Genomic DNA, 219,014 nt, shown 5'->3' on the forward strand with positions numbered 1-219,014 from the left:
GAGGGGGCTGAGGAACCTCCGGCCTGAGGAGACACACACGGAAAGAGGGGTTAATAAGGTAATAGGGGGGAAGCTGTAACCTGTAACATACCTCGTTCACTCTCCTCAGGACTTTGAATGGCCCCACAAACAGCGGACCCAGCTTCCGGCAGGGCAGGCGGAGGGGCAGGTTTCTGGTCGAGAGCCAGACCCGGTGCGAACACCGGGGCTTCACTGCGGTGACGGTCTACGCTGGATTTCTGGCGCAGCACGGCCCACTGAAGGTGAACATGAGCGGTGTCCCATGTCTCCTCCGCATGCCTGAACCAGTCGTCCACCACAGGATCCTCGATCTGGCTCTGATGCCAAGGCGCCAGAACCGGCTGGTACCCCAGTACGCACTGGAAAGGGGAGAGGTTAGTGGAGGAGTGGCAGAGCGAGTTCTGGGCCATCTCTGCCCTGGGAACGAACGCCGCCCACTCCCCCGGGCCAGTCCTGGCAATAAGACCTCAGAAACCTACCCACATCCTGGTTCACTCTCTCCACCTGCCCGTTGCTCTCGGGGTAAGGCTGACCGAGACCCCCAGACATTCCATGAATGCCCTCCAGACCCTCGACATGAACTGGGGATGTTCAGACACTATATCCTCAGGCACCCCGTAGTGCCGGAAAACACGGCCTCCGCAGTCTGTAGGGCCATAGGGAGACCGGTCAAAGGGAGGAGACGACAGGACTTAGAAAAACGATCCACAACGACCAGGATCGTGGTGTTACCCTGTGAGGGGTAACACCACAGGGTAACACTGGAGGGGAGCGGGCTCTGTATGTAACGCCTGCTCAATGTCCGCGTCCAGCTCCCACACGACCGGCGCTACCAGGCAGGAGACCGGGAGTATGATCCATGAGCCGCTCCTCTGTGCGTCAGACAGTGCGTCTGCCTTCACATTTTGGGAACATGGTCTGTCGGACAGGGAAACACAAAACGGGTTAAAAAAAACACGTCCCACCTTGCCTGACGAGTCTCCTCGCTGCCCAGATGTACTCCAGGTTGCGGTGGTCAGTCCAGATGAGAAAAGGGTTGTTAGCCCCCTCAAGCCAATGTCTCCACGCCTTCAAAGCTTTCACCACAGGCAACAACTCCCGGTCCCCCACATCATAATTCCGCTCCGACGAGCTGAGTTTCTTCGAGAAGAAAGCACAGGGGCGGAGTTTTGGTCACCCATGCGCTGAGAGAGCACGGCTCCTATCCCAGCCTCGGACGCGTCCACCTCCACTTTGAAAGCCAAAGAAGTATCCGGATGGGCCAGCACGGGAGCCGAGGTAAACAGAGCCCTTAGGTGACCAAAAGCCCTGTATGCCTCAGCCGACCACTGCAAACGTACAGGACCCTCTTCAGCAGTTAGGTAATGGGAGCCGCCACCTGGCCAAAACCCTGGATAAATCTCCGGTAGTAATTGGCAAACCCTAAAAACTGCTGCACCTCCTTTACCGTGGTGGGAGTCGGCCAATTACGCACAGCTGAAATGCGGTCACTCTCCATCTCCACCCCTGAGGTGGAAATGCGGTACCCTAGGAAGGAGACGGCCTGCTGGAAGAACAGGTATTTCTCAGCCTTGACGTACAGGTCAGGCTCCAACAATCGTCCAAGCACCCTGCGCACCAAGGACACATGCTCGGCACGTGTAGTGGAGTATATCTGAATGTCATCAATATACACCACTACACCCTGCCCGTGCAGGTCCCTGAAATCTCATCTACAAAGGCTTGGAAAACTGATGGAGCATTCATCAACCCATACGTCATGACGAGGTACTCATAATGCCCTGAGGTGGTACTGAATGCCATCTTCCACTCATCTCACTCCCGGATACGCACCAGGTTGTACGCGCTCCTGAGATCTAGTTTTGTGAAGAAGCGCGCCCCGTGCATTGACTCAGTCGGCGTGGCGATGAGAAGTAGCCGGTAACTGTACCTCACAGTGATTTGATTTAGACCTCGATAGCCAATACACGGGCACAGACCTCCCTCCATCTTCACAAAAAATAAACTTGAGAAGGCGGGTGAAGTGGAAGACCGAATGTACCCCTGACGCAGGGATTCGGAGACATATGTCTCCATAGCCGCCATCTCCGCTTGTGACAGGGGATACACGGGACTCCTGGGAAGTGTGGCGTCTACCAGGAGATCTATCGCACAATCACCCTGTTGATTGGGTGGTAATTGAATCGCCTTCTTCTTACAGAAGGCGAGAGCCAAATCAGCATATTCAGGGGGAATGTGCACGGTGGAGACCTGGTCTGGACTTTCCACTGTAGTAGCACCAACGGAAACCCCTAAACACCTCCCCGAGCACTCTCGTGACTACCCCATGAGAGCCCTCCGTTGCCACGAAACAGTGGCATCATGACAGACTAACCAGGGAAGACCTAGCACCACGGGAAACGGAGGAGAATCAATAAGGAAGAGACTGATTCTCTCCTTATGACCCTCCTGCGTCACCATGCCCAAGTGTGCGGTGACCTCCGTAATCAAACCGGACCCTAATGATCGAATGTCTAGGGCGTGAACGGGGAAGGGAATATCCACTGGAACAATGGGGATCCCTAATTTATGGGCAAATTATCTGTCAATGAAATTCCTAGCTGCGCCTGAATCGACGACAGCCTTATGCTGGGAATAAGGGGGAATCTCAGGAAAAGTAATGTTCAAAAACATGTGGGCAACAGAGAGCTCTGGGTGAGCATGGTGTCGGCTCACCTGGGGTGACTCGAGAGTGCTGCCTCGACTCCCAAAGGAACCTCCCCAGCACCGACCGGCAGTGTGCCCTATGCGGCCACAGATGGTGCATGAAATGGAACCTCCTCCGGTCTCCCTAAGCGCAGCACCTCCCAGCTCCATGGGTGTCGGAGCGGTGGTGCTGGGGGATGGACCCGACAGACCCTGATCTGGACGTCCGCGGGTAGCCAGCAGGTTATCCAACCAAATGGACAGGTCCACCAGCTGGTCAAAAGTGAGGGTGGTGTCCCTGCAGGCCAACTCCCAACGGACGTCCTCGTGCAAACTGCAACGATAGTGGTCAATCAGGGCCCTGTCGTTCCATCCCACGCCAGTGGCCAGGGTCCGGAGGTCCAGAGCGAACTCCTGGGCGCTGTGGTCCAGCGCCGCATCTCCTTCTCCCCACACGGCATTGGCCCACTCCAGGGCTCTCCCTGAGAGGCATGAGACGAGGGCGGACACTCTCTCTCGGTCCGAAGGTGCCGGCTGGATGGTTGCTAGGTAGAGCTCCAGCTGTAATAGGAAACCCTGACATTGTGCAGCCGTCCCATCATACTCCCTAGGGAGGGCAAGACGAATCCCACTGGGACCGGGTGAAAGAGGGACGAGTAGTGGAGACCTTGGTTGAGCTGGCGGAGGCGCTGGAGGACCTCCCTTTCTCTCCCAGCGATCCATAGTCTGTAGGACGCGGTCCATGGTGGCACCGAGATGATGGAGCATCGCCGCTTGCTCCTGGATGCGCTCCTCGACCCCAATAACATGGGTACCTGCTCCTGTTGACTCCATGACGTTTCTGGGTGTGTGATTCTGTCAGGTGGTGGGTGTAGCTGGTGCATGAAGTCAGGCGCAGGAGAGCAGAGATGAGTGAACAACGCACTTTACTTAAGAAATAGCGCAAAGTAACAATACTAATGTGCGAACAATAACGGTTGCCACTAAGCACAGGTGAAAACAGCACCCGGAAAAAAACTGCCGGAAACGTACCGACCTGAACAACAAACAATCATACACAAAGACATGGGGGAATCAGAGGGTTAAATACATGACCAGTAATTGGGAAATGACAACCAGGTGTGTGGGAAACAAAGACAAAACCAATGGAAAATGAAAAGTGGATCGGCGATGGCTAGAAGACCGACGACGTCGACCACCGAGCGCCGCCCGAACAAGGAGAGGAACCGACTTCGGCGGAAGTCGTGACAGGCACACACAAACAAGCAAGCTAAAAGCACTGTAGCCTTGCAAGAATAATCAAGTTTTTGCTCATGTGGAGTTCCAACAGTCATTATTTTATTTGGGGTCCACAAATGAGTGTGTAAAAGGTGTGTGGTCGAACTGAGAACTGGAGAAACAAAGAAGTGAACAGCTGTCCAGAAAATACCTCCAGGACGTTAATTCTAAAGTGAGTAGCTAATTTGAGATATGTATTTATCTTAGTAACTAGAGTGTTAGCTAATTTAGCCAGCAGCCAGTTGGGCTAGCTAAACTTGATAGCGGCATAAAAGCTAACTGGTAGCCTAGCTTGCTAACAAATAACAACACTTCCTTCCCTTCAAGGATTTTTTTCTATCCCCTATAAAGCCTCAAGGTGACAGCTAACGTTTTAAAACGTTTAGGCGTATTTTGTAGTACTGGCTAATTTAAACTTAGCTAGCTAGCTAGCTCATCATGAATGAGCTACCTTGTGGTATGGTTTTGTGAAATTATTATATTTTCTTGCAATATTGACACAATTTTTATTCATGATTAATACATTTTCAGTTTGGAGTGGCTCACAGACTAACACTACCACCACATTGGGTCTGGACTGCGAGGGACCGCTGCTGACGACCCAAGGGGTGTTAAGGGTGTACAACTTTAATTTTCTGTTAAATAAATAAAATACAAAGATTGGCCTACATTTGCATTTTTACAGAAAATGTGTTATCATTGGAGATCGGGATTTGCTATGCAGCATTTTTTAAATGGAAATAGATGTGCTTCGGAAATAGCAACTTGGATTAAGTTTTACGATGTTTGCCTTTCTGTGCCTTGTATAGCCTACTACTGAATATGTTGCAAATGTAAGTTCAGATATGTCACCTTCATGTGAAGAGGCACAATAATTTTCAACACCTGAACAGGTAAAATAATTTGGGAGCTGGACATTTCATGAGTCGGATTTAGCCCATTTTCAATCAGACATACGAGGATGAATATTACTTAAGGATATCTATTAAAATTAGGATTTTTATTTGTACGGATACAAAAATTATCAGGTAATGACTACAGATATGATACATTTCTCAAAATATGTGGATTTGTTCATGCTAAGTATAAAGGCTTAAATAAGTCAGCATGTTGACATACCCTTTCCGGAGTTAGAATATTCTACAAATACAGTATGTAAGTGGGTTCACGTACATCAGGTGCGTGTCTTGAACGTATCTCACCCCAGATATCTCCCTGGACTCATACGGTAGCAGGGAGATTTCTGAGGTCCGGATGATTCCCAGTGATTCCCTTACATCTGAAAAACATGTGAGTGAGCTACGCGTTCGACAGTTTGACCCGGGGTTATCCAAGGTGACCTTGTTACCTACACCACCTTTATACCTAAGGTCAGCAATAGTTCTAATAGTCTCGCCTTAGAGCTTGTGGCGTTCCACCCGTCGCCCTTCACTTCTGCCGGAGAAGAGTACCTCCATGATTTATGTCCTGTACGTTCTTTGCATATTTACGTGGATAGAACGAGAGCATTACGCAAGACCGACCAACTCTTCATTTTCTGGGCGCCTCCCTGCAAGTATTGGCCCCTCTGTCATCAATGGCTATCCCATTTGATAGTGGAAGCTATTATATTGGCTTATAATAGCAAGGGTTTACAGCCCCCGGTGGGCCTGAGGACTCATTCCACCAGAGGTATGGCTCTACCTATTGGGCATGTTGGGCCACCCCTCATACATTTCTGAGGTTTTACCGATTGGATGGCACTGCACCTTCGTTGGTGCACACTGTCCTCAGTGTCGTAACCTCTGATGAATGACACTGTTGGGTCTACCCTGGGTTCAGAGAGCATGTCTGCAATACGGGAATTGGCCATATCCCATAGTAACACGTCTCGTTTTTTCTCAAACAGTGAAAGAACAAAAGTCTATAGAGCATAGGCCATGATCCCTTGAATAAGAAGGTACACCATCATTCAAAAGTTTAGGGTCACTTAGAAATGTCCTTGTTTTTGAAAGAAAAGCTAATTTTTTTTATCCATTAAAATGCTGCTACTCTCTGTTTATCATATATGCGTAGTCACTTTAACTATACATTCATGTACATACTACCTTAATTGGGCTGACCAACCAGTCAGCCCAATTAAGTGGCTAACCGTCTATCTGCATTGTGTCCCACCCACCACCCACCAACCCCTCTTTTACTCTACTGCTACTCTCTGTTCATCATATATGCATAGTCACTTTAACCATATCTACATGTACATACTACCTCAACCAGCCTGACTAGCTGATGTCTGTATGTAGCCTCGCTACTTTTATAGCCTGTATATAGCCTGTCTTTTTACTGTTGTTTTTATTTCTTTACTTACCTATTGTTCACCAAATACCTTTTTTGCACTATTGGTTAGAGCCTGTAAGTAAGCATAGCACTGTATAGCACTGTCTACACCTGTTGCATTCAGCGCACGTGACAAATAAACTTAGATTTGATTTGATCAAACTGATCAGAAATACAGTGTACACATTGTTAATGTTGTAAATGACTATTGTAGTTGGGAACGGCTGATTTTTCTTTGTAATGTCTACATAGGTGTACAGAGACCCATTATCAGCAATCACTACTGTGTTCCAATGGCATGTTGTGTTAGCCTTTTAAAATGATTAACTTGGATTAGATAATTGATCATTAGAAAATCCTTTCGCAATTATGTTAGCACAGCTGAAAACTGTTCTAATTAAAGAAGCAATAAAACTGGCCTTCTTCAGACTAGTTGAGTACCTGGAGCATCAGCACTTGTGGGTTCGATTACATGCTCAAAATGTCCAGAAACAAAGTAATTTCTTCTGAAACTCGTCATTCCATTATTGTTCTGAGAAATTAAGGCTATTCCATGCGAAAAATTGCTGAGAAACTGAAGGTCTGGTACAGACCCTTGTACTACTCCCTTCACAGAACAGCACAACTGGCTCTTTAAACAGTTTTCAGCTGTGCTAACATAATTGCAAAAGGGTTTTCTAATGATCAATTAGCCTTTTAAAATGATAAACTTGGATTAGCTAACACAACGTGCCATTGGAACACAGGAGTAATGGTGGCTGATAATGGGCCTCTGTACGTCTATGTAGACATTCCGTTAAAAATCTGCCGTTTACAGCTACAATAGTCATTTACAACATTAACAATGTCTGCACTGTATTTCTGATGTTATTTTAATGGACAAAAAAATGTGCTTTTCTTTTAGAAACAAGGACATTTCTAGAGTGACCCCAAACTTTTGAACAGTAGTGTATATTACTCCAGTATACAAAGGCAACACAGACATTTCTTTTCACTTAAAAAATACATGCTTGAAGTAAGGTATTAAATAAGGCCTGACATTAGCTAGGGAGGAATTCTCTGGGCATTGTAAAATCTGTAAGTAATGGAAGCCAAGTCCTGTAAATATTATCTGATGAAATGGTCCATCTGATCCTTTAAATGTTTGACTAACTAGTAATCAGGGTCTCCTCTGGAAAAAATACAACATATCTATGGAAGATTGCATTGCTCTCCCTCTAGGTTTGTCTGAGACAAATGCTAGAAAGCAGGGAGGACCTGATGAGACAGGGAGGACCTGATCCTAGATCAGCACTCCTGAGATGCAATATGAATACGGGCCCTGGCCTTTACTCTATAGACTTCTGTTCTTTCACGCTTTTCTCTTGTATTGACTTAATTGGATTGTCATATTTTGTTCCATTGTTTTTGCTATCAAAAACAATTCAAAAACAAAACATTCATAATATTAATTCAACCAAATATGAAGAATAAAACCATAACTCAAAACTGGCTAGCCACGTGTATGGCTGTTCTGAATCTTGCCTTAGCAATTGATTCCAATTCCCAGTCGGATTAGTCTATACTCCAGTCACTGTTGGTTACCCTCAAATAATAAGAAAGGAAGCGTATGTCCATCAAAAAGTGTGGCTTTACTTGAACCCCTTTTCAGAGTGACACTGATTATTCTATATTCCATATTCCATCCACACCACAATCCTTCATAATATGGGGATTGTTTCAACTTTCCAGCATTACCAGACCTCACATTCAACACAAACTTTTAGATTTCAGTCAAATGTGTGTCACCTGGCCTCCATCTGCCCTGTGAATAAAGGTCTATATTACTAAATATGATTCATTCAATCTATAACACTAATACAGTGCTAATGGGAAAATGTGGCGTATGGCAACAAGTGCTGCAGTTCTCACACACAGGCTGACGTCAGGACTTCATTACCCAGATCAATCAAAAAGGAACAGCCTGGGTCTCATTTTTTAGACCAAGTTATTCTTTCTTAGTCACGTCAAGAAGTAGCGGGAAGTGGAACTTCTTCACTCAGTGGTTAAAGATGTCCAAATTCCCCTCAAATTAGTCAATGTCATCCTGTCTCCATGACAACAAATGCTGTTGTTAACCCAAAAACTTGAGCTTGCAGCAGGCTTCCCATGTCTCGTCTCTGTCTTGGCTGGGCGGACCTCCGAAATCTCCAGTTGAGTAGGAGTGTTTCTGCTCTTGTTCTGTTCATACTGGACAAGGGTGAAATACACATGTGCTGTTTCAGGCGCTTAAATTAAAACATGTTGAAAACAGTGTTGCCCATTTCACCGTCATTGAACCGCAGGGAGACCCAGAGGGCTTGGAGAGCTCCAACACTTGGAAATCTAGGAAATCGATTCCCATAATAAAAAATCCCTATTCACTCACAGCTGGCAATGTATGGCTGTATTCGTTTTAGGAAGTTGCCACAGAGTCAATGTGAACTTAAATGTAGTCGGAGTGTAACGATGCCCAGGAGAGCATTGCATAATGGACATTACATGAACCCTGCAATGGATGAGGAATTGCTCAGAACTACCTCAAGTCTCTCATCGTGTCGTGGAGAGCCTTCGAATGCATTAGCTTTCACTATAAAACACATAGCGGGTGTTTCATACCCATTAGCGGTTGCACAAGAATTATGATAATTAAACATGGCACTCTATTCCTTGCTAGGGGCTGGATTAAGTCATGCATTTGACCAAACACATTATGTATGAATGGCCATTTTATGTCTCAACTCAACATTGTGAGGGCAGGAAAACAAAAGGCCTTGAAGGAGCATTTAAACATGTTGTCATGGAACCCAACACCCAAGCTCTAATTTGCATTGCAGATGTTTCGGCTATTGTAACTGGCTCCAAGGAAACAAGTGGGCTCAGACATCGAAATTAAATGTGTTTGGGATCCAAGGTTCCTTTAACGGATGTTGTATCTTTAGCCCCTAGTCTTGCAATTAAGTAAAAGTGTCAATCACTGAGTATCTTTATATTTTGCCTCAAATCCAATATGACATCCAAAATCAAATATAGCTTCCATAATAGCATTTGATGGAGGTTAAAACCCATGTAAATATGAATTTTGTAAATGAGAGGATTTTCTACAGAAAAGACTGTTGATATTAATCAATTTTATTTTGAATACAATATGGCCAACATGATTACATTTAAACACCTTAGCCTGCCCTTCTTCATTTTGCATTGTGTTACTCTGTCTTTAAAATTGTTTCATAAGGCTATTGGTATATCTTGGACTATGAGTGGCACCGCCATGCCTCTGTTGTCTGAATATTTTTTATGTTTTATTTTACCTTTATTTAACTAGGCTCGTCAGTTAAGAACAAATTCTTAGTTACAATGACGGCCTACCCCAGCCCAACACGGACGACGGCTGGGCCAATTGTGCGCCACCCTGTGGGACTCCCAATCACGGCCGGTTGTGATTCAGCCTGGAATCGAACCAGGGTCTGTAGTGACGCCTCTAGCAGTGAGATGCAGTGCCTTAGTCCACCACATGACTTGGGAGCAGCAGAGCCAACACGTTTTTCAATGTGTATTCATGTTTTAATCTCACTCACACACACTTATCAACAATGGGCAATTCCACAAAGTATAATAACAAGCCTTTCACGACACAAGCACACAGTAGCGTAACCAAGTTACAAAGCAACCGTAATACAACAGTCAGCTACTCTAGTAGTGTTTATGTAAAGCCCTCTTTTCCCCACTAAAACTAAGTTTGCAAGGTTGATTCAAAGTATTTGAGGTGACCAGGACATGAATGCATCCTTAAAGGCTGAGGAGACAAATTAGCCAGTTGTAGTTCTGGGGCCTGACCAGTTTGCACAGCTAACTTGTCATTCTGGGAAAGATGCAGCAACAAGGACTAGTATCCTTCCTGTGTGACTGGTGGGTTATTGGGGCTGAGGGGTGATCCGTTTCCATTTCTACAGTTCACCATAGGCAGTCAGCAGATGCAGTTTGCATACAAAAGAGACCCAATTATTAGCTGGAATGTTATCCCAGCCTGAATGATGCTGGGGATACTCCAGTAGTGGAATGGTTGGTTGTCTGGTTGTGAAGGAAAGTCTGTGAAAGGGCTGTCACAAACAGACTTGGCTAAAGATCTTTCCAATGTCTAATTGGCCTGTGGGTAGAGTTTGTTTTATGTTGAATGCGGCTAAAAGTCCTGCAGGTGACATCCTGCATATTTCTTTATATTCCTTCGGAAGTCAGGTACTATAGGATGATAATTTGACCCGTATTAAACATGGGTGGTTAACATTGATTACGGACTGGGGCACGGCCAGCAGGAGACGTGGAGAGTGACCTGAGGTTACCTAGAGTTTGGTTAGTGTAGCTAGGTCATAGACTACGACTAAGAAGCGTTGGTTGTGAGGGACATAGCACAGCTCCACACCCATATACATTTGAAGATGATCCCTGGGCTTCGATGGACAGTAAACGGTTTGCAGAGGAGGTGGAGATGATCAAGCAACTGTCTCACAGTCAAATCCCAGCCAACATAAACGATCACATACAGCAGGTTTAACCATCCTAAAGTGCCTCTTGTTTGCAATAAATGGCATATGTCCTTCTCGGAATGTTGGGATTACTGCAGTTTCCAAGACCAGTGCATGAATGCATGAAGCTCATTCTTCAAATGCCACTGAACAAGGCAGTAAGCCAACTGTTCCCCGGTAGGCCGTCATTGTAAATAAGAATTTGTTCTTAACTGACTTGCCTAGTTAAATAAACATTTGTTATATATATTTTTTTTTAATTCGAGTCCAGTTCAGGTGCCTCATGGGCTGGCCAGTCATGGTTGGTAGCAAAATAGGTACATATGAGGACAATGCACGCCAGAAATTTCCAGACGGCAATCCCCTCCACCCTCTCAGAATGGCCTCGTCGGGGCATGGACTTTACAAGGTGTCGAAAGCATTCCACAGGGATGCTGGCCCATGTTGAATCCAATGCTTTCCACAGGTGTGTCAAGTTGGCTGGATGTCCTTTGGGTGGTGGACCATTCTTAATATACAAGGGAAACTGTTGAACGTGAAAAACCCAGCAGCATTGCAGTTCTTGGCACAAACCGGTGTGCCTGGCACCTACTACCATACCCCGTTCAAAGACACAAATCTTTTGTCTTGCTCATTCACTCTCTGAATAGTACACATACACAATCCATGTCTCAAATGTCTCAAGGCTTAAAAATCCTCCTCCTCTTCATCTACACTCATTGAAGTGGATTTAACAAGTGACATCAATAAGGAATCATAGCTTTCACATGGATGCACCTGGTAAGTCTGTCAGGGAAAGAGCAGGTGTTCTTAATGTTTTGTATACTCAGTGTAGACTGCCCAGGTGAATCCAGGTAAAAGCTTTGATTCCTTATTGATGACACTTGTTGTAGAGCTAGGGATAGGGTGGTCAGGGTTGGATTCTCGTTCCTTTTGTTGAACCCTCCCAGTTGCCTCATTGATGCTCAAAGAGGCTCAGTGACACATCAAAACACATGTGTAAATGTATGCATTTTTGTCAGGCAGGACCATACAGCACTAAATGAGAGCAAAGTGTACTTGGGAAGTTGGCAATTCCACCACAGATAAACTGAAAGGTGGTGCCATAAAAAAGAGCTATTGAGGCCGACGCTGCTAAATGTGTGAAATTAACTGTCAATAGCCATCTACTAGGCAGTTAGTGTGTTTTAAAAAAAACTAAATACAAGGCCAATTCGGGGACTCTGTGTTTTTAAATTGTTTTATAAATATTTATTTGCTTCTGAATCTCAGTCTCTTCAGCCCAGCGAGTGAGTTAATGAGACGTTTTAACAAGTGACTCGTGTCGGATTACATTACATAGCCACCGCCACTGAAGGCTGAAAAGTCCTGCCCATCTCCCGCTTATTTCAAAGACCCGTCACTTCTTCGCAAAAAGATATGCATATGTATGTCAAACGAAGCACAACGCTGGAAATCTATCCGCATCCACATAAACTAGTACCGGCATTGTTCTTTGACAAACACAGAAGGTTGCATATTGAATTCAATAGAAGAAAACAGAGAGAGTGAGGGGGAGAGACTGCCAGTTCCTTATTGTAGCCTTTGGTTGTATTATACAGCCAAAACATTAAGGAACTGGCAGTCTCTCTCTCTCCTTCTCTCTCTCTCGCTCTGTTTTCTTCTATTGAATTATATGTAGCCTAATATTTAAACACTTAGGTAAGTGGGCAGGGGAGAACACTTGGCATGACTAATTTGACATGTGTAGTTAGGCTGTTATAAGGTATTATATGCTGAGTTTACAAAATATTATGAACACCTGCTCTATCCCTGACAGACTGACCCGGTGAATCCAGGTGAAAGCTATGATCCCTTATTAATGTCACTTGTTAAATCCACTTCAATCTGTGTACAGGAAGGGGAAGGGTTAAAGAAGGATTGAGACATTTGAAACATGGATTGGGTGTGTGTGTCATTCAGAGGTTGAATGGGCAAGACAAAAGATGTAAGTGCCTTTGAACAGGGTATGGTAGTAGGTGCCAGGCGCACCGGTTTGTGTCAAGAACTACAACGCTGCTGGGATTTTCAACCTCAACAGTTTCCCGTGTGTATCAAGAATGGTCCACCACCCAAAGGACATCCAGCAAACTTGACACAACTATGGGAAGCATTAGAGTCAACTTAGGCCAGCATCCCCCGTGGAACTCTTTCGACACCTTGTAGAGTCCATGCCCTGAAGAATTCAGGCTGTTCTGAGTTTCAGCCTTGTGTGGCTGAAATGCCAGGCCCTAACTTTTTTCCCAGTCCACCCCTGTCAGAGCTTGCAATATTGGGTTACATGAGCTGCTAGTTGGGGCAACCTGCACTGTAGCGGCTACAGTTTAGCCAATGCCCCTATGTGCCCCAGCCCATTGAAGGCACTAATGGCACAGTCTCATGGCACAGGGAGAAGGGCTCACATGCAGGGGCAGGAATGGGTAACAAAGACATAAAACTTTTAATGGACAACACATTCAGAATTCCTGGCCCTAAAGAAAACATTTGTCTTAATAAAGGAGGTGTTGATTTGAATAAGTCACCAAACCAGTCTGTGACATACATATGGCCTTCGTTAAACGTTGAAAAGATTGTTTGTATATTTACTCTGATGTGGCTGAGAAGTAATTCTTTTGAATTTGGTTTTTTTAATAAAGGAAGAAATTAAGACATGCATCCCAAATGGCACCCTATTCCCTATGTAGTGGACTACTTTTGACCAGGGCCCATAAGGTTTCGTTCAAGATTAGTGCACTATATGTAATAAATAGGGTGCCATTTGAAACACTGGGCTTGCGTCTGTCCTCTTTTAATAAACATGCCATATTAAGGTAATCAGTAATGAGGAGTTGACAAGGATTTAATGTCTTGTTTTGAGGTCTGTCAATGTGACTGCGCTTAAACATTTCTCTGTACTTGTACTTCGAAAGTATTTGCCCCATACTAGCTCAATTGGCTTTTCTTTTGGAATAGCTGCAAAACTAGCTAGGGCTCATTTCAAACTCATTTAGTCAAGTCAATTATTAGTCAGTCATTAATATAAGTACAAGGACATGTTTTCCTTCAGTTGGGTCTGAATTCATTGCAATGGAATTGTAATTAAAGTTGCCTTTTGGACTGATAGAGGGAGGCTGCTCTCGTGAGGCATTTGATCAACAAACGGACACTCACTTTAGTGACCTGCAGACAATTCACTAAGTAAGTCTAGATTAGGAACGCGAAGCGAGGCGGCCATCTCTGTCGGCGCCGGAAGTCAATGATTAGAAATTAGATTAGAAATTGGTTGCTGTTAAACAAATCGCATGGATCAATCAACATGTTCTGTTTCTCTGACGGATACATCTCAAGACTTAAGAGGGAAAGTTACCATAAACTGTGTTACACTGATCCCTATTAGAAACAAAAAACAAAGTTTTAATTGAGAGGTAGGCATTGGTCTGAAGCTGAAAAATAAAGGAAATTCACATGAGCACCACAATGCCTACTCCACCCATGCACTACCAAGGTTTTCCAGCACAAAGCTTTGACCTACTACAGTAGCTGTGTTAGTCTATTGTACTTCAAATAATGTGTAGGCAAGTTGCTTAGGATTCAAACCTTCTCAAACTGCCTAATTCATACTCTTAGAGGAGGTGCTTCCACAATAATGTGATTTGTATCACAATCAAGTTAACGTATTGGATTCGTTAGCATTGGATTCGTCACACACCAGACTAATCGCATTCCACTACCTTTTCAAACTCTTTCAAATGATCTGAAAATAAGCTTTGCTTTTAAACTTACAAGACCATCATTTGATTAAGCGAGTGAGCTGTTTTGTCTTGCAGTAATGTGGTGTCTGTCTGTATTTCTTTAAACCTTTTTATTTAGCAATACATGTCCATGTCATTAAGAAAAAAATATATTCCATTACATCTATTTTTGATCAGTAGGTGCCCAACATAACACCAGGTGGTAGTGTGTTGGACACAGACACTCATATGTAGAGGTCTATAGAGCCTGTCTGCATTCCTGATTTCTGAAATAACACATATGGAATCATGTAGTAACAAAAAAAGTGTTAAACAAATTAAAATATTTTAGATTTTAGATTCTTCAGAGTAGCCACCCTTTGCCTTGATGACAGCTTTGCAAACTCTTGGCATTCTCTCAACCAGCTTCACCTGGAATGCTTTTCCAACATTCTTGAAGGAGTTCCCACATATGCTAAGCACTCGTTGGCTGCTTTTCCTTCACTCTGTGGTCCCACTCATCCCAAACCATCTCAATTGAGTTGAGGTCGGGTGATTGTGGAGGCCAGGTCATCTAATGCAGCACTCCATCACTCCTTCTTGGTAAAATAGCCCTTACACAGCATGGAGGTGTGTTGGGTCATTGTCCTGTCATTGTCTGGTTTGCACTTTGTCCCACTAAGCACAAAACAGATGGGATGGCGTATCACTGCAGAATGCTGTGGTAGCCATGCTGGTTAAGAATGCCTTGAATTCTAAATAAACCACTGACAGTGTCACCAGCAAAGCACCTCTACACCATCACACCAATGCCAAGAGAGGCAAAGGGTGGCCATTTGAAGAATCTCAAATTTAAAATATATTTTAATTTGTTTTAACACTTTTTTGGTAACTACATGATTCCACATGTGTTAGTTCATAGGTTTGATGTCTTCACTATTATTCTACAATATAGAAAATAGTAAAAATAAAGGAAAACTCTTGAATAAGTAGTTGTTTGAAAACTTTTGACCGGTAGTGTGTGTGTATATATATATATATATATATATATATATATATTAATCGCAGGACACCGTATAGTCCATTATTCCACTGAAGGGTATAAATTAGGCTGTTTGAGAACGTTTGAATCCTGAGCAACCTGCATACACATTGTTTGAAATACAACAGACCAACATAGCTACTGTGGTAGATCAAAGCTATGTGCTTGAAAACCTTAGTAGAGCATGGATGGAGTAGTCATTGTGGTGCTCGTGAATTTGCTTTTTTTTCAGCTACAGACCAATGCCTACTTCTAACTTACAACATTGCTTTTTGTTTTTAATTTCCATGGTTTCTACACCGGAAGATGATTTTCTTTTAAAGGGATACTGCACCTGCTGACTTTTCCTAGTTTTTTGGGTTGCTTCAGAATTGCAGGCGGCCATGACAGAAGCCAAACGTGTGTTGGCTTGGGGGCGTGGTTTGATATGGGTTTCGTGGGAGTGTCCTTGACACCACCAAAACATACCCATCTGTCAGAACCTTGCCCAAAGCTGTTTCCACCCAGTCAGCCACAACAAACAAACCTCCTGCAGGTTAAGCTCAATAAATACAGGTAAATGTATGGTGAGCTGCTTTGAATAGGTCAGAAGAATGCAATGGCTAAATTTATATAGATGTAGAGTGTAGAGTAAACAATCCTTTACATAATACCATAGAATCAGTGTTCGGCTAATATAACAATATGCACCTTTCATTGTAATCGTGAGCCGGTACAGATACTGTGCTTATCAGCATTTTGTCTGGTGGTAATGGGGCTACCTTGGAAAACATGTCAGAGTGGTCAGACCTTCCTGTGTGGTGTCCCCTATACAACAGGAGTTCCCTGATCCTGGTGCAGAATACACAGGGTTTCTGCCTCCCTCTCCATATTGATTTTTATCGAATTGAATGGTAATACAAGTAAAAGTTGTCTAGTAAAATCACGTAACATTGCAAATCTCCATGTGCTGACTCCATACATATGTCTGTGAACACATACACACATAGTCACTGTTCTATTACCAATGGCAGTAAGGATAGGTGATATCTGACACACAAACAGGTACTATGTAGAAGTTTGAACAGGTCAGATAAAACCTACCCAATGATGGTCTCCCCATCAAACGACTGAGGCTGTCGTCTGGCTAAAGCATTTCCAGTCCATCTGTAGAAATAGGCAGAGTTGAGGCAGAAGTCATCAGTGACACATGGAATGAAAAGGGTGTTGCTAATACTGGACATGTGTGTTGTACTGTATTAATAGTAATCACCTCATAGTGGATGTGTTGAGTGGAAATATTGAGTACCAGGTCTCTCTGCATCTCATGCCTCGGTGAACACACACACAGTCACTGTTCTGTTACCAATGGCAGTTAGGGATAGGTGATATTTGACAGACAAACATATACTATGTTGAAGTTTGAACAGGTCAAACTAAACCTACTTAACTCTGTTCTGTTCACCCCACGACGACTGTTGGCGAGCAGGCAAGAGGTGAGGTTGGAGGTAAGGTCTTTACCAGAGCAGCATAGATCAGCTTCTGGCCCCTCATCAAAGATACTGGTCGGTCACACACACACAAACACACACAGAGCACTGATTAAATGATCAATGGTGGTTATGAGTAGCCTGGTGGAACCAACCTGATTGCTGCTTTCACCTTTTTGTTTCACTTCAGATATCATAAAATGTGAAGTGAAATAGAATGGGGAACACAGCAATCAGGCTAGGTTATGCCCTTGACATTATAAGCATGAAAGAAGTAGAAAATAAGCAACAAATAATGTCAGTTTACATAAATGATGTCTCTGAATTGGGTTATCAAATGAATCAAAGTAATGAAGTGGGTTGCCTTCTGTATTTGTATAAGTGATGAGCCTGTGAAAGCTGTTGCCGCTGACAGGTGAAGGTTGTTGGCAGGATACTTGCAAACATGAGGCTCACAGTGAAGGCATGTCTGCATGATGTTGATGAGGGGCCCCCTGCTGCTTTTCTCTGTGCTGCGTGTTCGGCTGCAAACAGGACATCTCTCGAACAACTGCAGCAGGTAATCTTATGAGGTGGTGTTGACTAGGAGGGCCTGTGACAGGGTAATATAATAGACAGCTAATTTCTTAATTGCATTTTGTTCTAAAGAAAGGACAAAGATTTTTGCTAATACACTTCACAACCAAAATGACTGTATCAGTTGCATCTGCTTGGCTGGGGAATTAGGCTACTAGTTCATCAAGCAGGGTGTTTTTGAATACAACTTTTAAAATATACATAACCAGGTACATAACCTGCAGTCTATGACCATGCTACTGGTATACTCACCACCATTGTACTGGGGACCAACAAACTCCAACCACCTATTCCTCATTATAGGCAGGGCATGCAAACCATAGTTGGTCAATCTGTAGAAGGCTTTTCAGTCTCAAATGTCCGTGATCCTTTAAAACAAATTCTGTGAAGGGAAGCAAAGTGGGCTTAGGGGTGATTTGCACGTGAAGCTTGGCAAAAAGGGGCATGATTTGTTCACATAATTGTAATCCAAACCCAACCTTCATTTACTCATTGTGACACACTGAGGATCCAAACTCTTATCCTATTTTGTAGTACATTTTGAGACTCAATCTAAAAAGGATTTATTCTAAAAAGCACAATTCAGTTTTTTTTTCTCTTAAACATAATGGAAAATGAGAAACAAAATGACAACATTCACATAAGTACATAGGTTGTTAGAAAACCAAGACGCTGATTTCCAAACGAGGTAACATGTTTCTGACTCCTATCGATGTCATATAGCCATTTTTAAGGGATTAGTGGTTTTTTAGGGGAAGTCGCTCTTTAAACATTTCCACATGCAAAAAAAATGATTTTTTTTTGCAACCAAAAGTCTGTAATTGGCAGTGCTATTGGAACCTTTAATTTGGCCTCTGCTAAAAGGTCTGGGGCCTCATTTATAAAACTGTGCGGAGGATTCACGTCAAAAGGTGGCATACAGACAAAACACAGAAAGTGCTTACGCACTAAAATATTCTGATTTATAACACAGTGCGCATGCACGTCCCAAGCCGGTTTCCCTTTATAAATCACAATCAACTCGAAATTTTGCGCACGTGTGCGAGCGTCTTGTACCACCACCCTTTTAACGCCCATAGTTATAAATTGCCTATAAATAGTCAGTGAAGCGCCCCTAATTAATATTCATCCATACTGATTGCATAAAGGCAAATCCCGACAGAAAGGCAAAAAAAGCAATTTCACCCAGTGTGAAATGGAAGTTCTTGTAGAGGAGACTGATGCAAGAAAAAAAATATTGTTTGGTGGACACTGTGGGCATTTCAAATACCAAAAAGGTGTTAGCCTCCAACCACATACTGCCACTCTGTATGCTGCTGGCTCATAAGGTCGGAACCTCTCAGAAAAAAAGTGGTCCGATAAAAGTGGAGGCCAAAAGACGCATAGCCTTACACAGACAAAGTGTTGGTGCCATGGGCGGGGAATGGGGACACCGGAAATCAAGCGACATGCTGTGTTATAGGGGAATCGCTCCTGAGTAGAGTAGTGACGGAGAAGGACACGGATATGCACGACGCATCGGAAGATCCAGGTATGTAATTAGTGTTCCCTCATTTGAAGAGTACACTAAATGCATTCAAGTTTAAACATTTGACAAACAATTGGGACATTTTCTATTGTTTTTAGTTGCTGCGTGTTCCAGCGGGGTCGGTGGTGCTGCAGCTGAGCAGGAGCTGACTGCGCCCAGCCCCGGGGTCTCCACTGCACCTCACAATTCTCCAGCGTCCGTGTCCTCACAGATGCAATCCTACAAATGCAAAGAGACACCATCGACGTTATTAACGAGGTTGCCAAGGAGTTGACGTGGGACAGGCATGGCTTGTTTTCTGCGGGTGCTTATCTGTGAAGCTGGGCCCACTACAGCACAGAGATCCAAGAGAACAGCTCTTGGTAATCGAAACTGGTTCATAAGCCACTCATCATTGGCCAGTAAATCTTGCTGGTCTCTGAATTCTCTCTCCGAATTCTTCCATTCGCCAAATCTTCCAACCGTGCCAAAGCAGCCATTGTTGCGCCATTACGTATTGGTATTGCGTGCCTTTTTATACCCACCAATTTGATTGTCAAAGCTTACCAATTGCGTAACACCTTCAGGTGTGGTAAATACCCTGATTGTAACTGACAATGACAGGGCCATTATCACATTGACAGTTCTGCGCAACGAACATGAGAACAATAAATGAAACTGTGCACTCCTATCTGCCCGACTGAGGCATCGAAAACGGCATCAGTTTAAATGTAATTTGTCCTACCGTTCACCTTATTATTTATGAGAATACATTTCATAACATATTATTATTAGTATTGTTTAATTACAGATCCAATTAAATATGATTCTCGATTAAACTGTACAACATATTTGAGGGGTTATTTTGTAAAAACATATCTCCGTTTGTATTGATTATCCTAAATCATGTTTTCTTCTCAAGGGAACTCTTCATATATAATGCATGAGAGGTAATATTTTTGATTTATTTTACACAATAGTATCAATTTCAAAGCGTTTCTCAAGTTTCATCCTTCTGCCATCGGACTCAGTTTCTAATTTCTCCAGTTTATTTTTTACCTTTATTTAACTAGGCAAGTCAGTTAAGAACAAATTCTTATTTTCAATGACAGTGGGTTAACTGCCTGTTCAGGGGCAGAACAACAGATTTTGTACCTTGTCAGCTCGGGGGTTTGAACTTGCAACCTTCATGTTGCACTTGCAACACTTCATGTTGCCAGGGGCCCTTACCTCAATGGGCCTCCCCATGTGCGTAAATATGGGTCAAAGTGTCTGTGGAGGACCGCACATTCTCCCATCAAGTTAGTATTTTATAAATCCCAAAGTTGGCTTAGAAAGTGGTGTAAGCCACCTGGGCCTTATTGGCATAGGTGGTGTGCTTGCATAACTGCAAGGGTTGCCGGTTTAAAGCCTGGTCTCTTGGCTGTTGCCCTCTAATAGCTCAAATCAGGTTTGAACTAGCTATTAAAGTATGTGTAGAATTTACCATTGATAGTCAAAAGTAATTGTATGCAGTTTTCAGAAGTTGAGTAGCTCAATTGATTGTGACAGTCTTACATTGTAAAATAAGATTCAATTTCCATTGAAAGTAAAATAACCATTTTAAGCAATTGACTTTTGAAGGTTGTATAAATCGGCCATAGAGACTAAAATATATCCCATTTACACTTGAACCACATCTTTCTTGTGCATTTTACAGCCTGGGGGGGAGGGGGGCATTAGCCCTCCACCATGCCTAGAGCTGTGCCACTGGAATGGCCGTGCATGGCAGAGTTGTTGACAAATATCCAGCACATGGCAGAGTTGTTAGTTTGGCACTGTTGATCAGCACACATTTGGATTACAATGCTAGCAGGCATGCATTTGCACACTGCAGTCAGTGACAACATAGGCGCTATTGGTTGAACAGTGCAATTTGTTTTCTCAGCAGTTTGAGTTGTGCAATGTCTGATAGTAAAATGTGGCTAGCTCTTACCGTAGCTTGTACTATGGAGTAGTAGCTAGCTACTGTTGCAAAAGCCCATTGTCTACATTGTAAGGTAGCATCGTGACAATTTTCCTCAAGTTTAGTGTTGCTTTTTAACTGATACGTTAGCTAGCTAGCTATGTTTTGTGGAAAAATGTAGGACTAGCATTAGGATGTGAGCTAGCTAACGTTAGTTAGCTTCTGTCGAGGCCCTTTGCCTGTTTGTTAGCTAGTTGGCTTTCAGCTGACTACTGTTAGCTAGCTACAGAGGCTATCGGACAAGCAAACTAACATTAGCTAACTAGCTAACATTACCTAGCTAATCAAAATATCTGTTTGCTGTTATTGATTAACCTCAGCTTGATTACCTCCATATAGCTTAATATGTCTACAGTAGCCAAGAGCTGTGTTCGAATACACAAACTACACATACTATTTGCAATTAAATTGAGTATGTTGTTTTGGTCATAGTATGGAAATAGTTAGTATGCCAAAAGTTCCCGAATGTCATACTGCATTTGCCAAAATACGAAGTATACAAGCAGGGGAAACTATTCCTGTGCTTTTAGGGCCCGTAATGGGTGTGGCTTCACATGTTCAGATTTGAATAAATTTACAGATACAAATTCATTGCTTAACAAATGATGACAAACGTAAAGAAAATGTTGAGCAATGTAATAAAGTAATTATTTTTCAAATAAGTTATGTTACACGTTATGTCGTCTGACAATTTGTTAGCTATGCTAGCCTTGCGAACCGCATAGCATATCATTACAGCAGGCTGAACACATTACATTTTTAACAATGCTTTTTCTGATAAAAACGAGGCCATTGCATCTGCCATGGCGCCCAGTTTCATAATATTACCATATGTCCCAGCTGTCCCTAGTTTTGAAGTAATCATGAAAAAACAGGCATTATTTTAGGGCATTTTTCACCCTGCCAGCTCCTATTAGTTCTGTTGAGCACTGTGGCACCAACTCACCTTCCGAAGGTTCTATTCCCAGCTCGTTGTTCTACGTCACAATGCCTGCTTTGCTATTGTTGGCAATGAGATCTGCCCACGTTGTTTGTAGTTAAACATGGAACTCTGAGGTCGTCCCATTGTTTTCCAAATATCTCGCAAAGTGTAGATTTAGATTTTTTTTTTAAATTGGACACCATTTTAATCATGATAATCTCATTTTTCTAATTATGTAAGGCTGGGCAGTGTATTCCGTTGTCATCAAACGCTAGACCAGAAATAGTCAGAAGTTGCCATTTTTTTCCTAATTCCTTGTATGCAGACATAAGCACACTTGGCACCTTCGAGGTGCGGATGTTTACTTTCTACATGAGTTGTCAGTTTCGTCCTAAGAACCGATTGTACGGGTAAAATAAAAAGAGATTAAAAAAAATGTTGTGCCATTTAGGCGAAATGGAATTCTAAGCATCACTCCAGTCAAAACAGGCTCTGCGAACATTTGATTCCATTAATTTGCTATGGGCTCGCGCTAGTGTTCCAGGTTAGCCAACCTTCTTTTGCCTAACGTTAGTTGGCTACTAAAACATTGCATTTGCCAGTATATTAACTAACTACCCAACATGTATTGACTTGATTATTCACGTCATTCTTAGCTTAGCTAAACGGTAGTTGTTGTGCGTTCTCAATGGACATTGTTAATGAAGTTGTAAGATGTCTAGCTAGTAATTTGTTATGATATCAAGCTAGCAAGACGTTGCATAGCAACAGCATCAACTTCCGGTAGACAGGTGAAGCGCCAGTACACTCAACTGAAAGCATACCGTTCGTTTATACTATACTAAAATGAACTAATAGTATGTGGTATGTAGTACATACTTATTAAGTGTGTAGTGTACAGTATGTTAGTATGGGTATTCAAACACAGCTCAACTTTGTTCGCATACACTTCTTATGACTGGCAGCCTGGTGCAATGAGCTGTGTTGTTGGGGAGCAACCGAGTTGCTCGACCAGGTGTTGGAACTCTGAGCTTCGGCTAAAGAAGATGTTAGCGCTGTCAGAAATGCTACAAAAAGGTAGAAAATTGTTGGTTCTTAATGGACAGAAATGAGCATGTGAAAGTGATAAATGATCAATGTAATCAAAACTGTTGCCCCTACAGACGTATTTACTCCAAAAGGTGGCAACTCTTAATGGTCACTTTGTGGACGCTGTGGTCTCGTTCTTATCCGACACATAGATATTGAGCTAGGTTGGGGTAAAAAGAATGTTGAAGTCGGAAGTTTACATACAACTTAGCCAAATACATTTTAAACTCAGTTTTTCACAATTTCTGACATTTAATCCTAGTAAAAAATTCCCTGTCTTGGATCAGTTAGGATCACCACTTTTATTTTAAGAATGTGAAATGTCAGAATAATAGTAGAGATAATTATTTCTTTCTTTCATCACATTCGCAGTGGGTCAGAAGTTTACATTCACTCAATTAGTATTTGGTATGATTATCTTTGCATTGTTTAACTTGGGTCAAATGTTTCGGATAGTCTTCCACAAGCATCCCATAATAAGTTGGGTGAATTTTGGCCCATTCCTCCTGACAGAGCTGGTGTAACTGAGTCAGGTTTGTAGGCCTCCTTGCTCGCACACGCTTTTTCAGTTCTGCCCACAAATTTTCTATAGGATTGAGGTCAGGGCTTTGTGATGGCCACTCCAGTACCTTGACTTTGTTGTTCTTAAGCCATTTTGCCACACCTTTAGAAGTATGCTTTGGGTCGTTGTCCATTTGGAAGACCCATTTACGACCAAGCTTTAACTTTCTTGAGATTTTGCTTCAATATAGCCACATAATTTTCCTTCCTCATGAAGCCATCTATTAAGTGATGTGCACCAGTCCCTCCTACAGCAAAGCACCCCCACAACATGATGCTGCTACCCCTGTGCTTCACAGTTGGGATAGTGTTCTTCTGCTTGCAAGCCTCCCCCTTTTTTCTCCAAACATAACGATGGTCATTATGGCCAAACAGTTCTATTTTTATTTCATCAGACCAGAGGACATTTCTTTGTCCCCATGTGCAGTTGCAAACCGTAGTCTGGCTTTTTTTATGGCGGTTTTGGAGCAGTGGCTTCTTCCTTGATGAGCGGCCTTTCAGGTTACGTCGATATAGGACTCGTTTTACTGTGGAAATAGATACTTTTGTACCTGTTTCCTCCAGCATCTTCACAAGGTCCTTTGCTGCTGTTCTGGGATTGATTTGCACTTTTCTCACCAAAGTACGTTCATCTCTAGGAGACAGAACACGTCTCCTTCCTGAGCGGTATGACTTCTGCGTGGTCCCATGGTGTTTATGCTTGCGTACTATTGTTTGTACAGATGAACATGGTACCTTCAGGCATTTGGAAATTGTTCCCAAGGATGAACCAAACTTGAAATACAGCCACAGGTACACCTCCAATTGACTCAAATTATGTCAATTAGCATATCAGAAGCTTCTAAAGCCATGACGTCATTTTATGGAATTTTCCAAGCTGTTTAAAGGCACAATCAGCAGTGTATGTAAACTGGAATTGTGATGCAGTGAATTATAAGTGAAATAATCTGTCTGTAAGCAATTGTTGGAAAAATTACTTGTGTCATGCATGCACAACGTAGATGTCCTAACCAACTTGCCAAAACTATAGTTTGTTAACAAGAAATTTGTGGAGTGGTTGGAAAAACTAGTTTTAATGACTCCAACCTAAGTGTACGAAAACTTCCGACTTCAACTGTATGTATGTATGTGTGTGTGTGTGTGTGTGTGTGTGTGTGTATATATATATATATATATATATATATATATATATATATATATTCCAATGTCAACATCTGGTACGTGGTTCTCGGTAACAGCTGGATGGCTCATTATGCGAGGCAGGGAGTGTGTTGTGTACCTCCAATCATGGTGATTTGCAAAATTTCATCGACACATTGGTGTCATAAACTCTCCTTCCAGACTCATATTAAACATCTCCAATCCAAAATGAAATCTAGTTTCGGCTTCCTATTTCGCAACAAAGCCTCCTTCACTCACGCCGCCAAACATGCCCTCATAAATCTGACTATCCTACTGATCCTTGACTTCGGCGATGTAATTTACAAAATAGCCTCCAACACTCTCTACTCAGCAAACTGGATGCAGTCTATCACAGTGCCATCTGTTCTGTCACGAAAGCCCCATATACCACCCACCACACGACCTGTATGCTCTTGTTGGCTGGCCCTTGCTACATATTCGTCGCCAGACCCACTGGCTCCAGGTCATCTATAAGTCTTTGCTATGTAAAACTCTGCCTTATGTCAGCTCACTGGTCACGATAACACCCACCCGTAGCAAGCACTCCAGCAGGTATATCTTACTGGTCATCCCCAATGCCAACACCTCCTTTGGCCGCCTTTTCTTCCAGTTCTCTGCTGCCAATAACTGGAACAAATTGCTGAAGTTGGAGACTTTTATCTCCCTCACCAACTTTAAACATCAGCTATCTGAGCAGCTAACCGATCACTGCAGCTGTACACAGCCCATCTGTAAATAGCCCATCCAATCTACCTACCTCCTCCCCATATTGTTTTTATTTACTTTTTTGCTCTTTTGCACACCAGTATTTCTACTTGCACATCATCATCTGCTCATCTATCACTCCAGTGTTCATTTGCTAAATTGTAATTACTTTGTTACTTTGGCCTATTTATTGCCTTTTTTTCTATTGTGTTATTGACTGTACGTTTGTTTATTCCATGTGTAACTCTGTTTGTTTCGCACTGCTTTGCTTTATCTTGGCCAGGTCGCAGTTGTAAATGAGAACTTGTTCTCAACTGGCCTACCTGGTTAAATAAAAATGTTGGTTTAGATATGATGTTAGGGAGATTAAAATTGAACACTTAGCTTTAATCAATGTATCCTCTCCTTGAGCACACTCTGCAGTCATGGCCTTCTGAGTAAGAAATGCCAGTATTGACGGAAATAAGGACGTTCAAACTCTTGCCTATCATTACATTTACTTTGAAGACCAGTATCGATGACCACTGATGAGGATTTCTTCACCATCAATCATTCATTGGTACTATCATTCACTGTCTGTAAAAGTGTTTGTATGTCTTCGACAGCCACATGAGTGATTTCAACAGCAACAATTCATGCCGATGCTGTATGTCGACATAAGTCTGCTTTGTTGTCATGTGTTCTTTCAATATTTTATATATATACAGTGCCTTGCGAAAGTATTCGGCCCCCTTGAACTTTGCGACCTTTTGCCACATTTCAGGCTTCAAACATAAAGATATAAAACTATTTTTTTTGTGAAGAATCAACAAGTGGGACACAATCATGAAGTGGAACGACATTTATTGGATATTTCAAACCTTTTTAACAAATCAAAAACTGAAAAATTGGGCGTGCAAAATTATTCAGCCCCCTTAAGTTAATACTTTGTAGCGGCACCTTTTGCTGCGATTACAGCTGTAAGTCGCTTGGGGTATGTCTCTATCAGTTTTGCACATCGAGAGACTGACATTTTTTCCCATTCCTCCTTGCAAAACAGCTCGAGCTCAGTGAGGTTGGATGGAGAGCATTTGTGAACAGCAGTTTTCAGTTCTTTCCACAGATTCTCGATTGGATTCAGGTCTGGACTTTGACTTGGCCATTCTAACACCTGGATATGTTTATTTTTGAACCATTCCATTGTAGATTTTGCTTTATGTTTTGGATCATTGTCTTGTTGGAAGACAAATCTCCGTCCCAGTCTCAGGTCTTTTGCAGACTCCATCAGGTTTTCTTCCAGAATGGTCCTGTATTTGGCTCCATCCATCTTCCCATCAATTTTAACCATCTTCCCTGTCCCTGCTGAAGAAAAGCAGGCCCAAACCATGATGCTGCCACCACCATGTTTGACAGTGGGGATGGTGTGTTCAGTGTGATGAGCTGTGTTGCTTTTACGCCAAACATAACGTTTTGCATTGTTGCCAAAAAGTTCAATTTTGGTTTCATCTGACCAGAGCACCTTCTTCCACATGTTTGGTGTGTCTCCCAGGTGGCTTGTGGCAAACTTTAAACAACACTTTTTATGGATATCTTTAAGAAATGGCTTTCTTCTTGCCACTCTTCCATAAAGGCCAGATTTGTGCAATATACGACTGATTGTTGTCCTATGGACAGAGTCTCCCACCTCAGCTGTAGATCTCTGCAGTTCATCCAGAGTGATCATGGGCCTCTTGGCTGCATCTCTGATCAGTCTTCTCCTTGTATGAGCTGAAAGTTTAGAGGGACGGCCAGGTCTTGGTAGATTTACAGTGGTCTGATACTCCTTCCATTTCAATATTATCGCTTGCACAGTGCTCCTTGGGATGTTTAAAGCTTGGGAAATCTTTTTGTATCCAAATCCGGCTTTAAACTTCTTCACAACAGTATCTCGGACCTGCCTGGTGTGTTCCTTGTTCTTCATGATGCTCTCTGCGCTTTTAACGGACCTCTGAGACTATCACAGTGCAGGTGCATTTATACGGAGACTTGATTACACACAGGTGGATTGTATTTATCATCATTAGTCATTTAGGTCAACATTGGATCATTCAGAGATCCTCACTGAACTTCTGGAGAGAGTTTGCTGCACTGAAAGTAAAGGGGCTGAATAATTTTGCACGCCCAATTTTTCAGTTTTTGATTTGTTAAAAAAGTTTGAAATATCCAATAAATGTCGTTCCACTTCATGATTGTGTCCCACTTGTTGATTCTTCACAAAAAAATACAGTTTTATATCTTTATGTTTGAAGCCTGAAATGTGGCAAAAGGTCGCAAAGTTCAAGGGGGCCGAATACTTTCGCAAGGCACTGTATATATATATTTGTCTGCAGACTGTGCATATTGCATTCAGTTTGAACATGCAAAGGCTTGTCAGTCTTGATATTTATAAAGTCCATTTAGGACCATCAACTGAGGATGTCCTGAAATATATTCTGTACTTCTGGTCATTTTATGGGACAATAAGGTCACTTGAATGACCAAACACATTAGCACAGTCCAAGCCTTTGATGATACGTACTTACTCTTACCCATATCTAAGTTGTTTGAACATGTAGACCAGGTACACACACCAGTGATGCAGCAGAACTTGTGCATTTGCCCTCCGAGGTCCTAGTCAAACACTAGGTTTGATCTTCATGTGTGAATCATTCTTTACTGTGACAGTGACATAATTAACAGGCTGTAAATGGTTCTTGATTGTTTCACACTGGGCTTATAAAGCGACTGGAACTTGGGATACATCCCAAATGGCACCCTATTCCCTATATAGTGCACTACTTTTAACCAGAGCCTACAGGCCCTGGTCAAAAGTAGTGAACTATAAAGGGAATAGGCTGTCATTTGGGATGTAGCCTTGATCTTCACAGAACCACAGAGGAGCAGAGCGGCAAAATGCTTTGCTTGCACTGAGATCTTATGAGACATACAGTGAAACAGCAGCTAACTTAAGTTAACCCCATAATGAACATAGACTCTACTTCCCTATTTAGTGCACTACTTTTAACCAGAGCCCATAGGGCTCTGATCAAAAGTAGGGCACTATAAGGAAAAGAGTGAATAATCAAACAAACATTCTAGAATAATCCAATTACTTAATGCTTGTTAAATGTTTGCTATTTTTTTCTCCAGCCCCTCTCTTTACTTTGACAGGTCCAGATTGCAGGTCCAGATTCACAAACCAGACGGATTACCAGAACGCGTACTCTGAACGTGTCTTCACTGACATTTTAAACCTCTCCCTGACCCAGTTTGTAATACCTACATGTTTCAAGCAGACCACCATAGTCCCTATGCACAGGAACGCTTTCAAATGCTGGTGATGGCTCACATCAACACCATCAACAACAAGAGATTCACAGATGATGCAGTCTCTCCACACTGCCCTTTCCCACCTAGACAAAAGAAACACCTACGTCAGAATGCTGTTCATTGACAACAGCTCAGCATTCAACACCATAGTGCGCTCCAAGTTCATCACTAAATTAAGGACCCTGGGACAGAACATCTCCCTCTGCAACTGGATCCTAGACTTCCTGACAGGCCGCCCCAAGTGGTGAGGGTAGGCAAAAACACATCTGCCAAACTGACCCTCAACACGGGGCCCCTCAGAGGTGCGTGCTTAGTCCCTTCCTGTACTCCCTGTTCAACAACTACTGCATGGCCTCGCATGACTCCAACACCATTAAGTTTGCCGATGACACAACGGTGGTAGGCCTGATCACCGACAACGATGAGACAGCCTATAGGGAGGAGGTCAGAGACCTGGCAGTGTGGGGCCAGGACAACAACCTCTCCCTCAACGTCAGCATGACAATGGAGCTGATCGTGGACTACAGGAAATGGGGGTCCGAGCATGCCCCCATTCACATCGACCGGGCTGTAGTGGAGTGGGTCGAGAGCTTCAAGTTCCTCGGTGTCCACATCACTAAGGACCTATCATGGTCCAAACACACCAACACGGTGTTGAAGAGGGCACAAAAACGACTATTCCCCCTCAGGAGGCTGAAAAGATTTGCACAGATGCACCATTGAGAGCATCGTGACTGGCTGCATCACCGCTTGGTATAGCAACTGGTTGGCATCCAACCGTAAGGCGCTACAGAGGGTATTGTCAAAGACTGGGTGGCAAGGCAAGCAGTACCGGAACGCCAAGTCTGGGACCAAAAGGCTCCTGAACATCTTCTACCCCCAAGCCATAAGACTGCTGAACAGTTAATTAAATGGCTACCCAGACTATTTGCATTAACGCCCTTTTTTCTGCACTGACTCTTTTGCATTGGCTCTATGCACACTCACTGGACTCTACTGACACACTCACACTACTACACTGACACTCCAACACACGCAAGAACACACAATACCTACTGTATGCTCACACACACACACACATTCATACTCTTTCACATACTCTGCTGCTATTCTGTTTATTATCTAACCTGATTGCCCAGTCAATTTTACCCCTACCTTAATTGCCTTACCTACCTCGTACCCCTGCACATTGACTCAGTATCGGTATATAGCCTCGTTATTGTTATTTTATTATGTCTATATTTTTTTATTTAGCAAAGTTTTCTTACTTTTTAACTCTGCATTGTTGGGAAAGGGCTTGTAAGTATTTCACCTGTTGCATTCGGCTCATTTGACAAATAAGATTTGATTTGATTGCAGACTCCTTAAACCAACAGAAATGCTGATCTCCGTGCATTTTAATTATCCGATTAGAGCCATTACATTTGTTGGCACTAATAAGAAATATGTGAACAATGTACACTGCACTTGAATCAAGATGCTAGTCTCTCTTTGTGATAGAAAGGAGCAATGTCCCTCTTTAACCTAATGCATGAGGATCTGTAAGCAAGACAAGGTTTACTATTCAAAACGCAATCAATGTCAGGTACTAATCAGATTATATTAAATCTTTTCTGGATTTTGAGTCTTTCCAGTTGAATTCATCCTTTCAGAGACATCCTTACTTTGTCAACCACACAGCTTTACAATGTCATCACTGTGCTCATGTCCAAGATCCATTTATATTCTCTGTGGCAATGTGCCACTGCAATCGGCAAAACCGATGAGAGAGGGCCATACAAACCTTACAGTAACTATAGTTGAGATATAATCTGTGGCGCAGAAGAGCTGTGTTATAGCGTGATTGAAATTTAAAGGTAATTTCCGATTCAGTGAATGCAGTCTCCACAAACGCGAGAGCATTGCCTTTAAATTAAAAAATGTAAATATTTAAATTTAATCGGTTTTGCGGAAGATCCATGATATAGCATAATTAAAATGTAAAGGTGATATCCAATTGAGCCAACATATGCAGCTTTGCCTTTCAATATAATTTGCGCTGTAGCACGGATCTTCCACGATACAGATTGAATCTAGACCTAAGAGCAGTTAATGATGTCATCAAGTGATACCAGTGCCAGTAGAAACATGTGTCTTTCACACTACAAAGTTAATTGCATTGTTGGCTCTGGATGTGCAGTACATTTGTAACACTTACACTTGCTAAACAATAGGGTTATGTCATGTTTGGTTAACTTTTGAAAGCTTTCTGAAACTGACGAAACTGACAAAGGACAGGCATGAAATGATTAATGATTCACATACTGTACTCTTCACAGTTGTCATAATACCATCACACCTGTAAGTGTGCGCATGTTAAAACAGAAAGAATGCTGTACTAAGTCCTGCTTAGCCTGGTGGCTCATGGTCACAGAGTAGCACAGCATATGTCTCCTACAAAGATCAGTAATTGTTGCTATTTGGCTAACAGATTCTTCCAAGTGATTTAGCACCAAAATAGCTATTTATTTGAAAGGCATAAGTGGTGGTCATGCACAATTATTCAAGCATACTTTTCTACTCAGGCAAACAAGGCAATCCTGGGGGAGCAACCGCTCAATATTTGCATCTTTGGACTTATGTGGTAGGCACAGAACTTTCTCAACTACAGAATAAATCTGTGTTGGAGCAACATAATCAATGTTTTCGAGAACTGGTCATCATTTGTCTTATATTTATTTTATAGTCAGTTTCTTCCAGGATGTTCTGCTTCCTGTCATTACACCATTCCATTCAATAATGTCTACCTACATAAAAACATTAAAGGTGCAATACGCAGAAATCGCTCCACCATTTCCTAGTTGCAAAAATGTGAATATTTTGTCTAATTTAAGTTTGTGACAAAACAAGCAATGTAGAGAATCTTTGTACCATATATACCGTTGTGAAATATATTTTCTATAACCCCAAATATATTGTATTTATAGCTTTTTGAAGCTGGTGTACAAAACCGAAAGTAATAGATTCAAAAACTAAACTTAAGAATGGGGAAACATAGAAATAGCACACAGAAAAGATATACCGCTTCTTAGGCTTTCACTAAGAATGACATATCTATATCACACATTTCTATGTGAATTTGATCAGGTCATCCAAAAACTTTCATATTGCAGCATTAAAGTACCAATGTAGCCATTTTTATCTCAATATCATATTTCTGGGTAACAATTAACTGCCTTACTGTGACTGTTTTCAATTACAATAGTCAAAAAGAAACAAAAATTGCTTCTTAGCAAAGAGCAATATCTCAAGCAAGAGTTTTGCTAGGACTTTCTGGGAGTGGTCTGAGTGGGGATGGGAAAACTGAAAACTAGCTGTTAATGACAGAGATGTTTGGAACTCTCTTTCTTATTGGTCTATAAACTAATTTACAGCCTAGTGATGTCACCAGACAGGCCAAAACTCCATCCCACCAAAACAAGCTGAAATTTCAGTCAGTCTTTTCAAACAGCTCTTGCACTAAAAGGGCAGTATCATCATTTTCACAATTTCACAGCATTATTTCAACCTCCTAGTGTGTAAATGTATATACAACCCCAGAAAATCACGTTTTTGACTGCACAGGGCCTTTAATCCAATTGAATGTTTCTGTGGCTTTATTTTCAACCTCATGTGCTTGGTCACAGTGCTGAATCTGCAAACTAAATGCATTTCTAAATATTGACAAGAAGTGGTGTAAGAGTAAGATGGAGCCAACGTCAAAGTTTTTGAAATATAACAATATAATTCCATAGGAATGTAATTAGTGCCTGACTTGATAGCAGGTCAGGCAAGTTGCAGACAAACAAAATTAATACATTTTTACTCTTTATTGCTTCGCTCTATAAAGTCCTGTCAATAATAATAATAATAATAATAATAATAATAATAATAATTGAAAAGGGGATTGTCATTTACTTTTGCCCTTTTTCAAAGTAAAAGTCACACAAAAGCCCTTCATAGAGGAACATGATAAATGTGACCCCGTGTAGTAACAGAACAATGATCTCACCAAACATCTTTTAAATGTATTTTATTTTTACCCTTTTATTTAACTAGGCGTGTCAGTTTACAATGACTGCCTAAACCAGCCTGGACAATGCTGGCCCAATTGTGCGCCTCACGATCACAGCCAGTTGTGGTACAGCCCAAGATCGAACCAGGGTCTGCGGTGACGCCTCTAGCACTGACATGCAGTGCCTTAGACTACTGCGCCACCCGGGAGCCATGGAGAGACAGCAGAGCTTGTTTCTTGGTGAAACTCAATGCACAGGGCTGTATAAATAGCATGCCCGACTCAAGGTTTCTAATTGAAACTCTCACTCTTCTTGAACAATTTACTGTCTGTTGTAATGATGTCTGTATGTTAAATGACTAAGGAGTCTTACCGAGCATTTACTGTAAAACGGGGAGAAAATTAGACTGCTGAGCTGTGTAATGCTGTACCTTATCTCTAGAGACATTGTAGAGGAGAAATGTGGAGTCAGGGGAGATTGTTTAGAGAGTAATTTTCATTGGACTGTGTCTCAGTAAGAAGAGTGTCTCAGTTGGCACTCCAACCATGTGTGAACAGCTATGTGGAGCTAGTAAATTCATGCAGTATGTAAGCGAGTATGATGAATGGAAGCTTAGCTATAATCTAAGACGGATTTCTGACGCAAACACAAAAAGCACAGGTTCTCTCAAGTACTTTCTTTCAAATATGCGTTATGTAGTATGTGTACTGTGGATACCCTAAAAGATTCCCTTGTACAGTAAGGGTTACCGTCTGTTCCAAAATGTCCATAAAAGTTCCTTACTCTTCAGTATTAACAGTATTTAGAGCTGAATTGACACTAAACTATGATCTATACTTGTTCGTGGTGTATAATCAAGAACACACAAGATGACAGTATATCACCATTTACCTCATAATTTAAAACCGCTTCTATCTCCAGGCCATCAGACTGTTAAACAGTCATCACTAGCAGGCATCCTGCTCTGAATCTTAGACACTGTCACTAGCCGGCTACCACCCGGTACTCTACCCTACACTTTAGAGACTGCTGACCTATTAACACTGGTCACTTTAATAATGTTTACATACTGTTTTACCCACTTTATATGTATATATTGTATTCTAGTCCAAGCTCATCCTATATTCATATACTGTCTGTTCATATATATATACACACACACACACACACACACACACACACACACACACACACACACACACACACACACACACACACACACACACAGTATATACACAGTATATATACAGTGGGGAGAACAAGTATTTGATACACTGCCAATTTTGCAGGTTTTCCAACTTACAAAGCATGTAGAGGTCTGTCATTTTTTTATCATAGGTACATTTCAACTGTGAGAGACGGAATCTAAAACAAAATCCAGAAAATCACATTGTATAATTTTAAAGTAATTAATTTGCATTTTATTGCATGACATAAGTATTTGATCACCTACCAACCAGTAAGAATTCCGGCTCTCACAGACCTGCTAGTTTTTCTTTAAGAAGCCCTCCTGTTCTCCACTCATTACATGTATTAACTGCACCTGTTTGAACTCGTTACCTGTATAAAAGACACCTGTCAACACACTCAATCAAACAGACTCCAACCTCTCCACAATGGCCAAGACCAGGAGCTGTGTAAGGACATCAGGGATAAAAGTGTAGACCTGCACAAGGCTGGGATGGGCTACAGGACAATAGGCAAGCAGCTTGGTGAGAAGGCAACAACTGTTGGTGCAATTATTAGACAATGGAAGAAGTTCAAGATGACGGTCAATCACCCTCGGTCTGGGGCTCTATGCAAGATCTCACCTCGTGGGGCATCAATGATCATGAGGAAGGTGAGGGATCAGCCCAGAACTACACGGCAGGACCTGGTCAATGACCTGAAGAGAGCTGGGACCACAGTCTCAAAGAAAACCATTAGTAACACACTACGCCGTCATGGATTAAAATCCTGCAGCACACGCAAGGTCCCCCTGCTCAAGCCAGCGCATGTCATGGCCCTTCTGAAGTTTGCCAATGACCATCTGGATGATCCAGAGGAGGAATGGGAGAAGGTCATGTGGTCTGATGAGACAAAAATAGAGCTTTTTGGTCTAAACTCCACTTGCCGTGTTTGGAGGAAGAAGAAGCATGAGTACAACCCCAAGAACACCATCCTAACCGTGAAGCATGGAGGTGGAAACATCATTCTTTGGGGATGCTTTTCTGCAAAGGGGACAGGACGACTTCACCGTATTGATGTGAGGATGGATGGGGCCATGTATCGCGAGATCTTGGCCAACAACATCCTTCCCTCAGTAAGAGCATTAAAGATGGGTTATGGATGGATGGGTCTTCCAGCAGGAAAATTACCCGAAACACACAGCCAGGGCAACTAAGGAGTGGCTCCGTAAGAAGCATCTCAAGGTCCTGGAGTGGCCTAGCCAGTCTCCAGACCTGAACCCAATAGAAAATCTTTGGAGGGAGCTGAAAGTCCGTATTGCCCAGCAACAGCCCCGAAACCTGAAGGTTCTGGAGAAGGTCTGTATGGAGGAGTGGGCCAAAATCCCTGCTGCAGTGTGTGCAAACCTGGTCAAGAACTACAGGAAACATATGATCTCTGTAATTGCAAACAAAGGTTTCTGTACCAAATATTAAGTTGATGTATCAAATACTTATGTCATGCAATAAAATGCATATTAATTACTTAAAAATACAATGTGATTTTCTGGATTTTTGTTTTAGATTCCGTCTCTCACAGTTGAAGTGTACCTATGATAAAAAATTACAGACCTCTACATGCTTTGCAAGTAGGACAACCTGCAAAATCGGCAGTGTATCAAATACTTGTTCTCCCCACTGTATTTCAGTGGAGGCTGCTGAGTAAATGGAATGGCATCAAACACATGGAAACCATGTATTTGATGTATTTGCTACCATTCCACTAATTCCACTCCAGCCATTACCATGAGCCCCATCCTCCCCAGTTAAGGTGCCACCAACCTACTGTGATATATTTCAATTCCTGACTCTGACATTGCTCGCTCTGATATTTCTTCATATTTTCTTTTTACCATTTGGATTATGTGTTTATTGTTATTGTGTTATATTACATTACTACACTGTTGGAGCTAGAAACATAAGCATTTCACCGCACCTGCGATAACATCTGCAAATTTGTATACGCGACCAATAAACTTTGATTTGACCTTCTTGTCTTTTTCTGCCATAACACGCAACAGTGAAATGAGCTTTCACCATTTAATTTACTACACTGCCATATTATGATGGTATAACAACCAATTGAATGACACTGCATAGCTGTATTACTGTGTAAAAGTATGATTTACTGTATGGGTAATTACACAATTGACATGGACTTTCCCTTGACCTTTTCAGGAAAACATCTGTAACTACATGTTTTGAAGGAGCGTCTCATATCACGGCTTAAACACTCCTCTTTGCTCTTTCCTGACTGTCTCTATGTGATGATGGAATTTGTGTATGGACTCTGTCGGCGATTGAACTGAGGCGATACCATATCAGTTGGAAAAAGAGCCGATGCTACAGAACCATGTTGAGTTCTTCTGTCCTTTTGAATTCCAGGTGCTCATCCTCTGACTCCGCGTTGGAATTCTCTATTGGAATATAAGTAAACAGAGGAGAAGGTGAAAGGAATGAGGAGAAACCTCACCATAAAAGACATGTGGGATCATCTCTGTGGGGGTGGTGAGAGAGGCAGATTAAGCAACTATCAGGAAAAGGAGTGGCTGCTCAAGGAACACCTCGTGTTGTGCAGACGAGCCCCTCTGCCAGACTATCTCCTAGCTGTTGCTGCCTCTTTATCCATGAGGTCATCCCTAGCCAGGGAGATTCTGTGTGTTTATAGTTCTGCTAAGTGCCTTCAAAAGCCAGACAGAAGATAGGTTTTTCTTGCACGTCACAGCGACATATAAAACAAGGGTCTCTACATTGTGTTGAAAGCTGCTCTCCTGTGACGGAATGGTTTGAAACATTAACGTCTTTGCTAAAAGCAACAGGGTCCAAACGTATGGATTCAATATTGTTTTTCACACATGACCAGGTGAAGCGTGGTAACTTCATACTTTTTGTTCATTTCTCCATATCCACACTCGAGTCATTGTGACACTACGGTGTTAATCACTTTCAAACAGATTTAAGTGCTCGAGCCCTGTGTGTATGCAACACTACAGTACCCGAGTTCCATTAATCAGAGAAGCCCGCACTGACAAATGAGGCGTCAAGTGTTTGATTATATTCTGCAGATGTGAGAGGTTTGAGCACCAGCTCAAACGTGAGCAACCAGTGGCAGACCCCACAGTCCACCAGACACGGGAATGCTTCCCAAATGACACACTATTCCTTATATGGTGCACTACTTTTAGCCCTATGGCCCCTGGTCAAAGGGAGTGCACTATAAAGGAAATAGGGTTCCATTTGGGACGCACACAACGGCATCGGGAATGGTTTGCAAATGTGCAAACGGCTTCTCCTTCATCTGGCCTGGCGTCTGTGAGACAACGTGCTGCACTCAAAGTCAGAGCACCTGTGCCAATAGTATCGTCTCTGACCCCAAAAAGGTGAGTCACGCCTGGCTTTTGAGAGGCGGATTACTTTTTATAGAGTCAGTAATATTATGCATCCATAACACGACGATGATGACACACTCTTTTCCTACCATGTAGTGCTTACAATGTAGGTCGGCCATAAATCATGAATCCTTCAAGGACCAAGGATGCTGTTTAAACAATTGGATGTGAATTCGAGTCGTCCCTTTGATTAGCTTTTTTGGTGGACAGGTTCAAGGAGAGGGCACATGATATTGCTTTTATTCTCACTGACGTTGGCTATATCACCAGAGAAAATGGTGACTTGAAACTATTTCTGCAGGGATTCTGTTGAGAAATGTACCAGCATCAAAGAGCAGCATCTTAATCTACATACCTCTCTAGCAACGGTCCAAGTCAGGGATTCACATCAAAGGCTCATTATTGATAAGAGTGGTGCGAAAGCAGCAAGCCCACTCCTCTTCCCTCCCTGCTCATCCCTTTTCAGTAAAGTACCAGAACTGTGCTGATGAAAAATGCCAGAGCTGCATATAGACGTAGTGAACTTCCTTAAATATTTTCAGTTGTATCCTTAGGAAAGCGCTTTCAGTCCAAATGTTTGAACTACATCTAATGGAATGGTGCAGTGCACATCCATGTCATCTAACCATCAGATATAACTGGGACACATGGCATCCAGTTGAAAAAATATAATCTATATTTTCCCGGCTTCCAGTTGCCTACATGGATGTATTTCAGTTCATAGCAACAAGTAGCTTGTGTGATTCAGACCATGCTAAACGTACCCTTAAAACAAAAAGGAAATCAACTCCAAAGCAGTTAAGCCAGAGCTGATGAGGTGTTTCCACGTAGCTAATAGGTTCTGACCTGATGATTGTAACAAATACAAAGTTGTGAGCCTGACTTGTGTACTTAGCCATTACGATTTATGTTCGGGGCTCAGGCAAATGATTCAGGAGGAAAATATCTGATGAGGAAAAGTGGTGCGCAAATTGGTCAGATGAAATTAATTAGTGCCTTCGGAAAGTATTCAGACCCCCTGACTTTTTCCACATTTTGTTACGTTACATCTGTAATCTAAAATGGATAAAATAAATACAAATCCTCAGCAATCTACACACAATACCCCATAATGACAGGTTTTTAGAAATGTTTGCTAAATGATTACAAATAAAAAACAGAAATACCTTATTGACATAAATATCCAGACCCTTTGCTATGAGACTTGAAATTGAACTCAAGTGTGTCCTGTTTCCATTGATCATCCTTGAGATGTTTCTACAACTTGATTGGAGTCCAACGGTGGTAAATTCAATTGATTGGACATGATTTAGAAACAGCACACACCTGTCTATATAAGGTCCCTTAGTTGACAGTGCATGTCAGAGCAAAAACCAAGCCATGAGGTCGAAGGAATTGTCAATGGAGCTTCAAGACAGAATTGTGTCGAGGCACAGATCTGGGGAAGTGTACCAAAACATTTCTGCAGCATTGAAGGTCCCCCAAGAACACAGTGGCCTCCATCATTCTTAAATGGAAGGAGTTTGAAACCACCAAGACTCTTCCCTGAGCTGGCCGCAGAGCCAAACTGAGCAATCGGGAGAGAAGGACCTTGGTCAGGGAGGTGACCAAGAACCTGATGGTCACTCTGACAGAGCTCTCGAGTTCCTCTGTGGAGATGGGAGAACCTTCCAGAAGGAAAACCATCTCTGCAGCACTCCACCAATCAGGCCTTTATGGTAGAGTGGCCAGACGGAAGCCACTCCTGAGTAAAAGGAACATGACAGTCAGCTTTGAGTTTGCCAGAAGGCACCTAAAGACTCTCAGACCACGAAAAACAAGATTATCTGGTCTGATGAAACCAACATTGAACTCTTTGGCCTGAATGCCAAGCGTCATGTCTGGAGAAAACTTGGCACCATCCCTACAGTGAAGCATGGTCCTGGCAGCATCATGCTGTGGGGATGTTTTTCAGCAGCAGAGACTGGGAGACTAGTCAGGATCGAGGCAAAGATGAACGGAGCAAAGTATAGAGAGATCCTTGATGAAAACCTGCTTCAGAGCGCTCAGGAGCTCAGAATGGGACAAAGGTTTTACCGTCCAACAGGGCAATGACCCTAAGCACACAGCCAAGACAATGCAGGAGTGGCTTTGGGACAAGTCCCTGAATGTCCTTGAGTGGCCCAGTCCGTGCCCGGACTTGAACATGATTGAACATCTCTGGAGAGAACTGAAAATAGCTGTGCAGCAACACTCCCCATCCAACCTGACAGAGCTTGCAAGGATCTCCAGAGAAGAATGGGAGAAACTCCCCAAATACAGGTGTGCCAAGCTTGTAGCGTCATACCCAAGAAGACTCGAGGCTGTAATCGCTGCCAATGTACTGAGTAAAGGGTCTGAATACTTATGTAAATGTGAAATCAGTTTATTTTATTTTATAAAAGAGCAAACATTTCTAAAACCCTTTTTTTTGCCTCATCATTATGGTGTAGTGTGTGTAGGTTGATGAGGGGAAAAAAACAATTTAATCAATTTTAGAATAAAGCTGTAAGGTAACAAAATGTGGAAAAAGTGGGGTCTGAATACTTTCCCAAGGCACTGTAAGGGGCTTATAAAAGAAAATGCTCAGAGTAGCATACTCATTTTCTCTTGACTACACTAAGTTAAGTACCTTTCCAAATTCATCTTATCTGTTCCTAGTCCCCTCATTCCTTCCATATTTCAATCTCATGGCAAAGAAGTAGCTCAATTTGCTAAACTTGTCCTCACGTTACAAATTCCTGTCAGACACTTATACTCTGATAATGTCAGAAAAAAACATGGTTAGAAATGCATAACTTGATGGTTTAACAATTTATACATTAACTGGACATTGAATCTTGCTGCCATTTTCTCTCTCGCCACTTGACTTTTTCTTTGTTCAAACTAAACCACACCTCTCTTGACCTTTGTCTTTAGCACCAAACAAAATAGTTCTGCCTTCAGGGCGTCCAATCAAAATGAGTTGACATCCTGTCCTCATAGGCAGATTTGTCCCAGAACAAAGTAAATGTTATTATAGTTGACTAGATTTGATTGTGGTAGATGTTTTAATACATATCCCTGAAAACAATCCATATTTAAAATCATCTATTTAGCTGGTGTGATATAATGATTGACACGACAGTACATTTTCAGTAGTTTTATTGAAAAATGCCTCTTGTGTTTCAGAAATAAATAAGAAAATAAGGCAGTGGAATTCACAATTTGCAGTTAAAACATGAAGCAGCAATACCATATCCATAGTCTTGCACACAAATTCCAACTGCATTCGATATTAATAAAACAACAAATGACAACAACTATATTCTGATTAACAAACCATACTAAATATACACCACAGACATGCAATTCCACCTTTTGGTCAAATCAGCTGTGAGTTGATATAAGAAAACGGATAAATATTTTGTCTAAAGTTACAAAAATGGAAGCCATGTTTAACTGCAGTACTGAAGATGAAAACTGTAGGTAGATGGTGAACAAATGGCCATCTTTCAAGTGAGAAAAAAGGCAAAAGTATAAAATAGGAATAAAACAACATTTTGATAATCAAGCCATTTTGGATGAACCGTAATTTTGGATGAACCGTAAAAGAGGCGTTTTTTTTTGTTGGATGCCCCAACACTGTGTGAACAAACATTTGCTTTCCTTTAATACCTTTGAATGATGGTTTTGTCATGAAGAGTGCATTGTCCAACACTGCAATTCAATAACGCTTAATGCAGATATGTTACAAGCAAAATACACAATAGGGAAGACAGCCAGCTTACAGATTTGTCATGTTTTTGCTTCCCCCTCCCCCAACATATGATTTAAGGTACTTCCAAATATAGAGGTCTCAAACCCCTTTTTAGTGGAATGTGCATAGCCCTTAATGACACCATATGTGAACACAGCAACAACAAAAACAAGAAGAACAAAAAAAAGAACAACATCCTCTTTTTATGAACCTATACTTTTGGATTCCATTCTTGATAGTGACCTCTTTCGACGCTCGTTTTGTGAGTCGTCTTCTTCTTCGGGTATTGGGACTACGTAGGTTTCAGGCTCAGGTGGATATGGGTCTGCTTGGAAATAGTGTTTTATGCCAATTGAACATGAGTGTAATTTGCAGGGTATGTCAGGCTCAACATGCACAAAAATGAATCGCTGTGTTAGGTTCTTTTCAGGCTTGGACATACAGTATACTGGTGAAAAGACAATTGAGTGGACGTGGTCATATCCCTCCATATGTTATTTTCAAAAGGCACTGATAGAAAGTAAACAATTCCATGCGTTTTATATATCTGTGTGACGTTAGTATTACACCATGTTAATACAGTTTGAGTGGTGGGTGGGTTCAATCGTTCAGTGCATTTTCTATGTCTGTGTGATGTTAATAATACAATGTCAATACAGTTTGAGTGGTGGGTGGGTTCAATCGTTCAGTGCATTTTCTATAGCTGTGTGATGTTAGTACAGTCTGAGTGGCGGGTGGGTTTAATCATTGAACAGAATCATCATTGCCATTTGCTGCAACTCATTCATTTATAAAATATCAACACAAAATATCAAAAGATCAAGTAAGAGCTCTACCACCAGCCTATTCATACATTTTGGAATTGGGAGGTCATTCCTCATAACATTAGAGGTAACCAGCTGGTACTGGAATCAATGCATACTACAGCATAATGAATGACGATTCTCAGAATGCTACAGCCGTGTACATAGGTAGAAAAGCTAAACCTTCAAGGTCACATCGGCACAAAAGGCACGTGGTTCAATATGGCCCTGAGCGGTCTGCGTGTGTTTATGCTACAGAAACATCCCTTGTTGGGACGTGGTAGAAAAAGAAGCATTCGTGTTGGCATTCACCAAGCAGCAGGTTACAAGGCAAAAGCATAACTACAGGTGTTAAAAACCACATTGAGTGGATGCGATTTAAACATCATTTACAAGGCATCATTAGTTTATTTACAGATTTCACCTCAAGAGTAACCATGTTAATGTTGTTGTTGAAGTATTTGGTGTTTGTTTGTTTGTTTGTTTGTTTGCACATGCTTCTCCACCTGATAGAAGGTCTTTGTCTGCTCGTTCTCTGGCTTCAAGATGCAAACAGGCAACTATGTTGTTGTCATCACCGGTGCTTGTTTGATCTAGTTGCTCTACAATGTTGTTAGTACCGGTCCTCGTTGTTCTTGTCTTTCTCAACATAGCTTGTTAATCTTATCCTTTGGTGGCTTATCCTCAAACAGCTCTAGAGCGCGTGAGCAAGCAGGCCTTTTTTTTTTCTCAGGAATTCAAAGTGAAAGCAGCACAGGCGATTTAGAAAGTTTACTATGGTGAACCTGAAATAGGTCAAACGAGGTGTTAGTCTTCAGTTGGTATGGGAATATTTACTTTCTCTCCAAATGTTAACAAAATGAACTATCACAATTTATATATAGTCGTTTCTGGAATATGTCCATTTTGTCAGCCTATACTGTACTCACTTCTGTTACGTAATAACTATGTAGTAACTACACATGCGTTTCACTCATGTTTCATGCTTCGGTGACATGCAGTCATTGAGGATGTCATGCCCATCAACCTTTCCAGTTATGTACCTCTGTATCCTTGTCCATTGTACGGAATGCTGACGCACTGGGAAGAGTCACAGTAGCCAGGGGTGCCAGGTTGGCCCCTAATACCTGTGAACCCTTGGCGCCCAGGAGGACCGCGGGGCCCGGAGGAGCCTGCGGGGCCTGGAGGGCCGGTCCGAGCTTCGCCTGTTGGGCCTGTGGAGAGAGAAATCACAATCGACCAATTAGAAGGCATCGGCATGTCATCACCGTGACATCAGTGGGAGCTATAAGTGTAGTAACTGTTTCTGCCACAACGGTTTGGAAAATATATATATTTTTTTTTCTGAAGAAGGAAAACCCTGGATTCATTCGTTGATCCTTTTTCCCCCTCTGTTTCGTCTAGACGTTTAGAAAAGCTAAGCTTGGAATGTTTCCCTCAGTCTCTCATCCATGGTCCTCTAAGTCCTTTAAACATGTGTTGTTTATGTGACCATGAGAGAAAGACCTCAGTAAATACATCTGATTGGCCCCTGAACAATGACTCACCATCAGCTATCTTCCCCTGTAATCTGGGCATTTCCCTTTCCCTGATTCAAGACCACTTCCCAAGTCTTGACCTTGTAGACCTTGAAGCCCAATGCTGTATAGTTACGCGTGCTGCATTTCAGTGGGAGTGGGTGACTTTAGTCAAGCGTGCTGAATTTCAGAGGGAGTGGGTGGCTATAGTGAAGCGTGCTGAATTACAGTGGGAACGGATGTCTGTAATAGCTGTATTGCAACTCTATGGCCCCTGGCAAGACAAGCTCATATTATTGTTGGATGGCCTGGCAGGCAGTTTGGCTGGAATCTGTTCCTGTAGCTCCATTACAGGGTTCAACCAATGGGAATCCCACTGTCTGATCTCTGGTTTCAGAACTCAGTCTATGATCTCTGTCAGCGCACTGGTCCAGTGTGCCGACAGAGATCGTAGATCAGCGACAGCTTGTAATGACTGTGGTACTGCTCAAGACGTTAGAATGGACGAAGACTAAGGCGAGCACATCATCTGAAATGGACCAACTCTGGTTACTATCCATATCAAGTTTGATGCTGCTAATCTGTTTGGTACATTAAATCTGTGATGTACATAAACCCAGTGATGTAAAGTACTTAAGTAAAAAATCATTTTAAATACTACATTTTTGTTTACATTTGACCTGTGAATAGAAAATGTATTTCAACATCTGTGCGTACGAGCACCTCACACACAAAGACAACATAAATCCCCTAGAAGGCAGAGTGTTTAACTGGGAAAATGCTGAACGGCAGCTTTGGTCATTTATTAAACACAGCTGCCCCAGCACTGCTTCAGGCAACACCTCTGAGCTTAGCAACGCTTGGTTAAGCAGCCTGTTAGTTACAGCTAAGGAGATTTAAACTGGGAGAAATGGTTCAATTCATAGTGACACATCCAGCTTAAAATGAGAGATGTGGCCAGAATGACCCCCATTACTGCAGCTAGAGCAAAGTAATGATTGATTTCCCCTGATTCTACCAAAGAATATGACGCCATGCGAATCACTCGGAGAGATTAAGGTTAATGAATGAGAAGTATTGCCATTAAGACAGATGTGACGCAATGCAGGACAAAAGACAAAAGACTGGATTGTTATGGATCTGGAGCAAAAATGTGAAACTAACCAGGTGGTCCTCTTTGTCCTCGCTGTCCGACTGCTGCTGTCCCTCGATCACCCTTCTCTCCTGCAGGGCCTGGGAAACAAATCGAAAATCACTCACAGCTGACAAAGACAAGGACACACACTCAAAGAGTAAACCCTAATGCAACCACTATGAGCGCACAGGAATTGACATTTCCTGAGCCACTGAAAACAGTCTGAGACAGGCCTATGGAAAGACACACAGAAATACAGACATAACCACTGAGATGAATGGAATATGTTGTGAAGATGAGACTTTGGAAAAGTCGGTGAAGGCTTCATTCCATTGCTATCGCAGCAATTCTAAGACGGAATTGGTATGTCTATGGAAAAATGTCCCGTCTTCGTTCCAACCGTGACAATACCACACAGCAAGACACTCTAGTTAAGCCTACTGATACTGAACAGCTGGGCCAGGGGTGTCAATTCCTGGAGGCCCATGTGTCTATTGGTTTCTGTTACTTCCTTTCTATTTGTAGTAAGACCTAGACAACCAGGTGAGGGGAATTTCTAAATAATCAATTACCTTAATTGGTCAATCATGTACATGGGAGGAGAGAAAATCCGCAGACATACTGCCATCCAGGAATTGAGTTTGACACCCTAGAGCTAAACCTATTGATAAACAGCTTTATCAGTTAACATAGGGGAAATCTTGGTTTCCTGACAGTCATGGACATCCTGACGACGTACCTCTCTCTCCTTGCTGGCCAGGTTGTCCTGAACTTCCTGGGAATCCATTCCTGCCTGCCTGTCCAGGCTCTCCACGGGGACCCTGGTTACCGCTGGGCCCAGCGGGTCCGGGGGGACCTGGGTTGTTGCTACTACGGTAACCGCTGGGAATCTGGTTCAGCATGGAATTGACTCTACTCATTTGTCCTGAAAAAACAATGATAAACATAAACATCTGAGAAGGCAACAGACATTTTGATTTCTCTCTGGTGAAAGAAGTACTTACAAATGTAGTGCTGAAAAAAAAGGCCCACTCACCATTTACTATCTGCTCACACACTTGTCTGGCAATGGATCGCATCATGTTCTGAGGAGCAAAGTCGCCCTAGAAACAAACAGAGAGGAAGGCTTGGTGATGAATATACATGACTTACTGAGATTTACTGAGGTTCACAACTTGGAGCTAGAACCCTGGAGATGTTACTCACTCTCTCTCCTCTGTCCCCTTTAATACCATTGGCTCCCTGAAATGAAATGAATATACAAGGCCGTTACATCTCACTGCACACAGATGTATGTACTGTATGACACAAAAACGTTGCCTTTCAGTGGTTTGCATGACATGCAGAACTGTATTATGAGATTTGGTGAGGTGGATGCTTACCGAAACACCTGTGTCACCAGGCTTTCCTGGTTTTCCTGAAACCCCAGGCATTCCAGGAGATCCAGGAGGTCCCTGGATAGTGACAAGACCAAAAACAACCAATCAAATACATGTATTGCAACAGGCACTTCAAGGGACAACAATGGGAAGTCATCGACTTTGTTGTTATCCCTGTCAAGTTTTAAAATTGTATTTAAAAAAAACTTTTTTAAACTTGCAAATAAAACAATCAATCAATCCAGTGACACAAACAACGGACGAAACAAATCAGATACAGTGACACAAACAAAAGAACCATTCAGATACAGTGACACAAACAAAAGAACCAATCAGATACAGTGACGCAAACAAAAGAACCATTCAGATACAGTGACACAAACAAAAGAACCAATCAGATACAGTGACACAAACAAAAGAACCATTCAGATACAGTGACACAAACAAAAGAACCAATCAGATACAGTGACACAAACAAAAGAACCAATCAGATACAGTGACACAAACAAAATAACCACTCAGATTACGCTCAAGAAACTTCTGGTCTGTCTTTACTATAGTTTAGGAGAGGCTGAGTTTGACAGTTCTTAAATGTCTTTATCTCCCTGACTTTACTTTGTCTGAGCATACCATTGGGCCTGTTGGACCTCTGGATCCAGCCTGTCCTTCCTTTCCTTGGGGTCCCTGCATTCACAACACACAGACAATCGAGTTAAACAAGTTGAGCTGATGGGATGAAGTTCATTTGACAGACGACATTACATGATCGTTAGACAAAGGCCCATTGATTTTACTTACCCTCGGTCCAGCAGGTCCGATTGGGCCGATGGTCCCAGCTATCCCAGGTGGACCCTGGGGGAAAAAAAGCGGAAACACAACCCACGTGAGAGCTGGACTTTCTTCATTTCTTCCTCACAGCTCACATTAACACAGGACACCTACCTTTGGACCAACCAACTCAAACCAGTTTATTTAACCACCAGTTTCCTGTGTGTCAAACAGCACATTTCCACATTTATTTCAAATTTCCTCTGAAACTCTGCTCACTTTTGTATTGTCAAATCCTCTCTGGCCTTTGATGCTTCGCATAAAATGTACAGGGAGCATAACATATTCCAGATCCGTTTTTATTGGCCGTTATAAATCAGGACCGCATACTCTGCAAGTCGTTAAATGCATGTTACTCTATCATCTGTTCTATCATGTTCACCTGCAAACACTACCCACAATCTATTTAAGCGATGGGTTCACCAAGGCTTTTATCTTGGAATTGATCATTATTTTACACTTGGTAATTCATTCTCCAGTGTCTTGTGGCATCAACAAACCGGCATGAATTCTAAACTGAGGTAAAACAAAAATTGTAGGGAGGGGGAAGGCTTTGTTCCCAATTGACTCCTCTGCATAGAAGGACTCTGAGTGTACTGGTAGACACACAGGGGGCTTCTCCTTTTAAATCCGTAAATAAAAGGGGCAGGCTTTTTCTTAGAAACACAAAGATGCCATTTCATGTATGAGGACTGGAGGGGGCTATTTGTTTATGGCATTGTGAGTTTCATGGAAACCATCTCAGAGGATCTCTCAAATGCAGACGTATGACGACACATGGAAGTGCATTGTTGCTCTGTAAAACGCCACAGGCAAGGCCTGGAAATCATTGATGGGCTCGCATAATGTTGTCAATATTGATGAAGTAGAAGAGCCAGCTATGTTATGGGAGCAGAGTAAGGCTCATTTACCATTATGTTCTGTGTAGCGATGCCATCTATCATAGAGGTTTGGTGTGTTAAAAAAAAAAGACGGGTGTTCATGAATCTGGATTTTCCATTATTCCATTCTATATCACCTCATCCGCTTTGTATGGACCACAGTACAACTGACACAAACAGGAAGGCCTAATGTGCACAGCCTAACCAGAAGCCCCTGGTTAAGAAGCGTTGTATATCAAGGTGATTTGTTTTCCACTCAGTTATTCTTAACTTCAAGAAAGATTCAATACAAATTTGGGAATCTCAACCTGCCTCTTTGTGAGTTCTCCTCATGTGAAATATTGTCTGTGGCTTGCCACATGAAGAGAGGCCAGAGAAGCAGAATATCTGTACCCTGTGAATTATTGCCGATTTACTGTTCTAAACCACAGCCAGGCCGGTGAGCCAAAGCAGCACTCACTTTCTGTCCAGGTAGCCCAGAATCACCAGCTTCTCCCTTCGGTCCTTGGCGGCCCTGAAACAGCGGAGGGAGAAACACATTCACACTCAGTGGATAACAACATAATACTTCCTCCAAACTCAACACTCACTAACCTTCAGGTGACAGATCTAAGAAAATGTGTTGTGCCAATCTGTCTTGAACCCAAGATAAACACGCTGTGATGAGAGTTCTGTGTGAGATGTGTGGAAGTGTATTGGTGATGTCTGAACAGTCTAATGGCAAATTCCTTTTTTTTTTGGTGAAGAAGTGGATAAACATTCGTCTTGAGTTTGGGTGCTTTTCAGCGAAGGAAATCCCAGGGGTGATTAATGTAGCACTGAGCTGCATTGAGATGCATTGAGATTAGGCTGGTTTAACATATCCCTAGACATGAAGAAATGCAGGCTCAACAGGCCTCTGCCACAATTACTCTGCAGCTTGTGATTTCCTTACATAATGAACGGACAAAATGATTCCTATTCGGTGTGTGGCGGCATCGTGGGATTTACGTGTAACTGCTGGAAACGAGTCGTGCGCAGCAGCAACGCCCGTGGCTGGGGAGAGGGGAGGGTATGTGGCGTGTGGAATGTGTGAGTGTGGAGTGTTCAGTGTAAGAGTGAGACTCACAGCTTCTCCTGGAATAGACAGCCCGCTAGATCCTTGAGGGCCAGGCAGACCCATAGGTCCTGGCAATCCTGTATCTCCACGCGGTCCAATTGGACCCTATCAGAGAAACAAAGACAAGAGATAAGAATCAATTAGAGCTGGAAAGAATGCTGCTATTGAGATCTCCAGACTGAAAATAGCAGTGCAGTCAAACACGCTACTGTTGCAATCTCTGGAAGAAGGCACCAGAAACCGTGGAATGCCTACACTGTCAAACCAAGCCACCCTGAAATTTCGAGAAGACTGACATACTCCTAATAAGTGAATTCAGATGTGTTCCTTCCTCTTCAAAGCCATGAAACTGTAAACAGTTCTCAGTTTTCATCAAGAGCACAAAAAGCTTTAAGGAGTCTCCAATATCCCACATTCTCCAAACTGTGTCAAATGCCTTGACCACTTTATGACTTGCCTGCCGTCGGTTATAGCCCTGCAGTCCTAAAGAGGGAATCTGAGAGGTGAGGTTAGTGAGGTACTTACAGCCGGGCCAGTCTCTCCTCTTTCACCCCGGGGACCTTTGCTACCGGGTGCGCCCTGGTGAAGAAAGATCATTTGTCAAGTTAGCACCGGGTGTCCAGAAGCTCAGACCCATACTCATGATGGATACTCCCTCCCTGGGGGCTTCATAATCATCACTGTAGTTTCCTTCTGGCTTGCCCTTTTAAAATACAAATACAAGCCAACTTTTTGTTGTGCATTGTACACTCAGTCCTACATAATGAATGCATGTATGTCAGAGGCAACTGTACAGTACATAAATCAAAATGTGTCAAAAAGATACTTTTCGATCGGCAGATCAATGAGTTCACTGGAAACCCTGGCCTGCAGCATAGAGATGGAAGGAAAACCAGTCCTAAATGCAACCCTATTCCCTATGTAGTGCCTTATGGGCCCTGATCAGAAGTAGTGCACTAAATAGGGAACAGAGTGCTATTTGGAGACAAATAGAGAGTGTAGTGGGTGTATCTGGTGCTTACCACTGCCCCCTGTGTTCCCTGGGGTCCTGTGCTTTCCGAGGTACATGTGCAGGCGTTGGGGAGGGACGGGCACTTGGACTCTTCTCTCTGATAACAGGGGAGGGAACAGACAAAGAGAAGTGGTGAGCTGCAAATACTAGGAGTTGGGCTAAAACACAGACCCATTACTGACTGTAAGTCTCTCCAGATAAAAGTGTCTGCTAAATGACCGAAATGTAATGTGAATGTAAGCAGAGGAAGGGTCATGAGGTTACAGGATAATACGGATTATTTTGATTGATTAAATGTTATTAAGTTTGTACCAGCAGTACGATATATCTCAAGGAAGACAAACTGATGAAGTACATGCTCACTAGATAAGAGCAATATTTTATAGAACAACTCTAATCAGGCAGATGTGTTGGCATGCAACCCTATACAGCCTGAGTTTCCAGGAAGTCCATTGTTGTAAGCCCTACCCACAAGACATGAAACACATTAAAAACACATTCTGGGTGTCCAACCGACAGTGATTGTGCAGCTCTGATTTGTTGAAACAGAGGCGTGTTCTTGGATCTCTCTGGCGGAACAACAGCGAGAAAGTCCAGATCAAACAGGGGCATTGTCTTGACAGTTTGGCATTGTTTTCTGTTGGATGTACGTATTGTTGAAGCCCGTTCAAAGTTGGGATGCCTTTACAGTCGACGGGCGTTGCTTCTCCGCCTACCGGCCGGGCTCTGGGACAGCGTATCTGCAAATCAGCAACACTCTCTCCTTGACAAAAGGTGTTTGAAGCTGAGCTGCAGCTTCAATGGGCCATTTAAACCCAGTCATGGTTCTTTAACAGTCAGGACAGGAGACCATAATTATAGAATGGCCAACTAGGATTGTAAAATGAATGTGCCTCACAAACATCCATTGAAACATCCATCTTCCAAGAGTTTGAATAATTTAAGAAGGAAAAAAAAGAAGAGATTTCCTGTTCTAACTGATGAACGTTCTTTTTCTGCTGACAGAATGTGCTCTGTAATGAGGCACTTTTTCATTCAGCTCCGACTTTGACATATTAGAGAGAACAACTGCCTAGGGGTGGTTAGTCAAGTGCTAATCATGCCATACGTAGCTGCTCGCCATTCACTTTTCCATAGGTTGAGTGAAATATACGAAGCTTTCTGTCTGCACATGATTTGACCATTTGGAATCGGATTTGTAGGGATGCCGTTTCACTCTTACTGCATCTGTTATACAAGTTATCAGGACAGCATTAGAATCCAAGACACGGCTCAGAAAATACCGGCTTGTTTTTCCATTGTTCCTCTTCACGTGTTCAGGATGAGGTAAGCATGTCCTAAAGCAGAGATGTTCGATGGATATGCGTCTGTTTGCTGCCGTGTTAAAAGGTGAGACAAGCGTGATGCATTGTCTAATACGCACATGTTCACACACACACACACACACACACACACCTGGACTTGATCTCAGTCACGGACACTCATGCCAGGCCGAAGGCACACACATACTCAGAGGCTCAACAGGTGTCAAGAGGACTATGGAGTTGGGTCAGTGAAGATGCTTACAGACTGCTCAAGAGCTTTTTTTTGCAGCCTGTTAAGTTGTCCCACCTCTCCCCTCCAGGGAGGTCCAGGTGTAGGGTGAAGTTGCCCCTAGTCACTGATCGGCATTTTCCCCCACTGATGGTTAAGGTTAGGGTTGGGGGGAGAGGAAGCTGATCCTAGATCTGTACCTTGGGGAAATTTCAGCGGAGGTCCAGTGAGGCTCCTCTTACTCACCATAGACGGAAGGTCACAGCATCTGTCTCTGCTCGTCCAGCCCAGGGTGCACACTATATCGAACATCTGGAGCTGGAACTGTGGAACAGGGGGAAAAAAAATAAGGAAACTTTACATACTTCCTCCGCATCCCAAAATATAAAATAAGAAAACAAGGAGAACGTGGAGACAGAGAGCCCGCAGAGCATCAGATAAGGATAACAGGCACATTCCACTTGGGATGCACTGTGTTGGAGGGAGTGAGCTTCGAGGCTTCCTCCTGTCATAACAGCACTCAGATACACAGGAGCACTAAAACCGTCATGCTAGTAGGCTTGTAGGTCCATATCCTTTGATGTTGTATGACAGTTCACTTACAGTTGCAGATTCACCCTTGGAGCCAATGGACTTGGACATTTTTCCCAGAACTTGATAGCCGTCCGTGGACGTGTTTCCAGCTTCCTTAATCTCCTTGTCCGCCACCTCTTGGCAGTCGAGGTTCAGCTTGACATTGGTGGGGGAAACAAGGATGTGGAGCTGCAGACAGAAAAGATTGAGAGTTGTTACATTCTTCGTCCAGGACATACTTTCGTCTAGGAACGTCTGCTGTCTATCCTAAAACTCTGCAAATCATTGGGTTATCTGGGGTTGGCAACAGAGCACAGAGAGACACAGGGTGTATTTGGATGTGTTATTTCCTCTCCTTGATGTGTTGTGCCTTGAATCTCTCCAAAAGAGATAGGCCAGAGTACAATAACAAGAGCAGCACACAAACATGATTTCAATGTGTTCCGATGATGTAGAATATCCTAAAAGTACACACAGGGTAAGATACGCTCAGGATAAGATGATCACCAAAATTCCATCGATGTCATCTCCATTCACTGTTAAATACATAACATTAGTCATATAGCATGTCATATCATCAGTAAGATTGAGCGAGTGTGGTAGAACACAGTTAGGCAATGCCGGATCAGCTGTTTTGCTTGCCTACTGATTTACAGAGCACCGCCATCCAATCATCTGTCTCGTTTACTTTGCGGTGATGGGTTTAAAGTGATGTGGTGCACACCAAGGATGAGTCTTTCCACCACTGTGTTTCACAGAGTCAATGTACACACTGCGTTGCTAGTCCTGACTCAGATCGACCTCACCACATTTTCTGATGATGTTTTGTGGCGCGGCATAGTGCTCCCTTTTCACCCTTTCCCTATATTGCCAAGCTTTGAGAGGCTAGCTGCTGTTCTGGGGAGTTCAGCTGTAGCCCAGTAACCACATTCTTACTGAGCATGCAAAATGATACTGTACAGTACCGAGCCATGGAGTCAGCCCCAGAGGTTTGACAACCACACACTGTTTAATTCATTGTGGTCGACAAATGTACAGCTATGTTTAGCCGACCACGAGCAGAGGAAACTCGTATCTCAGGATTCTTCTCGGAGAGCATGCAGACAGACAGCGGAGCACGCTTCGTAATTTATGGAAACTGTGAGTCTATTTTGGACAGCAAGAGGGTAAATAAGGCAACGGTACTGTGAGAAAGCAACTCGGCTCAAGGAAATGACATCATCATCAGCGCTCTAGCGTGAAGAAGAAATGCAGCACCTCTAGGAATGCTCTACACAGCCTCAGACTGTCTCCAGTTTAAGACCTTGGGCTGAGCCATTCAGAAACAGCAATACAACAAATCTCACCTTGTCGCCCATCAATAATCAGACACACAAAACCTTAAACTCTAAGAAAAGGGATACTAAGATGCTATCGTAACCCCAAAAAATGTTGTGTGCAGCAGGCAGGACCGTAAAGATGGCATTCCCGGTGAGCTCACTGATGTGACATCCAAGTTACAGATGTCGGAGTTTCCCTTGACCTCTGGTCAGTGACTGGGACAGATTATACAGCTCCTCCCAGACCTTCTACTATCATATGACCATATCCTCTCTCTCTCTCTCTGACATGACCATCACCTAACATGTATTAGCCTTTTCATTCACAAGTCTTGGGTGTTCTCTATCCATTTGGTCTACATATGGTTTGCGTTTTGCTCACTGACTCAAGCTTCCATGAAATCCATATGCCTTTATTTGAGTATTTGGTACAATATGCATTAGGTTGTTATTGTATTATCCAAACACAAGACAGTGGTTTTAGATAACGAATTAAAATGTTTGATACTTTCAGCATGATGAAAAGCAGAGTCCATACTGTCAGGGTATGTCAACACTCATTTATCATCTTTGTGGATATTTAAACGAACTCCAAAACGGCTATTAATCATGGTTTAAGAAACTGCTTTAGAGTTTGATTCCTGAGGGTCTGCTAAACCTACTATATGCTTACCGTAATCTTAGTTGAAAGAAAGGGTTACTGGCGAGAGAACAAAGCATTCAAACTGTCATCAGAAACAGGCAAATAGAGATGGTTTATACCAGGGGTTTTCAAACTGGGTTACAGACTGTCTGCATATTGCACCAAATGGGCACTGAACGGGGTCCGCAATTTTTATTTTTTTGCTAGCTGCAACATAACACCATGGATAACATTTTTATTTCTCTGCATCCAATATGAAGGAAGTTAAAGGTAGTTTCTAGCTAGCTTTAGCGCACTGACTGGAAGTCTACAGGAACAGTTAGCATGCTGGCTGTTCCTGTTCATCAACATTTCAAACTACCCCTTTAATATGGAGAAAATTACATATTTTTTTCTGTATAGAAAATTCTTAGGCTTATTTCCTGCAATTCTACACATTTTGTCATGGAGTGCAAAGAAAATGTTGCTATTTTAAAGCAAATTTTCTCGCATGTGTATTCATGATATATTTGAGTGACTAAAAATTACAACAATATCTATGGGCTAACAAAACTAAATAAAAAAACTATTCCTAGATCTGGACACTTCTGACAAATTATAAATAGCTCTCTAAGGTATGTAATGACTAACAGGACAAGAGGAACTGATGATGTCCTACCCAATTTGGAAATTGCCCCTTGTGCATTCTACTACTACAACTTTCAAGAGTAAGTTTAATACAGAATCGGTGACCCGTCCTCGTGCTCACCTCATTAGCATGAGGTTGTAAGAAACCCCAAAAAAGCCCAGGATATGGGCAGAAAGCTTAAATTCTTGTTAATTTAACTGCACTGTCCAATTTACAGTAGCTATTACAATGAAATAATACCATGCTATTGTTTGAGGAGAATGCACAATTATGAACTTGAAAATGTATGAATAAACCAACTAGGCACATTTGGGCAGTCTTGATACAACATTTTAAATAGATATGCAGTAGTTCATTGGATCAGTCTAAAACTTTGCACATACACTGCTGCCATCTAGTGGCCAAAGTCTAAATTGCGCCTGGGCTAGAATGATTCATTATGGCATTTCTCTTGCATTTCAAAGATGGTACAAAAAAAACACTTTTTAAAAAAGTATTATCTTTTACCAGATCTAATGTGTTATATTCTCCTACATTAATTTCACATTTCCACAAATTTCAAAGTGTTTCCTTTCAAATGGTATCAAGAATATGCATATCCTTGCTTCAGGTCCTGAGCTACAGGCAGTTAGATTTGGGTATGTCATTTTAGGTGAAAATTGAAAAAAAGGGGCTGATCCTTAAGTGGATTTATTAAAGCTGCCCCCACTGCCGACCCATAAAATATATTAAACAATGTATATATTTTTAGAATACCGTCTTTGAAAACTAACAATCAAATAAAAGCTTGACAGTCAGGGAGAGAAACAAATAACTGCATTCAGGGCATATGGCTATTGATTTTGTTCTAATGTTTGAGGATTTTTTTTCAGTACAATTTTCTCTAAACCTCCAAGATACCTTTATCTATCTAGCTAATAGACTATGTTTGAGTTTACACTTCCTCTTCCAATGAACTGTGGGGAGGTCAAAATAATGAAACTGTCTACCAAATCGGTTCATTCTAAAATGTTGATTACTTTTATTTGCCATTATCATTCATCATTCATTCATTCGATTGTATTTTTTACTAAGATATGATGGGGGTTCCTGGGTCGCCGGTTTGCCTGGGCAGGGGTCCCTGGGTAAGAAAAGTTTGAAAACAAGTGGCTTATACAATAGTAGCAGTGAGGATTTTTTTTACTGACTGATATAATGGAATTGTATTTTGACCCAATATACACACAGGAGGTTCCCAATTTCTTCAGTGGAGCACATCTGTTAAACCTATTTTAGGGAATTTTGTATCATCGGCGGTAACTAAGACCTTTCAAACGCTGAATTAGCAATTTCCTGACTGCTTAGGTCGAGGTAAATCAGCCTTGCGGTGAAGCAGTGCAACCCGGCTGTTTAAAAGCCCATAGCCCTCCTCACCACACAACACTCTCCTAAACCTGCCAGAGTTGGCTAAGAAAACAAACCAGGACATCAATCAAATAAGGGAGTGAGAGTCTGGGTTCAAGCTAGCCCATCTAAATTGTGTTTGTTTATGCTGCATATTCTGGCAGCAGGGAGAGAAGAGTGGGTTCTATAAGTCACCAGTTCTGTAACTGACACGGTCATCTACTTCTTAAAAATACATTATGCATCCTGCAAAGGAAAGTTTCAACCGCTACACTGACTGAGGGAAATTACAAGTGAAAAGCGCTTACCCTACTCAATCCCTACTCATTACTGTCTGTCTGTGAGTCTGTCACTGTAAGAAGTGTGGTTGAGGTCCTGTCCCCAAGTGGGAGCTGGAAATTTCCTAGCTTGCGTTCCAAATGGCACCCTATTCCTTACACTTGATTTACATTTTTTTTAAATTTAACTAGGCAAGTCAGTTAAGAACAAATTCTTAGAGCACTACTTTTGAGCCCAGCTGGACAACACTGGGAGAGATAGTGCATACATAACCATGCTGGAAGACTGGGACAGATACAGCATACATAACCATGCTGGGAGGTAAACCGCAGAACAGAGTCGCCGCCCCTACAGCAACGGCGAGAATTCCCCTGCGGTCGGCTACCAGAGGCAACAGAGGCAAGGCTTGCATCCAACATCCAGGCAGAGAAACGGCAGCAGAGCCAAAAATGGGATAGCGATAGAGAAAGAGAGAGAAAGAGAGAGCGAGCGAGAGAAAGAGAGAGCGAGCGAGAGAAAGGCAGGCAGAAAAACCTCCCCCCAGCCTGGCATTCCACTGCCTCTCTGATGTAATTATTTAATAGTTATAGCAGTGACCCAATATTTTCCAGACTAGCACGCCAAGCAGCGACTAGCAGTACATTTTAATGGTCTCCGCAAAAGGACTTATAGATTCTAGTGAATGTTTGTGATAGCGTTGTTAAATGACTATGTCCACAGCCCCTATGAGCACACGGCTCTGACCTTATGGTAAATGGAAACTCTAGTAAATACCAGCGGGAAGTACTTCCATATAGCTCTTAATGCACAGAGTATACACAGACTGCCTATGGTTAATCTTTAATGGTCTCCCTCCCTCAGGCTACAACTTAATGCGCTAATCCAAGAGATCCAAGAGATCAAATATGCCAACAGAGTCTGATTTCTCTGCCCCACTTAGTCCAGTTTCTCCCGGGAAACCAACAGCCATCGAATTAGAGCCCAATGTGGAGTTGGAGCTGGACCAAACATGACCACTTCAGTTTAGCATGAACCAGTCATTTGATTGGCTTCAAAGTCCAAACAAACGGGTAAAAGATCAATGGCCACTTCTATCGCTTGATTACTTTGAGAGGCTTTGATTACCATCAATAACGTCAATCTATGCGTCATGTAACATTGGGGTTTATACAACTTACAGCCAAAGACCATCTGTTTGCATGAGCAGACACTGTTCTGCAGAACACATGTCTGTAGCTGTACCGGGAGGTACACCTCCTGTAATATACAATGCATTAGGAATGCCAGGTATCCCTTCTCATTATCTGTGTATCCTCAGGACATGCAATCTGACAGCAAGAAGAAAGGAGACAAGTGTGATTGACGTGCCATACCTCAAGTCCAGTCGCCAGGCCCCTTGAATGTTCCATAATCTGGCCATTAACTTCACTACACCCAGTATATTCCTCCAATCCCAACAGTCACACAGACAGGCAAGTCAAGGTTTACCTTGTGGAAGCTTCCATGGAAGATTCTCTTCACTTGATCATTGTCGAATGTGACCCTCTGGATCTCCCCCCTCGTATCCTTGTTATAATACGAAATTGTTTGGCTGGAAGCTGAATAGAGAAAAACGAGTTTGAGGAGAGAAAAGAAAGAGGTTACAGATAGCTCTCCAACGTCGTATTAGGACTTGGTGTCATGCAAAGCTCCTAAACTAGAAACAGGACTCCAATACCATTGTCATCAACGGGCAGTGTATCATAAAGCAGATATGCTTTGTGAAAGCTGCATCACAAACAACATGGCCGGGGCTTTATAAACGCCAGCTGAAGATAGCTTATACAGGATGTTGGAACCGGAGGAGGGTGAGTGTGGTTACTGAGGGAGACCAAAGCAGCCCTGGGCTCTGGAGCCCATTATGATCCCTTCACTGCTCCCATGAGAGAACATCAGACAGAACAACATCAATCTATCTACAGCTGCTGGATATGATATCGCCTCCTCACACAACACTACTTCCTCCTTCCTCGATGGTTGTGTCACAAATGGCACCCTATTCCCCATGAAGTGTACTACTTTTTTTGAACCAGGGTACATATGGCTCCGGTCAAAAGTAGTGCACTATGTAGGGAGTAGGGGGTCATTTTGGGATGCAACACCAGTAACATCTTGTAGCCCTCATTGTAAAACCCTATGTACTCGACCCCTTCAAATCCGAGCTACAGAGCCTTACGATCAATGGTGACCCCGACTTCAGGCTTGTCGTCCTTGGTGGACACCTGCCAGATGTCAAAGGCCTCGTTGGGTGTGTCCGGGAGGAGACGGAACATCATGATGATGGTGTAGGAGTGAGGTAGTCCGTCTGGGTGGATCTCCCTGTTCAAACCCCCACACAACCCCAACAATAAGACTGACCATTAAAAAAAAAAAAGACAAAATACACAATAATCGATTCACCATTAATATACATGTGTACAGTATTACTCTATGCCTATAAACCACCGTGATGTGGCTGATGTTTTTCCATAGAGTCGCAAGCAGAGGTAAAACTCTGTGGCGGAAGGTTAAGCTGACTGGAGATATACAGTATTTGATAGGCCTACTGTGCGTGCGGCTGATAAAACGCTTAGAGATGTACGGTGTAGGGGATAGCCAGTGTAGTTGGATATCTCGGAGCTACGTGGGATGAGTGAACCCAGCAGCACGCCAGAACTTCAGATTGAGCTAGAACACTGCTATAGGCCAGTCCATATTCTGACATGTTGGGACCTGTTGGGTCAGCCAATTACAAGCGAATAAGCAGGACATCGTACATTAGTTGACCTAGTTTAGAGGGGAATGGGGTCTAACATTTTGTCTGAACATATTTGAGTATGACGTGTCATCTCCAAGTGCCAAACCAACATGAATACAGTTTTTACTGCATGGGAAAGGCCCACAAAAAAGGTAATGTTTAAACAAGTCATTTCTTAACACCTGCACTCCCTGCATTGACCTACATCTCCTCAGTCTTCCTGGATTCGAGCAGAGACAAGCTTTCAGAGTCTGAGACTATCATTATAATGTGCTGCAACTCAATTATCCCTTAAATCCATTAGCTCACAAAAGCAGTGCAGAAATACACTGCAAATGAGTGGATTCGGCTATTTCAGCCACACCCATTGCTGCCAGGTGTATAAAATCAAGCACACAGCCATGCAATCTCCATAGATCAATCAATCAATCACATGTATTTATAAAGCCCTTTTTACATCAGCCGATGTCACAAACAGACATTGACAGTAGAATGACACGTATTGAAGAGATCAGTGACTTTTAACGTGGCACAGTCATAGGATGCCACCTTTCCAACAAGTCAAGTTTGTCAAATTTCTGCCCTGCTAGAGCTACCCCGGTCAACTGTAAGTGCTGTTATTGTGAAGTGGCAATGTTTAGGAGCAACAATGGCTCAGCCTCGAAGTGGTAGGCCACACAAGCTCACAGAACGGGACCCCTCACTACAGAGTTCCAAACTGCCTCTGGAAGCAACATCAGCACAATAGCTGTTCGTCGGGAGCTTCATGAAATGGGTTTCCATGGCTGAGCAGCCACACACAAGCCTAAGATCACCATGCGCAATGTCAAGCGTCAGCTGGAGTGGTGTAAAGCTCGCCACCATTGGACTCGTTCTCTGAAGTGATGAATCACGCTTCACCATCTGGCAATCCGACTGACAAACCTGGGTTTGGCAGATGCCAGGAGAACGCTACCTGCCCGAATGCATAGTGCCAACTGTAAAGTTTGGTGGATGAGAAATAATGATCAGGGGCTGCTTTTCATGGTTCGGACTAGTTCCAGTGAAGGGAAATCTCAAAGCTACAGCATACAATGACATTCTAGATGATTCTGTGCTTCCAACTTTGTGGCAACAGTTTGGGGAAGGCCCGGTCCTGTTTCAGCATGACAATACCCATGTGCACAAAGCTTTGGTCCATACAGAAATGGTTTGTCAAGATCGGTGTGGAAGAACTTGACTGGCCTGCATAGATCCCTAATCTCAACCGCATCAAACACCTTTGGGATGAATTGGAACGCCGACTGCGAGCCAGGCCTAATCACCCAACATCAGTGCCCGACCTCAATAATGCTCTTGTGGTTGAATGAAACCTGGTGAACCTGGTGATTTTGTAATCCAAGACAATGGTATCGCCGACTCACGTGGTGGGCTGGGTCAGGAAGGAGTTCTTATGGAGTCTGTAGGCTGTGTAACTGTTGAAGGAACCAGGTTCCATAGACACTCCCTTGATATAACCATAGGTCGTCTCTGTCAGGTTGAACGCCTCCAGCATCCTGAAGCCTACAGCACAAGGTGAAGAACTCATTTTAAGTTCTAGAACTTCTCAAACCAATGAGGGAATGATGCATGCGGTTTCTGCAGACGGTTCTAATTTGGGATGTACATAAATAATAATCTGAGCATTTTTACCAGGCGATGTGAATCCATTCAGGTAGATCAGGGGACAAGCTGTGAAGATAATATCAAAGATTAGCAACAGTTCAATTTGTTTCTAGAATGTTATCTTGGGCGATAAATGAAATGGCTTACAGCTAAATACTATAAGTGGTATCCAAAATAACAAACAACAAAACAGCTTACATGACGTCGCTGTTTCGCAAATGAAGGTCACAAGGTTGTCTTGGATAGTTGCAAAGGCGTCAAAGTCGTCCACAACAAAGATGTGTCTGTCGCTTGGCTTGCTGCCAATGTTCTGCAGCTCAGCAAAATCCACATCGGCAACACCAACCACAAACACACTGTAACCTGGAGAAGGAGCCCATGCATTCTCAGAAAACCAACTGCACTATGTGCATGGGGTGATGCTAAAATGCTACAGATTGCTAATACCTCAATGACAACATTTACAAGCATTATGGGATACGACTGACAATGGGTTGACTTGAAGATTGCTGTGCAGCAAATTGAGTAACCCTTACCAGCATGCTGCAGCGTGGCAGCGTTTTTCTTCACCTCATCCTGAGAGCGACCGTCTGTGACAGCTACCACAACCTTGGGGACATTCCTCCTCATTCCATTTTCTGGGGCGAACACCTTCTCCTTGACATGCATCAAAGCAGCGCCTGATCAAGAACAAAGAAAGGTAGATTAATCAAGGTGATAGACAACAATGTATACTCAAAGGGTGGATATATGCCTGGCTCCGATGAAACATGTTGGTGTCCATTGCAAAGTCACTTTTACAACCAGAGACTAGTGTTGCATCCCAAATGGCATCCTATTCCCTTAATAGTACACTACTTTTGACCAGGGCCCATAAGGCCCTGGGCAAAAGAAGTGCACTATATAGGGAATAGGGGGGCATTTGGGAGACAACCTAGTTGGTGGAAGCTGGGTTTGGGGAGCCTCACCGGTCTTAGTGTTTCCTCCTCGGTACTGGATCAGCTGTAGAGCAGCGAGAGCGTTGCCCTTGTCCGAGTAAGAATTCAGCCTGAACTCTGTCTTTGCTTCGTCGCTGTACTGCACGAACGACACCTGTTTCCAAAGTAGAATGCATTACAAGGAGTTATAGTACGATTTCATACCGCACCTATTATTCTAAACAGTTCGCCAAGTTGACTAACAATTACAACTTGCTTTTTCCACTATTACAATGTGCTTTTCCCTCTATTTACAGCACTACACACCTGCATTCCTGTCGATCCGATGACGTCGAAGGCTCCAATCATGCTGAAGACGAACTGCACCACTTTCCGGAAACTGTCTTCTCCAATACTCCACGAGCCGTCAATAAGGAACACCACATCTGCCTTGGCACCTTTGCACACTGATGCAAAAGAAAAAGAACTCAGTGAACTGCTCTTAAAAGATTCCATGGCAGGCACCAGATTCTGGGCTGCCCGGAACACCAGGCCCGATAACAGAGAAAGGCATGATAATGAGAGTCGGCAACCTCAAAAATAAAAATAAAGTCTGCATGAATCTCACAAACAAAATCATTGAGAGAAAGAAATTACATAATGAAGCTATACATGGCAATTATTGGTTTAATTGATCACACTTTCCTGAAGAAAATGTTAAAAAAAACTAGGAACATTTGGTTACTATAAAGGCTTCGAGATAATGTCTGCCTGATGTGATAGAGCACTTTATTTTTGTATCTCTCGCAATCCCCTTCTTCCAAGTCAGAATCCATAAACAAGTTTTACACCAAACCTTATCAAACAAACAGCTTCTTTGGACTTTCTCAACACCTAGGTCAGTCATTAGTCAATGGGTGAGTTCCCATTGAAAACCCTGGAGGTTCTGTGTGGAGCATGTGGCGGCCATTACTTTAACACTGGCACCACTCTGATCCAGAGGAAATATCTCTGCAGGTCTCTGCTTCTGCCAAATAGTGAGATTTTGATGGCATTGCATGTTTTCTGAACCTGGCTTTTTATGACTCGCAACTAATCGCACTAAAACACACTCAAATGCAAATGTCGATGACTTTGCAGTTGACACCTTGTTTGGGCTCCAAGGAAGGCTTCAAATGTTCTATATAGCATTGGTGAATGTGGTGCCGTTTGGTGCTTTGGCAATATGGAGGTGATGGATACTGTATGTCGTAGTCATCATAGCGCCATTGGTTCTTACCTGCCCATGCAGGAGGAATGGTAGGTGGTGGTGGAGGAGTGGGGGGTGGCGTTGGGGCTTCAGTAGGTTTGACCACTTTGAGAAAGAGACAACAAAGTGTCAGTGAACATCAACAAAGAGATGACAAATTCGGATAGCACATCGGCACCACTTGTGTAAAAAGCTGAAGACTACTGAGGTAACTGCACTGACTGTAAGTCACTCTGGATAAGAGTGTGTGCTAAATGACTCAAATGTAAATACTCACATGTTCTCTCTTTGGCGCTGACTCCAGGGCCCTCGAGGTTAGGGGTCTGAACGAACACGGTGGCACTATAAAGAGCGTCAGGGGAGAGCCCCTTGAAGCAGTACTGGCTCTGAGCTGCAGTGATGGTGATCTCCTGCTGACCTTTACTGGAGGCTACACACAGATAAAACAAGGAGAAATATGAGACCTGTTGACACATGTTGAGAAGAGAAACATGTTGACATGTGTTGACTGCCGAGGCCGCCGCCTGAAACGTTGCTCCTCGTAAAAATCAGGGGTCTTCTCCGAGTACGAAAAGCAGAGTTAATGCCATTCAGCTGGGGCTATGACAGTGCTGCGGTAAGGCAAATAGATGTAATATCGGTGTTGTCACGCTACACATGTAATTCAATATGAATTGTTTTGGGGAAAATGGAGAACGTTTTCCAAAATGTGGTATTTTTTGTCAAATGAACCATGAGACCAAGACAATGGCCTTATAAGGGCAAATATCCCCTCAATCACTTCTCCTGGGCTGACCCCTTGCTGCTCAAGGTAGAAGACCAAGATTATTGCACAGAGATGTATGCTATGATCCTCATTCCTCAACCACATTCCACTTCAGTAACAAACACTTGGCATTCCAATACTGACTGGGAAGCTCAGTCTGTCTGGGAAGCATCTTTAAAAAGGTTGCTAGCTTTTCAAACCTTGGGGACTGTTTACTTTCGGTGAGTGTTCTCTATTCTCTACCACAGTTGTCTTTCTGACACAAGCAAAGCCTGCTTAAGTTTGGAAATATGTCACGGGTAGTGATTACCATGTTCATATTTAAATCCTTGAGATACTGCGTCTTGTTTTTAACAGTTTATACCTATACTGGAATTTTTTTTTTTTTTAAATAAAAAAAATCGGGAAACAAAATAATGATTGTTGTTATACCTAATAGTCTACCGCGTATCACGCACGGCATAATTAATATTATTATTTTTTACGATTTAATATGTATAATAATTGGTCTAACCTATTGGATCCTCCAAAATGAAACAAACTCTAGTAGGTTGAAGGAATTGTCCGTAGAGTTCCGAGGAGGATTGTGTCAAGGCACAGTTCTGGGGAAGGGTACCAAAAATGTCAGCATCATTAAAGGTCTCCAAGAACACAGTGGCCTCCATCAGTGGCAGGGACTGGGAGACTAGTCAGGATCGAGGGAAGGATGAACGGAGCAAAGTACAGAGAGATCCTTGATGAAAACCTTCTCCAGAGCGCGCAGGACCTCAGACTGGGGCGATATTTTCACCATCCAACAGCACAACGACCCTAAGCACACAGCCAAGACAACGCAGGAGCGGCTTCGGGACAAGTCTCTGAATGTCCTTGAGCGGCCCAGCCAGAGCCCGGAATGGAACCCGATCTAACATCTCTGGAGAGACTTGAAAATAGACGTGCAGCGACGCTCCCCATCCAACCTGACAGAGCTTGAGAGGATCTGCAGAGAAGAATGGGAGAAACTCCCCAAATACTGGTGTGCCAAGCTTGTAGCGTCATACCCAAGAAGACTCGAGGCTGTAATCGCTGCCAAAGGTGCTTCCACAAAGTACAGGGTAAGTAAAGGGTCTGAATACTTATGTAAAAGGCTGTAGCTTAACAAAATGAGGAAAAATTCAATGGGTCTGAATACTTTCCAAACGCACTGTATGTGGAAATAGCACTTTTCTATGTTTTGTAGTCAAAAAGATAGAGGAAGATAAATGTTTCCAATGACATCATCAACCAATTACTAGACAATTAGTAGGCAATGCCTCCTCATCATTGGTAAAAGCACATGATGGACACTGATTATGTCATTGGAAACATTTATCCTCTATCTTTCTTTCAACAAAACACAGAAATGTGACATTTTTACATATGTTGATGTTGGGATGGTGCTGGAGATGATGAATTTGAAGTTAAACATGTAAAACAGTTTAAGCACATTTCTCTGCTGTAAAACCGGAGTAGCCTATCAGAATGATTGAAAAAGGGACACCGGGAAAGCGCAGCCGCCAATTCGTTATTCGAGTGCAAACGGATGATAATGGCCCATTCTAAATCAAAACAAATGCAGCACATTAATAAAGACAAGATTACATTGAGAATAGTCTGATGAGTTGGAATATTTGCACTTGATGAGGGAACAGCTAGTGCAACAGAGCGCAAGCTTTTTGTTTGTGACTTTTTACAAATCACCAATGTAGTTGCATAGAGCAGCCCATATATGTTTGGATTTATAAGACATTCTGAAGTTTTGTGTCATTCACAACTAAAGTTGCCAAATAACTCTAAATCTAGCACTGTAGGACCTGTTTCAAATGGTCACTTTCACGCTCAACATAGCTCATATGCGCACTCGCTCGGGAATGGTAAAAGTTTACTATAAAATCATGTAATAAAAAATAATGGCACAGAATTTATGAGCATATCTTGTCTATTAAATGAACTAGCTTACAGCCTATGCTCCCATTGGCATGGCACCTAGCCAGATAACATACAGTAGGGCCAACTCATATTCTGCTCTTCTGAAATACATTTTCTCCATATCATAATGTTTCTTTAGACCTGCCTGAAAGAATTAATGGACGGTGATGGTGGATTTATTAAGACTTTGGAAAAAGTAGATGTTCCAAATCAGCAGCTTGTATGCGCAGAGGCATGGAGATGCTAAACATGTTTACGTTAATTAACGGTCAATTACCATGAGAACAGCAGTTATTTGCATGACAGTCCCCATCTGACAAAATGTCATGACAGTCGCCATCTGACACAATGTCATGACAGTCACAACCCTAGGTCTACATGTGAACATGGATTCAAAGGCCGACAGTAATAAAAAGGATGTCAACTTTTCAGACAGAGACAACTAACACTTGGTGGTCGGATGCTTTCGGAGCACGCCACATTGATGCATTCTCCTTCAAGAGATAAACACAGGGGCGGGCTGAGGATAAACAGTCGTGTGAATGTCTAGACCCAATCTCAACAGCCAGCACCGTACCATTCCAATGTTCTGGACACAGAGGAGGGTGTGGCTCTGATCAGTGGGGATCTATAGCATCTCTGACTAGTGACTGACTAACACCAACTACAGCATGTGTTGATGCTCCTTCTGAAGTCTCCTTTATGGCTTCAGACATTAGAAGAAGCATAAACTCACTTATAATGGAGCAATTCTTCAGGGTAGAAAAAGAGTCTCTCGTGTAGCCAAGCTTGAAAGGTGCGATCTGAAATGAACGTTTGGCTGAGACTTACGGTCCAGAGGGTTGAGCTTGATCCTGTAGGAGGTGGCAGCCCTGTGAGGACTCCACTTGACACAGAACTTGTCGAAGCCAACGTTGTAGGTCTCGAGGTTGGTGACGTTCAGGTAGACTGGAGCAGAACACAAGAAGACATTTCTCAGACTGACTTCAAGAACCGAGTCCCAAATTTGCACCCTATTCCCTACATAGTGCACTACTACAGACCAGGGCACATAGGCCTCCGGTCAAAAGTAATCCACTATATAGGGAGCCATTTGGGGATGGTTGACATTGATGCTTCAGAAAGATGATATTTGTAGATCAGATACATACGTGTTGTTCCTTGTCCTTCGAGGGCCCCGCTCATGCCAGCATCATACTGGGCAAACACTTTGACATCGTAGGTGGTGCCAGGGAGGAGGTTCTGGAGGGTGTATGAAGTCACGTCACCCACAAACACGTCCAAGCTCTTACTCTGATCTTCTTCTGCAGGCAAAAACAACACAACGGCTACATTAATAACAGCTACACTACAACACCATCTCTACCTTAATAACAGCTACACTACAACACAATCTCTACCTTAATAACAGCAACAGTACAACACAATCTCTACATTAATAACAGCTACACTACAACACAATCTCTACTTTAATAACAGCTACACCACAACACAATCTCAACTTTACTCATGAGGATAAGGAGAAGAGCAGACCAATCTAAACCTGAAATCATCTCATTTGAAATGTAAAGATGGCTCTTAGTTTCATGCAAATGATTCTGGGTCCTTACTTAGTCATTGCTGTCAAACACGGTATGACAAAACGTGACATTGTGAAGTGCTGTAACTTTTATTTCCCAAGCGTGTTATGGGTCCCTGCTCATGATTGCATGCACAGAGTCGGACGTCATCTCACCCGCAGGCGTGTAGACCAGCTTGTATCCGAGCACCGGAGACGGCGAAGGGTCCCAGGCAACACGGAAGCGGGTGTACCACTCATCCGAAACGCGCAGGTTCCTGGGCTCCAGCAGGCCAACTGTAACCAAGGCAGAGCAGAAACATGTCAACATTCAATCAGTCACAGCAATTACCCTCAACAGCAAGTAGGGCCATGACACCATTTCCAGTCTTGCTAGCCCTCAGTGCAGTAAGGCACCACATTACCATAGCACACAGCCCGGCCTGCTGCTAGACTACTGCTGTTTTTCCTCCTCCTGTGTTTATGAAGACTATTATGAGTAATACATGTGTTTAGATTGGATAGATTTTTCCATGGTCTTGCTGAGGGAGCTGGGCAGTGGATGGGTGGGTAGTCGGGTGCGGCGTAAGCTCCTCATTGGAGCGAGGCCCATCCAAACTGCCTAGCTGGCACAGTGGTGCCTCGGTCCAAGCCAAGACATAAAGTTTCTATTGTTTGTGTAACTCGGGACTAATGTTCGCCAGTCGTTGAGCTTTCCCAGTTGCTCTACTGTGAATTCCCCAATCCTCCGAACTCTTCAAACTGAAACATGTTGGAATCGGTTGGCTATTTTGTATGGCTCTTTAAAGTATTTTCCACTCCTGTGCACAGGTCTCACTCCCAGCTCATCAGGCTTGGAAATTATGTACAACTAGCTAGACCATTTGGTGTTCGGTATACCAGACTGAACACTTCCTGACCACTTTTCTAACCGCCTTACCTGTGCGTCCGGGCCCGTTCAGCGATCCCCCTGCTCCATCAGCATAGATGGCTTCCACAGTGATGTTGTAGGGAGTGTCAGGAAGCAGGTTCTGCAGGATGGCATTGTTTCTGTTGCCAGGGACAACGGTCTGTAAGGAAAAACACCAGAAAGAACTGTCAGTTCGTTCAAAAAACGTCTTCTCAACACACTTGACATAGTCCTTTCAGCTCCTAGCGGAGCACAGCGCCTCAACACACAAAGGAATGTAATTGCTAATGGAAGCTATGTGTCGCTGCTAGCCTAGCTCCTACGTCACTGCAGCATAGAGAAAACGGAGGTAACCAGGAGGCTAATAATGAAAGTTTCCTGTCCTCTTAAAAAAAAAAAAACATTGGACGGTTTAGCTCAAGTGACCTTTCATTTCAAATTCAGCATGCTAAAAGACTCCTTACATTTTTCTCTAGTTAAGTAGAGTTTGTTAACACAATAGTTACCTTGCTAGGTAGGGAGCAATGATGCAGCACAGCTGTGCTATCCTTAACTGGTGCTCATGTTTAAGTCATTAATAATAGACTGTAAGGTAACGTAATGTTTCCAGTGATAATGTTGATCTTAACGAGCATTTAATTCATCTTACTAATCAGCAATTAACTATTGCGAGTGATATGCCTTTGTATGCCTTCAGTGCTTTGGCAGTGGTAACATTATCACGTTGAACAGAAGGGTTAATGCTAGTGTATGGGATGTGTATTTGATTTGCCACTCAGCTACATATAAAACGAGACATGTTTAGGCCATAAACTCAACTCATCCCTCGAGTCAAACTCTAAGTCCTGTGCTACATGAACATTTGTTGAGAATGACTTTGAACTCACAAACTCAGTGATGGGGTCTCCTGTGGTGGGGGCGTAGGCTATCTTGTACTGCTGCACGGTTCCCTCAGCGTGGTCCCAGCCGATGGTCAGAGTGTTGGTGGTGGCATCGAACACCCGCAGGTTCCGAGGTCCAGCACGGGGCACTGCAACAACACTGGGTTACACTCACACACATGCACCTAGCAACCACCGCTACACCGTGTGTTTGTTGTATATAGCTACGTGTATGGGTGTGCGGACGTGCTTGAATGTAGACTACAGTATAAGCAAGTATGCCTGGAAGCGTGAGTAACACGATCATGAGCCGGTAGTATCAATGTAAACAAAAGTCGCATGAGTCAGTAGTACCAATGTATACAACAAAGTCAGATTGATTGGATTCAAGTCTCACATGTTTTGCCGTCTCCCTTCACCGGTGGTCCCTCCCCGTCGGCGTACAGAGCCAGGACGCTGACCGAGTACGGTGTGTCGGGAATGAGCGAATCCAAGAACGCGTTGTTGATGTTCCCCGGGACCAAGACCTTTGGCGAGGTCACAGGACATAGATCACAATGATGGCTTACAAGAGAGGAATCTTGGTGTCTTGTCCCAAATGGCCCCCTGTTCCCTATTTAGAGCCCTACTTTTGACCAGGGCCCGTAGATGCACCCTCAAATGAGCTTCTTCAACCATACTACTCTGGCACTAGACACGGACATAATGAGCTCACTGTGAATCCCTGCTAGTGTTTCCTTGGAAGGAGCCTAGTGCAAAGGCTATCGGGAAGTACTAACAACGCCCTGAAGAGGTTTAAAAATATAAACAAATGCATTCATTTTGCTTAAAAGTGACTGATAAACAGTTAGTGTTATGGAGGCAAATGAAGACGACGCAACCAACAGCAATAGACCAGCGCTCTGTCATTGAACAGGCCTCAACGTGTATCTCACCCCTGTTTCTAACAACAGTGGAGCCTAGACTCATCATATCAGCAGGGTAATCACTATCACGACGCAGCCCATTATCCATTAGCATGTCCGAGGGAATGCCATTACATCATGTTAAACACAGCTGCTCTTTAAAGTGGCCTACCCTCGTCTACAGCTTATCAGGGGATTCAGCAGAACATCTCTGTATATAACACAGTATATGTCCTCCAATTCTTCAAATGTAAGAATTTGCAGATCTCTCCCGTATGTGCACATCCACATTTTCCAAACTCCTAGTGATACAGTAAAAGCTGTTTGTTGGGCAATTAGCTCCATCTTTCTCCTGTAATCCAAGATATGTACATCGGTGCATGAAACCAATCCTGATATTCAGATAATTAAAAGCCAAATAGTCTGGATTTCCGCATTAATGAACACTAACCTCATTACAAAGGGAATACCATCTGTGTCGGCTTCTAAACAGACTTCCTACAACACTCTCCCAGAGGCTTTTTGATATCGTTGCTAAACGTGGAGCCCAGCAACCATTTTCTACTATTTCATTGCTTACGTTCCCTTTCCTTCTGAGTGGTCTGAGCAGAGAGGGAGAGTGAACGGGAGCGTGAACAATCTTCCCACCACACCACATTGGAGCGAGATAGCTAGAGTGTCCCAAATGGCACCCTATTCCCTCTATAGGGCACTACCTAGGGAATAGGGTGCTATTTGAGATGCATCAATTGAACTTACCGTCTCTGCAGGTCTTTCTCCGGACAGAGGTGTGTAGATGACACGGTACTGCTGCACCTGGCCGGAGGCAGGCGCCCAGCGCACGTTCAGGCTGTTGGTGGTAGGGTTGTACACCTGGACGTTCTTAGGAGGGGTGCGTGGAACTGGGGGTCACAGAGGGTCATAGAAAATCAAAAGGGGAGAGGGCAACTGCTAGATTGACTTCCCCTAACAAGTTTAGCTATCTTAACAACCCAAACCAACAACAACTTTGATTTGACTCTCTAGGAATTAAGTAAAGATACCACAAGAAAATGTTAGAATTATTTGACTGCTAAGTTTCAAATAGGACGTAGCTTAGTAAAAAAAATAAAAATAAAAATGCTGAGGGGTGCAAACTCTCCAGTCTCCAAGTGATTTTATAGTGTCTATGTAGACAGCACATAGAGAGAAGCAACACAGTTTGGGTTTATGAAAAAAAACCTCTTAACTTCCCGTTTTAAACTAAAACAGATGTTCATATTCCTCTGGCATTCCGCACTTTAGCCCAATAAAGCTAGATGTAGTAGGTAGACAGACCCAGCCACCTTATTGAGAAGCAAAGTAGAACCTATTTGTCCAACAGTGAGCTTCATTCTATACTGAACACGTGTACAAGTGCACATGCATATGGTGTCTTTAGGAAGATTACTCTGTCAAACATCTCTTCACATTTGGCCGAGGATCAGAGCACATCAGATGTGAATCCATGATCATAAATCTGTGTCCGTCTCAAGACTTGAAACTGACAAGGACATAGCGAGATCAAATAAAATGCTTGACTTCCATTGGACGTCTTCATATTAGCCTTGCACAAACGGAGCCTCTGGAACCTCCCGTGGAACCATCACGCACCATCAGCTCTGTAATACTGATATGCTCCGCTGGTATCACAGCTTTCCAATTAACTTCTCTGGGATGGATTTCTGCTGACTCAGCATGGCAAGCCGTTTGAGCAGAAACAAAACCGATGCACACAACCTGGTGCAAAAACTGCACAGACACAGGCAGGGCAACCCAACTAGCAAGTATTATTTTTATGGTGAGATAAGCTACCCCTAAGTTGACCTGAATAACAATGTTTCCCTATGAGGGAAAATTCTGGAAAAACCAAACAGGCTTCAGATAAAAGATGCTACTGAATCAAAATAACTGAATAAAGCACATCTTTGTCCCAATAAGAACAACATGGATTACTTGAGGTCACTCAGTTGATAACTTACGTGTCTTTCCAGTCTCAGACTGGCGCAGGCCCTCTCCCTCGGGGTAGACGGGGACCACTGTGATGGTGTAGGGCGTGTCTGAGAGAAGGTTCCTCAGGACGGTAGAGGTGGTGCCACCAGACACTTGCTCCTGTTCACAGAGAGGTGTTTGAGATGCATTATCAATGTTTATACCATTGATTGGTTGAATGGTGCAGCATCCGTATTAGGAAGTAAACAAATTCCTAATATGGATGCCGTACTCGACTCAATTCTGATTGGTCAAGAGATACCCTGTACAGTATCAGATGTTAAGGCACAGATAGTTGGTGGTCTTACCATGTCCTCGGCTCCGCCAGAGGCAGGGACGTAGAAGAGACGGTACTGGCGCACGTTGCCCTCCGCTGGCTCCCAGCGCACCTTCAAGGAGCTAGTAGTCGGGTCTATGACCTGCAGGTTCTTCACCCCACCCAATGCCTCTGACAAGTCACCAAACAACGAGTTGAGCATCAAATCACTTTTGGGATTTTGCTGCACATTTGTCTTTTTCTCACTGTATTGTACCTGTATTGTGTAGTTTGTTCAGTCATGACTTACTTGTCTTTCCATTTTCAGAAGTTCTCTTCCCTTCAATATCGCCATACATAGGCACCAATGTCACTTTGTACTCTGTGTCTGGCACAAGGTTCCTGAGAACGGTGTTGGTTGACATCCCAGAAACTGTGGTCTGAAAAAAGAGTTATCGGATTAGAACGTAAAGTAAAACCACACTACTAAAGACATAGCATACTCAATTATTCACCGTAGATGTTTCTAGTGCACAAGTTAGTGAGTGTGCAGATATCGCTTTGATGCACTATGAAAGGAAGTGTTGACTTTGTACCGTGAGTTCAGGCCCTCCTGCTAGCGGGGCGTAGATGACAGTGTACTGGCGCACATCCCCCTCAGCTGGCTCCCAGCGTACCCTCAAGGAGTTGGTGGTGGGGTCAGTCACCTGCAGGTTCTTCACTCCACCCAGAGGCTCTGAAGAAGAAATAACACATCAACATCCCTGTAAGTAAATGGCGCCAAGATGCTCAAGCTGTTACTGAGTCTGATATGGAAGCATATACAGTGGGGTCTGAAATGATTAATACCCTTGATAAAGATGAGCAAAAATGACAGTGTAAAATAAATCATTTAAACACTGAGCTATGCTCCAAAGACATTGGGAAACTATATTATATACTATACTATACACAAATGTGGAAGTCGGAATTCGTGACACCTCTGTTTTCAATACCTTTCAATACCTCACCTTGCGAGGATAATGGGACTGAGCCTTTTTCTAAATGTTTTTCTAGTTGGACAACATATTAGACCATTCCTCCATAGAGAATCCTTCCAGATCCTTGATATCCTTCATCTGCGCTTATGGACTGCTCTCTTCAATTCAAACCACAGGTTTTCAATGGGTTTCAGTGGTTTTCAATGAGTTTCAAAAGATTGAGATGGCCATTGCAAAATATTGATGTTGTTACCAATTAACCATTTCTTTGTGTTTGAGGTAATGTTCACTTGCCGCCAAGTTTCAGCTTCCTGGCAGAGAACCACGTGTTTGGCTAAAATATCCTGGTACTGGATAAAGTTCATGATACTGTTGTTGAGCAAGGGCCCAAGGACCAGTGGAAGCAAAATAGCCCCATAACATCCAAGATCTACCACCATATATCTAACCCTAACCCTAACCCCCCTAACCCTAACCCAAACCCACCACTGGTGTGCATTGCCAAATACCTCTATTTTCATGCCCTTGTTAAGGTCAACAGCATCTTGAACTTTACCCATTACCAGAATATTTGAGCTAAAAACCTGGTTGCCTCTGCCAAGAAGTTGAAACTTCCAGCAAGACAATAACCCCAAGCTCACATCAAAATCCACAAACAAATGGTTTTGCAATGGCCATCTCAGTCTCCAGACTGAACCTGTGGTTTGAATTGAAGAGGGCAGTCTATAACCGCAGATGAAGGATCTGGAAGGGTTCTGTATGGAGGAATGGACTAAGATCCCTCCCAATGTGTTTTCCAAAAAAAACATTTGAGTAAAAGTTGCCGTTATCCTCGCAAGCTGAAGCATTTATAGGTATTAAAAACAGGGGTGGCAATCATTTTCAATTCTAACTTTTTGAGAGAAATAAATATTACTTGTTAAGCAAAATCTCTTTCTCTGAGCAATCGTATTAGTAAAAAAATATGTCATTTTTAAATATGTATTTTTGCTCATCTTTTCATGTGTCAATCATTTTTAGATAGTTGACAGTTACATTATTCACTAGTGTTATAGTATGGGGTTTCTGAGTAAAAGAAAGTATTGAAATGTCTTCACTCACTTGTTTTTCCCATCTCAGACTGCATTATGCCGTCCACGTCTGGGTAGACTGGGACAACAGAGACGTTGTACTGGGTATCGGACTCCAGATTACGCAGGATAAGGTTGTTGGTGCCTCCAGAGACTTGCTCCTGTTCAGGGCAAGTGCAGATCAATGTTAGTACTGTATAACAATTCCATAATCTACTTATAGTGTAAACATGGCTAAGTTGACCGTAAAATGGCTAGAGAGATGAATAGGAGACGTGCCATTTGCTCCTTCCCATCTGGCTGGGCCACGTAGAAGACCTTGTAGTTGCGCACGTTACCGACAGCCGGGTCCCAGCGAACAGACAAACTGTTGATGGTGGGGTCGATGACCTTCATGTTCTTCACTCCACCCAAAGGATCTGAGGCAAAAGAGACAATGTTATAGCATCACACTTACTGTACAAGCTGAACAAGTAGCAGACATTTTGAAAATTATCTGTTGCTTAGATGGCCTTTGAATAATTTCACCCCATTCAGTTCAACTCACTTGTCTTTCCATTCTGAGACCTAGAGAGACCCTCCATCTCATGGTAAACAGGCACAACTGTCACAGTGTATTCCGTGTCTGGATTCAGTTCCTTCAGAACAGTGGTGGTCGTTGTTCCAGACACCTGGTCCTGTTCAAGAAAGAAGAAGGGAGAATATCAGTCAGAAACGGGGCTTACTTACACCTGAGCCATGTTGACTAGCTATAGGGGAATACACCATAGGCTTATGACACTTTAAATGGAAGGATGGGCTGATTGTAATGGATTTCACCCTCCACCAGTCTCCAATGGAATACACAATTTTTTGTGCGTTAGTAGGGGTGTTGTGTTGGTGAGGTGATCCGGACGTACCACTTCCTGCTCCCCGCCTGCAGTTGGGATGTAGACAATGATGTACTCGCGCACGTTCCCCTCAGCTGCGTCCCAGCGCACGTTCAGGGTGCTGGTGGTGGGCTCAATGACCTGCAGGTTCTTCACGAAGCCCAGGGGCTCTGAGCACCAAGAGGAAACAGGGCAGCTTAGCCATCACGTCCATTTGAAAACAATGATACACCTGTTGCACAGCTGTGTTTTACTACTACTATATGCCTATTGATTATATGTCTGCAGATGAGCTAATACACATTATGAACTGGGTGGTTGGAGCCCTGAATGCTGATTGGCTGAAAGCCGTGGGATTTCAGACCGTATACCACAGGTATGACAAAAATATATATTTTTACTGCGCTAATTACATTGGTAACCAGGGGTATACCACGGCTATATATGCATGCACTCCGCTTTGCGCTGTGCATAAGAACAGCCCTTAGCCGTGGTATATTGGCCATATACCACACCCCCTCAGGCCTTATTGCTTAAGTAATTAATGTCTTTCACTGTAGAATTTGCCCGTAACTATCACCAGTCACTGAGAGCATCGTGCAATAAGTTGTCGTTACTCACTTGTTGTTCCATCCTTGGTCTGGGTCTGACCATCTCCTTCCGGGTACACTGGCAGCACAGTGACTCTGTACTGTGTGTTGGGAGAGAGGCTCTTCAGAACTGTGGTGGTTGTGCTCTCTGAGACTTCCTCCTACAAAGGAAAAAAATTGATGGTGTCACACCAACAGAAGCTCCAACAGACATACTGGAACACTATGGCTGCATCCCAAAAGACGCCCTGTTCCCGTGCATAGTGCACAACTTTTGACCTGAGCCCTCTGGGCCCTGGTCAAAAGGAGTGCACTATATAGGGAATAGGGCGCCATTTAGGACAGTTATATCTCATGCACCAGATCCACACGAGAAGGCCCATGTACCACCACTGTTCTGTGATCTGTAAAACGACATGTACTGCTCTAGTTTCTCTCACCCTTCTGTGGAGTTTATTTTGACAGGTTTGATTTTGAGCGAAAGCCATGCGCCACACTGTTCAGGCCAATTCTAAACAGACAAACCAAACACTCTCAAATGTTGTTTTTTGCCATCATTGTAAGCATGCCACACACACACTATACGATACATTTATTAAACATAAGAATTTGTTTTTGTCACAACCCGGCTCGTGGGAAGTGACAAAGATCTCTTATAGGACCATAATAATAATAATCAATAATAATCAATAATTTAGCTCTTTATTAAACCATCTTACATATAAAACCTTATTTGTTCATAGAATATTGTGAATACCTCACCACAGGTTAATGAGAAGTGTGTGTTTGATAGGATGCACGTAACTCTGCAGTGTTTGGCTGTATTGGAGAGAGTCTTAGTCTTCAATCATTTTCCACACACAGTCTGTGCCTGTATTTCATGTTAGTGAGGGCCGAGAATCCACTCTCACATAGGTACATGGTTGCAAAGGGCATCAGTGTCTTAGCGCAATTTGCCAAGGCAGGATACTCTGAGCACAGCCCAATCCAGAAACCTGTCAGTAGCTTCTGATTAAATTACATTTTCACAGAACCGCTTGTTGCAATTTTGATGAGGCACTCTTGTTCAGATATCGGTAAGTGGACTGGAGGCAGGGCATAAAAAGGATAACAAATCCAGTTGTTTGTGGCATCCGTTTCAGGAAAGTACCTGCGTAATTGTGCACCCAGTTCACTCAGGTGCTTCGCTATATCACATTTGACATTGTCCGTGAGTTTATTTGCACACAAAAAAATCATACAATGATGGAAAGACCTGTGTGTTGTCCTTGTTAATGCAGGCAGAGAAGAGCTCCAACTTCTTAATCATAGTCTCAATTTTGTCCCGCACATTGAATATAGTTGCAGAGGCTTCCTGTAATCCTAGAGTCAGATGATTCAGGTGTGAAAAACATCACCCAGATAAGCCAGTCCTGTGAGAAACTCGCATCATGCAAGTGGTCGGACAAGCGAAAATTATGGTCAGTTAAGAAAACTTTAAGCTCGTCTCTCAATTTAAAAAAAACATGTCAATACTTTGAACCCTGATAACCAGCGCACTTCTGTATGTTGTAAAACCGTTACATGGTTGCTGCCTATATCATTGCATAATGCAGAAAATACACAAGAGTTCAGGGGCCTTGCTTTAACAAAGTTAACCATTTTCACTGTATTGTCCAAAACATATTGCAAGCTGTCAGGCATTCCCTTGGCAGCAAGAGCCTCTCGATGGATGCTGCAGTGTACCCAAGTAGCGTCGGGAGCAACTGCTTGCACGCGCGTTATCCTTCCACTATGTCTCCCTGTCATGGCTTTTGCGCCATCAGTACAGATACCAACACATCTTGACCACCAAGTCCATTTGCTGTCACAAAGCTGTCCAGTACTTTAAAAACATCCTCTCCTGTTGTCCTGGTTTCCAGTGGTTTGCAGAAGAGGATGTCGTCCTTAATTGACCCCCCATAAACGTAACAGACCAGGAGCTGTGCCAGGCCCGCCACATCTGTTAACTCATCCAGCTGTAATGCATATAATTCACTGGCTTGTATGCAAAGCAGTAACTGTTTGACGACATCTCCTGCCATGTAACTGTATTGTTTGATGAAGACATTGTCTATATAGTTTTTTTGGCCTTTTCCCCCAGCATTGTCCCAGCAATATCCGCGGCAGCAGGAAGAATTAAGACCTCCACAATAGTATGGGGCTTGCCTGTCCTAGCCACTCGGTAGCTCACCATATAAGACGTTTCTTGCCCCTTCTTATTAATGGTATCTGTTGCTTTTATACATATCTTACTACTCGAAAGTCGTCTTAATTCTCCCTCAAAAAATCCCTGTGGCTTAATTTTCAAATTGGCATGTTTTGTTTCTTAATGTCTGCGCAAGAGTGAAGGTTTCATCGAGTTGTGAGATAGAACTTTTGCACATACAACACACTGTGGCTGAGGAAAGGCATTACTCCCAATATAAGTGAACCCCAAATCAATGTATTTCCCATTTCTCAGCACCTCTTCGATGGTCCAACGTCCCTGTCTGTTGTTCGGTACTTTTCCGGGTAAGGGAGCAGTAGCTCTTTGGCTGCATCAGATTCACAGCTGTCAGTGTCCATGCTAGCTGGGCTAACGACATATGTAGAATTACTGATGCTAGCATTGGATGTGCTCGTGGAAGCAGAACAACTTGTGTCGTCGACAGGTGCAGGTGTAGTACTGCTGGTAGTAGAATCTAGGACCTTACTTTTTTTTTAAACATTAATCAATTTTCGAGCAAACGGAATGAGCAGCAGCTATGTTTGGCTACATATGGACCGTTAGTGGAATTCCCGCGATAGAGTAACGGTTAATGTGATTGGATGTTCATTATTTGACTAGGCCACCTGTATTTGACATTGTGTTGTTATTTTTGCTGAACACTAGATGGTTAAAAACACGCATACCCCACTTTGGGAATACCTGCTTTAGAGTATCTTGTTCCGTATAAGCCGACCAAACCAAAAAGTCCATTGCATTAGAGTTGGGATCACAGAGCTGTTCACACTCTGTTAGCTCCTACGCAGCCTGAACTCCATCCTCTTTAGGCTACAACGGCGTTACTACTCTGCTGCGGCCTCTCGTCATGCTTAACCCAGCAGGCGAACTGCTAACGCTAAGTCCTCAATGCTAACTCCTCAACACTACTCCTCATGCCGGGCTGACGAAATGCCCACTCCACAAAGTATGCCGTGCAAGGAAGCTGGATTCTTCCCTCCCACAGGATTGGAAACCATTGTGTTAGGCTGAGCTCAGGGGGATTACACTGTCAACAAATGTAACATCACCGTATCAGTGATGAGTTCTAGGCTTATGGAGATGGATCGGAGTACAGTAGAATACTCACAACAATCTCAAGGCCTCCTGCGACGGGAGTGTAGATGATTTTGTAGCCCTGCACATTGCCGTCAGCTGCGTCCCAGCTGGTGGTGAGGGTGGTGTGGGTAGGGTTGGTGACCTGCAGATTGGTCACTCCACCCAAAGGCACTGGGAATAGAGATACAAGTGTGGCATTATGATTATTATATGATTCTGTGATTATTGGAGAAAATCAAGTAAACCATATTTCACATTTCCAATATTCCCAAATCACAAAATAGGCTACCAGTTCATTTGATGTTTCTACTCACGTGTCTTTCCATTCTCCGACTGGCGTTTCCCATCCCTGACTGGGTAGATAGGCAACACTGATATTGTGTAAGGTGTGTCAGGCTTGAGGTTTCTCAGAACAATGGCGGTGGTGCTTCCAGGTACTTGCTCCTATTTACACGAGAGAAAAAGGTGATTGCAGATGAAATGCTTCATCGCAGTTTAATTTCCTAAACGCTATTTATGAGGTCATAAGGTGAAAGAGACCCACCATTTCCTCTGGTGTTCCTCCAGCCACAGGAACGAAGAAGATCTTGTACTGGCGCACGGCTCCGTCTGCTGGGTCCCAGTCCACCTTCAGAGAGGTCATGGTGGGTTCAGTCACCTTCAGGTTCTTCACTCCGCCCAACGGTCCTGGTGAGGAAAACACCATTAGAACCAAAACTATAGAAAACCTGTCCCTCATCCATTATATCCCTCTTATCTCATTAATAATCATCTTACATTGAAAACTCACAGTTTACGGAAGCTTATTGCTGCCAAAAAAAGAAAGAAATGGCCGAAAAAAGAGAAAAGTTATCTTTCAGGCAGCAATGAGGTTCCGTACCTCCATACCGTAAAAGGAAAATATAAAAAGTGTATACAAATAATACAGCATACAGTGGGTACTAATGACAATTTATGAGATTTATGCATGTCCTGGCATCTGAGTTGTTCTGAAAAGGTGGAAGTGTGTCTTGGTTGCAATCAAGGTTCACGCATGGCGAAAGATTGCTTGGATGTCAGCCAGTCTTACTTGTCTTTCCGTTCTCAGACTGCCTTCTGCCCTCTGTCTCGGTGAAGACAGGCACCAGTGAGACGGTGTAGAGGGTGTCTGGTTGGAGGCCTCTCAAGACAGTGCTTGTGGCAGTAGCAGCCACAGTTTCCTAAATATTACACAAACACAACCCAACTATTAGCCTCTACCCATCCCAACATACATGTGTTATTATATGGCAAGCAATGGGGAAACAACCATTTCTACACTATCAGCTACAGCACTCGTCCTACCATGGCCTCAGCAGCTCCACCAGCAGCAGGTACATAGAAGACTTTGTACTCCTTGACTTTCCCATCGGCTGGCTCCCAGCGCACGTTCAGGGTGGTCATTGTGGGGTTGATCACCTGCAAGTTCTTCACTCCACCCAGGGGCCCTTGGACACACCAAAGTTAAAGTTAAAATCCATTAATGAAGAGCTACCCTCTACTTATGATACTCTGAAAGTATCATTATCTCCGTCCCTCTTCCGATGTCAGCCAGGCTTACTTGTCTTTCCATTCTCAGACATCTTCTTGCCATCTCCCACTTCGTAGACCGGCACGACTGAAACGGTGTAAATGGTGTCTGATGTGAGGCCCTTCAGGACTGTGTTGGTTCCAGCCACAGTCTCCTTTACATTATACAAACACAATACAAGTATTAACATTTGCCCACTCCCAACATAACTAAGGTTATATAAATCACAAAATATGTCAAGCAACTATATTCAGTCAAACAGGAGTGTATAAGGATTATGAGTACTCATACCCTTGATAGTAACCACACTTTCTACACTGTCAGTTACCAGTCCTACCATGCTTTCAGCTCCACCGGCAGCAGGTGCATAGATGACTTTGTACTCTTTGACTTTCCCCTCGGCCGCGTCCCATTTCACGTTCAATGTGACCATGGTGGGGTTGGTCACCTGCAGGTTCTTCACTCCACCAAGAGGCTCTGGACACACCAACCAGGGCTTTAATAATATAACTTGATACTGATTGATAGTACTTATTACAGTACCATCGTATCTTATGGAGTTTGCAGTTTGTAGTTAAAATCCAGCAAAAAAAGAGTTAACCTCTCCATTGATGATACTAATGGGTTTCAAGGCCATTGGGCAGTCTCTTGAAACATTATACTGATTACATTTGGTATTGCAGGAGTCTGTATAAAGTTTAAATACAGACTCAATGTAGAGTTATCCTCCGCATTGGTGGTTATTTATGGATTCACTCCATAAATCGGCTTTTAAGAAGGCCATTATCAGTCCCTGAAAAGATCACTGAATAAGTGATCTTTAGAAGATCTTTAACGATCTTTAGACGTAGATGTCAGCCAGTCTTACTTGTCTTTTCGTTCTCAGACTGTTTCTGTCCATCTCCCACTTCATAGACAGCCACCAGTGAGACGGTGTAGAGGGTGTCTGGCAGGAGGCCTTTCAGAACCGTGGTGGTGGAAGTGGCATCCACAGTCTCCTTTACATTACACAAACACAACCCAACTATTAACGACTGCCCACTACCAACATGCCAACAATACATGTTTTGAATGGCATGAAAACAACCATTTCTAACAACACTGTCAGCTAGAGTACTAGTCGTAATTAGTGATGAGGGGGAGAAAAAAAATCTTTATATATATTTATATAATCGCAAAATAATTTGGGGGAGATAATATATTGATATTTGGCTCGTTTTGTAAAAAAGTTACCAAATATATATAAATATATATATATATATATATATATATACACACACATACAGTACCGGCCAAAAGTTTGGACACACCCATTCCTTCCAGGGGTTTTCTTTATTTTTACTATTTTCTACATTGTAGAATAATAATGGTGAAGACATAAAAACTATGAAATAACACATATGGAAACATGTAGTAACCAAAAGAAGTGTTAAAAAAAAATCAAAATATATTTTATAGTTGAGATTCTTCAAAGTAGCCACCCTTTGCCTTGATGACAGCTACCTTGTCACAACAAAACTGGCTCAAACGCATTAAGAAGGAAATAAATTCTACAAATGAACTTTTAACATGGCACACCTGTTAATTGAAATGCATACCAGGTGACTACATCATGAAGCTGGTTGGGAGAATGCCAAGAATGTGCAAAGCTGTCATCAAGGCAAAGGGTGGCTACTTTGAAGAATATAAAATATAACATATTTTGATTTGTTTAACACTTCTTTGGTTACTACGTGATTGCATATATGTTATTTCATAGTGTTGATGTCTTCACTATTATTCTGCACTGTAGAAAATAGTAAAAATAAAGATAAACCCTTGAAATGAGTAGCTGTGTCCAAATATTTGACTGTTACTGTCAGAGCTTGAGAGGATCTGTAGAGAAGAATGGGAAAAACTTGCCCACTACAGGTGTGCCAAGCTTGTACCCAAGTGCCTTCGGAAAGTACTCAGACCCCTTGACTTTTTACAGATTTTGTTACATTACAGCCTTATTCTAAAATTGATTAAATTGTCTACACCCATAACGACAAAGCAAAAACTGCTTTTTAGAATTTTTTGCTAATTTATTACAAATAAAAAACAGAAATATCACATTTACATAAGTATTCAGACCCTTTACTTAGTACTTTGTTGAAGCACCTTTGGCAGCGATTACAGCCTCGAGTCGATTTGGGTATGACGCTACAAGCTTGGCACACCTGTATTTGGGGAGTTTCTCCCATTCTTCTCTGCAGATCCTCTCAAGCTCTGTCAGGATGTATGGGGAGCGTTGCTGCACAGATATTTTCAGTTCTCTCCAGAGATGTTCGATCGGGTTCAAGTCCGTGCTCTGGCTGGGCCACTCAAGGCCATTCAGAGACTTGTCCCGAAACCACTCCTGCGAGTGTCTTGGCTGTGTGCTTAGGGTCGTTGTCCTGTTGGAAGGTGAACCTTCGCCCCAGTCTGAGATCTTGAGCATTCTGGAGTAAGCTTTCATTAAGGATCTCTCCTAACTTTGCTCTATTCATCTTTGCCTCGATCCTGACTTGACTCCCAGTCCCTGCCGCTGAAAAACATCCCCACAGCATGATGCTGCCACCACCATGCTTCACTGTAGGGATGGTACCAGGTTTTCTCCAGACGTGACGCTTGGCATTCAGACCAAAGAGTTCAATCTTGGTTTCATCAGACCAGAGAATTTTGTTTCTCATGGTCTGAGAGTCTCTTTTTTTTGCCTTTTGGCAAACTCCAAGCGGGCTGTCATGCGCCTTTTACTGAGGAGTGGCTTCCGTCTGGCCACTCTACCATAAAGGCCTGATTGGTGGAGTGCTGCAGAGATGGTTGTCCTTCTGAGAGGTTCTTCCATCTCCACAGAGGAACTCTAGAGGGCCGTCAGAGTGACCATCTGGTTCTTGGTCACCTCCCTGACCATGGCCCCTCTCCCCGATTTGCTCAGTTTGGCTGGGCGGCCACCTCTAGGAAGAGTCTTGGTGCTTCCATTTAAGAATGATGGAGGCCACTGTGTTCTTGGGGACCTTCAATGCTGCAGAAATGTTTTGGTACCTTTCCCCAGATATGTCTCGACACAATCCTGTCTTGGTGCTTTACGGACAATTCCTCTGACCTCATGGCTTGGTTTTTGCTCTGACATGCACTGTCAACTGTGGTGTCTAATATAGACAGGTGTGTGCCTTTCCAAATCATGTCCAATCAATTTAATTTACCACAGGTGGACTCCAATCAAGTTGTAGAAACATCTCAAGGATGATCAATGGAAACAGGATGCACCTGAGCTCAATTGCAAGTCTCATAGCAAAGGGTCTGAATACTTACGTAAATAAGGTATTTCAGTTCAATTTTTAATACATTTGCAAAAATGTCTAAAAACCTGTTTTCGCTTTGTCATTATGGGGTATTGTGTGTAGATTGCTGAGGATAAAAAAAAATCTGTTTTAGAATAAGGCTGTAAAGTAACAAAATGTGGAAAAAGTAAACGGTCTGAATTCTTTCCGAAAGCACTGTATGTATGTTTTTGCTACTGTAGTTGGCTGTACCAGCTCCATAATTCCAGTATGTTTCATCCTATAGCTTGTTTTCTATCTTATTTTAAATAGCGAGCCAACATGCGTTTAGCACATTTATTTCCCTGACTGATCAAAACCAGTTTTCTCTTGTCTCTCTGCAATTCTCTCTCGTGAGAATTGCAATATACATTGTTTTTGGCAGCTAAGTATTGGGATTTCGTATTGTGAGATCCCTGGCAATTCCCAGCCCTACCTACCATGGCCTCAGCACCACCACCAGCAGCAGGTACATATAAGACTTTGTATTCTTTGACTTTCCCCTCGGCTGGCTCCCATTTCACGTTCAGGGTGGTCATGGTAGGATTGGTGATCTGCAAGTTTCTCACTCCACCCAGGGGCCCTGGATACGCCAAAAAAGGCTTTAATAATATCACATTCTATCGATTGATAGTACTTTATTAAGTTCTATCTTATCAAGTTTGTATGAAGTTCAAATCCAGCAATGAAGAGTTATCCTCTCCATTGATGATACTAATGGGTTTTAAGGCCATTAGGCAGTCCCTGAAACATTATACTGATTGAACTTGGTATTGCAAGGAGTCTGTATAAAGTTTAAATACAGACTCAATGTAGAGTTATCCTCCGCATTGGTGGTTATTTATGGATTCACTCCATAAATCGGCTTTTAAGAAGGCCATTATCAGTCCCTGAAAAGATCACTGAATAAGTGATCTTTAGAAGATCTTTAACGATCTTTAGATTTAGATGTCATCCAGTCTTACTTGTCTTTTCGTTCTCAGACTGTTTCTGTCCATCTCCCACTTCGTAGACAGGCACCAGTGAAACGGTGTAGAGGGTGTCTGGCAGGAGGCCTTTCAGAATTGTGGTGGTGGCAGTGGCAGCCACAGTCTCCTTTACATTAAACAAACACAACCCAACTATTAATGACTGCCCACTACCAACATGCCAACTATACATGTTTTATATGGCAAGTGTGATGGAAAATGTTATGTTTGTGCTTTTCTAATAACCAATTTCTGTGTTCATGCAAGGGACTGACTGAATGAATCCTCACTATCAGCATCTGCAATTTGGCAGTATGCCCAGAACCTTGTTTTGAGAACAAAAGAATATCTCCATTTCAAGGTTATAGCTTGGAGAGAAGAAGCCTTGTGAGGTATTGGTCTGTCACATTCATGAACCAGTATTTGTCGGTCACATGCATGAACCAAACATGAATGATGAATTAATTACGAATAATGAATAAACTGAATCATGCAAATATAACTGTCTGTGTAAGCAGTACATTAGAGGACTAACGGACAGTCCCCGTGGAGCTCCTGACAGACGTGTACTATGTTGCATCAAGTTTGTTGGAACCTCTCCAGCTAACGTGCAAAAACAAGTATTCATTCAATTTGACTTTGAGTGTCCCTCTGTAGAATGTCCACGAAACAAGCAATGAGGAAACAACCATTTCTACACTATCAGCTACAGTACTCGTCCTACCATGGCCTCAGCAGCTCCACCAGCAGCAGGTACATAGAAGACTTTGTACTCCTTGACCTTCCCATCGGCTGGCTCCCATTTCACATTCAAAGTGGTCATGGTGGGATTGGTCACCTGCAAGTTTCTCACTCCACCCAGGGGCCCTGGATACGCCAAAAGAGGCTTTAATAATATCACATTATATTGATTGATAGAACTTAATAAAGTACTATCTTATCAAGGTTGTATGAAGTTAAAATCCAGCAATGAAGAGTTAACCTCTCCATTGATGATACTAATGGGTTTTAAGGCCATTAGGCAGTCCCTGAAACATTATACTGATTGAACTTGGTATTGCAAGGAGTCTGTATAAAGTTTAAATACAGACTCAATGTAGAGTTATCCTCCGCATTGGTGGTTATTTATGGATTCACTCCATAAATCGGCTTTTAAGAAGGCCATTATCAGTCCCTGAAAAGATCACTGAATAAGTGATCTTTAGAAGATCTTTAACGATCTTTAGACTTAGATGTCAGCCAGTCTTACTTGTCTTTTCATTCTCAGACTGTTTCTGTCCATCTCCCACTTCATAGACAGGCACCAGTGAGACGGTGTAGAGGGTGTCTGGCAGGAGGCCTTTCAAAACCGTGGTGGTGGAAGTGGCATCCACAGTCTCCTTTACATTACACAAACACAACCCAACTATTAACGACGCCCAACATGCCTATGCAACCCTGTTTGACTGAAGATACTGTAGTTGTTTACCATATTTTGTGATTCATAAAACAAACAATATCAAACAATACAGTGATATGCTAATTCTTATTTTTGGATGTGAATTGTTGGGAGTATTTTCTACAGTCAGCCAACTGTAAGTTGAGATACTTCCTACCGGTCCTACCATGCCTACCATGCTCTCAGCTCCACCGGCAGCAGGTACATAGATGACTTTGTACTCTTTCACTTTCCCGTCGGCCGCCTCCCATTTCACGTTCAGGGTGGTCATGGTGGGGTTGATCACCTGCAGGTTCTTTACTCCACCCAGAGGCTCTGCGTAAAACCAAATGGCTTTAATCTGGGGTTTCAAACATTTGACTGTGTGTTCTTGTTATTATATTGATTGAACTGACGTCAAAATCCTGTACAAAATCGTCTTATCTTCTCTATTGATTGTACTCTAAAATTATACATCTATTGGGAGAATGTTGTGGGTGTTCTCTGGCCTTTTATACGCCCGAGGGTTTCGAGAGATCCTGTCATCAGGTCCACTTACTGGTCTTTCCTCGGCCTGAGATGTCTTTGGCCTCTCCGCTGGGGTAAATGGCAGCCACGGTGACAGAGTAGGGAGTGTCAGGCGTTAGCTTCTGGAGGATGACACTGTTCTTCTTCCCTCCTACCTGGGTCTGTTTGGGAGACAACATGTCAACAGTCAGAGTCTTTTCTATGTCTCTGGGAGGATAGAACATCTCACTTCAAAGTTTAAAGAGCAATACATTATAAAGGGCTGATAGATGGATGACAAGTAACACTGTTTCAATGGTTAGTGCTTTCCTCGGCTCTGAGACAAAATGCCCTGAAGCTCACTAGCTAGCTACCTCGGCAGTTGAGGCCAAGCAGAGTTCTTTGACACTGTCCCGGGGAAGCCATCCAAACGTGACCAATGTAAACTCCAACTCTATCAAAGCAGCAATTGAGTTTCTCTATAATCAACCAATACATTAATCATTTATTTACCTGATGCCATTTGTGTGAACAGAGTTGCTCATTCAAACACCTTAGGAGAAAACAATTGCCTTTCTCACACTACTCTGTTCATCAACAAGTAGTATGTAAAGGGAAGACGAAATGGTCTTGAGGGACACTGGACATCATGGAAGCCTTTTACGTTGCAACATCATGGCGATTAATGGGCACTACAGTAAGCAACAGCTATTGACAGCAGGAAGCGCCAAAGCCATTGAGCGGAAAGACATACGATGCCATTTCCATTGCATTTGCTTATATCTGACATATCTACTTTGCAGCTCACCTAAGCAACACATCCACTGTTTGTACTTTGACATCCCTAAACCATCATATCAGAGAAAGGCACTTGAGGATCCTCATATCACCCAAGTGTGAACGTCATGCCTGGCTTATATGCCTTATGTTAAATCAACAAGTCTTCAGACCCACAGCAGCAGATGTCTCCATACTGTTTTAAGTGTACAGAGACACAGCACTATAATAGCAATAATGTGCTATGATGGGATCAGATGTACATGCAACAGCTCTGTCCCAATGGTGTCATGTTGAGATCACGGTTTAGAGAACTGACACCTTGTTTGGGGTGCCCTGTCATAACTTCTCAGAGACACTTGTTTAACTAACCAAATTCTTTTCATATTAGCGCATTGTCAACCGAAAAAGACCCCCCCCCCAAAAAATAAAAGGAATTCCCAAGCAATTTCCGTCGCTGCTCACAATTAAGTTATCAGTTAGGAATGTGGGCTTGGCTGCCAGATACAGTAAGTGCACAAACAGACCGGATAGGAAGACAATGTCATGATCAAATGTCAAACTAACGACGTGCAGGAAGACAAAAGAGCCTGTTGTTAATACATTTACATTTGACACGTTTTAGCTCTGGTCCCCTGTGGGAATTGAACCCACAGACCTGGCGTTGCTCAGCCAACTGAGCCACACGGGACTACTACTTACTACTCTTGTCAGGGGGGGGGGGGGGGGGGGGGGGGGAGACCACTAGTGGGTCCCAAGAGGCAAGGGATTTCATGTTACAATGAACCAATTCAGAAATGCTTCAGTACTTCTATGCACACGGATTTAGCCCTTTGACTTTAAAGGCATAGTTTTGGCCGAGTTACAAAATGGCATATTGGTTTCGTTACCCTGTAAGCAGTCTCCGGGAAATGTATGACAGCAATCCATTCTCTGGTTTAGTTTTCCTGGCACTATTTCCACATGCTAACGTTGTAGCATTTGTGGCACAAATCCCATTGATGTCATGGGACCGATATTAGCCTTTTTCGCGCGTCATGTCCAAATCATCCAAAAGTATCTCAAATGTATTGCTGAAAGTCACTTACAGATGATTTTAACATGATGTGCAAAGAAATGCTAACATCGGTCCCATGATTCGAATGAGATTTGTGCCATAAATGCTCAAACGTTAGCATGTGGAAACAGTGCCAGGGAAACTAAACAAACGCATGGATTGCTGTCATACCTTGTCCATAGACTGCTTACAGGTTAAAACCAATATTTTATTTTGTAATTTGGGTGAACTATCCCTTTTAAGGTTTTGGGCTGTTTATCTGTTGGCCTTAAGAAGTACTGATGCACAGATTTCCCCGTTTTCATCATTGGAGTTAAACTACTTCAGGCACATTGGAGAAATTACACTGATAACAACCAACATCACCGCTCACTTACAGACCAGAAAGTAAGAACAACCTACTCTAAATTACAGGTGAGTAAACTGAGAGATATCATACCCAGAAGGCATAATTCATCAAGTTAAAGGATTGAGTAGTCAGGACGTCATGGGCGGCCAAAGCGTATCAGTTGCTCAAAATACACTCTTAGTTAGAATTCTTCAAATTTTTAAAGAAACTACTGGAGGGTGTGTGACTTACTGAGAGAGCTTTGCCTCCTGCCACAGGTTGGAAGGAGATCTTGTAGTTCTGTACGGGACCTGGGGCGTGGTCCCACTTCACTGTCAGAGTGACAGTGGTCGCGTTGAACACCTGCAAGTTCTGCGGAGGTCCAGTGGGAGCTAGGAACACATTACAATCAATACACTGACCCAAGAGAGTGGTAATGTATACACAATGGCTGCAGGGCACATGACACAGCCTTTACCAATTCCCAATGATCACTTGGGGGTCATGAAGCTGGATGAAGCAATGACGGTAATGATGGGGAGGGGTGAGATGATGGGAACACGTGATTTGGTGACGAGAACACATGATTTGGTGATGAAGTACACATAAGCGACACAAAGGGAGAGTGAAGCAGCCGGTAAGGTTACCATTGAATATGGCACATGCATTTCTAATGATGGGGACATTGATAAGGAAGACATTGTGACATGACATGATGAGGCTTGACATTAAAGACATGAGGAAGGACAACATTACGGCATGAAAAACGACATTAAATGACATGAGAAATGATATTATGACGAATGGTTGACAATGAGGTGTCTGTGGTGGAACGTCCGGTCCCTGCGGGTCAGTAGTCACACTTTTGCATTTGCAGCTCTTTAAAGGCACATCAATGCACATGCAGATGATGATGATTTTTTTAAAGTGTGTTTTCCATCAACAACACTGTCATTATCGTTCGCATTACCATAATAATTATAGTCATGAATATTACAATGACAATGTCCTTCTCCGTTTCAAATAACATACCAGGTGTGGTCATCTTTAACACTGGAAAAAGAGAACGTTAAGAGAACAACAGGTTATTTCAATACGCTGTGGACCACATCTGTGGTCTAACTGGAAAACATGAATGGAATTGATAGGAGGATGACAGAGGAGAAGAAGAGAAGGGTCAACCTACATGTGCGCTGGCTGCCAATCAGGTCCTCGCTCTCTGACTCGTCTGGGTAGATGGCCGTGACGGTGACATCATACAGGGTGTCCGGATCCAGGTTCTCCAGATTATGGGACGTTTCATCACTGTTCAGGATAGACTGGAGAGGGGAGGGGTGGGGGGAGTGAGAAAGGGAGAGGGAAAGAGAGAGTGAGTGAGAAAGCATAAACAGTCACATTTCACCACTCCATTCAATCCTGTTCGCTCTATAGCAGTAGATAGTCCAGTCAACAATCCCTGTCGGCTAGCCACTTGATCAACGTACATATTGGAAGTTGTTCTCTCCCTTCTTGGTCCAGCCAATTCGGTAGAGGGCCACGTCAGGGGCCCCGTGTTCCCAGGTGGCCCTGAACGAGGTCTGGGTCACCTCGGACAACTTCAGATTCTGCGGGGCAGGAACAACATCTGTACACATGGACAGAGACGTGAGAGAGGGAGACGTGATTATTATGAGGAAGTCCTGAGAGATGAGGCAAAGCCATTTCATCAGAAGGGCTGCGAACCATGTGAGGAACATTTTTGCTGCGAGTCCATTTTGTGGAACAATCGTCGACAAATGGGGTTTTGTGTGTGAGTGTGTGGAAAACAAAATGTCCTCAAATCATCTGTGATTAATGATGAAGAAGGCCCCATGCAGTGAGTGACAGCAGACACACACAAACACACAATTAACTAGACACACACACACACACACACACACACACACACACACACACACACACACACACACACCCTCAGGGAACAGTGGCTTCATGTTTGGGCTTCATCTAGAAAGACGAGAGGCTGAATCCAAGGGGGATCTGCAAATTCAATTCTCACCATTACAGACACACTAATCTCTAATCTACTGCTCGTCAGCCAAACAATAAATCACACAAACGATTGTGTACCTGTAATGGCTTGTCCAAGCATAGAGTTTCCAACGCCTTCGTCGTAAACTGGGGTGACAGCAACGTCGTACTCAGATTGAGAGATGAGGTTGGTAAGAGGCAGGGATGTTATATCACCATTGACTTCAACCTGGCAGAAAAGGGGTATTAGGATTATAGGATCAACAAACAATTAACAACCGTATTTTCTGCTGAACAACTAGCATGAACTCCCACTACTAACATTAACATAAACTCAGATTGTCCCATTTTGAACATTGATGTTAACCAATACAATGTTCTCGAAGTGAAATCCCCCTCTTTCCTCTCTCCGATTTCTTTCCTTGTTATTTCTAAACGTCATCAGCACACTTGAGAAAAGCCTCATGAATAATTGTACGTGTCCTCAGAAAAGTCCTACGGCTATATTGGTAATTCCAGAGGATGTGCAACGGTAGGAAAAACCCTTGAAGTCAAAAAGATTCCAGCAGGAATGCGGATAAATGTCTCTTTCAATTCAGTTTCCACTTCAAACTTCGAGAAAGAAAATCAAGAAAAAGGTGTCCATAACAGCGAGTTATGACAGTCCTCCAATTGTAACGTGGAGGGAAAAATCTGTGGCAACTGACAGGGCAGACCTTAGAACATAAATCCACAGAGAGAGAGGCTACTTTGGAGACAGCAGCCTTCAGATGTTATCCATGAGAGGATAGCCCATAGCTCATCCATCAGTCATTTCTGGAGGTTCTTTCAGGGGTGTCCAAAGAGACACCTCCTTCAACATCAATTTTGAGCTTTCTTCACAGCTTGGCGGTCTCTTAAATGTAAGTGAGAAATGATGACGAGTGACGCCAGTGATATATCTCTGAGCCTGTGGCTGGGTGCTGGGGCCAGGGTCTTCTCTGACTGCCAGTAGGCTTCTTTCCCCACATCGACGTGTGCTGGCCTGCCCATGGAGTCAAGATCCCAGTCTACTGAAAGGGCTGCTATTATAACCCCCTGACTTCAGTGGCCTTCCCTAAACAGCTAGGCGATCATAGAGAACATTGAGTTCCTCACTCACACTTTTCCCATGACCTCATGGCACCACTGTAGAACCTTGAGGACAGTATTTGTGTTGTCCTAAATGACACCCTATTCCCTACATAGTGTACTACTTTTGACCGGGGCCCATAGGGCTTAACCATACATGTTATTTATTGCTGTAGCTAGAGATTGTGTTTCAAAACCTTTCAGATTGAAAGGAAAATTCTATATTAGCGTCAGGCCTGTTTAAATGTGTGGTGCTCGTGTCACCTCTTTGAGCTCTCCTTCCTCTGGCTTGTAGGTGATGATGTACTTGAGGACTTTCCCCGGGGATGCGTCCCATCTGAGCTTCATGGCGCTATGGGTGACACCAGTGATCCTCAGATTACCCGATGGTGGTAAGGGCACTGGGTAAGAGGAATGACAGAGAAAGGGATAGAGAGGGAGAAAAGAGAGCGTGTGGTAGAGGGGGCACGGGAGTGAAAGTTAGTGAGTCTTAGACCCATCTATGTATTGTAAGGTAGTACACAGCTCTATAGGGTCATGGTGGGGGAAAGATATGTTGATACACTCCCATATTGGGTGAAATACCCATGTGGCATCACAGCAACAAGGGCAACCAGTGAAGAACAAACACCATTGTAAATACAACCCATATTTATGTTTGCTTAGGTTCCCTTTTGTACTTTAACTATTTGCACATCGTCACAACACTGTATATAGACATAATATGGCATTTGAAATGTCTTTATCCTTTTGGAACTTTTGTGAGTGTGATGTTTACTGTTAATTTTTTATTGTTTATTTAACTTGTGTGTATTATTTATTTGACTTGCTTTGGCAATGTAGACATATGTTTCCCATGCCAATAAAGCCCCTTAAATTTAATTGAAATTGACAGAGAGAGACAGAGAGAGAGAGAGAGCGAGAGACAAAAAGAGAGAGAGAGAGAGAGCGTGAGAGAGAGAGACAAAAAGAGAGAGAGCGAGAGAGACAGACAAAGAGAGAGAGAGAGAGAGAGAGAGAGAGAGAGAGAGAAAAAAAGAGAGAGAAAGAGAGAGAGAGACGAGAGAGAAAGAGAGAGAGACACAAAAAGGGAGAAAGAGAGATGAGAGAGAAAGAGAGAGACACAAAGAGAGACAGAGAAAGAGAGAGAAATAAAGAGAGACAGAGATAAGAGGAACATACAGGTGACTCCTTGGTCTATGAGGGGGTTGCTGGCTGCCACTCCATGTAGGGCGAACAGGGTGAGTGTATACGCTGTGTCGGTGATAAGATCCTTCAGCTGAACATCATTCACATCTGCCCCAACTCGTACCTGCACGGCAGGGGAGGCAGGAGAGGGAGGAAGGGGAGAGGGAGAGAAGGAGAGGAGGGAGAGGGAGAGAGAGAGAGTGTTAGAGCAGGCCGGACGACAAAGGGGAACAAAACAGCAAGACAGGACTTGTCAAAAGGACACTTTTTGAACACCTGGTTCACAGCGCTAACTGGTATGCCTGCCTTGCTGCCTTCAGTCCATAGTGAAATCCCTCTAAAGGGTACACTACGTCTTGCCAGCCCTTACAGAAGCCTGCAGTTCAAAATATACAGCATTTGTTGAGATTTTCTTTGGTTAATATCATCTCAATGACATCACTGGTAAAAAAATAATCTGCACAGGGTCAGCATGAGCTAGTCCTTCCCATTACCCTATGGGTCCAAAGGGTCTGTTTTTTTGTAGGCCTTGCCTGAACACCACTGTAAACGTCCACTTCCTGCTCTGTGCAGAGATCATCATATTGCCATCTGGAATGAGTAAGGCCCCGCTAGCAGAGGCCTTGGCTTCAAGGAGTTAGAAACTGGATGGGGATATGCTGATCATGCACATGGAGCTCCTATCCAACGCGTCCTCCACCAGGATATGTGTGTGTGTGTGTGTGTGTGTGTGTGTGTGTGTGTGTGTGTGTGTGTGTGTTTGTTCTCCTACTCACCTCTTTCTCCACAGTGGGCACAGTGGCATTGATGGCACGGTAGAGCAGCATATATCCTGTCGCCCCTTCAGCCTTCTCCCACCTCACCTTAAATGTGGTCATGGTCTCATCGTACACAGTCAACTTGATCACCCCGGGTAGTGGCACTGCGGAGAGAGCAGATAGGAAACCCACAGTTAGTCACCACCAGTCGAAGCTCTCCTCTATCCTGGCACCCCAATAGTGGAACAAGCTCCACCCTAACATCAGGAGTGCAGATTCCCTGCCCATCTTCTGGAAATGTTGGAAAACCTACAACCACAGCTACCCACCTAACTCTAGTCTATTGACATCCACAACACAACCCAGCCACCCACATCTCTGTGTTTACGGCTGAGCCACACTAACCGATTACACAGGAGGGCCCTGGTCAAGAATAGTGCATTATTATAGGGAATAGTGTGCCACTTGGGTTGCAAACGTCAGTGGTGAAAAGTACTTAAGTAAAAATACTTTGAAGTACGAGTAGTTTAAGTAGTTTTTTGGGAGTATCTGTACTTTACTAATATTTTTGCCAACTTCTACTTCATTCCACATTCCTAAAGAAATAATGTACTTTTTATTCCATACATTTTCCCTGGAACTGAAAAGTACTCATTACATTTTGACAGGAAAATGGTCCAGTTCACACACTTATTAAAAGAACATCCATGGTCATCCCTACTGCCTCTGATCTGGCGGGCTCACTAAACACAAATGCTTTGTTTGTAAATTGCGTTGGAATGTGCCCCTGGCTATCTGTAAATAAAAATGTAATAAATGAATATTAGGAATTTGAAATTATTTATACTTTGACTTTTGATACCAAAGTATATTTTGGCAATTCCATTTACTTTTGACACTTAAGTATATTTAAAACAAAACACTTTAAAACGTTTACTCAAGTAGCATTTCACTGGGTGACTTTTACTTGATTTCTATTAAGGTATCTGTACTTTTACTCAAGTATGACAATTGAATCGTTTTTCCACCACTGATCAATGTGTTAGCTTAAACTGACAACTAAAGGAAACCATGGTGAGCTCACCCTGCTATTACGCTGTCCAAGTGGCGGGCGACAAAACAATAACCATGCTTTATGGGAGTGAGAAATATCTTCGCACATCCACCATGCAAATCAAAGGGACACGTTTCAAAAAGTAACAACGTCCGCTATTAAGTACAAATAGAACAATGAAAGTGGTCAGTGTATTTAACCATCGTGTGAAATTATGTCAGTTTTCTTAAGACACTTTTAATGAGGCCCAGAAATGAGAGAACAATGGTTATTCTCCTCATAAGAAGGGAAACCTTATGGGAACTTGTTGTTTAACACTTTACTGCCACCAATCAGATATACACCCAATATAACCCTGGTGGTGTAAACAACCCTGTTTAATACGCCTCCAAGAGCAACATGAAGTTCCATCCATGTTCAACCCATTTAAAAACAGCCCAATAAGCATGGAGGGCATGGGGATGTAGTTCATTTCAGCATTGTATACCGTAATGAAACAAATGAGCTCCTACACCAGTGGAACTCATTGGAGCGGTGTTGCTATCCCTACATTAAAGTTCCCTTTTAATCATCCCTGAGGGAAACCGACAGACGTCTTTGTGGAACCAATCTCATCTGCAGCTCTGCTGAGTCATTCAACTTCCAAATAAGGCTATTGGATTGGCTGAACCGGGCCACCTTTCCAGGAAGTGATTACAAGGTTTACTCTGGGTAATTGGGACGAGGTTGTGTGAGGAATCGGCGGAAGAGGAATACAAGACAGAGAGGAGAGGGAGCAGCACGGCTGCAACACTTACAGGTGGTTTCAGTGCCCTTCAGTGGCTCTTCGCTGGTCTCCCCTCCGGTCACAGAGAAGACGTTGATCACATACTCCGTCAGAGGGGTCAGCTTGGTCAGGACCACAGTGGTGACCGCCCCATCGACAATCATCTGAGGGGTGCAAAGGAACACGGTCGTTATGCAGGAAACCCCACCTCAAAATCCAAGTACAACAGGAGGATGGTCCAAAAAGCTGAGCAGAAAATAAACAGCAACCGCAGATTCGTCATGGGATTATATTGGAATTACAGCAGGTCAAAGGCAAATGTCCCAACTAATACGGCATACATTTAGGAAACCCCAAAACAAAACTAACAAAACTAATCTTCTCGCACACATACTACTCTCTCTTCAAAATGTCAGAGGGCTATCCAAAATAACGGAGCACATATATCATCAAATTCAATGTCAAATCCATTCCTTCACATAAATGTGAAACTGAATGCAGGTCTGCCTCAGCCACTGTTGTCCACTTCTCAAGGGTGAGAAGAGAGCCAAATTAATCTGATCAACATGATGAAACGGATCGATGATGACAATTAGGTGGATTTAAGCAAACAATTCACTGTGGATAACACTTGATAACCATGACATCTCCCGTTAGGCAGCATAGAAGGCAGTTCCTCCTTCAGAAACTCCTGGATAAACAGAGTGAAATGAGGCCGTTGCCAAAGTGACCCTGATCACCTCTGGCAAGATGAACCATAGAGGTCTGAGAGAGGAATTCAGAACAAAAGGAATAATACAGCCAATTCTCTGTTACACACTCGTCTGCATATTTATTTGGACAGTGAAGCAACACATTTAATTTGGCTCTATACTCCAGCATTTTGAATTTCAATCAAATGTTTCATATTAGGCGACAGTACAGAAAGTCACCTTTAATTTGAGGGTATTTTCAAACATGTCTGTTTTAATGTTTAGAAATTAAAGCACTTTATGTATCTAGTCCCTCCATTTCATGGGCTAATAAGTATTTGGACAAATGTACTTACATGTGTAGTCAAATAGTCAAAGGTTTAGCATTTGTTCCCATATTCCTAGCGCGCAATGACTACATCCAGCTTGTGACTCTGCAAATTTGTTGGATGGATTTGCAGTTTGTTTTGGTTATGTTCCACATTATGTTGTGCCCAAATAAAAATGTATGGTAAACAATGAATTGTGTCATTTTGGAGAAACTTGTATTGTAAATAACAATATCATATGTTTCTGAATACTTCTACATTAACGTGGATGCTACCATGATCATGGATAATGATGAATGAATTGTGAATAATGGTGAGTGAGAACGTTACAGAGGCACAAAGACTCATTTTTATTTTTTATTTTTTTTATTTTACCTTTATTTAACCAGGCAAGTCAGTTAAGAACAAATTCTTATTTTCAATGACGGCCTGGGAACAGTGGGTTAACTGCCTGTTCAGGGGCAGAACGACAGATTTGTACCTTGTCAGCTCGGGGGTCGCAACCTTCCGGTTACTAGTCCAACGCTCTAACCACTAGGCTACCCTGCCGCCCCTCATATCAACCAAGACATAAGACTAACTTCTCACCATGACCAATAAAAGGGGAGGTTAGAATATTTTTTTTGGGGGGGGGGGGGTATGATATTTACTCCTATATAACATTCTCACTTCACTTCATATGTATATACTGTATTCTAGTCATGGCTCATCCTATATAACTACTGCTGTACACCCCTTTTCTATTCACATACTGTCTATACACACCATTCACATACATACAGTGCTCGACTTGGACTGAAATAGGTGCCGGTACTCATGTTTGGTACTGTTTATATTTAGGTGGAGGAGTTCAATATTATTTTATAGGAGCAGCAGGAGCTCAGGCAGTAGAACATGTGAAGCTAATTTCCTGCAATTCTATCCATTTTTTTAATTTTTATTTTACATTTAACTAGGCAAGTCAGTTAAGAACAAATTCTTATTTTCATTGACGGCCTAGTGCCTGTTCAGGAGCAGAACGACAGATTTGTTTGTACCTTGTCAGCTCGGGGATTTGAACTTGCAACCTTCCGGTTACTAGTCCAACGCTCTAACCACTAGGCTACCCTGCCGCCCCTCATATCAACCAAGACATGCTAACTTCTCACCATGACCAATAAAAGGGGAGGTTAGAATATTTTTTTTTGGGGGGGGGGGTATGATATTTACTCCTATATAACATTCTCACTTCACTTCATATGTATATACTGTATTCTAGTCATGGCTCATCCTATATAACTACTGCTGTACACCCCTTTTCTATTCACATACTGTCTATACACACCATTCACATACATACAGTGCTCGACTTGGACTGAAATAGGTGCCGGTACTCATGTTTGGTACTGTTTATATTTAGGTGGAGGAGTTCAATATTATTTTATAGGAGCAGCAGGAGCTCAGGCAGTAGAACATGTGAAGCTAATTTCCTGCAATTCTATCCATTTTTTTAATTTTTATTTTACATTTAACTAGGCAAGTCAGTTAAGAACAAATTCTTATTTTCATTGACGGCCTAGTGCCTGTTCAGGAGCAGAACGACAGATTTGTTTGTACCTTGTCAGCTCGGGGATTTGAACTTGCAACCTTCCGGTTACTAGTCCAACGCTCTAACCACTAGGCTACCCTGCCACCCTTGACGTGGGGTTTTTTACTGCGTATTTATATACTGTCCCGGCCTCCGCCGAAGTTGGTCTCTCTCCTTGTTCGGGGCGGCGTTCGGCGGTTGAAGTCAGTTATATTTGTTATGTTTCCCGGTGAGTTTTTGTTTAATAAACTGCGGCGTTGGAAACACAGTTCTCTCTCCTGCGTCTGACCTCTCTGCCACCAGTACCCTCTTACATATACTGCATTCTCAGCATAGCTCATTCTATTAGTTCTACTACTGTACATTGCATTTTAGTTCAATTGTTTATACACTGGATTCTTTTCATAGATCACTCTAATATACAGTATCTAATGCTGTACATAACAGTCTTAGTATATAGTGTAAATTCAGCCGGTGTATTTACATACAGATTGCATTTGGATTACTGCTACAGTGCTATTTGGATATTAATTGGATTCGTTACGACATTTATTCATTCAATTTGTAGTATTATTATTGTGTACTGTTTGGCATTTTACTGCATTGTTAGCACTAGTAACATAAGCATTTCGCTGCACTCGCTACATCTGCTAACCTGTGCATGCGACCAATAAACTTGGATTGGATTCGATTTTGGGTGTACTGTATCTAAACCAGGTGTGAGAGCTGACGCTCTTCAGTTCAAATGCAGTAAACGTGGAGATATGTGCTGAACTGGGAGAGGTGAAGTAAGTGAGGTACAGTACTGTAGGCTATAGGCTTACCTGTTCGGTGATTCCTCCCACCACGGGCATGTAGTCGACGCGGAACTTTTCCACAGGACCTTCAGGACCGGTCCAGGTAGCACGGAATGAGTGGTGGGTTACCTCGGAGGTTATCAGGTTAGTGGGCGGGTCTAGACCCCCTGCACGAGAAGCGGCGAGAATGTGCGCAAACACGTCAAATATTTCACGACCTGAACACTCTCACAAATCTGTCCCGAACACCTTAGCCTCGTTGACACAGGGCTGTTGGAGCTGTTTCTATAAATCAGACCAAAGTCTTCTTGAGGAAATAGTTTCACCTCCCCGTGTAGTAAATCACCATTGTGTTTCCTCCTAAATTTGATTTAAGGACAGGAGTGTGTCCAAAAATCAAACGTTTCCATCAAATGGGTGGACCTTATGTAACATAAGTGAAGAAACTCAATTTATCAAGTGTGTGAGGCAACCTTCGAGACAAAATCCAAGTGTTGGCGTTCAATCTGTCTTTTCATTGGCTCGTCTCATCAATCACGCTGCTCTTATTGCTATTCTCTGCCTTCGATGCTAATCCATTTATGCAACCGATGGGAGAGATCAGTACAGCTTGTTCTGGGTGACAGATTAAATTACTTTCTAATGCCTGCTCTCTGCCATCTGTGCTGCTTTTGGCATCTTAGATTAGAAAGACCCCTAACCGCTGTACCAAGTACAATACACAGCTTGACTCGGGAGAATCATTTTACAATAGCAAAGCTTTAAGTTGAGCATTGCTTCACAAATCCATGTTTCTCTCGGTGATTGGGAAAGAGTTAGATAATCAGAGAGAGAGAGAGAGAGAGAGAGCGAGAGCGAGAGTGAGAAAGAGAGAGAATTAGAGAGAGAGAGAAAGATGGCCTTACAGTACCTGGACCCTTCACACTGTTACAGAGGTTGATGGTGAGCTCATCCACTATGTCTAGCAGGAAGGAGAAATCATTCACATTGTACATGTGAATCTCATCTGGGTCTGAGGCAATGGATCTCAACTCATTCTCGTCAGCGTTCTTCACACCTAAAAGTCACACAACACCACAATATTTACTTATGTGGAGTCTGGACAAAAAGACTGTCTTTTCATCCGTCTGTTTCATACAGTCCAAGCGTTGAAAACCTTCTCATTGTAAAATGTCTGTTTTCACTTGACATGGTCACGACCTGATGATTAGCTGAACCATGACAGATTTTGAGTTCTACACTAGGAGGGTCACTCACCGATGGCGTAGAGCTCGATGTTCTCATCCCTCAGCACCTGGGAGTTGGTGATGATCTCGTCCTGCGACTTGCCGTCAGTAATGAGCACACCGATCTTGCGCGAGTCCTTACGCAGTCCCACGTTGGTCTTGAAGTTGTTTGTGAGGATATAGTTCAAGGCCATACCTACAGAGAGACATTCGAGAGATTGTTTAGAGGCCCAGTGCAGTATTTTATTTTATATCATTTCCACAAGTTGGAATAATACTGTGAAATTGTGAAAATTATGATAATGCCATTTTAGTGTAAGAGCTGTTTGAAAAGACTGTTTTGGTGGGATGGAGTTTTGGCCTTCCTGGTGACATCATCAAGCGGTAAATTAGTTAATAGACCAATAAGAAAGAGAGTTCCAAACCTCTCTGCCAATAACAGTTAGTTTTCAGTTTTCCCCTCCCCACTCAGACCACTCTCAGACAGTCCTAGAAAAATGATTGGTTGAGAAATTGCTCTTTGCTAAGAAGCATTTAATTTTTTTTTTTTTTAATCATTTTCTTTTAAAACAATCACACTGGGTACTTAATTGTTAGCCTGAAATGATTTGATATTGAGATAAAAACATCTGCTTGGACATTTATCATGATTAAGTTAAGTGAAGTTATTTTAAGTTAAAGTAAGTTAAGTTAGCTTAAAACAGATGACAGCTCGGAGTTATCCCTTCATTTGATGACACGTCACCTGTCATGGTGTTTCCCCCTTTGTAGGGCAGGTCAGCCACAGCTTTGAGAAGCCCGTCACGGGTTGGGTGGGCATTCAGATGCCACTCAGTCTTGGGGTCTCCACTGTACTGAACCATACCTGGAGACACACACAACACAGCATGAGACTATACCTACCTCCAATCAAAGTGATTGTTCAGAATATAACATTGATTTTCAATTATGGCATCAACACCAGATCAAACTCAATCGAGTTGGGTGATGAACCTATGCCATCGTACACATTGCTAATGGGATTTGATCAAAAGAAAGATTACCGATCATGACTCTATCAGGGTTGATGTCAAAGACACCAACGATGCGAGCGATGAAGGCGCGGATGGTTTTGAAGTTCAGACGGCCAATACTCCATGAGCCATCGACCAGCAGGATGATGTCAGCCTTGGCCTGGCTCTTACACTTGGTTTCTGTAAGGGGTGGAGGAGAGGGCCGTGAAAGGGAGGCCTGATACCATGGACACCCCTCGGATGTGACCACTTAGTACAGTCCATGTAGTGTGACAGTAGAGAGGATGTGTGTAGGAAGGGACGAGGAGAGGGGTGCCAAAGAACAATAGAATAATAAAAAAAATCTGTTTCAGACAGACATGCACAGGCAAAATACACACACCAAATACAGACATCAACAAGCAGGAGGCAGAAAAGCATTACAAATTTCACAATAACTATACTAAAAAACTATACGTACTATACAATAATGTTTCTACAATATACTATCTATTGCTTCAACATGTTTTGCAGCAGTATTTTTATCTTGCGGGGGGGGGTCAACTATTTTCTTTCCCCTGAGGGTCCATCTTCTTTTTTTTCTGTGTATATCCAAAAAGCTTTTTGTGGCTCTTCGGGATGCTTGTGGGGTTTCTGTCGTTGGGTTTGTCCCCTGCCTCTGAACAACAAGAGCAACCAGCTCACAAACGATATACGAGAGACTCCTCTCCCCGAGTTATTGCACATTCCTGCTGTGCTCGCTCCTCGACACCTGTGGGGGTGAAAGGGTGGTTGCTCGCTCGTCCTGCAGCCGAGCAAAAGGACCCAGAGTCGTTCAGACACGGAGCTATGCAATCTGCCCACTGTATCTGCAATTGAAAACAGGTTAGAGGAGAAAACAAACATTTACCCACTTTCTTTACTGCAACATGGAGAAACAGGTGCTTGACGATGTGTGGGGGATAGCCCCTCGTAAAATGTGTATCTGGTTATATATGGAAGCAGTTTGTTTGAGTTACACAACGCGGGTAAACAAAACGCTTGTAAGCTCAATGTAAGTCTATGAGACATTCCCCAACAAAACCACCTGTCATCAACTGAGACAGTAAGACACTGTAGAGGAGTCTTAACGACTTAAGTCTGGTCATGGTGGACTGGAACGTCCCTAGCTCTGCTCTGATCGGTGCGGTGGGCAGTGTGTCACTGTGTGTCAGTGTGTCTGCTCCCCGTTACTGAGAGGAATTTCGGGCCAAGGTCAGCAGCTCTCTTAGGGTCTTTTATGAGAAACATTTTCCTAGCCGCATAGAGCTTTGCTCCGCGGCAGCTCGGGTGCACTGCATACTCTCCTGGTTGTAAAACATCTCTAATTAAAAGCAGGAACGTTTTTTTTTCCATAACTTTTTTTTTTTTTTTGCGAAGTAAAAATGAGAAATATTAACTTTTGCATGTCAGGAAGGATTAAGGAAGAAACAATATGGCTGCTGGGTCAAATGGGCACAGTGATGAGAAATATTTGTTTGTGGCAAAAGATACACAACATGTTTGGCATGCTGAACGTTTGGAGTTGTGGGGGAGTGCAAGTCATCACACAGTGGCACTGCAAGAAAAAGGAGGTCAAGACATATCACCCATAATTAATTCATCCCACAAATAGCATAATGTCTTGCTTATCACCATGCTGTGATAAGTATCATATGCACCATATGAAATTTGGTACCCTGGTTCAGTTTCCTGGAGCGTTTGTGAGAATTCTACAGAATATGTTTTGCTTTCACGAGACCAGAAAAATAATTGTTTCTCGTGCGATTAGCAAGACGCACATTCTCCATGACGTAAGCGAGCTAGCTTGTTTATAACGGGCCAAAAAGTTTCACCCGACTCGCGCTGTCGCGTCACAGTACCTGGTACTCTGGTCCTGGATCTTGGACCCGCTACTCACGCAGGTCCAGAATTCGTTTCAGCCAGTGTTCGATTGCGTTTCGCACAAAGCACATGCTTTAAAGCGTGATCAGGGTACCAAACGCTCCAGGGATTTTTGAAAGTGCCTTTAACATGATATGAGGCAGAAAATAGGCCATTGAAGCCAAACAGCTATAAGTGATTAGAATTGATGGCAGTGTGATGTGGTGCTTTATTCCAATGAGTTTGTGATGTGGATTAGTTTAGACAGACACATAATTCCCTGTAATGGGATGATTAGCGTCATACTCTAACTTGCAGTGGGAAAGCCGGTCCTGTGCTCTACTAACGGATGGGAACAGAGATGGGCTGTGGCTGGGACACTGTGTGTCTGTGGTTTGGTCTGTGTGTCTATCTGAGTGGTTGTTCTGTGACAGCCTCCAATACGGCGCCCTATTCCCTATATAGTGCACTGCTCTGGTCAAAGCTAGGAAATTAGGTGCCCTTCAGGATGCAACAAATGTCTGTTTGTCTGTAGTCGGTTACGTTATGGTATTGTAAGGTTTTACCGTTCCAAGGTTCCAATGGGACTTCGGGTGCATCGGAGAGGGTAGTCTTCTCCTCTCCAGCCAGTGCAGCAGAATGGCCTCCATCAAACATTCCAAACACTGCTACAGAGTACTTGGTTCCGGCCCTGATGAGATGGAGAGATGAGATTCAAATGACTATAGTCAATAGTAGTGCACTATATGGAATAGGGTGCTATTTGGGATGCAGAAAATGTCACAAGGCAGAAGACTTCCTGTCTGGGGTTATAACTTCCTGTCTCTCACCTGAGCTCCTCTAATACCACAGTGTTGTCATAGGGCCCAACCAGCAGCTCTCCCAGGTCGATATCATTGCCACTGGGGTGGAATGTGACCTTGTAGCCACGCACATCTCCAGGGGCTGCGTCCCAGGAGACTCTGAAGCTGGTCTTGCCAGGGTCCGAGGTCTTCAGGTTTCTGGGAGCTTTGTAAGGTGACACTACAAGGGGACAAACAGAGCAAACATATCAGTTCAAACTCATGAAGAAAGATCGTAACTTCATCTTTGGCAAAGCTAGCCATTTTTCAATGAGATCAGCCAACCCACATTCCAGTCAGTTTCTCATTAGTCCATAATACAAGTCTTGAGTCCCAGCATGGGTCCCAAATGGCATCCTATGCCCTATAGAGCGTACTACTTTTGACCAGAACCATATGCACATCAACAGTAGTGCACTACAAAGGGAATATGGTGCCATTCCGGCATCTAAGAACCCAATGTCATTCCATCTCTCTCTCTCTCTCTCTCTCTCTCTCTCTCTCTCTCTCTTTCTCTCTCTCTCTCTCTCTCTCTGTCTCTGTCTCTGTCTCTCTCTCTCTCTCTCTCTCTCTCTCTCTCTCATATATATATTATTTTATACCTTTATTTAACTTTGTGTTAAATATATGTGTGTATTAACCAAGTCTCTGAGGTGTCCTTAGTGAAAGATACCTGCCCCACTCCCACAGTGTTTCCCACTGCACCCTACTGTCTCTCATCTCATGGGGTTGAATTATGGACCAACGTACGTGTCGTTCCTACTCCTTGCCTTGCTTTTCCTTCTCCCCGCTTGTAGATGGGGTGCACCGTGATGTCATAAGTGGTCATGGGCGTCAGTCGCTTCAGCACAGTGGAGGTGGAGGTTCCAGGAACCTTGGCGAACATCTCTTTGCCGCCATCGGTGGGTACGTATGTCACTCGGTAGTTGATGACTTTCCCCGGTGCCGCCATCCACGTTATCTTCATGCTTCGCTCGGTCTCATCGGACACAGTCAGAGCCCTCGCAGCAGCAGACACTGAGGACAGAGAGGAGGAGAATGTTCGATTCGTAGCGAGGATGTTGAGAAAAATGATCTAAATCTGTTTATCTTAAAGGCCCAGTGAAGTCAAAAACTAGATTTTTCTGTGTTTTAGATACAGTTGAAATCGGAAGTTTACATACAATTAGGTTGGAGTCATTAAAACTTGTTTTTCAACCACACCACAAATGTCTTGTTAATTTCTTATGGCTGCAGGGGCAGTATTGAGTAGCTTGGATGAAAGGTGCCCAGAGTAAACGGCCTGCTCCTCAGTCTCCTCAGTCTCAGTTGCTAATGTATGCATATTATTATTAGTATAGAAACACTCTGAGGTTTCTAAAACTGTTTGAATGATGTCTATGAGTATAACAGAACTCATATGGCAGGCAAAAACCTGAGAAGAAATCCAAACAGGATGTGGTTTTGAATTTGGCGCCCTGCACTTTCACTGGCTGTTGTCATATCATCCCGTTAATGGGATTGCAGCCCTAAGAAGTTTAACAAACTATAGTTTTGGCTAGTCGGTCAGGACATCTACTTTGTGCATGAACCAAGTCATTTTTACAACAATGGTTTACAGACAGATTATTTCACTTATAATTCACTGTATCACAATTCCCGTGGGTCAGAAGTTTACATATACTAAGTTGACTGTGCCTTTAAACTTTGCCACACCTTTGGAAGTATGCTTGGGGTCATTGTCTATTTGGAAGACCCATTTGCGACCAAGCTTTCACTTCCTGACTGGTGTCTTGAGATGTTGCTTCAAAATATCCACATAAAAATGTATTTGGCTAAGGTGTATGTAAACTTCCGACTTCAACTGTATATTTGCACACTATGAGGTTGGAATAATAATGTGACATTTTTAAAATTCTGATAATGCCCTTTTAGTGTAAGAGCTGTTTGAAAAGGCCGCCAGACATTTCAGCCTATTTTGGTGGGATGGAGTTTTGGCCTGCCTGGTGACATCACCAGGCGGTATAAGTCAATAGACCAATAATAGACAGAGTTTCAAACCTCTGCCAATAACAGCTAGTTTTCAGGTAACATATCCCTCCCATTAGGCTAATGCAATTAGAACCCTTCACTCAGACCGCGACCAGACAGTCCTAGCAAAATTCTGTCTTGAGAAATTGCTCTTCGCTAAGAAGTTATTTTTGTTTCTTTTTTTGCCATTTTAATTGAAAACAATCACAGTAAAGTACTTAAGTGTTACCCAGAAATGAATTGATATTTTGATTAAAAAAAACAGCTGCATTGGACCTTTAACTTTGCCTTTCCCCTATTGTGAATGAAGCTAAGCTCCATAGACCATGTAATAATGTGCATTTGTTCCACCATTTCGGCACACAAGAATAGTCAAACCAAAGGCAATCCTTCCAAACAGTTAATTATCCCAGGAAAAAAAGTCAGACTAGAACAACCTAGTGCACTAGTCTTCATTTGTTCACTAGGAGGATTGTTATTGGCGGAAAAACACATGACCTCCAACTTCTCAATGTGTTGATTGACCTGAATGAACCTGTAACCCTGTTACCGGAGATCCATTGGTTCCGCTGTGCGAACGTAATGAGGTAAGCACGGATATGAAAGGTGAGGTCCCCTGAGAATGTCTCAAGGTTATTTACTGTTCAAAATATGCTTGACTTGGCCTGCCAGAGTCAATAAACTAAATTACGTTCCATATCTACAAATGTCTAATCAAACCATCTCACTGGTTCCTCAAGTGTTTGAGGACATTTCCATCAATGTGATTTCCCATGTGTAGGATAGAGTGATGTGTGTTGGATTTGATAGTGTGTCTAAATACTGCTCCCACGCACCCTAACAGCAGTATACGACCATGTGCCAACAAATGCATAATTAAAATGTTAAAAATCCCCTCCACAAAAGTGAGGTTATCTTAGATTCTAGAACACATAATGCATAATAACTGTCACCACCTCTGCTTTCCACTGCAAACCACAGCTTAAAAGGGAGTCTTAGAAATGACCTTTTTCCAAAATACCCGACACCAAGACAAAAGAGTTCCAGAGAGTGAGGATGATGAGCACTGGAATGGAATATTTTCATATTTTATCAATTTGTTTAAAAAAAAATCTCAATCTTGGCACTGGCATGGTGCTATTGTATGAAAATATATGTGATGGCCCAAGGAGAGTTTCAAACCGTTCGACAGATCTACAAAATTCTTCATGGATACATCCAAACCGCCACAACTAGCACCACTTCAGTGACTCATTACTTTGGTAATCCCTTGCAGTGATGAGACATTGATTGTGTCCCAAATGACACCCTATTCCTTACTTAGTGTACTACTTTTGACCAGGACCATATGGGCCTTGGTCAAAAGTGTTCCACTATATGGGGAATAGGTTGCAGTTTGGGATGCTGCCATTGTGTCCACCTCTGACGTCCAACACTGAGAGCCTTCCCTGGCCACAGACAGAATGAACGGAGGGTGATGTGTAATAAGTCTTACCATCGGTGGTCTCCTGTCCAGTCAGTGGGTCCCCGTCTCCTCTGCCGTAGGATGCCACGACAGACACCTGGTAGAGGGTCTCAGGTGTCAGACCATCCAGGACAGTGTTGGTGACATCTCCAGGGACCGTCTTCTCCCCTGACTCGTCACTGTACAACGACTTCCAGCGGATCCTGTACATCTTCACGTTTCCAGGGGCAGCCGTCCAAGACGCAGCAAAGCTGGTGTCCGTTACGTCGCTGGTGACAAGGTCCTTGGGGGAGCCCAGTTCTGAAACAAACACAAAGGGGAAAAAAATATCAGATTTCTGGGTGAGGATTTGGGAGAGGATACGTGATACAATGGTTGGTTAATGAGAGTCAATGAACGTTCCACCACACTATCCGGATAGGCCCTTATGCACTTCTCAGGAAAGGAAGAGGAAATGCTCAACTCTAAATCATCTTGCATAAACAAGTAAAAAGGGTGCTTAGAACCGTAAACAATATGCACTTTTGCAAACAACATAGACATTCAGTGCCTTTGACAAATCTCCGCAGCCCAGCTGTATCTAAGCATCCATTTTGACTGACTGCATCTGGCCAATGGCACTACTCAAAATGGAAAGCATTGAAACCCGTGTCCAGAGGACAGCATAGTTAAACAGCTAGTCACATCAATAAAGACAAAAGAGCAGCAGAGATACCACATATCTACCTCGGATGACAAACATGCCTCGCACTCCGACTGGACCTGTGACATATGGGCTGACTTATAGGAGACTCCCAATAAACTAAAGGTCAACAGTGCACATCTGCTTCATATACTGGATGGATGGAGAGAGTGAGGGAGGGAGGGAGGACACTGACAGGAGCTATGGGTCTATGCGAGAGCATGGTCATGTTGTGGGTTCTCACCACTGTTCCTAACTGATAAAGCAGACAAGGGAAGCCGGTTTGCCTTCACATATAGATTTGTTTCATTAAACAAGACCAAAACTAATTTCATGTGCATATGGCTTCATGTTACTGCAAAAAGACACATGGAGCTTATGCTGCACAGAGCCAGCAGTCTATAGGGACTAAAGACATGACTGGGGTTTGTGAATGGCGGTGACAATCTGCATCGCCATTGTATATTTTTACATTGGGCGCATTCGTTTTGCATCACTCTGTGCCACTGCCGGGCGGAGTTTGCTCCTAAGGGCGATAGCTCACCGACCCTGGGAACCGAGCGATGCAAAACAAACTCACCACATTGGTCATGAGTTGAATAGAGGTAAAACATTGCATAGCAGTACAAACTCTGTCTGTTTTTGATAATAATGAAACATGTCTGGTCGAGTGATCTAACTAAACAATGTAACTACAATGTAACAGAGAGTAGCCATTAGACATACAACACTTCACTTTCTGCCAATGGACATATTGGGATTGTAATTGATAGTGCACTGCACAGTCAACCGATTATAGTGGACCACAGCCAGTATTACTCTCCGGATACAAGATGACATTTTCATGAATCATCAAAACCTGTGTTCGGTTCATAGTGTGGTGGATCCGAGACAGAATCTATTAATCGTTTTAGGATAGCCCAGAGCAGGACTACTGGTGGATATTTACTGGTAAGACACGTGACCAATCTAAGATTCTAGATTCTGACTTAAACCATTACCCTTTGTCCGTTTTCTCATCTTACCACTGAAGCCAAACAAGCTAACCGATAAACACAAACGTCCGGTTCCCCATCAAATCAACATGTGAACATGTGTCCTCTTTCATATTGAAAAACAAAACATATGGAAGTACTGTTATACCTCAGGGGGGAAAGAAAGATTTGGGTTTTTTTTCCTGACAAAGAATTGTACAGGGATAGATGTTAACTTTAAGCATGTGTTAAATTTTATAGATCAACAAGTAAGCTGCGTCTGATTTCAGGAAAAGTCTTTCCAACTGCCACGCCAAAAAGAATCTATCAAACATAATATCATCTGAAGCAACCCATTCCAGTCCCGGCTAAAATCTAATTTCCTTCATTTTACTGGACATGTACTGCCTCACTCCACATGGGCAGGCTCTCCGTCTCCACCACAGAGGCACAGCAGCAGCCACTGCCATTGGCTCTCACTTTCAATGTCTGGGAGGGAGTCTGGAGGTTTTCTAAATATCAAGCCACAGGCGGCTCTCGCAGGGAATCTGGCGCTTGGCGGCCCGGCCTGAAACCCACTCAACCCTATTATAAGGCAAAACTGAACAAAACCACACAAAACCATCTTTTAAACACTACACTTACCATTTCTCTCAAAAAAAAACAATCCACTATTTTGGCTTGGAATATTTTCTGAATAAACAACCATGTGATTTTACGGCTGCCTGCATAACACTGAATAACAATGTTAAGCCAATCAAATGAGTCAATTGTTGAAACGTAACAAAATATATACACTATTGTTCTGTTCTATTTTATCTGCACTCACTGTAGCCTTCCAACACCAGGCGGCATTGATTTTGTTCAGGCCGTTGACATTCTAAATAGCCTTGACATATCAAGCACGTTGCAATCTCCTCAAGACTCAAGACAAAACTCTAACCATCGGAGAAATCTGCTGTGCATTTGTATCCAGCACTGATATTAAGCCAAAAGAGCCTAAAAGTTCACTACCACAGTCAAAACAAGCTGGAGCTTTAATGTTTGAGGTTTGAACCTTGCTTTCATATTCTTTAGACCCTGGTCCAATAGAAGGGAGAGTGCAGGTCCTGAAGTGCAGTCTGCCCACTACATGTTTGTCTTCACAGCATCCCTGAGGATCAGTCAACAGCAGCTTGAATCCTTTATAAACTCTGACAAATGCCAGATACGGGAGGGAGAAAACGTTCTGCTCATTGCGAGGGTGGATTCTAAGGTGCTATCTATCCTAAAGGAAGACAACTACAGTATATAGCTACAGAGCCTGAGTCCCAGTAAGAGTAAACCACCTCTTGACTAGGCCTGCAACCTCCTTTATGCTCGTTGTTGATTCAATTTCCATGCCTCGCTTTGGTTCTTTTTGATTCCCGGCAGTCTGGGCTCCTCGTCATCACCACTCCCTGATGAAAGTGGATGGGGAGTGCTCAGTATGGAGGCGGCCAGCATTTGCACAGCTTTGAAGTATTTTCCCAGGTAACACTTTCCATGCGCCGCCTCTGTCTTTAACATTCATTATCTCACCACTTTTCCTTTTTCATTTGTTTTCTTACAATTATTCTGTCCTCCTCCTACCACATCGAAATATTAAATTAGTAGGGGGAAAACATACAGTGTGCTCCGTCGATTTAAAAAGGAATGAAAAGGAATGTGAACTCCAAGTCAGAAGTCATCCTTTTCCCCCAATAGGGACTGGAGCTGTGCTGGAGTGTGTTGCGGGTCAAACTGGACGCTCCACTGAAACGGTCACCCCCACAGGCAGGCCTAGGGTACGGCCAAAATGGCACCCTACTTCCTATACAGTGCACAAGGGTGCCATTTGGGACGCAGGCCGGAGCCGGGCGAGGGTCCACTACCCCTTAAGTGTGTCCAGGCATAGGGCCTGACAAATAATCACAACATGGACTCCCCGGGTCAAATTTACTCCAAATCCCCACTACCTCACTGGGGCCAACATTATTGGAGTTTGCTCTGTTTATAAGGACTTGCAGCTAGATACTGTACATATTCATCATTAAAGTACGTGCCTTCTACAATATAACACTACGGTTCAGTTTTGTTTTAGGAATTCACACAACATTGTTACAGTGGGAGAAATTGCAACACACCAAATCCAGTAATTCCCCTGTTTTCAGTTGGGAATTTAACCATACCATAGGTTCTTCCCAGTGGTTGAGTCCCTAGCCTTCCAGTGGAGCCCAGCACAAAGTGATCAGTGTGTGTCGGCTTGGCGGCGTGAGCGAAAGCAGAGAGAGTCCCAGATGCTGTGTCAGCAAACTAACTAACTCAGAGACTCTGCGACTCCTCCATGTCCCTCAGGAGAGAAGAAAGTCTGCCAGCAGGGGGCCCGGGGCCTCCCCCAGTCGCCCCGGCATCCATGACAGGCTCAGACACGTTCAAGGACCATGGCCCATTCCCAGTCACACCAAGTCAAGGTCCAGTCAAATATGCACCATTGTGCAAAGCCTGGAGACGGAAGGCTGGCTAACGTCAAGCTCTTGCCATTTTTTTTTATGAATGTAAAAGGGAAGGATTTAGTGGAAAAGGCAAAAGGGATGAGATGTTCTCAGTTTAAGACTCCTCTTTAGCTCCTTCCTACTGCATTGCATGTGTGACTGTTGCCAAAACAGTCTAATATCGCCTAGTGGTTCTGCTTTATGTCAGCTCTGATGCTACTTCAAAGTCCATTCCATTGAAAATGGGCCACAGTGGCAGGTAAAGAACTAGGTGAGCACCACTGGGTGTGATACAGTAGCTGTGTTATTGTGGCAGCGATCCGGGGCAACCAGCTTGACCGCCAGCCAAAACACAAGCACACAACATGATCTCCAGCCTCCAGAGGGATGGAGCTGAGCTGACTAAAACAGCTATAGGAAAACCAGATGGCTGACTCGCTGACTCTCCCTCTCTCTCCAACCCAATTGGTCCCAGGGATTCGCACAGTGAAAAAGCTGAAATTCGCTACTTCATTCATCTGCTTGCTCTGCCCTTAGATTTAGCCTCACATTGAAGTTGTATACCATGTTATTTTCAGGACAACCAGGGCTACAAGTAGAACACAACATTTGGCATAAACAGTTGCATTCATGAGTTTTATTGACAAATGTCAATGAACAATAAGGTCTGCCAAGCAAAAACATGACACAAATGTATACGAATACTAAAAGTAGAGGGAAAAAAATCTCAGTTGGAAATGAATATCCAGCTATGTGGCGTTTGTGACAGCAGCTACACTACCGGTCAAACGTTTTAGAACACCCACTCATTCAAGGGTTTTTCCTGATTTGTACTATTTTCTACAATGTAGAATGATAGTGAAGACATCAAAACTCTGAAATAACACATATGCAATCATAAAGTAACCAAAAAAGTTGCAATGGACATTAGACAGGTGGAAATTTGTCCTTTGGTCTGGATTCCAAATTGGAGATTTTTGGTTCCAACCGCCGTGTCTTTGTGAGACGCGGTGTGGGTGAACGGATGATCTCCGCCTGTGTATTTTCCACGGTAAAGCATGGAGGAGGTGGTGTGATGGTGTGAGGGTGCTTTGCTGGCGACACCATCTGTGATGTATTTAGAATTCAACGCATACTCAACCAGCATGGCTACCACAGCATTCTGTAGTGATACGCCATCCCATCTGGTTTGGGCTTAGTGAGACTATCATTTGTTTTTCAACAGGACAATAACCCAACATACCTCTAGGCTGTGTAAGGGCTATTTTACCAAGAAGGAAAGTGATGGAGTGCTGCATCAGATGACCTGGCCTCCACAACCCCCCGACCTCAACCAAATTGAGATGGTTTGGGATGAGTATGACCGCAGAGTGAAGGAAAAGCAGCCAACAAGTGCTCAGCATATTTGGGAACTTCTTCAAGACTGTTGGCAAAGCATTCCAGGTGAAGCTGGTTGAGAGAGTGCCTAGAGTATGCAAAGCTGTCATCAAGGCAAAGGGTGGCAATTTGAAGAATCTCAAATATAAAATATATTTTGATTTGCTTAAGACATTTTTGGTTACTTCATGATTCCATATGTGTTATTTCATAGTTTTGATGTCTTCACTATTATTCTACAATGTAGAAAACAGTAAAAATAAAGAAAAACCCTTGAATGAGTAGGTGTTCTAAAACTTTTGACCGGTAGTGTATGTGAGCTTATTACAGTATTATAGACATTGTGTCCTCAGATTTCCTATGATCTTCTATGTAGACGAACCCCTTACCTTCTAACGATTTTTGTGTGGCTTGTGAACATTATATAGCAAACCAGAGCGTGTTCGTGAAAGTCACAGCTCATCATAGTGGGGTCATAATAGCTTGTAGTTCAAACCGTTCAGACTTTACATACGTTTTTGTGAGAATAACTGTTTTTCGGGATCCGCCCTTGTCTCACAAACACCACTCTAGCTGCACTCCAATGAAACAACTCTCTGCTTTATACCTTCCAGTGTGGTTCCTTTCCCCTCCAGAGGGTCTCCTAGGCCAGAGGAGTAGCGTGCGCTGACCGCCAGATCGTACTCTGTGCCAGGCTGCAGGTCCTTCAGAAGGGTGTTGGTGTTCCCTCCCTTCACCGACACCTCCTTCTTCTCGCCACCCGCCGACGGGCGGAAAATTATACGGTACTGGAGGACGCGGCCCGGTGCCGCCGCCCACGAAAGCCTCATGGTGGACACGGTCTGGTCAAAGACCTGTAGGTCACGAGGAGATCCCAGCGCTGGGAGAGAAGAGGTGGGAAAAGCCACACTGTCAATGAGGAGCCAATCAAAGTTGAAGTTGTTGTGGGTAGGCTATGGCATATGACCAATTAGCTGAGGTGTCCAGTATAGCCTGATTATAGTCTGTTGTTAGACAAGACAGATTGTAAATACCACAAGTCTTCATGAATGCAAATCTTAAGTCATATAATTACAGAAACCTTTAGATTTTTGGAAAGGTACACAATGGATAGCACAATAAGGGCAACATTGTGAAGAAGATTGAGGTAAAAACACAAATCCATCTCTGAAACAGCTGGGTGGTGAATGCCAAAGAGGCACAGGCTGGGATACGTTCTACCCTTTCAAAGGCTCTGGAAGTAAACAGCTGCCTTATTTAAAGGAGCTGGAACATCCGTGGGCACTAACTGCTCTGAGAGCTGATAATCACTCAGAAGAATGTGGCTGCCGTGGTGAATAAGAGTACATTTTTGTTTATTTCCCCTTGTTCCTTTGGCTCCGACGCTGTAAACTACAGCATTACTGGACACACACACACAAACACACCTCCGGTATGCATCGAAAAAAAATCCCCCCTTAGATTGCAACCCCTTTGTGATGCCTTTCCGCCAAAAATCGAATGACACAGTAATTTGGGGTGGAAAATTAGCTCAGTAGAACACGAAGTTGAAAAAAATGAACACTTTGTCGGAAACAAAAGGCAGGCATATTCAGTTCACACCCCAGGAGGGATGGTATAAGGGAGTAGGATTCCTAGCCTCAGTCCCCAGCATGAAAGGTCTCAAATAGCTTTTCTATAACATAATTGGCTAAGACGTTGCAAGGCAGAGGAGCCCTAGTCTGAGCACAGTGAGGGACTGCGATGTAAAGCTATACTATTAAGCAAGTGCAGAGATGCCTGTTACATTAGCAGAGATCTAGTCACCTTCTTTGGTGGTGCCATCGATCTTCATCTCAGCACCAGTGCCCGACTGGTACTCTGCAGCCACCATCACGCGGTACGTTGTCAAGGGGAAGAGCTCTGGCAGCACGATGGTGGTCTCATCGCCGACGGTGGCTGTCTCTAGTCTTGTGCTGTCACCCCTGACTGGTACGTAGGTTAGACGGTACCGTACCACCGCCCCTGGCGCTGCCGCCCACGACACCCGGAAACTGTCTGTAGTTTCCTCTGAAACCCTCAGGTTACGCACTGGTCCTTGTTCTGCAACAAAGACGGTGGGATTAGAGGTCATAAGGAATTTAGAGGTTATACAAATATTAGAACAGAAGTTTAGGCATTGGCATCAAATTCTTTATCTGTTGGTCTGACGGTGCTGACCATCTAGTGTGGTCTCGAATCCATTCAGAGGGAAGCTGTCTCCTTCGGTGTACTGGGCAAAGACGTTGACCTCGTAGTGGGTGAGGGGCGTGAGGTGAGGCAGCAGAGTGGTGAGCATGTCCCCGGGCAAGGACATGGACACAAAGTCCCCGTTGACGTCAGCAGCAGGTCTGAACTGGATCAGGTAGGACAGGACATTGAGGGCATCGGTCTCCCAAGTGGCTCTGAAGCTCCTGGCGGCAACCTCAGAGAAAGTTAACAACCTCGGTGGGAGTAAGCCTGGAGGAGATGGTAGATGACTACACGTTAGGTCACAACACTCAGGATGCGTCCCAAAAGGCACCTTATTCCCAGCCTCCCATAGGGCTCTGGTCAAAAGTAGTGCACTGTATAGGGACTCAAGTGCCATTTGGGATGGAGCCTCAATAACACTCAAACATCTCTATTCCATTAGTGTATTGTTTTCTATGTGTACAGTTCTTTATGTTGTCATAATAGATTATTATGTAAGGAATATATCATGAGTAACCAAACCTTGTGTGAGTTACGCAATACACTGGCCATGTAATGCAGAGCGACTAATATTTGGTATTATATTTCCACATGCAAGTCATCTTACTGCCCTGAGAGGGCAAGAGCTTTTACATGTGTGTAACACATTGCTAAACAGAAGATGATAACTTTGGAAAAGAGTATTGTGACAGATGTAATTGCAAGCATATGTTGTATACACTCTTAGGATTTTCTCTTCTACTTCTCAGGTCATGGACCAACAAGACCAAGGTAGAGTGGAGTCATTTTCAAGAGTTATTCTCTCAGAATTGTCCAAATAGAAGCAGTTGATCAAAACTACATTGATTAATAAAGTGTAGAAAAAAATATTTTTGCCACAATTCATCCAATTCATCAAATTACTCATGTATAGTATGTCAAAACATGGTTATTTGCTCAAAATCAATAAATCAAAAATGTAAAAACTGACTAATGTTTCGGATGTAAGTTATACATCGGAAATCTGTGCTCCTTGCTTGCTGCCATATGGCGCTGTATGATACTGTCTGTGCCAGATGTTAGCTTCACACTTTACACACTGTTCGAATCTCATCACAAACAACTTTAGCATTTGAGCTACTTTGCAACTACTTAGCATGCTAGCTAACCTACCTTTAACCTAACCCCTAGGCTAGCAAAAAATTGGAATTCGTAACATATCATACGTTTTGAAAATTCATAACTTATTGTATGAATTGCAATTCGTAAAATATTGTATGAACTGCAATTCATAACATATCATACGAATTGTAATTTGTCACATGGATGATGGCCTTCCACAAATGAATACATACCATATGAAAAGTAACATATCATATTCATTTAAGTGCCCCGGATTTACTTTTACTATGTAATTCAAAGAATGGTAGCATTTATTTTTGTATTGCAAACATACTGTATCTAAGACACTTCCATTAACATCTTAGACTTTGGAAATACTGGGTGCTGGGCCATTATCTCCATTGAGAATATATGGCATACACAAATGTTCCCCATATTTCTTGTTTGCAAGACATTCTATTTAGCTCAGAAATTCCTTTACTTACTGTAGCCTAGCGGTTTGGAGAGTTGGGCCAGTAAGCGAAAGGTCGCTGGTTCAAATCCCAGAGCCAACTAGGTGAAAAATATGTCGATGTGCACTTGAGCAAGGCACATAATCCTAACTGCTCCAGGATCGCTATCAATAATGGCTGATCGCTGGCTTTGACCCCACTCTCCGAGGGGGTCTCAGGGGGAGTGGGATATGCCAAAAAAGAAATTCCAATTCACACATGTACATGTGTGGAATACGACAAATGTAAGCACCCACCTAATTACTATTATTGTTAACCATTATCTTCACTTGAGTACAGTTGGCATGGGTTTACTGACTAACAGAAATAACTACATCATGCAGATATAGAGAGGGTCCTACTCACTTTTCTTCTTGATGTTGAGGAGCTCCTGCTCAATCCTCAGGCAGATGGCCTGGGTGAGCTCTTTGGAGATCCTCTGAAAGGCGTCAAAGTCCTCCACGGTGTACACATGGGTCTCCACAGGCTCGGTAGCAATGGCTTCCAGTTCAGACCTCACAGCGTCCTTCACGCCCACGGCAAAGATCTCCACGTCTGCTTTCTTCAGCTTGGTGGCCGGGTCCTTGAAGGAGTCGGACGACTTCCCGTCTGTGATGAGGATAGTGACGCGGGGGACGTTTGGCCGTGATCCTCGGTTGGTCAAGAAGATCTTCTCCCTGACATAGGTCATGGCCCTTCCGGTGTTGGTGGAACCGCCACGGTAGGGGAACGTCCGGACGGCGTTGACCACAGCGCTCATGTCGTGGTGGGTGTTCAGGTAGAACTCAGTGTGAGCGTCCCTGCTGTACTGAACCAAGCTGATCTGAATCTTGTCCTGTCCGATGTCAAAGGAGTTCACCAGCACCTCCAGGAAAGCTCTGACTTTAGCGAAGTTGGACAGTCCGATACTGTACGAGCCGTCGACCAGAATGACAACGTCAGCTTGCACGTCTACTCCAAGAGAACATTCTAGAAGAGGACACAAAAACATCTGTCATGTCATGACAAAATCAGACACTGAATAACTACAACAATGACTGACATACAGTATGACTTTAAGATATTGTTGTAGAGTATACTCACCAAGGGACACTTTGACTGGCTCAGTCTTCTCCATGGTTATGATGGGCTCACTGGGGGTCAGGCCCTTGAGGGCAAACAGGCTGATCTGGTACTCTGTGTCTGGAGACAGGCCCGTAACCATCACTGAGGTCTGGCTGGCGCCCACGTACAGCTCCTGGCGCTTGCTGCCGGCCATCATGGGGATCAGCTGGAGCTTGTAACCCGAGACATCTCCAAAGGAAATGTCCCATGTCACCCTCATAGACTTGGAGGCCATCTCCATGACTCTGAGGTTTGATGCTGGTTCAATAACTGTAAATGAACAATCACAACAAAGAAATCACGACGGGAATTTGTTAGGAAGTGATCTTCCTCTCCCTAGCTGGAAAAGTTTTGATCCACCCCCATTAATTCCTTCATCTCTAATCATTTCTTCAAAGTTTATCCACGCCAAAAACCACTTCCAACATTTGAGTCGTAAAACTGCATTTTACCTTCCTCTCCGCTGACGAGCGAGTTGAGTTGATCGTCCACCCCCGAGCACACATGGGTAATGAGCTCTTTCTGCACATTTTTGATAAGGTCAAAGTTGAGAATATTATAGACATGGGTCCTGTAGGGGGTTGAAGCCATTTGTTTTAGCTCGTCCTCATCTGCTCCTTTGATCCCTAAATTGGACAAAGAACAAAAAAGTGGTGTAAAATGTATATGGTCTCTTATAAAAACTGGGGAAAATGTTCCATATCACCATTGTAATTCTGATCTCCCGACAGTTTCAGAAGGTTTACTCATTCATAGTTAAAACCAATAAAGTCCAAACACTCCTTGTTAAAGTCAATGGCGGCACATGAAAATGATTCCGAATGTAATTGCGGCATAGTTTCTCAGGTTCTTATTATACTGAATAAAACAAGTGATCTATAAAGATATGAAATGAAGCAAGAGGTCTTTCCTTCTTTTCCACTTTTAAGAACAACCAGCTGGATTCACTATGGAATATATACATTTTTCAACAGGCCATGTCATAACTTCAGTTGGAAAGAATGACAACATGGTCAAAATGTTGTGAAACCCATTTCATACCATTATTAACTTGTAGGTTTCAGGATCCTTTACGTTGTGATATGAATACGTCAATTTACTCTCGTGACTATAGAATATATGTATAGACGGGATTAGCAGTATCAGTAAGACATAAACAGGGTTAGATGACAGAAAGGTAGCCTGTAGTCACATACCCAAGGTGAAGATCTCCACCCCCATGTTCTTAAGTTTCTTGGCAATGTTCTCCACAGGGTCTTGAGACTTCCCATCTGTGATAATCATGGCCACCTTTGGAAAGCCTTTCCTGGCACCGTTTGCCTCGGTAAACGTGTTTTTCAGCAAATAGTCCATGGCCTCACCTGTAACAAAGTGGCATGACGTCCCTTTTGGTTATAACATTGCTCATTCGATTCACTCTACCAACCTCAGAGAGTTGTTAATGACGAACTACGGCTTTGTCAGTTAGTATTATGTTATGATTGTGTATTGTATAGCCAGGCACTGTACATGGGATGGGTAAGTACCTGTCATGGTGTTGCCACCCTTGTAAGGCAGTGTGTTGATGGCTCTGAGGAGTTCGCCCCATTTCACGTGCTGGTTGAGGTTAAACTCTGTCTTGGTATCAGTGCTGTACTGGACCACGCCCACCCTGGTCTTGTCCTCCCCAATCTCAAAGGCACCCGCCATGGCAGAGATGAAGTTACGGATGTATTTAAAGTCTCTTCCAGCGCTCCATGAACCATCAACTAGGAACACCAAATCTGTGATGGCACTGAATGAGCACTCTGAGAGAGAAGGAGTGGTAGAGAGAAGGAGAGAAGAAGGAAAATGAAAAAAGTAGCATAGACTGGAAAAAATGGGAGAGGCAAATTATTTGAGCTGAGGAGAAGCATGTCCTGTTTCCGTAGCTTTACAAGTCCCCGATAGCTGTATCATTGACCAAAGAAAACAATGTGAAGAGTGCTGCTGGGCAAATATATACAGTGAACAATGAAAGTAGCCTCCAGGTGCAAACTTTGGTCCAGGCGTTTTAACATTATTGTATGAAGAAAACAAGGAAAACTACCCTCTTAACACTCATATACTAGACAGGAACTATGGAAAATCAATTAATATTTCTTATTGGCAAATGCAAATGCTCAGATAGGACCCTAAGGTGACGAGGAAAGAATGCAATAAAAATGTTGATGTTATAGCCATCCCTTTTGACAGAATACCAAAATCAGCGCTGTATTCATCAGGCTCTTCATCAGACTTGTATTTGACGAGCCAGTGGTCATTCACCATCCTCACGAGACCAGATACCGGGTTAGGGATAGTGGCATCAACAGTGCAGTCAAGAATAATCCGATTGATATAAGCCCAGCAGCCACCATCCAGCTCAAATGGTTATATAAACTATTAGGGTGATACTTTGAGATGTAAGCCCTCATAGCGGGTACAGTCTTGGGAACACTACGAAAGGTGCAGTGAAGGTACAGTGGGTGAATAGGGGGTTACCTGGAAGGTATTTTCCAGGTATGCCTTCTGGATAGAAAAAACGTCTGAGAGAGAGGTTTTCCCCAAGTAGCAGTAAGCATGCTGGGGGAGGCCACAGTGCTCTTGTAAAGAGCTGTATCCATAAAGGTTTCTACTTTTCTCAACCTGGCTGTGTTCTCTTCCAGGTCCTGCCCCCTGACACAGGTGTTAGCTCCACACCACTGACCCCCACACTGAGCATGTGCAAACTCCTTCACTTAGCATGATTGACAGCCTGACTATGACAGGCAGCAACGTTATGATCTATATTTTCGAGAAAAACTGATTTGACTATACAATGGGGCATTGAATAGAATAATATGTGGAAACTCCCTCTACTGTGATGTCGACCACACACCAACGGAAAGAGACCAGGCACAATAAGAGAAATGTAAAAAAGCCTATGAACAAACTGGAAAATGTTGTTAACTGTGAAATGTCAGAAAAAGAAAAGGACAATGACGCAATGGACTTACTGACTGAGTCTGTGACCTGTGGTTTCCTGGGACCTCCTTGTGCTGTGCCACTTGATTGGACTGAAACACAAGCAATTAGACAAAGAACAATGTGAGTAAAAAAAACAACGAATAAATATATTTAACCTTACCCACAACACCTTAATGTGAAAGAGTCAACTAGTAGCATGGAGAGGGGGGGGAATGTATTCTCGAATTTATACATAAAGATATACTTTGTGTATACATTTGATGAGGTTGTCTCTAATAAAATCAAATCCATTAGGGGTCACAACGAGCAGGCAGGCGAAGCCAGCTCCAAAATTATAATGGACTGATGCAATTAGTTACGGCAGTTTTCTCAGTAATCTCTAAAGACCCGGACTGGGCTGCTTAGGACTCTAGCATCAGAACTAAGGACTGGTGCCAAGGAGGCTTCCCCACCAAGCAGTTCATATTACATTACAGCATACTTTAATCACTGTTAGACTTGGGAGAGGGGTTGCCTCTGTGTTAGGGCCATGGATTGTCCTTCCTCTTTCTATACATTTGGAATCATTCACCAGTAGACTAAATCCTCAAAAAAGTTATACAATTGCACCATTGAGAGCATCATGACTGGCCGCATCACCGCTTGATACGGCAAGTGCTTGGCATCCGACCGCAAGGCACTACAGACGGTAGGGTGTACATCACATCAGTACATCACTGGTGCCGAGCTCCCTGCCATCCAGGACTTCTATACCAGGTGGTGTGAGAAGAAGGCCCTAAAAATTGTCAAAGACTCCAGCCAACCAAAACATGGTCTGTTCTCTCTACGAACGCACGGCAAGTGCCAGCAGAGTGCCAAGTCTGGGACCAAAAGGCTCCTGAACTGAGCTTCTACCTCAAAGCCATAAAACTGCTGAACAGTTCATTAAATATCTACCTGGACTTTCTGCTTTTTACCCCTTACTTACATGTCAATCAATCACCCCAACTACCTTGTATCCCAGTACACTATCATGGTACTGGTACTCCTAGTATATAGGCTGTATATATCCTCGTTATTGTTATATTATTATGTTACTCTTTTCTTTTTATCTATTTGATAATGTTCTTACTTTTAAACTGCATTGTTGGGAAAGGGCTCTTAAGTAAACATTTCACGGTATGGGACAAATACAATTTGATTTGAAATAAGAGGCGGGGGGCGGGGTGTGTCCCAAAAGGCACCATATTCCATATAAAATGCACTACTTTTGACCAGGGCCCATAGGGCTCTGGTAAAAAACAAAAATTGTGCACTGCATAGGGAATAGGGTGTCATTTGGGATGCAGCCTCTGTGATAAAGGCCATGCAGTGATTCAGTGTCATTCCTCTCTCTAGTCTGAATCAATCACCAGTAGACTAAACAAATGTCTGTGACTGTAAGTGACTCACTTCATTCATCAGTATAGTCTACATAAGATGTGAAAGTAAACGGCTCACTTCATTCATCAGTATAGTCTACATAAGATGTGAAAGTAAACGACTCACTTCATTCATCAGTATAGTCTACATAAGATGTGAAAGTAAACGACTCACTTGTGAGCTGTCCTGAGATGGGCAAACTTTCCTCTGACCCAGAGTATGCAATGATTGTTACTACATAGTCCTTGTCTGGTGTCAGATCTGTGATGGAGGTCGTAGTGGCAGTGGCAGGGAGGGATACATGTTTTGTTGGTTCGTCTATGGAAATAATACAGTTAAAAGTTAAAAGTTAAGGGTTAAGGAAATTAACAATTCTGAATCTCAAAAATCAAGCAATTTATGCCTTAACAATCTTAGGAGTTCAGTGCATGAAATTTTTAATATGTGGATCCCATATTGAATTGGTGAAAACAGGAAATGTAGGTGTTTTGTCATGTCAATGGCAGTGATTGCTTGCTACACAGGTAATGTTGCAGTAAAGGTAGTGAAGTTGAGAGAGATGGCCTGCAGAAAAACAGACCACTCACCTGTGTCTGAGGCCACTTGTATCTTGAATCCCTCTATCCGTGTTAGTGGAACATTCCATGTCATTTGTACTGTGTTCTCATTTAAAATCTTAAATCTCAAGTCTGAAGGTGGTTCAACTGTGAAAAATAATTTGCCAATGTTAACTCCAGCTTTTGCAAAAATAAATGTATTTATGATTAAACATAAGGTGTAGGTAACACATATCCCAACAATCAACACTTCAAGGTTGAAGTTATCCGATTCATTGTTGGGGCAAACAGCAAGAGGTGACAAGGCAACATAACATTTGAGACGCGAGCAGCCATTTTGGAGAAAAATGACATTCGTTTGAGCTGTCCGACCACAGTCAACAACTCAAGCACATACAATATAGCGAGGAGAATAACAAAGGGTGTCAAAAAATATATCCACGGGCACAATGACTTTTGTTTACATTGACTAACTAACATTTTGCATGCTGATAAGGTCATGCCTAAACTGAGTCACCTGACAAAAACATATGCCTTTCATAAAACTTGTGGAAATGGATTTTACAATGGAGTCTTCTCATACCTCATATACCATGGTTGTGTAAAGGCCGACATGCAGTCATACATAGCCTTCAGTACATTGTTGCTTTTGATTGACCCATGTGTATGACTCCCATCCATTGCAAACCTCTTAAAAGAATACACAATGCCATTTAAGACCATTGGGTACATCTTTTCCAACCCCTCTAGCGCTAAGTAGTGAGAATCCACAATGAAAAAAATATATTAGGAAAACACAAATCAAATAGAAAAGCAAAACAAACCATAAATGTGATTGGTCACAGTGAATGGACTGTCTGAAGATCATGCACATGTACATGAAAAGTTGTTTATAACAACTTAAGGAACCGGACAAAAGTTTCCATGTACAAGACGGACCAGAGAACATATTTTAGAAATATTTTAAAATGATATTCGTCTGTTGGGGGATGGGTTTAAGTAAGTTAGGCTATTAAGAGAAAACAGCATTAACAAGAGTAAAGTATTAAAGGGATGCCTTTGGCAGTGAAGGCCGCTATCTACTTCCCCAGAGTCAGATGAACCCATGGATACCATTTGTATGTCTCCACGGGCAGTTTGAAGGAAGTTGCTAACTAGCATTAGTGCAATTGCTAACTAGCATTAGCGCAATGACTGTAAGTCTATGGTAACTGCTAGCATGCTAGTAGATACCATAGAGTTCCAGTCATTGCGCTAACGCTAGTTAGCATTGGCTTGAGAAATTACCTCTAACTTCCTTCATACTGGATGCAGAGACATAAAAATGGTATCCATGAGTATCCTTTTAAATAGCCTATATAGGAATGACAATGTCTAAATATGTCTAAAATGACAAATACAGTAAATGATAAGTATGAGTAGTGGTTTAAGATTAATCTGCTTGTTGATTAACTATAACAAGATAATGTGCCAGTGGATAGTGCAGTGGTGCATAGCAGTGTAAGTATGGGGTTCTAGTCTAAATAAGGGTTTTCTAAATAAAGGGAAGCTGGTGGAGATCAAGAATATCATTCTAAAATATTGTTGAAAAGCCATGACTCAGGACAAATTGAATGCAAATTTGCACAGCAAATGACCTGAGCGAAGCTTGTCCAGTACAGGATATCAAAAATGAGAACCACCAACCTGGCAGATCAACTCAAGGGCCATGGTCTGCTCCTTCTCTGTTTCCAAATGGACCCATCAAAACCATACAGTACTACCCACATTTTCTTTGTTACGAAGCTCTTAATTAAAGCACACACACCACAAGCAAGCACAGGCATACGCGCATGTACACACAGTCCACAAAGGTATGCACACGCAAACACGCGCAAACACACACACACACAAACCTCAATGATGGGCCAAAAAGTTTTGTTCAAGATTTGGTCAGTGAGCATCCTGGTCTCAACATGTCAAGCCATTCAACAAGGAACCTACCAATGTGGGGGGTGGGTGCTACTATGACCTCTGTTTTTGAAAATACGGGGTCTATATGATATGCTAACAGAATATTATAGCCTGATTATAGCCTGATTTAATGAGAAGAAGGCAGTGCTGTAATCTGTCATTTATATGAATGGTCATGGAAGCTTCTGAAGAATGTTTTTTCTCCGTTTTTGGAAAATAATTTTAGACATTACCTAGCTCCTTTATCATTATCTAGTTCCTTTATCATTATCTACTGTACCTTCCAGTATCATTACCTAGCTCCTTTATCATGACCTAGCTCCTTTATCATTACCTAGTTTCTTAATCATTACCTAGTTCCTATATCATGATAAAGTTATGGTCAGATTTGCCAAATGGAGGGCGAGAGGAGAGCTGTGTAATCGTCTCTGTGTGTGGAGTAAAGGTGGTTTAGAATTGTTTTCCCTCTGGTTGCACTGCTGATAGAAATCAGGTAAAACTGATTTATGTCTCCCTACATTAAAGTCCCTGGCCACTAGGAATGCCGCCTCAGGATGAATGTTTTCCTAACAAATAAAATTTGATTTGATTACCCAGCTCCTTCATCATTACCTTGTTCCTTTATCAATACCACGCCTCTTTATCATTACCTAGCTCCTGTATCATTACCTAGCTCCATTGTCATTACCTAGCTCCGTTATCATGACCTAGCTTCTTTATCATGACCTAGCTCCTTCATCATTACCTAGTTCCTTCATCATGATAGAGTTATGGTCAGATTTGCCAAATGGAGCGCGAGGGAGAGCTTTGCATACGTCTCTGTGTGTGGAGTAAAGGTGGTCAAGAATTTATTTCCCTCTGGTTGCACTGCTGATTTATGTCTCCCTACATTAAAGTCCCTGGCCACTAGGAGCGCCGCCTCAGGATGAGCGTTTTCCTTACAAATAAAATTTGATTTGATTACCCAGCTCCTTTATCATTAGCTAGTTACTTTAGCATTAGCTAGCTCCTTTATCATTACCTAGCTCCATTATCATTACCTAGTCCCTTTATCATTACCTAGCTCCTTTATCATTACCTAGCTCCATTATCATTACCTAGTTCCTTTATCATTACCTAGCTCCATTATTATTACCTAGTTCCTTTATCATTACCTAGCTCCATTATCATTACCTAGTTCCTTTATCATTACCTGGCTCCATTATCATTACCTAGCTCCTTTATCATTACCTAGCTCCATTATCATTACCTAGTCCCTTTATCATTACCTAGCTCCTTTATCATTACCTAGCTCCATTATCATTACCTAGTTCCTTTATCATTACCTAGCTCCTTTATCATTACCTAGCTCCATTATCATTACATAGTTCCTTTATCATTATCTACTGTACCTTCCATTATCATTACCTAGCTCCTTTATCATTACCTACTGTAACTTCTTTATCATTACCTAGCTCCTTCATCATTACCTAGTTCCTTCATCATGATAGAGTTATGGTCAGATTTGCCAAATGGAGGGCGAGGGAGAGCTTTGTACGCGTCTCTGTGTGTGGAGTAAAGGTGGTCTCTAATTTTTTTCCCTCGGGTTGCACATTTAACATGCTGATAGAAATGAGATAAAACTGATTTAAGTTTCCTTACGAATAAAATTTGATTTGATTACCTAGCTCCTTTATCATTACCTAGTTACTTTACCATTACCTAGTTCCTTTATCATTACAAAGCTTATTTATCATTACCAAGCCTCTTTATCATTACGTAGCGCCTTTATCATTACCTAACTCCTTTATCATTGCCTAGCTCCTTTATCATTAACTAGCTCCTTTATCATTACCTAGCTCCTTTATCATTATCTAGTTCATCATTACCTAGTTCCTTCATCATTACCTAGTTCCTTTATCATTACCTAGTTCCTTTATCATTACCTCGTTCCTTCATCATTACCTAGTTCCTTCATCATTACCTAACTCCTTCATCATTACCTAGCTCCTCTATCATTGCCTACTGTAGATCCTTTATCATTACCTACTGTAGCTCCTTTATCATTACCTAGTTCCTTTATCATTACCTAGTTAATTTATCATTAACTTGTTACTTTATCATTAACTTGTTCCTTCATCATTACCTAACTCCTTTATCATTACCTAACTCCTTTATTATTACCTAGCTCCTTTATTATTACCTAGCTCCTTTATCATTATCTGGCTCCTTATCATTACTTAACTTATTTTTTTAAACAGATTTCTTCCCTTCACCAGAGAGTTGGGCCTGCTAGAGGAACTAGGTACTGATGACAAAGTCCTATAAAAAAAAAAAAATCAAGCAAGTGCCCCTCCTAGCGCAATAAAGACTTCACTACAACTATCATGCTTAGGGAGTCGCCCCTTCACTAATTTCCAGACTAGCCTACTACACTATTAGAAGAAAAGGTGCTATCGCGAACCAAAAGGGGTTATTCGGATGTCCCCATAGGAGAACTGATTGAAGAACCACTTTTGGTTCCAGCTAGAACCCTTTTGGGTTCTACATGGAACCCCAAAAAGTCCTACCTGGAACCAAAAAAGGGTTATCCTATGGGGACAGTCGCAAAACCCTTTAGGAACCCTTTTTTCTAAAAGTGTATTCCACTTTGAACTTTTAGATTTTAAAATCAATTTGAACCAGTTTTAGATAAAAAAATATAATTGTGCATTCCATAAACTGTACTCAAAAGTTAAAAGTGTGATGTTTGGAAGTGTAGGGGTTGTCACTAGTTACCACAGCCACAAAGTCTGAATGGGCTACTGTAAAAATTCATGACAACAAATATTTGCTTTTTGGTCTTAATTTAAGGTTAGAGTTAGGCATAAGGTTATCAGTGTGGTTATGGTTAGGTTTCAAACCAGATTTTAAGAATATACATTTTAGAAATAGGCAGGGTTTAGTGAGAAGTAAGACTTTGTGTTTGTGGTAACTAGTGACGACTAAGTAAAAGGTTAGCCTACCTACCCTAGGCTACTTGTTTGAGTTGATTCAACCTGTCACAATTAATAGGCAGAGAAAATTGGATCAAAAGACAAATGAAATAGCCAACCTATTCAAACAACAAAAATACAAGAATCCATACCGATGAAATAGGCCTATAGGCAAAGGCCTACATGAGATACAAATACTGTAGACATTTTATTTCAGCAAACATTTATTCATAAAATAAAAATGCATTGGTGAAAGTATTGTAATTTCACCTTGAGGAGTTAAAGAACGGATACAACTAGCTACAGAGATGGGGGGGGGGGGGGGGCGTAATTTTCATTCGGATCAGATGTGTTTAATTAATAGTAGGAACATTGGAGGGGGGAGGGGGGACAGGATAGCGGGTGAGGGGTATTTTACCTTGAGCCTCGACGGAGGATAGTAGCACTGCAAGGAAGGCAGCCGCTGCCAGAGACAGCCTTATCTTCATTTCGACTCGCTCTCTCTCTCTGGCTCAGCAGAACATGAATGAGGCTACAAAAGGCACGGGCAATTACACAAGGATCTCAGTAATGCGCCATCCTTCCACACACAGTCTACCTTTAATGACCACAAGCAAAATTTGACATTTTAGTCATTTAGCAGACGCTCTTATCCAGAGCGACTTAAGGTAGTGAGTGTATACATTTTTGTACTTTTTCGCAGATGTCCTATCATCCAATAGTCTACTCATACATACAGTGGGTATTATATCATTAGTTTTCACCCCCCTTGGATTTTTTGTTGTGTGACAAAGTGGATTTGACTTAAATTTAGTTGTGATTTTTTTTGTCATTGATCTAAACAAAATACGCCATAATGTCAAAGTGAAAGGAAAATTATACAAATGTTAACAAATTAATAAACATTTAATAACAAAAATTTTACAAATGTATTCACCCTTTTTTTAGGCGAGCCTAAATTAGTTCAGGTGTAAAATTTGGCTTAGCAAATCACATAAATTACATGGACTCACTGGTGAAATAATGTTTCAATCTGCTTGAAAATCTGTGATCGCTAAACACTTTGACAGAGCTTGAAGAATTTTGAAAAGAACACTGGGCATATATTGCACTATCCAGGTGTTTAATTTTTAATTCCTTTTTTTAGTATTGAATTTTTATTTTCACTTTGACATTATGGAGTATTTTGTGTAGATCAATGGAAAAAAATCGAATTAAGTACATTTCAATGCCCCTTTGTACAGCAACAGAATGTGAAAGAAATGCAAGGGAGGGGATACTTAGGATATGACACTGAGAGTGGGTAGTTAATATAAAAGACAAATGGCAAGACCATTGAACGTCCAATTGCATTGGCTTAATAAATTAACATATTGTTAAATAGCATCTTAAATAGCATTAAAATTATCCTCAAAAACACACAATCAACTTTCAATGCGGTTTAAATGCACAGCTACAAGTGGAAAATAGTCCCTGGTAGGTCTACACTTTTCTATGGGACAAGTGAGCCTGCTGTAGTATCTGATCAAAAAGGCTGTCCCCACTAAATCAAAACGTGCCTTGAGGAATACATTAGAATTGATGAAGATGGAAATGCTGTGCCTCACTAGCAAGACACAAAAACCATAACTTTCACAAACTTGTATAAACCCTATGAAAACACAATGCATCGCATTCCGTGGTCTCCCAACACAGAATCCAAATAAAAGATTCAAAGGCGCCAGAATGCAGGTGCGCCAGATGCAGGCTACTGGCCATCACTCTGCTGCTGATAGAGCAAACGATTTCAAAAACTTGACCATCTTTATCCAGCATTGCATTGCATGTTGATGTTAAGTGTTATAGCGAAAACTGAATACGCTAACAAGTAATCAATATGTTGTTTCTTCTCAAGTTAAATTCTATTTTACATCACATACATTATTACACGAAGAAGCAGTCAAATATTCCAACACGCACGGCATTTACGTCATGGTTGTTGGGCTATAATTATGGCCTATATTTAATTTCAAACCAACATGACACCGTGATGATAAGGCAAATGAACAATATGCAAATGCTAAAATACTTGCCCAGAGGCCAATCTTGGGATAGCCTAGCCTACTTCCCTGGTCTCCGGATGACCACAACTCACCTCACTCTCCCCATCTTCCTCTCAGAGAGCCTAAGCAATAGTCCAATCCATACTCAATTAATTCAATACTGACCTGTGGAAATGATGTTTTCTATGGTCTCAGAATACGAAAAAGTAAAGCCTCTTTGGATATGTCTCTTCTGCCTAATGATGGATAAAAGCTTCACTTGAGGAGAATCAAGTAGCCTAAGCACAGACGAAAACTCAGTGCTCCTCTTGCGGAGGTCCCAGATAAGAAGCCTTTTTCCAAGTGGGAAGACTCTACACAATCTGCTACTTAATAGGGGGCTGTTCCCAACTCTCCCTTTTACATCGTAGGCTCTTACGACAGCCAGCAAGCATGGAACCCTGCCATGGATTGACATGTGCAGCCTCTCAAAGTGTGGGGATTACTTTTGGAAACTTTGCATAGTTTTCTGCATTCCTTTGCAATGATGCCCCTCTATGTGCTGTATCCACAAGTCCACTGCAAATTAAAGGGATACGCATCTGCGTTTGGAAACCAGGAGATGTTTTACTGGCAGCCGTTAAGCCGTTATTTTTGTTTGACAATGGAACAATGGAAAAATCTTCAACAGCCCAATAGCATTTATTAAGTGACCAAGTTTAAGAGTCAGTAACCATGTCCTTTTAATTTAATGTGCTTTATGTCAGTAGATAAATATTTATAAACGTATTATGTTATTGAAGTATTTAATAGGTCTTTGGATTCAACTCAGAAAATGTCAATAAATTATTAACAGTCCAATCAGAATTATACAGGCAAAGCACGGGGAAAGGGTGATGCTTTCTGTCCTGGTTCCTTCTCGGTGAAAAAAGTGAATTGATAGGCCTAACTGAATTAAGGCCTAGGCCAAGATAAAACAAACCCTTTGTCCTGCCTATCAAACATAGGCTATTGGAGCAGTCTAATAAACCCTCATTTATGAAATACAGATTATAGCCCTACAGATCATTTGGAAGACTAACTTTTCCAAATGTACATTGTTGATAATTGGCATGTTAATGGAATGTAAAGAGAGTCACGTTTGAACTATTTTATGACAGAATTCAGTTACCTGACCATAGACCGATCATAATGTGAGACTCAATCCATTCCCTTGAAGACATAGCCCTCTAGTGACTCAAGAGGCAAAATGCTCATGCAAAAGAAAATTCCTGCAGTGCTGGTTCCTTGGGCAAATAAGTTCATTAAAAAAAAACCGTTACATTTCATGAGTTAAAGGTCTGATAAAAACACTTTCTGCTACTCAACTTCGTAACGTGCACGCATAGCCTATCACCATTTTTTTCTTTTTTTAAAAAAATATACTGCAAATTGCATCTCATGACATTTTCCCATGATATAGTCTTGATTTCTGTAGGCTAGAGCTCAAGGGACATTTCAAAATAGGAGCATCATTTTCTGATTGTAGATATACTAATTTCTTTACAATGTATCATGATGAATACATTTAAGACTGCTCTTGGCCAAATGTAGCCAAGTAATCTTAGACTGGCTTTAAACCTGCCAAACTGTGCAAAGTGTAGTCAGGTAGCCTAGTTGGACCAGCAACCGAAATCCCGAGCTGACAAGGTAAAAATCGATTGCTCTGTCCCTGAACAAGGCAATTAACACCCTGAAATTGGGGCACAATTGTTCTCTTTGATGCTGTTTATAATAAGATCAGTGTGTATATCCATTCAGGAAATTTCTAAAACAAGATTACTTTCCATTTACAGCACGGATAATAATTCCCATCATGAGAAAGTCAGTAGCAAACCAGATTAACAACATTGTTAACGCCTTTCTTCCTCTGCCTGCGTTGATGTTAATGAACACTTACCAGACATCCAGATGTAGGCTACCACCAACATTCCTCCATACAGACTATTGTGAGCATTGTTTATTCAGTGTAGTTTAAAGGACAAGAGAAACCAACAAATGTCAGCCATGCCCAGTAGATCACCTGCTGGGTTTCAACAAACGGTGGCGATACCACATGCAAAATTGTTGGCACATTAACAGAAAATGACAACCAATGTTCTGTGGTCAGAGGCAACAGGATGGTTTTCGTCTGCGCACTACTGACGTTTATGGTGTCCCGTACTTAAAATATAAAATTTACACACAAAAAGAACAGACCACTTGGTAATGAGAGGCATATTTAATCATCCTCAGTTATAAATAAATAAATAAATAAATAAATTACAGAAATAAATATTGATCCCATGAACATGAAACAAAAGCCATTATGACATGCCAAATCAACCCCGATGACACAGACAACTTTTTACAACTAATAGGGTGTCATGTAGAACAGGTAAGCCCAGCAGCTGGAGTCACTCCTTCTTCTTGGGGAAAGCGGCACAAACCAGTTCATATATGACATATGCAGATCCTGCAATAACATAAAACATTTTTACTAATTAAATCGTGTTATTACAAAGGTGTTGAACTACTTAAAGTGGTCATTCACAACTAGACTATATACACCAAGATCTGGTGTCTCCATGGATTAAAAAAATAAATAAAATGTTTTACCATTGAGTCCATCTGTACTCACCTAGGATGGTGAGTGCCATTGTTGCTCTGTACAGGATGGCGTCGCTGACACCCCCTTTCAAATGAATTGGAATCCCATTGTCCTCCTGGTGAAGAAAAACATACTGTATCAAACTCATGTCATGCACAGCAACATGCAGTATAAGCATCCTACTTCCTTTAAGCCCACCAAAGCTGTGGTATTTGCCGAGTGGACATCGACTTACTTGACCTTCCTTTCAGCTTCTAGTGGCACAAAGGGCCTCAATGGTGCATCTAAAGCTAACTCTGTTCTAGGTGGTTGGGTGGTCATTAATACCCCCAAAATGGACCAGTCTAGATAGCCACAGAATGCAACATGTTGCCATTTTCATTATTGACAGCAAGATCTGCAATGCACCTGTTTTAGAACGCATTTACAGCAAGTTTGCAGTTATTGAAAAGCAGCCAATGAGGCAGTCCCATCACCCTCCCTTGATCATGGGTTTCTCATCTCATGCCATGGTCTATGTCCCGAATGGCACTCTATTCCCCATTTAATGCACTACTTTTGACCAGGAGCCACACTTACACTCTACATGCAAATAAGTAACGCCAACCCAGTGAGCCATCTTTCAGATGTACTTATCTGTCAACTATACGCATCTCAGGCTTCATCGTGTAAAAAGAAACTACAGGAGCAGACATGTCACCAGTCATTAAAACATATCACATTGTCATTGATTTGAAACGACATTTTCCTTGACATTGAACTGAAATCAGAGTACGTTTTTAATGTTGAGCTTGAAATAGACATTTTAAGTGTAAACTGCCAATTACCTGGAAATGCTTCTGTTTATGTGGGACCTTGTTCTCCACCTGCCTGCGCGCACTGGTGCTCAGTGTCCGCCGCGACACCTGCTGGAGCGCCTGTCAATCAACGAAAAAGAGGCATCAATTTCTAAGCCCCACACCAGCACCACAGTTTCACAGATCTGGAGATTTTAAGATCAACGCTGGTTTGGAATAGGCCGCTGTCTATCTGAATATTCAACAAATTAGCTAGTCTGCCATAAAGACTTGTCAGAACGTAAGCTATAGAGAAGCTACGGGCACCCAACGCAAGTCTGATAGGATATGTCCTCACATGCCCGCTAAAGGCTCGTGATGCTGCCTTCTCGTGACCTTTGAGAATGCATTAACAAAAAAGGCAGACCGATGGAATACAATTATATTAAGAACTCCACTCAAAACCATACTAAACCGCATCTTACTTGAATGTGTCGGTACATAGCTCCACGTCAACAGTCGTCGTATGGTCGTACAAGGACACCGGAAGACTGCGCAGCCACTATTTTCTTCTTTGAAAGGATTTACTGATGCATCACGAACACTTATGCATGCTGCCACATAATGGTCAGGAGTGGGTACTTGGAGAGTAGCCAACACATGAGCCACCATTCTCTCCATTTCTGAGCTATAAAAAAAGCCTTAAGATTCTCACAAATTTGTATACATATTCACTTTTTCCATTTCGCAACAAAAGGTACATCTCAAAACATTTCTAAATAAAAGCAGGTGACTAAACAAAATGAGTTGTTCAGACATTTTATTTGTCAAGCAACAGACGGAATCTCCAGGTAATAAATCCATGGCAACTCTAAAGTGCAAAACATATTTCAATTTGCTGCAGTCTTAGTAAGAAAACAAATGGAGGTTTTTACATATAGACTAACATGAACAGTAGCCTGGTCCCAGATCCGTTTGTGCTCTTCCCTACTCCATTGCCAAGCCAAACATGTTTGGCATGACAATTCCATAGGGAGTTGGCAAGAGAGCAAAGAGCCTGGCACCCAGGCTCCTGTACATGAACAAAGCTTTGGTCCCTGACAATGTCATTTTCAAGGTTGTGTAATTTTACATAAACTTGACTCAAGCTCTGCACATTCCAGGCAGCTAAACATCATTACTGTATATACTGAGAGTAGAAATAGATACAAGGCAAGCAATCCATAACACTTGCCTGAAAATGAATGCACATCATTGTACAAGCTATAGACCCCTATCTGCAGAGTAAAAACCCCAGGAAAATGTGCCTCAAACTACTGTACAGTAACACACAACATACTTGTATGAAAACAAAAAGTCTATAGCCTTGATTCTTGAAGCAATTCTAGCCTAACAGACTGTTCAGATTTGCTTGACAATATGCAAACATTCTTTTAAATAATTTATTCATAGAGATGTAAACATCTGACTGACATGCACATATTTCTGCAATAAAAATGATCGGAGATAGAATTCTCACGTCGATGTAGCGTCATTAAATTTCAACTTACTGCCACTATAACGACTTGACAGCAAAACTGCCTACAGTACATAGCTGCATAGCTTCCTGACCATGAAAAATAAACACGAGAGAACTTACACTTTATTGTAACTTTCCCCCGACATCTACTCATCCAATACTTGCACAGTACTTTTGACAAGCAGGCCATTCTTACATACAGTACACAAGCGTACCACCAGAGCTTGTAATTAGCCACTGGCTATGACCGCTTCCTCTGCTAGCCAGCATGCAACATACCTATAGGACATCTTTAGTTAGGGATATCAGCGCTGTGGTTGCGGCTGCCATATTTGTGGTGGATGAGGACCACCCCCAGAAAGAAGCAGACGGAGCCCACAGTGATGTAGCCCCGCCCCCCCCCTCCCCCCTGAGCACCGTCCTGAGACGGTGCTCAGGATCACACGCTTCCACCCTTCAAAGCTACGAACAGGATAGTCTGGGATCAACTCATTAAGGTTGAAAAAATGTTCAACTTCAGACGCATTTAACATCTGACTAACCGAAGAACTCTGTAGCAATAAGGATCTTAACGTATCATACAACAAAAAAAAAAGTGGACTCATTATGAATATGTTAGTTTATATTAGTTACACAATAAAGAAAGCCAGCATTCATCTACATCCAGCAGGTGGTATCTATTGTTATAGCAAGTGAAGGAACGGCCACCTACTGCACACGGCTGGACATCGACCTGGTCTGTCTGACCTATTATGACAATGACTGATTTGAAAAAAAAAAAACGAATACTATATCACAAGCCATCATTCCACAAACCCAAACTTCCTGTACAGCTGTATCATTTGAACAGCTGCCTGTGAAAGGATACTGTAGGTGACTTCCAGGGTGTAGTTGCCCCGGGGAAGAGTCGGCGTCACGTTCTTCTGGATAATACAGTACAGCTTACAGAAGACGGGGAAGGCAGCTGTGCGCATCCACACAATAAAGTCCTCATTGATGAAGTCATTATTTTCAGCGTCTGTGTCCAGCTCATAGACAGGCTTGCGCCAGTTGATCGGCTTGGTTGTTCCCGGGGGAGGAAGTGACTGAGTTTCCTAGGAAAAGACAATGAGACTCCTTATCAACGTCAACAGTAACAATTCTTCTGAAAGCTTGCTTACCTTGGAAAACACATGTTGCCTCCTGGGTTCCTGAACTTCACATGCTTGTCTGTCCACCAAGCGATGCCCTTCAGAGGAATTTGGATTCTTGTGCCATTAGGGTCAATGTAACACAGCTCCAAAGTGTGAGGATAAAGATCCTGATTAAACAGCTGCTCTTATTGCAATCCTTGTAATTCTGACCTAAAAAGGACAGAACTGTCTTACCATTAAAAATGCTGTTGGCGATTGCACAATGGACATGTTTTCATTACGAGCGTAAGGCTCACACTCCTTACTAGGGTTCTGTGGACATTACAAGCAGACGGGTAATGTTGCATGTAGGTCATAGCACAGAACATGACATCTTGACAATTTGAGGGATATGTCAAATAACTGAACATGTAATGCTGATGATCAGTCAAAAGTCACTGCAGATATTCAGGAATGTACAGTGTCAAAATGTTACATTGGCACAGAACAATATTGTTTATTTTGGACTGATGTCCAACTGAGCATTCTGCGCAATGCATCAATGAGCACTGATGAAGATTTCTTTAAAAGCGCAGAGGCTTGGAACTATATGACATTCAAAAGGAGACATAACTAGTAGGAAAAACATATTTTGATGCCGCCAGATTGACTTTATACACAGTATAAGCATTGCTAGCTATTTGACAAACTTTGCTAGCTAAGCCATTAACATTATGATGAGTCATTAACATTATTTTAATGGTGCACCTGGCATCAAATACATGACCTTGACAGGACTTGTTCAAGTTCATATTCTTTATTGATACCGATAATTTAAAATGACAGTGGTAGAAGCATATATACACAAGTGAATGGCACAGATGCTAAAATTGGTGAAGGTTCAAACAAGCAAATATGTCAACAAAGAAAAAATGATTTGCTCCATGAAGTAATCAGACTGTGCACGCGGCAATCTTGTCTACTTGAAGTCTACTCATCAATTGAGACAGGTGGGTCCACCCTAAAGATGGCAGCGTACACATTGTTGGATTACGTCATGGAGCAAATTTGTATTTTATTTTAATAATGGAGCATTTTCCAAACTCAAAACAGAACCCATGCAATTGGACAGACATTTTATTAGACTGTTTCCACGACTCGAGGACGAAGACAGTATCATCGACTTAAGGTTGGTCAAACATGTGCTTTGCAACACCAAACAGTACCTAACCTGTAACTCCCAGGATAATGGATACCAAATGTTGGTTAAATCAAATGATCTGGTGTTACAATCTGTAGCTAGTTTGGGACCCCTTCCCTTTGGGCTTGTTGAGTAGCTAGCTTGCTCCACATAGGAGCAGGTTGCTGGTTATCCCAAAGGCCGGCAGATGGCGATAATGAGTTGTTTCATTTTACAGTCCAAACGCATTGTATGCAGCAGGCAATACGCTCATATCCCTGGTGGACCGGTTCATACCTAAAAAAATTCTCCATTCAGGCTGCAATGGTTTCAATGTCCTCCTAAACTATATTCAATGGTGAGGGGGAACTGGGGAAAATAGGCTTTCTTTACAAAACACCATTTTCCACCACCATGCTAGAGAGGCTAATGCCTAGGAATGCTAGTCCCGGATGTTGCGTATCGCATTCAGTCAATCAGGTTGCAGCAGACTGCTGCAACAAATCTCTACACTAAACAAGCAAGTAAAGTGTAGAGAATCATTGTCCATCAAACAGCTGTGAAATATTTTCCATAACCAAAAATGTATTTTCAGCTGGTGTACAAAACCAAAAGTAAGACGCAGTATCTAAACTTAATGGGAAGCATAGAAATAGTGCCCATAGAACATATATACAGTTTAACTTGCTTTCAATGAGAAAGAAATGCATGTTATAGATCTGTCACTGAATTGTCAGGTTGCCCAAAAGTTACATACCAGTCTCTTACATTCCACTCCTTTTCATTGCCAAACAGACTTGCCTTTTTGCCATTTTCAAATATGAACATTCTATAATAATGAGCTTGAGGAGAACAGCGGTAACCAGTCTGTCGAAAGTAGCTAACAAACATCTAAATTCTCAACCTAAATACACACTGAAATTACAACCACAAAACCGTCATGCTTTGATTTTTAAAGTGGAACTGATAACATTTTATCAACATTAAATCTTATAAAAATCAATTCATATACACCCCCAGGAAGAATGACACCCTTTTTAAAGTCTTCTAACGAGAGCACTTAGATATGGTCATTTTCACGGTTTCATAGAATGTTTGGGAATTACTATTAGTAAGGCATTAGTGAAGATTATATAGTAATATAGAGTGAGAAAGTGGCCATGCTTTCGCAAAATGAAGACACTTCAGTAAATAAAACCTGTCTTGTCCAGGGCCGGACTCTACGCAGACCGGTGACCCATTGCCAAGCAGAGCTTCAGTAGGCCCATATGCAAATAATCAATTTGCTACACCATCCTGACATTCACTTTGAACTGGACTGTGTTAATTAACAGGCAGTAGCAACAGCGCAACTTTAGAACGTATTCGCTAAAAGCCACCTCAATTATTTCTGCAAATATGTATATACCACGGGGGTCCTCATATATTTGGGAACTTCAGTCCTATTGATTATAAAAACATGAATGTATGCGTCTCCCTCAGTTGCCTATACACATTAACAACTAATGCTAGCCAAAGTGAGATCAGCTAAAATCTAAAAAGGGATAATTAGATAAACGCTCAAGCTAACTAGTTCGCCGTCAGTTGCACTGAAACGATTGGGAATAATAGCCTGCTTGTCCTTCTGCATCTTGCCTGCCAATGCATTCTTGTTCCAACCCACGTTTTGACAACTGAATGAGAACTTGCCTGCCTGACCATTTGATCAATGCCAAATACATTTGATTGACAACTAAGAGGTATGTTAACTATGGATAAGTTCAGCATCGCTAGCAAAGCGATTCACATTTCTTGCTAGCTAACCAAATGACACCTGCATCTCTAGCTGTAGCCACTGAAAAAACACGAGGGTAAAAAGTTGTCACTCACCAACTTTTCCAATAACATCCTCCCAGCAGCTAGCTAACTAAAGTTAAGCTCTGTTAAAAGCTTGCTAAATAAATAGCTAGCTACATAAATAGATTGAGTTTGACACCCCTGAGCTAGCCTATCAGCGCACAGGCATACTGAAAAAAAAAAAAACAGAATTCGCGGGCCAGATATAGCCTATTTGTTTTTGGGTCGTGCAACTGCGACCAAACTGGCCATTGATTTATTAGAAATTATATGGCCCTTTATAATGTCCAATTATGTACATAAGATACTGTATATAGCATATTAAAACAAACTAAATAATATTGGTCCATCCTTGGCTGCTATGCTTGCAGATGTGCATAATATTTATTTATTTTACTTCACCTTTATTTAACTAGGTAAGTCAGTTAAGAACACAATCTTATTCTCAATTACGGCCTAGGAACAGTGAGTGTTATAACTGCCTGTTCAGGGGCAGAACGACAGATTAGTACCTTGTCAGCTCGGGGATTTGAACTTGCAACATTCCTGTTACTAGCCCAACGCTCTAACCACTGGGCTACCTCCCCAATATTCTGCGACCCTACTCAAAAAGTATTTAATAATTCCAAATAACAAAAACATAGCAATAGTTTTGTATTTAAACTTAAAACATGTTTAAAAAATGTTTGCACTGCATGGATCACCGGTGCAGTTGAATGCAGCATTGCTGCCTGCCTAGGTTACTGCTCAAATATTACTGTAAAAGGCCTACATGTTGCTCCTTTTTATGGTGATTTGTTGCAGGTTTAGTTTTGGTTGATTGTCAAGCTTTAAAATATCGATGACACTGCAACATTTTAGTAGCCTGGCTAGGACTGCATTTGTCTGTACACTTTCCACTCCACTGCATGCACGCACAAAAGCAGTGCAATTGAAGTTGAATTCACCTACGTGAGCGCATCAGGCTGCATTTACATAAAGTAGATTACTCATTTACGCTTGTGTCCTATTCGCCCCGCGGGCCTTGTGTTTGACACATGTGCGCTAGCCCATTAGCCACGTTATAACTGATTTGCGATCATCGCATTGACATTTCCAGTGTCAGTTAAAATCGTGTTTTTATAAAATAAAATGTAATTGAAACTGAAACAGTGCATCCTAAATGGGTGGAGGCAGCAAACAATGTACCAGGCCAGCTGTGATTTAGAACCGGATAGCAATATTTATTGGACTACCAAGAAATGCATTGATCTATTATATTAATCATGCATTTAATTGCATCCATAGATTCTGCCAACAACGGCTTACTCTATATAATGGCATTTTGAATCAATCCATTTTTTAAACCGCTTATAAAGTTGGTTTAAGCATACTGCGAATTTGATATTTGACTGATATGATTGTTTCATATCTGCAAAGTAGTTTAGGCTGTCAGTTCCACCTTAAGCATCAAAATACAACTTGACTTGCTTACAGCTAAATGTCTTTTACTTATAATTCTAATTTCGAGGCTCCACATGTGGTCATGGAAAATTACTTTAATGTTATTTCCAACAACCTACTCCGCCGTAAATCAAGCTGCACGTTGAGTTTGCCGAAGTGAGTCACCTTGGCAATGGCAAGGAGTGGAATGTTAGCTAAAGACTGGTACCCATAATAGTGGGAACTATTGAACCTGCCCCATTAGCTCAAACTCCTTGATGTTAGACGTGATGTAGAGTCCGATACCAATGGGGATGAAGATAAACCAGATAACGAAGAAAGCTGGGAGAACTGTGCCCGCTGTCAGAATGGGTTGCCAAGCAGGTAATCGTTGTTTAAACTCTGTGTTACCGGGCTTTTTATTATTGATGGTCCCACAGGTACGGCGATGTAACAGTCTTCCTCCTGCGCGTTGTAGCTCGACGCCATCATGGTTTCTGACCGAAAACAACCAGTGTGTCAGCTATTTTAGGTCGTCTCCCTGAAGCTGAAGAAGCTAACAGTTTAGCTGAAGCAAGTCTGAGAAAACGCTCTGATATATGTGCTAGTTTTATAAATGTTATTTCTCCATATATAACTTTTATATTAAGATGGCTTGCCCGACAACCCAAGTCAGGAAGTTCTTACTGCGAAGCGAAAATAAGTGATTACATAAAATATGATAATATTTGCCACAAAGAAACGTTAATCATTCAAACTATAGCGAATGTCTGATTCAATTCAGGAGATTAAGTCAATGAATGATAATTATTTTATAATTCTCATGTTTTCCCCAATAAATTGATATTGAATATTTTCCCTGACCTGAATTAGACCAAACCCATTTATCGGTCTAGTAGAAGACATATTTATGAACTCTCAAATAATGACAATCCATTTGAATTGTCAGGTTAATTGTTGCAAACAAATAACCAGCTGATAAATAACCATAAATGACCATTTAGGGCATAATGTAGAGTTCCCCAAATGGCGGACTGCAAGTGGAATTTGATTGATATTAGCACCTCAAAGTTATTTTGGGGCATTAAATACTGTAAAAACACCAGCAAATCAGCTCCAAGTTACTTTAATTTTGGAATTCTGTTCCAAAGTACTCCCACACGTAATAGAAAGATGCACTCACTGGCCAGTTTATTAGGTACACCCGTCTAGTATCGGGTCAGACCCCAATTTTCCTCCAGAACAGCCTGAAAGGTTCCACAGGGATGTTGGTCCATGCTTATGTGATGGCATCACGCAATTGCTGCAGATTGGACGGCGGTACATTCATGCTGCGAACCGCCCATTCCATCTCGTCCCAAAGATGCTCTATTGGGATGAGGTCTGGGGACTCAAGTAAACGGAACTCGCTGTCATGGTCCAGTTAAAGTTTTTCCACTCTTCAATTATCCAGAGTTGGTGATCGTGTGCCCACTGGAGCCGCTTCTTGTTTTTAGCTAATAGGAGTTGAAACCGGTGTGGTCTAATGCTGCAATACCCCATCCATGACCAGGATCACAATACTGTTGTACTGCGTCAGTGTCTGTTTGTGGCCCATCTGTTAGCTTACACGATACTTGCCCTTCTTCGACCTCCCTCTCATCAACAAGCTGTTCTCACCCCGAGGTTGGTGCTGATGTTTTGTGTTTGTCGCACCATTCTCGGTAAACCCTAGACACTGTCGTGAGTGGAAAAGCCCAGGAGGGCGGCCATTTGAGATACTGGATCCAGCGCGCCTGGCACCAACGATCAAAACACAGTCGCTTAGGGCACTCGTTTAGCCCATTTTAACATTCAATCGAAAAGTAACTGAATGCCTCGATGCCTGTTTTATGTAACAAGCTATTTTGTGAGCGACAAAATTACTTTTGTTATTTAGTGATAGACATTAACGAGGGAATATATATTTTTGTCCGCTCAGGACTTCCTTATTTTCCAGTCCTAATGCCAGGTTTGACAATGTACCTGTCAAACAGTAACAGTTGGTTATGGCATACATTTTGACAGCAGAGTCGCAACTTATCCAGCTGTGACACGCAAGGAACATGTGATTTGGGGCTTGTATACTTCGTATTTATAAACATAAAGCCTTTCCCACCATTTGTTTTATTTGATTAAGTCCTTTTTGTCCTGTCAACACCATCGATAAAGTGTTTGGCTCGAGGCCGCTTGGAAATGAATCTTAATCACCAAAGCTTTATTCAAATATCAAGTTTGTGAGGAGCAAAACAGTGAGCTGACGCACCCTTTATCTATTATAAGCAGGCCTAAATTATTTTAGCTATGCTTTGGACGTGCGTAAAACCCCTTCCATGACGTAGGTTACATGCCCATCATGAAATGAGAGCTTCTGTGAATACCGGTGAACCTCGTATTTAGAATTTATTCTCCTGTAACAATTGTTTATTTTCCCCATTTCACATTCTTAAAACCCAAGCCCTCTGTAAGCTACACTTACTCTAGGCCTACTATAACCTAGTCCAGTTCAACAGCAATGCTTCATTTTTTTTATATCATTCCATTTAAATGTATTTCTTAAAACATTTGTTACAGTGCTTGTTTTTCATAAAATCTTATTAAAAACAAATTTATTAGAATGATTCACTGTTCTGGTTTTATGATGAGAAAGTTTGTGGCACGCATGCAATGCAACTTTTGGAGTAGTCTGAATGCAGTCGTTAAGATGGTCCCAATATGTACAGTACCAGTCCAATGTTTGGACACCTACTCATTTCATTCCAGGGTTTTAACTTTATTTTTTACTCATTTCTACATTGTATAATAATAGCGAAGTCATAAACTATTAACACATATGGAATCATGTAGTAAACAAAGTTTCACTCTCAACCAGCTTCATGAGGTCACCTGGAAGGCATTTCAATTAACAGGTGTGCCTTTAGTTAACATGTGGAATTTCTATCCTTAATGCATTTGAGCCAATCAGTTGTGTTGTGACAAGGTTCGGGTGGTATACAGAATATAGTCCTAGAGAAATGACAGTCCATCATTATTTTAAGACATGAAGGTCAGTCAATACAGAACATTAAGAACTTCTCAAAAACTATCAAGCGCTACGATGAAGCTGCTTCCCTCCCAGAGTTCTCTGCTGCAGAGGAAAAGTTCATTAGAGTTACCAGCCTCAGAAATTGCAGGCCAGATAAATGCTTCAGAGTTCAAGTAACAGACACGCCAACATCAACTGTTCAGAGACTGATTCAGGCCTTCATGGTCAAATTGCTGTAAATAAACCACCATGAGAGGACACCAATAAGAAGAGACTTGGTTGGGCCAAGAAACACAAGCAATGGACATTAAACCGGTGGAAATCTGTCCTTTGGTCTGATGAGTCCAAATTTGAGATTTTTGGTTTGAACTGCCATGTCTATGTGAGACACAGAGTAGGTGACCGGATGATCTCCGCATGTGTGGTTCCTACTCGGAAGCATGGTGGAGGCGGTGTGATGGTGCTTTGGTGGGGACACTGCCTTGCATTCTACATAAATCACACTTAACCAGCATGACTACTACAGCGAATCGCCATCCCATCTGGTTTGCACCTAGTCCCACTATCATTTGTTTTTCAACAGGACAATGACCCAACACACCTCCAGGCTGTGTAAGGGCTATTTGACCAAGGAGAGCAATGGAGTGCTGCATCAGATAACCTGGCCTCCACAAATCACCCGACCTCAACCCAATTGAGATGGTTTGGGATGAGTTGGACCGCAGAGTGAAGGAAAAGCAGCGAACAAGTGCTCAGCATATGTTGGAAGAGTGCGTGCAACCTGTCATCAAGGCAAAGGGTGGCTACTTTGAAGAATCTAAAATTGAGTTGTCACAACCTGGCGACAAAGGGAGTCCATACATTGGCAGTTAAGGAGTAACAAAAATATTTATTAAATAATTAAGTATAAAACTACAAAGGAAAACTAACCTGTGAAGTATGAGAGTAGGCATGTGAGGGGTGTAATGAAGATGCATGGATGAAGGTAAAATGTGTGTAAGTGTTAAAGGGTGCACCTAATCAAAAAACATAATCAAGCAGATCAAAACAAAATGGTGCTTGTGGAGAGAGAGAGAGCCAGGACTGGGCACCAGGAACTTATCTCCTAGTTGATCCCAAACCCAGTTGAAACTTGTCACCTTAATGACCCAATCAGCAAATAAAAGCACAAACACAGTAGGCAGGGAGAGCGAGAGCACTAACAACAACCCAAAAAGAAAACCACACATATACAACAGATCAAAAACCATAACTAAAAGGTTCAGACAAATACTATACAAACCATAGAGGCCCACCGGATGCCCATGACAACAATCCGTGGGAGTGGGTAACAGTCAGGTTGTGTCACACTAACCTTCCAGTAGTCAGTGCAAAATCTAAGAGAACCATCTGGCTTGCTCACCAAGAGACACAGGGAGGCCCAACTGAAGAATGATGGTACAGCGATATTATTAACTAGCATGTATTTAAGTAACATAGCTTTTCCAATGAGACATGACACAAACGTTGTTTAATAGGGACAGCATCCCCAACATCAATATCGTGCACTGCCAAATGTGTACGAGGTGTCAGCAAACAGACTGAAAATCAGTGATCAAATCAGTTAACGCTGCTTGACAATAAGGCAGGTGACCCAACAATTCCACCAAAAGAACAGAACTAACCACGTCAGTTTTAGCACAGTTATGATTTAGTCAATTCTGAAGACAAACCAGTATAATAGTGCTTAAGCAAATTGACATGGCAGAGCAGATTCGCCTTTCTGCGCTCAGGGGTAGCAATCAGATTGTGGTTCGGCAATTGTTCGATCTGAACTGTGTATGGGCCTCTGAATTTGGCCTGAAAAGGAAAACCGATAACGGGCAGCAGGGCCAGAACCTGGTCCCCTAGACTAAATAAATAGTCGCAGCGCAACTCACCAGTCAAACAACCTTTTTTCCCCCTTCACCTGAAAGGATGCCAGTTTTTCTTTAGCTATTTCACAAGCCATGTACAACCTGTGTCAGAAACCATTAACATGACAAATTTGGGGGACGCTCAACCACCATCCAATCCTCCTTTATTACAGCAAGGGGACCACGCACAGTATGACCAAAAACAGGGTCATTAGGACTGAACCCTGTGCCCTCGTGATACTTCTAACAGTGAGCAGCAACCAGGGTAACCCCTCATCCCAGTCACGTTCTAATTCAGTGCAGTACTCACGTGACAGCGACTTCAAAGTCTGATAAACGCTCAAGGGCCCCTTGACTCTGCGCATGAAAAGCACTGGCCTGATTATGTTTTATATGCATTTGTTGCAAGACTTGTGCAAATATGTGCGAAGTCAAGTTGGAACCATGATCGCTCTGAATCACCTTAACTATTCCAAAAAAATTGAGGTGAACTGTGACAAAGCCTTCACAACAGACATAGTGGATAGGCTGCAGGATATCTTGTAGCCTGACAAATCAGTTCACATGTAGGTGCTACCAGCTTTAGAACAGGGTAAGGGTCCAACACCATCAATAATCAAATGCTCAAATGGCTGGCCTGTAACAGGAATAGGTTGTATGTTGCGGGACTGGCCTTAAAATCTGATTAGGCTTCCCAGTCAGCTGAAAAACATGGCATATTTAGATGTTTAAAGAAAGACATTTCCGATTACAAGGCCAATAAAAATGACCCAAAACTCAATCATAAGTTTTACTAACCTCTAAGTGACCAGAAACTTCATGAGAAGTTCTCAAAATTTGATCTCGAAGCTTAGAAGGAACCACAATCTATAACTTTTGCTGTGAGGTGTCCATTTCCTCACCAACAACTGATCTTGAATGTAGTACCCCTAGGCAGCACTACTTAAACGATTATCAAACTGTTCAGCTATGTGTTGTGTAAGTTCCGTTTTGACCCTAGTGTCAGCACAGCTCATAGCACGAGTCACAGCGCATGCAGAGAATACCTCCGGGAATCTCTGTAGGTTAAGCGGGTTATGAGAAACCACCAGAGGAGATGCGTCACACCAGACACTACAACCGGCTAAGTTGTTACCCAAATCACATGAACACAAGTCAACGGGCAGAAAGGGACCCACCCCAAGGGAAACATCACCTTGCATTAGGTCAGATATAAGTTTGACTTTATGCAAGGGTACAGACAATAGTATTCAAAGCTATCCCTTGAATCAGGACACTGGTTCCTGTATCCATCTCCAGAGAATAAGGCAGAACAGACTCCAAAACAAACGATTCAGAGGCACCCGTGTCTCGCAGAATCTCTACTGGCACGTCACTTCCCAATAGTGAAACATAACCCTCTGACAAATGGCGTATAATAAATACTTAAAGACTTGGACAATTATTGAGCAACAGGATTAGCACGAACAGGCTCAGCTAACGCAACAGGTTTTACATTTGTGCTGGCCAATCTGCTGACCTTTTTTTTTTTTTACCAAGGACAGGATATTAGCTCTTCCAGTGGCCTTTACCATAATAATTACAGTTATTACTAACATCATTCTGTCCACATGCAACACGTTCCGATCTAAATGGAAATGCGTCATTACCAGAACCAAAGGAATTTGCTGTACGAAATCCACTTGAACTGTTCCTCTGGGGAACAGCCTTTGGGGGTCAGTACGTACGCATTTGCCAAAACAGCAGCTTCAGTCCGTACTTTATGTTCATTTATATAGGTAGCAAGACGATAAGGGACAGACTAAATTGTTTGAGGACAACCAGCTTGTACAAAGCTTCAAAACTAGTAGACCAAAGATTGAATTGAGTTAACAAATCCTGTGAAAACTCAACATGGGACTGTTTTTTCACCTTTCTTCAACGTTCTGAAACGCTGTCAATACACTTCAGGGACCAACTCATAAAACTGCTGTCCTGCATACTTAACCTTTAAGTAATCATCGCTATCTGTAGCGCTAAGAGATGAGTGAGCCCTACTGGTCAAAACACTGTAGCGTCATCCTCAAAAGAAAATTCACCTGAAAGCTTGCCTCCTCTGACAAGTTCTAACCGTTGATGTTGCAACCGCAGTTTAGCTTGCTCTGTATCCTGCTTCAACCTTTCAAATCAAGTTATTTTTGCTGTTTAAACCATTCCAGATCTTTGTCATGATTTAGCTGCAATAAAGGGAACTTGTTTTTCTGCTCAAATGTCAAACCAGCACTAGACGCAATTGGTACAGCCAAGACAGCTGGTTCACTCAATTCTGCCTTGAAAATACCAGCTGAAAGCAAATTAGCTGACAGAATAGACCTTACTGGATCCTTGAGACATTTGTCACTGAGCTCATAATACTCACTCAACTTCAAAAGCTGTTCCTTCGTAAACTGCATAAGCAACTCCTCAGAAGGAACACGGGACAAAATCCGCAATAGAAGCCATAATGCTACTACCAAATGAACAGATTAGTACATAGGTATTGATGCACTAGAGCCCGCTGGCACGAAGGAGGAACCAGCTTGCTAGTAACCAACCACAGATGTACTCCAGAGACAACTGCTTTAACCTCTGTGACCACACAAAAAGAACAAACGACACAACTTGCCCCCAGTGTGAACACACCGCTATATCTAACAGGGGGAAAGACCATATCTCTGGGCAATGAGTTATGTCTGCCTCAACTTCTCACCGTCATACATTGCAAAGACAACTCACCTCCATAATCCGATAACCCAACAAGGAACAGAACAAAGTGTCTCTAGACAATACAGGACAAAGAGACTTCATGGTCTTCTCTCCACCAAACTAACCTGTGAAGTATGAGAGTAGGCATGTGAGGGGTGTAATGAAGATGCATGGATGAAGGTAAAATGTGTGTAAGTGTTAAAGGGTGCACCTAATCAAAAAACATAATCAAGCAGATCAAAACAAAATGGTGCTTGTGGAGAGAGAGAGCCAGGACTGGGCACCAGGAACTTATCTCCTAGTTGAACCCAAACCCAGTTGAAACGTGTCACCTTAATGACCAATCAGCTCCACCTGTCCCCAATCTGCAAGTAAAAGCACAAACACAGAGGAGGCAGGGAGAGTGTAACAGTTGTGTAACACTTTTGATGTCTTCACTATTATTCTACAATGTAGAAAATTGTAAAATAAAATAAAGAAAAACCCTTGAACGAGTAGGTGTTTCCAAACTTTTGACTGGTACGGTATGCATCTGTCCTCTCACACAAACCTCTGCAGCGTTAGCTCGGGTCAAGGGCGTCACGTGCGGCTTGAGTCTTCAAGACTTCCATTGAAGAACGCTCAAGCCGCACGTAACAGCCTATTACTATTCGAAAGCCCACAGAATTGAGAAGAGAGCCTTGTTAGGTGCCCTGAGGTTAGAAATAATCTCCATGACAGTCTGCATGCGGAGTTCTGACTGTTTTCCGATGGTCGTCGTCTGTTGGCTTGGCCCTATGGTTGCGGTGGCACACTGTAAGAGTAGAGTAGGGATGCAGGGCACTTGTCATAGGTGAAGGAAGGAGTTCCACATTACAGTCTCATCATCTGGGCTCAACTATCACATGGTGCACAATATTTCCTGTGGGGACAAGAAATCAATAAAAGGACCATGAGTGATACTGTGCCATTGCATCCTCACTCAGACCAACCAATGAAGACATGAGGGTCATTATTCAAATAGAGGTAAGAGTTACGTCCCAAATTGCAACCTATTCCCTATATACAGTGGTGTACAACTTTTGACCAAGGCCCATAGGTTTTCGGTCAAAAGTAGTGCACTATATAGGGAATAGGGTGCCATTTGGGATGCAACGACAATAATGAGTTTGTCGATCAACCAATATAATTATTTAGAGCATTGTTTAGCTTTGTTTTTTTATAACACATTTTATAAACATGACTGATTTTTGTATGTGCAAAATTAGATTCATCCACACTTTGATCCACCAAAATCTGTCACTCAAACAACCCCAGGGGAGTGAAGGCAGCCGACCATTTGCAGGATCAGGATGCAGTTGAGTGAAAGTGGAATTCACTTGTGAATCTGTGTTTCAGCTATCTCATGTTTACTGTCCCTGGCCTGGTTTCCAGATGCTTCTCTTCGGAGGGAGACCCTACATGAACCCAACACCACCTTCTCTTCTCTGTGTTTTGGTGTCCCAAATGGCACCCTATTCCCTATGTGGGGCACTTCTTTTGACCAGAGCCTTATGTGCCCTGGTCAAAAGTAGTGCACTATATAGGGAATAGGGTGCCATTTGGGACACCACCACAGAGAAGGTGGAGCTGGGTCTGGTACCCATCACCCTCCATCTGTAGTTGGCTCTACAGAATATTCAGGAATGCCCTCCCATGCACCATGACATAAGCAAGTTATTTTGCTTCCTGCCTCATTTCACTTATGTAAACCTTTGTTCATCCGCTCATTAGGATAGTAAGATGTGTTCCCATGGGAGTGGTAGGCTGTGGTTTGTATTATCGGTTTAGAGAGTGGAAGGCTGCTTGTTAAAAATAAGTATTTCTTAATTGCTCTAGTCTAGAGGGTGTTTAATCAAGTGGTGCATGGCTATGAGATCCAGACCTGTGACCTGCTTTCCCTCAGCGCTTCCTTTTCACATCCTTGTTTAATTAGTTTTTGGAACAGGAGCCATTTGGAGGAAAAACTGTAGGCCTCAATGGTCGCTAGCCAAATGTAGTGGACCTTACTGTAAGTCCATAGTCAAGGTAAATGTAGACTTCATGAATCATTTACCATAGAAACGACATTACATCTAGTGATCAGAAAGACTGCTCAGTTATTTTTGACTCTCCAATTTCAGATAAAGCTGTCTGTTGTCCAGGTGAGGGAGCTATAGTCCAACATCAGAACATATCTTAAGCCAGCAGAACTATCTGCGTCGACTGGGCTGCAGTGGAGAGGGACAAAAGCTTTTAAGTTCCTCATTGTGCACGTCAGAGGAGCTGACATGGACCAATCTCACTGACACCATGGTGTAAAAGGCACAACTCCCCCCTCCTCCTTCAACCTCCGGCATGGAGCCTCAGATCCTCAAGAAGTTCCACAGCTGCACCATCGGGAGCATCTTGACAGGCTGCGTCACCGCTTGGTATGGCAACTGCACTGCCCTCAACCACAAGGCTCTACAGAAGTTGGTGTGGATAGCCAAATACATCATTGGGGGCGAGCTCCCTGCAGGACATTCACCTCCCTTGACCAAGGCCCTTCTCCCCCCAATTGCTCAGTTTGGCTGGGCGGCCTGCTCTAGGAAGAGGGTCTTGGTGGTTCAAAACTTCTTCCATTTAAGAAAGATGGAGGGCACTGGTCTTGAAGACTTTTAGTGCTGCAGACATTTTTAGGTACCCTTCCCCAGATCAGTGTCTTGACATGACCAAAAGTGTCTCCTCCCCTTCATCTACACTGATTTGAAGTGCATTTAGTGACATCAATAAGGGATCATAGCTTTCACCTGGTCAGTCTGTCATGGAAAGAGCAGGTGTCCTTAATGTGTTGTACACTCAGTGTAGATAATAGGTTGCCATTTGGGATGCAGTCACTGAGTAAAGTTCAATGACTCAACAAGGAAAAGCCTCTCCCATTAGCACCGCTGCATGATTCCGCAATCAACAAACGGTTTGAAGTACAGTGTCACTTTACTGTCATTGCAGGTCACTTTTGTTTTTAATTGTATTTGCTCGTTAGGTAATCAAACCTTTGATATGTGATGGATTTTATGTACTTCCACAGACTGTGGCTCTGCAGCTGTGAACTATGTGGAAGCCTTTACATTAGTAAATGAAAGCCTACTCCAAAATATCAGGTATGAAAAGTCTAGTTCACATTTTTATTCTGATTAACTATTTCATTCCTTTTGTATGGATATACAGTACTAGTATTAGGAACAAGCAAGACTACAGATTAGGCTTTTGTTTCTTTTGCTTAGTATGCCAAACATGCAGTAAGCAATTTTATAGATGTAGGACTCTACAAAGCAGGATGGATAAAGCACTATGGAAGTTTCCATGATTGTTACTCGCCTGCATTCACTAAATTCTTTGTTTAGTGAACATCAAGAAGATTTTGCATTGTCATTTCTCCACATGAATAACAAACAAACAGTGTCATACTTTATTCCAAATAATGTTTATTCATTTTTAAATTTGGTGCCACAAATTAGTGACATTGATGACAACCTAAATGTATTTTATATGCAAAACCCATTAGAGCGACCGTATTCGGAAACCTCCATAAGAAATTGTGAAATAAACAAGAATATTAACATGAATTATGAAATATCAACAACTCAGTGTGACAACAACCCAGGTGAGGGATTAGTAACATGTCAATCAAAACAAAAAGCATTTCAACATGGATATAAAAATATTTTTTTGGAAAACATTCATAATTACAATACAATTTCAATGCTTTTTACCCCAATGTTTAAAAATGAGGAAAGGGACATGTCTGATATAGCTATAGCTGTAGCTGTGTTCCTGTTTGTATCTGAGCAGATTAAGGTGCCTGCAACACCTATCCTATTCTATATGTTTTTGGCTGGCAACAGACTGGTCAGAATTGAATGATGGGTGACTGAGTCCATAGACAGATAGCGGGGCCACATTTCCATGGCAACGTGTGGCCCTCAGCACTTCCCTCCCCCTGTGGAGGTAGAGCTGCAGACTGTCGACCTCCTCAGTTCAATTTTCATTGACTGGCACTCGGCTCGTGACTCTAACCGTGTCACAGTAGAGACACCTGTCACAACAGCCTTGCCTGTTTTCATACCTTTTGACATAGGGATTCGTGTGGCTGCGGCACGAGTTGACTGCACATCCGCCCCGGGCTGTAATGAATCACACAACATAAGACACAAGTGCAGAAAGAAAAGTTTTTTTTAAAGTATTATCATAAACTAGCACAAAAAAAAAATGATTTACTTAGTGTACATTTGGTGAAAGCTTGCCATCCTGAATTTGTTATAAAATTGTGTCACATGCACCGAATTTAACAGGTGTGGACCTTACCATGAAATGCTTTCTTACAAGCCCTTAATTAACCAACAATGCAGTTCAAGAAAGAGTTTATAAAATATTTACTAAATAAACGGAAGTAAAAAATAAACATATATAAAAAAGTTAACTTGTTAGAACAGTGGTGCAGAATTACATGTAAATTAAAGAAATCAATTTACACAGGTTCAAGAGGGATGACAAGAGTTGGCCATATTGGATATCGATTGTGATTAGAATTAAAGTGCTGCATTTCTTATCCTTCAAAAAGGTTCCATCCATACAGAGCCTCTTTAAATCTAGCTGTATGAAAAACCACAATGTTACCATAGCTCACCTTTAACCCTTCACAGCATTAAGAAAGAGCATTTCAAAGCTAGCGTCACAAAAATTATTTACATGGAGTTAACAGAACTTGGGAGAGGAGATTATACATTAACAGTATGCTGTTCATATTGCTGATGTGCGGGTCAGCCCACTTTAGAAGTCAAACATCCAAATTGGTCATCACTGGTCCATTTTCAGTTAAAAGGGAGGAACATGTCAGTTTGTGCCAGTAGAAACAGGTGTCAACACAAGACCCTTTGAGAGGGGCCTTTTTAAGGTGGGGATATGCGTGTCAATTCATTCCAGTGTTAGTATTGGTCATCGGTAAAAGGAGTACATTTGATTTTGGTATACCTGGAAAGAGTGCTATCTAGGGAGCAGACACCACCTGATATCATTTTGAAACATTTCAGAAGCAACTGAAATATAAGAGATTGGATATCATTTAGATGGTTTGTCTGAAAAGAAAGTCACGTAATTGAAAAACTATTACTAACAACAATATAGAATGTATTCAGCATACCAGCTGAAAATGGTTACATAAAATATACAATACAAAGCTTTTCTGTTAGTGAGACAGCCGATGTTCATATCATCATAAAAGGGAGAGGGAGAGCTGAACGGCAGAAAGAACTTATGTAAATATACTAGATTTTGACTACTCACCACAGACTGAGTTGGCCTGGTCGGTGCCAAGGTGATGGGGGTGATGGTGATGCTGCTGGTCAATTTGTTGGGGGTGGTCTTCCCAGGAGCGGTGGTGATGTTGTTGGGGTGACGCGGGGAGCGCAGCACCGTACCTGGGGGTGCCTCCTTGCTCTCTGTGCTCACACTAAGGGGCCTGACCGTCACTGTGGGGCTGCTACTGCTGACGTCTGACGGCCTCTTGAACTGAGGTCCCAGGTGGATGTGGATCTTGTTGTCCTCCGTGGTGGTGATTATGCTGGCGTTGGAGTTGTATTTTCTGACGGGCATAGGCAATGCCTGCTTCTCTGGGGTCACTTTGAACACAGCCCGGCCCATGGTGCTCATGTCATGGGGCTCTGGGGATGCGGAGGCAAAGGCCTCCGTCACAGGAGTGGTGCTCACTGTAATGATGGAGACGGGGGAGAGGGGTCTGTTCGAGTCTGAGTAGGAGGGGCCCTTACTCCTATCTGGGGACTTGGCCCTGGAGATGGTGGTAATGGTGACTGGAGACTTGCACCGCTCAGGCCCCCCCATTACGCCCTCACCCGGCTTGCTCTTTGAGAACACGGTAGTGGGCTTGGGAACAATGGTGATGCGAGGCCTCTGCAGGCCCAATGTGGGGATGATGGTGGCGCTGGAGAAGAAGTCCTCAGCACGAGGGCCAGTGATCTCCAAAGTGGCAGTGCTGTTCTCGTGATCGGGGGTTACTCGAATATGCAACGGCTGGCCTGGCTTTTGTGACATGGACAGCTCTGGTGGACGAGGGGAAGAATCCCCGTTGTCCTGAGGGTTTGGGGTCTTCTCTGGGGTGGTCTGAGTGATCGTCACTGCATCCTTCTTCTTCATCCAGGGGATCCATGATTTTCTCATGCCCAGCTCGGTGGTTGCTGGGGGGTAGCGCTCCAGCACAGTTACAGGCTTTTTCAGACCCCTTTGCCTCAGGTTGCTCATGATATGGTTCTCCTCCAGGACAGATTTCCTGATGAACACTGCAGGTGTGTCCTCCTCGGCAGGTTCACTGACCACCACGTCTGTCTGGACTGCGGTGGAAGTGACAGGGACATCAACTATCCTCCTTCCGTTCATACTGGGACGCAAGGCGCGGCTGTAGCGCTTGGTGACCTCCAGCTCTTTGGTGAGGTTGATCACTTCCTGGCTCAAGCCCTTCTTCTTATCCTCCTCCTCCAGGAATCTCTGCTGGAGTAGGGAGTAGTCCACTTGCAGCTGGGAGAGCTGGTCCTCCTTGTTCATCAGCTCGTGGATCTTCTCTTTGAGGGCCTGGACATCTGCCTGCAGGTCTCTGGTCTTTGCCTCCTCCATCTTGCAGCGCATCCTCAGCTCAGCCTCCTGGCCCACCGCCTCTCCCTTCTCTATGGCTTTGTTCCTGGCAGTCTGACTCTTCATTTCCTCCAGCAGCTGAGAGAGGGCATTGGCCTTGTCCTGCTCCATTCGAAACTTCTTCTCCAGTAAGTCGTACTCGTCCTCTGTCTTCATCAGGTCACCTTCCACCACCTCAAGCTGTTTGAGGCGGTTTTTTAGCCTTTCAATTTCCTGCGTTAGCTCCTTGAATTTGTTTTCCTCGTCTGGGGGTCTCTTGCTGTCCTTATTGGCTCTGATTTTTAACAATACCTTTTCTGCCTCCTCTAGCCCATCCATTCGTTTTTTCATTACACCGACCTTGGAGCTAAGATCCCTGCACTTTTCCTCTTCACTTGCTAGTTTACTTTTCAGTTCATCTTTCTCTTTAGTAAGAGATGTCACTTTTACCTCCATTTCTGATTTCAGTCTGAGGAGCTTTTTGCTCTCCTCAATCAACTTTTCTGTGACCTCCATAACTTTACTCTGCTCAGTTTTGAACATTTTATTTAAATCATCGCTCTTTTGCTCCTCCTGTTTTATTCTCTCAGTCATGTTCCTTCTCTCATCCACTAGTATCACTGTAAATGACTTCAGCTTCATCAGGTCATCCTTTAGGCCCATCTCTGCCTTCTCAAATCTCAACTCCGAGTTCTCCAGTTCTTTCACACGGTTTTTCACCATGTCCAGCTCACCAACCAGGTCCTTTGCCAGTCCTTTCTCTCTTTCTAGATTAATATGAAGTGTTGCACACTCTGATTTGCTCGTGTTGAAAGCCCTCTCCAGTTTCTCCAGATCCACCATTCTCTTCTGCAGTTTCTCCACCTCCAGCCTCAGCTCCCGGCCGGTGGTCTCCTCGTCCTGCAGCCTTTTCCTTAACTCTCTGGCTTGGCTCTCCGTCTTGGTGATCTCCTCATCCTTGCCCTCCATCTCCAGGACTCTCTTGCGCAGGGTCTCCAGTTCCGCCATGAGGCTGGAGTTCCCACACTCCCCCTTGCTGATCTTGTCCCGTAGCTCGAGGAGGTCCTCCTCTGACTTCTGTAGTGCCTTGTTGTTCTCCTCCAGCTCCTCGATCCTGTGGGCCAGGCCTGACAGCTTCAGGCGGAGCTGACGGCTCTGGGACTCCTGGTTGGCCAGCTTGGCAGTCATCTCCTCATGCTCCTGGGTGAACTTGGCAGCTTTGCACTCCAGCTCCGCCTCTAGCCTGAGGACCTTCTGGCCGTCTTCCTTGGCAGTGCCGCGTACAGCGGCCAGACGCTGTTCTCGCTCCTGGAGCTTGCTGCTGAGGTCCTGGACCTTCTGGCTCTGCTGGTCGATCTGCTCAATGTGGAGCTGCCGCTCATCCACCAGCATCAGGGCAAAGGACTTGAGTTTGACCAGCTCCTCACGGACCTTCTCTAGCCTCCTGCTGTGATCTTTGTCTTTACGAGCCTGGTACGCCTTCTCCTGCTCTAGCAGCCTCTTTAATCTGGGAGAGAGCGAGAAGAGGGGAGGGGGAGAAAGTGACAGACAGAGAACGATGAAGTGTGATTGAGAATTTACATTTCAATTTGATGTTTCACCTGATGATGATATTATTATTATTATTATTATTATTATTATTATTATTATTATTATTATTATTATTATTATTATTATAATAATAAATCCCCCTCTGTATGAAGAGGCCGTGAAACTGTATCTACTACATTGTTCCTGCTGATGTAATTACACTGTACAGGAACAATGTAGGCCTGTTCCTGTACACTGCTACATAGTACTTACAAATATTGAACCTTTGAGTTCATAAACTACAAATAGTCTGGAAAAAAAGCATTTCAATAAAAATAAAAAAGTATTATAACTCTTACAATGTCTCACAAATCTCCAAAGTTAAGTAACATTTCCCAGAGTAGAGGAGCCTGACCAGACTCAGAATGAGTTCCTTATCCCCAGCCCAAAACCCCATGGGCAGTGGTGAGATCCCGGATGGGAGGTAGGCAAGCAGAATAAATGGCAAAGGCATGATAGAAGAGGAAACAAAGGAGGGGGTGGGGGGCAGATTAGAAGCCTGAACCCTCATATGATTCTCCCCAACAGGGGCAACACTGCCCTTCACACTGAGCAAAGTACCACAATATCAGAGACATGCTAGCTGAACTGTAAAAAAAAAAAAAAAAACACAACCAGTGTCCTTAACACGGAGTGAACCTTAACGGAATATGTGAGTAGATGTTTAACTAATCTCTGCGGGAGTCTCTCTCTGTGCAACTGCTATAGAGTGTCTGCTGCCTGCAACAGGTCCCTTCCATATGGTTCTCACACAACCACACTAGAAACTCAGTGCATAATCAGGAGCGAGTCTGGATCATTGTCCGCTGTTGCTTTGCATTACAAACAAATTTTCCACCAGCAGCTGGTCTAACAATGCACATGATACTGTAACAGCCAGACTACGCTGTTTCTTAAAGTTTCAACAGCTCAAACTCACCCAGTACTGGTCGGGATGGATTAACTAGGTCCTTGCCTAGCATGCTTTAGATAGTGCTGAGCTGTATTCAGGCAGGCATCTGCTCCCTCTCACTGTGTCGTGAGAAGGCCCCCAATCCACGAGGAAATGGCCATCAAATTCCAAACATGTCATCGATGGACAGTGAAAGGTGAATTGTGTAAAATTATCCCCGCTCCACTAGCTGGTGGTGATGTCATCCCTCCTCCCATTTATTCCACAGAATGGTGCTGCCCTTGTTTGGCCACAGAGGAGGGGTTCAAGCCAGGGGGGAGGCTTTTCACACTATCTTTCCTGTTCCCCTGCTCTCTTTTCTCCCCCTTTCTCCTCCAACAGAGAAGGGGAATTGTATTTGTGAGATTCAGTAGATTTGCAGCAGCCTTTTAGACCAAAGGTAAATGTATATAGAATTATACTACGTTAGCAAGGCTTCTTTCCACTTCCAACACACAAACTGTTGTCTTGCCTGACCCAATTGTTTCTTGTCCATCTTGCAACCAACCATGTTCCCATAGAAACTAGGCAACAATTCAAGGGGAAAGTTGTTGTTTTGGTGAACAATGTCACACTAGTGCCAGACTAGTTCATAATGGTCTGCCCCTTGAATGCAAAGAGAAGTAAATCCAAATTTCGATCTTTGTAGGATGCTACTGCTACATCCATATTACAGTCGCAGTTGTAAATGAGAACTTGTTCTCAACTGGCCTACCTGGTTAAATAAATGTTAAATAAAAAAATAAAACTGTAATAATTAAGATGCCAGATCCTAAGGTGGTAAGGTAAAAGTGGACTTGTACATTTTCACAACAGGATGAATTTGCAGGGTTAAAATTTTTTAAATAACAGCGCTCTCACCCACCCCTATGGGCCCTGATGAAAAGTAGTGCACTATTTAGGGAATTAGGGTGTCATTCCAGACACAGACCATAACTCCTGGCTGGGAGCAACACTTGTGGTCTTGTTAAAGTGGAATCATGCAAATACCACACGGATGTCGTCACTGGTCATAAAACATGTGTCCCATGGTCCAGGGTGGCCCTCACACAATCTGCCTGGCAGCTTGTCAAGTAGAAAATGCTCCAGATTAACAGCAATACAGGAGTCAAAGGTTGCATGACCCACCGAAAAATATTTACCATTAGCTACCCCAGCATTTCAGGAAAGAGTATACAGGCATACTTCAAGGTATCCAGATAATCTTGATGAGACCAAGTTTGCACTCCTAATGGCACGTTTTTCCTCTTTATAGTACACTACTTCTGACCAGAGCCCATAGGCCCAATTATGATATGACATATAGTTCTGCAACAAGATACTCCCTTTATTCCCCCCCATTCTCAGTGGTGATGATAGTGTTAAGAATATGAGCCAGGTGTCACGTCACTGATTATCGTGGCATTATGAATAAGTCCTTTAGCAGGTGACCAGCATGTTTCCTGGTGGTCAGGGCTATTCATAGTCACTCTGTTGACAGAGGCCTATCAGTGACGGCAAAGAATGTCCAAAACCTCCTACACAACATGTCTGTGGCCAAGCTAAGCCCACAGCAGAGACTGAACTAATGTCATACCAATTACAGTTACTATAACAATCACTATAACAAATCTTCAAACAGAAAGGAAGTTACATTTGAAAATAACTACTCTAATTGGAATACTTTTTTCATCTGGAACATTATTTTTTTTGTTTCAGTTTAATTAACAGATATGGTGATATCAATATATTTTAATTCAGAGAAAATATACAGTATCCATTTCCTCGTAAGAAGAACGACTGACTGAAAGACCTCATAGAAAAGGAGCGGGAGAGGTTCCACCATGGTGAAAGAAACGCAAACAAAGATCTAAGTGGCGTAGCAAAGTTCTCTCACTCCTCTGTGGACTGACTGGCATCCTATCACAGGTGCTCAGGGTTGTCCACTATGACATCACCTGCAGGGAATCTCTGAGATGACTGCAGCTGGGAGGAATGTGTTATCACATGGTGCTGCAAGCAGAGCGGGGGAGGTCATCGGTGACGGGGGGGGGGCAACTGGAAATCTGTGCATCAGCGAGCACAAGAGCATGCAAGTATATAGCTTGCTACAGACTCACACAGACAAAGCTCAAATTTATAAAGTAGAACGCTACTTTATAAAAACCTTTCAAAACTTAGAAAACGGGCCTCCCGGGTGGCGCAGTGGTTAAGGGCGCTGTACTGCAGCGCCAGCTGTGCCATCAGAGTCCCTGGGTTTGCGCCCAGGCTCTGTCGTAACCGGCCGCGACCGGGAGGTCCGTGGGGCGACGCACAATTGGCCTAGCGTCGTCCGGGTTAGGGTGGGATTGGTCGGTAGGGATCTCCTTGTCTCATCGCGCACCAGCGACTCCTGTGGCGGGCCGGGCGCAGTGCGCGCTAGCCAAGGTTGCCAGGTGCACGGTGTAGCCTCCGACACATTGGTGCGGCTGGCTTCTGGGTTGGATGCGCGCTATGTTAAGAAGCAGTACGGCTGGTTGGGTTGTGTATCGGAGGACGCATGACATTCAGCCTTCGTCTCTCCCGAGCCCGTACGGGTGTTGTAGCAATGAGACAAGCTACTACAACAATTGGATACCACGAAATTGGGGAGAAAAAGGGGTAAAAAAAATAAATTAGAAAACCTGAGATTGACATCTACTAACCAAATGAGTAATGCATTTGAGGTGACTACATTTGGAGGTGGATTATAATAATTGGCATGCATTTGAATTGTGCAGAGGTCACAAGTCTCATTTCACGTTTCTGAATGTGACCCACTTAAACAAAATATGAATATAAAACCTCCAAATCTAATATTACAACATTTCATATTTTCAACACTCCCTCTATTTGCTAGAAGCTCCATCCACATAAACCTAGCTAAAGGCTTTAACTAAATGCTTGATGTTCCCAACTTGCTTAATACTGGCCATTTATTTCAACAAGGTAATATGACTGAGGTCATCGGCCTTGATTCATTCACCAGTTCACTGAACCAGCCATTCTACATGTCCTCAGCATAGAAAAACAAAGTGAATCTCAGGTTGAGAACAGGAGTAGGGTGACATTGCCCTTAGATGCTGATCGTGGGTCAGTTTAGCATTTTTCCCCACTAATGGTTAAAGTTAGGATTTACTGTCTGGCAGTGTAGATCACGTCCGCAAGTAGAAGGTTGACCTACCAATTACACTGAGCAGAAATATAAAACGCAACATGTAAAGTGTTGGTCCCATGTTTCATGAGCTGAAATAAAAGATCCATGAAGTTTCCCCATATGCACATAAAGCTTATTTCTCTCAAACTGGCCACACATATGTTTACATCCCTGTTAGTGAGCATTTCTCCTAAACACAGGTGCTAGGGACAATAAAAGGCCACTTTAAAATGTACTGTTTTGTCACACAATATAGTGCAATTGTCATGCTGACTGCAGGAATGTCCACCAGAGCTGTTGCCAGAATTTTAAATGTTAATTTCTCTACCATAAGCCACCACCAGCGTCATTTTAGAGAATTTAGCAGGACATCCATCGGGCCCCACAACCAGACCACGTGTAACCATGCTAGCCCAGGGCCTCCACTTCTTCACCTGTGGGATCATCTGAGACCAGCCACCCAGATAGCTGATGAAACTGTGGGCTAGCACAACAAAAGATTTTCTGCACAAACTGTCAAAAACCATCTTAGGAAAGCTCATCTGCGTGCTCATTGTCCTCATAATGGTCTTGACCTGATTGCAATTTGGCATTGTAACAGACTTCAGTGGGCAAATGCTCACCTTTGATGGCCACTGGCATGCTGGAGAATTCAATTGTACTGGGCAGATGCGAGCATTTATTTATTCATTTTTGGTACTTTTTACCCTGTTTTTCTCCCCAATTTCATGATATTCAATTGGGAGTTAGTCTTGTCCCATCGCTGCAACTCCCATACGGACTTGGGAGAGGAAGGTCGAGAGCCATGCGTCCTCCGAAACATGACCCCGCCAAGCCGCACCTCTTCTTGACACACCCGGAAGCCAGCCACCCTTTTTCTTGATGACAACATTGCACACTTTTGGCATTCCCTCAACCAGCTTCATGAGGAATGCTTTTCCTCGTGATAAAAAAAAGAAGAACCAAAGTAGTTCACTAAGGCCTTTACTGGTCCTGTATTAGTGGACTGATACTGTAGACATCTGTAGCGTGGGCCAAAATATTTTCAGCTCCCACGTCCCCCAAAATTCTTCCTGCGGCAGCGGCTTCCAGTTCCCGCCAATATCCAGCTATTGAAAAGGAATCGGACAACATTCTACAGGCCACGATCAACAGCCTGATCAACTCTATGCGAAGGAGCTGTGACGCGTTGCATTAAGCAAAAATGGTGGTCACACCAGATACTGACTGGTTTTCTGATCCACCCCCTACATTTTTTAAGGTATCTGTGACGAGTCATGTGAAATCCATAGATTAGGGCCTAATGAATTTATTTAAATGGACTTATTCTTATATGAACTGTTACTCAAAGTCTTTGAAATTGTTGCATGTTGTTTAAATTTGTTTAGCGTAGTTTGTTCTTACTGATGATACATTTTAAAGCAATGAGACTGATGCAACAGATCAGAACGTTTAGCAAAATAATTTTGATAAACTATTTCTTCATGTTATAAGTGCAGTAATGCACACACGGCAGTAGGCTACACCGTGTGTGCATTGTTCCAAAACGCAATTAGCGGGAACACACTGTTCTGGAAAGCACACTGCATATGCCAGTGGTTTCCTGTGAGAGATGAAAATGTTAGAATTTTAGAAAGAGGGGAGAGCTAAAGATGCAACAACTAGCATGGTTTGCTAATATGATTCGGATTGTCTCTTTGGCTGCTGGACAATGAAAGAAGGTTGATTTGAAAACCAATAGAACTTGATATAAATGCTGGTTTAATAATTGCCTTACTTGATATAAATGCTGGTTTAATAATTCCCTTAACATTTCTATGGTCTGATTTTGGCTAGTGTACTCTTAAACAAGGTAAGACATGTTTCATAAAATTGCATATAACTTCCAGGTTATATCCAATCAAGTTTATGGTTAAATAGTTTAAAAAAATGTTGACTGCCTCTGCTCATATCACAGGGTGGGTGATGTGTGCAACACGCACTGGCCAGTGGCCTGCCTTTCCACTCTTGTGAACTAACCATGCCTCGCATTTCAGAATTAAGCCATTAAATGTTAATGTTAATAATCCTACATTATATTTGTCAAACATTACATTATGTAATTAAAAGCCTGAAAGTGTGGCTATATTTCCTGGCACCTTCCTCATATCCGCATTGGTGTGGACATCACCTAGGCTACACTTTAATTGTTGTACAGCTAACTGCCAAAATAAAGGAAACATCAAACAAAGTGTCTTGGCATAGATTCTACAAGTGTTTGAAAGCTTTTTATACATGACCCTTAGCATAATCGCTTAATTAACTCAGGAACCACACCTGCTTTCAATATACTTTGTATCCCTCATTTCCTCAAGTTTTCCTTTAAATTTTGTCAGTTACCTGTGCATTTATGCAAAATAGATTTGAATGTTATTCTAATTGGCCTTTTTAGAGGCACATGTGTGAATTTCTGGCTCCGTTGACAGCCCTATTTATTTATTTCAGTAGTACTCTTATTTGCCTTTAAGTCACTGAATGACCTAGGGTCTAGAGTAGACACGTTGGCAAATCAAAACTAAAATAAACAAAGTATTTTAATTTGGGATGTTCATCTTCAGTTTGGGATAGTTGAAATTGCACTTTGGGACGATTCTGGGATGGTGATGAAAAAAGTTATTCTCAAGCCCTGGGCATCTATATTCACGAGTGCATACATGTTTTGAATGTTGAAAATTAGTACAAGTTTATGAACATTTCATAAATGTATTGCTATGTTGTGTAACTAGCAAACTATTGGTTATGAGATACTAAAAATAGTTTTATACCGAGTGATTTAATGCTAGTTTGGCTAATTTAGCTAGACTAACATTAGCTAGCTAGGTAAGCTATCACTGTATCTGGATCTTCCCCTTTTCAACTGCAGCTTCAGATGAACAGCACTCAGCGAGTCAGTTTTTAGCCTTTGTGAAAAAGTAGCTAGTAGAGATGTCAATGCCAAAGAGGAGAAAAATACAGGACATAAGATTTTTGGGGGGAGTGCAGAGGACTAAGTAAATAAATGAATGGCTAAATAGCTAGCTAGTTACATGGAACAATTTATAATAGACTGGTACTATGTAGTCAGCTAGCCAGCTATATTGCCAGACAGTAAATCAATAATTTAGCTAATGAAAGCAGAACTTAATTCATGTTAATGAGCTAACCCCATCATTGTTAAGGCCAGACATTTGTGTCATATGATAATGGTATTCGGTCATGATTATTGCAGGGTTCAAAGACAGTGGAGAGAGAGAGAAAGCCCTGCCCGTGTTGAGGCAGGGTAAAAACAAACAAGTCATCATGTGAGAATTTGAGTTAAGGGCACTATCAGTTAAATTCCTAATCTCTACAGTTGTTGCCTGCATTCTGATTTCATTTGATTGTCATGGCAGGGGTCAGAGAGAGTCAGTAGAGAGAGGGAGAGCACCACCCATGTTGAGGCACAGGGAGAGGATGAACAGGTTATCAGGTGCGAATTTGGAATTTACGTTAACACAAATAAAATTAAGGATTTCTACAGATTTTCAGCAGCATTCTCTGCAGAAAATAGAAAACAATTCCTGTAGATTCTGTTTGGGTCATATATATATATATATATATATATATATATATATATATATATATATATATATATATATATATATATATATATATATAAATAAAGCAGTCTGGTAAAGCATGTTGCACAGCAATTGACATCGCACACAGATTGGAACTATCAGTTGAACTGATTTTTGCTGACTGTAGCCCAAGTGCTTTAAAACGTTGCCTGCATTCTGATTTAATTTGGTTGAAGCCATGGCTGCACACAACAATGACAATGCAGATTGAACCATGTTGCAGTCTGTCATATCCACCAGGAGAAGCCTGATACCATAGATAAGAAAACAGTGTGCTCAAAATGTATTTCTGGCAGTGACAGGCATTAACATGTATTTAGTGCATTTAAGTGAAGATCTGACCCCTCTCTGTGCCATAGGAAAGTATTCAAACCTCCATTTTTTTCTGTTAGCCTCATTCTAAAATTAATTTTATTCAAAAAATTTTTTAAAAATCTACACACAATACCCCATAATGACACCGAAAAAAGTTTAGAAATTAAAATTGATTACAAATAAAAAAAAAAAAAAGTATTTACATAAGTATTCAGACCCTTTGCTATGAGACTCAAAAGAATCTGGTGCATCCTGTTTCCATTGATAATCTTGAGATGTTTCTACAACTTGTTAGGAGTCCACCTGTGGTGAATTCAATTAATTGGACATGATTTGTAAAGGAACACACACCTGTCTGTATAAAAAAAAAAAAGGTACCACAGTTGACAGTGCATGTCAGAGCAAAAACCAAGTAATGAAGTTGAAGGAATTGTCCGTAGAGCTCCGAGACAGGATTGTGTCGAGGCACAGATCTGGGGAAGGGAACAAAAAAAGAAATGTCTGCAGCATTGAAGATCCAAGAACACTGTGTCCTCCATCATTCTTAAATGGAAGACGTTTGGGACCACCAAGACTCGTCCTAGAGCTGGCCGCCCAGCCAAACTGAGCAATCAGGGGAGAAGGACCTTGGTCAGGGAGGTGAAAAAGAACCCGATGGACTCTAGATCTGTCAGAGTGACCCTCTGTGGAGATGGGAGAACCTTCCAGAAGGACAACCATCTCTGTAGCACTCCACCAATCAGGCCTTTATGGTAGAGTGCCTAGACGGAAGCCACTCCTCAGTACAAGGCACATGACAGCCCGCTTGGAGTTTGCCAAAAGGCACCTAAAGGACTCTCATACCATGAGAAAAAAAGATCCTCTGGTCTGATGAAACCAATATTGAACTCTTTGGCCTGAATGCCAAGTGTCACGTCTTGAGGAAACCTAGCACCATGTTTTTCAGCGGCAAGGACTGGGAGACTAGCCAGGATCGAGGCAAAGATGAATGGAGCAAAGTACAAAGATCCTTGATGAAAACCTTCCAACAGGACAACGACCCTAAGCACACAGGCAAGGCAACACAGAAATGGCTTCAGGACAAGTCTCAATGTCCTTGAGTGGCCCAGCCAGAGCCCGGACTTGAATATCTCTGTAAAGCTGGCTTTGATAATAGCTAGTGCCTACGCAGCTGCCTTTCTGCAGACATCTTTTAATCTTAATTCAGACTAGATATTTAGTGTTTGGAAAACGTGGTCACAAATTGAGGAAGATTTTACCATCATTCTGTACAAATCTTTACATCTGTACTGTTCAACTACATTGCCTTCAGAAAGTATTCATACCCCTTGACCTATTCAACATTGTTGTTACAGCCTGGATTCAAAATTTATTTTTTCCTCAACCATCTACATACAATAACCCATAATGACAAAGTGAAAACATGTTTCTAAAATGTTTTGCTAAATTATATTAAATGATATACAGAAATATCTAATATACATAGGTATTCACACCCCTGAGTCAATAGATGTTAGAATCACCTTTGGCAGCGATTACAACTTTGAGTCTTTCTGGGTAAGTCTAAGAGATTTGCACACCTGGATTGTACAAAATGTTCACATTCTTAAAATAATTATTAAAGCTCTGCCAAGTTGGTTGTTGATAATTGCTAGACAGCTAGTCTTGCCATAGATTTTCAAGCCTATTTTAAGTCAAAACTGTAACTAGGCCACTCGGGAACATTCAACATCTTCTTGGTAAGCAACTGCCGTGTATATTTGGCCTAATCCTGAATGCTGATTGGTTGAAAGAGCATTCTAGCCGGTGTCTATTCCACAAGTTACCACCGGCTAAATCTATGATGTTAAAATGCCTATTTACTCTGTTCCATCTGACTGCGCAATCCACTGTCTCATCAGCCCAGGCAGGGAAGTTCGAAACTATCTCCACTATAAAAAGCATCTAGACATTCTCACATTTCTTTTCGACTAACATTTAGTTTAACAGCAGAGCTTTGTATAAACCTTGCTGTAGGTCTCTCCGACATTTGTAACATTGTTTCAATATTCAAATTCGATCTCCAACTGTCCCATAGTAATGAACATGTAGGGGTCAGGAGTCGGGATGTGACAGAAAGGCAGGCAGCGTTTCTCAGCCAGTCGAAATCATGAATCAGATGGCATCATTTTTATGGACATATAGAAAGAAATGTCAATTGAAAACAGCTAGTTTGCAGTCTTTCCAGCTTCAGTTTGAAGTTGTGTTAGCTGTGTTGTTAGCTAGCTCCTCTGAACAGTGTCCTAATAAGAGAGCAACAACACCCATGCCAATAGCTTCCAAACACTGGCTTCTCAGGCATTATCACTTAATTGTGTTTTAGGTTATTGTCCTGCCTAAATGTGAATTTGTCTTCCAGTATCTGTTGGAAAGCAGACAACCAGGTTTTCCTCTAGGATTTTGCCTGTGCTTAGCGCTATTCCGTTTATTTTTATCATAAACTCCCTAGTCCTTGCCGATGACAAGCATACCCATAACATGATGCAGCCACCACCATGCTTGAAAAAATGAAGAGTGGTACTCAGTGATGTGTTGGATTTGCCCCAAACATAACGCTTTGAATTCAGGACATAGTTAACTGCTACGTTGTTGATCAATCCTCAGTTGTCATCTATCACAGTCAACAGCCATTAAATGCTGTAAGCACCATTGGCCTCATGGTGAAAACTGAGCAGTTTCCTTCCTTTAAGGTAACTGAGTTAGGAAGGACGCTTGTATCTTTGTAGTGACTGGGTGTATTGATACACCATCAAAAGTGTAATGAATAACTTCACCATGCTCAAAGGGATATTCAATGGCTGCTTTTTTTTTTACCCATCTACCAATAGGTGCCTTTCTTTGAGAGGCATTGGAAAACCTCCCTGGTCTTTGTGGTTGAATCTGTGTTTGAAATTCACTACTCGACTAAGGGAACTTTCAGATAATTGTATGTGTGGGGTACAGTGATGAAGTAGTCATTCAAAAATCATGTTAAACGCGGTTATTGAACACAGACTGAGTACATGTGACTTGTTAAGGAAATCTTTACTCCTGAACTTATTTAGGCTCGCCATAACAAAGGGGTTGAATAAAAATGTCTAAAAACATATTTCCATTTTGACATTATGGAGTATTGTGTATAGGCCAGTGACACAAAATATAAATGTAATCAGATTTATATTCCGGCTGTAACTAAATATAGAAAAAAATCAAAGGGTGTGAAAACTTTCTGAAGGCACTGTTTTTGTAAAATGTTCAGTGTACATTTTGGAAATATAGTCATTGTGTATAGAGTTGTATGGTTTGTTTAAATTTACCATGGAATTGCCCAGATACCTTCAGTGGTCACATTTGTATGTTAATGTCCTTAACAACATATGAACAGCAAATTAAATTCTAGCACAAGTAAAACAAGGTCAATTATAAGTGACAGAAATTATTTGTATACACAGCGATTAATTTGGCAATGCTGGGCAGGTTTTCGCTCATGGACGAGGTCACACACACACACACAACATTTGTTCCGCAAATAGGAACATCCATCTGTTCCTTACGTAAGACTACTAATCAATTAGCATGCAACCCACTGTCAAAACACTCTACAATATTTTCATGTTGTGGGTAAATGGTTCAGTGAGGCATGAGGTCTTTCAATTGGGGAATGTTTTACACCTGGAGTAGAACTAGCTGTGCATAGTGCTGTGTGAGCTAGCAGTGTTCTGATGGTGAGGAACCATTCATCGTCATGGATGATCAGATAGTAATCTGATAAGGATCCGTCTCTAGTGTTGGGTAGAGATGATGTCAGTGTTCCGTCCTGACTTGCAGATCTTGAGGTACTGTCAGACAGTCCTGCGTCCCAAATGGCACCCTATTGCCTACATAGTGCAATGCTTTTGACCATGGTGTACGGGCCCTGGTAGAAAGGAGTGCACTACATGGGGAATTGGGTACCACTGAAGCACTGTACTGGGGGCCAGGTTAGATTTGACATCTGGATACCACCTCTGTTATGAGCCTCATAAATTCCACCTGGGAACATCTTGCTGGTATCGGATTTAAAAAAAAAAACAATCTCTGCTTCATCCTTGTTTTAAAGCCATAGTCAAACTCTGTTGGTATCAAAGGAAGCTAAAATGATTTAATGGGTAAATCACAGCTTGTGACAGTTATATCTATGAAGGCAAATGGGTGTCATAACTTTTTAACAGCAATGCCATAAAATAATGATATATTCTATGTAATACTGCCATATTACTGGAAATCATAGTTGTAGCAATGTATACTTCATGTCAGTACCTCTTCTACATACAGTGCCTTGCGAAAGTATTCGGCCCCCTTGAACTTTGCGACCTTTTGCCACATTTCAGGCTTCAAACAAAGATATAAAACTGTATTTTTTTGTGAAGAATTAACAACAAGTGGGACACAATCATGAAGTGGAACGACATTTATTGGATATTTCAAACTTTTTTAACAACTCAAACTGAAAAATTGGGCGTGCAAAATTATTCAGCCCCTTTACTTTCAGTGCAGCAAACTCTCCAGAAGTTCAGTGAGGATCTCTGAATAATCCAATGTTGACCTAAATGACTAATGATAAATACAATCCACCTGTGTGTAATCAAGTCTCTGTATAAATGCACCTGCACTGTGATAGTCTCAGAGGTCCGTTAAAAGCGCAGAGAGCATCATGAAGAACAAGGAACACACCAGGCAGGTCCGAGATACTGTTGTGAAGAAGTTTAAAGCCGGATTTGGATACAAAAATATTTTCCAAGCTTTAAACATCCCAAGGAGCACTGTGCAAGCGATAATATTGAAATGGGAGTATCAGACCACTGCAAATCTACCAAGACCTGGCCGTCCCTCTAAACTTTCAACTCATACAAGGAGAAGACTGATCAGAGATGCAGCCAAGAGGCCCATGATCACTCTGGATGAACTGCAGAGATCTACAGCTGAGGTGGGAGACTCTGTCCATAGGACAACAATCAGTCGTATATTGCACAAATCTGGCCTTTATGGAAGAGTGGCAAGAAGAAAGCCATTTCTTAAAGATATCCATAAAAAGTGTTGTTTAAAGTTTGCCACAAGCCACCTGGGAGACACACCAAACATGTGGAAGAAGGTGCTCTGGTCAGATGAAACCAAAATTGAACTTTTTGGCAACAATGCAAAACGTTATGTTTGGCGTAAAAGCAACACAGCTCATCACCCTGAAGACACCATCCCCACTGTCAAACATGGTGTTGGCAGCATCATGGTTTGGGCCTGCTTTTCTTCAGCAGGGACAGGGAAGATGGTTAAAATTGATGGGAAGATGGATGGAGCCAAATATAGGACCATTCTGGAAAACTTGATGGAGTCTGCAAAAGACCTGAGACTGGGACGGAGATTTGTCTTCCAACAAGACAATGATCCAAAACATAAAGCAAAATCTACAATGGAATGGTTCAAAAATAAACATATCCAGGTGTTAGAATGGCCAAGTCAAAGTCCAGACCTCAATCCAATCGAGAATCTGTGGAAAGAACTGAAAACTGCTGTTCACAAATGCTCTCCATCCAACCTCACTGAGCTCGAGCTGTTTTGCAAGGAGGAATGGGAAAATATGTCAGTCTCTCGATGTGCAAAACTGATAGAGACATACCCCAAGCGACTTACAGCTGTAATCGCAGCAAAAGGTGGCGCTACAAAGTATTAACTTAAGGGGGCTGAATAATTTTGCACGCCCAATTTTTCAGTTTTTGATTTGTTAAAAAAGTTTGAAATATCCAATAAATGTCGTTCCACTTCATGATTGTGTCCCACTTGTTGTTGATTTTCACAACAAAATATAGGAGCACCAGAACATATGCTTTGGGAATGAGATGTAGCATATTGAATCTATATGAATTCTAGCTACCTTTGAAGCATGTTATGCTCTATAAACTAATAACGCTGTATAAAAATGTTGATACAAAAACCTGTCATGAAATTTACAAAGTAATTTATGGAATATTAGGTTTCTACATTGTGTAAAAGTACTACATATTGAGATGCGTTACATTAAATGCTGCACTGTCTCTTTAAGAGCGTCAAGTTGTGAGCAATGACATGCAAGAGATCAGTCCTTCATTGCTATGATCTTTGGTCTTCTAAAGAAGCTATCCCTTTCCTTTTCTTTCTCTGCCCCCAAATGTTTCGATACAGTATACCGGTAAAATAACCTAGTTGTTAGTTAGCTAATGAGGTATCATGACTGGATAAGGTTTTAACAAATGCCCCTGATTGGTTTTGTAACGACCCGTGACATGGCTTATGAACAGGGCCTAAAGAATTACCTTTTTGGTCCACCAGCACTCAGATTTGTTCCCCCCAATTTCCCTAGTTTTGTTTTTCAGGTTCTCCCTCTCAAAAATCACCTTTTCATTGTTATAAAAGGACCACAATGCTTAAACCATATCAGGAGACCTTCTGAGGTCTGGGGAAAAAAATTAAATGTTATTTTGAAGGGTATAGTTGCTCTTTAATTTCAATTGCGCACCTCAAGAGACTGGTGTTTGGCCGGCAGTGTTTCTGTACTGCATGCGCAATAGCAGAGTTTGCAAAACAAAACACCACCCGATTGATACAAATAATCATAATTCTTCCAGGTAAGCCTACTTTGCAGTTAACATTAATTTGTTTTAGGGGAAAGCCTTTAGCTAACCCGGCGACACAAAGTGGTAGACAGACATTGTATGAATCTGCACTAGTTTTTTTCTCAAGGGCACTCGGAAACAACTGCACAGTGAAGCCCATCATTAGAACAAATATTATCTGGGTGATTTCTTTCCTGGTCGCACTGGTGCTACCAAAATAAAATGTCAGGAGTATATGAGCTCAAAATGGTCGCACTTTAGAGCAATGCGGGCGGGCCTTGTGATTTGCAGAGTGCAGTGACAGATTGGCACACAACCAATTGTAACATGATGTAATTACTCATTTGCGTACTGCAGCTACCACAAGGTGGGGGGCAGGAGCTCCGGGGGCCCCAAACCTCAAAAATATATAAACACACCATAAGCCATAGGAAAATGTGTAAAATAGTCATGGCAAAACATGGCAATATGTGTTGCAGGAAATTAGCTTTAAAACAGGAACATTTTCTCTGACTTATGGCAAAATGTGTAGAATAGCATGAGATTAGCTATAAAACTGCAAAAGTTCTCATGGCAGTGTAGAATTGCAGGAAATTAGCTTTAAAAATTCTAAATTCTCTTAGCCTCATTGCAAAACATGTATAGCATGAGCTAAGCTATAAAACTGTACATTTCTCTGCACCATGGCAATATATGTAGAATTGCAGAAAGTTAGCAAAACTGCGGTACACCACTGTACTTACACACATGGAATAAGGAACATGCAACTCTCTCTCACCTCTCCCTCTCCTGCTCCAGCAGGTTGGTGAAGTCATCACTCTTGTTCATGAAGTCTGTGTGTTTGCGTTTCTCGCTATCCAGCTCATTAACCGTGCGGCGGTGACACTTCTCGGCCAGCAGCAGCTGCTCCAGCATACGCCTGTACGTCTCGCGATGCTTGTCCTCCAGCCGGTCCAACTGATCAACATATTAGAAGGTTTTCAAATGACATCCACCATGTTTTCATTCCAAATTGCACCCTATATAGTGTACTATTTTTGACCTGGGCCCATATGATAAAAAATAATTCGCTATTAGGGAAGAGTGTGCCATTTGGAGCACACACCATGTCTGAGTCATTCAAACACTTATCTATCCAGTATAGTCATTAAAAACATTTACCTTTTTATCAACACTGTATAGTGATTTATAGTTCATCTATATTTATTTTGATATTAACTTCTATAGCAACCTGGACTCTGGGGTAAACGTAACATAGCTAGGGTATGGGTTAAGGTTAGGAATTAGGTTAAGGTTAGAGGAAGGGTAGGCTAACATGCTAAGTAGTTGCAAAGTAGCTAAAATCATCTGTAATGAGATTGCCTTATGTAAGCATACCAAACATAATACAAATGTGAGTGTCCCAGATCTACATTTACTATGTTATATCTCGTCTATGAGACCAAACTGTCTATAGTGGTACTCACCTCTTGCATGGGCATCTCATAGACGTTGTCCCCAAGCATTGTAGTGTTGGTCAGAAGGCTGTCTCTCTGCAGGGCCTGGAGGGGTTTGATGGGGGCAGCTGAGCCGTAATGGGCCTCCAGGGCTTTGGGTCGCGGACGCTCTGACTTCAGCATGTGGATGATATCCTCTCTGGCCTACGGACAGAAGGAGCAGGGAGGACACACATTAGGTCACCTAAGAACCATTTACACAGGGACAAAGACAATAACATTATTTTTACCTTGTTTTCTCTCAATGACATTTGAACCACTTCAAATTGACGGATGTGGCTTTGTTGTTGTGAGTAGTGACACTTGGAGGTTGCTTTTGTTTTTGAGTCAGGAAATGTGAAGCTTGTGTCCTAGTGAAGATACTACTTCCCCCTTTAACTGTTTTAAATGTGTTGTGAGAACTGCGTTTGTTGAACTGGGCCCAGGTTTATCATTATTCCATACTTTTATCCATGTAAGTCCACGTAATCTTTCAACTACATGTCCTTCAGTTTGTTTGGTTGGTCAATTGTCTGGTCTAGTTAATTGTATGCAGGTTTGTGGGCCACACCCCTAATTGGTTATTGCCCACACCTGATTGTGTTTCTCCTTTAAAAATGGAGGTTGAGAAGAGTTTGGGGAGTTCTTGACAATGTGGTAAGAGGCCAGACATGCGATGTATCTTAAGGTTCAAGTGTTATTCTTTTTGTAGCCTTTTTTGTTGTTTTTTAATAAATATTTATACATTTTTTGATAACTTTTCAGTTGTATTTTTAACTTCTGTATGGCATGACGGCCAGCTCCGTCAAAGGAAATTATTGGTAAAAGTTCAGTTTTGCTCACCAACCCTGTTCCTGGGGAGAGACCCTTCTGTAGGTTTTCGCTCCAACGTCAGTTATAACTAACCTGGTTCAGTTTATCAACCAGCTAATTATTAGTCAGGTGTGCTAGATTAGGGTTGGAGAGCCCTGGGTTAAAGAATATACATGGGTGACCCTATACAACTATTTTGAAGTATGATCATTCTAATATTTAAGTGACCACAGGGTGGGGTAACTATTTAAAATAAACAGCACATTCATAGTGGTTTTCCTGCACTGAGCTCAACTTTCCCCACAGGGGGGTGCTGTTCTCCTTAGTTAGACCCCTGAGTGTCTCCTCATACAAATGTAACCCAAAAGTTCTCTCAACCGACCCCATATGCCCAGGTTGGAGTAGTGCACTAGGGAATAGGCTGCCATTTGGGACGACATTATACATTCCTGAAGTACAAGACCCTTCTTTATCTCGCTCCTTATAAATGATTAATAGAGTTTAATTATTGCCGTACCACTGTTCTAGAATATCATTAGCAAGTAATTTAGTATGAACAAGACCATTCTTCTGTGTTCACAAGACCTTGAGTGTTAATACATTCAGAGCATGTTGGATTTCAACATGTTTAGGGTTAGATTTCAACATAAGGTGTAGGAGGAGGACGTGTGTTGTTTATCCCAAGTTGCAACTTTGCAAAGTCATCAACATGCCTAAACAAATAAGGTGGATGTAGAAAGAGATGAGGGTGCACTGATGGCAGCAGCATCACTCCCTTCATAGAGCCCCACAGTAGTTGTCATAAAACCTAGCTCCCAAACACGGAAATGGTTCCAATTGTCCCCCCCCCAATTCTTTTTTCCCATAGGGGATTTTATAAACACTTAATAATGGCTGTATTTTGTGTAGGTTTGCAGTCCAAACACAAAAGACGCCCTATCCCCTCAGCCCTCAAATTAAGTGGACACTTCTGATGACGTCTGACGAGTATACACTTTCAGGGCAAGGGAGGATATTTTGTATTATGAATAAAATAAATTCATAATAAAAAAAAGGGGCGAAGGAGGAAGAAATGCCCGGAAATTCGGCACTCATTCATCCCGCGATGATTGTGTTTTCAGCCACCAGTAGCTTGTCGGTGCTTTATATGCACTACAGTCAATTATGATTGCATGTCTACTTACATTAAATATATAATTATGAATATACACCTACTGTATAATGGCTAGCAAATGCTAAATAATGTTAGCCTGCCTAGCTGGAACTTCTGAAGGAAAATGTTTAATTTCTACAATTTCCAAAAGCTAACCAAACAAAAACATCATTACTTTTACGAGACGTGTTTGAGCCGTCATGTGCATTAGTAGCACAATTTCGAACTTATTTACATTCGTTTTTACTTACACTTGTATGTTGACTCCAAATATTGACGTTGGGGTTTTAATTTTTGTCCACTCGCAAACTTGACTAAAAACGTGGGCTTACATCGCAAACTTTACTTGCTTGGCTAATCATTTGGACCGCCCACCAAGATGTTGACGGCGATTCCCCCAAGGGCATAAGGTGAGGATAAGTGGACGAGGGTGTGTCTTTTATGAGTTTGAACCGCAACCCGGTGTAACCTTTTCATAACCATGTAAATCTCTCTCGGACATGGTGATTTATCAATATATTCGGGGTAAATACAGCCGAATATATTGATCAAATTCAAGAGAGATTTACACGGTTATCAAAACGTCACGCTAGGGTGAGCCTACACAAAACACAGCCCTTATTTTAAGTGTTTCTAAAATCCCCTATTGGAAAAATGAATAGTGGAAAAACGATTGGAACCATTTCCCTGTTTGACCGCTAGGTTTTGTGGGTTTTATGACTCATACTGTGGTACTCTATTGAGGCTTGATTATAAATGGAACTCCATTAAGAAAATAATGAACAGCAGGCTTAACACTTTCATTAGGACCCACAGAGTGGGGCAGCGTGGGAAGGTACCAGAGTTAATGGCTGCTGACGCTGAGGTTGACTCTCAACAGCAGTGAGTCAGCATCATGACTCTTGGGTTACGCACTCCTGGTCACAGTAACATGTCAAGCCAGACACATAGACTGAGATGATGAGGCTGAGATTTTACCACCTGCCAAATATAACACAAACCACTTACCACAATGTTAGCTGTTACCTAGCACACAGCAGCACAGTGTCAGTGGAGAAACTCTCTGTGTGCATCCCAAATGGCACCCTATTCCCTATACAGTGGTGGAAAAAGTACTCAATTGTCGTACTTGAGTAAAAGTAAAGATACCTTAATAGAAAATGGCTCAAGTAAAAGTGGAAGTCACCCAGTAAAATACTACTTGAGTAAAAGTCTAAAAGTATTTGGTTTTAAATATACTTAAGAATCAAAAGTAAATGGAATTGCTAAAATGTACTTAAGAGTCAAAAGTATAAATCATTTCAACTTCCTTATATTAAGCAAACCAGACTGCACAATTTTCTTGTTTCTATATTATTTACATATATCCAGGGGCACACTCCAACACTCAGACATAAATTACAAACAAAGCATTTGTTGTTAGTGAGTCTGCCAGATCAGAGGCAGTAGGGATGACCAGGGATGTTCTCTTGGTAAGTGTGATTTGGACCATTTTCCTGTCAAACTTTTGGGTGTCAGAAAAAATGAATGGAGTAGAAAGTACTTTATTTTTTCTTTAGGAATGTAGTGAAGTAAAAGTTACCAAAAATCTAAATAGTAAAGTACAGATACTCCCAAAAAACTAAGTAAAAATAAGTAAAAATAAAAACTTAAGTAAAAATACTTTAAAGTACTTATTAAGTACTTTATGCCACTGCATATATTGCACTACTTTTGACCAGGGCACAGCAGCACAGTGTTATTGGAGAACCTCTCACCTGCACCTCTCCTTCCATGACTCCCAGCAGACGGAGAAGGTCCTCCTTAGAGAGATCTGTCAGCCCTGCTGCCTTCTTTTGTCCTCTGCTGCTCTCTGTGGTTGTCTGGGGCCTTTTCGCTGATCCAGACACCACTGACTTCCCCTCTTTCTCTTCTCGCTGGACCTTCATTTTCCTCTTCACCAGCTCTGGTGTGTTCTCCCCCTCCTCTTTTGGGAAGGCTTTGGTGGGCTGGGTGACATGGTTTATCTGTCCGTCGTCTGGGCCCTCCATGGCTGTGCTGCACCTGGACCGCATTCTCACCTGCAGGGCGGAGACAGACAACAGGGACACTGAATCCACAGCCCAAATAGTTCACACTATGTTATCCAAAGAAATAACTTGAAATTGCCCTCTTGGTGGCTGTAAATTCTTTAGAGACGATGAGGATTCTATCAGTTTCCTTCCCTGGCTTTGGATAGCAGCTATTTTGATCACAGTGGCCATTGGGGAGGTAATAGTCAGTGGCTCCTCCACTCCTGGCATAACAGGATCATGTTTTGTTTACAAAGCCTGAGTCATGTAGTGCGTCATTATCTCTGCAGAGCAACATAATCATTTGACAGTATTGAATGACAAATAATATGCCATGAGATCACTTCTTAAAGAGAGTGATGGGATCTTAAGCACTTACAAATTTGTAACCTATTGTACGAATTGGAAATCGTAACATATCATACAAAATGGATGACATTGTACACAATAGTGCACAATTTCCGGGGACCCGTTTTGTAGCTCGTTAGTGTTATTTTCTAAGCCACTGGCTGAAATGATTCAAAACCTTATATAACACTGCCCTAGAATAATGTTTTTGTTTAATTAATATTCTCTGAGCATTAAGTATATGCCTATGTCTTTCATGGCATATGTTTTGAACAAGTTGAAAGTGTTGCTAACATTTCTCAGTGGGGATCTCCCTCGGCCATGCATACAACATAGACCAGCAAGAAAGCTTGTACAATAGAGAGTAAATAACATTTCTGTCATTTCAGCCACATTTAAATATGACCTCAAGACTTGTAATCAATAGCAGAAAAGCGACATGTTCAGAATTTCCCCTGTGATCTCACATAACTTAACCTCTCACCTCTAACTAATGCCCTTTGGCCTATGTCATTCCCGCTGTACTTGTATTTCACACTGCTGCCTTATTCTGTTTCTTAAATTGCTATACTTAGGTGTGGGACCCAACTCTGGGAGTGAGAATGGTCTAGATGAATGTTGTCATAGGGACTTTTTTAAAAACATCTGGAATCAAAGGAATATTATAAAGCAAGTAGCTATAATAGCAACTGTGTTATTCTAGCCTGGATAAACAAATATATTCAGTGTGACGTTAATGCATCAAAAAACATGTGTGACCTTGAATGGTAGGCTATGTGAACTAACGTATACAAATACATGACTACCATGACTTTTTTAGTATTCTAGTGTAACTTGTAACCTCTTTCACCATACACTTCCTCGCTATGTGCAGTTAGACTAGGGATGAGGTTAGCATAGTTCTAGCTACAGTATATGGAGTGGGTTAGTTACTGCTTTTACTGCAGGGAGGACGTTTCCTGGCCAAGAGCTCTCGCCTCCTACTGTGCCAAATCAGATCCATTGTTTCCATTGTCCTAGAATCTATAGAGCCAGAGTCACGCTTTCCATCATGTCACACCAGCGGAGCTGCTACAGTATGCCTGGCCTGGCTGGCCTTGTTTTGACATTGATCAGACCAATGTTTGTTGTCTGTGTCTGTAATAAGTCCGCATCGCCATCAGAAGCATCATAATCAAAGCCGATATGCTGTGAAAATGCAGATCCCAGAATATAGTCATAACAGATGGGCAATTTTAATAGAATTTGGATGATAGATAACTGATTTGTTCTGTGTGAATCAAAATAATTTGCTCTCATATCAGGGGTCGAGCTTTGGGACAATGCCAGTTATGACGATGGTCACATCATCAACACAACAGCCCAGGCAGAAGACACAGACACAGGGGATCCATAACCTTGGAGGGAGGGAGCGACACGGCGGGGGTGCTCAGGAAAAGAACACGATGAGGCCATTGCATATGAATGGGGCCAAAGTTCCCCAAGGTTGCACAGTCTCTGATGAAAGCAGCGTGTGACTCAGGCTGAGAGAATCCTGGCAGCCAAATGGTAGCAGCCACTTTAGAGTTGGGCGTTATTAATAGTTGTTTCAGGGGAGAAGCCAAGCACTCCATCGGGTGCAGCCATGGAGCTTGTCTTCATTTTGAGTGTCAGTTTGATTCGAACCAAAACGAAGAGTTGTGTGTAAGAAAATAAAGCCATGACAAGCCCAGGGTAACAGCAGGCAGAATATTACATTGGAATGTTTACCTAAAGGTTCTGTATCGAAATATCTCAAAACGGGCTCAGGAGAAAGAGTGGCAATAATATTTACGATGATATTCTGAAGTGGATTCATGCCATATAAAGTCACCCACTACAAGTTACTGTACATGTTCTTCTCGGTCTCATGCCCACCCTCCAATAACAGTAAACTTAGGACAGAAAACAAAAATGGTGGTTGGTAATACTGTTGTTCACAACTCCCTTTAAATGTGGATTCACAGGATAGGAGGTTGGTGGCCCCTTAATTAGGAAGGCTGGGGTCGTGGTAATGGCTGGAGCGGAATAGTGGAATGGTATCAAATACATCAAACACATGGTTTCCATGTGTTTGCTGCCATTCCATTCGCTCCGTTGCAGACATTATTATCTGTCGTTTTCCCCTCTGCAGCCTTCACTGATTCACAGGCACTATCCAATGGTAGGCAAATACGCAAAGCCTCACTATAAACATGGTATCAGTTCACACATTGAATCACACTTTCCCTTATTACTAATGACTATGCTACAAGGCACAACTTTCCTGTTGCCCAATATCACATGTTGATCATCACGAATATTTCTGGGGATGTGACCGTGCCAGGCTGGTCTCCTCAACTTACACTTGAGCCTTGCTAAACCTGGGACAGCTGTGGCCCATAGCTGATGGTAGAGCATAAGCGCATCACAAATGGAACCCTATTCCCTACACAGTGCACAACTTTTGACTAGGGCCCATAAGGAATAGGCTGCACTTTGGGATGCACCCTATGTGAATTCTCTGCCCATGAAAATAGGAAGGTAAATAAGGGCAGGGTCCCTATTTTTGAGCTGGGCCTTTGGCCGGGCGGCATGCACAGCTGTCTGCTGGTGAAGTTTTCAGTGAGTATTTATAGGAGCCCCGTCCCTCAACTTGTGCAGTGGGACCCAGAAGTGGAAATGCCAGAAGGTGATCACTTTATAAGCCATCAGCATTCTAATCAGCTGTCAGTACTTCTATTTTACTCCACAGCTGTAGGTTTTCACACATCCACATCACACAGTTGCTCATTCGTTCCTACGATACTCTGCACACATTTTTTCAAGAGGTATGCAACATTCTTTGATATTCAAAGGCCGCTGCTATTTATAGAAATAAAATGGTGGATATTGATATCATTTCTTGCCTTCTCTAACAACACACTCCTCCATGGGCATAACGACAGCGCAGCTAATCAGGGAAACAAAGACTGGCGGTGTTGGCCTAGGCAGTCAGCAATGACTCTCATAATTGATATGTAATATGATATGTATAAGCATCTCTCTGGCAGGCTGACAGCATCACATCTTGGTATTATGGCAGGTCCACCTGCTAGTTTCTCTCACGGTGCATTACCACATACTGCAGTGAAAGGGAGAGTGTTTACCGGGCTTCCTAATATTCATGCCCATTATGGGAGCACCCTACTACGGCCCTCTATCAATGGGGGCCGGCCTGAGTGATTTATGGAAGGTTTAAGATATTTTTTAGAATGCGGATTAGGATACACGTGCTTAACTTCAAGCGTGTCTGCTCTCAGCTCGTCCAACACTTCCTTTTGCCACACAACGCCTTTCAAATGTATTCTTTGGTTCATTTGGTTCCTGTATAGTTACAGAGGAAGATCTGACACATTGTCTCCTCCAATAAAGGCTACTTGAATGTGGCGAAGGCTCCCTGTGGACGGTCTCACAGACTAGCCAACTTAGCCCCAGTAAAACGAGGTACTGGCAGGTGCCGGCAGCTGTCCAAATCCCCCACTACTTGATTTTGTAGCTCTTCAAAAATGTCCCTTTGAAATAGAATTTCAATTCAGTCATGCATGCGTCTAAAGACTCCCAATGTGACTAAATATGGGAAGACGAGCATAGGGGATAGGATTTTGAAAACCGAAAATCCTATCCTGCTGCAGCAACTCACTCAGAGTAAAGGGAAGAAAAAGCAGCATAACCCGACTTGTGTAACGGGACCATACACTTGCCACATCTATACTCCTCTGAGAATTTTACTGGTGACAATATGCTGAGTAGATTTCACCTCATTTCCAAAAGCAAAATATTATGCTGTGGTTGTCTTGGCAACCATGTATGGGGTAGACAGTAGAGAGAGAGCTGTGTGCACGATTGAGTAATCTTCCTCTGGGAGTCTGCTTCACACCATGCTGTATTCATGAGTTCAGCTGCCACTGTCGGTAAAAACCAAGGGACAAAACAATCCAAACAAAGCTATAAAAACTAAAAAAAAGATCTGATGTCACCTCTAATGAAATACCACTCAATTCAAACTCAATTCAAACTCAATTCAAACTCTCTCAGTGAGAGACACTGTGTGCATTCCAAACCTCGGTTACCTCTGGGTAGCCTGTGATTAGCTACAGTATATTATATTCAGTCTCCCACTGTAAGGTGAATACCACTGAGAGTTTATAGGTTCAGGAGGAGGTCAATCTGTCTTTTCAATGTCACAGCTCTCTGTAAATTCATTGGAAAACAGGCACTTCCTGAAGTCTCCTACCATTGCTACCTACCAACCCAGACAAGTTTGTGACAGAAGGTCAGGGTAGGGTCAAAGGTGACTGGGTGGGTTCAGATCAGGGTGGTAAAACAAAACTCTGTGAAACAGGAAGGAAAACTGTCTACAAGGGTTCAGTCACTCAGAGCCAGGGTTGGGTAGGTTACTTTCTAATCTGTTACAGTTACTAGTTACCTGTCAAATGTAATCAGTAACATAACTGTTGGATTACCCCAACTCAGTAACGTAATCTGATTACATTCAGTTACTTTTAGATTACTTCCCCCTTAAGAGGTATTAGAAGAAGACAAAGTATGTTACCAGTTGAACAACATCTATTGCAGGATTAATCAATGTTAAAGTTTACATAGCTGGCCGTATATGGATGTTAAATTTTACTTTATGGGTTGGTTTTGTAGGTTTCTTCTAATCCATGGCTTTCTACTACATACAATAATACGATTAAATTATATATTTACATTAAAAATCTAAGTCGATCAGAATTCAAGTCATGCCAATAAATGGTATACCACTTGATCTTCAAGAAAAGGACTTGGAAATATGGAAGTATAGATTAGCTAAATTGTTTTACCTGAGCATAACCCCTAAACTAAGGATTTACAAGCCAGTCCTACTCTGTTGTTTATGATTTTATTGTCATGGAGGACTGATTGGGCTCATTGATACAAGTTGAAAAATAAATGCTGCGCTCATGGAATGGCATGCTTTGTGCACTACTGAAAAGTGCTATTTGCATGTGAAAAATAAATATCATATGCTGCATTTGCTATAGGCCTATTGTTTACCTTTACCTTTGTTGGTGACACTTTGATATCTTGATAATATGCAGCTGTTTAAAGGGAAAATCCACAGATGAATCAATAACAAAATGGCCGTCCCGCCTCTGTTTTGGTAAAAAGCTGAGGGATGGGCCTGGAAAATGTAACCACTCTCAGATTAATAGATAGAGCTATGGATGCAAATGATTGGTTTAACCATGTTATGAGGCTATACAGTGTTTGTTTGCATTTACAATGTTTACAAACATTGGAGAAAAACAAGTTTATATTTTGGGTTCTCATGGAGTGTGACAGTTAAACTAAGCTCACGAGGCGCATTTATAAGTTATATTCTTCAAGAATTCATTGATATATATACACATTACCAGTTAAAAGTTTGGACACACCTACTCATTCAAGGATTTTTCTATATTTTACCATTTTCTACATTGTAGAATAATAGTGAAAACCTCAAAACTATGAAATAACACATGGAATCATGTAGTAACCAAACAAGTGTCTAACAAAACAAAATATATTTTATGTTTGAGATTCTTCAAAGTAGCCACCCTTTGCCTTGATGACAGCTTTGCACACTCTTGGCATTCTCTCAACCAGCTTCATGAGGTAGTCACTTGGAATGCATTGAAATTAACAGGTGTGCCTTGCTGAAAGTTAATTTGTGGAATATCTTTCCTTCTTGGATGTAGCAACTACAGATTGCCCCTTCAAGTCTATCAGAAGTGTGTGAGTTTGAGCATGTGTCCATTAGGCATATGGATATTTTTTTTATCAGCATGAATTAGATTGAGCAATAAAAGCCTCACTTTTATTCCATAGGCTGGGATCCACACTGCAGCTCTTGCAAGAGCGCATTTTTCACTGGCTGTCCACTGGTTTCAAAAATAATGATTGATATGCGGCTTAAACTTCTTGAATTCAACCATTATTGGGTTCAAATTCACATTTAGATTTGTGAACAGCTATCCACAACAACCACAATCTGTACGGTGCAAATAACTAAATAAGAGAGCAGCAGTGTGATTCATGTCAATGCGCTATGTAGATATCAATAATAAGTGATATCCGTATCGCCATAGACTTCACCACTGCTGCCATCCTTACCTCCAAGCGTTTATTCAAATTGGATAATCTTTGGATGCCGACAGCAGAAGACATACAGTGGCGTGCGAAAGTATTCACTCCCCTTGGCATTTTTCCTATTTTGTTGCCTTACAACCTGGAATTAAAATGGATTTTTGGGGGGTTTGTATCATTTGATTTACACAACATGCCTACCATTTTGAAGATGCAAAATATGTTTTACTGTGAGACAAACAAGAAATAAGACAGAAAAAACAGAAAACTTGAGTGTGCATAACTATTCACCCCCCAAAGTCAAATCTTTGTAGAGCCACCTTTTGCAGAAATTACAACTGCAAGTCTCTTGGGGAATGTCTCTATGAGCTTGGCACATCTAGCCACTGGGATTTTTTCCCATTCTTTAAGGCAAAACTGCTCCAGCTCCTTCAAGTTGGATGGGTTCCGCTGATGTACAGCAATCTTTACATCTTTAAGTCATACCACAGATTCTCAATTGGATTGAGGTCTGGGCTTTGATTAGGCCATTCAAGACATTTAAATGTCCTCCTTAAACCCCTCGAGTGTTGCTTTAGCAGTATGCTTAGGGTCATTGTCCTGCTGGAAGGTGAACCTCCGTCCCAGTCTCAAATCTCTGGAAGACTGAAACAGGTTTCCCTCAAGAATTTCCCTGTATTTAGTGTCATCCATCATTCCTTCAATTCTGACCAGTTTCCCAGTCCCTGCCGATGAAAAACATCCCCACAGCATGATGCTGCCACCACCATGCTTCACTGTGGGGATGGTGTTCTCAGGGTGATGAGAGGTGTTGGGTTTGCGCCAGACACAGTGTTTTCCTTGATGGCCAAAAAGCTCAATTTTAGTCTCATCTGAACAGAGTACCTTCTTCCATTTGTTTGGGGAGTCTCCCACATGCCTTTCGGCGAACACCAAACATGTTTGATATTTTTTTTTCTGGACACTCTTCTGTAATGCCCAGCTCTGTTGCATGTACGGCTTAAAGTGGTCCTATGGACAGATACTCCAATCTCCGCTGCGGAGCTTTGCAGCTCCTTCAGGGTTATCTTTGCTCTTTGTTGCCTCTCTGATTAATGCCCTCCTTGCCTGGTCCATGAGTTTTGGTGGGCGGCTCTCTCTTGGCAGGTTTGTTGTGGTGCCATATTCTTTCAATTTTTTTATAATGGATTTAATGGTTCTCCGTGGGATGTTAAGTTTCTGATATTTTTTATAACCCAACCCTGATCTGTACTTCTCCACAACTTTGTCCCTGACCTGTTTGGAGAGCTCCTTGGTCTTCATAGTGCTGCTTGCTTGGTGGTGCCCCTTGCTTAGTGGTGTAGCAAACTCTGGGGCCTTTCAGAACAGGTGTATATAAACTGAGATCATGTGACACTTAGATTTCACACAGGTGGCATTTATTTAACTAATCATGTGACTTCTGAAGGTAATTGGTTGCTTGGATCTTATTTAGGGGCTTCATAGCAAAGGGGGTGAATACATATGCACGCACCACTTTTCCGTTTTTTTTTTAAATAATTTTTTAAAACAAGTTATTTTTTAAATTTCACTTAACCAATTTGGACTATTTTGTGTATGTCCATTACATGAAATCCAAATAAAAATCCATTTAAATTACAGGTTGTAATGCAACAAAATAGGAAAAAGGCACTGTAGCTTGGACTGTAGCCTACAAAAGCCTATTCCTGCTCTTTTCCCGCAATCCATCAAACACATTTGGTGTGTCATCATAGTGGTCTCTGACTTAAGTCAGACTCGCTCACGTTGAACAAATTTCATTTGCGCCTTTTTTCTATGCTGATTTGAATGTCATCGAGAAGATTTTATTTTGCAAATATCCTTTCTGAATTTAACAGTAATCCTTGAAGTAATCATATCGTTTTTCAAAAGTATCTGTAATCTGATCACAATATTTTTGTGGGTCACTGACTCAAAAGTAAAGACACTAAACCCCTCTAGTCTATGAATCACAGGAGTCTCTTCCGTGACTCAGACTACCAGATAGCTTTCTTATACAGTGCTCATTCAAGTCTATCTTGACAACCCAGACATTTTAGGAACCATTTAATCTTCCTATTTGATTTTCGGATAAAAGTAAAGAATATATTCTAACTCCAGCGTTGGAAGCCGTACATATCATTTTAGAGGTATATGTATGAGTGTGTGTGGGGGTCCAACACTAGTAGGTGGGTTCTGCATGTGCCACGGGCCAGGGGGTAAGTTGTCAGTAACGAGGTTACATTAAGATTGCTATATTTATGTCATCTGCATGAAATACTACAGATCGGAACCCGACACGGTGATATTCCACTCTCGGCTGTATACGTACGTCAGCACTTGAGGCAGTAAATGTTTGATATTAATAGTGGACGTTGTACAGTACAGTGAGGTCTGTAATATTACATTTACACAGTGGTAAGATGTCCATAGAGGTTTAGTCAAATGTGTATCAGTGGTCGGGAATGTTTTATTTGGTGTTATTCCACATAACAAACCATAGCAGTAAACGACACAGTACATGTAACCTAAACAGATGCATATAACCAGATGGCCATGCAGTTCTATTCACAGAGGCTATAAAATTTCAAATCAAATCCAATCCAATTTTATTGGTCACATACACATATTAAGCAGATGTTATTGCGGGTGTAGCGAAATGCTTGTGTTTCTAGCTCCAACACCAAATAAAACATTCCCGACCACTGATACACATTTGACTAAACCTCTATGGACATCTTACCACTGTGTAAATGTAATATTACAGACCTCACTGTACTGTACAACGTCCACTATTAATATCAAACATTTACTGCCTCAAGTTCTGACGTACGTATACAGCCGAGAGTGGAATATCACCGTGTCGGGTTCCGATCTGTAGTATTTCATGCAGATGACATAAATATTGTAATCTTAATGTAACCTCGTTACTGACAACTTACCCCCTGGCCCGTGGCACATGCAGAACCCACCTACTAGTGTTGGACCCCCACACACACTCATACATATACCTCTAAAATGATATGTACGGCTTCCAACGCTGGAGTTACAATATATTCTTTACTTTTATCCGAAAATCAAATAGGAAGATTAATGGATCCTAAAATGTCTTGGTTGTCAAGATAGCCTTGAATGAGCATGGTATAAGAAAGCTATCTGGTAGTCTGAGTCATAGAAGGGACACCTGAGATTCATACAGTAGACGGGTTTAGTGTCTTTACATTTGAGTCAGTGACCCACATCCTTTGGCAACATTACATGACATCATTATCTGCCACCTTACAAGGGTATCTGAAGTCAGACAAATAAGTGAGCAGCAAGGTTCATGTGAAAGCTGGTATAAAAATAGAAATCAGACTTTTGAGCAAGTTCAAAGTTGCACACAACAAAGAAGCCAGGCCAGGTTTTTTTTATTAGGGTTTTTAGCAGAAAGCAGGCCTGGGTTCGGGCTTCTCAGAAACCAGACTGGATCCAGGACTAAAGCCACATGAGTGGATCTTACTTGAAAAGAGGCGGTTCGGCTGCAAGGTCAATCCAAAGCCTTGGGCTACATATTAAAGCGGAATAACAAATCACAATGTGACGTGAGTCTAAAAGAGGCACAGTGCTGAAAGGGAATGTTTCATTCAAAACTATTGCTATCATAAAAGGAAATGGAATATAGTACACTTAATTAAATACCACTATAACTTGTTATAACTGTGGCGTTATTTCAATAGTCCTATTTCCATTGCCAAGCCTAATAGGGTGTCTTGAAGATTGGCCGTGACTTGACTTCCCTGTCCTCATCAAAACTCTCACAGTCCGAGTCAATCCTCAGTCCGACATGTTCAATCAGCAGTGAAAATGAATGAGCAAAAGATATGGCAGGTTGGCTTCTATCTTCACATGGATCCAGCAAACTGACACCATTAGCCAGATGTAGTTCTCAAGCTGGCCAGTCTCAAATGCCTTTCTGGTGGAATGATGATGAAGTCACTTCCCTCATAAAGCGCGAGACAAAGAGACAGCGAAGAGCGAGAGAGAGGGGGAAGAGAGAGAACAGAGAGAGAGAGAAGAACGTGTGAGAGTTTGAGACCCTATGAGAGAGGGAAGAGATTTAATGCTGACTGTGTTTTATTATTTTGATTTTTACAGACTATTTTCTCCCTGAGCCTGAACCACTCAACTATTTGTTTGTCATCAGTTTCCCAGAAAACACATGCGGTCATAACATCTAGGAAAGTCAGGACAAACAATTAGAAAAAAAGACAGCTCACAGAACAGTCTGTAGGTAGATCAGCCTTATCTTACAGTAAACATGCTTTAAAGGCTTTATATCAGTAGAGATGAGTTGAGAGACGTGTTATGTTCTGAACCCAAATCACAAATGGTCCTCCATTGGGGTGAGCATTTGGGATTAAATACATACAGTACATCTGCTCTTACAAAGCTGAATTATGTAAACCAGCTGACCAGCTATCATTTGAAATCCTTTGATTCCCCTTGTTAGGAGCAGTACAATAGCAAGGCCTGGGAATGATTGTGGGGTGCTTCAGATGCAGCTGTTCAAGCTGATAATGAGAGAATAATCTAGAGACATTGTGTGAGGCCAGCGCCACTCCAAATCAGTGTGTGTGTGTGTGTGTGTGTGTGGGCAGGCTGGATGATTTCACTAAGTGTGGGCTGATATGGAATGTTAAATAGCATAGTGGTAATGCATGGTTACCCTTGGTCGTTTTAAAAGAGACACACCCTTGTGGGATGTAAAAGCACCCACAGCATAATGCTGACAATGGGTTATTCAGTCAAACGAGTTAATCTGTAATCTCCATTCAATATTTTTCATGATATACTATTTTTATGAAGTGCACATAACGATCTGTGGTAGAGATGATATATAGTATTATTTAATTCACAATATTTAGTGATCTCAGCCAGTGTTTTTTGTGTCATCATCTGGCCAGCAGGTTAGTGTTTTTCGTCATGAATCTTGTTCTGGAGGCAGCTCGGGAGTGGTCACTAGCTGGCACAGCCATAAAATCTGATGTTAAACCTAACCTTAACCGCACTGCTAACCCTAACCTTAAATTAAGACCATGAAGGACATTTTTGTTTTCATGAATTTGTACAATATCGGCAATTTAGATTTTGCAGCTAGCGAAAATCGCTCAGTTCTGCCTCCAGGAAAATACTCATCCCAAAAACGTCAACAAGGCAAAGCACCCAAACAAATGTAATCCATCTCTCTCTCGTCCCTTATTTTGCTGTCATGGGAACAGCGGAGCTGTTGTTATGAAACAAAACATGAGGACATGCCCTGCTGTTTCCCTCCATGGGAGATTGCTGAGCTGAATTAGCTAAGTGATATCATGGTTCACTGTCTTATCACTTGGGCCTTGGCTGCCAGTGAAGTAATGCCACAGGCACAAACTGAAGCAGATGATTTAAAGACAACCGCTGCCAGAGAAACTTACAAGAGCAACAGGGAATGCAGGGTGATCATTTGAGTTACAGACTGGAGGGGAGGACAAAAGAGAGGCTCCGCAGGCAGTAATTTAGTTTCTCATACATAATACCCGATAACTACCCAACCTGTCAATAATGGTATACTCCATTAAAGTAATTCAGGCTTGTTAATAGAGGTTAAGGAGGAAGTATAAAAGTGTCCAAGAATAATATCCGTATAAATTGCCCTTTGATGAATGGTCATTGATATGCAACGGGACCTCACTATGCCTTCAGTTGTTCTGAACACTATTGGCATTGTCCAAAATATTTCTAAACAAACTGACCTCTGACCTGTCCATCACAAAAGACAATAGATTTTTTTAACCCTTGATCATCCTCCACATAACACACAGGATAGCTATGTGGAGTTCCTGAAGCCGATGACAATGGCTTGATGATGCAAACGCCACTGAAGCCCTCCCTTACCCACACGGACAGCAGACATTTATTGTTTCATCACAGAGGGAAAAATCTTTTGATCGGATTAAAAATAACTTTTTCCACTGTTTTTATTGTAAGTTATTAATGGAACGTTCCCTAGTCCCTGGGGATGTGACTGCCTGGCATGGGACGCTGCAGAGGGGAGGACAACTCATAATAATGGCTGGAAGGGAGTAAATGGAATGGTATCAAACACATGTGTTTAATGTATTTGATACCATTCCACTGATTCTGCTCCAGCCATTACCATGAAACTAGTCCTCCCCAATTAAGGTGCCACCCACATGTGCTGCCTGAGTATGTATGTGTGGTACCACAGGCTGGCAGAGGACACATCTAATGGCTACCACTGGAATAACAGTGAGAGGATGGGATAGCATCGCTGTTTACTGTGTGCCTTCAAACAGTGGGGTCTCTCATGGAACCTCTTATCAGAATAAAACCCATTGGCAACATCTATTGTTTTGACATGGGAAAACATCAAAGTGGACAGACATGGTAGTGATAATATCAGCCATTTAGCAGACACTTTTACCCAAATTGACTAAGTCATGCTTGCGTACATATTACATTTGGGTGGCCCTGGGAATTGAACCCACAACCCTGGCAGTGCAAGCACCATGCCATACCAGCTGAGCCATACAGGCTTATTAATAAGAGAGACATTCTTTAATGTTAATTACTTCAACTTACCTTGTCCAAATTTCAACTTTCATCCAACGTGAACAAGTTGACATGTTTAGATACAAATCTCCACAGTCCAAAGAAAGTTGAGCAACTACAGTATGTTAGACCCAGATTTATCATTGTATTATTGCATCATTTTCCTCTACATTCCCTGTGTTGTTACTCAGCTATTAGTACATTTAATATATCCTCTAGAGAGAGAGCTAAAGCGTTCTTCTGGTAAAAGATGTAATCAATGAATGTCTCCTAATGTACCATTTCCTGAATTGAGTCTGGACCGGACGTCTGATGGCAGCAACTAATGTTCTTTCCCAACTCACTGATTCACAATGTGTTCCACTTTACGAACTAGAAACCATATAATTGGACATCTAAATGTCCCAAAATTTAGTCCATACAAGTTTATTTTTGCGAGGAAAAGAAAAGCTTTTCAAATCTATGAAGAATAGCAGAATCATTTCCCCTTACCTGTTCTCAATGGTACCACATCACAGGTGACGACAGGTCAAAAAGGAATATCTCAGTTACTGAGAATCAAGTCCCAGAGTAAAAAGTCTCTCCTCAATGTCTGTGTTCTTCAGTTACCTTGACTATGTGTGTCAAAAAGAGACATATCAAATGTAGATGATCTATACTCTCACCTCTTACTTTTCTCTTTTAATAACTTGTTTCCCCTCTTCTCTCCTGTCAAGGCAACAGAGGCAATGCAAGAGGCGTCTGAAGATGAACACCAAGCTTTGTCCTCTCCAGAAGTTTGGGCCGGCAGAGTCTTTCACAAACTGAGAGGATGAGAGAGAAAAGCGAGAGAGAGAGAGAGAGAGAGAGAGAGAGAGAGAGAGAGAGAGAGAGAGAGAGAGAGAGAGAGAGAGAGAGAGAGAGAGAGAGACCAGCAAGCAAGAGGAGGTGGTCAGAGCTGCTTTTGTCTGAAAAGTCCGATTTTCCTTCAAATGGAGATATCCAAAGTAAGATGGAGAGGAGGGTAGAAATGTGGAATATAGCCTTTGTCAGGTGCCAGGAACCTGCCTTTTCCCTTTTGTTCCTGGGCAGGAGAGTGTAGAGCTTTGAGTGTAGCAGAGTCTGCCTGGGCTATATTTAACAAGTGTTCTCAGTCACTCATGGCTGTTAGCAGCTGAGCAGATTGAGGGAAGCTTTCCCAAGCCCCTCTGACAGCTAAACTATCCCACTCTGAAGCAGGCAGGGGAAGTCCAGCTCCACCACTCCCGCCAGAGCAGAGGCAGGGTTAGCAAGGAGGGCTCAGTCTCTGCCTGGTTAGTCAATTCACAGTCATCTTTTCTAAGAAGCAAATGAGAAAATCGCAGGTAAATAATATAAGATCACCAGTTTGCCTTCAACCATTTGAGTATGAGAAGTTAGTTTATTGTTTTTGTGTAAAGGTGGTTCCACTTTATGCATCCATTGTCTTGCTCAGCAATTTTTCCCTAGAAGGATTAGACCACTGATACTGTACAGGGGCCAAGTTAACCTTTTCAAACAAAAATGATTTATTGCGAGCCATAAATGTGAGAACATTTGTTCCCAATAAAACCAAGTCAAAACAAAGCATTACAAATGAGAAGCAGTGATCCACTCCTGTGAGACTTCTGCTGCGGTAGTGTTACAAGCGTGACATCTAGCCTTAACAAACATAGGCTCTGTTGACACCAAAGTGTTGTAAATGTCATTGTCTAAGGGTGTATGACCTTGTTCACGCTGTAATTGACAATGGCTCTCGCACCGGAGCCACTTGAACAACACGTCTTTCTTTAAAGTGATGGCATTTAAGAAACATAAGCATTCGTTGTGAGAGTAACTCCAGCAGCATTACCAGTCACCATTGATATAGAAAGGAGTAATCCCAACCTTTTGTCAACTCTTTCCAATACAACTAGCCTAAAGGTCAATCAATCAAGTCGGTTCTATAATGACACATGAAAGCTGGAACTTCAGACAGGTGCTAAGTTGCTAGATCTCCTTGTTGAAATATGGTATCTAGTCTGTCTGCCTCCCAAATGGCAACCTATTTCCTATGTAGTGCACTACTTTTGACCAGGGCCCATAGGGTTCTGGTCAAAAGTAGTGCACTACATTGGGAATAAGGTTCTATTTGGGACGCAGACCCTAATGCTATTCAATACCTCGGAAACAGATGTACAGTATATGTTCACACAGAGGTCTTATTAATGTACAACTCATTATACTTGAACCACACGCCCCAATGAAGTCATAAAGTTGGTGTGAGAGGAGATGTTGTTGTTTTAAAACATGGATCCTTCTATATTTTTAGCCCAGAGCTGATGGTGGTCATTAAGATTCAGTGTTGCACTTGTGGATAACATGAGTCACGGCTGTGAAAGTGACCAAACTGTTTCAAAGTCTAAGTATTTTATTAAGTAATCTAGTGGTTAGAGATAATTATTCTGTGTAGATGACATACACTGAGTATACAAAACAATATGAACATCTGCTCTTTCCATAACATAGACTGACCACGTGAATCCAGGTGAAAACTATGATCCCTTACTGATGACACTTGTTAAATCCACTTCAATCAGTGTAGATAAAGGGGAGGAGACAAGTTAATGAAGGATTTTTAAGCCTTGAGACAATTGAGACATGGATTGTGTATGTGTGCCAATCAGAGGGTGAATGGGCAAGACAAAAAATGCCTTTGAACTGGGTATGATAGAGTCCACGCCCCGACAAAATGAGGCTGTTCTGAGGGCAAAAGGGGGGCTGTTTCCCTACAATTCTATCCTAATATCCTTCTATCCTTCTTAATTATTATGTCCACATTCGATCTTCATCCTGACATGTACCATAACACAACAGTAAAATTACAACTGAAAGTTTATTGTATAATTCTTTTAAATCTTTCCGGAACACGAAGGGTGATGGTGTGCTCATAACTGTGGCTATGGTTACAGTCTTCCATTCTCTCCTAATGCACAGGGAGCCGGAAACCAAAGCACTGCACATTACTGACAATTGAGTCAGGGCCTCTCCTTCTCTCTGCTCCCTAATGCTCCGAGATGGTTATCATGGTCAGGACCTCTCTGTTGGGCATTTAATCTGGGGTTACTAAAATACCGATCAAGTCAGTACCTTTTGAAGTCATATTCAAAATGTTGGTCTACCTTATCCAACGTAAAAGCCCTTCGCTTTTTGTATGGACCCAATACCTTTGCTCAAGATATTATCATTTGCAACTGTACAGTTCCTCTGATCAATCAAAGAAATACAGTGAGCGATTCATGTCGTTACCATTGACAATACATTTAGACATCTCCACGACCTCTTTGTAATCAAGCCAAATCAAACTGCAAGGTGCATTGAATCAAGCTCTGTCATTCAATCTAGCTAATAGATACATTGGTGTGTTCCATTGTGAGAAATGCTAAGTGTAGAAATTGATACGGCCCTCAACAGACTCATCCACGGTAAGGCAGGATGAGCAAATAGGCAGCAAGGCAGCTCTCTGTCACATAGCAACCCAGACCTATTTTGGGGAGGTTTAAATGTGCTTGTAACCCTCTGATTGGCACACATACACAATCGATGTCTCAATTGGGACGGCGGGGTAGCCTAGTGGTTAGAGCGTTGGACTAGTAACCGCAAGGTTGTAAGTTCAAATCCCCGAGCTGACAAGGTACAAATCTATCGTTCTGCCCCTGAACAGGCAGTTAATTCACTGTTCCTAGGCTGTCATTGAAAATAAGAATTTGTTCTTAACTGACTTGCCTAGTTAAATAAAGATTTTTAAAAAATGTGCTTGTAAAATCAAGGTCCATGTCATTTTTTATTGGCAAGTAAAATCAAAGCAACATTGTACTGAATCCTACGTATTTGGATGAGGTTCAACACTTGTTTTAGATATTAGGTTTTTCCCCCCATGGGTATCCAGAGGTTCATAATGATATTTTGCCCTCTGTAGATTACATATATCTATCTTCACAAGAGATGGGTTCCGCATCTGTAGCGTGTCACATTTGGCAAAGGAAAATGTATCAAATTATTTACACATTTACACGGTTCGTTCTAGGTGTCTGGAAACAGATGTTTTGTGACTTCCATTAAGGCTAGATCTCTGTCCTCTTTATTGCAAAATATAAATTATGCAACATCTGTTTTGCAGTTTTTCTGGTGAGCGATTTCATGCTAATGTCATTAGCGCACCATAACGTGCCAAACAAAATAATATCCTATTGAGCTGCAACATAATGTAACATAATGTTTCCGATATGTGTAATGTCTAGCTTGTGCGGAGCTGGCTAGAGCAGTGGAGTTAGATTTTGCAACACACAAAATTTGTTTCGGGAAATCATTAATCATCCGTTAGTAGTAGTGGAGCTTCAGTAATAACACATTAGCTGAGATTTGTGCATTAAATAAGGAGAACCCCCCCGTTTTACATTAGTCTATTTAGCCTTACGTATGAAAGCCCTCATCTGTTTTGTATTATGGGGAACATAGGACCCTTTCAGTTAATATCACACGTCAATGGTACAGGCTGTTAGGCTATGAATATTTAATTATGTTTTCATGCCACGGGCTTTACCATAATGGAGTTTCGGTGGAGACAATGAATAGGCTACTTGACTTTGGGTTTTTACAGTGGGAGCATATGATATAGTAGGCCTATGCATTGGAGAAATGGCTGCATCCAATTACAACAACCAGGAGGCATTTCAGGGCATGCCACTTTACAAATTTGTATCTGATTATTTAAGATAAATGCATACTTAAAAAAAAAAAATGAAATGGAAAGTTATTACATATATTTGTACAGCAGCTCTTTTATTCTGGGGTATAATGATTTCATTCAGAGCAACAATACAGCACTGAGAAGTGAGTCGGCTATGTGACATGATGAGAGGGTGTTGTACTCAGCTTCTACTGGAGAGTTGTCGCCACCTAGCAGTTCTCTGTGGTTTGGGAATGGGAATTTAGGGAGGTGTTATTTCTGAATGAAATCAGTTATGCGAACACTGCTGAATAGTAGGGATGGGAAGATAGCTTTTTTCTTGTCTTCGTCAATGCATCATATTTTGTCACTTCGCACATAAGCACTTAGTTTCACGCAGCTTATCACGGTAGATGATTGTAACCGTGGTTCAACTTACTTGCAGTTGTTTAACCAACCCTTACATTCACAGGCCGAATAATACTACAATGAGGCAACAGCCGAAGTAGACCCACATGTACTATTTTGATAAATGTTTTTACCTAGCACCGCTGAGTAATAGGCAAATCAATAACGTTGGGCTTTTCTAGCAAATTATTCTTGCCCCATTTACAACTAGCTAGGTACTTTGTAACAATCGAATGGGCACAATGTGTGGTAGAGCTAGCACAATTATTCTGAGACCATTACGGTACATTTGGCAACTTAACTGTTTGTTGGCTGAAAAAAAGGTAATCGACACATTCTGCGTTGTGCGTAGAACCACAAAAGCCAACTCGCGAGCCCTCTGCGAGACTGGGTCGCTGGTGAGCAGCAAACACCATCTGAAAGAGAAAGAGAACATGGAATAAACATGGCACACAACATAAGCTTTTTTGAAGGTAAAGTGATACTTTAAAAAAACATAGGTAATTGTAAAGGCAAGGCGGCAATGTTTGTTAGCGATCGCATTCCCGTGTCTCTAAATGAGACGTCGGATCCAGCGCGCGTGCCTCAAATTTGGTGTCAATCCTGTTCGAGAGCGCTAGCAATTAGCTAGCGAGCTAAAGTGAGCTATTCCCTGCGGAACTAGCTGGCTACATTTATTCACATAACTTACATCTGAAGCTACATTGTTCACCGTGAATGGACATTTCAGAAACAAAAACGACATAATGGGCACGATTAAAATGGAATTATCCGAGTCACGTTGCTTTACTGAACGCCGTCTGTATTTATGCTAGCTACTAAGCTAGCTAGCCCGTGTATGTCTGACTAGCTACCTAGAAGCTAGCTGACTACCTACTAGCTAAACTAACTACCCTCAAATGTAGGAAATGGGACACGGTTTTACTGACATAAGTTTGCGCAGTATTTTACAGGAGTAATTTGTTTACATAAATTATAGCTTGCTGTGCCGTGGGGTGAAGTTGTAACTTACTTGTGGACGTATGTACTGTAGATAATGGTCAAGATTGAACAGTCAGACAGCAAGGCCTAGCTGGCTAACGTTAGCTACCTAGACATAATTGTTGACAGGCCTTCATGTCAGCTATACTTTTACATGTCCTTTTGTTTTTCATTTGATAATATTTAACAGTGGATCAACCTAACGTTATTTGTTGGTTAGCAATAAAGTTGACGTTAGTTATAAACAATACATTATTTCTGCTTTTCAAGGTCTTAAAGCTCAGAGAATGTTTGTCAGTTTCCATTTCAGACAGCGCATAACAAAGTAGCTAGTCTGATGGTGTTCATGTAAATAGCCAGCAACCCAATAAGGACAAACCATATGCGTTATAATATGCATGCTTATATCAAAGTGCTAACTAGCTCAAAAACAAGGAAGGGAACACTTCTGTAAGCACCATGCCAGTGTGGAATGTGGTGTCTCCAAATTCAGTGTGTTGGGGGTGGGGGAGTTGAGGCTATAGGTATAGCTACGGTATATCATCTGCACATAACTCTTAACAAGACCAACACTTTAAATATATTTTGCTGTTAACACTCGTAGTCATGACCAATTAAGTAAGTAATAGGCCTAAGTTAGTCATTGCCTGTGCCACAGATTGTGGGGCAAGGAAGTAGTTAATGAGGACAGTATGCAACCCAAAGGCATATTGATAAAGGCAACCCCTGGAATAACTTTGTTTATTAGTTATTTATATACTATATTACTAGCTTTATAGACAGATTCTAAAGGGAGTCTAAATATAATTCTAGAAAACTAAAAAAAAAAAAACATGAACATCTTCAATTATAAATAACTGTAAGTGCCTACAGTGGGTCAGCTAAGTGGGAAATATCTTGCTGTACCTAGCATGGGCTGTCTTGCTGCAGTCTGTCTGGCAACAGTGCCCACAGTGTTGAGAAGGGAACAAAACTGCAGTGACTGTGTCATTGAGCCATGGGTTTGAACCACTGAGCCAGACTCAAAGCAATCCTTCAACTGCTGTGCCTATCTATGACTGACCAGCCTCATTAATTTAGACTACTGATGGTGTTATGAAGAAGGTGGGCTAACACATGTAGGGTGGAAGCCTTGATTTCATAACACTGTAAGGATAGCCTACAGTGTTAAGAAATCATAGCTAGTCGGGTGAAAATGGAACGAGCTCAGTGGTCAAGCCATGACCTAATTATCTAGGCTACAGTTGGTGTACTAAGATCCGGTATAGATACATTTCTAACTGTTAGCCTAAACACTTACAGTGACAGTTTTTGACAGCAAAATATAGACCCTTTGGCTAACTGCCACATCCACAGCTTCACTGCGTACCCTGCTGCTGTGCCACATAGTATTTATTGGAAAACATTTTAAGTGCTTCCTTGAAATGGTTTCCTACAGTGGTGAAATGTCTATCCTCAGATATTGATATGGAGAGGCCTACAGTTATGTGATTGCACAAAACACACCTACTCAAAGCATCATGCAAATAACTTTTTGTAAAATACCGCCATCCAAAATCTGTTTTTGTCGTCTCTAAACCAGCTATTGTGATTGTCGTGAGATATTACGACTCCACCGTGTCTCATTTTCGAGCAGCATGGTGCTACGCCTCTAAGCCTGTTACACATTTATGATGAGAGTCACCATAGGAAATGAGTCTTGTCGTCCACAGAGAGGGGGGAGTAGCTCCTTGGCAAACACCTGCTCTGTTGTCAGTTGCCGCTGTGTCTCTGCTTATAGTTTTATCGCAGACACGATTTAAGCTTTATTCATCAAAGAACATAAAACAGGTTTTCAGTTATTTCTTTGTTGACTATTTGGCTTCATCTTAACATCAGATTCATTATCTAGTTTTAGGATTACTCATGAATCGAAGTTCTCTTTGATGATTTGAATTATGCATGTGGTGCTAATACAAGCAGTGTTGAAATGATTACTGCAACTCCTAGAAGTGCACATGATCGTTTCAACTGATGCCCTCACTTTCCCGTCGTATAACTGAACTCATGCAAGTTGTGGTTTATTATATTCAAGCTCTGGATAGATCAGAGGCCAGGCGAGATGGAGGGTACAAGCAGAACTGGAGCTTTTCTCTTTCTGAAGGCAGTGAAGAGGAGAGGAGACATGAGTAAGCATTTCTCCTCCGGACCTCATTTCAGCACTCAGCATCGCTGCATTGCATCAATTTCACCCTGCCACCCGCCGTATCCACCAGACTGACAGACCCAAAGATTCTTTCTGTTCTGTTTATTAGTATTCCCACCTGAGAGCCTCCCTGCCACCAGCTTAATATACAGATATGGCCACATGCACACACACTGTCTGCATGCAGAGTCTGTTTTGTAATAGAAGTGTGTAGACTGTAGAAGTGTTTTACACCAGGGATACAAACTGACAGTGATGTTACTGTAAAACTACATGTATCACAGAGTCATGCGGTTACATATGACATCATATGACATTGTAATTCAATAATTGATGTAATCCAGTAACTTAAGGAAGTACCCAATATGTTTATCCAATGGTTTGAGCTAAGTGGACATAAAACCAAGGCATTATCTAACCACGCTCTTCCACCCCTTTTTCTCTTCTTTTTTCCTAAGCTGCACATCGGTGGTGACGACGAAGGAGATGGATGGACAGCAGCACTCATCCCCAGAGGGGCAGAAGGTACTGTAGGCCACCTCCCTCACTAAGGAAAGCCTTATCTTGCACCCCTCCGCATTACTCGCATTTATGGCATTGTTGCTCGCAGCATGCTACAGGCTTTCTGCTCTGTCCTGTTGGTGCCCTCTGCCGTTCTCTCACCTCTCTCCCTTTTTATATGTCCTTATTCTTTTCTGTCTAATTCTTTCTTTCTCTCCTTTCTTTTTCTTTCTCTCCCACTCTGTCAAATCTTGTATGGCAAAGCCATCCAGAGGACTCCAGCTTTGTACCAGTAAAATGTTTTGCGCTGCTGCTGGTGAAAAGTTAATGTTGTGACATTTTGATGCCAACTGCACTGTTAAAATCCACAGAACATTTAATCCGATGAAATTTATTGTGAATGTGATATTATTTTGGGGGTATTATTACTAAATAGTCAAAACCTGTTTCTCTTGTCTCAACTGAACAGTGAATACAAAACATCAGCTCAGTGCTGTTTTTGCCATAACTTTACCGGGTCGTATCAGCGTTTAATGCAGCATCACTCAGGCATATACTGTATGCTCTCAGCAGAAATGCACTGCAACATACTTTATGTAATCAGATCCTCTTTGTTAATTCTCTTCTTTGTTGTCTCTCTCTCCACCAGTCCCCCGCTCTTAGGCACTTCTCTTCTGCGGATCCCCTGAAAACATACGAAAACAGGCCAAATACAAATAATCACATAAGGGCTCTAAACAAACTAGGAACTGGCAAGAGGCTAAGGTATGGCACATCATTGTTGCTAGTATCTCTCCTGTCCAAGTTGGAACGTTTTGATGACAATGGCAAATATCATAATGAACCAATTCGACCTGTATTCAGTGAAACCCGGCGGATGTTGTTTCTCTGCTTTCCTCTCTAGTGAAATCCCATACCCGGTAGCAACGACGTCACCAATGCCGAACAGAACAGACTATTTAATCGGTAGCCCAACAACGCCTCAAGGGGTCGTTCTACAGGGGAGACACTTTCAGCACACCCACCATGTTCCTGCTGCAATGAGGAAACCTGTCCAAAGGTATGAGCCCTCACGGAAGTCACACTCTAGTCATACTGCATAACAAAGCATTGAAAGCGACTCTGTGGTTTTGTATGTCGGGAACGCTTGATTTCTCCCAAGTTGTCAGGTAGGGCTGCATCTCCAGTCGATCGACGAGAGAACATGTTACTCTCCCTTTTTATGTAAGGGTTTGATCAATTCCGTTTGGCTAATTGCCATCAAGTTGGAGGTGCAGCCCATTTATTCACGGATCATCACCATTATTGTGTTAGACTTGATTGTATTGGTAGACGAGACTTACTCTCTCCATTTTCCTTTCTTAAGCAACCTTGACTTAAAGGAAAGGTAAGACATTGAACCCAGTGGATTTTCTCAGCCATGCTTTGTGCTGCAACCACTTGTAGTGAGCTGAATGGTCTGATCTCTTTGTCCTGTTCTGACTTTGCATTTCATGTCATGCTGTAGTCAAAGCAGTGGTGCTTGTGCCTATGTGCGTTTGTAATTTTTAGCTAACCTAATACCCTGCTCAACCTGCATCCACCCACCTTTGGTCTGGATCTGTAGGGCACTGACTGAAGTCTGTTTGCATGGAATATCCCATGTCATGTGTTTCATCATAGCCTTACTCCATTGTGAAATAGCTTCATTAGTGCTCCTACACTTCATATTGCATATTTTGCTTATCTCCAATGATCCACTGCGGATTTGAGTTGTTTACCTCATTTATGGCTGTTGACAAACAAAGTATTTGTTTTAAATGGCTGTGCTTCTGACCAGAGTCATAGATTTAGACATATCTAGATATATGGCTGTGCTTCTGACCAAACTGTGCCCTTTTTCCCGCAGAAAAGAGTACAGCACCACCCAGCAGCAGATCCAGCCAGTAGAAGTAGAGAGCATCATTCTCACCTGTCCAGAGAGCCCAGGTACTTTCACTGTGCCCTTACATTCAATGTATTTCAGGGTTTCCGTTATGAAAATGTGGCGCCGGACATTTGACCGGCAGCAATTTACAGGACATTTGAGTAATGTACCGGACCCATGTGCACCGTAACCTGATTAGGGTGTCCAATCACCGTTCTCAGAATGACAGAAGTCACATTTTAGATTATGGTAGATAATCTTCCCGGAATATGCAAGTTGAGGATGAAATGACGTGTCCTTGAGGATGTTCGAAGAACTGTCCACATTTATATTTTCCTCAGATGACAAAATTAGTAACGAGTAGCAAAATTGCTAGCTTATGTTTTGGCGGAACGCCAGTTTCAAGTTTGGAGAAGAACGTTTCACTGTAAAAAATGCACCTTTTATAATAAAGCATTCCATGCATCATCACATTTGCAGACTTATGTAAGATAGCCTACTATTCCCATTGATCATCATTCAGATGTTTCTACAACTTGACTGGAGTCACCTGTGGTGTATTCAATTGATTGGACATGATTTAGAGAAGGCACACACCTTGTCTATATAAGGTCCCACAATTATAAGTGCATGTCAGAGCAAAAACCAAACCATGAGGTTGAAGAAAGTGTCCGTAGAGCTCCGAGACAGGATTGTGTCGAGACACAGATCTGGTAAAGGGTACAACAAAAAATTCTGCAACATTGAAGGTCCCCAAGAACACAGTGGCCTCCATCATTCGTAAATGGAAAAGTTTGGAACCACCAAGACTCTTCCTAGAGCTGGCTGCTCTGCCAAATTGAGAAATCGGGGGAGAAGGGCCTTGGTCAGGGAAGTGACCAAGAACCCGATGGTCACTCTGACAGAGCTCCAGAGTTCATCTGTGGAGATGGGAGAACCTCCCAGAAGAACAACCATCTCTGCAGCACTCCACCAATCAGGCCTTTATGGTAGAGTGGACAGACGGAAGCCACTTCTCAGTAAAAAGCACAACAGCCCACCAAGAGTTTGCCAAAAGGCACCGAAAGGGCTCTCAGACCATGAGAAACAAAATTCTCTGGTCTGTTGAAACCAAGATTGAACTCTTTGGCCTGAATGCCAATCACCACACCTGGAAGAAACCTAGCACCATCCCTACAGTGAAGCATGGTGGTGGTGGCAGCATCATGCTGTGGGTATGTTTTTCAGTGGCAGGTACAGGGAGACCAGTCAGGATCGAGGGAAAGAAGAACTGAGCAAAGTACAGAGAGATCCTTGACGTAAACCTGCTCCAGAGCACTTAGGACCTCAGACTGGGGCGAACGTTCACCTTCCAACAGGACAACGACCTTAAGCACACAGCCAAAACAGTCTCTGAATGTCCTTGAGTGGCCCAGCCAGAGCCCGGACTTGAACCTGATTGAACATCTCTGTAGAGACCTGAAAATAGCTGTGCAGCAACGTTCCCCATCAAACCTGACAGCACTTGAGAGGAACTACAGAGAAGAATGGGAGAAACTCCCCAAATACAGGTGTGCCAAGCTTGTAGTGTCATACCCAAGAAGACTCGCTGCCAAAGATGCTTCAACAAAGTACTGAGTAAAGGGTCTGAATACTTATGTAAATGTAATATTTCACTACATTTTTTTTACATTAGCAAAAATGTTCAAACCTGTTTTTGCCTTGACATAGGGTTTTCTGTTTAGATTGAGGGGAAAAAAAACATTTTATCAATTTTAGAATAAGGCCGCATCGTAACAAAATGTGGAAAATGTCAAGGGGTCTGAATACACTATATCTGTGACCAACAGATGCGTATCTGTATACCAAGTCATCCATAGATTAGGGCCTAATCAATTTATTTAAATTGACCGATTTCCTTATATGAACTGTAACTCAGTAAAATCATAGAAATGGACTATATTTTTGTTCAGTGTCGCTACTTAATTGTTTGAAACCTGAACGTTTTACTACATATTATGGAGACATGTTTCATCTAGCTTCAAAGTAGCCTAGGCAAATTCTGACCATATCCGTGGAGGCAATTCTTTTATACAGACATCCATATAGCCTACTGCCTTGAGCGTATTGCTGCGCTAAAAAGAGTTAAGAAATTATAGTTTATCAACATTTTAAGCTAAATGTTCTGATATGTTGCAGATTCATTGCTTCAACTTTTTTTTGTTTGTTAATGTTGCCCAAGCTTACTGGTTATATGAATTTGGGATCTATCGTCCCATAGCCTGTTTGGGCTATTTGTTTCTCGACAAGCTGACCAATAGAATAGGTAGACTTTTCTACAACGGGGGATAGTAGATTGGCATAGGCTCATATGCGGCACGTCTTCAAGGCTAGGGGAAGCTAAGTCTTCCCTTAGTAAACTGAATTAAATTGGCAAAATTATATAGCCTAATTAGCCTACTCCTGTCGATACATAAATAAAGACCATATGTCAAAATAGGTTACTAAAGCATGATTTGGTCACAGAGGATCATTAGCTTCTCCTAGCCGTAAAAAAAAAGACACCTTTTGGATTTTTAAGAATCGCATTGCAACCCGCGCAATTTTGGCAGCGTACACTGCAAATACCAAATAGATGGTTGTTGAGTTGTGACTGTCAGTGAAAAGTACAGACGCCCAGCCAGGCACATCACAATATTTCTACATTCAATCACAAGAAAACATAGCCATTTTCTTTCCAAACTATTGCTGTAAAGAGATGACAATGAAAATACTAATCTGTCTTTTAGTTGAGAGAACCACAGGCCTATAGCCTATCATATTGGAACCAGCGGAGAGCAATAGCCATATCCCTGGTGCACACTGCACATTTTCACTCTATCATTGTTGGGTCAGTGCCACTTAAAAGTTTGTTTTTGGACAATAATTACCTCCTCCAGTTTAGATGGACGTCATATTCTAGTTGTGTATCCCCTTCTCATAGGCCTATTATATGGACAAGAAATGTTTTGATTGTTTGTTAGTGTTAGAGTAGCCTACCCTGTCATTTGTTTTATTTAACAAGATTCTGCTAATGTCTCCAGTCATATAAAGTTCAGTAGAATCGCAAGAAATGTGTTTCACGTGCAAAGAAAGAAGAAACGTACACGATATGGCCTATAGCCCAGGCCTCTACGCTATACGCGCTCAGCCATTCATTGAACTGTCTTTTTTTGCGAACAGTGATCGAGTTATATTATTACCCTAAATTTTGACTATCCAATCTACTCATCACATTACGGAACAAGATGCACTTGAGCTCAATTTCGAGTCTCATAGGAAAGGCTCTGAATACTTATGTAAATTAAGCATTTCTGGTTTTTACTTTTAATAAATTTGCAAAACTTTCTAAAAACCAGTCTTTGCTTTGTCATTATGGGGTATTGTGTGTAGATACGGATTTATTTATTTATTGAATCCATTTTTAGAATAAGGGTGTAACGATTTTTTTTGTTGGAAAAAGTCAAGGGGTTGCATTATTTTCCGAATGCACTGTATATACAAAAGTATGCAAACACCCCTTCAAGTGAGTGAAGTTTTGCTATTTCAGCCCCACCTGTTGCTGATAAGATAAAAAAAAGAAATTGTACACAACCATGCAATCTCCATAGACAAACATTGGCAGTAGAATGGCCTCAATGAAGAACTCAGGGACTTTCAACGTGGTACCGTCATAGGATGCCACCTTTCCAACAAGTAATTTAGTCAAATTTCTGCCCTGCTAGAGCTGCCCCGGTCGACTGTAATGGGCGCAGCGCGTAAAAAATGTATTTCATCGGTTGCAACTCTCACTATTGAGTTTCAAACTGCCTCTTCAAGCAACGTCCGCACAGTAACTTTTAGTCGGGAGCTTCGTGAAATGAGTTTCCCTGGCCAAGCAGCTGCACACAAGCCTAAGATCACCATGCGCAATGCCAAGTGTTGGCTGGAGTCATGTAAAGCTCACCATCATTGGACTCTGGAGCAGTGGAAATGCATTCTCTGGAGTGATGAATCACTCTTCACCATCTGGCAGTCCGACGGATGAATCTGGGTTTGGCAGATGCCAGGAGATTCACTACCTGCCCGACTGCATAGTGCCAACTGTAAAGTTTGGTGGATGAGGCATAATGGTCTGGGGCTGTTTTTCATGGGTCGTGCTAGCTCCCTTAGTTCCAGTGAAGAGATCTTAACGCTACAATATACAATGACATTCTAGACAATTCTGTGCTTCCAACTTTGTTGCAACAGTTTGGGGAAGGCCCTTTCCTGTATCAGAATTGATATTGGCTGGAACTGGAACACGCTGTCGTAAACATCAATCCAGAGCATTTCAAACATGCTCAATGGGTGACATGTCTACTAGAAATTGTGTACAGATCCTTGCTACATGGGGCCGTGCATTATCCTGTTTAAACTTGCGGGAATGGCAGCGGAGGAATGGCACGACAATGGGCCTCAGGATCTCGGCACGGTATCTCTGTGCATTCAAGTAGCCATTGCAGTTGTGTTTGTTGTCCTTAGCTTATGCCTGCCCATATCATAACCCAACCGCCACCGTGGGGCACTCTGTTCACAACATTGACATTAGAAAACCGCTCGCCCACATGATGCCATACACTCAGTCTGCCATCCGGTACAGTTGAAACCAGGACTAATCCGTGAAGAGCACACTTCTGCAGCATGCCAGTGGCAATCAAAGGTGAGCAATTGCCCACTGAACTCGGCTATGATGCCAAACTGCGGTCCGGTCAAGACACTGGTGAGGATGACGAGCACGCAGATGAGCTTCCATGAAATGGTTTCTGGCAGTTTGTTCAGAAATTCTTTGGGTTGTGCAAACCCACAGATTCATCAGCTGTCTGGGTGGCTGGTCTCAGAGGATCCCACAGGTGAAGACTGATGTTGAGGTCCTGTGGTAGGGTGGTTATACGTTGTGATGCCGGTTGGACGTACTGCCAAATTATATAAAACAATAAGGTGGCTTATGGTAGAGGAAAGAATGTTAAATTCTCTGGCAACAGGTCTAGTGGACAATTCATGCAGCCAAAATCATGATTTCCTCTAGATAATGTTTGTGACACAAATGTAAAGTATCTAGGTGGTAGAGGGTGTCTGGATGTGGCTTTGCAGCCTCACTCTCTGGCAGTGAAGGCTGTAGGGTCTGCGGGGCAGCAGATCTGGGCTGAGCCTCCTGCCTGTGTCTGCCAGAGGGGGATTGCAGCAGGCCTCGCAGATTAATCCGCCCGCAAAGCTCCTCTGAGAGGAAGGAGAGAGAGCGAGCCTGTCGGTCACAAATGAGCATGGGGAGGAAAGCAGCACACGCAGGCAGTCAGGCTAATAAAGCACACTGTGCCCGGCCAGCCAACTCCTGCACAGCGAAATATTATGGGAGTGATGATGATCACATGTGGTGCAGCAAGGTGACCTTGGAACATTGGAAGACTGCATCCGTATGAAACTTTTCCCCAAGGGTCATTTTTTCCACTCTGGCAATTTTTGTTTGTGTTGAAGATGAGGCTGGTTCTCAGCCAGTTGTTACTGCACACTGTATATGACAGATAAGTCATATTTTTCCTCTCCATGTTATCTTTTGTTTCCTTTTTAGCCAATGACAACTCGAGCATCAAACGGCGTGTCCAGCAGCACAGTCGGAGAGCCTCGGCGGAGGGCTGTTGTAGCTTTCCCTCGCAGGTTCAGATCGAGGAGGTAGGAGTCATAGCTTATACACTTTGTCATCTCAGAGTAGGAGTGCTGATCTAGGATCAGTTTTTACTTTTACATTATAATGGATATGTTAATATGTTAATATGTTAATATGGACAGGGGAGGCTGATCCTAAGTCAGCACTCCTACTCTGAGATGCTTTATGTATAGGCCAGGCCCTGAAGGTCGAAAAGGACCTGTGCCTGCTTAGTAAGTGCATGTCTCTGTGTTCATCTAGATTTGACTGTTTAGTGTTTACCATGCAGCCTTTCCATATGAGAGGACTCTGACCCTGCTGGGCTGGAGTGGCAGCTACTCCCCTCTGGGCCTTTCTCTCAGGCCTTGCTAGTCAACTATCAAACCATCCAGCCTGCTCCTTCCTGTCTGAGTCATACCTTTAGTGTTGAGCCAGAGAGGAATAAATACCTGACTAGAAAGAAGCATGTTTATCAGTTGCACTCAGTTGACCATTTCAACCCAAAAGGGCAGACGGGTTTTAAGACGATACCCCTGACAGATAGTGTTGAGAAGAAAATCTAAGTATTTGAATGTATCTTCTGCTGAAATTAAATTGTCTCTTGTCTTTTCTGCAGGCCCTACATCCAAACGTTGTGTGCGGGAAGTGTAGCAAATCCAGTGACAACAGCACCATGTGTGAACACTGTGGGAACCCCTTGGCGTTGGAGGCCCCCCACCTCCACCACCCCCCTGCAGCCCAGCCTACGTCCCCCACGCCCAGACCCCCCATCCGACCCCATACCCACCAGCACCCCTCCCCAGGAGCCAACAATCTACAGCTGAGGAAGAACAGCTTCTACGGTTCGGCCTCGACCTTGAGGGCGCCGCCGCTGCGCATAGACACTGTGATGAACCCGCCCATCCCGGTACGCATTACCACCCGGGCCGGCCTGTTACTGCCACACAACGGGAGACCCGTGGGGGCTGGGCTAGTGGGGAGCTGCTGCGCCGGGAAAGTCGCCGCCAACAAAGGCAGGAGGACGGCGGCCGCCAAGCTACACAAGATCAACGACCCCAGTAAGTCTACTGATCCATCCCGACCTGCTAAGTACTCACTTCTTGCATCTCTCTACGGTGGTTATTGTCAGAGTTTAACTCAGGGCTTTACATTGTGTAAGGTAGTGCAGGAAGTTTTCATTTAACCTGGCAGTACAGAATGTTCTTGCTAGTAAACCACACACCTCACAACCAGTAGCACCTGTCTGTATATCTTACCTCTCTCACACAAGGTCACATTTGTTTGCAAACGAAGGCCACTTTTCCAAAATCGAAATTTCCTGCTCTTCTTGAAAGAATACATTCAACTATGGTGGAGCGAGTGACTCATTCTCAGTCATGAAATGTCTGTAATGTGTGTGTGTGTGTTCCAGTCGTGCTGTCCAGTGACGACGATGAGGAGGATGAAGCTGACGACGGCAGCACTGGTAGCGTCAACAGGCTGGACAGCGTCTCCCCGCTGCCCGCTGACTCGGCCCACTCCTCGCCAGCGCCCTCCGGAGGCAGGGTCGAGGCGGCAGTGAAGAGTAGCGCAGGAGAGGAGCAGGAGGAGATCACCTCTGATTTCTTCTCCGATGTCGACAGCAGAATCTCGCTACCCAAAAGGAACCGAATGAAAGATCAGGTGTGTGTCCGCTTCTTTGAAATACACTGAGCGTACAAAACATTAAGGACACCTGCTCTTTCCGTGACACAGGCTGACTAGGTGAATCCAGGTGACAGTTGTGATCACTTATTGATGCCACTTGTTAAATCCACTTCAATCTGTGTATTTGAAGGGGAGTAGAAAGGTTGAAGAAGGATTTCTAAGCCTTGAGACATGGATTATGTATGTGTGCCATTCAGAGGGTGAATGGGCAAGACTAACGATTGAAGTGCCTTTGAACGGGGTATGGTAGTAGGTGCCAGGCGCACCGGTTTGTGTCAAGAACTGCAACGCTGCTGGGTTTTTTACGCTCAACAATTTCCTGTGTGTATCAAGAATGGTCCACCACCCAAAGGATATCCAGCCGCCAACTTGACACAACTGTTGGAGTCAATGGAGTCAACATGTGCCAGGATCCGTGTGGAACGCTTTCGACACCTTGTAGAGCCCATGCCCCGACGAATTCAGGCTGTTCTGAGGGCTGGGGGGGAGACAAGTCAATATTAGGAAGGTGTTCCTGTTGTTTGGTGTACTCTGTATACATTTTAAAGGATTTAATTTTTTTTTATTCAGACTGGGATAGCATGAAATGAGTCGTGTCGGGGGCTGGGATTTGTACCCATGTTGTGGTAGTGTATATGTGCTGCAAGCGGCTGCGTTATATGCTGCACCAGCCTCTGTGTATAGGATATAGGACTTGTGTGGATACGTAATGAAATGTTGTTGATCCCTCAAGGATGTTTCCGCAGTTCTCCTCTCAAAGGCTGGCCACATTTAGTACACGGGCCCAGCTATAGTGAGCCAGTCTGATAGTGAGCTGTTTTGGAACATTTCAGTTTGGATTTATTGACCCCGTCTGTCAGAATGTCCTTGAGAACTCAATGTTCCTGATCTGCTCTCTCAAGGTAACATTGTGAGTTGTTTTGCTTGGCAGCAAATTATATTACTGAGTGTTTCTTTGTTCACTAATATAGTCCCACTCCCAATGGCCAAAAACCTCCTAATTTACTTTTTGTGTGTTCAGGATTGTTTTCCTTTTAGAAACATACCGCTCGTGACATTTAGCTTTCAAATGAATTAGGCAGCTGAATCTAAATGACCAGTTGAGGAAGAATCTGATATTGTTGGCAAGACGAGTACTGTACATGATTGGTCGCTAAGAGGAATGAATGATATGAAGCGGCAGATTTCAAGGCTGACCGTGTGTTTTTCAGTTTGGAAACCAAATACCTGACGACTCTACACCCAGGAAAAAACAGAAGACCTCCCCCTACAAGCTGGACAGCATCATCCTGGACTGTAGGAGCGTGAGAGTAGGAACTCTTCGCAGGATGGTGACCAAACCTGTCATTGTAAGTACTCCGCTCCTGTACTCTGTTGTCTCTCTGTACAGACACTCAGTCGTGCTTATCAAAAATCTTGCCAAAAACAATAGCCTATAGCAATATGGTCAAAGCTGAAATTATTTCTACTAATTGTCTTACTGACAGAATGTACCATTCAACTATCTCTTTGTCTTTCAGTTTACGGGCGATTACATTCAACTTGAAACTGAAGGTGAGAGACATAAGAACATAAAATGTCTTACGCATTTTTTCCCCTTTGCTCTTCAATGACAAAATGTTGTAGATGCGTTATACTCACACTCTTGTACAATATGAAGTGAAGGGTGGCATAATTCCAATGCATTTCCCAAAATTCCCATGTTTTTTAGAAATCGTAGTTGAAGGATTCCGAATTTCCTGCTTATTCCCTCCTGTTTCAGGGAATCTTCCAACCAGGATTTCTGGACAGCCTGGGAATTGTGGAAACGTTACTGAAATTCTGCAAACCTAACGGCATGTGATGTTCTAGTGCTTTGTATCCCAGGCCCTGAAGTGGATTCTCTGGAGAAGGTGCGTCTGCAAGCGTCTGGGCTTATCAGCTGTGAGTGGTGCAGCGTGAGGAAGCTACCCGTGCTCTTCTTCCAGACCACCCAAGAGGAATGTCTGCGGCTTCGCACCCAGCTCAAGATGACCCGCGATAAGGGAGGCCTGTGGTACGACTGTGCCAGCAACGGTGAGGACTGCCAATCCATAAGTGAAGCATCCTTGCCAGTTGTAACATCAGTAGTCTGTAAAATAGATGGATGAATGTGTTTTTTGTTTACCAAACTTGTCAACGTTGTCCCCCTGTTTTGGAGAATAATTTTCTATGATATATTTTTTTTTGCTAAATCAAGTCTGTGACCTCACGGTCTACAAAATGTCAATAAGTCTTATTGTTCTCCCTACTCTCCCCAGACTCTGACGAGAAGTACATCGTGCTGATCTTTGAGAACGGGCTGTCGTTGCACGAGCAGATGATTCTAGAGGAGATTCTACAGGAGATCGGCCGAGTCAACAAACTCAACGAGTTCCCCACTAAACTGCCGTTTGATGAAGCTAACATCAGATTGGTCAACTACAACAAAGCAACAAAAGAGAAGGTGGGCTTTATCTAAATGGAAGATTAGCATCTTGGAGCCTTTTGAGACTAGCTAACAAAATATGTGTTGCCGGTGTTGCCTTTCCTTGGCTTCAGGTTTTCAACAAACAGTCTCTTTTTAAACAATCCCTTGACCATGATATTTTGGTTGCATCACTTTCTTGTAGGTAAAGAATAATAACAACAACAATTGCGGTAAAGCCAACAACACACCGCCACCAACAGTGCGGACACGCATGGCCACACGGCAGCAGACCAGCACGTTCTTTGATGAGGAAGACGATGACATGGCTGAGCTCCAACCCACCTTCACTGGACCAATCGTAAAGTACGAGGGTTATCTATCTCCTACACCTGGGTCATGTTCAAGAAAATGGGCTGAAATGGGAAGGGGCTAACACTCATTTTCTGTTGCAAACCATTTCACTTCGGTGTGCCTTGTCCTCCTAAGTATCATTCTAAAGTGTTTGTTCCTAATGGTAATTGGATGGTTGTGTTGTAGGTTGATGGTGTACCCACCTCCTCCAGCCAAGGGGGGCATGTCGGTGACTAACGAAGACCTCCACTGCCTTAACGATGGAGAGTTCCTAAACGACGTCATCATAGACTTTTATTTAAAGTTAGTGGCTTTCGCGTTCCGTTGTATATTTCCCATTGTTGTTTTTTGAAGTCACATTCTAGGTTTGATTTTCTATAGGAACACAAAGTGCCTGCGTTTGTGGTATACTGGGAATTTTGCCAACCCTACAAGGGGAGTGGATTAACTGTTTTTCTATGTGTGCATCTTCCCTTTAGATATTTGGTTTTGGAGAAGTTGAAAAAAGAAGACTCACAAAGGAGTCACGTGTTCAGCTCCTTCTTTTACAAGAGGCTCAACCAAAGAGAGAGGAGAAACATCCCAGACACCACCAACCTAACGTGAGTCTCCTCTCCTCTGCCCAGAGCGGCCCAACATTTCCCAGATCTATATGTGCTGTTTTGCCAACTCATTTGGTCATTATCACGGCAAACATTGTTTTAGTTGTCAAGACGGCACAAACTGATGCGGGACCAGGCAAGGGGAACACATTTCAGACAGAGTTCAGTAAACCATGTCTCTTGTTTGCCAGGATCCAGAAGAGGAAGCACAATCGGGTGAAGACGTGGACCCGACATGTAGACCTGTTCCAGAAGGACTTCATCTTTGTTCCCATTAACGAGTCGTGAGTGCTGCTCAATACCCATGCCTGCGGCCAAATTACATCCTATTCCCTATGTAGTGCACTATATTTGAGCGGAGCCCGACTATATAAGGAAGGGAAAGGGGATATCTAGTCAGTTGCACAACTGAATGCATTCAACCCAAATGGATCAGAGCGGTGAGGGGGGCTGCCTTAATCAACGCCTATGTCATCAGTGCCCAGGGAGCAGTTGTTGTGGGGGTTAACTGCCTTGCTCACGGGCAGAACGGCAGATTTTTCCACCTTGCCGGGATTTGAACAAGCAACCTTTCGGTTACTGTCCCAACACTCTAACCTCTAGGCTACCTGCCATTTGAGATGTGAATTTCAACATGAAAATTAATTGACTGTTTTCTTGTCTCAAGTGCAATGATGAAGGTGAACAGACTGATGCAAAATAATAGACAAAGATGGTAGACCGAATTGTCTCTTAACCAAACCCATTGCTGTATGTGTTTCAGAGCCCACTGGTACTTGGCAGTGATCTGCTTCCCAGGTCTTCAGGGCCCTCAGTATGTGGCCAACCCCCTATACCAGGCCGCGGAGTCAGCACCAGGGCCAACACAGGCTGCCCCCCAGGGCAGCCCCCCTGACCACTGCCGGCCCCTGTCTCCAGAGCCAGACCACTTTGAGCCTCTGTCCCCAGACAGAGAGGAACCCGTGGCCCCCTCAGAGAAGCTGTCCCTCAGTGCCACCGAGGCCTCCTCAGGGGGACACTCTCACAGCGAGCAGCCAAAGGGTGTGTCCACCTGTCCCAATGGGGGCCAAGAGCCTCCTAAGACCTCTGGAGCCAGGGTGAATGGACAGGTCAGCGCCCAGCCACAGTACACAGGTAAGCCACAGGCAGACGTCACTACTTGCAAGTAGCATTTCATTGCACTGTGTACAATATATCCTGCGCATATGGCAAATCAACTGCGATTTCTTGGAAACTGATGGGAAATGAATCTGTGATTCATTGGCCTTTTTTAATTATGTTTTGCAGATGGTCTGCACAGAATCAGTGTATGTTATGGATCAGGAGGTGGCAATGGTGATGACACCCATACCTTTTCAGATGATCAAAGCTCCTGCCAGGTAACGGTGGAATTTGCTTCTCTGTTTGGTGACATTTCCAAGGAAGTTAAATGGATGTTATGTGTCATGTTGTTTTTCCTTTTGTCTAGGATGAGTGCAGTGAGGATGGTGCACTTGCTGAGGACCCGGTTACCCCTGAGAGCTCAGAGTGTACCTCCAAACCCACCATCTGTAAACAGTGAGTAGGAGAGGATGTTCTACTTGTGCCAGTAGATGGCGATATTGCTCTCCTGACACCGTTGTGGCTAGTGTGATTTGAGGTGATTGTCCATTCATATTTACCTCAGAATCACAATGTTTAAGCATTTGCTGAGTGATTTTTGTTTGTTTTCTCAGGCCCTGCATTCTCATCATGGACTCATTACGTGGCCCTGCCAGATCTTCAGTCGTTAAAACATTACGAGAGTAAGTCAATTCTTTCATACTGTTCTGTATATATTTAGTTTGCCTAATTTGTACATCATCTAAGTATTACACGCATTGGCGCACCAAAGCAAACCTTCCCAAGCCATTTATATTTAGTGTTTTTGTTTGTGTGATTTGCGTGTGTAACTGCAGGTACCTGGAGGTGGAGTGGGAGGTGAGGAAAGGAAGTCAGAGGAGTTTTGGGAAGGATCAGATGAAGGGCTCCAACCCGCGTGTGCCTCAGCAAGATAACTTCAGCGACTGTGGAGTCTACATCCTGCAGTATGTGGAGAGCTTCTTTGAGGTGAGAGCATAGGCTGAAGGCAAAGCGGCTCTGTTCAAAAGTAGTGCACTATATAGGGAATAGGGTGTGGTTTTTAGAATGCACACAGCGAGAAATACAACAAGTGCAGTGTATAAAATAACAGACACCTGGGGCCATATAATGAGATGTGGTCCGTTTTCATTTTCTATTGGTTGTATTTTTAGATGACCAATGTTTACCGAATTGATTTACTGTAACAACTACTGATAGCTGACTCTGCTAGCCAGAAGTGAATCCCAAATACGGATACCAGCTACCGTTTTAAAGCAATCGCACCAAACCAGGCTTTTATCGACTCTTGATTTTGAAGCTCATTTTCTACCTTACAACACTCCAAAAATAGATAGGACATTGCTTAGGAGCGAATCCATAATAATTACATTTTTCTGCCCTCTATTCAGAGTCCACTTGCCAGCTTTCATCTCCCCGTGAACCTGGCGGAATGGTTCCTGCAGCAACGGATGAAGACTAAACGCGAGGAGATCAAGGAGCTCATTCGAAAGATCCAATCCCAACAGAAGAAGGAGGCGGGCCAGAGCTCAGCCAAAGGCTCACCTGGAGAACCGGAGGTGGGAGGAGAGGATACAGAGGAAGGTGTAGAGATACAGATTCAGAACTTTCCCGTCAGCCCCTGAGGTGCATTGTCTGGTCTGACACGACTACCTACCTACTCTCTTTTACTTTGACATGACGGTCCTATCTATCGGGTGGGGCTCCCGCTGCCTGGCCAAGCCTGGAGGTCGGTCCGTCTGCCTTCCTGCTGCCAGGGCCTGATTACATGCTGCTGGATTACCCCCCCCCCCCCCCCCATTATTTCCTAACTGTCCTATTCCTTCCATTTACAACAAAACAAAACATTTTACATTTGTATTGAATAAAACGTGTACATATGCTGGATGTTTTTGCTGCCTTTGAGATTTACTGTTTTTGATGCCGTGCTATACATGGATGATCATCATCCATATCTGTTTTCTTCATAGATGTTCTTTTTTTCGGGTGCAGAATATACTGTTCCGCTCTTGTATCATATTTTTTATGCATCTGACTGAGTTGTGTAGAGAACTTGCTGTTATTTGTCATTTATAGCCATACCGGTCTGGAAGAAAGTATAATTTTCAAAATCCCAGTACCTCTCATGAATTGCTTAGCCAGTGCTTGTTAAAGGCCCAGTGCAGTCAAAAACATGATTATCCTGTGTTTCATATATTTCTCCACACTAGGTTGGACTAATACTAAATGATAATACTGTATAATGCCCTTTTAGTGTAATAGCTGTTTGATGGGATGAAGACATCACAGCTAGTTTACCATTTTTCCCTCCCCACTCGGACCCCTCCCATATAGTCCTAGCTAAATTCTTGCCTGAGAAATTGGTCTTTGCTAAGAAGCTATTTGTTGCTTTTTGACCAAAACAATCACAGTAAGGTACTTACTTGTTTCCCAGATATGATTTGATATTGAGATAAAAATGGCTGCATTGAACCTTTTTAAGTCTCTATGTGAGTGGATGGATCTTGAGCATTAAACACAGAGATGCAAGAGCACATAATTTGCCTTAGTTTTTATAACATACTGTTTGTCAGCCTTCTTCCTTCAGTTGTTGTTGGTTTTCCTCTGCATAAAACATGAGTTGAGTGCACCTTTCTTTAGTAAAATATTTGGGACACTGTTACTGTAATAGAATTCATGTAATTCCATGAGATATCATCCCATATTCAATATCGCTGTTGTAGAAGTGCATTTGTGCCTGGTTTCATCATCTGGTCGCCCGGGGTTGATAGGATGAAAAGATGGTCGTCTAGATCTGCCTGTCCTCTATTGTTTGAACAAATGACTGCTATTATCCATCATTATCTAGGGATGATTGGATCTTGTTATTAATACAGCGATATACAGTTAGTTGATCTTCCTTTGCTCAAAATGTTTTATTTTTTATTAGCCTAGCTCAAAAAGTTTCATTTACAGGTAACTGCCAAAATAAAGGAAACACCAACATAGTATCTAAATAGGGCGTTGGGTCACCATGAGCCGCCAGTGCACCCAGAATGGCTTTAATGCACCTTGGCATAGATTCTACAAGTGTGAAACTGAGGGATGCACCAACATTCTTCCACGCGGAATTCCATCATTTGGTGTTTCGTTGATGGTGGTGGAAACCACTGTCCAGGCTCCGCTCCAGAATCTCCCATAAGTGGTAAATTTGGTTGAGATCTGATCCCAGTTTTTAAAAGATCTGGATAAAATCTATCTGGATTTCACCTATCGGATAGTATCACATGAAATGAATAGAACAAGAGTCCCCATTCAAGTCAATGATTTGTCCGTTCTATTCTATTTCTATGTATTTTATCCTATCCAATAGGCAAAATCCAGATAAATAACTTTAAACTGGGCCCTTATGACTGAGACAAAGTCAATGAGATATCTTCTAGCCATGCTAGCTAAAATAATGGGCAACTTGGCATTTTTATACTTGACCCTAAGCATGATGGGATGTTTTACTTGCACAATGAACTCGGGAACCACACCTATGTGGAAGCACCTGCTTTCAATATACTTTGTATCCTTCGTTTACTCAAGTGTTTCCTTTATTTTGGCAGTTAACGACATATTCATAGGCTTAATTTATTATCTTTTAAAAATAATTATCTACTTTTTTCAGTTATCACAATGATCTTAAATATACTGTGTGTGAAGAACAAGTATGTTAAAATAGCATTGTGAGGCTTTCCTCTCCGTGTGTAGCATTTTGAGGTCATAGAAGCGTTGCATTCATTCCGACCCTCCCTCCCAACAGGTTCTTAGAAACCAATGTTACCTTCCAAATGGCACCCTATTCCCTTTATAGTGCACCACTTCCGACCAGGGCACCTATATAATGGACTACATTTGACTAGGGCCCATTGTACTCTGGTCAAAAGTAGTGCACTGTATTTGGGATGCAGACATGGAGTGAATAACCTGGAGCTGCCTTACCGGCCTTTTAAGTCTTTACTGCGGTTATGGTCACAGACAATGTTGTGTAAATATTTTAGAAGCTGAAGTAGGATCAATGCATCCTCGCACTGTCCTTTGCAATGGGACGAACAGTATCTATTGTCCCTCTGAAATGTCAAGTGCATCCAGACCTATTCTGCCAGTCACCATAGTTTCCATGGTGTATAGACCATAATGCTGTTTGCACAGCTAGCCTTGTTTTTCATGCGGGCTTGCCCTAGTGGGATGGTGAATAGACAAACAAAAACTCATTTCCTCCAGCACAACCTGGATTTGCATTTCTTATGTACGTCATGCAAGGTGGCCAATGAACTAGCTCACCTCACCAGGTGTGGAGCGTAATATGTGTGCTTTCCCCTCTATATCTTATGTCCCAAATATATCAAATCAAGTTTTATTTGTCACGTGCCGAATACAACAGGTGTAGGTAGACCTTACAGTGAAATGCTTACTTACAACCCCTGAACCAACAATGCAGTTTTAAGAAAAATACCACAAAAAAAAAGAAAGAAAGTAACAAATAATTCAAGAGCAGCAATAAAATAACAATAGCGAGGCTATATTCAGGGGGTATGGGTTAGTCGAGGTAATTGAGGTAGGTTGAGTTATTAAAATGACTATGCATAGATAATAACAGAATAGCAGCAGTGTAAAGGGGGGTGGGGCAATGCAAGTAGTCTGGGTAGCCATTTGATTAGATGTTCAGGATTCTTATGGCTTGGGGATAGAAGCTGTTTAGAAGCCTCTTGGACCTAGACTTGGCGCTCTGGTACCGCTTGTGGTGCGGGAGCAGAGAGAACAGTCTATGATTAGGGTGGCTGGAGTCTTTGACCATTTTTTTGGGTCTTCCTCTGACACGGCCTTGTATAGAGGTCCTGGATGGCAGGAAGCTTGGCCCCAGTGATGTACTGGGCCGTACGCACTACACTTTAGTGCCTTGCGGTCGGAGGCCGAGCAGTTGCCATACCAGGCAGTGATGCAACCAGTCAGGATGCTCTCGATGGTGCAGCTGTAGAACCTTTTGAAGATCTGAGGACCCATACCAAATATTTTCAGTCTCCTGAGGAGAAAAGGTTTTGTTTTGCCCTCTTCACGACTGTCTTGGTGTGCTTGGACCATGTTAGTTTGTTGGTGATGTGTACACCAAGGAACTTGAAGCGCTCAACCTGATCCACTATAGCCCTGTCGATGCGAATGGGGGTGTGCTCGGTCCTCCTTTTCCTGTAGTCCACAATCATCTCCTTATCCTTGATCATGTTGAGGGAGAGGTTGTTGTCCTGGCACCACACGGCCAGATTTCTGACCTCCCTATATGCTGTCTCATTGTTGTTGGTGATCTACCACTGTTGTGTCATCGGCAAACCTATTGATGGTGTTGGAGTCGTGCCTGGCCGTGCAGTCATGAGTGAACAGGGAGTACAGGAAGGGACTGAGCACTCACCCCTGAGGGGCCCCCGTGTTAAGGATTAGCAAGGCCAATGTGTTGTTACCTACCCTCACCACCTAGGGGCGGTCCATCAGGAAGTCCAGGATCCAGTTGCAGGGGGAGGTGTTTTGTCCCAGGGTCCTTAGCTTTGTGATGAGCTTTGAGGGCACTATGGTGTTGAACGCTGTGCTGAAGTCAATGAATAGCATTCTCACATAAGTGTTCCTTTTGTCCAGGTGTGAAAGGGCAGTGTGGAGTGCAATAGAGATTGCATAATCTGTGAATCCGTTGGGGCGGTATGCAAATTGGAGTGGCTCTAGCGTTTCTGGGATAATGGTGTTTATGTGAGCCATGACCAGCCTTTCAAAGCACTTCATGGCTACAGATGTGAGTGCTACAGGTCAGTAGTCATTTGGGCAGGTTGCCCATGGAAACATGTTGGCATTTCAGACAGACAGGGAGAGGTTGAAAATGTCAGTGAAGACACTTGCCAGTTGGTCAGCGCATGCTCGGAGTACACGTCCTAGAAATCTGTCTGGCCCTGCGGCATTGTGAATGTTGACCCGTTTAAAGGTCTCGCTCACATCGGCTGCGGAGTGCGTGATCACACAGTCATCCGGAACAGCTGGTGTTCTCATGCATGTTTCAGTGTTACTTGCCTCGAAGGGGGGAAAGAAGTAATTTAGCTCATCTGGTAGGCTCTCCTTCCTCCCATTGTGTGCCCTTGTTCACTTCCCTGTACCTTTTAAAGTAAATTAGTGCAATAAGAAACATGGTGGAACCTACCACTAGCCAATGCCTCCACCAATCCAATGCTTTTAGAATTATGGGCAGTAGTAAACAATTCAGGAGACATGAGACATTATTGGGACCCACCGGTGAGGTGATATGAGTACACTTGAGGCACCATTTTGTCCCATTGTCTGTGTGTAGAGAAACATGAAGCAGATGTAGCCCTGGCCTCCTCTCAGGTGATCTCTAATGATATGTAGCTATCAGCTTTCAATCTGGTATTGGATGACTTCTTTAGGGGGGAAAACTTCACCAGTTTAATGTTACTAGGTCACTCAAAAATGTATGATGCCCAAGTCGTGGTGTTGTGTGGAAACTTGGTCTGCAATGCTGTCTGTCTTCCCTTTTCTTAGAAACCCAGCATAATTGCTTGGAAACAATTATGGCTATTGAGCCACATAACAGTAGATGCATAGACAGTTTAAAAAAGATAAGGGATACATACTCTGGATATAGAAAACATTAAGAACACCTGCTCTTTTGATGACATAGACTGACCAGGTAAAAGTTGTGATCCCTTATTGGAGTCACTTAAATCCGTTTCAATTAGTATAGATGAAGGGGAGGAGATTTTTAAGCCTTTAGACATGGATTGTGTATGTGTGCCATTCAGAGGGTGATTGGGCTAGACCTACGATGTAAGTGCCTT

At 42.5% G+C, this 219,014-nt stretch overlaps 4 protein-coding genes, 1 long non-coding RNA gene and 1 pseudogene across 23 annotated transcripts; 1 reads left to right on the forward strand and 5 right to left on the reverse strand.

The window, feature by feature from the left end:
- Positions 1-16,640: 16,640 nt before the first annotated feature.
- LOC118964395 lies at positions 16,641-17,684 on the reverse strand. The gene is made up of 3 exons (XR_005051442.1): positions 17,558-17,684; positions 16,885-17,173; positions 16,641-16,778 (listed from the first exon to the last, which is right to left on the reverse strand). It is a non-coding gene; the product is annotated as an uncharacterized LOC118964395 (long non-coding RNA).
- A 23,064-nt stretch (positions 17,685-40,748) lies between these two features.
- On the reverse strand, positions 40,749-130,330 carry LOC110522086 (collagen alpha-1(XII) chain). Of its 8 annotated transcripts, none has more exons than XM_036975631.1 (86): positions 130,128-130,329; positions 128,339-128,452; positions 123,044-123,160; positions 122,631-122,774; positions 121,085-121,144; positions 119,615-119,875; positions 119,285-119,449; positions 118,541-118,714; positions 118,068-118,358; positions 117,351-117,953; positions 115,381-115,659; positions 114,988-115,263; positions 113,789-114,061; positions 107,687-107,956; positions 104,932-105,198; positions 104,170-104,362; positions 103,906-104,030; positions 101,489-101,638; positions 101,191-101,310; positions 100,477-100,641; positions 100,130-100,276; positions 99,247-99,386; positions 95,866-95,998; positions 94,033-94,178; positions 93,251-93,380; positions 92,333-92,469; positions 91,058-91,187; positions 90,433-90,572; positions 90,135-90,267; positions 89,981-90,001; positions 89,201-89,340; positions 86,839-86,968; positions 86,476-86,615; positions 86,112-86,241; positions 85,587-85,729; positions 84,860-84,989; positions 84,335-84,477; positions 81,440-81,569; positions 80,909-81,048; positions 80,602-80,725; positions 80,346-80,488; positions 80,092-80,221; positions 79,567-79,709; positions 79,337-79,466; positions 79,054-79,193; positions 75,732-75,861; positions 75,141-75,280; positions 74,789-74,918; positions 74,521-74,660; positions 74,273-74,402; positions 72,788-72,927; positions 72,502-72,631; positions 72,244-72,383; positions 71,926-72,055; positions 70,685-70,827; positions 69,418-69,547; positions 69,027-69,169; positions 68,170-68,299; positions 67,407-67,526; positions 66,823-66,975; positions 66,503-66,619; positions 63,236-63,388; positions 62,989-63,063; positions 62,037-62,176; positions 61,761-61,884; positions 61,329-61,472; positions 60,991-61,155; positions 60,820-60,858; positions 60,552-60,690; positions 58,588-58,730; positions 57,861-57,970; positions 52,151-52,309; positions 51,794-51,871; positions 50,025-50,111; positions 49,528-49,581; positions 49,012-49,107; positions 48,364-48,417; positions 46,993-47,046; positions 46,825-46,878; positions 46,198-46,269; positions 46,022-46,057; positions 45,852-45,918; positions 45,555-45,740; positions 44,845-44,913; positions 43,207-43,377; positions 40,749-41,685 (listed from the first exon to the last, which is right to left on the reverse strand). In XM_036975631.1, the coding sequence occupies exons 2-86, from the start codon at positions 128,406-128,408 to the stop codon at positions 41,564-41,566; spliced, it is 12,033 nt and encodes a 4,010-aa protein (XP_036831526.1). In that variant the 5' UTR covers positions 128,409-128,452; positions 130,128-130,329; the 3' UTR covers positions 40,749-41,563. The 8 variants fall into 8 exon arrangements, with proteins under 8 accessions (XP_036831526.1, XP_036831528.1, XP_036831527.1 ...); XM_036975633.1 differs by having other exon boundaries at positions 40,749-42,948; XM_036975632.1 differs by lacking the exon at positions 89,981-90,001.
- Positions 130,331-132,186: 1,856 nt separating this feature from the next.
- LOC110522088 (cytochrome c oxidase subunit 7A2, mitochondrial) lies at positions 132,187-133,928 on the reverse strand. Its single transcript, XM_021600181.2, has 4 exons — positions 133,832-133,928; positions 133,398-133,487; positions 132,601-132,685; positions 132,187-132,435 (listed from the first exon to the last, which is right to left on the reverse strand). Exons 1-4 carry the CDS (start codon positions 133,847-133,849, stop codon positions 132,377-132,379), a joined length of 252 nt encoding a protein of 83 aa, XP_021455856.1. The 5' UTR covers positions 133,850-133,928; the 3' UTR covers positions 132,187-132,376.
- Positions 133,929-135,008: 1,080 nt separating this feature from the next.
- On the reverse strand, positions 135,009-140,904 carry LOC118964412 (annotated as a pseudogene).
- Positions 140,905-144,184: 3,280 nt separating this feature from the next.
- On the reverse strand, positions 144,185-190,872 carry LOC110522090 (filamin-A-interacting protein 1). Of its 8 annotated transcripts, XR_002473255.2 has the most exons (9): positions 190,101-190,872; positions 176,208-176,510; positions 172,476-172,649; positions 171,788-171,966; positions 153,400-156,244; positions 153,088-153,152; positions 152,183-152,240; positions 148,203-148,978; positions 144,185-144,388 (listed from the first exon to the last, which is right to left on the reverse strand). XR_002473255.2 is itself a non-coding variant. In XM_021600186.2 (8 exons), the coding sequence occupies exons 2-8, from the start codon at positions 176,502-176,504 to the stop codon at positions 148,958-148,960; spliced, it is 3,639 nt and encodes a 1,212-aa protein (XP_021455861.2). In that variant the 5' UTR covers positions 176,505-176,510; positions 190,101-190,872; the 3' UTR covers positions 145,428-148,957. The 8 variants fall into 8 exon arrangements, 7 of the variants coding, with proteins under 7 accessions (XP_021455861.2, XP_021455863.2, XP_021455860.2 ...); XM_021600186.2 differs by lacking the exon at positions 144,185-144,388 and having other exon boundaries at positions 145,428-148,978; XM_021600188.2 differs by lacking the exons at positions 144,185-144,388; positions 153,088-153,152 and having other exon boundaries at positions 145,428-148,978; positions 190,101-190,869.
- A 4,066-nt stretch (positions 190,873-194,938) lies between these two features.
- Positions 194,939-214,787, forward strand: LOC110522091 (SUMO specific peptidase 6). 5 transcript variants are annotated; one of them, XM_021600192.2, is made up of 24 exons: positions 194,939-195,194; positions 197,777-197,870; positions 198,346-198,412; positions 199,038-199,153; positions 199,293-199,448; positions 199,755-199,775; positions 200,277-200,356; positions 205,900-206,000; positions 206,591-207,032; positions 207,386-207,636; positions 208,872-209,009; positions 209,181-209,214; positions 209,527-209,715; positions 209,940-210,124; positions 210,291-210,451; positions 210,626-210,742; positions 210,919-211,041; positions 211,233-211,325; positions 211,805-212,175; positions 212,329-212,420; positions 212,510-212,598; positions 212,757-212,825; positions 212,979-213,129; positions 213,552-214,787. In XM_021600192.2, the coding sequence occupies exons 1-24, from the start codon at positions 195,167-195,169 to the stop codon at positions 213,783-213,785; spliced, it is 3,402 nt and encodes a 1,133-aa protein (XP_021455867.2). In that variant the 5' UTR covers positions 194,939-195,166; the 3' UTR covers positions 213,786-214,787. The 5 variants fall into 5 exon arrangements, with proteins under 5 accessions (XP_021455867.2, XP_021455866.2, XP_021455868.2 ...); XM_021600191.2 differs by having other exon boundaries at positions 194,944-195,194; positions 209,512-209,715; XM_021600193.2 differs by lacking the exon at positions 199,755-199,775 and having other exon boundaries at positions 194,947-195,194; positions 209,512-209,715.
- The last annotated feature ends 4,227 nt before the right edge of the window (positions 214,788-219,014 follow it).

This window comes from Oncorhynchus mykiss, chromosome 4 (genome assembly GCF_013265735.2).
Source record: "Oncorhynchus mykiss isolate Arlee chromosome 4, USDA_OmykA_1.1, whole genome shotgun sequence".
Lineage (NCBI taxonomy): Eukaryota > Metazoa > Chordata > Actinopteri > Salmoniformes > Salmonidae > Oncorhynchus > Oncorhynchus mykiss.

Excerpts from the sequence above, each read along its gene's own strand:
- LOC110522086 (XM_036975631.1), bottom strand. The coding sequence starts at position 128,408 with ATGAAGATAAGGCTGTCTCTGGCAGCGGCTGCCTTCCTTGCAGTGCTA. Across the intron at positions 92,470-93,250 it reads CATAGACCAAGGAGTCACCT|TGCCCTTACCACCATCGGGT; the intron begins GTATGTTCCTCT and ends CCTCTTACCCAG. Across the intron at positions 51,872-52,150 it reads CCAAGGGTGAATCTGCAACT|TTCCAGCTCCAGATGTTCGA; the intron begins GTAAGTGAACTG and ends CCTGTTCCACAG.
- LOC110522088 (XM_021600181.2), bottom strand. Across the intron at positions 132,686-133,397 it reads ATAAACAGAAGCATTTCCAG|GAGGACAATGGGATTCCAAT; the intron begins GTAATTGGCAGT and ends TTTCTTCACCAG. Across the intron at positions 132,436-132,600 it reads AATGGCACTCACCATCCTAG|GATCTGCATATGTCATATAT; the intron begins GTGAGTACAGAT and ends ATGTTATTGCAG.
- LOC110522090 (XM_021600185.2), bottom strand. The coding sequence starts at position 176,504 with ATGCGGTCCAGGTGCAGCACAGCCATGGAGGGCCCAGACGACGGACAG. Across the intron at positions 172,650-176,207 it reads TCATGGAAGGAGAGGTGCAG|GCCAGAGAGGATATCATCCA; the intron begins GTGAGAGGTTCT and ends TTCTGTCCGTAG. Across the intron at positions 156,245-171,787 it reads CTGGAGCAGGAGAGGGAGAG|ATTAAAGAGGCTGCTAGAGC; the intron begins GTGAGAGAGAGT and ends GCTCTCTCCCAG.
- LOC110522091 (XM_021600191.2), top strand. The coding sequence starts at position 195,167 with ATGGCACACAACATAAGCTTTTTTGAAG. Across the intron at positions 197,871-198,345 it reads GAAGAGGAGAGGAGACATGA|CTGCACATCGGTGGTGACGA; the intron begins GTAAGCATTTCT and ends TTTTTTCCTAAG. Across the intron at positions 209,010-209,180 it reads TGGTGACCAAACCTGTCATT|TTTACGGGCGATTACATTCA; the intron begins GTAAGTACTCCG and ends TTTGTCTTTCAG.